The sequence below is a fragment of the Lates calcarifer genome, linkage group LG7_2 (genome assembly GCF_001640805.2).
Source record: "Lates calcarifer isolate ASB-BC8 linkage group LG7_2, TLL_Latcal_v3, whole genome shotgun sequence".
NCBI lineage: Eukaryota > Metazoa > Chordata > Actinopteri > Centropomidae > Lates > Lates calcarifer.
The window spans coordinates 5,990,451-6,249,061 of NC_066854.1; the positions used below are offsets into that span (position 1 = coordinate 5,990,451).

The window sequence follows — 258,611 nt, forward strand, 5'->3', positions numbered from 1 at the left end:
GCAATGAAACTTTGTATTGAAGGTTTACACTGAAGGAATCCTAAACTCTTGAATTTAACTTAAAATAACTTTAAATAAACTTTGAATTATCCAAGTTGTTCAGGACCATAAACCAAAAACTATGCACATGGTTAGACATCACTTGTAAGTGAGACAGTGTTTTCTGTATGTTTGTGTGCAATGTGATTGTTAATCTGTTTCTCTACATAGTTATGTATGTGAACCTTGTGATATCATGAGGTTTATTGTAAAAGTACCCAGCACTGATGCACAGCAGCTTTAAGCTGGTCCAGAGCTGAGTGCTTTGTAAAGTGAATGAACTGATCCTTTAATGATTCTTTTGCAGTTCGTATATCTCGCCAGCAGATGTCAGTGCAGGATAAGTCACAGCTGCAGCATCTCCACAGTGATGTAATGCAGTGGAGTCTCAGTGAGGATCAAAAACATCTCATTAGTTTACAGCTGCTGATACAAGAGTGTGGATTTCCTTTTGTGTTGTAAGTTGTTTTTCTGTATGCTGCTGACTGAGTGAACAACAATTACAATTCTGCTTCTTGACAAAAGAACTAAACAATGTAATACTCAAATGAACTGATCACTGAAACTTGAAAGCAGTGTAGCTCAGAAATGAATCAGAGCAGGTAAAAGAGATAAAAAGAAGTGTAATACTACTAATACTAATATTAATACTAATAATAATTTATAACATGGAGTTAAACACCCAACAATAATATAAGATAAAAACAAGAATACAACAAGACAGATTAAACATGTTGCTGCCATAAATAAAAATAAAAATTCTTGTCACACTAGCTCTACTTATAAATACGCTGTTACATGTAAAAGTTCTAAATTAAAAAAGGTTTATAAAACTGTATAAAAATTATTTCATATTATTGGATTTTAATGATTGATGCATTCACGTGTAAGCATCTCCTAAATGTTACTGCTGGTAAAGGCAGGGAAAATCAAACTAAATGAATACAGCATAACTGATTTGTTGATATTATATTGTATTGTTAATATGATTGCAAATTAATCAGTAACTACAGCTGTAAAGCAGATGTAGTTGAGAAAAAAAGGACAATATTTCTTTCTGGATTGTAAAAAACAGCATGATGCGGAAGTAAAGTTCAAGTAACTGAAAACTGTACTTATGTGCAGTACTTGAGTAAGTTGTACTTAGTTACATTCCTCCACTGGTTGGTTTTTTTGTGTATCTCTGAGCTGTGTTTAACACTGGTTGGGAAATTCTTGTCCTAACTTCCATATTTCCGACAGCCGTGAAGGTATCATCATGCAGCTTGTGAGGGTGGTGCGTCTCTGGAGCTGAAAACCTGCCACTCTGGGCTGTTGTTCGTCAACATGTCCGCTGTCTTCTGTCTTTAATTAAACACATAAGCGCTGCTAAAGAGCGCTGCGTTAAAACGTAATCCATCTGAACCTGGGCGCGCGCTATTGGATGAGCATCTGGCGCGCGTCTCCGCCTTTCTCATCATTCTGAGCGCTCGCGCCCGCTGCTGATGCGTGCGACGGGACGGTCTCGCGCCCCGCTGTCCCTGCTCCCTGTCTTTCTCCCTGACAGAAACCGAAGATTAACCACAAACACAACAATGGGAGGGTTTAACGCGTAGCAGCCCCTCGCTCCATTTTAATAGAATTTAAAGCGTCGTGTTTGGGTTCATTCCCGGTGAAAATGGCGACGGGGGCAGGCTGGCAGCCTCCGTACAACACCTCGACTAGCAACACCAAATATACCCCCTCTCCAGCGTCCAGCATGTTTTACGACGGGAGTTTAACGCTGGAATACACGCAAGACCTGCATCTGAAGATGAGCAAGAAGATAGCACAACTGACCAAGGTGTGTGGATGTGAATGAGTGACGGAGGGGTGTTTGAGGCGAAGTCATTTGGAGCAGGTTGGGATGTAGATGGAGTAGTACTGTGGAGATGTGTTAGGTGCTGATGTGGGATGGGATGTCACTTGTAAACACGCTGATAAGGAAGGATGTGCTGGTATTTTATTGAGTGTTTTTTACATGAACTTTGGTGTAGGTTAGCAGGTTTGATGCTAATGTGAGCTGTGCTGGTATTTTGGAGCATGTTTTGATGATATTTTACAGTTCTGCATCCTTGCTTGGTTCACAGGTCACCATAAAACACCCGAGCAGGGGTTTTCCTGATGCTGTAGAGGTGGTTATTTATCAGAATATAGGAGGTGAATTCTGTGAAAGACTTACCTAGAAAGAGTTGTATCCTCCTGTGATCTTACTACTCTCTGCAGGCTGGTAGTACACTGTACTCTGCCTGTAAAAAAAACTGTGACCGTGCTGTATTTCATGAGTGATTACACTGATAGCTGAGGGCTCTCCAAAATGCCCAGAGGAATGCGTTGCTGTGAATTTACCCTCTGCCACACCACTGTTTAACCTGTGCGTGTTTTTCTCGCCATGGCAAGAGCTGCCATCGCCACCCCAAGGGCTGAGGGAAGTTATGTAATCTTGGAGGGATGCAGGGGTTTTGGCAGGGCTGCTTCTTTTGTAGTCCACCTGAAGCCGTTGTAGCATACAAGGGGATACTATGTGTCGCTCAGTAGTAGGAAGATTTAAGGTGGCAGCTACGTTTGCAGCAACCAGGCTTTTTGACTTAGAGGAAAGGTGGATAAAATGTAAATAAAGCGGTTTATACAGCCACTCTGTACATGGGGAGACAAAGGCAGGAGTAGAGGACAGAAGATTTTACATAACAGGCATGGTGATACTATCCCTGTGCAGAATTAGACACTGTGTACAGTTGGATAAGCTGCACAAATATCCACAGAATCGCAGATAGATTGAAAATGAGGATACCCAGGATTAAAATGCAGTGTTTGATTAAAATGATTTGCAGTGGTGGAGAGATTGGCAGGACGAGCTGTGGTGGAATTAAGGTCCACAAACAACAGATTTAACACTTTGAAGTCAGTCCCAAGAGGAATGTGTTTGGATCCAACCTCATGCAAAGAAATGCAGGTTGGGTGAACTCCAGAATTGCCTGTATTGGTGTGAATAAGACAGCGTTCGACTGCTGCTGCCGTGTGTTATAGACCTCACAACCTGTTCCAGGATATTTCTTGCCCAGTGCATGCTGGGAATGGCTCCAACCTCACTCCCCACCGCCATATCCATGAGCTTTAACAGAATCAGCAGGTGTAGAATTTGCATGGATGGATGGAAAGGAGCCACAATCAATATCCAAATGTAAACAGGAGATTCAACTGCTAAGAAGAAGCTGAAACTATTTGTCAGTTAATCATTTAGTGGGTTTATTGAAAAATAATTCATACATGATAGAATTTTAAATTCATTATCTGGTACCAGCTTCTCCAATTGCTTCTCATCTTTATATCATTGCAGACTGGTTATATTTGGGTTTTGAACTGTTATGTGTAATGTAAGCAGCAGATTAATCAATGATGAAATCATTATAGGATCAGATGTAGTGGAGAGGTGCAGTGGTGGTCCCCGTCTGAAGAAAATGCTTTGTGTTTTCTGCATTTCTGCTTTTGTACTCTCAAGCCTCTCTAAAAGCAAAGAGCACTTCTCTGTGTTCTGTATCCAGATGTTTTTGCTTTTTAAAAATTGAAAGTGTTATGGCAGATTTATATCTCTCGGTTTTGCTTGTGTTTGTGTATCTGCAGGCTACCGCTATCTGTTTACTAGTTGTGCTCAGTGTGGCGCATGTGTTACTCCTCCATGGAAACATTCCCATTTCAAATGAGTGAATCAAGATATCGCTGCATTGTGACACCCATGTTTCAGGTGGTTGGGTTATTCTATGTAAGGGTGATAATTCTTGCATGAACCAAACCCAGGTTCTCTGTGAAGCTGCTGTGTATGTCAGCGAGGTGTGTGAGTATTTCTGTCTTTCCTTCACTACCTGTCAGGCAGCAGTTCTTGTAGGTAGAGCAGGAAAATTTGGTATTTTTTTAGTTGTAGTACATGTGAGAACCCTCCTTGTTTTGGACACATTCAAAAGAAGCACAGAAAAGCACATTACTCCTTGTAACATCAGCAAAGAGATTTAGTAAATAATTCCCCTCCAAAGTTAAACTAGATGGAAATGAAGTCGTTTAAAAGAGTCAGATAATCAATTAATTTGTCCATAAAATGCCTGGAAAAAAGTGGAATATGCTCATCACATTTTCCCAGAGCTAGTGGTGATGTCTTCATATCACAACAGCCCAAACCCCAAAGATGTCCAGTTTACTGACATTTAATACAAAGAATAGCAGCAAATCTTCATAATTAAGAAGCTGGAACCAGAAAATGTTTGACATTTTTTGCTTGAAAATTACTTGAGTAATGATCAAGATAGTCAACAATTCATTTTCTGATTAACTAACTGATTAATTAGCTCATTGTTTCAGCTCTACACCCAACAGGATAAAAGTGTTTTAACCCATTCTCTCAAGAGAAACTTGCTGACTGGCTGATTTTGCCACCTACTGAGTGTTTTATTCATACTGGTAGAATTTTTTATTTCTCTGCTGCATGCAAGCAACAAAGAAACCTGATGTGGTAACAGTATATGGTCCAGGATCAGACATAGTTATCATCATGGAGATACAGTAGATGGTCTATTCTGTTCTGACTGAGACTCCTGCAATAGCATTTAATCTGTTTAGTGGTTTATAGCCAGAAAAATTTAAATAAGACATCCTGGGTTTTGGCTTTCATACCGTTACATCATTTTAAAGAGTTAATACAGTGCCAGTTAGACAGCACAAAATATATTTCAAAAGTGCTAAGAGAGAAATATAACTTCCTCAGAGCTACCGTTGTCTCCAAGGATAAATTTCTTCATCTTGGCACCTTTACTGCATGTTCCTGCAGGGGGGCTTGAATAGCTGTAATCAACCTCTCAGCTATTTTGCAGTTAGCAGGTGGAGCTATTATTTGTTGAAAAGCACATCAGATAGAAGACAAGAAAGTGCTGAAATCTGAAGCTGGTCATCCTGCACCTTCACTGGTTTTTCAGGTCACTTTGATTTGCAGCTTAAAGGTGCTAATGCTACATAACCAGCGTTAGTATTAACAGGTGTCAAGAGCTGCATCCATCTTTGAATTGAATATACTGGATGCTACAGTGACTCACTATCACAAAGTGGTATTATGAGAAGAGATGGGCTAGGGTTAGCTGGTTAGCTGGTTAGCATGCTAACTTTGGTAGAGGAAGTGATAGAAATAGAAGCAAAACATAGATGTTGCTTTCCACTGCTGGAGACAGCTCTTGGCGAGTAAAGGAATGAAGTTTGATGCTGCAACATTTCTTCTAGAGTGGTGGTAAACAGCTGTTCATGGCTGTGTAACAATAGCAAAAATTTACATATAATACATTCAAATGCATGGTTGTGGACTGAAATCTCATTTAAGAAGGAAATTCAGCTGCTGTAGAATCAATATGTTTTTTTCTGCTGTGAAACACTGACAATCTATTGAGCTCACATATTTGAGGTCAACATATTTGATTTCTGTCTGTTCAGTTTCCATTGAGTGCATGACATGGCCATCTCAGTAGTTAATGAATTATAAGAAAGTGTTGAAAATGCCAGTGAGGATGGCATAACTGACAGCCTGCATCATTAGGATGACGTGCTATAAAAATGAATAGGTATTAAGAGTTGATTTATTAGTCTGCATCTCTAGGGAGAAGACTAAAAGATGTGGCTGAGTTGGACAGCTTGCAGCAGTAGGAATAAGCTAGATGTTGTATGTAATGTGATATACATTTATTGATATTTACTGAAGTGTGGGAAATTATCTGTACATACAAGAAGGCAAAAGGATACAGAGACAGCACTGTTGTGTAACTGTATCTGCCCAATAACTTTCCAGTGAACCAATTTGAAAGCAACAAATATTAGATTTTAGCTCTGAGACCAAAGTTTATCTCTCAAAAGGAATCCAGTCTCATGTTTAAAACACTACAGAGACATCAGTGTGATCAGTAAATGACCAAAGGGCTTGCTGAGATAAGACTATTCTCCCCAGATGACCGTGGATGTCGACCGGCCAGTTGTACTCGGCTGGCGGGCTCTCGCATCTTCGAAAATGTCAGCACAGTCTTTAAAAGTGTACGAGAACACAGACACAGACAAAAACACAGATTGAGACCCACAGTATCAATCTGTTTTCCTTTTGTTTGCATTAAAGTGCAGCACAAGTTCAATAGGGAGAAGGTTTTAGAAAGTAGATTCAGTGTTTCCAGAACTAACTGGATCAAAAGATGTTTGCTTTAAGTTTGTACCCTGCTCCTTTCTGAATATCACAGAAAACACTATTTCCTCTCTCAGAGATACTCAATGTGCCCTCGTTCTCGCCTGCTGTGTTTGTGGCTTAGGTTGTGATGTGGTGTAGTGATGCTCAGGGAGGAAAGTGTGTGTGTCTGTGCGCTTGAGTGTCCTTGGAGCGTCGGAACAGTACAGCAAACGAAAAGAAGGAACAGATGCGAAGTGCTTTTACACCACGACAGGGAGGACAAAGAAAATACACCGTGTGCTCCAGCTAATTGGTAACAGAGACTGTGTTGCTACTTCATGGCTGGTGAAGGAAAACAGTGGGCCAAAAGCTCGAATGTCGAGGGATCCTGTTAAGACTACAGCACCTCTGAGAATTAGGCTTTCATTAATCCTTTAATTAGTGAATATGATGGTAATCCTCTGAAAATGATGAGAGCACAGCAACAGAGGTTTGTTAGAGACAAATGCTGCAGTTGTTCTTCTCCAGACGTCAGTGACCTTTATTCTGTGGTTGAATCAATAGTGATCGACTGTAGAAAATGTCCTTTAGCCTCTGGATCGTCCCTCCTGGGTACCCCATTGTCATTTTTCCCATCATGCCTCATTCATTCTGCACTGAGCAGCTCTATATTTGACATCCTGATGATAAAAAGACTCAGCCTGTAAATCTGGCTGATAATTGGTCTTCTGATGAAAATTTGCTACTGGCCAGTCGTTCGTCTACCTCTGTAATGACAGATTTGGTGGAGTTTGATTGATTACACATGTAGAATCAATCGGTGCTATGCTGGTTGAGAGGAACTCAAGCTGAATTGTCTCTAATGATACGTTTTAATGAGATTCTTCTGGGATGTTTTAGAGTGCCATTATGGTGCAAATTTTCTTTCTCTCTGACAGAAATAAAATGAAGCAGGAAGAAACCTAATCTTTGTTTTCTTTTTTAATATTCCAAGCAAAGAAAATCTTCATTTACAAGATTCATTTAAGTAATTTAGAAAAGGAGCCTCATTTTAGTGACCAGTGTTGCTTTATATCACAGCTGTGAATACTGATGCTTACACCCAACGGTGGCCCTTTTTTAACATATATGATTATATAGCTGTGTGCAAGACCTGTATCAATTCTGCTTATTGTCCATTTAAAAAGAGACAGCTACAACAGAACATATTAAAACAAAAGCTTGAAGAAAGGACTCCACTGCATAGCTTTGCATAAGAAGACAACATGAATAATTATGCCAAAGAGCAGTTTTAGGTTTCTCTCATTAAAGCTGCCATTAGTAAGTTTTTGCTGTTGCTACATAGCTAACATAAAACTGAATCTGTGACTCTCAGTGACTTGCAGCAGAAACACTGAATTATATAATATTGACAAAGAAACCTTATTTAATGTGAATCACGTCATATCTGGTACCTAATCCGTTTATTCAGGTCGGTGTTGGCCCTGATCTTTGTGCACCAGTCTGTCCACCCTGACCTCCCTCCAAAGAGGCTTTGCAGCACTATACTGTGGCAATATCTCATTATTTCTGCCTTTGCTACTTAGAGAAGGCATTATTCATCATTATTTATCATTATTGACACAACCATGAGAGGTAGTTTTTCTCCTCCTGAAGCATCTTTAGCTCAGGTGAAAGCACAAGGTAATTTTCTCTCTCCTCAAGCCAACAGAAAGACGTCAGTCGCAACAGGGACACAAAGGGTATTGAGGATATTTTCCTGCTGTTTCTCCAACACTGACTGACTGAATACAAAACTGTGTTGCTGCAGGCTGTTGTGTCGCCTTTAGGCTCGGTTTGATTGGAGCCTCAGGCCTGAAAACTTTCCTGTCAAACCCCCAGGAGAGAGGAGAAGAGGAAGAAGCTATTTGCTGTCACTCTCTCAGCTTTCTTTTAATGCCAAACCTGTCATATGCAGGGATGGACATATGCACGCTCTGCTTCACTTTCGTGTGTTTGCTCATGGGGGATGAGCCGAGTTGGCTGATAGAAATGGAAAACAAATACTGTGCACTTGGCACATATTCATACTGTAACTTCTGAACAACAGCCTCACAGCTGCTTTATTAGTGATATATATAGAGACCTACGCCTACGTATATTGTTAATGTATTTACCTCTGCGTATTGTTAAGAAAAACACACAGACTGCCACATTTATCATGGCTGGATGCTCGCAGTTCTCTGCTGCTGAGAATGTTAATCAGCTTGTCATGGCTTGTCAGGTTGCACCTGTCTGGTTGACAGATGCCAGTAAAGTCTGTTAAAACAGACTCAGCTCCAGCGCACTGGAAGCAACGCATTTCACAGCATGTTTGCATCTTTATGCGCTGAAATCAAATCATGTGTGCGCTCACAGTCTGCTTCCACACGGTCATCTACAGCAGCTCTACCTTTCAGACAATAAGTTATGAATTTAAGTTTTAAAGCTGACAATTATAAAGTCAAAAAAGTCAAGTATAATTTTAGGTTTTGAGGGCTTCCACTAGAATGTCATTGTGGATAAGCCTTGGAAAATGTATTTAGACCATGAAACTCTCAAATCTCAAAACCATCAAATCCCAGGATTAAAGTCAGAATCAGCTGAGCTTCAGAGCTTCCAAGATAATCGATTGTATAATAAACATATAATGTAATCGATCAAATAGGATTGTATCTGTCATATGAGATGTTGGAGCATGTGATGGGAAAATATCCCAATCATAACTGAAATAACAGTCACATATACAGCAGCATTCAGTGTGTTTATATTAGTTTCTTGATTTTGAGCCTTATCCTGTTTTTGTATTTATTCGTTTACATGGAGCACAACATTGGTTCATTGGTTCATTGGTTAAATATGCTATTGCAGAACCATTTTTGATGATAAAAAATTGCATTGTGAAAGATTATTTATGGAAAGCAAGCTTTAACGTTAGACTGGAGACACGAATAGTAGTGCGAGGTATCTTTATTCCTGGGGGATGGAGAGACAAAGAAGAAAGGGGGGAGGAGAGGAGAAGATGAAGAACAAAAAGAGGGAGAGATAAAAGGATGAGAGCAAAGGGAGAGGAGGGAGAGAGATGAAAAGCAGCAGGCACACCAGCGTCATTAAAATAATCATGTATAATTGAAGGAACATTTCCATGGCTGACTTACTGCAGGGAATCAAAGGCTCGCACCCAAGGAGAACAGAAGGCGAAAATCTACCTTAGTCTGACTTCCTCCTCTGCCAGCTGAAACACTGACACGCTGTCGAGGTAATAGCAGAGGCAGTGGTAAATAACGACATAAGGCATCAAAACTATGATGTTGTAACACTAACATCAGATATCAGACAGTGTGCATTAGCAGGATTCATTCATTTTTGATTTTATCATAGTCAGGTTTTTGAATCAAGGTCAACTTAACTGTGACCTCAGAATCTGAGCTGTAGAGCTCTATTTTAGGGTAGCTTTAAGGCTTCGGTATGCCTCAGTAAAAGTGTTTGTTTTCTACGTGTAACAGTGACTGAAGACCCCTTTCAGATGATGGATCTGGGTCTTCATCAATCAGATAGTCCTCTAATTGCAAATTCTTTACACATTGATTGGTCCAGTGTGCCGAGGTGTTCCTATGTCTGTTTGAACTTTTCGTCTCTTGTCGTGCGCGACATCATTAATGCCTTCGATGAGAGGGCGACCAATCGAAGGCGTTCACCTTTATCCCCATCAGCGTGAGTCACGGCGTCTGACTGCACAGTCAGCAGAGGAAGATGTTGTACCAGCGTCTGGTTCAGATGTAGCTGTTATTTTTGTGGTTTTGTTTACAGTGACATTTAGTCCTGTTTTCCAGCAGCAGTGTGATATATCACAATACTGATGGTCAAACCAAGAAGCTGTCTCACTCTTCGTATGTGTGATACAAAAGTGATCATCACCACACTCCTCCTGGAAGTTGAGAAAAGGAAAATTATTGCCTCAACCATATCCAAAATATGAATCAGAGACAAACAGATGTTGTTTTCTCTGACGTCAAATGAAGAGGCACCTACGCAGAGAGTAGTATTCCACATCATATCACCTAAAATGCCAAAATGCTATGTGATTTGCCCACTAAGTAAATGCTGTTTGTATTACAGCAGGAGTTTTAGTATTTCCTGCCAAGTCAAACGCAGTGAAGCTTTCAATAAAGGAGAAAATTCCCTGCAGTGATTATTACCTGGATGTTGATCTGAGTGGTGTTTAAATGTCAGATGGTTATAATTACATGACTGTGTCGTTACACCTTGTGGAGGATAATCACCATGTATATATTATTACGTGCTCTATGTATGTATGCAAACTTTCAACCTCACCTGTAAGTGGAACAAAATGGGGAGCTTCCAGCTCTGATGCCAGCAGGGCTGTAATTTAGCTGACCATGACTGAATATTAGCTGCTCACTGGGGGCTTCAATTTGCTGAAGCTTATTTTTTTAAAGCTCCTGCATATCATTTACCTCCAGAACTTATAAAACCTGCTCATAATCCTGGGAGAGAGCGAGCATGACTGACACGATGTTATTCACTTAGGTTTGAGCGTGGAGGGAGCCACAGCCAGCAGAGGGCTCACAGGTGACCATATCTGAGAGCGATACGGGATTTAAAGTTAGTTTTTTTGCTGACTGAGAGCATGACATAAGACAAAAAACTGTAGACAGAGGAAACAGACAAAAACACCTGGCTATGTAGGACACCACAGAGGTGGATGACGTATTTCTTTTTTCATTTTTGCTGTAATATTCATATTCTATTTTTGTGTTTCTAATTTAAATTTAATGTGCGCCGCTTGGCTTTCTTCATCTATCACCTTTGTTGTCAGCTGTCGTCCTTTGTTTTTGATTATGATGTATTCCTGGCCCAGCTTGTTAGCTTTACCCAAGTCAGGCTTTTTACAGAAATCCTGACTTTTCTTAGCTTCGTTTACAGTTGTTACAGAGATACAGTGGATAAATAGTTGAGACAGACACAAAACACTCCAAAAAAAGGAGATCAAATATTTTAGAGCAGCTGCTATGAATAAACAGCTCTGCCTGTGGATAATTCTGTCTTTAATCAGAGAGCCAGACCGATTTCTCCCCCTTTCTCATGTTATTGGTATTGATTTTGTTGCACTCTGAATGCAGAGCTGAGCTTTACTGTTTGTGGAGCTATTGATCTGATATCGAAACAGTTAATAAGAGTGTTCTCTCCCATCTTCGCCCTGATGTCTAACTCTCTTCCTGTCTCCAGGTAATTTATGCCCTCAACACCAAGAACGACGAACACGAGGAAGAAATTGAGTCTCTGAAGGAAGCCCACGAGGACGAGGTACAGACATCACACAGCACCAAACATTTATGATTATGAGGAACACAGTAACGTGGATAAGGTCACTGTTTGTCATCTTGTTCTGAGTGAGTTTTTCCCTTTTTCTGTTTAGTTTCAGTGACTCAGTGTGTGCTGTATTGGCAGGTGAGGAGCAGGTGATAAAAGTGCTGCCATTTAGGCAAAGTAAAGAAGAATTAATGTCTCACCAGGATCTGTTACCTGCAACAGTTTGCACGTGTGAAGCCCTTCTCTTTCTCAGCAGATTAACTCACTTCACAGCTACAGATGAAGGCTGCCAAATGAAAGGAAACCCAACATTAAGTATGTTAGAGAGGCTTTGTTCCACAACGAGCCTCCAGAGTAGCTTCAGCGCTCCTTTGCATGGCTCGTCAAGGTTTTTGGATCCTTTACTGAGGGAATGAGCAGCATTCTTACAAAAGATATTCCCTATTTAGTGTTTTGAAGATGGTGTTGGAGAGCACTCCACACTGTATCTCCCAGAGGCGTTCAATTAGAGTTGAATCTTGAGACTGGATCACATCATTTTCATCCATTGTGCCCTGTATGGAAGCACCTGCATTCAATATGTTTCCTCGAATTTGTCACCTATATGTGTATGCTCCATCTGCAGTCTGTTACCAAAGTGTGATTACACTTCATATTACTACTTGTTTCCTCCACCATGGGGCTGCTGCTATGCACAAGAGCTCACAGCAGCAGCAGCAGCATATTTGACTTGGAAAAGCTTCTCCACATTGTCCACTTCAGTCACTCAACTGTCATTATGTCATGGTGGGGAGAGTGCTTCTTTTGAAGGGGGGGATCAGACAATTCAATGTAATTGGATTTGATGGCTACCAGCCAACAGCACCCACCCACCAACACTGCAATCACATGTCCTGAATGATTTCAGTGTAATGTGCTGTTGATTTTCTTGACCTGTTTCACAGACAGAATAAATCTGGCCTGAGATCAAACCCCACTGACAGGCAGAGTTCACTTCAAGACAAGACCTGAGCCGATATGAAACCGGTTTAAATGTTGTTAATTTCATTCGTATTGCTTTCAGAGAGAAGTTTTAGTGTACCGTGCTCTAAGTTGTTAATTAAATTAGTGTTGCTTTCAAGTGTTAAATTTTCAAAGTGGGACTTTTCTCTCCTGCCAAGAAACATTTCTTGGAGGCAGCAGTGTTTTTCTGGCTCTGAGTTTTATTTATTTTCACATTTTTTCCTCCCTTTAGTTCTTATTTCCACCTACTCTGTACGTAGGTTGTCAAAAATCTCTACATGTTGTAATAGAGCACAGTGACTTTTTTATGTCACATTATATTGTGCGACATAAAAAAATAACTTCCTCTAGTTTTAAATAATTTCTGCAGCGTTCAAGATGTTTGCTGCTTCGTTATTTTCCTGCTCAGGTCCAACACATTGTGACAGAAACCAGAGACAAGATCATGCAGTACAAGAGCAAGATGGCGGACGAGGCGGACCTGAGGCGGCGGCTGGCCAGTCTGGAGGAATCTGTTGAACTCCACGAACACATGAAGAGACAGGTCATTTTAATGTAGCTTGGCACTGGAGGGGGGGCTTCATAGTTCACAGTGAGGCTTTGTTTATTCTGTTAGTTTAGTGGACACATGTGTAGCCACAGATCCGTGAATTAGAGACATTTTCTTTCTTATGTCATAAATGTCGTAGTTCTGCAGCAGCCTTTAATGAAGTGAATTAAAATCTGAGCTGCAAGGTGACATAATTTATATATATGAGAATAAGAAGTAACTGCATGAAATGCATGTGTGTTTTAATCAAATGTGAAATAATGTTGTGATGTTTTGTTACCGTCAGGCTTTAGCAGAGTTTGAGATGTACAGACAGAGAATGGAGGACTCCCAGCTCTGCACCGAGGCCCAGCACACACAGAGAGTGGTTTCTATGAGCAGAGAGGTAAGGCTTTACTCGCATACATGCATACGCACACACACACACCTTAGTCTCTGTCACTTTTGGGGACATTACAAAGACTTACATTCATTTCCTGGAGACTTACCATAACACTAACCATAATCAGCTTTTTCCCCACTGGAGACACGGCTTTTGTCCTGCCCTCTAATGAACTGGTTTTAGTCTGAAATTTGTCCCCAAAGGTAGCCTATGACAGAAACACAAACACACAAATAAATCTAATCACATGACCTGCCAAAAGACTGGAGGATGGCGATGTATTGTGATTCTCAGACCCAGGTTAATGCTGAAATATTGTGCACTAAACTCACTCTAATAATAGGCAGAACTAAAATATCAGGCTTCTATTACTAATAAAATTAAAGGGAGTTGTGACTCCCAGTGACGTTGGCGCTGTTGGATTCCTCTTTTGCATGACCCTTGCTTCCAGAACTACAGGTAAAAACAAAAATGAGGCTTTGCTGCTTGGCACACAGTTACATAAACTTACACTGGAAAGCGATCTGTTGCTTTTTTTACGTCATGTTTGCCCGGTGGAGTGAAGGTCTTGCGAGATTTGTTCACCTTCACTGTGAAGTAACAGTAACAGGTACAGTAATCCACTAAAGCTTGATTGCAGTCATTATATAAAGTTACAATAAAACCACATTAAATGTAAGATGACAAACTCTAATCTACATAAATCATGTTTTATCATGCCATGTCATGTCATGTACCATATCGTACCGTGACACAATACCATATACGCCTGCTTGTGTAGAGTCTGATGGCAGTGGGCATAAATGACCCCCTGAAGTGTAAATATCTAGGATGAGCTGGTGGCTGAATGAGCTCAGTTCGTCATCACTTCATCCATGTTTGGATTGGTCTGTGCTAGCGTCGGTCCCGTCCCTCGTCTTCCTCTCTCTGCCACTGCCTTCACACTGTCTAGTCACGGCTTGACTAAAGAGACAGCCTCTTTACCAACCTGAGCAAAGTCTGCTGGCATCACACAACATCACATCTCATGCTCCATTTTTTATATATTTTTTCAACCTGTCTGTCAGATTTTTTGATGCAACAGCAAACACGGGACAAGTTTCTTTGTCGCTGCCGTTTGCACACGGAGAGGCGTAGAGAAGCTGCAAGTATTTGTTTTGGCACGGAGAGAAACCACAAATAAGTATACTGACAGCGTAAGGTAATAGAGTTTAATATTTTTGCTCTTTTCTAATTATTACCGAGGGATTTTGAAGAGACGCTGTGAGCATGTAGCTTGGCACAGGTAGAGATTAGGCTGGCAATAACACATGAACGATCCAAAAAGAATAGAAAATGTTTCGTGGTTTCAATAGGTGGAGGAGATGCGTCGGGATTTTGAGGAGAAGCTGCGGGCGTTCAGCCAGGCTCAGGCCCAGTTTGAGGCGGATAAGCGGCGAGCGCTGGAGGAGCTGAGGGCCACCCACCGCCAGGAGGTGGAGGAACTCCTCAACAACCAGCAGAACCAGAGCGCCTCCTCCACCGAAGACCAGGAGAAACTGGCCGAGCTCCATAGACAAGAGGTGGGCTAAGAGTGAGAGAGAAAGGAAGATAGATGTGTCTTTTGGAAGGCCACAATTTTTGGATTGTAGCAAGTTTATACAGCAAGTTACTTGATGGGGTAATTGCTGTTTCGGAGGCTTATAAAGTTTTCAGTTTCTGGCATGAAAACTGAAAAATGTAGGGTTGTTTTGGTGGCGCACTTGGCTTTTGAGAGTAATATAAACCTGAAGTGGTTGTAATAATTCTGGCCATGGACCTTTGTTGCATGTCATCCCCTTATTTTCCTCCCATTTTTCCTTTCCTCTCAACTGTCCAATATAAAGACTAATCCTTTAAAAAATAGATAAGAAGGTAAATGTTTTAATCCACAAAATTCAGAATGTATTTTGGCAGCTGTTATCGTGACTAACCTTCAAATCTGAGAGAGAAAAAACAAAGACTCGCTTTCCATTTATCCATCACTCTGTGTAGGTGGAGGCACTGATGGAGAGGGTGGAGGAGCTAACAAAGGATAAGGTCCGTCTGGTGGAGGAGTATGAGGCAAAGCTGGCCAAGGCACAGGAGTATTATGAGAGAGAGCTGGAGGCCATGAGGAGAACACACCAGCTCACCACTGAGAACCTGCTGGCCTGGAAAAGGACCGAGGTAAACCAGGACTGCAGTTTATTAAAGGAAAACTGCACTATTTCTTTCTCTCCCCTGTGATTGATGCAAAAACACAATGCTGGCATATCACACAGTTACAGGTGGTAATGTGTTCACGTCTCATGCTAAGGTTGAGCTCCGTAAGGAGTTCCAGGCTCAAGAGGCAGCGCTCCAGCGCTCGCTGTCCAAGCTGAGGAGTGAGCTCCAGAAAGCTCAGGAGGAGGCCAGAGAGAACCGAGACAAGACCAACAGACTGCAGACGTCGCTCGCCAACGCAGAGGGAACCATCAAGGTGAGTGTGTGTGTTCATGGATGCACGGGTTGTTGAGTGGATAAACATGATGCTTTTCTCTCTGAAATAAAACCAAAATCTGATTTGTTTGTAACGATGTGAAAATAATGCTGAACCATGGTGACTACTGCTGCTCATATCTACCACCCTTATCCTCTGGTATTTATGTAATTCCCAACAAAGCACAAATAGTACGAGAGTCCTCTTTTGGTTAAATTTGGGTAGGAAAGTGGGCTAAATTGGATGAAAACAAAGACAAAAGTAAAAGCTTCAGGGCAGAAGCTGTTTTCAAGAATCTCCAAGTGGTGGGAAAATGTAATGTGGTGTGCACTGATGGTCCTTCAGGCAATGGAAGGAATAGCTGGATAGGTTTATGTGACTCTAGGCTGTGGTGGGAGAGATACGATTGGGTTTCAAAATACCGAATGCTGGATTGTCACGATTGAAATGTTTGTGTGTGTGTGTGTGCGTGTGTGCTGCAGAACCTGCACAAGCAGCTGGAGGAAGCCATCCAGGACGGAGAGATCTGGGTGATGCAGCTGAAGGACACTGAGTATGAACTGGAGGGCAGCAGGGAACGAGTTCAACAGCAGGCAACTGAAATCCTCCACAAAGCCAGTAAGATAGTAACACACTATTCAGTGCTGTGGACCGATGTTTTACAGATCTGTTAAAGGGAAATTACACTAGTTGTTAACCTGGAGCTTATCTTCATGTTTTTGTGCATTATGATTACTGGTCATGATAATATTTTGGTCTCCATGTCATTAAAGGGGGGGTTTGCTATCACTACATAGCCAATGTTAGCATTAGAAGCTGTTTACTTACCAAGACCAGTAAACTGTGGGCAGTGCTACTTTTTCATCCTCTTATGTTGGACACTACACTACAGTAACTTCACTATTGCAAAGAGACGGGGCAGGGTTAGCTGGTTACCATGCAAGCTTTCGTAGAAGAAAAGTGAGACAGCCGGAGCTGGAGACAGCTCTTGGTGAGGAATGAGGTTTGATGCTGAACTTGCAATTTTTCCTCCAGACTGGTAAGTAAACAGCTTTTAATGCTAATGTTGGCTCTATATCAACAGAAAAAACACAGCACCTTTAAAGAGATTTGTGAAGCATAGTTTAAGGTCAGAATAATGTCAGTGCTAGACTCCTACAGTTTTTCAATTTAATTCCCCGGGGCCTGAAGTGTGCAAATGTTGCCAGATCACATTTCACAGATGATTGTCACTTACAAATTGCCGATAGTGGCTTTTAAATGCTCATACATTTGTTTTCATTAGTGAAATGATCTCAAGCAACATGAGAGTGTTGAGGTCAGCATGAGGCAAAGAAGGCCTAAGGCTGACAAGTCCTAGAATTTCTCTTTCACATCCATCCTGAAGATCTGAAGATGTCTTCCTGCATTACTGCATTTAAACAGAGCCTTTATTCCATGAATATTCAGAAAAGGCGCCCCATCAAAAATGCCTCTTGTAAAACTGGCTTGCTTGGAAATGCATTTCATTCACTTTGAAAGCTCTGGATTAAACCTTTCATAATCCATTCAAAAGATGAAAATTTGTCATGTAAACTCTCTTCTGACTACTTTCTCCTTCTGCAAAATCTGCTTTCTTTGTGCCCACATAATTTGAGTCATCAATGCACTGCACTATTTCCCCTTGTTTTCTACCAGTTTTACAAGAAGTGTGTCTTTGTCAGTGGGACCTTGAAATACCTAAAACCTTTGGGGAGCTTAACAGAAAGCTCACCTTCTGTCTGGAAGTTTGCCTGGGGCAGAGAGCTGGATTCAGAAGGTCTCAACTGGTCTGATTGTTGACTGTGGAGCCTCTTTGACATGCAGTGTTTGATGTGACTGTTCCCAGGTCAGATCGGCTCTCTGCAGGCCACCCAGATGGCCCATGAAGCGACCATCAGGAACCTGGACCAGGAGCAGAATCGGCTGAAGGAGAAGATCAGCAGGCTGGAGGAGGAGAGGGAGTCTCTGCTCAACCAGAGCCAGGCCGCCAACGAACAGCACAAACAGCAAGTGCTCAAGCTAGAACAGGTATTTTTAACCCCTCTTTATTTCCAGTCCAGACAACTCAGGTTATGGATGATTCAACACCAACTTCCTCTTTCCTCTTCAGTCTCTGCGTGAGGAGCACCAGGGCTACGAGAAGGAGCTGACCAGACTCAGAGCGCACTACGAGGAGGAGACGCACCGCTTCAAGGAGGCGCAGGTCAGAGCGCTGGAGGAGCTGGAGGAGAAACACCAGACCATGAGGGAGGAGGCCCAGCAGGAGAAAGAGGAGGAGAAGAAACTCCTCATGACTGTGAGTCCAGTGTTTCAGGTTTTTCCACTTTGACAAATAATCCAAACTCAAGGTCCTGTTACTTGCTTCGCCTGGGGCTTTCAACTGCATTTTATGGTTTTCATTTATAGTCAGTCGAATAAGTGCCTTATCCATCCATCTACTCCATCTATAGATGAATTAATAACCAGTTCTGTTAGATCTCTAGTCATGACACATACTAAATCCATTAATTAAAAATCATCAGAATATGTATAAATCCCATTCAGGTCTGCAGTTCAGCAAGAGTAATGATTGGTGGTTTGAGATGCTGTGGAAGTGACAAAGTCATTTGCTCTTCATGAATGAAACACTGTGATGCCTGTGTTTTCTCTGTGTCACCACAGGGCTGAATCTTACATTTACATCCTGCTGTCAGAGTGCGTCAAACCCTCTGTCAATGTCACAGAAAATATAAATAAATCACAGCTCAGCTCAGAGTTGTTCTCTTGTGGTTAGAATAGTTTAAGATATTTGGACACAGTTTAAATGGACCAAGGGAAACTCAGACTCAGAGATTGTTTGTCTTAACTGTAATTTTTTGAAAGCAGGCATCTTATTTCTGGTGATAAAACATGGAAAAGGCCGTGAGTGAAGTCACCGATTTTCAGATGAAAACAGTAATTACAACACACACAGCCGAGTGTTGCTCTCAGGGGTTTGCACCTCTCTCTCTCCTTTCTGTGCAGCAACATCAGCAATTAAATTTCCTCCTCAGAGCAAGTGGCCTCAGTTGTTTAAAGAATATGTATCTGTAAGAAATGAGCAGGCCCCTCAACTGACTGCACACATTTAATTAGGTCAACATTAGGACTAAGACGTGAAAACAACATTGCTATTTCTCTGTATTTCCCTCTGCGTCTTTCATTTTGTCATCTGGTTTTTTCTTTCATCCTCCAGTTCTTCTTTTCTCTCCTCATCCTCTGTCCTCTCTGTCTCTGAGTTCAAAGGGGCTGCATGGAGGGAATACTAATGACCTTGTAGCTGAAGGAGCAAGAACAACAGATCAAATAACACAGGTTAAATTCATTTACCCTGATTCATTTACCAACCACAACTGCATTACATTACCAGCGACAAATGGTTTAAAGCAGCAAGGAGGATTTTACTCTTTCCTGCTTCCCTGAGCCGATGTGAGCCATGAGCAGCTGCTGCTGTTCAAGCTGTACCGCATGAAAATCATCAGTCAACAATGAGGCTGATATCTGCTGATCAGAGTATGAGCAGCAACGTAGGAGTGAAACCAAACCCAAAACCACGGAGATTCAGTTACAGCTATTCAGAGCCAAGAACAATGATGAGGGATTTTAGCCTGAAATGGGCCAGCAGCAATTAAATCATTTTCTTCTGCTGAGCTTAGCATGCTAACTTGCTAGCCCTGGCCTGTCACTTTCTGATAGCTACTCATTGTAGTGTCCGTCCTGAAGACGTAGTGCTGCTCAGAGGTCGTATTATAACCTCCTGACTTGTAAATGAAACGATGGCTGAAGCTCTTGTCAGCGACCATCACCACCACCTGCTCCCAGCAAGAAACCTCGTTTATCAGAAGAGAAAAGTCATAAATGGGCCCTTTAAAGGTGTTCTCAACATGAAAGCCTGCTTGGGTCAGTTCAAATGAATTCTGGTGCATTTATCCATCTGGCTCAGTTTGCTTTTGCTGGCGGGAAGGCTGTCCATCAAACTCTGATAAATAAACAAAACAGCCAGACAAAGACCACTTTAAACGATGGACCGTGATTGTCAGTGTTTATAGCTTTAGAGGTCTGTTTGCAGTCAGAGGACAGAAATATACACATTAAGCTTCAAGTTCAGCATGACTTGATGTCAGTGGGAAAAACTGTCCAATGGATGAGTTGCCCGTAAAGAGACTCCAGTTTACACCTATTGATTTGTCAGTGAATGACAGCTAAAAGGCAACAATGAATCAGTTTTTATCTCTGATAGATTCCAACACTAAAAAGAGGGTAGATGTTATCTGATTGGTTAATTTTATTGTATAATAGTAGATGAGGAGCGCCTGTTTGTTTCCTGTGTGCAGCTCTTACAGTACATTACACCCCATTTATTCACGCTCACGTGGCTCCACCTGCACTCAGCAAACATTAAGAATCGCAGTCATACTGGAGCTTGTTGACATCCAGTCAAAGTGAATTAGTGCAGAGGCATGAAAACAGAATGATATTCAACCAGCAAAGTCCAGATTGTTCCTTTAAAACCGCAGCTTTTCGTCTAAAATGAAGACATATTTTCTGCCTCTGAAATGACTTTTTGAGTTTTAAATAATTTTGAACTCTGTGTTCTCTCTCTGTCTCTTCCCATATTTCTCCCCTTTCATAACATTCCTCTCATTTCTTTCCTCCTCTCATGAGCTCATACTTTCAATGCTGTTTGAAGCTGACTGCTAATTGGCTGATTTTCATTGACATTAAATCCTGCCTCCGAGCCAAGCGAGAGCGGTGTATGAGCATGTGGGTGTGTGTTTATAGATTCCCTGGAAGAAAGAGCGACGGACAGAACGGATGGAAAAGGGGGATGGGGGGGCATAGGTGATGAGGGGAATATTATGTAAGCCAGAGCTGTGCTGTGCCTCATCATCTTTAGGTTAATGTCTGTTGTTATTTGGACTGGGCTTAATAAGGATCCAGGAAGACAAAGAGACAGAAAAGAAGACAACATGACTGGTCATTTATAATACAGCAAATTCCATTTTAGAAGTTTCCATCTTTTTTTTCTTACTTTTAACTTTTATCTCTGTCAGCAAGATATTAACGAGTTCCCGAACCGAGGCAATAAAATGACTAATTCTACAAATTGCTTGTGCTGTGTTAATTCATTATTCACCACAGTCTACTTAAGGCCAGATGAGGCGACTTTGCGGTCATATCTTTTAATCTGCCTGTGGCTGACTGTACCAGTGTGGCTCTAGATGAATTCATTCATTCATCTGATGGGTTTGTTCCCATATGGAGCAAACCACAACACAGTCTTGTCTTTAGCTGTTGTCTGTACTTGTTGATTCCTTAGCTCCAAGTTTTTGTGTTGTCTCTATCCATGGTTTTATTGTATGGGTATTTCTCCTCAGTGTCAAAAGCTGGAGCCAGGACAATACAGGTTCAGCTAATTAGTTTAAAGACAGACGATGTGGATTACTGGCTGGCTCCCAAGTGGTGTAAGATAAGATGGGATGCTGCTTTATAGAGTATGGGATGGGAAAGATTCCCATGGTTACGGATGGCAGCAGTTCACACCATCAGATAAGATGATGAGAGTAATTTACATACTGAATGAAACACATTGAGCTATGCTTGTATCATAGGAAGAATTGGTGGGGGAATACAGTATATATTTACCACATTATTATTGATTAATCTATATATATAGATTAATCAGGTTGTCGAGAAAACAGTGACATATGTCTATCATAATTACCCAAGGTCCAAGGTGTCTTCAAATGTCTTGATTTGTCCAAATAACAGTACAAAACACAGTTATATTCAATGTGCAGTGATATAAAAGAGAGAAATCCTGCAAATCCTCACATTTGAGAAGCTTTTGTTTTAGTTCTATAAATGACTGGAATGATTAAACAGCTCTATAAATTGTAAATTTTACTACTGTTTGACTGAAAAGGGAATAGAAAATGTAAATGTAATTTGTGTTTTAACATGTATATTTTGTAAATGTGGACGATTGCTGGTGCTTTCTTGTTAAAATGACCTTAATCAGACTTAGCTGCAGAGGTACTTTCCATGCTACGACACCTGCAGTATGTGGGAGGGTCGGAAGTTCAAAAATATAAGTAGCTGAGACACCATTGCAAATTTTAAAGCAGAGTATTATGACAATCCAGGCTAGAAGATGTGATGTCTGCAGCTCTGTTCAGACAGTGTTTGTTGGACGTGATACACGTGAGGAACTGTGAGTGATTCCTTTCACAATAAGATAAATAGCAAAGAATTGACTTAATATGAGCGTCAGAAATATTTATCTAAGGATGCTGTGCTGTTCATCCAGTAAACTACTATTACAATACAAACAGAGCACAATAACACCTTTTATTTTATAAGATACATCAATGTGAGGGATGAATAGAGAAGAGAGACTGAGAAATGGACGACAAAAAGGAGAATTTCATGGGATAAATTCAGAGTGGCCCCGAGAGGATTTAATGCTGTGGTTTGAAGGATTATAGAAACTGGTTGGTTTGACGAGATGGCCTTTTAAGTTTAAATGACAACTCACGTGTCCCTCCCTTCATTCAGTAGCCATGCTTCACACTCAACAGCTGCCACGACGCCATATTAAGGCACAAATGGGATTTACTGCACAGTGACTTTCTAACTCGCCTCCTTTTTATAAAGATTAAACTTCAGCAGGAACTCCTTTTAAACTGTATTCCTGCTTCTGCAGAGGGGCCATCAGGCTCTTCTCACTGTCCTTCCTCATCATTTCTTATTCTCTCTCTTCCTTCTCTCCAGAAAATGAGTCAGGAGTTTGAGATCAAGCGTCTGTCCTTGGAGGAGCAGCGAGACCGTCTCCAGCAGCAGCTGGACAACCTGAAGGAGGAGCTCTCGGCCAAACTCAACATGGCCAACCAGGAGGTACGAAACGTTCAGTCCGTTTGCTGATCTCGTCTCCCATTTTCTGACCGATTTTTCCCCGTGATCTCCTCAGGTGTCCCACCTCCAGGAGCTGGTGAGGGAGGGGCAGCAGAACCTGGGCTCGGCTCAGACGCAGATCACCTGTCTGAAGGAGACTCAGGAGAAACTCAAGATAGAGCTGGATGCAACTAGAGCACGAGTGCGAGAGACCAGTAACCTGCTGACTGACCTGCAGGTGAGGAGAACCAGAAAAATCGATCAAGTCGCTGAGTTTGCCGCTGGTTTTACAGAAAATCAAAGTCTGTGTCTCCTGCTAACTTTTAGTGAAGGGACACAAAGAGGAAGTGAGAGAGAAGGAAGGATGGAGAGTCAGGAGACGGGAAGCAGGTTTTGAAAGCAGGAAATGAGAGTTAACTGAGAAATAAGTGCAGCGCTGAAGGCCAGCTGTGAGATAATGATGATGAGGCTATTATGAGTTGAGTGGTCCTGTGTTTGAAAAGAGCCCTGCTGGTATGAGAGAGAGGAGAGACAGGAAGAGTGTGTGAAATAAGCAGGGAAATAGGCTGGATCGCTTTTTTTGAATGACTATTTTAAGTACTCTTAATATTAGGACTAATGTTTGTTTTTTAGGGATCTCCCCTGTGATATATAGTAACAATAAAACAATCCAAACAGGAACACAGATGAAGTGAAAATATAAATAAGTGAATACGTCACTTACGTATAAAATCAGCAAATAAAGACTGACTAATAAATGACAGAAAGAAGGGTGATAAAGGAACAGAGAGGCTGAATGAGGAGTGATAATTACATGAAATTGCTGAGTGGTGCTCTTTGCTTTCCCACCAGCGCATGGGTTCTATAAAAAGAAAGGGATTTGGACTGTTAAAAAAGGCGAGCCTAACACAGGATTGTATCTTGTATTCACTGTGCGAGCCCCGCTTCACAGTGAATCTAGACCAGCTATTGTTTAGTGGGGTATGAACCCTTGAGTAGCTTATTATGTTCTAAAAAAGGGGGCAGTAGAAAAAAGGGGAGGACAGAGTCAATTTATAGCAACTTATTGGACTCGACCCACTTCTGATGATACTCCAGTTGTGATAGTCAGATATATACATCTTTCAAATGTGTGTGTTGAAATTAATGAGATAGAAAGAAAAGCTGTTTATGTGACTCAGGTTCACAGCACGATGAAAAAATCGTGATTATCTTGATGAAATTGCAGTGCGTGATTGCAGTGAAATGTGACTCATCTCCTCTGAGCGCTGCTTCGTCTTTGTCTCTCATGCCTTATCTGACAAATCCAGCCCAGCGTGGACCAAACTGATGCACCTCCATCACTATAAATATCCAAACCTCCAGACAACCTGTGCAGCAGTATCCCTAAAACAGCGTTAACACAGCTTCAGAGTCGGGAACAGTTGAAGGCAGCTGATGCTTTGTTTCCAGTGTCCCCTTGAAGATAATTACCCTCACTGTAAACAGTTAAGTCTGGATTTAACCGCTTGAGCACTTCTCCTCAAAGCTGAACACGAGAGCTTTTAGGTCTTTTAATGAGCTCATCAGCAGATAAACCCCGGAGCCTCTTCAGCAGCTGGAAACGACTGACCCGGTGAAGTTGGTTTCTGCCTTGAAACCAGCACAATACAAATGCCCCGTAGCCGTGGCATTATAAATAGATGTGGAGGTGGGCATTATGAGTCATCCAACCCCCGGCTATTGAAATGCTGAATCTGGTCAGAGATAGCAATTTGAGAAGATTTTTACCTTGTTATTATCAAGGTTTCAGCTCTTTCACCAGCAGCAAGTGTCGAACTCTTTATAACACAACCAATAATTTATTCAACCAGGGATTATAGCAGCACATTTTACTCTTGGAGTCCTTTATGCCAACCTAGATTATGGCTTAAAGTATAAAACAGATTTACAGGTGGTCATCCCAAGGTAGTGATTTAAATGAAAGGTGAGGGGGCAGAGGGTTTCTGTGGCTTTTGGACCATCCCACATGCAGTTGTGATGAAGCATGCTGGTGCCCTGAAGGTGGATGGAAGGCAGGCGAGAGTCAAAAACAAGGCAGGCAGGGAGAAGCTACGGCTGAGATGGTGCAACAGATGAACAAGCAGTGTTTTGGGCAAAAATCTGTGTATCTGTTTGTGTTTGCAGGAGGAAATCGAGACTCAGAAACAGCAGCATGAAGCCAGAGTGATGTCCATCAGAACGGAGGAGAAACAGAAGATGGACAAGATGGCAGACGACTTGGACCAGAAGTGGAGAGATGCACTACGGTAAAGAGAAAAAGAAACCTCTCTCCTCTGCCCTCATACGTATGTCTTACACTCTCTGTCAGCCTGTCAGTCTCACTTTCTCTTGTTTTGTTCTTTCCTTTTGTTTTATCATTCATCTCTGTCGTCTCTCGCCCCCTCTCCTTCACAATCACACTTGTTATTAGCATAACAAGTCGACTTGCTTTGCCAAAGCACTCATGGATATTAATAAGAGCGAATAGGAAACAAACACAATCGGAAGCAGGTTTATAGAGGCATACAATATTTACAGATATCCTTTAGCAGGACAAAATGCAGCAGAGCGAGGACACTAACACAATGAAGAATAATTCTACCAAACTGCTCCTGTCTCTCTTTAGGGAAGAAGTGCGTTTGTTGAAGGAGGAGTTGAACGAGGAGTACGAAGCGGACAAACAGGCAGCGCTGACTCAGCTCTCCCAGCAGAAAGAACTGGAAATGATGGCAGCAAGAGAGGGCTGGCAGAGGAAGGTGGAGGACCTGCTGGAACAGGTAAAACACACAAACACACATTTACAGTTGGATGGACAAAGGGATATAAAATTATCTACTAAAGTCAAGTCTTTTTTTCTAGACATCTCTCCTTATGAATTACTGTATTTCCCCCGTAAAAAATAATTACAGGTGTAGTGTATCTGAACCACACAAATGATAACTAAAAACATCATTATTTAACTTAATATTGCCATGTGAAAACTCATTTTGTTCATTTGCCAAGAGCTTTACTTGTTCAGCTTCTAGTTCTATCACTTCTTTTCTTCTACCAAAGTTACCCGAGTCAGCCTGCCTGTCTCGTCACTTTCCGATAGGGACTCACTGTAGCGTCCAGACCGGTTAGCATTGGGTGTATTTTAACTTTTGGTGAATTTAACCTGTGTATTTCCAGCGATGACCAATACTAAGCTGTCTTGACAGTGCTGAACTTTGAGGGAACTGAGAGCCACAAAGTCTTATAATGGAGGCAGCTGTCGTAGCATTTTAACACTGTTGCACCACCCTCTTTTTCATTAAAACCTCCTCTGTCTGTATTTGAACTGCTCCACAAAAGAGTATGGTTTGTTATTCAAAATGTGTTTTAAACAAGCAGTGTCAACTTATTGTCCTGTTAGTGAGGGAGCTAACAAGCTTGTTATGTCAGGGAGAGAGAGAGAAAATAGGAAATAGATGTTTGGGGAGCTATTGTGACTGACTTGTGCTAGCATGGTAAAGCAAGGCTGTCACTAAGAGTGTTTAAAGAGCTTTGCAAAATTAAATGTAATTCTGTGTTTTAATTCTCCCATTCTGTACTCAGCATAGTTTTCTGTTTAGCAGGGTTTTTAAATCTCTCTAAGACCAAAAGCTACAGCATAAGGTACAGACCACATGCACATCATGCTGCACCCAGCTCAGCCTGCTGTGCTTGGTAATTCATTAGCATCACACACCTGGCGCTGGCAGGTGTACAATCTGTTAGATGCACATAAAGTACCTGGTTTTAGAAGGTGATACTGATATTCCCTAAGTATGTTTTACTATTTCTTTGTCTTGTATTGAGGAAGAGCCTTTGAAACAGATTCTGAACCATTTAAATTACAGATGAATGAGGGCAAAAGCAATTTTTATCTGTTCTGTGGCTTTGATAGAAATAGAGGCATTCCCATCCCTGACCTTTACCCCCACCCTCATCCACCCTCTGTGGTAATCACTTTGACTGACAGCTCCACTTGATGTTGAAGCCCAGAGACAGTCATAGCGTGTCCGAGGAGAAATACAGCTCCATCTCACACACACAGACGCAGACTTTCCTCCCTCTCACTGACTGTGTGTCCACTAAACTACACCTGCTTTACAATTCTCATAATTCTCACAACAAGAACAAGTAAGTCTGAAAAACCCCAAAGGATTTAACTTGTCTTCCTGTGTTATTTTTGTCCAATTACTCGGTTCTTCGCCACCAGCAATGCAGAATTAAAAAAAGCTTCTGGTTTTTAATTAGTTTACCCTAAAGCCTTATCTCTCACCCACATGATCCACATACACATATGCATGCTATATATACGTGCATACACACACACTGAAGAAGAAGATCTGAGTGTGTTTCTTTCCCTTATAGCAATGTTACTGAAGAATCTTTGTAATGCGAGTGAAAATGGAAATTAGAAGAAGCAGGACTGTTTCAGCTGCTCAGGTCAGAATCAAAGCAACAGTGAGAACCATTCGACGCTGGGCTGAACGCTCAGACGCTACTTAGTCTCGTGTAGCTGACCGTGCTGAGCATACTGCCTCTGGGTGATTCAGAGCTCAGCTGAGTCACAACTGAAACCTCAAAGCGGCTCGTCCTGATTTTGCCAAGACGCCGGTGGCCTCAGATAAACATTTTCTGACAAGCTGGCGCCAGCAACCACCAATGCCAGCTTTTGGCAACTTTTCAGACGCCCACCAACCCGAGCCGTGACAAAAGCTGCTCACGACAAGACGCTACAAAGATAAAGGAACAGTCTGACTTTGTGGGAAATACCTGTTGTTTGTTGCTTTACACAATAGACCACAGATCAGGTCAGAGAGGTGATAAAAATCAATCAGATTATTTGATTAATCAATTAATTATCACTTAAATATAAATATAGTTGATATAAAATAGTTTCTAATTAATATTCTGTTGATCAATACTAAGGTATATTAGTCCAATAATAAGACTTGAGCAGTAATTTCATAACAGCTTCTTTACTGAGTGTTATCCAAGTCTGCATTGTCACAACAAATTAGTTTTGGGAACTGTGTAAATGTGACTCATAGTACAAAATGCTACATCCTCAACTGATCATGCAGAGTGGCTGAAAATAAACATCAAACAAGAGAGTCACAGAGCAGATACCTAAGGAGCTTACACTCTGTGTGCATATGTATGTGTGTGTTTTGTGTCATCAAAGGGCTTTGGTGAATTGTGCCCCCACATGAAGACACAGAGCTCTAAATTCTGTGTACATATGTGTTGGCTTTAATTAAATGATTTTATACTGTATGCATAATTTTAGGAGGTAAATTGTAGAGCAGACGTGCTGAATATTCTCTGGTTGCAGCTTCTCCACTGTCTGCTGTTCTTTATTTGTTAGATTTTTTACTGTTAGACAAAATGATTTAATGACTTTCAAACTTAGATATTTAAATTAAAAAATCACTGTGCAGTTACAAATGAGTTCATAATCAGATGACTCTGACTGGCAGTGGGAGTTGTCTACTGTGTTATTAGAGCAAGGAATTATGGGCCAGAAATAATCCTCTTCCTCCACAGAGGAAATTCCCAGCACTGACATTCCTTTCAAAAGAATCCCAGCAGCTCTTATCATGGCAGCACCTTATGCATACGCACATACCGTACCTGGATACTGGCATGCATTCAAATATTCATGTGTTCATATTCACATTCCAACACAGAAACGTTTCTAGTGTAGATGAGACTTAGAGGCAGCAGCTATTCCTCTGGCCTGAAGACAAAAGGACTCAGGTATTACTGTAGTTATCTGCACTGTATTGACCTACATACAGCTCCACTGAAACACCGGCACTACTGATGGGACTCCTCGAACACAATGCAGAAAGAGAGAGAGAGTCACACTCCCTTCAGATACAACACGTCACTTCACATTTAAGTGTCAGTCAGTTCGTACTGTTAACACATGATCCATGATTGAAACCAACAGCTGTCAAAGTAACAACAGGAAGTGATGGGTGAGACTGCAGCTAGTTTATTCTAATAATTCTTAGAGATATTTTAATAATGTACATTTCCACAACACTAATTTAATAATAATAATTTTTAACAGAAGCACTGTTTTCGTTCACTAATTAATTCCATTGGCTTCTACTTTGCTGTTTTGATCAGTCAATGAAAGACTTCCTGTATCCTTCACATTAAAAGCCTTCCAGAAGCTCGAATAGGATAATTCCCAGCCTTCCTGGTAGGCTTTTATTGTGCAGTAGTGAGTCTGGTGAGTGAAAACAGCTTTTAAAAAAGAAACAGAGTGACATGGTTCTGCTGTAAAAAGAAAAAAAAAAAGATTTCATCCCAAATTTAGATCAAGTTCTTTATTAATCTTAAAAGAATTCCTTTCATAGAAAGGAAAGAAGCAAAAAACTGACTCCTGACTTTTTCCCTCTTTAGAGTTGACACTTCTCTACCTGATAAGTCTCTCTTCATCTGTTCATAGATTTCCTAATGACTGACTTTGAGGTAACAAGTATAAGAAGTGTTTGAATGCCCAAATTAATCTGCATTTCTTTCAAGTTTTTACATGAACATTTCAAAAATCAGGCAAGTCCCATCAGAAATCACTGCTCTTGTGTCTCTCAGTATGTGGTCAAACTGAGCATCAGCCTTGTGCGTTTGATGGACATGGCACAGAAATTACACGTGCTGCTTAAGAGCAAAAGAAATGATTTATTTACAGGATATGAAAGTCCCTAAATGAATCAAGTGTCAGGGTTGCTTTGTGTGTGTGGGTGGATGTGCCGTCGTTATCTATAATGACTTCTTTTTCATTAAGATATTTTCATTACAAGGTTCTAGCCCCCAGCTGCTCTTGGCGTGTGTTGGTGTGTGTGCATGGAAGTGTGTTTAATTAAGGCATTTGGGGTTAGACGCACACACTACAGGTTGTATTTGCACCTCGTTAATCTTGTATTTCTTGTTATTTTTCTGTAAATATAAAAATGACAAATCAGACAGTGAGTGGACACAGGAAGGGAGGATAAACTGTACAGGTCATCTGCCTGTCTCTTTAAATCCATATTCAATGCAGAACCCCACAAAACTTCATCCCAGCCCTGCTCCTCATCCTCTCATTTTAAATCCATCTTACCTTACAGTCGCTAATGTAGTACTCCTATAGCACTAAATCCTCCTGGGGATTTAACTGCTGGAGCCTGAGGAAGAGTGGCGTGCGGAGGGCCAGAGCCGCCTGTCTGAGAGAGTTCTGCCATTCACAGCCACTTAGGCCCCTAATAGTTCCAATATCTCCTCAAAACAAAACTGTTTTGTGCACTGTGATGGGGCTTACGCCGGCTGGCTTTATGTTATTTGGCTCCGTGCGCCGCCGCTCGTTGTCTGACAAGCTGTCGGCTCATTGAGACGAGTGGCGAAATCTCCAGCTACTGCACTCAGTGTTTGGCTCATATCCATATGTCGATATCTCCACCGGTGAGTAGTTGTCATAAAACATCTAGACTATCTCTCTGAAGGCAAAACAATCTGCGAGAAAATGTTCTTATGTGAGGATTAAAGAATGGAAGAGTGACGCAGGAGGAAATAGAAAAGACAGAGACGTGATGTTTTTAACGTTGACCTGATTAAATGAGTGAAGTAAAACGAGTGTGTTGTTCATTTCCTGGAGATACGTAACATTTCTGAAAAGACTGAGGCCATTTGCTCTGAAGAAGAAACTGAATGTGATTTTGCTGTCCAGTCAAGAGATAGAAAACCACTTGAAGCTGTACCATGTTATGACCACAGCCCAGTATATAATTGCTGTTTTTATGTTTAGGGCACGGGAACACTGACCTGTCCACATTTGCCTTTAATTACCCACCCATCAGTCCATTTCTGCACAGCCAGGCACTTTAGCGACTGTTGTTTCGCCCTTCAGTGTGAACTCCAGTAATTATAATCTTCTTCTCTCTGTGTTTCCGTCTCACTCTTCCTCCGTCCAGATCTCTCTACTGAAACAGTCCCTGGAGCTGCAGTTGTCTCAGTCGCAGTCAGCTCTCCAGCAGCTGCAGTCTCAGTTCAACCAGGAGAGAGAGCTGCTGAGCCAACAGCTCAAAGGTAAGCTCCTTCACCTTCTTCCTTCACCTTTAAGTTATATTCTTTTAGATTTTCATTATTTTATACCTCATTTTTATATTAGTTATGGTCAGCAGTAGCCATTCAGTGTATTTATAATCCACCTTCCCCATGTGGTAATCAAATAACCCCCCATACGCAAAGGAATCCCATGATGCACACACGCACTTGTTGTTTGCACTGCTGCTGCTTCACGTTATAAGTGTATGTCAGCGAGGGAAATAACTCCTTTTACAGCGCTGTGCCGTTGTTTGGAAAACTACTGGCACACAGCATGTGCTCAAATCATGGTTTCTCACAGTGTGATGGAACAAGACAAGTCTTTATTTAAACAGTGTGATGCAATAAAACACAATGAAACAAAAACGCAGGATGGGTTGAAAACAAAAATCACTCCACTTCCTCAAATTCAGATATGTTTTCATGCTCTGTTCACCCGTGTGTCTCATGCCACTGTGTGACTGAGCAGATTGTTAAACAAAATGGAAACACGCCTGCCTTTGATGCATGCTTATGCCTCTGTTTGCCCGTGTGTGTGTGTTTGCAGAGATGCAGAGAGAGCATCAGAGGAGAGAGCATCGATTACAGGAGGCTCACTGCTGCGCCCTCAGCACCATGGAGGAGGCCAGGCAACACCAGATCAGAGTAAGACACACAGGCAGAATGGAAGCATGTATGTGTGTGTTCTCAAGCTTGGGATTTAACATTATGTCTCTGCCAGTAATGTTGTCTGACATTACTGCTTCTTGCAAGGAAATGAACAGATTTAAGGCCTAAATTTGTCGACAATCCTGCTGAAAATTTGACAAGAAATGGCAACAGAGCATCTGGGGCAAACTATGAAAACATGCAGGCTAATGTGCCAGGAGCACTGCGTGTGAGCTGTCGCAGTCTGCTATAAACAAGTCAACAGCGCTGGATTTTCTAACCCTGCGATAGACGAGAACAACACCTATTATTCAGTAAACTTCAAAGACAGTGATAGCTGTAGATTCAGATTGCTTGAGGACATAAGATTTAAAAATGCAAGACGAAAATGAGGCGCAGATTTCTCTTCCAAAAACTAAACTAAAATGTCTTTAGTTTTTATTGATTTAAAGTAGACAAAATTAATGGCTGTTTGCAGCTGAGTGTGATTGGACCTAAGACCAAAACTACTCTAAGTAAAACTCATGCTAAAATTGACATTTAATTAAATATAGGTCTTTGCAGTAATGGAAAGTGCTTTTACCACTGAACAACTTTGGCAATGCCTTAAGTCACTCTACCTTTAGTTCAAAATGTGCTCACCTGGCTCAGCCTTTGTGGTACTGTACACCTGTGAAAATGTGCTTTTCAGTACTAAAATGTGCTGCTGCTGTACCTCTATTCGTGCCTTGCATTTTTTATATATGACAGTCAGAACTCTTGGAGTAGAGTTCCTGGTGCAGGATGAGATTCTCAGTATGAGAACGATACAGTTTTCTCTGACTTGATTTGTTGTCCTTTTAGAAACTACGTTTAGAAACTACAGCACTCTGTTGCAATTTGATTTTTCCCTCCAATTTATCCCATAGCACGCTAATTATTTCTTGTGTGTATGTGTAGAGGAGAAGTAAGCCACTGTATTAGTTGTGAGCCTCTGTGAGAGACAAAACTACCAACACAATACACAAGACACAACAAACAGTGTAAGTAAAGGAAAAAAATGTTGTTTTAATTTTGTTAGTTTTAATTAAATGGCCCGTATTCCTGCTGGAGACTTAATTGGAGGTAAAAGATTCATAAAGTAATCAAACCAGTTGGGAGAGTTGTAGCTTTGTGAAACATTTCATTAGGTTCATCAACGTTAATTTCACCCATTTCCTTGTTAAATGATATTGAAAATGAGCCAGGATGGTAACAGCTTATTGTTGAGTTTATGGTTGAAGCTCTCATATAATTACATTGCAGGCAGAGGCATCTGATGACTTTTGCTGCCCTGTGTCTATAAGGGGACGTGTCAGGCACCTGTAAATGTTGTTTTAGCTCCTGCTGATTGGGGTCATACATCACATTATGCACCTTTATGGAAATGAGCCTGTTCCTTTTTATACCAGCTGAACAAAACAAAATGAGGCAGGTTTTGCTGTTTAACTCAGGCCCAGGGGGAAAAAGCAGAAATAATGCTTGTCTGAAAACCCTTGTTTTAGTTGGTGTTTGCTTATTCTTAAGTCTTTCCATATGTAAGTAAGTGTCTTTGAAGGCACCACAAATGAGGTTTCACTGTTGACACTACCCATGCCACATGGAAAAATGTATTTTTGATGTGACGTCATCTCAATCCTTTCATTTCTCCTCTCTCATCTTCTCTTTAATCTCCCCTCTCCTGCCCTCTGCCAGGCCCTGGAGGAGCGTTTGAAGCAGGAGCAGAGGGAGGAGGTCCACGCTCTGAAGGAGGCCCACAGGAGGACCTTAGAGATCCTGAGGCAGCAGTCGGACCAGGAGCTGCAGACGCTGCGATTTGAACTGGAGGATGAGGGCAAAGCAAAGCTGGGTAAATGATAATGCACAACTTATGTCTGTTCATAATGACAGCCTCTCTTCATGTGGCACAGTTTTAAACTACAGCAATGATGTTTCTGCCCATGGTGATTATGTGTCTGCAGCTGTGAGGAAGTTACATCCTGCTACGTTGATGGCTTTGCTCTTAGGAGTGACAAACATTTTCATCCTCATTCTCCATATCTTGACTATTAAAAGACTGGAAGAAAACTGTCACAAAGAAAAAAGAAGTGACAAATACATCTGCAAAACATCTGCATTTAGGGGCTGAATTGTAAAAGGAATTGTAAAGGACTTCTGTGTTAAATAGTGCCAAGTTTTAAAAGATAGGTTCCTTTGATATCATGGAACTGAAAGCCAAGAAATAACAGATGAACTCTCTGTGATCTGTGAACAGATACAAGATGTCAAAACTGAACTTTATGTTGGAATATATGACATAAGAGATGGTGTGAAGTTGCCTCTGATGTTAAGCCAACCTTGAGATTAAATCTCTCAAATTTAAGACGTTTCAAAGGGACTCAGGTGATAAAAAGCTCGACTTTTCGAGGGAAAGGAACCACAAGGAACAAAGAGGATATATAGTACATCATTTATGTTCTACCCTGAGCGGTAACACTCGTACACACAGTCATTTGGTTTATATCAAACCGTTATATTTCCTCTCACGGTGATGATGTCTTTACATGTGCAGCTGTTGTGTTTAACTCCAGTGTCTGTGTCTGGCAGCCTCTCTCCGTGCAGAGCTGAACCACCTCCATGCTACAGCAATAGAGCATCTAAAGCAGATTCACCTTAAAGAAAACAGTGCCGCCAAACGAGAGCTAGAGAAGGCTATGGAGCACAGCCACCAGCAGGTAACAGCGACAGTGTCTGCCTTCGTCTTTGGTCTCTCCTTGTGCTTGTTTGTGAACCAGCACCTTCTAACTAACAACTAATTCTTGTATATTTTCCAGGAACAAGAGCTCCTGGTCCGCATCTCAGACCTGCAGGCGGAGGTGTGTTCCCGTAGCAACCGCATCACCGATCTGGACCATGAGATCCACTCTCTGAACGAGACCATCGACACTCTGACCAGAGAGCTGGAGCTGAAGGGCAAAGAGGTGCTGCGGGTCCGGAGCGAAGCTAACCATCAGATAAGGTACATTACACCTGACAGTTCACAGCTAAACCTGATCTCACAAACAGAGGCCACCTCCACCCTCCAACGGCAAATTCTCTAAATTCAATGTGAAAATGTTTTATATGTCATATGTGAAAAATTCCCATTTATTATTATTATTATTATTGAGAGGGCAGAACTAAACTGTGACTCAACAGTAACTGACCCAGTTTGCTGACAACTAATCCTGCACTCATGTCATATGGGAACAACCATCACAGCTTATGATTAAAAGCAGCTTCTTGGGAAGCGTTCATGTTCATCTATGCAGAGAGTTTCTGCTCGGGTTTCTGATCAACATCGTGACTTTCAGCACACACACGTTTTATTCAACCTCAGCATATGTTTTATGACAAGTACACCTTTAGTTGGGTTGCACTTCCATACTATCAGATTAAGAAACTGTCAAAACTGAAGAGCTGTAGCTCTTGACATGTGACCATCACCTTTCCCAGCAAGAAACCACATTTAGCGGCAGAAAAAACTTAAATAAATAGTCCTTTAATGTTAGATGGTTTGCTAAATGATAAAGCCAAACAAAGTGACTTTAACACAGCAGCACAACAAAGTGTTTAATCTAAAATGTTTTTACTTGTGGAATAGTGATTTTCATCAGCTAGTCGTGCAAACTGGTCCTTGTTTTCTTTAAGGAACCTGCCATGGTCCCATACAGTATGTGAATGCAGCACACTCTTCATTACTTCCTTTCACTTAGATTGCAGACAGATAAATTAAGACTCTGGCATTAACACAGTATCCATGGATACCATTTCTTTTTAAAAGAGACCCCACATTCCCTGTACCAGCTCTGCTCCGTGGGTCCCAGCTGAGTTTTGTTCACAGCTGCACTTCTTGTTGGCGTACTCTATAATTTAGTAAAAAAAAAAAAAAAGTAGCGTCAATCTCATGGTTCCCCACCAGGAAATTAAGTGTATTTGAGAGCAGTATCCATGATGAGATACTCGTGCAGTAAGAGCCCCCAATGGCACATAAGTGATTTCTGTTAATGTGCGACACTTAAAGAAAAAGGCATTCAGCAAAAACATGTTAAGTTATTTATGTTTGAAGGTTTATTCGTGAGTTTTGTCTGTGTCCTCCACAGGGCCCATGAACAAGACCTTGCAAAGAGACATGAGAGGGACCTGGGGGAGCTAAGTGCCGTCCATCACAGAGAAACACAAATCATGCTGGCTGACTTCAACAAGGCGCAGGAGGTCCTCAAAGACAAGATCTCTGCTCTGCAAATACTGTATGTCACAGAAATATTTGATGAACTGTCTTATTTTGCTCCTTTGTGCTGCCACAGTTTCAGCATTTTTACTCATTCTCATAGCTGTCTCTCTCTCTCTGTCTTTGCCGGAAAAATTAAGTGCTTTCTCCTTTGTAATACACCTTTAATACGTCATGTCCGTGTGTCCAGGCTGGAGGGGACAGAGGAGAAGTTAAGGAACAGAGAAAGTCGACCAGAGGACCTGCATGTTATAGCAGAGCTCAGAGAGATGGTCACCGAAAGAGAAGCTCTGGTTAAAAAGTTGGTGGTGAGTAGATTTTAGGATACTGGGTATTGTACCAGTTGAAAAAAGCTTTCCCAGCAGCAGAAGAAGAATCACAACATCCACAGAAATCCTGCTCATTCTTGTAGCATCCATTGCTCCATTATGCATGTGTAAGCTCGGTACAAACACGAAAAGTTTTTGGCTTTCAAAAAGATAGGAAGACTCTCTGTGTAGAGTGAACAACATCTCCTGCTGACTAGTTTGAAAATGAGAACGCTGAATGTTTCCACCAACATATGTTGATTTAGTCGAACTGAACAGGGAGCAAACAACAAACACTCCACTTCCTCCCAGGAAATATAATTTTGCCAAGTGCTCACAAGTCCTCCCAGAAGTCTTATGTTTGCAACATAATGATCAGACGCATTGACAGCAGAGAAGTGGATTATGCTTCAGGAGAGGTTTGAGAAGTTTCTGTGGATGTTTTGATCCTTTTTAAACCTGTGAAAACATTTTGAGCACGCAGCACAGGGGGTGAGACTTTGATATTCAGCGGACTCGCATGGATTTCGGGTGGAGTTTCACGTTAATGTCTGTTTCACAGGACGACAAAAAGTTTTACCAGTTGGAGCTGGTCAACAGAGAGACAGGCTTCAACAAGGTCTTCAATTCCAGTGCCAATGTCGGTGTCATCAACCCTCTAATCAAGGTGAGTGGTCTCATTACCAGAAGTCCTGGTCAGAGTGAGTGGCCTGGATACTGAGGATCCCGTGGGTGTTAGTGATGTTGTCAGCTCCTTTGAGTTGAATGGTCCCTCATACCAAAACCCTTGGACAGGTGCAAAGCTACAGCCATGCAGTGAGGGACAAGGACAGCTAATATTAGTCTGCTGCACACAGTAAGAAGAAAGTGCTTGATTTTATTTGTGGTATATTTAATAATTTTTCTTTTCATTTTTTATGGTTCTTACCTTGCCTATTATTTGAGCACTATGAATCACCAAAGCACAAACTCACCCTGTTCTTTCTGAAAACCTGCTGAACATTAAACAATCTCACATCTCGTTTCTCATTAAGACTGATCTCTGCGTACAAAGCTGCTCATCATCCTTCTTCTTATATGTACACAGCTGTCATAGCTACATTCAGAGACAATAGCGCTTGATTTCAACATCATAACATCAGCCCTCTCCTCCTCCTCCTCCTCCTCCTCCACCTCCTCCCCCTCCTCTTCACACCTGTGTTGCTCACCGTGGGTTCTTCTTATTAGATAACACATGCGTCCTTGATTCCCTCTCTTACACCTCTAAGCTCCAGTGTGTAGGATTAGAAAATGTCTGACTTTGGTGACTCTTAGTGATAGTTTTAAGAAAACGACTGAGACAGCAACAACAGATCCTCTCAGGGGGCAGTTAGAAGTCACTCTAGGCCAATTTCTACCAACAGAGATTTTCTGGATTAGAGTTCCTGCTGACTGCAGTTATCAATGACTCCTTTATTCTCAAAAGAAAAGTTTTTTTTGTGCTATGTCTTATGGTTTCCGTCAATTAAATGTCACTTCTAGCAGCCTGTGGTGGCAACAGCTGCAAATCTTCTCAATACACAGTTGATAATAGAGATGATTTGCTAAAAACTAAAGAACATCCCTGTAATGCAGAATCACCTCCCACAACCTGCCTCTCTATCTGTGTCTATAGTCAAAAACAGGCAGCCAATCAGATCACCGCTTCGCCAGCTTTCCTAGCCAGTCAGCTCTCCGATTCATCAGCCCTCCCACCATGAGTCACGAGGGGCAGGAAGCGGAGGGACAGGAGGTGGAGGAGGTAGGATCGGGAGGACGCTTTGCGCCTCCTCTCTCCCCCCTCCAACGGTCCCTCCCCTGTCTTAGGAAAACCCTGCCACTGTTCAGCTCTCTTCCTCCTTCTCCTTTTCCTCAGCATCCTCCTCCTCCTCCTCCTCCTTCTCCTCATCCTCCACATCATCCCATGCCAAGCCTTGCTCTTCCTCATGCTCCTCATCCTCAGGAACCCCTGGTGCAGCATCAGGGCCTACAGAGCTTTAGGAGGTGAGAACTAATGTGACTTAACTTCAACTGCTGCCCTCAGTTCACTGTCACTTCACTGAATTCAGGGAGTGAGTTACTTGATGTTTGCTGCCTCCACTGCCCTGTACCTCTCACCTCACCCCTTAGTTTCCCTCCCATCTATCCTCACCCACCTCCCTAAAACCCGAACGAGGGCTTTGTTTTTAAAGGTAGATATTTATAACCCACCTCTGATATAACCTTTTTCTACTCATGAGGATTTAAAATCTGTGTAATCTGCATTTAAAATAGCAGCAATGTTGCAGCCACTTACTAGGCCAGCAATCCATTACATAGATAGACATTAGTACACAACAATTACATCGACATAACTGTTCAATTAGACATGACTATAAAACCTAGTCATTGAAACCAAAACGCCATCCACCATCGCCTGAAATTTAGCATCTTTTAAATGATTTGTATCAAGGAATGAATTCAAGTGTAACTTCCAGAAAGCACGGTGCTTCACTGCAAATGCTGTGAAAAATCGTAAACTACAGTAGTAAACTGTAATGATGAAGATATCATCAAGTTTTAAGTTTCCTATGTCGTCCTTTATATTGTTTAAGTTAAGTCCTAGTCCTAGTTAATTTGTTTACATTTGTGATAACTGTTACCACCAATAATCTCAACAGGGGGCAGCAAACACTTGTTAAGCACAAACTTTGTCAGGAATGTAACAGAAGAGCAGCGGGTACGTCTATTTACAGTGCAGCCAAACAAACTGAGAATCCCTCATGAGTTTATATCCTGCATAGGAATGGCAGACCCCGCCACTAACGATGATAGTTACAGTGTAAGCACACTGAAGGGCTGTTAAAGAAAAATACCAACCATAGATAATATAAACAATGTGGTTTGATTTCATGAAAATCAAGGATAATTACATAAGTGTTGTCTTTATGGAGCCACAGTGTTACCATCCTCAATGCAGCTGATAATAAATCTAATCAAACATTAGGGGGATAGTTTTAGGTTTCCACTCTGCCACGATCACATATTTTTGGGACAACACTTTTTTTGTTATCTTCATGTTTCCTCACCGACCACTTGTAATGTGCAAATGTTACCAACAAAACTGGTGCTGTGTCTGTTGTGTGTCGGGGTTTGCATGGTAGATGAGACACTGCAGCAGAATGCCAACTCACCTCACAACATGCATGACACTGATTGGATCAGCATGTGGAGGACAGAAAAGCAAGGAGAAGCAGCGTCACAGCAGGACAAAGGTGCAGTACTGTTAACCACATTCTCAATCAGAAGATGAGTTTCTTCAGCATCTGTCTCCTCCCTACAAAAAACACAACTTAATTTGAACTTTGTGTGTCTCTTTTGTTTTGTTTTGATCTTACCCAGTAATGAAGTGTGAGACAAAACTAAATTCTATGTGCCAAATGGGATTTAAAGGCCTTAATTTTATTCGTGGAATTTTAATTTAAGCCTCAGCCAATACTGAGCACCAAATTGATCTATTCATTTCACAGAGCGCTGCAGTCTTCCTCCATTAGTTCAGGGTCAGCAGAGAAAAATAATGAAGATATAATCCCTTTTTGATCCATTATGCTTTAACATCTCATTTTCCCCATTTCTTACCATGGAGCTATCACAGACAGAATCTTCTTTGAAACATACCGCAAATCTTCGCTGTCATCCCCTGTCTGCTTTTTGTTGCTTATAAAAAGAAACCAACCCTGAAACTTTGCACTTAAAAATCAGTCTCAATAGGATTTCAGACTCTGAGCGAAGCAAAGAAGAAAATGACTGATTTGAAAGCGCTGCAGCAACTTGCAAATGTGAAACGTGCAAGATAACGGCGTTGTGGTTTTGTTCTACCGGCAAAAAGGCAGTGGACACACAGTATAAGACGAGATGAAGGAGCGCTGTTTGCTGCAAACACTGATTAGAAAACACTGGGAGGTCTGATGCTGGAGGGTGTAGACTGCAAACCAGCAAGAGTTTGTTTGAAATGAATGCTTGGTAAGAGAGGCTGATTTCAAGAACAGAAAACAATTTTCTTTTTGTTCCATGTTTTTGTTTTTGCCTTTTTTAGTGTTACTTTAAGTGGAGGGGAGGAAAAGTTTTTCCCACTTTCCTGAAGACTCTGTCCTCAATTTTTTCTTTTTTATCAGTTTCCTTCTCTAAAGCAGAGCTGCATCACAGATTAAAACTGTTGTGTTATTTTTATGTTTGTTGAAGGTGAACATGCAGCTAATGGAGGCTATATCCTGTTTGCTCTTCAGCATGCATATAATAGCAACGTCACCCACACAAATCTATTTAAGTATGAGCTAGGTAATAGATTGAACCTGTGTGGTACCTTGTCTCCTCTGCACAACTGAAAGCCGCCTTGTTCCCTTATTTAAAGTCTAATAAACAGTCCTTATATTGCTAACAAGCAAATAAAACAAAATTTTAAGTCAGGAGACAGTATAGTACATTATCATGTTTATGAGAGGCAGCACAGTGGTTGCTTCACAGCAGGAAGTACCTGGGTTTAAATTAATGACGTATTAAGAAAACTAATGTGCAGACCATCTCTGGCTCAGCTGTTTGACTTCCTACATACATGAACAGCTTAAAAAAAAATTACTGATTCAACAGTTTGAGACTTAAACTTGCAGTTTGACTGTTTGTGATGCTCAGCAGAAAAAAGCCATTTCTTTAGTGATGATTGTGTTTGGGGGAAATAGTCATTTTGGGCCGGTGGGACCTGGACTTAGAGCACACTCTGCCGACTCTGCTGTCTTGAATGGTGGTTGCTGGGGCTTCAAATCCCTCTGCTGGAGTCTGAGTGAATTTTGCATACTCTCCCCATGAATGGTTCTCTGTCTGTGGATGTCAGACCTTTGATAGACCGGTGCCCTGTTGAGGTGTACTCCACCTCTCACCCAGTGTGAAGGGAAAGGCTTCACCACCCTGTGGCTCTACATAGGATCAGTGGGTATATAAAAATGGATGGATGGAAGTTCACTTGTGCTTTTTAGGTTTAACTGTTGAAATGTGGGGCTGCTGCACCTCAGGTGGAGTTCCTCCCTGCACATGTTGAAATCAAATGAATGAGCACTCACTGGATCCCTCTCCAAACACCCTGGCACTGGTGCAGCCTGTAATACGCAGCATGCAAAGGAATTTCACTCTGTTATTTTTTGTTCTGATGGTGCCTGCGTGTATCTTATTACATATCTGTGTGTTTTTGAATTCCTATTTGAGCATCCCTGTCTCTCCCTCCTCTTCATTTGAATATTTTTTCATCTGTCTTCCCTCCCTCAGCCTTCCTGAGGCCAATGTTGCGACACCAACACACCCGAGGGGGATGGAGGCAGGAAAAAGTAAAGAATACGTGGCAAAAGAAGAGGAGCTGTACTCCCAGTACTTCTCTTTCTGACTGGCAAAAAAAATCCCAATTCTGTCAAAAAAATGAAGTAATGGGACAGAGAGCTAAAGTTGGACAGCGATCAAACTGCAGGTTTTGAAAGTCATTTGGGCAACATTCATTTCAAACTTGTGTTGCTAATCACATCATCTGCAGTACTGGGATTCCAGTGTGATTAAAAATTAATTAAAAAAATGTAACTAAAACCCAACAGTGTAAATATAGAAAAAAGGTGGTGTGGAGATACTGAAGAGGTTCGCTTGCAGCTCTTTAGAGACCCTAGTTAAGTTAAGACCCAAGTTGTAATACAACTAAATCATCCTTAAAGTAACAATAGCCAGTGAATCTACTGTGTCAGTAGCATGAAAATTTCAGAAACATTCTCAGACCTCTGTGAAATAATTCCCCTGATGATGTCTGATCACTGTGGCCCAGTGTGTCAGTTTAAAGTGTGTTAGTGAGTTGCATACTGTAGATTAAGAGGATATGGTTTAACTCCATATTAGCTGAGTTTTTCTTCTTTGTTCATCAACATGTGTCTTACAAGCTGTGATCTGACTGGAAGTGCTTTGAAAGTTCAGCCAGGACAAACTGATATTTGCCTTGATAATCGCCTTTAGTCTTTCATGCTGTGGGCTCCCCTGCAGTATAAATATGTATTTCTCATTCAGACATGTATTTGAGGAAAAAAGGACAGACCTAGCTGCTGATTCTGGTTGTTTTTTTGGCCTCTACGGTACGATAAATTACAGTATACCACAATAACGACACCAGCAAAAAATGACTAACTTTAGCTTGCTGTCCCAGTGCTTTGACTGTGTACATACAGTAAATGTTTGAAAGTCATTTTCAAATCTCTGAGCTACCTGAGGGGCGCTTGATTTACAATTCCAGACACCTCAATAGTCTCAGGAGGGGAAACATCAAGACAAACTGAATCAAGCACCCCTCATATTTTTATTATTCTAGTATTTATAATCTAACAAGCTACTGTTTTTCTACGGTCTGTTTGTGATGCCAGTGGACCAGGGACATACAGAGAAAGAGTTCTGTCAGCGACATGTGGACTTTTTTTAATGCCAAGGAGGGTTTAGTCAAACACTTAATTTCATTACAAGCTAGGAGTTCATGTCGTTGACCGAACTCTTTTGCTACGTGTCTCTGCCTGTGGGGCAGACCTTAGAGCATGTGAAAACAGAAACACTATCATAATGCTGCTGTCACTCACTTGAATCCTCATATCTCCGGTTTTTGGTGTACTGTCTGTTTTTTAACTTGGCTCTAAAGTTTACATAGTTCTTGTGTAGAGTAGTTTTCATGACCTGAAGGTCCATGAAGTCCATTCGGTAACCTGTACAGTTTCCAAACTGCATGGTCATCATCAGCCTGACAGACGCTCTGTTTCTTACTTTGTGGATAAAGAGACATGAGGTTTGAGAGGTTATTTACTCTCATATTGACGCCACCGGGGTCCATTCAACAACAAACACATTCAGTTACATTACAGCATCAATTGTTGATCGATGCTCGTCTTCCATTACAGAATCAGCTGAGGTTCAGGAAGTGTTTGTACTTTGCTTGTTCATAGATCAGACAGTATTATAGACACACCTTTATATGATACAGTCCCATACAAATTTGTTGCTGGCCTGTATCGGATTGCGTCTGACCATAGTGTGTTCCTGTCTTTCATTCAACCCCTGCTTTCCTTCTGTTTGCATGAAGAAAATCTGATGCCCGTATTTAATTAGAGTGTGCAGATCTTACTATGTGGAAACTGATATCAATCTTCTCATTTGACTGCAGGTAAGATGAAAACCCAGCAAATTTAAAATTAACTGAAGTGAAGAATGAAACACTTCCTGAAATGAGGCTGAGACTCTAGCAGACATGTCTGTATTTGTGTCATATGGGAAACATGGTTGTAATCAGAAAATACAGGAATCCTGTCACGTTGAGAGAATAGACTTATATCTATAAAACCAACTTGATGAACAATTTTCATCCTCGTGCACAGAAAACCTTTAACATGGCGCCCTAATGTCTGATTATCCCTTACGACATGAATGCAGCATCAAGACATTGAAGCTATAGTCATGCTGAATGTCATCAAAACTCATCAGTACAATATATTAAATGGTGTATTTGTAAATATTGACCTGTAATGTGAGAGACCCCGGCAAAGTAAATGGACCAATAAAAACATACGACGGTATCCTCTCTGGGATCCCCCCCGACACTGAACCACAGTTGGTTCATTCCTCCATGCACACTGTGAAGATTCTATTTATTCAGACAAACTATGTTAAATATTGACATTTAAGCTCAGACATCTGCATCAGACAACGCAGAAGTCTTTTCTTTTTCTTTAGATTTTTTTATTAATAATACATTTTCTCACAATCACATCTGATTTTACTGCCACTGCTTTTGTTTCACCGTACTTGACATTGGGTAAAAAACCCAGTACAAGGGTGACAGTGTTTCCCCAGCTGAAATGAAGAAGCACATTCTGGGTGACGACCCTCTCTGACGGTGATAGTTAAAGGACCATTCCAGTGTTTTTGCATATGTTGTGTGTAACAGTTTTGAATGTGTTTTTCTACCTTTCCAGGCAGCTCTTGTTTTCATTTCACTGTAGTATAAAAATCAACTTAGAGACATCTGCTTTTCTGCTGTCAAAATTAGAAGCAGCCATGATGTTCATTGTTTTGAGCTGCCAAACTTAAGTGACTTTAAAGTCTCACCACAAGGTCCGTTCAGTAGCTGTTCTGGAGCTTTCAGTCATATCATATGGTCTTCATCAGTAAACAGAGGTTTCCCAGTCGTCAAAGAATTGTCGATGTTCAATTTTCAATGTTTTTTCTGAGCACTTTAAGGACTTCTCGTCCATGTTGGTTTAAGAGCTGTGCATTACATTCATTCTTGGCCTCAGTGAAAGCAGTTCAGACAACAGTCTCACCATAAGGTCACTTTAGTAGCTGGTCTGGAGCTCTCAGTCATGATCTTCATGAGCAGATAAGCTTATGGTGAGATTGTTTTCTGGACATGAGCTGGAGTAACTGAATGAATAAATGTAAAAACACTGGTATGGTCCTTTAGGTTGTGTTTTGTTTACATGTTTGAAATAATGAAAAAATATAGAATATTTATTTAACTATTTATTTTTGAACTTGCATTTTTACATAATTGTTCAGACCTTATTGTTTGTTTGTCCTGCATCAATAATCACATGACCTTTGTCCATCATTACCACTGTAACCTTACAAAATGAATGGGCATTCATGAGAATATCGACTCTTGTTTCTCAGCATCTGACAGAGGAAACTTCAGAAGTGTTTTTTTTTTGTTGTTGTTACAACACTGACATCAGCTGGCCATCAGCAAACCACAGAAACTGCAACTTATTAAAACATTGTCTGTTTAGTTGATTTTTTATGTGACGATATACAGACCAGGGCTCAGTTCATTTCACTTTCAACTCAGTTTGTCCAGAATTGCAGGAAAAGAAGATGGTTGCACCTGTACCCTGTATGTCCTAAACTGAAACAGTAGATGTGTTGCAGTTTGTGTTATGAGCTGAGTTGAAAGTGATTGGATGTCACCCTTGTGACTTATCATTTAATGATGTCTGTCTTGCCATTTTTGAAGTAAAATATATAACAATTATAACGATACCAATATTTATTTATATTTATATCATTTCTGTTATGTATGTTATGGAACAGTAAAATTATGATTGTGAGATAAAGCCTGTTGTTGCACTCTTTTAATGTGTGTGCGTGTTTGCACGTGTGTGTGATCTGATACAAACAAATAGACATGAAGGTAGATTTTGCTCCCTTAGTTATTCTTGGTATGATTCTAGCCACCAACAGAGATAAGTTATGTATGATTTATGCAAATGCATTTATGCAAATAGTCCTATAATGACGATGTGAATCTCATATATATTGAGTGTAGAAGTTACTGTTTTGGGATACAGTTGATTGACAGCCAAGTATGGTGAGAAACCCCCTCCAAAAAACCCAAGCACAGTAAAGAAAAATACTTAAGACTCCTGCCCTATCAAGAGCGTCCCTTGACTAGTTGCTAGGTAAAAAACACGTCAGGGAGCTCTGTGATTGGCTGATTCTTTTATTGATAAAATTGTGACGATTTTTGTTAGCTAGCAAGACGTTTCCAGGATGCTAACGTAAACAGCGACACATTGTTGACAGCTTGTTGTTAACACGACTTAACTTAAATTAAAAATATTAAATAGTGATGAATGGAAGCTATTTGGACGGCTGCGGAAGTTTTGGAGCGGATGTTGTGCACTTTTTTCATCTCTTGCTCTCACATCAAGGCTAACGGGTGAGTCCATTTATTAGCCAATGTGATGTCAGCTAATTAATGTGTTAGCTGCTAGCTATACCTGCTGTTGTCCTAATATTTACAGTTCACTAAGTAGGAAAATCAGAAAAAAAAACTTTTTGTCATGCAATTTATTGTACTTTAAAAGTCAGGTGGTACAATCTTCCAAACATACATAAAAGAACATTTTTCTTCTCAATAATTTCTAACCTTAAATGATAATGTATGTTTGTGTGTTTTTACAATTCCATTCAAATATAGTGAATGTGCATTGTATGTAAATGTGGCTGACTTTATAGTTGACTAAACAAACAGAGTTAAAAGGCCATTAACAGACAATATCATAAGGTGATATCACACCATGCAAAGTGAAGTTTTCTTCACTGATAAACTGACAAACTGCATGTACTGCATATGTCAGGACTGCTGTATCAGATGTGGCGTGAGGTGTGTTTAAAGCTGCACTTGACACGTCCATACAGATGTCTCTGAATCCCAAACGACATAGTCCATATTTCATATAATGAGTTACATGGCTGAATCTTCATGTCACTCATTCTCTACCTAAAATACTTTAAACTGTTGTCTGTGGTTTCTGGCAGTGGCAGACAGAGAGAGAAGTAAAAATGCTGATGGAAAAATAATATCCAGCATGTTTATCTTTCTCCTGGTGGAAGGAAGGAACAGGGCTCATGGGAAAAGGAAGTTAAACAGAAAAGTGATGTATTGATATTTCAGTATCACACACATTGCAGGTATTATTACTCAAGCAGGAGACAGTGTCGTACAGGATGTCTTGAGGGAGTCAGCGTCCTTTGTAAATCAACTTAAGTCAGCACATTGTAATGTAAGTATGGTATTAATCTGAGTGAGCAGCAGGCAGATATACATGCATACAGTATATCAGTGAAGTCGGGTCACTTTTTCCCTTGAGGAGGAGAGGCAGGGAAGCTGATCCCTGATCAGCTGTCACAGAAACGTCGCTGTTGAGCTCAGCCACAGCCATGAACGGAGAGAGTTTGGACTCAGAGTCAGGCTGATATATGGGGATGATATTATTGCTTACTCTGACCTGTGTGTGTGTTTATCAGTAAAACCCATATATCAGCCACACCCTTTTCCACAGCGCAGCCTCGCCAAACTCTCTCTGGCTCCGCTACCCTCAGCTGCTCAGCAGGACAATGATGTAAATAAGGAGCAGGCAGATGAGGATGAGGGTGAAGTTGACGAAGAGCTCCTGCAGGTTCCTCTTGGCTTGCGGGTTCACCTCGATCTGAGACGCTCGGCGGATGGCCGACTTGGTCATGTGCTGAACGCGCTCCATGGAGATGGGTTAGATTTTGATGGGCTGGATTAAGAGAGGAGAGAATTCAAGTCAGGCTGCTGGGCCTGTTTTGGACTGAGAGGAGCTGGGCTGAGCTGCTCAGGCCGAGGAGGTGAAGGCAGGGAATCAGACTGCTGCTGGTTGTCTGGAGGTCAGCTCAGGTCAGGTGTTTTTGGCAGCCTGGCCTGAAGTGGACTCAGTCAGTCCTGGTTACAGAGCAAAATCCTCTTTCTTCTCTTCTCTTCTCTTCTCACTGTTGTTGACAAAGAGACAGAGGAAAAACAGAGACAGTAAGAAAAGACTGTGAGAGACACAGTTCACTGTCTGGCTCAGCCTCATTTTCCCTTCATACATCAGCACCCTCCTCCGGGGTGATCTCTCTTGTGTGACCTCTCTGTATCGCAGGACATGGTGCGATGATTACAGAGCTGCTCAGAGGTGGCAGCTGAGGCCTGATGATGTGTGAAGCCAGACTCCAGTAGGAGGCGGCAACAACACAAACATCATGACGACAGTGTGAATGACAGCATGTTTCCACAGAGAGAGAGTAATTCAAAAACAATAACAATAACTGAAAACTGTGCGTTAGCTGAAAGTGTACTTCTACCATAACGCCTGTAATCTCATATCAAACATTCGGTTTAATCTTAAATTTTTCGACAGGCAATTACATCGCCTCCAAACTCGTCTATAGGGTCTCACTCTCACTAGACCACAGTGCACAGAGTTTTGACTTAATGAGAAATGTGAAGCTTCACGGGACTGTCTTGCCTTGCAGCAAACAGTCAATTAAAATGAGTCTCATACATGTGCTCACAAGTGTGCACTGTGGCCACATGAAGTAATTATGAGATGATGGTTAATAGCAGGTGCAGTCATAAAGTCAATGAGCTTGTTAAGCAGCAACATTTATAACAAGTTTTCCATAACTGCTGGTCATAGCAGACAGAGTAAGGCAGTAGCAGAAAAATACTTAAGTGTATTGAATGGAATAAGAGTGTGTTTTATTACTTATTGATTTAACTTTTAATTTGTGCGATAAGCAATGTGTTATTTCCTCTTTCATAGTTTCACTGTAATAATTTTTCCTCTCGTAATTGCCTCATGCACTCTACTGCCCGTGTTAAATCATGGTTATAATCTCACAACATAAAATGAAAGTGGCTGTGAGTTGAGAAAGAAGCTGAAAAAAACCAAACAAAGCATGTGAGCAGAAATAATGAGCTTCACAGTGCAGCTGCAGGCTCTCCACTCGCTGCTAAATCCCTTCTGTCATCTGATCTGGGACTTTCCTGAGATCAAAGTCACTGTGACAAGGTGACCGTGCTTTTGCATTAGTCGCTCCCGCAAACAGCGAACATCTTAGCACTCGTACCTCGGATCTGCCAAGGTCTTTCCTATTTTTAAAGAGATTAAAAGTCCTGTGAGCGCCCCCTGCTGGATGTAGTGTTCATTACAGGCTGTGGTACAAGAGGAGAGAGCAGCATACAGACAGCTGTGGATTTGGAGAGGCTTGTACAGAAATCTATGCTTTAAATATTCTGTTTTCAAAGTTCACTTGTGTTCTGAGGGTTGCTCTGCAGGAAAATGCCCATTTCATATTATTATCATCCATATTTTCACTGTGCTTAGGATGTTAAAACTGAACTCTCTAAAAGTATGTGTCTTCCATTTTTCTTTGTTCATTTTCATTTTTGTTCATTTTTGCTGCAGTGTGGAATCAGTAAAGACAACAGGAGTCATTTTTGCCATTTGATGCTTTCTGCAGATACATCTATTTTTATCATTTCATTTTTGTGTCTTCTACCCTTGATCTGCCTCTGAGTCACTTGTTATCACTTGACATATTAACACCTTTACACACACACACACACACACACACACACACACACTTCCTCGTTCACCATGGGAAATCTCCATTACCTCTGCTTCTGACTTAAACTAGACTTAGCTGTAATTGAACAGATTTAATAGGAGAGTAGCTTGAGTAAAGAAGGCCAGATTAAACCAGACAAATTTAGGTCCATTAAAGGGTGTTTAGTTTTTTACTGGTTTTCTTCTTAATTTACCTAGAATTAAAATACTTGTTTTGGTAAATGGGTTGCAGCGTGGTAGCAGTTAAGATGGGACATAATTTGCTGACTGCAAGGGGAAACACACCCAAAAATATGCTTTCTTAAAGGTGAAATAATCAATACAATCAATATTCAATATTATAAATGAATCGGATCATAATGTTAAATGAATATTTATTTAATATTACATTTAGTGATGTACCCCCCGAGAAATACTTTACTGCTGGTGCTCTCAGCCTTTTAGCCTCTAGCCGCTTTGTTTTGCTTTTCCAGCCCACAACTTATTCACTACTTCCCTCAGGAGTTGGTGGAGACCAAAACCACAGATAACAGGAGCATGAATATTAGAGCAAATTCATCAGGCAGACCAAACTACAAAAATGTATCAGTGTTAAGTGTTTAATGCTTCAGGCTTGTTCCTCTGCCCTTAATTTGTCAAAGAAAAGTAACTATTGCAGCTTTAGTAAACTTTGATAAGCTAAATTACAGATTTTTTTATCCAGTGTTGTGCAGTCAGAGATTTTCCTGTCACCACCGTCTAGTGGCCATTAGAGAACAGGCACTACTGCAGTGTCTTCCCCACTCAAATTCCATAATTTTCAATTCCCCAGTGTTGTATGAGAGGAGGCTTTAAATTCTGATCCCTCCCCTGACAGTGGCTCATACTGGATCCAAAATAATAAATATCCATAATCCCTGGCGTTTTGTGAGGCCCCTGAATCATTTAGCATTACAGGTCAAAAGCCTTCCACTTAATCTTATCTGTCCCTCTTCCTTCTACTTCTTCAGCCAGTAAGAGAAATGGGGCTTTATCATGCGAGTAGTTTGACCTTTGACACCTGAGGTTGAATGTGACTTGTGAGTGGGCCTCTACAGACGTATGACTGACAGCATGTGAGTTACTGGTGCTCCATGTCATTATGTGCTGAGTGCTGACTGTCAGTCATTTCATGCTAGAAGACAGGCTGTTGTTCTTCTCTGTGACTAGTGTGCACATAATCCTCATTTCCACAGTAGAAAAAAGAGTGAACAGTGACAATAACCCAGGCTTTCTTCTGCCAAATGACATTTTGGAGTCTGTGAGTTTGTAGCTCACATACCTACCGCCAAATTTAACCCCTGCCCCGACAAAAAGGATCAACTTTTTTTATTTTTCACCAAGCCGTTTCCTTGTCATCACTTCCTACTTTCCTCCTCTGACTGTCTGTATCTCTCACATCTCACAGGACCACACAGACACAGCTGTTGTCAGAGGCAGGCAGTGATTGGTTGATCTTTGCCCTGTCATTTACATAAAAGCATGCAACTGGACAAGATGCAGCAACTGGAGGAGACAGGCAGCCTGGGAGCTCACTGTGCTCGAGTGGCAGCCTTGAGCCTAATTTTCCTTGTTGGCGCCTTAGCTAATAATGCAAAAAACGTCAGTTATACTGTAATAGTGCTTGCAAAGGTCACACGCTAGCTGAACGGAAAGCATAACCCAGTGTCCCAGCATAGATCCCAGGACCCCCCAGAGGCCTGTTGATTAAATCTGAAGGATGATTAACTAGGTAGAAGCTGCACATTTTCCCCTGTCTTCCAATGTTTGCTTTGTTTTTCTTGTGAGTTACAGTTTTAGCCCTCTAGGCTTCTAAAGGTGGCATTGCTTGGCTATAAAGGCTCACAAGCCAATAAGTAAATTGCCTAAAGGACAATTTTGAGGATTATTGACCCATTGAGGAGATATTAAGCACGTTCAATCAACAGCTGTCTCAGCCTATTACTATCAGCCAAAGTGATCCCTGCTTATTCATCCCCTCTTAGCTCTAGAGTTTCTCATTTTTATTGTTGCATTCTGGTGCCAAAAATAGAACAGTAAAGCCAATTCATGTATATATTTTTAAGAGCAGAGAGCTAATTATAAATGTGTTAAGACTATAGTTTGATTTCATTGTTAATAGTGTTTCAACAGGTACATTACCCTGTTATTAAAATATTTCCTCATCATTTAAGAGTTTAATTTAACCTCCTGTTCATGTTTTACTGTGTGAAGCACTAAGCCTGCGTGGAAATCAGGTTTTATTTTTAGATGCTTATTTCTGTTAAACTGAAGTTAACTCTTGAGTTCTGTTGAAAGGACTATGTTGTACTTTTATAAACACAATCAGCTGTTGTTAGCCGTTGTTGCCAAGAGCTAAATACCTCCAGTGTGACGAGCAGAGGGGGCGTGACGTGTTGATGTCCGGTTCGATGTGAGAGTTACTGAACGTTTCACCTTAGAGATGAAGACTGAAATATTTCCATCAAAGAAACTGTGTTGCATATGGAGTGTGTGTGTGTGTGTGTGTGTGTGTGTGTGTGTGTGTGTGTGTGTGTGTGTGTTTGTGTGTGTGTGTGTGCTCTGAAGACTCTTAGATGCCAGTCATTCCACGGGTGTGAGTTTTATCAGTGTGTGTCAGCACCAGTAGCTGTCGTCTGAAACGGATTTACTGGTGCGCGCACACACACACACACACACACACACACATACACACACACACATACATATTCACATATGAATCCACACAGAGATTTTTAACCTCTTGTTGTTCTGCTTGTTTCTGCTTTTGAGTATTAACAGCAGAGGTGGTGTATCCAGACAGACACTGAAACAGTTTCCTCTGATGCCTCAAAATCAATACATTTTTTTAGCTGCAGTATCTTTTGACTGACAGCTAAAAAGGCAGAGGATGACAGCTATCGAGTAGTAAAATGTAGGTTAGACAGATACATGGGTTTCCTTGATGCTGACCTATTATTCTAACTGGGGCATGATCACTCGTTGATAACAGCTGGTGGGTGCCAGGACTTTGCACCAAAATTAGAGGTCTGTTAAATTTAACAGACTTCATTTGAAATTACTGAAAAAAATATCTATTTATGTTCATAATTTCCACCAAAAAATAGGACTGATTTTGTTTTTAAGAAATACCTTTTTCAGCTTGTGTAATTTTTTTACCCCTTATCCTTTAGACAAAAAAATCAATTTATTCATAATCAAAGTGCAGTAGTAATAATCTGCCAGTATCAAAGAAAACATATTTACCTGACGTTCTAAGACCTTATACTTTATGTCTGACAAGAAATCAAGGTGACAGTTATCATTATATGTTAGTTTGTGCTCATTTTGATGATGAACAAATCTTAATAAGTTTGTTAAATTAACAATGGCTACTTTGAAGTTAGTGTTAGATATTTTTTACATGCTCTTCAACAGCTGTTTCTTTTTATGCATGTTTTACTATGTCCATATACGTCCTTGAGAGGTCATTGTGGAGTACAGAAGTCTTAAAGTCAACAGACATTTTCTGTGATGATGGAAAAGCCTCTAAAAAAGCACTAAAACCATCACACAGCACAAAATGATTTCTCTAATACCACCTTAGTTCAGCTCCCCACGCAGCCAGTTTGATTGGTTTTATCATTAATTCTCAGATGCAAGAGGTGGAAGACACTGACTGACCAGATTGATTTTGAATTAAAGACCAGTATCATCTGCTAGCATACGCTAGTGTAACCTTAAACTATGAAATCAGTGTTTAGATTGAGGTGATTTGGCTCCTCAGCGCTCTAAAATAAAATCATGTGCCTCGGATGGGAACGTAAGAAGTAGAGATGAGTGTTTATCCCTCTGGGAGGTTCAGTCCTGTTTCCATTCCCCCCTGCTCCCCCTCTTGAGAGCTGTGTTTACTGTATGTGAACAAAGACTGTTTTATAAGAAGCAGTGATTCATACAGTGCTTCTCAGTATCTGAACATAAAACACAGCCTCCTCTTACCCTCAAAGTGAGATAAGTGACCATGGAACTTCTGCAGAGCCAGTTACTCTGCAGGGAACCGTTAACCATTATTTACTTCTAATAAGTTAAGGAAAGAGAGTAGACTGACCAGCGTGAACCATGGGAAATCCTCAGGGGTCCCATAAGAAAGTACTTTCATGATAATTTTAATAATAACGTATTTTAATGACCGTCACAGTTAATTCCAAGCATTATTATGACATATACATCATCTCTGGTTATTTTTATCTCCCCATCTACTGTTCAGAAATGAAATTATATTGAAAGAATGCAGGATGCTGCTTCTTACCTTTCAGATGCGAACAGAGCTGGTTGGAGTTTGAGAGAGAAATGTCAGATATGCAACGCTCTGCAAGGCTGTAAACACAATGTGAGAGAGCGAGGGAGAGAGAGAGAGAGAGAGAGGGAGAGAGAGAGAGGCAGGACATCCTAGAAAAGATTTTGGGAGAGTGGGGATACCAAGGTTGTATCAGGTCTGGTGAATTATCCATGATAGTATCTCCCGGGTCAGTTAGGTGAGGAATTTGGGTTTGAGTCCTAAAATCTGAAAGCCTGGTGTTATTAAGCCTGGTTCCCAAAGGTCTGGATGGAGTTAAAACAATATGTATGAGTTACAGTGTGCCAAATTTAATTATAATATTGATATTATGTGTCTGTATTAAACAAAGTTTATTTACTATCAGTAATGGAACTGCTTTTTAAAATGACTTTTTTGCAGTAACATTTTGAACATTTCTGAATATAATCATAGTGGTTTATTAAAAATTTCTGTCTTCACAAGCTTTTAACAAACTCAATTTCTCACAAGCCCAGAGATTACAGCTAAAAAGTTTAGTGGATGTCATGGTTAAAGGATAAACCAACAATTACAATGATGTATTGAGTGTCCTGCCACAGTGGTGAATTTCTGTGGTTGTTGCAGTTTCTTAAATTCATTGTTGTGTGACTGTTAAAGTCATGAAGGGTTCACTGAGTGCTGAATAAGATGCTGAGATAGAGAAGCTAAGCTAGCCAGGAGGTGAAGAAGAGAATTTCACACTTTTTAAACTTATTTGTAAAAGACACTAATGCTGATACATCGTGACCTACAAGAAAAACAGTGGGGGGATTTCTTTACTTGTCCACTTCTTCGTGCCATCAATATGAGACATGGATCAGCATGTTTGAATTCTTCTTCCTTTGTTTAATACATCCATGACGTGTTAGCTGGGAAGAGCCACTGCATCATGGCAGAGCTAGTTTGCAGTTTGGCCGACAATCAAACACCGTAGCTGGAGTACTCTATTGTCTTCATTATCCTGGCAGGCTGATAGACACTTGGCGCGAGGCTGGTGCCTATGAACAGCTGATGGCACCTCTAAATATACAGTTTGGCCATGACCACACCAGTGAAGAGTCTGAGAATTGATCCTTTGGGATCCAGATATTGTTGAAGCAGCAATGACAAAATAATTTCACAGATAGCTTTGTCATCTAAATTTGTCTTATCATGTAACAACATCCAAAAATCTATTTTACTTTTGCTGTTGTTTATAAATAAATACTCTCATATTTTAAATTTAGATTCAAATGGACACAACTTCATCCTCGAAAAATGTGCCGGATATTACCAATGGATCATTATTAATATGTGTAAAACCTATTTTGGGGGTAAACAACTCGTGCTAGGTCCTCAGCAAAGTGTGCGTGTATGTGTTTGGATGTGTGAGAAGTCCTGGACAGCTTTCGTCACTTGGGAGAAATCAGAAGACACACTGGGTTTTTTAAAAAAGTCAGGAAAAAGTAAAAATAACCCCCCTGCTGTGGCACAGAAAGCATTGCATCTGCCTTATAAGGAGAATCTGCATGTAAACAGGCTGTCAGTCACGTACTGGGCAGTCAGCTTTGTTGTTATTGCTACTCACTGCTCTACTGTGGATACACTCTTCAGACAGTGTACAGAACATGGACAAGCAGATATTTCTATCACTGTCTTTAATGACAGCTGTATTTTTCCAAGGATGAGATGATCCTCCCTGTGGGAAAGCTGAGTTGAAGTGGGAGATAAAATGTAGCAAAGAAAATAGACAATTCCACTGTTACTGTGAAAAAGCAGCAAAAATGTGTTATTAGTAGGAGAATAAAATAAGCCCACACAAAAAACACAAAAAAGAAAGAGCCATTAAAAATCTTCAAAACTAAATAAAATGGCATAGAAAAATGGATTTCGAGGTCATCAAAACAAGTTTCTGTATCAGTACCTTTACCTGTTTGCTATTCATAGGGACAGCAGCAAGATGAAGACTGTCTCAGGCTTGTTATTTGGACATGGAGGGAAAATAGTTTTTCAGTTCTTTCTAATGGTGCACAAACCTAACTGTGGCATTTATAAGACAAAATGTAGGTATTGTCCTAGAGGGCTAAAGGTGGTCCTGTAAAACTAAGCATTGATGTAATGCTATAAGACATGCAGTACAATACCAAGAAATGTTATGGTTAAAAAAAGACTATTTGAAAGGTCATCTGTCTCCAAAGGGATGAGGATTTTTGGAAAGACATCTCACAAGGTTCCTTTCATTTGCTTTTTAGCCATGCCAGTGGTGTGGCTCTATGGATGTTTGGTCGCTTAGTCCACCACTTTGGATCCAGACTTATCTCAGCAGCTATTCAAGAGACATTCATGGTCACTGGAGGATGAGTCCTAAAGACTTTAGTGAACCCCTGACATTTATTCTAGCATCAAAATGAGGTTGACATTTGTCGTTTATGATCTTATTCAAATTGATGTAATATTCTGTAAATGCATCCAAAGGTGTCATATTACTTCAAAAGCTGAAAAGGAACAGAGAAATTGTGTTGGAGCTAATGCATCAACACACATTAAGCCCCAGAAAAAAGCATAGATATGTAACTGTGATAAAGATGTATTCTAATACTTTACAGGTGATCAAAAACAGTAGGAGATAGAGTTGTTATTGTTGGGGCAAAGTGTTCTGTAATATAATGTATGATTGTATCACAGCAAAAGTCTTTACCGATAAAGAAAATTGTAAAAGGTAGAGCATAAAGGCATCATCACACCAACTCCTGAAAGCCATTTGAACTTTGTTGATATCTGACATGCAAATTCGAGCCATCCTGACAGATCTGACCTTCGAGAGCTGGAGATGAAAAATGGAGGAGGCTCTTGTAGCTCATTAGCTGTGATGCACCATCCAGTTTAATTTACCCTCCTCTGTCAGAGTAACTGCTCCACATAAGAGGAATCGTTTGGCCCAGGACTGACAGGATAAATGTGGAAAGTGAAAGTCATTACCTCCACTGTGGTGCTCTCGAGCATGGCCCTCAAACCTGTGAAGGGCTGTTCAGTGGCCATCAGATCAGATTGTAGCTGTACTGGGCCGCCCTCATGTGTGAGGGGAACGTGAACAGGGTAATCCTGAAACTGAGATCATTACTTTGAGTGGAACTTCCCCTGTAAGGTGAAAATGAAAGTATGCTGTTGGCTGTATGATCACCCCTGTCCTGTTCTGTAAAATCATTCTCATGTGGTGATAAATACATATGTCTGATGGACTATAAGTGTTTCAGTGATCCATTTTTATTATCATCATCCTCTTATTCATCCCCCCAAACATGCTGCGTTTATTTCCAGCTGAAAAATAATTATAAAAAATGTTCCACCGAGAGAATAGTTTTCTTTTTTTTCGCAGGAGCAGTTCAGCTCTGCAGCCTTACATGGTGAAATGCCAGACTGCTCTGACCTAAGACTAGAAAGAGAGGAAGATACAGAGGGAGAGAAACAACTTGAGCGATAGAGAAGCAGCAGCAGGCCAGAGAAAACACAACGCTTCTACTGTCAGTCAGAAGAGGGAGAGACTTGCTCTCTGCTGATCAAAGAGGTAAGAACAGAGCATGTACATGAAAACTTGTACTTTTAACTGACTGTGGTTTTCCCACGTGACATTTTTGATTCTGTTGGCCACATTCTCATGGAACTTGTATTGGCCCCAGAAGACCCCAGAGGATTTCCTTTGAATCCATTAGGCACCACCTGACCTTTCCTCCAGCAGCACAGGCCAGAATTATACACAAGACACTTATACACAAGAGAAAATAAAATCTAATGAGCAGATGGGATTGATACTCATTCCTTCAGAGCACTGGTGTGCACATCCTCAGAAATTAAGAGTACATATCAACAGGATGCAGTGAAGCCCATGAATGTCCAGGGTAGTATATCATAATATGGATATGGATCTTTGAACCAGGCTAGCTGCATCCCCTTGTTTCCAGTCTTTATGCTAAGCTAAGCTAATTGGCACCTGACTCCAGCTTCATAGTTACTCCAAAACATAGACAGCCAGGCATATAGCAGGCAGTTTATTCTATAGTGAGTTGCTGCATAGGCACATATGTTAACAGTCGCTGTTACAGTCCACACGATCATAAATTTTAGGTTGCTCGTGGATATCTGCACTGAGGCTTGTGTGGACCGTCACACACACACTCTGAGCTCTGCAGTCTCCTGTACATATTACAAAAAGAGTTTGAGGAAAACTCGACGTTATGAATGTATGAGAACTCTACAGTATATTGTAAATAAAGCAGACATGTTTAGCTCTACATGTCAGCTGTTATTTAACAGAAGGAAGTGTTGAGGAAATATTCACTAACAAAGGCCCTGTCCTAAGCCACCCTCCTTTCTTTTCATCCTGCACAGAGCCTGAATATTGCATATTAATTAATTACACTGCAGCTGGCATTACTGACATTCATTATGGTTTTAAAACCCTCCTTGTCATTTTGTTGATATAATCTGTATATTACTTTTGAAATAGAGAGACAGACAGACAGACAGACAGACAGATAGATAGATAGAGAGGGTGTTTTAGAGGTGAAGAGGGATGGAGGGAGGGTTTACCCCATCAGCTGTGTTTACTCTGGAAGACTTACTGCTTCTGTTGGCAGCTTCACACACATTCTCTCTCTCTCTCACTCCCTTTCTCTTTCTCCCTCTCTGTTCTCCAGATATAGCCAGCTATGTGGAGAAGCCCACAACTAGCTTTTCCCCAGAGGCCTCTGTCTAAGAGTGGGGTTTATCTGATACAAGCTTTTGAAGCACAGCACCGACCCGACACAGCAACTCTCCATCTGAAACTCACTCTAATGACATTAAAGCGTTTGTGAATAGAATTTAACAAAGATTGGATTTAGAAGAATCAAATTTAGAAACTCAGATGGGTTAAAGGTTCCTTTAAGTCATGTTGGACAGACTTATTAGATATTCAGGGACAATGCTTGGGTAGTGTGGCTTAATAAGTAGTGCAGCTACATATTACAGTGTATAATTTTTAATCAGGCGAACCCAGGCGACCCTAGAAAATGACATATGTAGCTCTGTTAAAACACATCGTTAATCCATCAGTGAGCAGAGTTACAAAAAAAACATCCCCTGACGTTTCTGACACAGCGATGGCTGCATCAGTATGCACGCTAATGCACTGAACCTAATGTGATTACAACAGCACTGCAATTGAAACACAGACCACACACACCTTAATCTGATGATCTCATTTTAATGAGTAATTTGGATTGTTAATGTCGGCAATTGAGACATATGGAGAATTCAATTATTAAATCAGTCAGAGGCGTGGGGTGCGTGTGTGTGTGTGTGTGTGTGTGTGTATCATACTCTCAGTTACCATACAAACATTTTTTGGAGATGCTCGTGTTGTTTACATCCAGCTGATTGCTTGGTCGTGCAGAAGCAACAGAAACAACCGCAGTGACGTGATCTGACATGAGGGAAGTGACTGACAGTGTTACAGTCTGTAGGGGAGCATGTCAGTCTGACTGATCAACAACAGAGTGGGGATGGGTCTTCAAAGGTCTTTGGTCAGTGTAGAGGTTGTTTAGCTAAGGATTCTTCTCAATGAGACCTTTTTATCAGGGAGTGCAAATATGGTATAATAATTGTGTGAGGATGTGTAAATGTTCCTGCGTGCAAGAGTGTGAAGGCACAAGATCATATGAGGACAAAATGGAAAGACTAGGCACTAGGAGAACATGATTTATTTCCTGTTATTCAAGCACAGTGAGGAAACGGAAATTAATCTTATTTCCTGCTATTCTCTTTTGGGAGATTGGAGAAGTTTCATCATTGTCAATTTGTCCTGACTTATCTTGTTTCTTTTCTCATTCAAATCCACAAATCGCTCCTGCAGCCTCTTCTGTCAAGACACCCTGTGGAACCACGACATGGACTGTGTCACGAACAGGACTGGAAGAAGAGAAACATCTGCCGGCTGCATCTTGGGCTCTGAGCAAAACTGACGCTACCGCCGTAAATAAGGTAGGAGACTCGTGACACTATTTTTTGTATAGTCTCACCCAGGCACTGCTTAGAGTTTGATCAATAGTGTTGAAAGTGCTCCACAAACTGTCCTGATACTATTTTCTTCAAAACCTCCATGCAAATTTAACCAGGGTGAATAGGCTGTTTCATATTGTTTTCATCTTGAACGTTGGAAGTGTGTCATAAGTTACTCTGTGTGTTTCCGCTTGATAACTGGTGGGTCTGTCAAGGGAAGAGAAGCAGATGAGCACTTGCTGCAGTCCTGCACAAAGTGTAGAGGAGAGGACCTTTAAAACGCTCTAAGAGATTAGACCCATCCTAGACAGATGGATCAAAAATAGTGTGTTTGTTAAGTGTTTGAAGAATAAGGAGAAAAATGAGGTACAGTCAGAGGGGGGTAGAGGAGAGAAGAAAGCAGGAGGTAAGCACTGAGGGAGAGGCAGCCTGCGATGAGGAGAAACAGGAAGTAGAAAGGATGGATGTGTTCGGGCAAGTCTCACTCTTTACAGTAAATGGAAAGTCTATTTACAGGAAAAGAACAGGGCTCCTAATTCTAGTCCAGTACACAGGGACCAAAGGGAAGCCATCCAGACAGGTAATGTGTGCAGCCTGGAGACCTCCAGGTTTATTCCAGTAACTCCATGCATGCACCTAGCTGAAGGGCCTCAGAGAAAGAAAGACACTGACTCTTTCCCAGCTGCTGGGACGCTGCACTGCTCTGCTCAGACGACGATAAACAGTTTCACCCTCTGGGATCAGAGGGTGCCACAGAAAACCAGAAAGTCTCCCCAGCTACTGAGCACTGCCCCACCTGCCAGCGTCCCTAGTATAAAATAAGAAAGATGTAATGCTCCCAGTTTACCAAAATAAACACTTCAGATACAGAGCAGCCATTCTCTGTCATTCTGATCTAATATCAAAAATGCAGCACGTTCAGTCTGAAGCATCCACCTGTCACAGCTCCTAAAATAATCCGCAAAGCCAGCTCACCTCATCAGTCTTGTTAAAATAAAACAAAGGGACCTGACCTACTAAAGATGAAACACCACAGATCCAGCAGACACAATAGTTGGCGTTGTCTGGTCATTTCAAATCCACACACCTGATGTTGCACCTAAAATGACTCAAATGGCCTCTAACCCAGTCTAGTGATGTACCACAAGAGCCAAAAGTGACCACAACAGGCTACTGTTGTAACACTAATCCACAGCAAACAATCCTGGCATGTGCATCATACTTCTTTAATAAAACCACATAAAACAAATGCAGCTGGGCCTCCCGAAATAAAACCACACAAATCCGCAGCACCTGATCTGCGTCGTCCGCTGTCACATCTCCAAAATAATCACTCAAATCCAGTGCCACCAAAGGACGGCATTCCCCAGAGATGCCCCGGCAACAATCACTCAAATTCGGAATGCTCTGGGACACTCAGCCTCTAAAAATAACACCAATCCAGCGCACTGGATTTTTGGACGCACTTGTCATTCTTCTGAAAATAGAAACCCAACTCAACTGAGGCCTATCTGGTGTGAGATCAGAGCTCCGATTGGCTTATGTATTAGTTTTGGTTTGTACAAAATACTTACTCAGTATGATTCTAATAGATGGAGTCCATGTGAGAGAAATGAAGTGAATTTGTTTTCAGTTTTCAAGGACAGTGATGTCGTGAGCAGAAAAATATGTCTGTGAGTTCAGTAGTGATGAATGAATCCAAACATGTAAACAAAGTTAAAAGCAGCAGAGAGACGTCCCTGACTTCCTCCCTCAGCCCTCATTAGTCTCTGCTCTGTTTATCCTTCAACAAATACAGATGAGTGTGTAAAACTGCACCTCAGAATTAATCTCTTAATATTAGCTTTCCATTAGCATCACCGTCTGTTCCCTGTCAATTAGGTGAAACTGAAACACCCACATTCAGTGGCAAAAGTAAGCAAACCTTGGAACCTGTGGTCTGGTCCAGCCCCATCATGAAGGAACATGTCTGGAGGATTATTAATGATAAACAAAGTAAATGATCTGATTTGAATAATCAGGTTTCAACATTTTGATATTATAATCTGTTATATCAGGGAGGAGATTGTATTACATCTGGGACAGAGATCCACTGAAACCCAAGGATGAACTGATTAGATTTTGGTGGACAAAGGTCAAAGGTCAATGTCACTGTGACTTCACAAAACATGTTTTTGGCCATAACTCAAGAATTCTTTTGCCAATTATGACAAAATTTCACACAAGAGGATAAAATGATGAAGTGGTGACATTTTATATCCAAAAGGTCAAAGGTCAAGTTAACTGTGACACATTTGTTTTGATACTTGGTGACACTAATCTTGGGTGCCCACCTTAAAACTGAGGTGATTGTATAGTCTTCACTACATATATGAGTCTTCGCAGGCATGGATGTCAGATGTGACTTGACTGGTTAGCAGAGGCATACATCTGGATGGAAAACCTTGTGTGAGGTTGAAACCAGTTTGTATTCTTAACCATTAATATCCCCAACTACAATCTTTTCTCCTTCCTCTACGTAAAAAAACTGTTTCCTGTGATACGAGCAAGACAGATGTGTGAATTTTGACTCTGCTAATCTGCCTGTTCTCCCCTCCTTCTAGTCCTCAGCAATGGACAGACATAAAATGTTTTCACTTAACACTTCTAATAACCCAGAGATTCTATATCAAGTGAATTTGAGCATTACTAAACAATGTCCCATTGAACAGTAACCCCGTTCTGGCTGTGAAGTCCAGCCAGGATTACAGGTGGTACGCAGCAGATAGTGCAGGCCACTAAATGCATAACTACATGTTCTTATCACTGGCTGTCATTAGAGCACTGTGGGCATTCTTTCCATTGATACAATATTGTGTCATCACATCGCGTCTATAAACAGATCCTCTATTCACACAGCTTCAAGAGTACAACAGGCTGTACTGAACTGTTCTCTGTTGAGTCCTGTAAGTGCTGATTGAGATGCAGCAGTGCAGGTCAACAACAGCTACCTGCTGTTTGTTAAAAACCCTGGAACGCCCTGAATCCCCTTTACAGCTCTGTCTCTGATATAATAAATCACTACAGAAAGAAAAATGATTCTCACACAGCACGTATGCACCCTGTACAGAGATTTCTTTTGCTGTTGTTAATTCAGACAGTTGTGGCAGTTGTAGCTCTCAGTACTAGTCTTGAATTAAAGCTGCTACAGAGTACGTCAGCTATGAGATTGACTCCCAAACCCATAGTCAACATACCAGTTTGTTAATGCCTCATTGGACTGCCCTCTGGGCTGTATTTGAACTGTAAAACCTCCAACTCCAGGTGAGATATGAATGCAGAGTGGCCAGTGTGTAAGTAATGTATCAAAGTAAAACTTCAGTTGACTCTGACAGAGAAATCCTCCGGTTCTCCTCCACCCCGCGGTCAGAGGTCATTTCATCTGGAGGACAGAGGCTTTGAAGCCTGTAGGGCTTCAGTATCTGGCTGGAGGGCCCTTCAGCAGGACTTTGAATGATCTAGTTGAAGGACGGCCACTCGGCTCATCACAACCCTGCTGATCCAAGAGTGAGAACCATTTGGACTGACGCGGTCTAGTTGAAATATCTGATTGGCCACAGTTATTTAGAGCATTCTGATATGATGATGAGGTCATCTGCAGCGCTCTGATTGGCTGTTGAGGTAAACATAGATAGTTGTGATTGGATGCTGGAGTGTCTAAAAGGTTTGTGTGGGTTCTTCAGTCTGATGAACGGACATGCTGGACGGGAGCAGTGGAAAAATAACTGCTCTATTTATAAAGGCCCATTTAACAGAAGAGGGTCATCTGTGTCCCTCACAGGAACACAAACAGTCAGCCTGTCCTCCTGCTACCAAGAACTCAGTCCATCGCAAGATCAGATCAGGACTCATAACTACCTGCTTCCCCCCTTTTTTTACATGATGTCACATAAAGTAGAGAAGCAGTAAATCAGATTTTAAAAGCTTTACGTCTCAGGCGATTAAGTTTTATAGAACCAGTGTACACATACTGAGCTGGGACCAAATCCAACCAGAGGCTGCTTTCATCTAAACCTCTGTGCTTCTGTCATATAAATAAATCAGATTCCACATGAACACCGGAGTTTCTGGTTCAAACTCATGTACAAATTAAAAAAGAATCTTCAGCCTGACAATCATGAAGAGTGTGGCCCTGATCTTAAAGGACCGGTATGTAGGATTTATGCCCTGAACCTAAGAAGTGATGTGTTTTCATTATGTCATATCTACATAGAGAGCGGGTTCTCTTCCACTGAGCCTGCCGTGTTTCTACAGTAGCCTAGAATGGACAAACTGAACACTGCCTCTAGAGTCGGTCTTTCCCATTTTGGCGTTACCTGAAGACCGCCATAGGTTCTGAGGGGTGAGGCAAGAGGTATTTGGTTGGTTTCAAATTGCAACCTCACCACTAGATGCCACCAAACCCCACACACAGGTTTTTAAATACTTTTATATTCTAGAATTTATAAACATAATCCTTTAATATTCACTTTCTATCTGTCAACTACTAATGACTCACTTTTTAGATGGAACCTTGCTAATTGTTTATGATTATTAATATTTTTAATGTCACCCTTATAAGATGAAGACCAAATTTCTTTGAATTTCTCTCATAATATAATGATATAAAAGTCATAAATATAAGACAATGTCAATGCAGTGGGGTTCTGTGTATTTCTGATGTTGATCTATAGCTTAAGGAGACACATTATGCTTTTTGAAAATTAGGTTAAGTCAGTTTCCGTCACTGATTTCCTCTAAAGTAAAGAAGTTGACAAAGAATGTTAAGAGGCATGTAATTAATCTAAATGTTTTCTTCACCTATTATATCTAAAGGTTGTTGTGAGAGTATTCTTCAGTACAGAGCATTCAAAGGACAATCAAAAGGAAATTAGCGTGGTTACAAAGAACCACAAACTGTGACAAAATGACTGATAGGTCTTTTAACAGACAGAGGAGCACAAGCCAACCGCTCAGTATTAGTCATTGATTTCTGATACTATAGTAAAAGTAAAAGAAATATATGCAATACAAAACCTAGTTTTTAAGTTTCTGTCTGTATCTTTAATGTCCTTAAACACAGCAGTATTCTGAACCACTGTGCATGAACATGTAATGTAATGGTGCCACTCAGTGGACAGTTGCAGGTACTGTAAAAGTGTCACTCTTACCAGTTTGCAGTGGCAGGCAGCTGCATTGGTTGAAGCAGCACATGATTTAGGTGCACCTAAAATTTTAATGCATTTAAATGTATATTTTTTGTCAGTTCCCATTCACATTGGTAACTTCTTAACACATTATACAAATGATTGTAAACAGAAGCAAACCAGGGGTGACGGGTGGGGGAGCGATAACCTTCACCGCTGACATCAGGTCTGAGCTGGGGAAGGTTCAATGGGCACCACATCATTTTTTTTGATCAGTCGTTCTGTTTGTTTCGAGTTATCAGTATGTTTTAAGGTTGAGGAGGAGCACAGGGTGCAGTGTTAAATGCACTTCATTATGTTCAGATCAGCAGGCAGACTATACATGTGATATATATGACAACGAAAAACAGAACATCCTGCTGTTTGATCAATCATTAAAATACGTCCAGATTATTTCTCTGTTGGATATATAATTAATTCTAATTAATAAAAAATTGATTAATTGACTCATGAGTTCAGTTCTTCTGGCCACTGTAACAAACTTCTAACAAAATAGAATGAAAATAAAATTGCCAGCTATAGCTTTCTCTGTGCTAAAGATACTACTAATCTACATAAAACATATCATTTCTTGACTCCTTGTTTCAACAGAATGAGGAAGTGATTCTTGCACTACTGGCACAAATATGATGCTATTTCAGAAAGTGCAAAAATGTATTGTATGACTGTGAGATCATGGCCATAGCTAACTTAGAAAGAAACGTCACTGTAATAAGTTAAGTTATAAATAAGTTATAATAAGTTGAAATATCAGCAGCAGTGGTATTTGTTCATCTTGACTCGGAGGAGTGCAGCAGTGGGTGGGCATTTGTAGATATATATTAACATTTGATCAGAAATGTAAAAGGGTGAGGGCTCAGAGTGACAAACCCACAAAGAATGATCAACCCAACTGCAGTTCATCTCAGCTCTGCGGTGTGTCGCAGCTTATTGCAGTGGTCTTAAAGTGGCCAAAAAATATTAAATGCAGTTTTAATGAATAATAACACTGTAACTGTTTTCATCATGTTTAACATCAATAAAACTACAAAGCGCCTTTTTAAAGACAGTTCCTCTAGATGACATTAGAGGAAGTGTCTGAAGGTGTCATTAACACCCAGTGAAGGGTTTATCTGTGTGGACAGTGACTTGTTGATGCCCATCTCAACTTTGTCACCCACACAGTGATATTATAGTATATGGTAATGATACCAATATCTTATAAACAGAAACACCCCACCCCCCACCATAAACAGCCTAAATTAGCTACTGTTGTTGTTTTACATGTTTGTAGCAAATCCCATGAAACCACATACGTTGTATAGGTCCTGTAGAATCAGCTGAATTGATTGTGTTAACATTCATTTTGTTGTTTGTTGACATTTTTGTTGTTCTTTTCACCAAGTGTGAGATGAAGTCGGTATTAGAAATTGCCATTACCTCCAACTTGGAATTACAAGTTGGAAGTAACCAGTTTTTCCTCACTCAGCTGCTTTGTCTGTTACCATTAGAAGGACAAGTAGGAGCAAGTTCAAGGCAGCAAAATCAAAACTGAAAGAAGGATTTGAAACACAACAGAGACCCAAAGTAACCCCTGCAACAGATATCTTCATGTTTTTACAGTGCTAGAGAGAAATAGCTAGGATCCTGACAACCAGCAGATAGAGTGCAGTATTACCAATGAGTTTTGGCTTCAACAGGTCATATCCAGCAGTGACCTCATCTTTGCTTCCTGCTTAACACACATGAAGAATCTGATCATCATTCTTGGAAGAGGCAGGACATTCAGTAAAAAAGCAGGAAATAACAGGATGATGCTTCACTTGAGGTCTGTTTCTCACTTGTAAGACTCACTGCATGGTTAAATCTGGACATACGGATTGATTACCACTCATACGATAGTTTAAAAGTGGGCTTGAGGGCTCACCTGGACTTTTCTTCATCTGTTACACCTGAGAACCAGAAAGTGAGGGCCGTCTTTTTATGTTTCATTTTGTGATTTCTGACTAGTTTTGCAACACACCAAGTTGCGACATAGAGTTATTGTTGGCTCATAATCATGATAGGAAACCACAAGCTGATGTTAATTCAAGCTACATGTGGGTTTACACGTTTCCCTTGTATTCTTCTAGAAAACAACATTGTCTGGCACAGTAAGACACACTTGCCAGGAAAATGAGGGTTCACCACCTATTTAGTTAATTTTGGCAGAACAGCCAGAGTGAGAGGGTGTGAGGAGATGGTGTTTGTCTGACATTCAGTTAAACCAGTTAAATCAAAAAAAGGTAGGTTGTTTAATTCTTTACTTGGATTATAGTTTTTACCTTCTAGCTGTAGGAGTACAAATGTTTGTCGTACTTAAAATTGTGAATTGAGGGTAATGCTTTTATGTCAGGCAAAATAAACAGCAGATTTTTTTATTCAATTTGCACAACCCTATTTGTCAGATTACTTTCACAGATTTTTAAAATTCTTAATGACTTTAACATCTCCACAGCTTTCAGAATAGACATTTTAAACTTCACTCAAGTCATCACAGACTAGTAGATTTAATGTTTTTTCTTTTGAAAACACAAAGCCTCTCCAAAATGTGTTTTAAAGCTCTTATTATGTCATGAGGAAGTGGCTAAATGAACAAAAATAGACATTTATTTCTCAATTAGTCTCAGTTATTTAACTTCTGTGGACACTGACTTTGGGGAAAAGTTAGAGCCTCTGTCTGGATGTGTCTGGACATGTCGTAGATTTTGATCTGAATCAGTTCACCATGAATGGAAAAGGATGGCATGGTGTGGCAGTTAGAAACAAGTAGGGACTCTTTTTAGTAGGAAAGGAACTGGTTTCAAACTGAAGTTTTAATATATAAGTTGGCACTAAACTAAAAATATAATTGTCTGGTGTTTGTATTGGGATAATGTTGTGTTATGATTATCTTTAAATGAAAGTCACACATTATATTTTTAGTTGCCAAAGCAATACAAGTAGAATAAGAAGCACTTCTCAGTCTGTTTGTTCTAAATATGGCACTCGTTTTGCTCGCTTTGTTCTCTGACAATGAAAGTAGATGGGGCCTCCTGGATCACTTCCTTTAAAACCTATAAACAGGCACGCATGCACACATAAAGGGGGTGATCTAACTGCAGTGACAGGAAGTAACCTTGATAATGAAAAGCGGCTGTTCTTCTTTTCAGCTGAATATGGTGAGGATGAAGATGGCTGCTGTTTCTAGAATCACTCTGCTTCTGTTCTGCTGCTCCGTCATCTCCTCCACAGGTACTCTACAATTTAACCATTACACTCCTCACTCTCATTAAGTAGTAGGATGTTAAAAATTGGGAATTGTAGGATTTTACAGTCCATATATGTTTTTGGGCTCTCCATAAGCATCAGATTTCACACTTACTGGTACTAAACATTTATTTTCATGTTTTTTTTAAAGCAAATACATTTTTAAAGAAAAAGATTTGATTCAAAAAATCATCATATTTGAACTTTTTAAGCGCCTACCACATTTTCTGCCTCTGTACATCAAATGATTCCTCGTGTTTTCAGCCCTAGATATTTGTTCTTCTTTGTTACTACAAATACTGTATTAATGCCCTAATTTTAGGATGTGTATTGTTGAAAATGTTTTTCCTTCCAGGCTGCTATTGGTTTACGCAGATCAGTTTTCAAGCGGGGAAACAAATTAAAAATCAAAAAACTGAAAAAATATAGTTTTTAATTTGTAGGACACGGGACATGTGAAACACTTAAAATTTGACTAATTTATTTATTGACAAAAATTCACAAAAACAAAATGTATTAAATTTGAATTAAAGGCTGTTTCTAAATAAGCTAAGTGTCAAAATAATTTGTTGTACTAACCACAAGAATCAGCTAAACGTCCATGCAGCTGTACAAATGCTGCAGCTAAAGTTCCTGACATGGGCAGGGTTAAGGGTTCAATAGCCGCTTAGGTTGCTATTGAATGACATGAAACAACATCTATAATGTGAAAAAACTGGTGTGTGTGCAGACTACTGTTCCGTACTGCGCTTGTTAACATAAAGTCTTTGTTCTTCTGTTTGCGTCCCCGTAGCTGTTACTGTAGCCAGAAGAGGTGTTGTGATTGTCTCAGGTAAAGGAGAGTTGAAACCTCTGCCAGAAATATATCAGGCTTAAGCAAAAAAAGTCATCAGGGTGCTTTAGCAACAGTAAAGACATGCTACTGATGCGGTAACATTGGTCTGAAATGAGGTTGCAGAGGACAAACAGGAAGGCAAGCAAGAGCGCATCAGTACAGGTGACCTACAGAAGAAACTGTCACATGTTACAGAGAAGCAACAATATGATTTTAACAAAGGGAACAAAAGGACAGAAATAACACATGAATATTCTCTGTAATAAAACTACACAAAAGCAGCAAATAATATTAAAATAATGACAAAAGTACTACATTTTGAGTTCTTGATAGATACGTATAAAACATGGAGGGTAGAAAACTGGTCATAAGTACATATATTTAAAAGTAAGTAAGTAAGTAAGTTTAAGTGTTTCTGGGTGATGTAAACAAATCAGTTGATTAAAAGGTAAAATTATTTTGACAGTTTCAGAAACTCCTACTACAGTGTAAACTCCAGTCAATATTCAGTTTTTATAATTGCATGTTTTCGGAGTATATTCTCAACCAAATAAATGCAAACTGTACTGCAGACAAAAGAAGAAACAAACAAAAACAAAATATAAACAAATGTTAGTATGAAAAAGCAGTTTTATCTTGAGCATCTTAACGACTCAGATTTTAAAATGTCAAAGTTGATGTTTCACCAGTTCTATGAACAGGCTGCAAATAAAAGGTGTGAAGATGTGGTGTATTCACAAAGCCTTCACACACACTCACACATTCGCCTGATGCTTCCTGGAAATATTGTGTTCTGTGGTTATGCTAGGCCAAAACTTCTTTTGATAATCAAGAATTAAACTAATTTTCCTTCCACTGAATAAAAAGACGTTAACGCTAATGAATCGAAAGCAAACGTCTTACAGGACTGTGAGTGACCACCAGAAGTTTATCATAAGAAATTTCCATCACTACATGAACAGTGAATTAGAAGTTTGGAGGAAGTGGAAAGCAGACATGGTTTCAGAGATCATTGCTTGTCTCAAAATACATCCTCCTGTGGTCACGGTGCTAATTGTTTTCTTTTTCTTTTCATCATCCATATAGCTAATTATAACAGTGTTACCTCTATTTTAATATAATAAATAGTGTCTGCAATAGTTCTGGGATTTCAAGATAATCCCAAGATAATGAGACATTTAAGTCATAAGAAAACATAAGAAAAGTATGCTATACCTTGAGTAATTGTTATCTAAAAGTGGGGTACAATGGAAACCAGAAAAGTTCTGTTGAAGTATGAAACTGTTGCTCCTCTCCTCTCCACCAACTTTTAGATGAGTTGCATCATTTAACTTCCTTTCACTTTGATGTCACAGTTGGAAAAAAATAACGATATCCAGTAACTGATGTTCTGATTTGGGTTCTGATGGTAGAGACTGTGAACTGCTAGATGTGATCTTTAGAGGAGACGTTTTCTGTTTATAGTTAAGGCCTCAGCACATAAATCTTTTGCTGTGCCCTGATAAATTGGTTTTTAAAAACGTATATTCCTCCATGAGAATCAGAAACAAAAAGCACTTCTCATTTCAACACATCACAGTCTCCTGAAAATCTCATTTATATACTACTCATATACATGGTTTTACCAGATATGTTATCGAGGAAACATCATAACTTGGATGGTAGGCATACAAGGATACAGAGTCTACAACTGGTTGCCATCTTGAAACTTGCTTGTGGTTAGGTTTCGGCAAACAAAAGCAATTTGGTTAAGTTGAAGAAAGATTGTGGTTTTGGTTAAACATTAATTAAGTAATCACGCCATTTCCCATGTTGCTTGTTCAGAATTCAGAGACCATGTTTTCTAAATATAAACAGTTTCCATTTTGTCACTTTGCCTATTGAAAATGTTACGGTGGTCTCACCAAAAAGTGGAACAGTGACACTGACTACTTGTGTCTCAGTGGCTAACTGAACGTATTTGTACTATTCACTGATGCCTCATGACTGACTGTAAACCATGTCACATTTCTTTTGTGGAGCAATTTATGTAGTGTTAATTAAAGCAGTAGGGTACGTAGAAGAGTGACTGAATCATCCAGCGGGGTATGTTGGCTGACCCCCACTCAAATGACGACATTAAGACTATCCTGACTGGTGACTCAGTTATGTATATGAGTTTTTTCATCATATGGGAAAATATTAATGTTCAACCTCATAAGATGTTTCACATGAGCGTTAATTTCCTGTGGGTTACCTTCACAAAAAATGAAACTGTCAAAGCATTCTGTGATTGCAAATTAAGAACTGTACTTTGTAATAATTGCTTTTTGTTGTAGTGGTTGGACATTTATACTGATGTGGGGGTGTGTGTAGTTGTTCGTGGCTTCTCAGCAGACTGTGGTGTGAGCAGATGCGACATGCATTAGCCATGCTCAGTGCACTCTGGCTTTGCAACGTCTTGAAATGATCTGTGTAGGCTGCAAGTTTCGTTGTGTAGATTTCGTCACGCACACACACACACACACACACTCAGGAGGATGGTAAATGCAGGTTAAAAAAATTTTTAAAAGACTGTAAGTGTGGCCAAATATGTTTTGTAGATCTCAAAACTCACAAAAAACCAAAAACTGGTTACCTAGAGAAATCAGGTCACGCAGGAAATTGAACAAAGTGTTTACATCCACTGTGGTGACTTGGCCCTCATTTGTGAGCCATGTGTAGTTCACAGTGGAGAAACTGTGTTTCTACTCATCAGTTTCTTCTTGTGCGTTCACTTCGAACCATTCCTGACTGTGCATACTAACAAACACCTAGTAGTAAGCTAATGTAATCATAAACTGATTCTCAAATTACAAACACAAAAACTCAGCATTGCTGGCAGCGTGTTTGACTCTACTCAGTGTTACAGCAGTACAAGTTAGACATTTTCTAAGCAACAGGCTATGTAGGTTTACATATCAGTAGTGACAACTGAAGAAAAAATGATCAAAAGTTTCATTTTCTTTTTTAAATATGAGGCAAGGCATGATTTCCTAACCTCTCGCTTCATGACAGCGCCGCCTCTTTGTTCTTGAAAGGAAGTAGGTGGTGGGTTGGTGTTGGTTGATAGTGTCATCACACAGTCTACACAGTAACTCTTGATGCTTACCCTAAACAATATCAGCAACTGACAAGACTGGTATTTGTCGGTTGGTTCCCCTGTGGTCCTGCTGACTCTGCCTCATGTCTAATCTGAAAAGAAAAATCTAATGTTGGGAACGGGAAAAACTGCAAACCCCACTGTAAATATTTATCATTCGCCAGCAGCGTCTGACACTTGAGCATCATGACATCGCCTACTTTTGCTGCAAAATTTGGACAGCACCACCATCAGGTCGAACTTTGTACTTCCTAAAGAATGCAATGATATTTCCCTGATTGTATTCATGCTTCCCAGACAATGTACTGTTTCCATTACAGTCCTCTGGTCCCCTCACATCTACATTTCTTTTGTCTTTTGGGTGTAATGAACTAAGCAGCCACTGGAGGTCACTAAGGAAGTATTTTGTATTTTGTCGTTGAGCTCAATAAATTTTGAAGTGATTGTTCAGGGCTGTCATGACATTACTCACTGTTAAATTTGATGAGCGCCATCATTCACTTATTTCCTCCCCTTTCTTTCTGTTCCAAAGATTCTGCAGATGCTTGCGAAGAATATGGCGCAACAGGAGGTAACTTTACAGTGAAGCTGAACCACAAACTGCAACCCACCCAAAAACTGAGATGGAAGCATAACACTAGAGTAATCCTGGATCGAAAACCACCGAAGGATGGAGAAACAGGTCACAGGTTTTCCCAAGGGGCTGTGAAGGATATTCTTTCAGATGGATCCCTGAAGCTGGAAAATCTAAATAAAACTTACGAAGGGCAATACACCCCGGAGGTTTTTAATGCTGATGGAACATCAGTAAAAAAATTGAAGAGCGTATATTTATGTGTATTGGGTAGGTGACAATAAATTGTATGTAAATTTCTTCTCTTTATCTAAGTATATCTTGATATATCTTAGTGTCATATATCAGTGTTCAGTGTGTCGTGATGCATCAGACATTGTCATAGATGTACAGTACATTGGTTTAATATCATGTCATTAGGTCACATTTTATTTGTCATGATACAATAATTGCAGAGTTTTTAAATGCATAATGAACATTACATGAAATAATGTTTGATCCGATTAAATCTGCTCTCCTCAGACCCTGTCAAGAAACCTGTATTGCAGCAAAAATGTGCCAAATCTGAATCTGTCGAATTTATCTGCAATGTCGATGAGGTGAGAACAAATGTAGAAATTGTCAAGATAAGATGATGAGATAAAAAGTCTGACACTGCAAAAACTACAGTGTATGTGTTCGATAGTTGTCTTCTTTCTTATACTTCATTACTATTCTACCCATCAGCCCAAGGATGTCACCGTGCAGTGGCTTCAGAATGACAATCCAACAGATGGAGGAAAAAAAAGTCTGAAACGACAAGCCAACAAGGTGGAGAAAGATTTCTTCCGCTGCAATGTTTCCAACCGTGTCAGTTCAATGATCAGTGACGCTGTAAAACAAGAGTGCATCAAGTCCAGTGAGTATGATCAAGTGGTTACAGCCATATGGGATGTTTGCCTTACATTGTTTACTCAGGTTGATTAAACATGGTGTGGACCCGAAATCATTACTTACAGAACAATATTGAAAGGAACTGCAGTATCAAACAGGTGATCTGAACCCCTTAATCTGAATTCTAAGGAGACATTTTGATTATGTTGCTTTATAAATCATTACATCTATCAAAAGGTTTTGGACACATGACAGCACAATTTTCCTGAAAGAGGCAGATTTATAACTGTCCATTAAATAGCTTCACTTTCCAAAAGTTAAAGTTCTTGACACTGAAATTGACATTTCAGGAACATGTCTAATACATCTAATCATTATTTGTTCATCTTTCCATCTTTTCTCTTTAAGGTTTCCCTGAAGAAATAATGGGAATTAGTATCTGGGTTTTTGTCGGCGGTGGAGGAGGTATGTTGGCTCTCCTGCGTAGCTCCAGAGTTTTAGCATGTCACCATCTTTTATCAGATTGTGTATATTGATTGATCATTTTAACTTTACAGTATTATTATAATTATCCATCCTCATCAGGTGTTGTTCTTGTGCTGATTATCATCGTCATTGTTTGCTGCGTCCAGGCCAAACGGAAAAAACGCATGCGGCTGAAGGGTAAGGGTTTGTTTGTTTGTTTTTTGTTTTGTTTTAAACCACCTGGCCCCAAACATAACCTTATCCTGAGATCCAAAATGTATTGTAGATTGTATAGTTTTGAAATTTAATCAGTTAATGATTAAAATGTTGATAAATTGAACAGTTGACAGTGCAATTAACAATATGCAGAGGAAGCAGTTGTGTTACTGTATGTGTTACTTCTCAGTTGTGTCTTGCTGAACTTTAAATAAACACCTAGCATAGAGGGTGAACTTTTTAGAGACCGTTTGATCTGATTGGACGATTTGATCGGCACCTATCAGGCCCTATAAGATGATGCTACCTTGTTTTGCTATGATAAAAATTTCCATAAAGAGAAGGAAATGAAACTTCTAAAAAAGATTATTTGGACACACTGTTACTGAATTTGAAACAGATTTAAAGGGAATCTGATAGTGGCAGTTGCCAATAAATGATATTGATAACAACATGGAAACTATGATTAAAGAAACAAAAATGTTTTTTATTTCATGGTTTTAACCAAACGTTCCGTCAACCTTCTCCTTGTAAAACACTCAGAACTAAGTTATTGATGCCTACAGAGCAGAGGAAGCTATCAAAGAACTTCCAGTCTGAGGTACTGTGAAGTCAAGACAAGTTCAGGAAGACCAAAAATACTTACAGATGAAACTGCTTATCTGCGGGGCAGAAAGGCAAAGCAAAAACCCGGATATGACCACAAAGGAGCTGCAGGACGGCATAGCTGACACAAGAGCAGTGGTGCACTGTTCACTGTGCAGAATCGTGTCATCAAAAGGAAACGTACCTGCAAGCCTCATCACAAAAGTCTGCAAGGCAACGTCTGGAAAAGGCAGTTGATTCAAAAACAAGTGGACAGGTCTTTGGCCACAATCACCAAAGTGTTACATATGAAGGTGGCACAGTGGGAAAAAGGAATCCACTGAATATCAGCATGTCCCAAACAAATTCTCCATGAATTTAGGTCAGTTGACAATGTAGTAATCATTCACAGTTGACTGAGGGATGCTAGAGAATCTGAGTCATGAAACATGTCTGAAACTTTAAAGACTTCAAACATGTGGTTATTAGTAGCAGCTGCACATTCACCTCCAGCATGACCGCAGAATCATCTTCAAACTCAACGCAAATGTAGATTACAAAGCAGATCGTATTCTTCACGACCCCAGCCTTCAACAACACAGTACACTGATCAAATGGAGATTATTTATAATGAGTATGAATAGAAAAGCACAATAAATGACTCTTCATAGATACACATATTGTAGTCCAGCAGGTCTGACCATCATCTGCTATTTTTCAGATGAGGAGGAGCTTCGTTTGGGATGCTTCAATCCTGATCAACAGCAACAACAACAACATCAGCATCATCGTCATCAGCATCATCATCCTCCAGATTATCATCACCACCACCAGCAGCAGCCGGCCGGCCACACCGGTCCTCGCCAGCATCGCCCCAAACAGCATCGCGAGCACCAGCAGCGTCCCAGAGCCCCCGACCTCCCCAACGGTCACCCTCAGCCCAGCCCCAGGAGACCTGCACAGGTAGGAGGCTGAAGTTGTGTGTTCAGCGGTGCAGTGGTTACCAATGCAGCATCTGATCTGACACTTATTTTTCCCTTCCCTTCAGAACCCCAGACCAGATGTTAGCAATGATGAGGAGCAGCCTCCTCCTCTTCCTCAGCCCAGGAAGAAAGCTCCCAGAACACCAAAACAGTGACGAGACGTGAGTTATGGGAATTTAGAAAACATAATCACTCCTCTTGTTTTCAGGGTTCACCTACGGTTTTCTATGTTCTTCCCCAATCTACTCGTCTCCTCCCTTTTACCTTCCTGACGTTTCTGCTCCACTCAACAAGATTCATTCGAAGTATTACGCCATGTCACTCGGTTTTGGTCTTAAATGTCATGACGAGGATGTGGTGAGAATCAATTTGACTCAAACTGTTTTTGTCAGGTCTTTTGTAACCTCTAACGCAAACTAAACCATGTTTGTTAAAGCTGAACTCAAACTATGAATCTTCATAAGCTTTCAGTTTATGATACATGATAACATGATGATTAAACATAAACTGCCCTTACATGTAGAGCAGTGTATATCTTTTTGTTTTATAGTCGTAATCTTGTATTTATTTAGTTAACTCTTACCTGAGGACAACTATTCCTTTTTCCTTTTCAGAGTTGTAACATTTAGTAACATTTATTTTCAGACAAAAAAAAAATCCAGCAAGCAATACTGCAGCACAGAGGAGTGTGTATTTGGAATCAACTTGAAACTTTCCCTTGCATACTTTAATTTTTATAGGGTTTTGAGATCTGGAAAAAAGTAACAGTAATTCATTAAAGTTGATGGGTTTCTACGCATTTTTATTTCCAGTTATTACGTGTTGACAGTACAGGATTTTCTTTGTTGGCTTATTCACTCTCATGTTGAAAGTTAGATGAGAACATTGATACCACTCTCTTGTTTTTATAGCGAATATGCAGCTACAGCTAGATGCTTGTCAGTTTAGCGCAGTATAAAGACTGGAACAGCTAGCTTGGCTCTGTTCAGAACTAATAAAATCTCCCACCAGCACCTCTGAGGTGACTAACCTAAAGCTCACTAATTAACATTATTGTGTCTGACTGAGAAACCATCCCAGACACAACCTCTCATAGCAACACAACTTTTTTTTAAAACATATTTGTTTGTTTATATATTAAACAAGCAAGATATAATGAGGAGCCACTGTTGAACTGTTTCCCTCTGTTTTCAGTCTTTATGCAAAGCTAAGCTAAGCAGCTTCTGGCTGAAGGAAGTGGATATATTTACATACATATTTCTCTGAATGTCAAATGTCAAACTGTTCTGCATCTTGTTTTATTGTCTTTTTGTTTTGTTTTGTTTTTTTTAAACTGCAACTTCAGGCAACATGAGTATGATTTGCCTCTGGGTCACTGCAGAGCCAGAACCTCCATGTTTGATTTTCTACCCATCAGTTCCTCTCCAGTCAGGCTGCAGAAAAGAATATGAATTTGAGAATATGAGAGCAGTATTCAGTATTTTCACCGCAGCCTTTAATGTATTTTTTTTTTTTTTTTACAAAAATACAAACTTTTTATGTACATTTGTATGCAGTTGTTTATAATGCTCTTTTTTTGTATTTGTGTTGTTAACTGATGAATAAAGGAAACGTTGACGTCTGTAATGAATCATATAGAAATAGACTCTTTTACCAGACATGTGTCATTCATGCTTTGTATTGGAAACTTGCTTTAACCACAAAGTTGGCTTATGACACAACACAAACTGATGACAATAACAATGTAAATAATGTCATACATGTAATAATATAAACCAGGAAACAAGATCATTTGGGCCTGCATTCATCTTTAATTAACTGTACCAACTTACCAATGCATTTACATTGTATACACTGAGGTGTGTATTTTTAATGTGAATTCAAACTGTGCAGTCAAGTTTTCAAATAAATGGTGTAAATTATGATGCGACTCTCCCAGTGAAATATGAGTGGGTTTCAAAATGCGTCATTTTCACTTCTGCAGTTGGCTGCGTTTCAGGCGGAAGGTACTGAGCAACGCAGGCAGACAGTGTGTGTCAGTGTGTGTCAGTCACATATCCTGTGTCTTTTTGCTGAAAATGCGTTTGTGGTTTTAAGCTCATACCCATGCTGAACTACTGCTGAGTGCAAGATTATTATCTGGTGTGTGTGTGTCTGTGTATGTGTGTTTACCAGAGGTTTTCCTGCACGTGCAACTTTATTACAAAAAACTACAAAATTAAGATTTTTTGAAAATTAAGGTTTTCTGAAGTGATCTCATTGCATTTCAAAAATGTATATTGATTTTAAACCTCTGCCACTTCACTCATGCTCTTGTCATAAAATTGTTTATGGTTGTGTATGTTAAGCAAATTAAAAACAGGAAAGACAATTATTTCCTATGCATTATTCCAGTTATTTATCATGTGCGGCTTTTTATATCTACAGATGATGCACAGGTATAGGTGATGGATATATAAATAAGTTAAGAAACACTGGGTAAAACACCCACTGAAATATGGAAGAGGAAAAAACCTACCAAGACTCTGCATTGATCCATTGCATCCACAAGATGGCGCTCTAGCTCCATGTAGAGATTTGGTTTCAAATAACAGCAGTGAGAGTTCAACTTTGCTTTTGTCTTACACTCGTGATGCATGTAATGTCTCAGTGTATTTTGTATTTTTGACCTTTTTTCAGTATTCTAAGACTCCTTCAGTGTTATAGGCTCACGAAACTTAATGGATTGCATCGTCTCAAATTGCAAATTGCAGGTGCGTGCAAACACAAGGTCCACCCACCACAATATTACTGACACTTGACAAAAGAGAGAATATTTGGAGAAAGAGGAAGAGGAATTAAAATGGACACTTTTCTTTTCATGCTCGTGTTTGGGCTTTTGATGTTCGGTAAGAAACGTTTTCTCAAATAAAGAAGAAGAACTTTATTTCATTACATGTATTTACTTTTTTTAATTGGTTTGCGCCAGTGTTTATTTACATTCTGTTTAATATTTTTCATATCTCAGGTGGGTGCTTGGCCAGGGTGGTGACAGTGTCTCCTGGGCCATTAATCCGGGTGGAGGGTCAGCCGGTCTCCATCAGATGTGATGTCAATGAATATTCGGGACCTCGTGAGCAGGTAAGAAATTTCATGTTACACCTCCAAATCTCACCTGAGGACATATGATGATATTTTTGGTTGCTAGTCAGACTGTGTAAAGGTATTATCTGTTGCATGTTGCAAACATGTTCAAATGACAATTGAAATAAAGTCTTTAAGTAATATTTCTCTTCTCTGGATCACAACAATTCTCATCAGACAGCCAGAGACAGAGTTGTCATGTGAACTCCTATTATAATTAGATAACTGTTAGATATTGTCATCTCATTTTCCACCTGCTGGACCTTCTCCACTGGGTGTTATTGTGGACGTAATGGACGATCTGTAAACAAATATATGAATATAACTGGATGTTATTACCAGTCAGTTGGTCAGAGGGTCTCCAGAACTCTATAGTTTTAACCTAAGAGGACTAAAAGTATACACTGCAAAGTAGATGATATTTTCTCATGGAGCAAGTGATAGTCAGAGGAAAGATGTAAGATGTGATGTTATTGTTTATTGAGGGCATCACTAAAATCATTACGAATCAAACTTGGCAGTGTGGTCAGTAGATATCAAGATATCTTGTTGGCTAGCAAAGAGACAGAGACAGCAGTCAGCTGGTGGCCAAACAGCTGATGAATGAGACACTAAGCAGTGACGCATTTACCAAACACCTGATCAGGTTGTGCTTTCCTGGATGAATACTACACCTCATTTAGTCCATGAGTGAGCCACGTGATTCCTCTGCTCAGAGACAGAATAAACTATCAGAGGAGTTTTGGTATGTGGTGTAACAGTGGCTATTTCTATGCTGCTCCTTCAGGATTTCGAGTGGATGATGTCCAGGGATGGGAGCAGGACGAGGATAAAGATAATCTCCACGTTCGACACCAGCTACTCCCACCCATCGCTCAGCAAGCGGGTCGCGTCTGGCGACATCTCGGTGGTGAGGCTGGCAGACAACGAGCTGGAGCTGAAGATAGCGGAGGTGAAGCCGCTGGACGCCGGGCTCTACTGGTGCCAAACGCCGAGCACCGACTCCGTCATCAGTGGCAACTACGAGGCTCAGGTCCAACTCACTGGTAAGGGAGAGTTGTGTGTGTGTGTGTCTATGTTCCTCACTGCATCTTCTGAATATGGCCTCTCTGTTTTTCTCTCAGTCATCCCCAACTCTCTCAGGGTCTCTCCTGACACCCCGTCCCGAGTTGTCTCAGAGGGAAGCACCATCACGCTCTCCTGCAACATCACCCGGGAACTCACCCACCCCACCTACCTGTCTGTCACCTGGTCGCTGAAGAACGGAACAACATCAGAGGAAATTCTAACCTTTGGGCCTGATGGAGGTGTGGAGACAGCACCGAACTACACCCAGCGCTTCAGTGATGGAGGAGTCCGACTGATGTCCTGGAGGAACGGATCGTTTGTGCTGGTGATATCCGGAGTGAGGAGGTCTGATGAAGGGATTTATGAATGCACTGGCACAGAATGGACACGCGAGGGAGGGAAATGGATAAAGGTTGTGGAGAGCACCAAAGAGATGGGACCTGTTACTGTTACTCCCACTGGTAAGACTTTCTACTGCTTAGTAAAATACAACCTGTTGAATAAATATGTATTCACTGTGTTTTTTCTTCTCTTTCCAATCCAGAGCATGAGTCTGAGTCAGTCTCTAACACATCATCTCACTTGGACTGGATCATCATGATTGGTAGAGGAGGTAGGCTTGTAGATAAGACAGAGAAACAGGAACAAAGCTGTGGTCATATACAAGTTATTAACAACAACATGTCTTTGCTATTTTAGGTCTTTTTCTGTTGCTGATTTTCCTCACTGTCTACTGCAGCACCAGGGCCAGGTGGTAAAGACAGGAAACGCAAGTAAATGGTGAAAAAATGTTCTGAGCTGTTAAAAACCCACATACAACCTACATCTTCTTTTCAATTTCCTCTGCTGCTACTGGCTCAAACTAAGTGTGTGAAGAGTTTGGGTTGCCCAAAAAGAATACAAGATTAAATAAGAGAAAATGTTTGTTGCACTCTCTTCATTAATGTCCATATAACTGTGAAATTAAGTCAAATTATAATTTGTGTTAATACTTGAATGTACAGCTGACAATAGTTGCTGTAATTTGTTTCAATGAAACATCTCGGCAGCAGTGTATGGTGATTGAGGGCAGCAGACAGTGAGGTAATGACGATGATAATCACGCAGCTTGTTTCTGTTTTCTATTGATCTCAGGGAAATCAGAATATGATATTTTTGGAACCTTAAATACTGGTGGATTCTTCATATAAATGAGCTAAAAATACACAAGTTATAAGATTTCTTCATTTCTTCCCTAATCTTGTTCTAATGTTACTTCACACCTGCTTAGTGATTCTTTTATTCTCTCTTAACACATTGTACTGCTGGGATTATACAGGAAATGTAAATATATTGTAACATGCACATTTTTCAAATATTGATTCAAAAGTTTCGCTTCCGTATGAGATTAAATGATATGTGATAATATGATGATGAAGCAAGTAACAGACTAAATGGCATTTTGTTCAAAAAGCAGAAGCTGGTGGAATAAAAGGCCTCATGTATCAGCTTGTGTCTCCACTAGATGGAAGCAGAGTAAACTGAGAGTCCAGTCAGATGACCTGAGCTTTCAGTGTGAGAAGATCAATTAGCCAACAAACAACGTTAATCCATGTTCAAATCAGACAACAGCCTGTGTGCAAGGATGTGGGAACATCATCCTCAGTGTAGTTTTGAGGCCAGAAGATGGCGCTGTACTTCCATGTTTTCTACACTGTGCCAGTACAGTATGCTGTCAGTTAAAAGAGGTGTAATAGCAGGGCAAACTCAATTACATTTAGTGTGATTTTAAATTCAGGTCAGTCCAAAAATAAACCAGATTACAGACAGTTTCTTGTTTCTTGTTTCTTAGAATTCTGTACCACTGAATTTTACAGCATTGACCAAAAATTTTAAATCAATTAGAGATAGATTAGTGAGTGTTTTTGCCCTGAAACACACTGTTACTACTACTGCTGCCTAAAGTATGCTACTACCTCTTCAAGCACTGCTTTTACTTGTAATGCATTTGAATCTGTTCTATGTCATTCAAATCTTTATCTGATTATCCTCTGACTAAAATTGCTAGTCTAACCCGACTTTTAATGTTATGTTAAAAAAAAAACATACCTATGAAATTGAGAGGGAATAGTTTCATTGAATTATTTTAAAACAGTTGTTGCTTCTGATGCCACAACTTCAAAAATTCAAGTTCAGGATTACAAAAACAGGGTTTTTGTCTTGCTGGCAGATTTAGTCTTTAAGTGTTTGTTTTATAGTTTTCTGACCCATTACATTGTCACATTATTGTTTACATGCAGCTTTCCTACTGTAAACAAGTCTGAAGTGGAAAAGAGATTTCGGGTTTAGCACTTTATCATCTAAAATGCATTATATTCCACGGTGGCTGGCAGTGACTGGTTTGGAATAAAAGGCTGTTAGTCCATTAAAACCAGATCCAGAGCCAAGAGTCCACGACCTGGTTAATGACTGATAGAGGAGAAGGGCAGTAAGATAAGACTGTGTCCTTTCTGTGTGTGTGTGTGTGTGTTAGTTTGAACAGATGCTGTGTGACAACAGATGCTACCATGTTGAGACCACATACAGTAGCAGGCAGTAGCACACACAAGCTTGATTCCTCACTGACACACAGGTGTTTTAAAAATAGAATAGTCAAATGTATCTCAGCGGACGACCCGTGAAGTTTTAACCTTTGACCCTGAGGTTACAAACTCAAACTTCTCACCTCCTCTAAACCTCCCCCTGCTCCTGCAGAGACTGACTGAGTGCTGAACTTTGCCCTTGCCCAGTCGGTCTGTGTAAATACACAGTGTGTGTCTGGCTACAGGACAGCAGCTGACAACAGGAATGTGTCAACCTGCAGGGAAAATAAACCTGAAAATTTGGGATACATGGGAGGTGAAATTTATTTATCATTTGTCCCAATAATGGAGAACAGCTCCAAACGGAGAGGGTGGAAAAAGCACCAGGAGATTCAAAATGTAAGACAGAAAAAATACATTTGTTTACAGGTTAATAGCTTATATAGGACTGTCTACGCTGATTCAATTTGAAATCATATTTTACTGCAAACCAGTGTTTCAGATCAATGCATGGTAAAGTACTGAAAAGTAGTGTGTGGATGTGTTGTGAATGCAGCTGGAGCTAGCAGCCAGATAACTTTAGCACTAAGACTGAAAACAAGTGGTAACAGCCTGATTAAGTCTGTGGGTGATTAAAAAAAAAAGTGTACCAACACTTAAAAAGCTCACTAATGATCTCAGAATGTCTCATTTGTTTGATCCAAACAACAACTTAAGTGCAAAAACAATAATTACAAGTGGGAAACTTGTAATTACAATAACTTTGATATGTTGTGAACGCAGCATAACCGTACAGTGTTTATGCACGTTTTATTTTTGTGTTCTCAAACAGTGAGATATTCAGGTGTATTTTGGTGTTAAACCACAGGAATATATCGACAATAAACTCTATAAAAAAAGAATCCATCAAAGCAGAGGTGGTGCACACTGACTGTAACATCTGACATGTAATAAAGACTAATATCTGCACCATAAACCGCACGTTAGAGCTAGATTGATATGGGAATCTCTCTCTCTCCACCTGGGACCTCCTTTCCCTCCACTCCTCCTCCAGACCGTCACCTAACTTCCGGCCACTCTCTCTCCCTCTCTCTCTCCCTCTTCCCTATCAGCCCCTCTCTCCCTCTCTATCTGTCTCGCCCCCATTCCCATGCACACATTAAACCGGTTCAATGTCAGTGTGTAGACCATGTAAACGCTCCCGTCGGGAATCGGACTCCCTTTCGCTGGATTAAGAACCAAAGGTGTGCATCCGTTTTGCTTTGCGGCTCCGCCCGGTGTGCGGTGCGGACTGACTGCAACACATCTGAGACTTTTATTGGATTGCCCGACAGCGGCGGGAGAGGACTGGTCTTACCCCACACATAGGACAAAGGAGACGAGAGGAAATTAAGGGGGGGAAGGATACGAGTGAAAGAAGAGAAGGATGAAAATGGATAACTGTCTCCTCACACTCGTCGTTTGGCTTTTAATGCTTGGTAAGAAACGTTTCTTTGCTTGACTGTTGATAGCTAATTAACTCACGTACGTACCGACGTTCCTCAGTCAGGAGAGCCCGATGCCAAACTCCGTTTAGAAATATATCAATTAAATGTTTACCTGCTTTTCGGCATTACCTACACGCCTCTTAAAAGATCACTTAAAACATTTTCTCTATTCGTAACATCCCTCAGCCTGATCGGCGTATGTCTAGTTCATCAAACAGCACTTAATTTCAATCCATTTTAAACTTTTTCAACTGGTAGCTGCTACTATTCGCTGCATATATTGATGGAAGAAGTCCGGCACTGCAACAGTGAACAGATTCGAAAAGTTTAATTTTAAGTGGAAAAGAAGTGTCACTTAGTGTGTTGCATCATGCCGAATTATAGAGTTAATCCAAACCATCGAAATAATTTAACTTATTTTGCTGTCAGAGGTGTCTACATGTGAGGGCAAGCGAAAAATGCAAAAACGGCATGTCGTCAAATGGAGTTCGGCACGTAAGTCTCTCCCTAAGAGGGCGAGCTGCACCTATTTTCCTCTTAGATCAACTGTGTAGACACGACTGTACAGTTGTGTTTAGCTAATGTAGTGATGTCATTTCAATGGCTGACAAATTAATCACATACCTTAAGGTTAATTAAAGTACCACTACAGCAGGAAGGTAGAGATTTTAATTAGGGAAAAACACCCTGCCTCCCATCTAAGTAAAATGGAACACGACTGTCTTTTTAGAAAAATGACAGTGTGAGAGGAAAGGGGAGAAAATAGTCCAAGCTTGATGTGTTGCCACCCATCAGTCTCAGTCCTGCTCTACCTCCCGGGGAGACTGTACTTCCATTAAGACCAGTCAAACAGCATGAGGTGAGCAGCTCTGACAAGGTCCCATGAAAAGCCAAACCAGGCTGGCAGTCATGATCAGGGTTATTATTCGCTATGTGTCGATATACCTGAGTCAATCCAGTCTGACTAATTATCACGCTGGTTTGAACCAAAGGGCCAGGCCAAGTGCTTAGTCATTAGCCTGGGTTTTACCACAGAGACAAACCAGGGCTTGTTCACCGGCCTTATTTCTACCTCAGGGCCAAGCAAGGTTAAACAGAGCTCAACCAGTGCTGAAGCTGCCATGTGTTTGTGAGCATAACAGTGAATGTCTTAGGGCCTCTCCTGTGTGTTTGAGTGAGAGTTAGAGAGGGAGAGAGGGAGAGCTTGGCTTAAATTAGTGCAGTGTAAGATGATCAAATGTCGCCAGCTCTCCTGTGGTGTGTGTTGCTGTAGGTGTGTGTGTGTGTGTGTGTGTGTGTGTATTCTGGCGCAGCAGAAGCGAAAGTGTTCCTGGTATACAAATTACTTCCCCCTAACATGGATTCTGGTCAACTTGTCATGCTTCAGATAAAATCAAACTCCCCCAACGCTGACTGCGATACACATTTCTGACAGCATGCAGAGACCTCAGTCTGCTCTGTGACCTCAGGTGCAGACACTGGTGCTGTTTTGAGTTGCAGCTTTGGTATGAAACGTGCTGCAGACGTTTGAGTCTCTGGGTTAGACCTCATCTTCTCCTTTAATGCAACCACCAGACTTCCCTTTCCTTTCCTGTAATAACCCATAGAGCATCTGCATTTCCTCTTGTACCATGATTTGTCAATGAAGCATGACAGCTGCCTTGATATTTTCATTATAGTGTACCACAGACATGTCTGTTTATTTTTGTCTATATTGGTTAGAACTGGCTTTTTCAGACCATATTTCCCATATCTATGTCAGTATGTATTAGCTTGTATAATCCCTTTACTGGTAATGTATTTATATTTTTGTTTTTGCAAGGCAACTTTAAGGACACCTTGTGACTTCGGTGTACCTTAATGGTGAAAGGTTTAAAAGACTATTGCACATATTAACATTAATAGCTCAGACGTCTGTGCCTTTTATTCCCCTGTGCTGATCTTAGACACTGAAAACATTCAACACACAATATTCACAATGCACGCTTGTGCCCCAGCAATTAGAAGCTGACTGATTTTTTGCAGGTAAACTGGTTTATCATTAGAGAAATGGTTAACTGTGGAGATTACTAAGTCTTTGCACAGGTCTGTTTTGCTTGAGGACTAATAATATAAATTCTGACTTTCAAATGTATATCTGACGCCCAGCATTAACTTTTTAAATGTGTTAGTACAGTCCAAACAAAGGTAGATAATGTATGATGCTTAAATAATCCAGTAGCAGTCTATCCATAAATGACAAAAACTCCCAGACCTGACTGGTTGAACCAGGGATCATGCATAAATGTAAAGCCTGGATCTAGTTTAATTGCTGCAAATCTGGACAAATAAGACAAACAAATGGCAGCTGCCATGCCTAACAGACCGGCCTCATGACCGGTGCCCCCAGCTGCTAATCCCTCTCCTGGACATGCCTGCCCATGCCACAGTGCTGTGAGTTTTTACAGACTCTTCAGCTGATGATCACAGTCTCTGAGTGTCTTCAGGCTCCACTGGCTGTGCAGTATTTGTTCCAGGAGAGACAGACAGACAGACAGGCAGGTTAGGCAGGCAGGCTGGAAATTGAGTTTGAAAACTGTACATTTCAGCACCTGGCCAAGCAACTTTGAGCCTCTCATTTATAGTGATGAATGGCCCCTATTGCCTACATACACACACCCATAATGGTTTACTGCATATTACAGTCAGGTTTTGATGTGGCACAGCAAAAATCTTATTGTACTTTTAAATGCAAAGCTAAGGGCTGGCTATAACGCAGAGAGGAAGTGACAGTTTTTCTCAGCATAAGTGGCATAATAATTTGCATTAAACACACAGTATATTGAAAATTAAGTTGCTGTTCCTGCTCTTGTCTAATATTAGCTTTAGGTGTGGCAACAACCTCGTCATACAATTTGAAGTTTTATGGTTGTTTGATGTCATAACTCGCAAGTGTTTCATGATTCATTCTTGTTCACTCTTTCGATTACATTGTAGCTGTCAGACTCCCCAGAGACCAACATGTCAGCAGTGCATCTGTGGTTCATCTGATGTGATGTGAAAGATGAATTAAACCATAGACCACTCCTGACAGAGATAGTAAACAGAGACGGAAACGTACAGTAGGTTTTATGGGGTGCTTATTTCATTGTGACTTGATACTTACTAAAGCAGAAAAAGCTCACACTCAGCAGGCTCTCACACACAACACCAGGCCACCTGCCAAAAACTCAAGTATTGATGGACTCACATTGATGGACCATACAAGCACAGGACTTGTTTATAAAGCACTTTTTCTCTAACCAGAGGTCTGAGGAAGAAGTGTAGGTTTTACACCAGAAACTCCTCAAATGCATCAGTTTTCAGTTTTGTGTTTTAACTAAACACGACTTTCTTCTAATTAAAATGCTGCATGAAATTGAGAGAATTACTACTTAAATTGGGTCACATTCAATCCAAGGACCAAGCTTTTGCTGCCAACTTTTTGTACTAGTTTCTGATACTTATACAGACACAGATCAGTTCTCAAAATGTACTGAGGTTTCACATCAGTCGTAGTAATGAGTAGTGGTGAAACAGTTCACCTCACTGGTTCAGTGTACAGCCTCACTGTGTTAAACATGGAAGGAGGGTGTGTTCCATCCATTTCCATTATAGTCTGTCAGATAAAAAAATATATGTGCAATATTGCTGTGCAATATTTAAATAATAAAACAACACCAAACCAATGCTTACTTCGATACCTAACTTTGAACATTGTAAACGCACCTTTTTTCCTATGACTAGAGCTATTAAGATAAAACCCAAGTTATAATAAACCATAGTTATTATGATTTAAATCAGAATCTTAGCTGGTATTTAATGCCGATGTTTAATCCTTGACAGTTTTCACTTCTCTTCAGTTCTACACAAACATTTCAGTTCATACAGAAAAAAAAAATACTGGAGGTCGATACCTTACTCTACTCTTCTCTACAGTGAACACTGTATTGGAAATCCTGCCAAGAAACAGATTGTGTTCAAGAGTAGTTTATTAATATTCTTGTTACATACAAACCCAGCAGCATGTAGCATCTCCACTTTACCTTTAGCTGAGCGCAGGCGTCAGGGTCAGAGTTGGAGTGTGAAGGCCTGCAGCCAGTTTTCATCAGAATGTCAGCGAACTGACCGACTCTATGGAGCTCAGTGAGACTCTGCTGTGTTGCTACATGCTCCGCTCAGCTGGAATGTCAGGAGAGTCTAACACTTTGATTGAGGAGGAATGTAAACCAGATGGTTTGATTTGATACAAGCAGTCCCTGCTGTGTTAAGTAAATAGCACCAGTTATCTGATAAACAATGAAAACTAAATTAAAGAGTCACTTATATGTATAAATCTCTCTCTCTCTCTGCTGTTGGTTTTGATTTTTGGGTTAATCTTTGAAATCTGCTGGAGCACTGCCATAACCATGGGTTGGTGTTCTTGCCAGAGAAAATGATGTGGGCATGAGTGTATGCACGCCTGCCGAAATACATACACACACAGAATGCAGTTCAGGTTGTAGCAGCATCTGCGTCATTATCGATACTGTGCAACCTCAGTCAAGTTACAACAAGCCCTGTGTATATATGTGTGTGTGTGTGTCTTGGTTTCTGCTTGCGTGCTGAAACAGGGACACTGTGTTCAATCACCTGTAGTGTCCGAGATTGACATAGTCCATGTGTGTGTCAGATTTGTCAGCGTCGTCCTTCACCCTCCAGTTTATGAAGACTCTAATTTTTTAATATTCTCTCTGTCCCTCAAGGTGGGTGCTCGGCCCGAGTGGTGACGGTGTCCCCTGGTCCGTTAATCCGGGTGGAGGGTCAGCCGGTCTCCATCAGATGTGACGTCAATGAATATTCGGGACCTCGTGAGCAGGTAATTTTGATCATAGCAACTCCCATAAAAACTAAACAACAATGTGTTAGCCTGACAGGCCTGAACAGGGCATTTGCTGGGGACTATTTTCATTTGTGGATGGATACACATCTGGTGTTCTAGTGAGTATTTACTGGAACAGGATGGTCTTTGTGGGACTGGGATTTTATTCTATTTTGTAATGGAACCAACTTCATTTAAAAATGAAATGTGTTCAATCCCCTAGAGAGTGTTAATGTTCTCTCTAAAGTCATTTCATTTAGATATTATGTTTATTTTGGCTTGATAGTGGCACTAGGGGAAGCGGTCAGAGAGATTCATCATCTGGGGACCATGAATATATCATGAGTATTGTGTCTTTGGTCCTCACTCGTCTTGCAGGATTTCGAGTGGATGATGTCCAGGGATGGGAGCGGGACGAGGATAAAGATAATCTCCACCTTCGACACCAGCTACTCCCACCCATCGCTCAGCAAGCGGGTCGCGTCTGGCGACATCTCGGTGGTGAGGCTGGCAGACAACGAGGTGGAGCTGAAGATAGCGGAGGTGAAGCCGCTGGACGCCGGGCTCTACTGGTGCCAAACGCCGAGCACCGACTCCGTCATCAGTGGCAACTACGAGGCTCAGGTCCAACTCACTGGTAAGGGAGAGTTGTGTGTATGTGTGTGATAGCTTTCCACTTTGATAAAAATGCAAAAAACTGCATTTTTAAATAATAAATTAACTAATATTTTTATCATGGCATGTAAGTCTTCTTACCTGCGTTAGCTGTGTTAACTGTGTTTTACAGTATGAGTGTGTGTATGAGGCTAGCTGGCTATTTTGGTTCATTTAACAGCCGTCCCCATGACTTACTAATGCTCTATGGACCATGCATATACACTCCTGCACACACACACACACTCCCCCGCTCATTTTAGACAATTACTGGCATATACTGTAGCTTGGCTTTCACATAGACACACAACAACCTGTGCACACATCAACACACTCTCACACACTCATGGTGGGGAGCAGATGTCAGGTGGGAGAACTTGGCTTGTGTCAAATGAGGGCCAGGGAGACACAGATTTGGATGGTGAAACACAAAGGTTGGGAGAAGAATATAAATACCATCATATGGCAGATAATGAAAGCAGGCCAGAGGGAGAGATGTTAAATCACATGGTCTCTAGTATTGTACAGTCTGTAATGAGTGGAAGCGTTGGTGGGAGGAGAGATGCAGGATTTAAAGCACCTTAAAAACTCTGTCACTGTTAGCATCTTTAGCATCTGTCGTTATCTGCATTGTAATCTGTGAATTTATCAAGCTGATTATTTGACAGACATGCCCACAGTTTATTTGCTTTAGTGAACTAATGTTGATGTGTTTATACTAATCTGCTGTATATTTTAGACTCAACTTACTTCAGCCAGTTGAGACTTGAGTTTTTTCTCAGTTTACCCAAGAGAAGCACAGTCACCACTTGGTGCTTTACTTCTCAGGCTTTCATTCAGCTCACAGAAAAACACATCTCATCACTCAGAGCTCTGGCATCAATCTTTAGATGGAGAATAAATGCACAACATATACTCTGACTACACATGAAGTATTTAATTCCACAGTGGAAAGGTTTAGAGTGGTAACTAACAAATATATACATTATAGATTTGTTATGGTGATTATTTTTGCGATTAATCAGTGAATTGTTTTGTCTGTAATTTCCCAAATATCTTGTTTTATTTAACCAACAGTCCAGTTTTTCAATCAGATATGACAAAGAAAAGCATCAGATCATCACATTTGAGAAGCTTGAACCAGTAAATGTTTTATATATATTTTTGCTTGAAAATTACTTAATAATCATATTAATTCCTGATTAAATGAACTAATTGATTAATTGTCTAATTGTTGCAGCTCTCCTCGAGTTCACTGGTAACTTAAAACAATTTTAAGCATCATCAGAAAAGTTATTTGTTGGAAAATGAAACATTTTGCTCCAAAGGCCTGAGGAGGACGACTTCTGTTTATGTGTTTTACTTTTCTGCCAACTATTAAAGAGATGCAGACGTCAGCTTTTTACAAAATGTTTTAACTAATCTTGGAAAGAAGTGGAAACACTGGCAGTAAACAAATGTTAGGCTTGCTGTTGCCAACTGATGCAGCATAAGGCAGTTTGATGAAACCCTTTACATTGTGTTGTAAGCATCCAGTGCACAATAATGGCTCCATTTTGGCGTTCACTACTGATTTCTGGAAGGTCAGCACAGAAACACCACGGTAGTGAGAGCTTAGTACTAAAAATGGAGCCATCAAATCAGATACAGCAGGAGATAGTTACCTCTTCAGTGTGTTGTTGTAAAAAGAACCCAGGAGATGTTCATTTTCTGTTCTTTTAAACATCAAATTAGCATTCCACTGCTCTTTTTGGCATTAAATCTGACATATTCAGCTCCATAATGGGAGCAGCAGCTGAGGACCAGCACAGCAGGGAGGAGGTATAACTAAACAATCTGCGTACAAAACAGGATTAACCAAAAACACAACCTGTTTTACAAGAATTTAACTGTCCAGACAAGTCATCCATTTATAAGGCAGATAAGAAGGGAGATGATAATACTGTAAGTCACCCTACATAAACCCACTGCTGATGTGAAAAGAATCAGACACTTCCTCCTCCAGCCTTGTCTACATGTGGTCATGTTCAGGCTATAAAAGCACTTTGGTTAATGTTAGGAACTTCAGGGCAACAGACAATTATTTTCATTATCAAATCGTCTGCTAATTATTTTCTTATTTAATTACTTTGTGTTTGTTTATTAAGTAGTTTTTTAAAAAAAAGAAAAACGGTCATTACAGCTTCTGGAGACATTCAAAAAGCTGGAACCAGTAGATGTTTGGTTAGTTACAGAATTTTCTTTCAGTCGACTTATTGTTGCAGCTGTAAAGGAGCTTCAAGGCGGTGTTGACTTTTAATATTTAACCAGACGATTATCTTTCCTTGCCCGTAACAAAGTGCTGAGAGTTGCCTAAACAAACCATGAAACCGTGAATCATGTTTTAGTCACCACAAGCAGATATTTGAGGGAACGTTTCCATGTGACGTTGACAGGAAATGTTAATCCAGGTGGAATTCCCTCTTGCAAATTAGTGGCACACAGTATAAGATTAATTTTTAGGGGACAAGGTTGGCTTATCTAACCTTCACAGATATGTATAAGCTATTAGCTTTGGTCTGCAAATCAGCCCGCATAGTGCTCTTGATGCTTTTAGCAGAGGAGGGTCCAAGTTTAAGGTGTGGTTTTTAATCTCAAACAAGAACCCAGCCTCGACCTAATCCACGTTTATGAACAGACCATTTTAATCCTGTCACTGTATATTGTTACTGTCAATACAAAATAGAGATAAAGTCTTGATATTTACAGCCACACCAGTAGGTAAAGTATATGGTCTAAAATAGGTATCTTGTAATAGACCCCTTTGTTAATGTGGACATGTATAACACACTGATCAAACCATAACACTGTGTACCAGGCTTCACCACTGTCTGTAAGGCTGTCAACAGGAAACTATATTTTACTGCACTAGCTTAGGTAAATTACTTATTGCTGCAAAATGGTTTTAAATAACTTGAAAACAAAGAATTGTTGTCTTAAATTACAGCCTAAATAAGTTCATAAAAGTCTGTGGTTTCTGTATTTAAGTCTGATATAATAACAGTAATAAACTAAACTTCTACATTTAATCTCAAATCCTCAGCCTTCATTAAATCCCACACTTCTGTTGTAATAGTTGGGTCTTCCTTCACCTCCAGGTGTTTGACCTGGGATTTCACTGAAAGCAGAAGGAAACTCCTCATGCTCTGTTAAAGGGTCACTCCACCCAAAGAAAAACATGTTTTCCCACTAACCTCCAGGCATATGTAGCCCTGCTGTTTTATTCACAGACATATAGATGGTGGAAATCAGTCCACAAACAATTTTCTAGTGACTCAGATCGTCTACAGTTCTGGCTGTGTACAGTTTTAATTTGGACTATTTTCTGACAAAGAAACAGAAGCAAAGAGAGAGAACCCCATGCTCAGCATTTCCTTTTGAATTTAATTGGGTTTCTCCCTCATAATTATCCAGTTAGTAATTAAACACATATTTTGGCGACTGGCGCTGGTTTAAATCCACTGTCCCAAACACACAGGATGTTTAAGCATGACAAGTCTTTTTTTTTTTGTCCGGGAGCATTTCATACCATGAAACCTCAAATTTGAGAGATGAAGTCACAAAGAGGGATTGTCTGACAGCAGGTTAGTTAGCTTCATAATGGCACCATCATGTTCAGCTGCTCTCTGCTTCCCAGCACGGCTCCCCAGACACCTTGTTAAATTTAGACCTGAATTAACTAGGCAGCTCTGTTTATGTGTGAAAGCGATTCTGTCATGTATATGTAGAGCATATGTATTACGGAGCAGTGTATTTTGTAGTGTAATGTAGCAGGGAGTGTTTGTGTGTGTGCAAGACAGTCAGTCGTTAGCGGAGATGATGAGTTAGATTTGCGGCTGGAGGGTCTGTACCAGTCGAGACTTGTGCACCTCGTTCATCAGCACACACACACACACGCTTCCATCGCCCCACTGAGGCTGTTTGGTTATGTAAGAATCAAGTAGAAGTAGAGGTCGCTGAGGGTTTGAAAACTCCTTTCAGGCTAATTTTAATTGATAGAGCAAAACGCAGATTATTCGTCCTGCCTTTGTTATCTGACACAGACACTCACATCACTGCAGCAGCACTGTAGGCTCTCACTTCAACTGCAAGTCTTATTGGTGTCCAGTACTGACCTGCTCATATCCACACTATATATATATATATATATATATATATATATGTTCGTCAGGGATTCCTATGAAAGTCACATAAGCCTCTAAACCCAACGTTCACCTTCTTCTTAAAGTCATAAGTCACACACATCATACACACACTCCTGGAGTCAGTGTGACTTACAGCAGTATGTCTCATATAAATCGAGGATAAACCTGTTTAAAAAACACGGCTTATAACATTAGGCTTCCAGTCATGACGTTTTGACTTCTTCTTCAGTGTCACTCTAATAATCCACTTTTCATGATGCAAAATGTAAAGAAATGTAAAAAAAAAAAAAACACAGGGCAAAGCTAAAGTTTAGAAATAACTCACTGACCCTGGTGCTGTTATAAGAACACCAGACTCACCTTTATCCAAAGTTTGCAGCATTTAAAGATAAATATGGCACTCATGTGAGTCGTGTAGAGGTTTTGTCTTGGGGAGAGGGGGCTGGATATGTTCTTAGGCAAATCACAGTTACATATGAACTTGATTCACAGTAGTGCTTTTTTATATTCAGCTAGTAATAAAGATTGAGGTAAACCTTTGTGTTTTCAGTTGTTCCTGCAGCTACAGTAGCATTACCTTGTCCAAAGTGAGCTGACTTTAACTTTGTTTGGCAAAGCGATAGCAGCGTTTGCTCGCTGTACCACAAACCTGTTCCTCTCCTCTCACTTTACCTCTCCTTAGCCACAGCCCGGAGCTGCTTCTTTCCATATTCTAGGTCAGAGCGTTTTAAAGTATTCCTCAGTTTTGGGCTCCTTGACCCTGCAGTGAGGTCGAGGTGATTTCAGCTGGGAGTGGACTGGAACTGCTGCTTTAGGTCAACCAGGTCAACTGCTGGTTCAGTTGATGAATAAATAGGGTAGAAGGAAAAAAAGATAAATCTTACTGAACATGGATGAAATTGGGATTAATCAGGTGTTCTTTCCTGACACCTTTCAGCAGATTTCCTGCCAAATCTGACCTGGTGTGTTCACACATTCCAGTCCCTGGATGCTTACTGTAAATAGGCCTACACATAAACGCCCTCATCGGCTAATTTTTACATTTTATTTCCCACTTAAAGCTGAAATTAGCACTTTTTTCTTACTGAATGCATAAAAAATTGATCTTTCCCAGAGGATGTGAATGTGGCATGAATGTAATTCCCATAATGCACAGCTACATACTCATCATTCCCGGCCATCTGTCGCTTCTTGGATTCATTTTTAACATGACGAGAATTAGCTTCCAATGAGGATTATTCACCTTTTTATGTAAAGCATTTTGGCATGAAGCTTTACAGCCGCTATCACTTTAAAGTGTTAAATTTGTGTTTGTGAATAGACTATTTATTAAATAGCATACCTGAATTCACATATGTGGGCAAACCTGGCTCATATTAGTGATTTCCTTTTCTTTTTTTCAGTGGTATTTTGTGTTTTCATATGAAAAGGATCAAAACAAGTCTGTGATAATGATAAAACTGAGCCTGTAATTTGTGTTCAGCAGTCATCCGACAAAACTACTGAGCCTGCCACCTAGTTTCATTATTAACCCCCCACGTCTTCACTGCAGACATGCCATTCATCAGAGCATCTAATGTCTTTTCCTTTACTTTCCCTGTTGTGAAAAGCAGAGGTAAAACTTATTTTTTATAGCTGTTGTTGTGGAAGAGTTTAGAAGCAAAGTCGTGCGCAGGGTCTCCAGCGGTGATAAGGTCCCCAATTTTTTAATTCCCTCTCACAGAGCGACATTTCTCAGCCTGCTTTATGAGTCATAACAAGAAAAGAAACAAGACATTTAACAGCCTGAAAGTCAAAATCAGCCAGGAACTTTTTCGTTATCAGAGCAAAACAAGCCTGCAGTGAACGACTGGAGGTAAATGTGTTAGTGTGTTACCTGAGCAGGCAGGTCATTAACCTTTATGCACACTCCTCTGGGTGTGTTTCATAAATAAACACACACTCAATCGCAAATTTACAGCTTTGTCTGAAGCAGGCTGTTTGTTCTTTTAGCTCTCCTTCAGTCAGTGACCTTGACACAAGAGCCACATTGCGTAAGACATTTTGTTGACTTACGAGAATCCCAACCTTAAACTAATCTGAGCCTTAAGCTTAAAGTCCAAAGTCTTAATCTGTAGGTGTCTCTAGTTAACCTGAATGTAGCATAATGAGGTTCTGATGTGAGACGTCATCATTATTTATGATTCTGTCATTCAACACAATGAATACCTGCATTTAATGGTTGAATCTTGACTCTTAATTCTTTAGTTTGGGTGAAATTGTGTCACTTTTCCCCCCTTAAACCTCCTTTGATGTTATTTTTGCATGAACTTCCATTTTAACATGTCTGTTTTTAATCAGACATGCCTCTCAGGCTCATTCATTTCCTATATGTATACAAAGTTTGCTCCTCTGCTCAACATCAAAGTACTAAGGGTGGGGGGGTGGAGAAAGCAGCACAGCACAGGAAAAGGCATAGCTTACCTTGATTATGTTGTTATGTCACTGCTTTTGTTTTTTCACCTCTGAAAAATAAACAGTTTTTAAGTGGAAATTGGTTTAAAATGATCACTGCAGAAAACAAGTTCTTCTTGCACACAGCTCAGAATATGCCTCCAGGAATAGACAGTGAAGAAAAATGAGGAGAAAATGCAAATATACTGCTGATTATCGACCAGACTGTGCACAAGTACTCAACAAGAAAAAACTGTTTAGCTACAGTGTTAGGGTAAAATTAAAAAAATAACACCAATAAACTGTTTGATGTGAACTAAACTCCAAAATGTATCCACAGCTCCTGAGAAAATGTCCTCAATTAAAACTTAACTAACGTGCTAAAGTCGCCACAACTGTCACTCCACACTTTCTGCAGTTTACCATGAAGCAGCTGCAGGAAGAGTTAACAGCAACTTCTGAGGCAATTTTCAGCTGTGTGTGTGTGTGTGTGTGTGTTGAGAGCTTGCAGTTTCTTAACTTTGACATTTGTATTCAGTTGTATTCATCTTCTCCACTGTTGCTGATGTGTCCCTAAAATTTTTGCTTCATCTCTCTTTCTGTCAGTTATTCCCAACACCCTCCGCGTCATCCCACAGACCCCACCCCAAGAGATCCCAGAGGGAAGTGACCTCACGCTTTCCTGCAACGTCACGCGGGTACTCACACACCCCACCTACCTGTCCGTCACCTGGTCGCTGAAGAACGGAGCAACGTCGGAGGAAATTTTGACATTTGGTCCTCAAGGAGATGTCTTCACGGGGGCCAAGTTTGCCCGGCGCTATGCTGACGGAGGCATCCGATTGGTCCCCGGGAAGAATGGACTGTTTGAACTGGTGATATCCAGAGTGATGACGTCTGATGGCGGGACTTATGAATGCAATGGAACAGAGTGGACACATGAAAATGGAGGCAAATGGATAAAAATCGTGGAGAATGCGAAAGAAATGGGAACTGTTAGAGTTATTCCTGCAGGTAAGAAAAAGAAATCCTGCTCTGGTTGCACATATGAAACATTCATATTTTGTTTTTGTTCAGATACTTTATTTCAATTTATTTTTATTAGCAACATACTCAAGAAATGCCAAGGTCTTAACATCAACATCTCAACAAATATCAAATTGATTGCCATAAAATTAGTTTCAGACATTCATGTTCGCTTCAGGTGGAACTGGTCACTCAAACTGTGGTTTCCTACTCATCACTGAAAAACCACATAATCATGAGCTTTAAGACTTTACTTGCAAAGCAGAATTGAAGACTTGCAGTTCATTAAAGCTGATCGCTGCAGTGTTTACACTGGAGATTGAACATGCAGGCAGGTGTGGGCGAAGCAGCAGAATATTATTAGATTTCTTCTCATCATTTGACATCCTTACGAAGTCACCGTTTATTGTAAGCAGCTTACAGTAGTTGTAGGAGACTGCACAGTGACTCACAGCTCTGTGAGTTGAAAAAAACAATAACTCACATGCAAAAAAAATCACTTACATGATAGGAAACCGCCTTTTTATTCTCTGTGATTCTGAATCAATGCCAAAATCAAGTCTTGTACCTCAGTTAATGAAGGGTGAAGTATTTTGTGGATTCGTGGCACCCCACCTCCCAGAGGCTCATGCTCCAGCACTTGCAAATGAGCCGGTGTTACACAATATTCTGTGACCCATTAGATTCTGTGACCTGATTGGGAATTTCAATCTTGACAGGACACCCTTGGGCTCAGGATTTAGTTAGGAGTCTCAGAGATGACTCGTTATGAGCTCAAAAGCACAACCTGCTCTTGAACTTGTGCAACGCTGCAATAAGTTCTTGTTTTTAGGAGTTTCCCTGCACATCCTTAGCAGTAATTACGGCTGCACTTGTAATAGTAGTAAGAGTTGAATTTGTAGATAATCTTCCTGCAGGGAGCGAAAAAATAATCTTCAAATCTCACTCCTGCTTCTTGATAAAGGAGCTTACCACACTGGATGTGTTTGCAGTTTTCTGTGCTGGATATTGGGAGAAAATGAAGGATGAGAAGAGAGGGAGCGACGTGGGAGAGTTCTCCCTCTCTGTTGTGAGGCTGTCTTTAGTTTAATGGCATCCTCTCCTCTGTGTGGACTTTTTTCTTCTCTCTGCCTCTCTGTCCCAGGAGACTCGTGACCCTCACTGTCTGTCTTTCTGTCTCGTTCTGTCCTTAGAGAGGCCCCTACACACACACTCTCTCTCTCTCTCTCTCACACACACTCATTCATTGTGGTTGCTGTGGACACCATATCTTATATCTTTCTGGGTTACCTCTATATCCTCTTAAGTGTTGGAAAACACCCAGCGGTTTGTAATGAAACCAGAGATGAGCAGCACACACACACACAGGGCTCGGTCTCAGGTCCATTGTGTCCCAGTCAGTTCATATTGACTTGCTGACTTGAGTAAAGAGGATGAGATAAGTCAAACAGAATGGGCTTTGTCTCTTTTGTCCTTTTCCAGACACCATACAGAGACTCTTCCCCACATACTGCAGTCTAGGTTGTTAGTGGAGACCGTATCCAGACCCCTGATCCAACTGTTGGTTTGAAGATACACAGAAAAGACTGACAACTATTTTTAATTTGCTGGACTGCTTTTCTGTGAGAGGATTATAAAGTTCTCCTCAAGCATTGCTGCTGACAGAAAGCTCTCCTCTAAACCTCTGACATTTATGGATGACTATTTACACTCTTTTAAGATTGTGTGCTGAATCTCATCCAGTTTAATGTAACATTGGCACTAATGGTTTTCTGTCTAAACATTTCTGTCACCTGCTTCCTTCTCCACCTCTTCAATGGTTAAGACAACCTTTATATTCAGTATATATATTCGACTAGTGTTCACATAATGATTATTTTCCTTATTAATTAATCAGCAATTTTGTAGATGAGTGGGTTTATCATTTGGTTTAATAAACACCAGGAAATTGACAAATTATAGTTTCCTACAGCCCAAGGCGACGTCTTCAAGTGTCTTGTTTTGTCTGACCATCAGTCTAAAATCCAAATGTGGTTCATTTACTGTAAAAGCAGCAAATATTCACCTTTAAACAGGTAGAATCATCAGATGCTGGCACTTCAATCTATCAACTATCAAAACAGTTGCCAAAACAGTAGCTCTAGAGGTGTGTGGTTTGTTTCATTAACTCAAGATTGGATCACATTTTTGGGTAATTATTTAACTACTGTACACACAAACTGGTATATACCACATATAAGCCATCAAAAACTGCAACATGCAGTGTGCAAAGGCCCATTTACACTGTGTGAAAAACAGTGCAAAGGTGCAAAAGTTGGAATTTGTGAGCAGAACATTGTGAAATCTTGGGCGTCAGTCAAAAGCGGTGTTTCTGCGCACTGTAAATCTGAGTCACAGACAGTTGATTCAGAGCTTTGACGACCAAAAACAACATAAGGCAGAATGTTAAGGGTCAGATACACATAGTCCTGCTACTAAAGGTTATTTTCGGTATAAATTAATTCAAGTAGCTGATTAACCATCCATTAAATGTCTGATTATATCAGAAAATGCCCATCACAACACAGCCCAAAGCTGATGTTTTGTTTTGTTATAATCAGTGTAATATAAGAGAAGACTAAGAAAACCTACAAATAATTCTATGACTCAAAGAATGGCTGATTATTCACTAACTCTAACAGTTCCAGTTTAATTTTCTGTTGATTAATCAAAGGTACATTTGGAGAGTGGTGCCGATGGATGGTTTGAGTTGATGGCATGTCTCTGCTTGCCTCTTTTTTTCTCTGCAATTCACAAGACATTCATTGTACTATCTGCCTCAAAATAACTATCACAGTCTGACAAAGATTGTGACTAAGATTTTATTCAATCCACCCTGACGCGTGGTGACTGTGAATAAAGGAAGTGAAAACCGAGCAGAAACATCCAATGGTTTCCTGTAGTTTTAAAGCAACCAAATAACTTATTTTATATTCTACAACCAAAACACTATTTGTTAAACCTTCATCTTGTTAGTTCAGTTGTCTGTACACATAAGTATGGAGGAACTGATGCTGTCTCTGTCTCTGTTCTCTCCAGGTCAGTCCCTCAGTGTGAAGGCCGCACCCTCCTCCTCTCCCTCCTCCACGTCTCAGGTCCTCTCCCCCGGCGACACGCTGACCCTCCTCTGCTCCGTCACCGCCGACAACCTGCAGGCCCTCGCCCTGGAAGTGACCTGGCTGGCCGGCGACCGCGACATCGTCACCATGGAGCGCAGCGGGGTGGTGATCTCGAACACGTCGGCGGGCGGCGCGCAGGGGAAGCGAGGGGATGCGAGCCTGGAGCGGATGGGGGCCGGGGAGTACAGGCTGGGGGTGAGGGGGGTGAGCTCGGAGGATGGAGGAGAGTACACCTGCCGCGTCCGAGCCTTCATCGACAAGGGAGGGAAGAGCACGGGAGGAGGAGGGAGGTGGCACATGGCGGCCGAGAAGAAGTCCAGCCCTGTGTCGATTAAAGTCGCACAGATCAGTGAGTGAAACAACATCATGTTTTTTTTATCATTATCAGGTTAATATCAGTTAATCAGAGGATTAGATTTTTAAAAAAGCATTAAATAAGTATGACCTTATCAAAATGATGAAATATCAAAATATAACTTTCTTTTCAGAAATCCTGACTTAAAATCTCATCAATTTGACTTTGACCTTTAAATCAGGACTTAGTCATACTTCTGAGGCAAAGTGTTTATTTTTATCATCTGTTTTTATTGATTAATGGATGCTGTTTAGTACGTGAAATCACAAATAAGAAAAATCACCTTTAACAATCCCCTAGAGCACAGTGTAATGCCATCAAATTGCTCACTTTTTCCAACCAAAGTTTAAAAACTCAAAGATATTCAATTTACAATTATGTAATGTAGAAAAACGGAGCAAATCTTCACATTTGAGAAGCTAGAACCAGCAAAAGCGATTTTTCTCCTAAAAAATTATTACTCGAGTATCAAAATTGTTGTGATTCATTTTCTGTTGATCAGCTAATCAGTTATTAATCAGTTATTTATAGCACTAAGCTGAATGATGAGATTCTAAGACAGAATTATGATATTTTCACCTTCTAAGTAAGAGACATTCAGGAGAGTTTTATCAACTCAAACTCTTGAGGTAATTAGTTTTTCCATGAGAATAAACTTCCATGTTCTGTAAATTACTGTGAACAAAACATCATTGTGAAGACTGGCAGTCACTGTCTGCATTTAACATTGTCAGCCGCAGCATCAGGGTTGCTCTGCAGCACAATTGCTCTAGGGCACAAAAGGGCACAAAACAATGTCTTTTTTCTGCTGTGGGTGCAGCTGGGGAATGTCATCCTGATATGAAACTACACATCATGTGGAGTTTTTATATTGCATTGCTTAAGTGTTGTCCCATTGCTGTTAAAATCTCGTTTTTGTTGAGTGAAAAGAGCAAAAAACAATATTTTGTCTGTATTGGCTGGCACTATAGTTCTGAGGAGACGTTGAGAACTTGTAGTGTTGTTTACCTTTTTTTGACATTAGAGTGTTCTTGCATTTTTTACCAGCATTTGCAGTATCAGAGACATGGATGCGTTCAGGGACAGTCCTGATGCCCAGTACAAACAAAATAATGCTAAATGCACTGTGGTATTAAAGTACTGTGCATGTTGTTGCTGTATGATTTCATGAGTAGTGGATGTGTATCAATGCTGCGGTGCCACAGATGAATCTGGAGTCTCAAGGGGAAATTCTTTAATCCTCTAGTCAGCCTGTCGACTCCTGCTGCGAGGACGATTGATTAGTCATGCCTGTCCTGCACTCTGCTACCTCTGGGTACGCTGTTAGTGAGCGTGTGTGTGTGTATGTGTGCGATGCTCTGATCCTGCCTCTAAAGAGCAGTGGTGTCAAACACAGTCGACACAGCAATCAATTACCGGCCTAGTGGGTGGTCTCTCTGTCTGTCAGTCTTCCTCTTCTCTATTTCCATCTGTTATTTACTGCGTCTTTGGATTTTACATCAGGATGCATTTTTTTCTGGTGAGGCAGTTGGCTTGCAAGATGATGTGTTGGAGATGCAATTAGTTTCCTGTTTCCTCTTAAACAAACAGAATGATGAAAGTTAGGAGGCATGTTGACAGTAGAGCCCATGAAAAGACCAAAACCAGCAGTGAGCTGATCCAGTGGAGGCCATTATAGTATTATTTTGAGTAAGTTCCACACACACCATTCTATAAATCCGCTGCTGAAAATAGTCCCCAAAAAATGCATTGTTTACACCTATTTTACTAATGTTTGTGAAAAAGACAGGAAGTTACTGAGCTTAAAAACAACAACTGTACATTTGTCACCTGCTTTTAAAGATTTATGTCTTCAGTTGGAACCAATGAGCTCAGTGCCACAAACAGCAGGGATGCCAGTTCTCTTGTTGAACATATTTATGTAAATCTCCTGTATATTAGACCCTGTAAAAGCCACAACTCAAATGTGCTCAACAGTTCAAGATCATCATCCAAACATCCATTAGCATAGCTTAGCATAAAGCCTGGCAACAAGGTGAAACAGCTAGCCTAGCTCTGTCCAAAGGTAAAAATCCACCCACCAGCACCTCTAAAGTCATTAATAAGTCCTATCTCATTTGTTTAATCTGTGCAACAAGCAAAGCATAAAAATGGCACATGGTGGTTTTACGATGCGTTGAGTGTTGAAACTATTTCTTGGCAGGGCCAGTGACTTCCTGTAATCCTCCACTGGTTACCTGCAAACCTCACAGTGATGACAGGAGTTCAGTTTTCACTTCATTTCATTTCACCAGCTTAAATAAACCAACCCAAAGTCTGAATTGCACCGAGCAGGACAGGTGTTACAGCACTTGTAAAGTCTTGTGTAAACAATAGAGCTTTGCTGACATATTTACATTGCCAACATTTTTACAGTAAGATGTAAGTCAGTGAGCCCCGTCAATGTTAACATGTGTCAAAATAAGTGACAATCATGTGTTTTCTCCTGCACGTCTTGTTTTCCACGCTATCCCGAAAACATTACTGTGGCCCCAAAACTTGAACCATGATTTTTGTGTATCCATGTTAGCTTTGGCAGTGTGAAGGAGCGTTCTGACTGATCACACAGCCAGCTGCTGCTCTGCCATGGCGGTTGGATTTCCGACAAACTCCCAATTCCCACATCTTAATGAAATAAACGGACTTTGATGAATAAATAAATATTTGTTACATAATCACTTTCAGTTCAGCTACAGTACTATATTTAATGCTTTTGGGAATTCCCCCCGAAGTGTTTTGGCAGATTGACTCGCTAAAAGTTTACTGTGGGCGCAAGAGCCCGAGTGCGATTCAGGGAAGTGGCAATTAGCCATGGATTGTACAGAATAAAAGATCTTAAATGATATTTATGGAGTCCAGTTTGCTTTGGTGTCTCTTGGCCATAATATTGTCATCTACGTTCAAAAACTCCTCACAGTGCTTCGGTCCCTCTGTGGAGTTTGAAGTGGATGGGTGCCACATAAAATTGACGCCTAAAGCAACTCAGGCAAATTTAAGTATATACTGGAGCATTGAGCTGACCATTAATCCATGAATATAAAAAAATATATAAAACCCATTACATTTGCCATTTGTATTTCTTCATAAATCCTCTTCCCTTTATGGTGTCATTTTCTCAAACCTCTGAAACTGGACTTTGAAACAAGACTAATAAAATTAAAGCATAGAGACTCACCACACCCATTCAGTGGTAATAAATCTACCAAATAAATGAATCAAATTAAATTCTAATTCCATATAATAAAACACAACAGCATCTATGAGGATTAAAATGCCATTGCAGCCTTTAGAGGCCGAACTGGACGACTGTGACCTTCATGAAATCAGAGCATGACTTCATGGTTGATATCTGATATTTCATTAAAGCCTGCTCCACACTTCTCTTTACTGTGTTTTTGTGGCCTTGCTGTCACTTCCTCTCTCACTCGTTTCCTCCATTGTTTCCTCTGCGGCCAGCAGCTTTCTCTCTACTCTGCTTCTAAATGTTCTTAAACATTTCAAAAGCTCTTTTTCGTTTTGCACTTTGTAGAATAATGATGAATAATATACAGACTGATAAGCTGCTAACTGTTTACTACACTCACTGGGTGTGCTTGTTTGTAAAACTTGTCTAAACTGCTCACTGTCACTGTTTCTTCTTGTTCTTCTTCTTGTTTTTTCCCTCCTTCATATTCCAAACTGATCCACTCATCACCAAACATTTGGTGACACATTCACCTAATTTAGTGACAGATACTTTGCATTTGCTGCAGCCACTTCACAATAAAAGTCTCCTGTTTGTGTTTCATGTTATGAAGCAGCTGCAGATTTACTTTAATGTTCAGTTTAGATTATGGCTGATGTTTGGAAGCATAAACAGTAACATAGGAGTGAGCTGAACACATACAGGCTTAAAAACACAGAGCTTCATGACACCACACATGGGTTTAGCCAATGAGTTTCAGAGAAGAGATATCCCCAGGTTGAAACTGGTTGACTGCGCTACCAAATATTCAAAGCACCCAGCCTGTGCAAAAACAGCCAAAGGCTATGTTCAGATTGACAGCCCCAGTCTCATTAGAGGCACGCCATGTTTTTATAAAGACGTCCAGTCCGGCCACTTGAATTGGATTTCTGCCATTCCTGGATGGTTGGAGGCATCAGTAGAGTCCAGCAGGAACATGGACTTTGATCATATGGGATAATCTGGCATTGAGCTTTAACAGTATTTAGTATGACTTAGATTTTTTTTTTCAGGAGAGTTATAAATAAACTTGGCAAAATACACATCACTATGGTTTCAATTTAATCTGGAAGAGCTCCCAGTCTATTTCTGGTGTGTTTATGTTCAGATAGCCTTAATTGCACAATGTATTTTTACATACAGAGTTTCTTTTCCACTCTCTAGCCCTGTCTTAAAAACCCAAACATGATGCTACAGCTCTAAAGTTGTCTATATTTGCCATTAAAATTAAGAAAGGGTTATTTGTTTGCATTTAGCAACTACAGCTCCCTTGAAGTTTTCACAGCGTACTTGAGACTGCAGAACCGATACCACTGTCTTACGTTTGTTGAATCTGAGTCGTTTTAGAAGTGAACAGTTCTGTTTCTGAGTAGAAACATGATAAAGACAGTTCCATCTTCTGGGATTTACAGTAGTAGATGTACACTGTCATTACATCTGTTGGTTACAGTGCATCCTGTATGTCAACTGGAGCCTTTAGTTAAGATTACAGATAAACAGAAGTTTGTTGAAGCCTGGAGGATCCATGTTACATTTAGAAATATCAACCAGGGTTCACTGACATACACACACTTACAGTGAGTTACTGCGAGGGCACAGCTGAAATATCAGGCAGCATGATCAAGAGCATGTTGTCGATCTCTGCCATGTTGTTGTGTGTTAGTGTGTAGTGTGTTTACAGGGAGGTTAGTGTGCACAAGTGATTTGCATACTTAACGTGTGTGTGTGTGTGTGCGTGCATGTGTAAGAGTGAAAACGAGTTTGTTGAGGGCTTTCTTCAGAGAGTAAATGCTGCACATGCATGCTTCAAATGCTGTCTTTATCTGTGTGTGTGTGTGTGTCCCACATACTGAGGGTATGAGGCTGTTCTCACTGGAGGAACTCCTACATTTTAGCCTTAGGGTATACATTCCTTTATACAGTGTCTGCCGACACACACACACATACATTTACACACACCATGAGAGCCACAGATCTAATTGACTATAGCTCATATATTTCATCCTTGTACCTCTTGAGTATTAGCTTAAACTTTGTGTGTGTGTGGTTGTGTCTCTTTCTGTGTGTTCGTATGTGTGTGTTGACAGCCAGTCAGTTCCCATTCTATTGATGTGTGGCCTTGAGGTTACCCCCTCTTCCCACGATGCTTTGCTACGAGCACAGCCTACCAGGAAGCACAAAAAGAGTTGGAGAACTTGTTTAGGAGCTTCCCACAGCCAACACACACACACACACACACAGAGTTAAAGAGGGTGTAATTCCTCTCACCCTTGGCTACATTTCCCCTGTGTGTGTGTGTGTGTGTGTGTGTGTGTGTGTGTGTGTGTGTGTGTGTTGTGTCAGCTGGAATTGTTGTCAGTGGAACCACTTCACTCAAAAAAGGACGGCCTGTATTTCATGTTAATGCATACATCTTACTTCTTCATGGCATATCAGAATATTTATGAATATATACAGCACATTAGTCAGCCTGTGTATGTTAATGTGGCATAGATATGTCTCTTTGCTCTTATTTATTTAGTATATTTGGCTGATTTCTTCTTTTAGCCACTTCCTTCACACAAATCAACTGAATGTTGGATGTTGAATGGAGATGAGATGGAGATTTTTTTTTTTTTTGCACTCATGCTGTAAAAGTGTTGCACTCGTACATGCAGCTGTTGTTTGCTGTCAGTTCAGTATCATTTAAATTTATCAAGTTCCAGGTTTCACACAGAAACTTTCACATGTGGTGAATGTGTGTTTTACTCATGTTTAGCCATCCATCAGTCATCCTGTCATCTGGCTGCTTAAACATAGATTGTTGCCATATGTACATACTGTTTTCTTCATATTTAGTCGAGTAAAGGTAAACTAAACTAAACTCTAAAAATAGCCTCACAGCTGCCATCTTTTATTTTTAGTTTTGTCCATAGTTTCCGTCACTATCACAAGGACAGGTTCCAATCAAACCAACAATCTTTCTAAAAAATATTTGAGGTAAAACTGAAAGTGAATGCACTGCAAGTGATGCTATGAATCTCTTATTGCATAATAAAACTGTGCACACAGTTTACAGTAAGTAAAGTCGGTCGAGGTTCAACCAGGAAGGCAGTGATGGCTGTTTAACAATTATTATTTTACAGTTTGCCTCTTGTTTTTTCCCCACAAAAATCCTCCCGTCTGATCCAACCTGGCTTATCGTCTGACTGTTGACGTGTTTCCTGACTCTTCTGACTTCTTTTTAGTCAGTACAATGTTACTGTTACTGAAAGGTATGATGGACATAGCTACAAAGTTACTGTGGAGAGACATGTCCATCTTTTGTAGACAGCGTCAGACCCCCTGTTGATCTATGGATTGACCAAGGTTGCCATGAGCCACTGTAGGTATATGAAGATGAAGCAAAGGCATGGTGGTGGAAAACAGAGAGAGCTGGGCCACTTTATTCGGCGCTTGATCTTTTTGCAGTCACTTGCTTTCACCAGTGAACAGAAATGAGCAGTCAAGTTGAGTGTCTGTGCAGCCGGCCGGCCTCACGCTACGACACAATGAGGAATTGAGTGATATTAGTGGATCTCTGTGCAGTTCAGCTGCTCCTCCACACTGAGAGGAGCCTGTGGAGGTGGTTCAGGCTCTGAGCGAGGTCACACCCCCTGCTCCACTGGAAGTGCTCCAGCCTGCCTGAGAGGAGGCCCCGAGACCTCGGTGCAGACACCCTGGAGGGACTGAGTCTCCCAGCTGACCTGTGAGGACCAGGTGGAAATTAATGGAGGAGCAGATATGAAGCGTGTCTTGGTCCTCTAACAGCATGGAGTATAATATGCACAATAATTAATATTTTTATATAAAAAAATATATGAAATATGTTCCTCATGAACAGAGACTTTGAGAAACCCTGTAGTTCCCCCTCAGTTTTACTGAGCCTTTCATTATTTTGGTTTTCCAGCCCACAAACTCCACTCACATCAACCTCATTTCTAACCCCACCTCGTCATGTCTGTTTATGGAGCATAGTGTTGTTAGAGGTTGCATGTTGCTTCAGGTCGTTGCCTCAGACGGTGAAATGCAGTCCTGGAATTCCAGTTCGAGTAACAGACCCAGGGGGTTCAAGGCCTGTCATGTCAAAACAATGCTAAGATACATGATTATACAACTGTAGAAAGTTATCATGGCAGAAGTTAATTTACTGTTGCTCTGTCTCAGTGATTGCAGAGTAAACAGTTGAATAACCCATTCAACTGCCGGGAATGTTGTTCGCACTATACTAATGTCAGTCTGCATGCAGCCTTTTGGTGTTTTGTGCATGTAAAATGTTAATTGTATTTTTCCCTTATGATGACTATGAGATTCTTTTGGTTTTGGGGGGTATCTGATGCTGTGGGAAGAAGGAAGTTTTGGTCATTAATCTTGAGGATGGAGGTTCGATACCTTGGAATATCCTTGAGCAAGACTCTGAATCCCAAATCGCTCCTGATGTGTGTGCACTGTAATAATTTAATAACTGCCATAGGTTTTTATCCTGCGTTTGTGTGAGGGCCTCATCAATAGAAGAGTTAACTGTATTCAATGTTATTTTGCTCAGGATTAACTGTATGATTTAGTGTTTCTCTTCCCTGAGGAAACAGTTTGAGTTGCTTGCTGCAGTTTTCCAGCACCTTCCTAAACTCATTGAAAATCAATCCTTCAGTGAAATTTAAAGCAGCTAAATTAAGGAGGTTGTGCATAGCCACCGGCTGTGTGAAGCTCCAGTCTGTGGTTTTATGATGTTTAGCATCTATACTGTTCAGCGTTCCACCTTCATTCACTTAAACCAGTGCAGCTTGTCTGTGTGCAGCATGATTTTCAAGACACCTCCTCATCTATTATTTGAGGAGGATTTATTATTTAGCCTTTATACATCTACCAGGATGCCATGACAAGCCTGGCTCATTTGTCACCTTTGAGCATGCAACGTGGAAATTTGCACTGTTTGGTTGCACAACAATAATGATTCATGATTTATTCATTAAATGTGAAGTAATGAATATCACTCTACACTTCTCAATAGGATTAAAGGTTCAAATATCCCTTTATATCTACCTTTGGATGTGTAGAAATGAGTGACTAAAGCCATTGGGAAGCCTGACATAGGTAGTAACAGAGTACTGTAATCTGCCTGCACACACAGTAATCTGATTACATGTTGTTTTGGCTGTAATCTGTGATGTCGAATGTACATCTGTTCAGTGTGTGTCAGCTCGTACTTCCCCTCCATCCTGGGAGACACAGGGAGTGTTGACAGAAAGAGGGAACGGCTCGAGTGGCTTATTCATATCTGGTTTTCCTATCACACACACTCCTGCACACTCCAGTGAAACCAGAGCGTCTGACATGCTTTCGCTTGTTTTGGCAGAATACAACATTCTCCTGCTCCTGGAAAGCGGCGACTCTGCCACTGTTGGGAGTTCGACTCCCTGCCCAAACTGCTCAGTGGCACGGTCACTGCCGTTCTCTTCCCTCTCTTCTGCTTGTTAGAAACATGCTACTACAGAGGCATGCAGCCTGCCTGTAAATGAGCTGAAGCAGAAAACACACTGGCCAAACACGTTCCAGTTCACACCTTCTGAACCCCCATAGAAACACAACTGCTGAAAGCTGCAAGTCCTGTTTTGGTGTCACATAGAGAGAGTGCTTGTGCTGTAATCTCAGGGATTCATGTCTAAGAATTAAAACATTTAGAGAAAATATGAACCTTTTAACATTGTGTGCATGTGTCTATGTGGTTCAGCTGCAAGTTACAGGAGGGAAAGTCCATCATCAAAGTCAGGGGGGCCTATTTTCCTGGGGAAAAACTGAGCTGTGGGCCCTACTGACACCATATACCCTCACATTAGCTTTCTCAGGTGTCACTTAGTTTGCTGTAACTTGATTAAACACATTTATTTAGGAATATAAACCATGTAAATATTTCTGTAATAGTTCAGGAGCCACCTTAAGGCCCTTAATATTCCTGCTTATATTTGTTATGGATTTTATTACCATGTTGCCTCGCAGTTAACCTGCCGTCTTTGTGACCCCTGATGGTCTTAGGCTGCGCTGAGAGATTAGTTTACAACAATTCTGATAATTTATTCATCGTCTAAGTGTTTTTTTAAGCAATAGTTGCAAAAATTAACTTTTTTTCAGCTTCTCACATGTGAATTTTTTTTTTTCTACTCTTCCATGATATTAAACCGAATATCTCTGTTTTTTGGACTGTTAATCGGACAAACCAAGATGTTTTATACACCAAACTATTAATTAACTGGTAGATTAATCAGCAATTAAAATAATTGTTAGTTGCATGCCTTGTTAGCGGTGGTTTCACACTCTAATTTCAACATTCAGTGTGTTTGCTAATAATATCCTGTGTGAGTAGCAGAAAAATAATGAATGAGATATCATAAAACATGTGAAACACAGCAGTCAAAATCACCATCAGATTCACTGCAAACTAAAGAGTCTCTAACTAAGAGAAGCTTCTTAAAATGAACACATGCAGGGCGAAGCAGATGAAAGCAGTTTGTTGTGTTATTGACATTGACCTATTTTTCCTTGCTCTGCCTCCCCGAGCCACACAGTAACAGAGCCTTTTCTTCTTTTTAAAGCTTGTTTTTACACAATTTCTGCTCGGAAATTACAGAAAAGAGCAGCTCAGGCGACAGGTCAGACTCACCTGTGGGTACATGAGGCCAGATCAGCTCCAGCACTGACTCTTTAACATGAAATTTAGATTTTTTTATGTTCACAGAAACTGCAGGGACTTGAGAAGATAATCTTTTATGGTGCACGCTGCCCCCATCGAATCACTTTATCACACTCCTGTAGTCAAACCAAACAACAAAACATAGATATGACCAGTTCAGACTAAATTAGGTGAGCCGTGTGTGAAGACAATCTTAATGTCTGACTTTATCTACAGTAGCACAGGGATTAAAGTTCTCTGTTGATGGATTTCAGGGAGACCGTGTATGAGATAAGTGTAGATCAGAAGAGGAAAAAAGAGAAAGGAAAGGGGCGTGTGACACCATGAGATGTACAACATAGGCTGTTTGAAAGGTACACAGACAGTTAATGATCTAAATGCAAATAAGGGCGTATACACACTGTCTGCCTCTGCCTTTTTACATGAAAACCAATGAGAGGCGACCACACAGCGGAACAAAGCCGCTCTAAAAAGGCAGCACAGCAACCCGCCTTTGCTGTATCAGTAGCCCAGTGGACTGTCAATAAATCCATGAAGTTTTTACTGGCCCACCCATGCTGCAACAGTTATTTTCATTATTGATCAGTTAATAAATTCTTAAATCAATGACTCAAGCAGTTGTTAGTTTTCACCCATTTTTCAGCAGCTGTTTTGGTTGATCCTTGTATCTGCAGGAGCACCTGTTTCATCTGCTCTATACTGCATGGCAGTTACCGTCAGCTGTGGTGGATTAACCTTTAAAATAACCCTGAAGTCTCTGTGAGGGTTTGTTGGTTTTGAAGCCCTAAACAGAACAATACTAACTCTATAAATTATTAAAAAAGAAAGTGCTGAATCAGAATAAATTGCTGATTTAGTGTGTGAGGTGTTTGGTCCATATGAGAGATGTTTACGTGTCCTCAACATCTTTGAAAGTACTTACCTCAAAACATATCGGTTTCATTATAGGCTCAAAAAAGATTTATACCTGTGTACGTGTTGGCTTTCAAGACCTATATCAGTCACATCCAGGATAATGTTGTACTGTGTCAGGACTCCTGAACCAGTGATGAGTGGTTTCTCTACTAAATAAGGCAACGTTTGAGAGAGAGAGAGGAGAGAGAGGCACGTGGCTAATTGGCAGGGAAACTTCACACATCGATCAAAGTGTGTGTGCGTGTATGTGTGTTTCACAGCAGATGGTGACAGTGCATGAGTCAGTGTGTGTGTGTATGACGTCCAACTGACATCACGCAAACCCCTTCCTTTGCCAAACACACACTCATGCACACACTTATGTACGCACTTGTGTTTAGAGTGTTTCTTGTGTGTGTGTTGGTTGGTGGTACTGGTATACCAGTGTATTCTGGTTTGCATCAGTTCCTACTTGTGTGTACACATACAGCATGTCAGTGTGTGTGTGTGTGTGTGTGTGTGTGTGTGTGTCACATATCTAACAGTTAGGCAGGTGGTAATCTTTGTGTGTATTTCCTGTTCATTCACGTGTTAAGATGCAATCTGGATGTCTCACAGAGAAAACCTGCCTCTCCACCTACTGTACACACACACACACACACACACTATTAACACTGAGTTGCACACCTCATCTCACACCGTTAACAGTGTTATTTCAGGCCTATTTTTTGTTGTCTGGCTCGATCACCCAGCTCTATTTAAGGAGCAAACCCAAAAAAAAAAGAGGATTCACTTTGCATTTGTCAGGTGATTCTGAGTCTTGTCGTAAAGCAACAAAACCTGACAGTGACTGATGGAAATAACACCCTGTTAGGATCTGAGTCATTTCTCTTGAGGCTGCACAGTAATTTCAATTTATGACATTAGTGGGTTTCAGTTTTTATTAATTTCAGCCCAACTGATACCGACCATAGAGAAAATGCAGCTGCCTCTGCTGAAACTTGCTTTCTGCTCTTTTTGTATATGGGCAATTTTCCCCTGAAATTGGACTGCAGGTAATGTCTCCTGTTCAGCCATAAGAGAATTAGAAAGGTCAGCTACTGATGTTGGGAAATAATGCTGCGTTCATGTCATGTAGAATGGCCGGTATAGATAAGAAAGACTGGCATGTTAACGACTTGTGAGTGTTCACATTTTTAAAATGGTTGTACTGAAAACAAAGTTGGTTGTACAAGGATTTTCTGGAGTCGTAATTATGATTTGGAAGTTGACGTGAAAGCTGTTCACAAGTCAGAACCTGATAATTATGATATGTGAGACGACATGAATCACAGTCACTGTTCCAGTTCATCTTAAAGGTGTTGAATGAGGTTGAAGTCGGGGTTCTCTCTTGGTCGGCACCAAAAGTGATGCTGTTCTTTTGCCTTCGTTTGACCAGGCTCTAATGCACATTGGTGTAATTTGCAGTCGAATGTGATGTGGTTCGTTATCTCCCATAAAGAAGGTGGCCTGCACCCCTTCTCCTGGGGTCTAGTTAAAAGCCATTTTCAGATATGGAATCTGTGACATTGCTTGGTAAAGCTACATGTTAGGGTAATGGCTCTAGGGCTTTCAAACAGATGTCCTCGTCACAGAGATGTTCTGTAATGGCTCTGCTCATACATGATGCAGTGCAATAGTGCGATTCAAGCGGAGTTTTCTCTTCTCTCATAGGCTGTATTATTTTGCAGTGTAAGGGTTAAAAAGACTGGACTAGACATGATATTAACTTTGTGTTATTGTAGCATCTGCATTAATCTAACAGCAGTCAGTTCCTGTATAATATCTTCTTCAGAACGGGAACCAATGATTGTAAGACTGACCGTACCTCAGGTGTGTTGGCTCTGTGGTGTTGATGACAGAGCTCACAGTGCAGAACAATACGCAGCCTTTCAGCAGCAGTAGTCGGGTTTTACAAAGGTTTTGGGTTGGGCTTCTGTTGCTTTGTATGATTTGGGGCGTGTTTTCTGGTACTGACAAGTTTCTCAGGGTGTGACACTCAGTTATAGTGGCTGCAGTTTGCTTTTTCCATCTTAGCTCCGCCCCCTTTGTGTAAATTAGGATTGTGTTGCTTCAGGAGCTGACTGAATTTGTGTTAAACCCAGTAGCAGCTTTCAAAATGTAACTGCCCTGCACCCATGACCCTCTGTCTGTGCAGCCCAAGAATGTGCTGGTTCATACCAGTTATATTAGCAACATCCTGTTCAAGCATGAACCTCAGAAAGTCCCCAACTGCACAGACAAACACTAATTGTCAGTGCTCCTCATCACTTGCTCAGCCGAGCTAAAGCATTGCAAATGAGTTCAAAACCCAAAAGGATCGTTATTAGACAACCAGTGCTGCTGAATACTTTATTACCCTGTTAATACGTCTGTCAGTTAAAGCTCCTAAATGTTTGAACTACATAATCAAAATGAGTTTTTAATTTCAAGCTCTCTCACTTTTTCTCCCCAGAACCGAGCTTTACGCTGACCCTTGAACCCGTCCTGAACCCACAGATGACAGCTGAACCCACAGAGCTGGCATGCCACGTGACCAACATTACCCACCTACCCCTGGGGGGTCGACTGGGTGTCAAATGGGAGCACACCACACTTCCTGGTACTTTTAAGAATTATTTCAAGACTAGAAACTGCTATGAAACCTTCTACAGACTCACTCATTGTTTTCTATCTGTCCAATCACCTCAGGTATAGGTGATGATCCTCAGACCTCAAACCACATTGGCTCCTTGGACGGCAACGGCAACCTATTGCCAGGGTCGATGTACTCGGAGCGGCTGAAGAGTGGGGCGATGTCTCTGACCAGAGTCCAGCCCAACACGTTCAAACTGCGCATCCTCCGCACACAGGTAACAAAACTGAGAACTGTGAACATAATGGCTGATGGAAGCATTTTTTGATTTCTGTATTCACTGTATTCAACAACAATAATATGAAAGGTGCTGCAGAAAAATATGACTCACCCATGCAGTATCCCTCAGCCTCTTTGTAGGTTATTATATTGGTTTACTGGCCTGAAAACAAAAACAACAACAGCAAAAGACAAACAGACAAAAGTTAATAACTGGCTAGAGCTGGATATTACTCTCACAGGCTGGTGGAGACCAAAAACAGAGCTGAAAGGAGTCGATTCATCAGGTGGACAGAAACATGACAGATAAATGCTAATGCTGCTCTTTGCTTAATGTGTAAATGTCCAATTGTTTGCTAACAAGTTAGCAATATTTACTCATAAGATGATGATATTCCAGTGTTGTGTTTTAAGTTTGTTTTGCTGCTTTGTAGTGGCAAAAAAGTGAAATTAATGCAGCTCTACAGGGACATTTGAAGGGAAATCCTCTTCAGTTAATTGATGGAAGATTGCAAATCTGGAGGGAGATGTGAATATTTGTAATTTATCACAAGATAAGACAAACATGTTGAACTTTAGTGTAAAGCACTGTTGGGAACTTAAGTTATTTACTCACTTTTTATTTGTAGGAGATCGACATGGGCCTGTATGTTTGCACTGTGTCTGCGTGGGGCGTCAGCAGCCAGGGTGACATGATGAAGACCTCTGAGTACCAAAGCTCACCAGTGACTGTACGATGGGATACCAAACGTAAGGAAGCTTTATTTATCTGCAATTTATGACCGATTGATTTCTCCAACACATTACCCTTAACTGGCACTGCTCAAAATGTGAGTTGTACAATGGGGAAATCAACATTTACTGCTGCCTGTAACAATTATCCTTCTATTCAAGGTTGTATTCTGTGATTTAATGAGGTAGATTGTGGAGAAAGGAAAAAAAAAGAACCATTAATTCACATTCATGATTAAGAAAACTAGCCAGTCAGAGTAACCCTGCTGTTGAGTTTTATGAATAAGCTGTAATGTCTAGATATTATTTCCAGACTTCACAGGAAAACTGCTTCAACATAACAACAGACCTCTTGTTGTCTTATTCATAACACACACACACACACACATGCACAGATCCTCTCTATTTCAATCCCACATGCTGAACTCAGCGCCCTCAATTTAGCTAATTGAGTCATGATGTAACTCGGTTGCTCTGTGTGTGTCTGTGTGTGAGAGTCAGCTTTGAATCAGAATAAGTTCATGGTGTAATCGCTTATCACTTCCTGTTGGCCTCCGCTGGGGGATTTCCCTCCTCTTGACACTGTGGTGGGCTGAATGACGACCTCAAAGTCGACTCATCAGTTAATCGACGGACTGGTGGTGTTTTCAGGTCCGACTCTGAACGTCGTGGCTAAGCGTATCCGTGAAGCCTCAGTGGGCGGGTCTACCTTTGAGATGAGCTGCACTGTGGCAACTGAGAACCTCAGGGAGGCGGGCTACTCTGTGCTCATCCAATCACAGGAGAGCCTGCAGAGCAATGTCAGGACCATCATGACTCTCAGCCCCGACAACGTCCTGCAGCACGGAGGAGCCACTGACCCCAACAGGAGGTACACACCTGGAAATGTATACACATTCACACATAATGCACTGGTGTCTGTCTTTTATTTTGAAAGGTATTCATATCTCCTGTCTGTCCATTCAGAGACAGTCTGGTTCTGACTAAGTCCGGTGCGGCAGAGTTTCGGTTTCGCCTGGCTGGCGTCCAGTTGTCCGACAGAGGTTACTACTGGTGCGACATCACCGCGTGGACAAAACAGCAGCCAGGACAAGCTTGGACCAAAGCCACGAGCGCCGAGTCCAACAAAGTCAGGATAGACTTTCAAGAAAATGGTGAGTCCATGTTTGTTTTGTGGTGTTCCTGCTCTTGAATGGGTGGAGCATTAACTCAGACTTGACATAACTGTTGTTCGTGGTGTTCTTCTACTGAAGGTAGAGACTAAAGAGAAGTCAGCTACAGGTCCCAAAGATCTTTGTTGTTCGAGCTTTTGCTGTCTGTGATCAGTCCTTTATCTGCTCAGAATATAAACATGAGGATCAAGTGTTGAGTTGCCTATTGTCTTCTTCATTGTGATGCCTGAAGTGGTTCATGGGTACTGCTAAAACATAACAGTGAGGTATCATTTAACTTACCCAGGAGGCTCCAGTGTTTGTGAGCTGAAGAGTTTACTCTTCAAAATAAACTTTCACATGTGAACTTAAAAAAAAAGTGTAAAAAAAAACACTCCCCTGTTGAGTTAGAGTTAAATATTTCCACTGTGCTGTAGTTATGTTTCTAACTGTGTCTGTTTACTTAGATTAGCCTTTAGATTTCGTTACTTGTTCCTAATGTTTCAGTGTTTAAACATGACATTGTGCTTATTAAATGAAAAACCCTGAAACCAGGCTGTGTACAAAGACCATGATAGAAGGCTAAATATTGAGAAAATACTTCATAACACTGCTGCAAGGTTCATTATTAATTTAAAGTATTGTGAGTTATTCAGTCCTTTATTCAGCTTCATAACAATCTGGACAAATTCATATTAAGTCCTGCAATTACTCTGGAAATCCTGGAGTAACTGTCTATTAATAGATAGATATAAAAGCAGTTATGTTCTGTACATTTTGCACATTACACACTCATCCTCCACCCACACAGAGTTAATGATAACCAACATAAATTCCCTTATAATGTACAAAAATAAAGATGCACGCACACACACACACACATACCTTAAGCCCTTTGACGCCCACCACAGCCACTGGCCTACTTAACTTTCTTTGATCTGACTGGGAAGTGGGAGACAGGAGGAGGAACAGGAGCGTCAGACGGGAGAGGAGGAAGAAGAGGGAGGCGACGAGGAGGAAGAGGAAGAGAGGGAGGTGGTGGAGTGGACCGGGGAGGAGGGAAGTGGAGAGGAAAAGGGATGACAAGGACGAAGGACGAGGCAGATGGAGGGAGAGAAAGGAGAGGGAACAGGTAGAAAAAGAGAGGGAGGATGACAGAAGAGGAAGTTAGGAGGAGAGGGAAGAAGTAATTTACAGATAGAACAGAAAAAAGGGGGAAAAGTTAAAGAATAGGTGAAGGAATATGGCAAAAGAGAAGAGGATAATGACGGTGCAAGGAGGGAGATGAGGAGAAAAGACAAAGAGGTTGAGGAAGAAAAAGAACATGGAGAGAAAGAGGCAGAACAGCTTTGTCCACAAACTTAATTTAAATGATTGTTTGACATTTCTGGAAATACACTTATTTGCTCTCATGCTGAGAGTTTGAGGAGATCAATATGGAACCAGCAGCCTGTTAGCATAGCTTAGCATAAAGACTGGAAACGGAGGGAAACAGTTAGCCTGGCTTTGCCCAAAGGCAACAAAATCTTTCTACCAACACTAAACCTCACTAACTGTTCTCTTTTATCAAGTTTTTAAGAATCTCACATATTTAAAAGAGCACTGAGACGTCCAGTATTTGTTTGGCTCAACTGGGGAAATCCAGCAAACACTAACAAGTTACTATGTGGACAGAACAGCTCAGAAATCTACTCCGGGGCCTCGCTGTAATGCTGTTGAGGTAATAAATGTCTACATTCAGTTAGCCAATGAAAAGAGGCCGACACCGGAGTGAGGAGCTCCCTGCACGTTACTTTGTTACTCGTCTTTGTTGGAGGACGGGCTGCAGCGTTTTGAACGAGCTGAAAGAGCCAAGACAGAGGTGAAGTACGAGGGAAAGATGGCAGCACAGCAGAGAAGATAGACTGAAGACTTTCTCTGGGGAGGGCAGCAGCCCTTGAGCATTACTTCTTTTCTCTCTCTCTCTCACTTAACGTTTTTCCTCCCCCGTCCTCTCCACCATCCTTTCACTCCCTCACCCCGACTGTCTCCCTCTACCTCTCTCGCCCCTCCCTCCCTCTCTCTCTGGGACATCTTCAAAGTGAAGCCCTTTGGCCAATCAGCCAGCTGCAGAGATCTGCACCGCTGCTTTCCTTTTCTTTCTCTGCTCGCGTATGTGTGTGTGTGTAATCTTTCAAGTGTTCAAGTGTGTGTATCCAAGTCGAACATTTTGAGTTGACCCCACACAGTGTAATACCCACGCCCCCCCAGCAGCACACACACACACACACACACACACACACACACACACACACACACACACACACACACACACAGAAACACACTGACAGCATTCATGCTTCAAGCTGAGCAGTTTTCGAGAACCCCTTATACTTGCCTTAGGGGACGGAAGCTCTATGCACTCTGCGTGCATGTGTGTGTGTGTGTGTGTGCGTGCGTGCGTGTGTGTGTGTGTGTGTGTGTTATGAGCACATCCACAAACTGGCAAGCCTCCCAAGGTTCCAGCTGTATCTTGAATGTTTCAGACGTGTTGTGGTGCTTCTGCCTGCACAGGGATCTTCTGTGAGGACGTATATGGAAATGCAAAGTCTCAGCAGCACGTTTACTCTTAAATAATTCAGTGTTTAAGTGATTTTGTGGCAGGGTGGCAACATAAATACAGAGTGGCTGCTAGAAAAATGTATTCTTTTGACTAGAGCAAGGCAAGTATGGAGATTTACTAATGTCTGTCTCGTGCCAAATATTTAAACATGGCAAAGAAGCAGCGTTTCAGCAGTAAAATACCTGGTTTTCATAGTTTTCCCATCATCCCTGGAGGTTATTTTGACTTTAATGTCCAACTTTACCAAATTGGGGACACAGTGAGACAAGTCCATAGTTCACCCATGTAATCTAAACCACTCATTTGGAAGTCAAAATAAAGATGGAGGTATTATCCAAATAGTTTGGCTGAGCCACCCTCTGTTTTGATCCACTGTTGCTATACTTGTTTGGAGTGTCTTCTCTTAATGTTTTCATCTCCAAATAACCAGTTTACATAACTGAGCTTAACTGTTTATAACTGTCTGTCATTTCCAGATTTCAGTGCTGAAACTGGAGGGTAAATGTTAAGACCAGTAACCAAACATAACACCCACACTGTAGAAAGAAAAGTCTTCATTTCTCCTCAGAGTGGAGATGGTGTGGTCTGCTCAATACGAAGCAGTTTGATTATTTATTGTAGAGATAATGAACTCTGCATTACTCATCTCGGAGGCTAATGACACAATGAAGAGTGGTTTGAGAATTGCTTCAAATCCTTTTCTTTCTTGGCAACAGTGAAATTAAAGGCATGTCAACTGACTTTCATAGCGGTTTACAGTAAACACAATGAACGGCTCATGACCAAGACAGCTGAAAAAACAATTCTAGTAATAAAAAGTGAAGAAAAAATTGATATACTGGTACATTTTTAAAAAGTTGAGTTATGTGGAACATTTTGGGGACGGGGTATTGTTAAATGTTTTCTGAATGCTCCTGTTAGACTTGAGAAACGACTGATTTACTTACAAACTAAAAGGACATGTTTTATATCCATCCACGTGCTGTTTATTCTACTCCAGTGCATGTATTTTACAGTATTTTGTTGCACAGCAGGAGTAATGCAGTTTTCTTTGGGGGGAATAAAAACTGTCAGAACATCTTAAATGTTACCAGAGACAGCTCAAAAGTATCTACATACAGAAAAACATGATAACATGACTGTAGGTGCTCTCAGGCATCTTTCACACCCTAAAACAAATTAACTTGATCTCATGAATTTGTACAGTAGAGGTCATGTTTTACAGACTGCTCAACACTGCACTTTGGAACACAAATATTCAGCTTGGACACCACTGGTGTCATGGTCCAAGGACAGCAGTTGGTTCGTCTGCCCATCTGTGTGTCTGTCAGTCCATCTGTCTGCAACGCTTGAGTCCAGAGCACAGTATTAGGTGGTGTGGCTCTGATAGGTTAGCTTAGAGGCATCACAGGCTGACTTGCTAACACTATGGAGAGTGGCATGAAAAAAAAACCTCAAACTCATTACAAACCCACATTAGACCTGACCCCACTGAACCCAACAACTGCTACCAAACTTGAGTCCTGAACTGAGAAGCATTACCATGGCACACTTTTAGCTCGCTAGGCTAACACTCTGTCTGGACTCGTCTTTTTGGAAAAGAAGTTTGGTATGACATCATCAAAGGGGGCGGGGCCAGCAGCAGCGAGAGCTTCCAACGCTCGTTTTTAATCTGCACATTTATTTACTTATTGATTGAACTCTCCATACTCAGTGTATATGAACGCTTTAACAGCTCGTGTTTAATCTATTTTTGTCACAGCTGTTTTCCTCCGCTGATTTCAGCGTATCAAGAGAAATCACAAACTGTGACTTTAAAGCAGTGTTTATCATCTGAAAGCTTGAACACTATTTTCTCCCAACAAGCTCACATCTACTGTCGTTCCTCGGGGACATGAATGCAGAATTATAGTATATGTAGGTTTAAAAGCAGTCTCTGTTAAATGAATCCTTTTGATCTCAGTTGAGTTTTTCTGATGTTTTCTGTCTGTGTGATTTTTTTTTTTTTTAAATAAAGCTTTTTTTATGTTGCTGTTGCAGGTCCGTCCTTCTCCATCGACATCCAATCCGATGACACCAGTGTTTATCCATCGAAAACAGCCAAGATGGAGTGTTCGCTCAGCGTCTCTGGATCCTCACCAAAGACCGGTACAACACACACATACAATACACACACCCACACACAGGTAGACCACACATACATGTAGTCGTTTCCTCTCCGAACACTCATAAATCACAATCCCTCAGTTTTTCGTTTTTTGTCTTATGAACTTTTTTGCAGGTTTTTACACACATGCATAAATAAATGCCGCTGTATCTCTCTCGCTGACACACTCTCATACACACACTTTGTACTTCTGTTTCGTTCTTCACCTGCCAACCTGTCAACAGCGCTGCTAATAAGAATGACGTGACTTCTGCATTTCAAATAGTCGTACAGATGAAACAGATTCTCTCTCGTGCACTTGTTAACACACATACACGCACAGTGCTGTAAATTCTTTCACTTTCTCTTGTGGGTGTGTCTGCAGCTTGAAATACTGGGTACTTATTGTGCTGTAGATGAGAGTGATAACACTTTCATCTTAACCATTTCCTTTCACCTCTGTAATGGGCTTATTATTCTCAGCTCATGGTTGCTTTAATCAGATTAACATAGAAATAAGAGGTATTGCATCATATGAGAACACAGCTTTAAGTTGCGTTCAGGTGCAGTTTGTTTACTGCTGTGGATAATTCCTAAAGATTTTATCATGTCCCTGGCCTTTCTTCAACCTATGCAACCCTGAAATCTCATTAGTAGATTGATAATCAGTCAATAACCAGAACATTAAACAGTTCTGATACTCGAGTCATTGTTGAATTCATGAAGCAAAAACAGTCAGTATTCTCTGGTTCCAGCTTTTTAGGTTTAAGGATTCGCTGTTCGTTAATAACCTTTACCGGAAATAAGCAATTTCAGTAAGTAATTTTAGCAGCTAAAGAAGCAGATATTTTTCTCAGACAGCAAAACAGAGCTAAAGGAGACTAAATGTACAACTTGAATTCATCAGTTTGACAGAAACATGACTCCAAATGAATGCTAATGTTCCTTAGTGTCTGTGTGAAGAGGCAACACATCTTATGAGCTGATTAGATGTTTGATATAAAAATATTAATCTGTAAAGTTTCTCCTAACTGCAGCTGTCTAACATAACCTACAGTGGTTCTGTAAACTTACTTAGATACATTCAGTCACTGAATATTCTTCATAAATATGGAAATGTTGGATGCTTCAAAAAAATAAATTATTCGCAGTGTAACCCACCACTCCTGCCCTCTTCCCTCCATCCATCTATCTCACTACATGTTTCACCCCCTCCTTTCCTTTTCCTCCCTCTCTCTTAAACATCCATCCATCTTCTCCCCTCCCTCCTCTTCCTCATCACACCATACTCTTTAAATTAAACACGTCACATGACTTCATGCGTCTCTCAACACCTCCCTCTGTCCATCTGTCTCTTCCTCTCTGTGCGTCTTTCTTTACCGTCCAACATGTGTTTTCTATATTCTCTATATCCTCATAGTGAGCAGATAATGACCTCCTCGCTCAGCAGTTGTGTGTGTGTGTGTGTGTGTTTGGTTGTTTGGAAATAATTGTGCAAACACAAGCAGAGTGGAGCACCACTTCCTGTAGTGTTTAGACATATTTGAGTGCATTCCTTTGCACCTGTGTCTTCACAGCAATGTATGTGTGCAGATAATGTATGCCCATGCATAAACACAAATGTTCCCTCACAGCAGTGGAGCGCTGCAGGGATTGGTGCGTTGGTGGTTGTGGAGCGTGCGCTCACAGACAGCTGCACCATGGGAAGAAATTCCCCCTCAGCATCACAGCTGATAGTGAAGTTACACATGGACATGTTCATTATGGAAAAGAAGAAGGGAGGAAAACAATGCTGTAGTATGTATGAATATACTGCATTATTACTGCTGTTAGTGGCAGTAGAAGTGTAGCTGTTTTTAGTTGTTTTCGTTGTCATACACCAGCTTATAATGGGCATAATTTAAAACAAAAGAAGGTGAATTTATAGCTTTTCTGTTATTCTGTACTTTTTTATTGTCAGCAAATCCAGTGAATACACCAAAACACAATTGTGTGTTCGTTCATCTAAATCTGTATATAGTTTTTTTTTAAAAAACAAGCGAAGCTATTTCCTAAAACAGCTGGGCGCTGTAGTTTTTAGCAAACATGACTCAAACTGGAGTAAATTGTGCATCTGTTAGGGACTTTTTTCGCCTGCGGATGAATACATGTTTAGTGCTCTAGTGAGTAATTATAACAGGAGGAAAGTGTACATGGGATTGACCATGTTTATGTTAGTGAAAGAACATGTCATCCAGTTCAACTTTATGGCTCACGGGTGTGTTTTTAATAGTTTTTGTACGACAATGGAGCTTCACAGTACAAAGGAATAAGATACTCGGTTTCTCAGACAGGCTGTGTAACTGTAGGCAAGGAAAGTGACGACAGCGTCACGAGTGCGAGTGATGCGCAAAATGTTGTGAAACATTAGATAATGGACCAATTAGCAAACTGGTATCGAGTGACATGTGTCAGCAAAGGTGTGGTGGCATTTATGTTGCCTCAGTCTGGACAACAGCCAAAACTTCACTTCCTCAGGTGTTCATACCCACATGTACACACACCCACACACACACACACACAGAGAGAGAAAACACCTTTTGATGGGCGTGGCGTTCAGATCGCATATCAATACAGTTATTCCATGAGTTTTGATGGTGTGTGTATGTGTGTGTGTGTGTTCCAGTACAAATGACTGGTCACTAGCTCATTGTTCTTGTAAGACAAGAGGGGAAGTTTGGGAAATTATTGAAAGGGTTGAGCAACAAAAAGCGTGTGTGCGTGTGTGTGTGAGTGTGTGTGAGTGTATGTGCATTCCTCAGTGGTGGCTGAAAACACGTCTCCTGTTGGAGCTTGTTTTATGACGGGTTTGGTGAAACACATACACAGACAAAATATCCCTCGTTATTCCTCACTGCTCAGTCAGTGATCATATTTACTGTGAAACTGAGTTAGCCTTTATGAGTGAAGCTATTAACCCACAGGTAAATACATAACAGAGTGTGTGTGTGTGTAAGTGTGACCTTACTTGAACTGTAATTGTGCGACAAGGAATCTTTTCCAGAGATTACAGATTACAGCCTGTGTAGAACCTGCATAATGCTGTGGTGGAGTCTGGAGAGTGGAGAGTGACTGACATGTTCTCAACCAGCATCATTAAGATCATTTAACTCTTTCAGTGCCACACTAGATTTATTATCACTCTTATATATGTGGGTTTTTCAAACAAGACGATTGACTCCTTCCCACGAGTTTGCCTCTCCACTGGTGAGTCATTTGACCTGCGAATGATTGCCAATTATACCCTTTCCCTCTGAAGAAAAAAGCCAGATGTTAGTGGGTGTTTTGTCCAGTGTATAAGGGGCTTAATTGTGCTGCTAATTGTTGCCAGGTTTTTCCCCACCAGCAGCGAGGCCAAAGGATAAAATGGTTGGTCGTTGTCCGTCTGACGTTTTTGTCTAGAACACGATAACTCAACACTTGGCTGCAACTTCTTCCAAAGCCTTAGACTTTGAATCTTGTTTATGTTTAGCAGTTTCACACATTGCTGCTATATACCAGAAACCTGGTGTGGTGTGTGCAAAGGAGAGAGGCTCAGATATGGTTTGTGGCTTTCAGTTCACTTCAGGGTTTCAGTTGTAGTCACAGTGACAATACTGACACCAGAATTGAGTGCAGACTAATACGTCAAATCTAGAGCATCTCAGTTAATGGAGACTAGATGTTTTATTTTCCCCATTTTTTTGTGATCAATGGATTCTTTGTTCTTGTAGAGTTAAATTTAGAGTTGGTTTAGAGAACATCCTCTGTGGCTCACAATAACTGGATCATTATTATCGGTCAGGGCAATCATTTATCAATTTAATTAAAGTTTTATAAAAGGAATTTCATCACTGGTGCTGTTTCAGCTGACGGCTAACACAAAGCACGGTGTGTGTTTGTGTCGTTCCCACTATTTTCTTGACCTCTGTGTTGTGTTTTGCTTTGATGTGTTATCTCAACGTGCTGCTGCGTGCGGACACACAGCATTCATTACCGCTGGAATGACTGGCATGTTATTGCAGTCGTGGAAGTGTGTGTTAGTGCGGCGCTGCGCACTTGAAATCAGTTGTACTGAGATGACATCACCATTAGAGATATTTTTCTCTTCTCTTTTGAAGCACTGCCACTGAAACTGTGACAGTTTGGGTCTTTTCAGTGCTCTGAGATTCTTTTGTTAAAATAACAGCATACCACTCTGCTCCCCCTGGGAGAAAATAAAGCTTTGTTCCTCTCTGGTTCACACACATACACACACATACATGCTATTTCCTCTTAGCCTCCAAAGAAGGCATCAGCCATACAGGAAAAGAGAACAATAAGACTAATGTTGAACAGCCTCGACTGTCAAGTGTCGATCAAGATGATTTTGTCTTGATTTGGTGTAAAAATGTGTCAAAGGAAGAAACATTTTAACCAGTGATTCACATTCAAAACGCCCTGATTTCAAATGGCTTGTATCTTGCTGTGTTGTTTATTGTGTTGTTGTTTCATATGTAGACAAAAAGGTGAGTGGGTGTTGTCCGTAGCGTGCAAATGCACAGGTGCACGCAGACAGACAAGTGCTCACATGCTAAAAACCTGCAGGTGTTTCTCCCAGAAAACCAGACTTGGTTTTTTGGCGAGAATTCTGGCTTATCACCTCCCAGGATTCAACTGTGTTGGTGGAGCAACAACACCTCCATTTGTCTGGCAAAAACAGTTTGGGGTGAAAGTTTTGGAGTCAGATCGCAGAGTTGTGGTCAGATTGTGTTTAAAACTGGAGATTATTCTGTCATTTTGTCCTGAAGTTTATTGAAAAATGCTGAAAACAATTCACATTTTCTATCATTAGGAGGAGTAATGTAATAAAAATTCAACACTTTTCATTTGTATTTAATTGGATTTGTTCAGTTCCAGAGCTGCTACATACAAAATAAATCTTTACCCTAAATGTTTCTTTTAACTAGAGGAGCTCTGAAGTTGGCAGCTCAAGACTTGACTTTCCAATTCATCTTTATCAACAAGCTCATGGAACATGACTTTAATAGTCTGTGCAAGGTTTAGATTTTTCCTGTCTTCCTTATCCTCAAACACATCACAGCACGTGGCTGACAGTCACAGCTCAATCAAAACATCACAGGAATGACTGTAATTTAAGTTACAGGCTTTTGATTTGGTAACAAACTTTGTTTAAATGCACTTTAAAGCTGCAAAAAATGACTGTGTAATGTAAAAGTGGTCGCTTGTAGTAACAAACCTACAGAGAATTAAGACCCCTAACCTCTGCAGTTCTCAGCTATCACAAGCGTTTTAGCTTCTTTTAGCTCGTTGTTTTGGTTTTACGGTTTCAGTCTGTTTCATCTGATAAGTCCACTGCACACTACCTGTTAAGTACCAAACTTAGTAGTCAGACAAAGTTAGCTTCTAGCAGCTGAAGATGATGGATGTCAGTGTTGTGTTTACATTTGATTAATGCAGCTTTAGACAGTTTAACCTGATCAGTGTGAAGCTAATATTAAATTTCCCACTGTCAGCTCACATTTTCATAAAGACCTTGTTCAGTTTTGCCTGCATCATCATATCCCAGGATCCTTGCTGTTTTTCTGGCATTCAATAATGGCTGACGAGGAAGTAAAGCAAATAACCTTCATACATTTTAATGAGCTCTTTTAAATGCACACAGGGACAGGTGATTAACACCTGGGAACCTAAATCGTATTTTAAAATAACTGTGGTAAATATAACGATTCATCCTTCTCTCCTCCTCTGGCTCCTCTCCTCCTCATTTCCTCCTCAGTCTCTCCTCCCTCCCTCCCTCCTCTCAACACTCACCAAATTACCCAGCTGTCTTTGCAAGGCCGACAGGCAGCCGTTAATTAGCCAATCTCACGCTCCGTTAGCCAGCCGGGGAGACAGAACGAGGTAGAGAAAGAATAGTCGGCGAGATGGAGAGAAGGTGGGAGTGAATGGGGAAAAGTGGAGGGAGCTAAACCAGATTGTTAAAGTGAGCGAGAGTGGAAGAGAGTGAATAGAGGAGGCAGTAAATGGAGGGTGAGAGTGGCTCGAGAAAAGGCATGCAGTGTTTCCTAAAAAGAGAGAGACGAGGGGGAGAGGAAGAGGAGAGTGAATTCTAACAAATGGGAAGAGTTGAGAGGGATGAAGAGGGGATGGGCAGCGAAGAATATGAAGTGGAGAGGTGATGAGAGCGGATGACAGGAAGACTAAATGATTCCCCCTCCATTAACTGTTTCTGGTAAAGTAAAGTAAAGAAAACCTAACCTGAGTTCATTCAAGAACTGGTGAACCTTCTTGATTCAACATTATTCAGACAAAAGTCTCACTTTAATCAAAATGGAGCAGCCAGATGCACATGAAATCCAGCTAAAGTGTAATCATTTGAAACTGAAACAAACTGCACATCATTCAAAACATCCATTAACTAACATCACCACAAACTCTGCCGACCCTGGTTACAAACTGTTAAAAACACACACTGGGCTTTCCCAGTGCTTTTAAATTTAATGACCTCATAGCGTCCATCAGGACAAACTAATGAATGGTATGCCTGAAATAAGAGCGTCTCCACTAACTATCAGGGGGAGGGAGGGAAACCCTGAAGGGCTCCAAGAATAGAAGAATAGGCAGTAAATTGTTCAATTAGTCCAACACTTTTTTTTTACTTGTATTGCTTGTCTGCTTTATCAGTGAACACATGACTGTAAAACCAAAGGAATATTGGACAAACTGACACCAGCTGGCAGCAATTAAAAGTTCAGCAATCATTCAGTTTCACCTGTCTCAACAGCGACCAGACTAGGCTGAGCCCCAATACAAAAGTTCCATTCGTCCTATTATTAATTTCTTTTGTCATGTCTTTTCTGGTGGAAAAGACAGTGAGACTTGTTGGCCATGATCATGCCAGAGGTAGTTTAAAAATTTCAGCCATTCAAGATGATAATGTTCATGCTTTTAAATGGTTCCAGTTGGAGCCTCCAGCGCCCACAGCCCATAGAGCTTCTTTAATAAAGCTAGGAGTTTAGTGACAGTTTTATGAATGCTTAGAAATGCAGATTTGTTAAGAAGCTGGCATTGGTGCAAGCTTCTTTAAGCTTTTATATTCTTTGGACAATGACAGATCATTAAAAATTGGATAAATTGGATGCCAGATTAGATTTAAGTGATAAAAATGATCAAATTCAATCCTGTTTTTGAGTCATAGTGAGATAAGTAGTTAAAAAACACACACACAGCTCTTTCTGTTCTGTTCATCTCTGTTCCAAAAGTACTTGGATACATGAAAAAAGATTCAGATAAAAGTTTCAGGGAAGTTATTCAGTTGTTATTTATTCATTTGTTGTCAAAAAATCATTTCTAATATTCAGTGGCCTCTGGATGACTGAAAAAAATTCTAAACTACCACTTCTTTTCAGGTGCTCAGCAGAAGCGAGAGAGTCTCGACTGAAAACATCAAACGGTGTCTCACTGGATATTTATACTGTACTGAAAAAGTAGAGCAAATGGGTGCCAACCAAACATAAAGAGAGATATGGTCGACGGGTATAGAGGCAGGAAACTGAGTGGAAGAGGAGAGGAAAAGACAGGATGACAATAAAACACAAATTGAAAATGTGGAGCAGATCGTCCTAAACAGCAGAGCGGTGCCATCATTTTCAGTCCATTAGGTCTTCAGTTAAACAGGAATGAGAGCAGAGATGCAGCTTTAAAGGAATCCTCAGAAACAGCAGATTGTAGGATGATCAGACTGTGAAGGCTAAGATAACACATAGTTATAGTTAGCAGTGTACTCAGACCAATAATACCAAGTAAAATTATCATCTCTTGTAAAATCCTTGTGTTTTTGGCTGGTGTTTCTAAGCTGAGCCAAGAAATAATTCAGGTTTAATCACTACATTAAGCAGAGTCAACAAATTACTTCATACTGTTGAGAACTAAAACCAAAGTGGGAATGTAAACGCTCATTTTAAGACTGTTTCAAATTGGAAATTGCCAGGCTGTAGTGTTAGATTAATAAGAGATAAGCAGTCTGATTGATGGCGCACTGAAAAAGACTGAAACAACATTTGAACTCTGCTGCAACCCACACTAATGGTATTCTCTATGGTGCTTTTACACTCTGCTTTTACAAGATATCAAATCTACTATCTGATATATTTAAAATCAGCATGTAGCTGCTAAAATCTCAAAATATAGTTGTTGACCTAATGAAACCTGCATCAGTGTAACTCATCGCTCATGTATTCAGAAGGCATCTGCAAGTAAAAACATGCCAAATATCAAGTAAGAATTTGCATTCATTCACTAGAGGTCTTATTAAGCATGCAGCAAGTAACGAGGGAAACTTTGCATCCCAGTGGTTTTGTTTCTAAGCGACTAAATAGTGTTTTTATAGTGTTTAGTATTCCACTCTACCAGTGCTGTCCTGCTTTATGGAGCAGGGAACACACACACACAGTTTCATTAGAAGCACTGGTGGTAATTGTCGGCCTTTTGTGTGTGTATGTGTGTGTGTGTGTGTGTGTGTGTGTATGTGTGTGTGGTTCAGGCAGTTTTACGCCTTGGACTCTCCTCAAGGGATTAATCCAGAGAAATCCAATCAGACTGTCTTCATTTCCACAGCCAGCCATTTTAGTTTTATTAGCTCAGACAGGAGCCAGATATTCTATTAGAGATGCACTGTAGTTCCTCTTCTGCCATCCAATCACCAGAATGCAGCCCGTCCTCCCCCCGTCCTCCCCCCGTCCTCCCCCCTGTCCTCCCCCCTGCTCATTGAAGCTGCTGCACCACCTAAAACCGTGTTATTAGTTCTGACGCTAACATAGTTGTGAAATTCTGACAGACCATGTTGTCATCAATTAGTGTGTCAGCTGACTGCTCAGCTCATTACACTGACAGCTGATTTTCTTACTGTCATTTAAGGCAGCCATTTCACCACAACTGTGCTATTTTACCAACAACGCAACAAAAATAAAACAGTACAAGACTCTGCACTATAGAGCTCCATTGTGATGCAGGATGAAATGCTCTCCACTTAATTTCCATGCCATAAATACTCACTAGAGCACTAAATGTGTGTGAATCCACTGCTGCAAATAGTCCCCAACAAATACTCGATTTACTCTTGTATGAGTAACTACCATGCTGAACTTTCTTAGGAAAATAATTTGCCCAAGGACCTGGAGCTTGGTGTCAAAGATGATGAAAGTGTGGAGTTTTGGTGTTTTAATGGGATTCGTCGGAAAAAATTAGAATAATGCCAGAAAATAAAACCATAAATTCCTCAGAAAAGATAAAGGAGGAGATTTGTTTTCATTCATTCTTTTTGATCACCCTTTAAAGGAGCTATTTGGCTATCACTCCATAGCCATTAACAGCTGTTTTCTTACCAGTCTAAAAGAAATGAAGTTAATTCCACATCAAACTTCATTTCTTTACTCGCTAAGAGCTGTATCCAGCAGTGGAAAGCAACGTCAGTATTTTGCTTCACTTTTTTCTTCCTCTAAAGTTAGCATGCCAACCAGCTAGACTCAGCCTGTCGGGCCCATTTCATCACTTTCTGATAGTGACTCACTGTAGTGTCCAGACTGCCCTAAAGAAGTAGCGCTGCTAACCTCTTGTATTATAGACGCAGCAATGGCTGAAGCTCTTGGCAAGTGTCCATCACCACCACCGACTCCCAGCAAGAAACTAAGCTCAGAGAAAACTTTAACTTTATAATAACTTTAAGTGCAGAGAAGATGTGGAAAAAGTTGTATGCACCTGCTTATGTAGTAACACTTACACGCTTTTCTGTTAGCTCTGGTCACCCAGCGTCTGCAGGATAGTGTGTCTGTGCAGCACGCCAGCGTACACACAGCCTATAGCTTATCAAGTGACTCTTGGGATGGGAGTCAGTGAGTTTGTGAGTTCATGCAGGGGGGTAGAAAGGTCTGCATGGGGGGACAGCGAGAGTCTGCATTCAGCAGAGGAACAGCTGTGGGCAAGAAACTGTGAGTCAGCCTGCTGGTGGGGGATCAGATACTCCTATAGCACCTCCCATAAGGCGAGGGTGGGGGTGTCTCTGGTGATTCTGCGTGCTCTCCAAAGACACAGCTTGAGTTGTGTTCACATTGCTGAATGCCTCACACTGTTGATTTATGGCTGCGTGATAAACAAAATAATCTCCTCAGTCACTAAGTATTTCAAATCCCCTTCCCTCCCTCCTTCCCTCTCCTCACTCTCCGTCCGCTCTGCCGTCAAACAACAAAGAAAGTAAAGGGATGGAGGCTAACTGTGAGAAAGCAGAGGCTTTCTAATTATAGCTCTGTTCCTCGAATATTGGTGTCGTCGCTGAAACAAGCAACCGGAGTTCACGCGTCAGTTCTGTGGAATTATGCAAAATGTGTCTTTGATCATTTACAGCAATGTCAGGCGCTAACCTGGTGTTATCAGGACGTCAGAGCATCTCTTGACTGTCAGCTAGGCAGTTTTTAAATGATGTGATTATATAAGGATATAGTCATAGTGATTATATAAGGGATTAAAATAGTTTTCATACATCCTGGCATCACAAAACATCTCTGTTCGAGTAAATATAATTAAAAGTGTTGTCGTTGTGATAATGTAAGTTATTTTTACTTACTTGCAAACAAATGTTCAAAAGAAAAAACAACAAAGACAAACAGCAGCATTGGTTTATCACAGCCGGGGTCATCATTCAGACCATCAAACAGGTTGCAAACAAGCCAACACTTTATCCAAATTCTCCACTTTATCTCAAGGTGAAACTGAAAGTAAGGACACCTGAGATGCTGCTAATAATCTCACTGCACAGGAAAACAGTGTGTGCTCACTTACAGTAGGTCAAAGTTGAACCAGGGCGTCGGCCTGTAAACTGTGATGGATGTTTGTAACCAACCTACTCTTTCAGTAGTTCATGAAATAGTCATCAAATCTATTGATTTGTGCATATAGATAAGAAGTTTTTATTTTTTGTGACACTGAGCACGACTTTCAAACTAACATATTTCAATTCACAAAGTTTTAAACCCCTACCCAACCCTGACTTTAACTCTTGACCCTAACCCCACTGTGCACCAGGTGGGTGCTAAGAGGTTAAACTGAAGATTAGTCAATTAATTGATTATTTGATTAACAAAAAATCAACTACTTTGAGTAATCCTTTCATTTTTTAAAGCAAAAATTCTTGAAACTTTTTGTTTGCAGCCTCTCAGATGTGAGAATTTTCTGCTTTTCTTTGTCGTAACTCTGTTATTGTAATGGTTTGAATATCTAGCATGATCAGAGGATTAATCAGAACTGGAAATAATCATTAGTTGCCTAATAATATGGCATGGCCACTCATGCACAAACTGTATGGTACAGTCTCTCCGACACTTAACTTGTGCAGTATAATCCCTCCATCACTTGAACCAGGTGTGAGTTCAGGATGTGATTCTTACATCAGGTCACTCTGAGTCCGCACCCCAAGAGACCATCATTCTTATCATGCCCATCCCTCATCTTCCACATGAGCCTGTTTTTCTTTCACTGAGCCATGCACCGATGGGAGCCCTGACTAATAGACGTTTCAGGTTTGCGTGGAGGGGTCCTCACTCTGTTTCACCCCACCCATGTAGAGAGGGTCTCAGCGGAGGATAGACTTACTTTGAGGACAACCTCATGTGAGGACAATGTGGACGAGAAAACAGCTTGAAACATTTTGATTATATCAATTAGGTATTTAATAATTTGGTGTATAAAAGTTTCCAAGAGCCTGAGGTGATGTCATCAGATGTCTCTCGCTGAAAAGCTAATTTTCTATAACGTGAGATGAGGAGAAACCGCAAATTTAGAAGTAAAACTGATGAATTTTTTGGTATTTTTGCTTAAAAATTGACTTAATCTTTCCGATTTATTTTCTGCAGTCGTCTAATCGATGAATCATTGCAGCTGTAGACGGCAGTACTTGAAAAACTGGGCTCCCTGCAGAGCTTCAGAGTGATAGCTGTGCCATACAACAGTCTTTATGTTGCTGTGAGGAACCATGTGGGTTTTCCTCAGGAGGCTAATGGGGAAATCAGCCCTCTCTCATTGTCAGAACTTTACTCATCAGTTGATTCTGGTCAGCGAGTCTGGAGGGGTGTGTGTGTGTGTGTGTGTGTGTGTGTGTGTGTGTGTGTGTGTGTGTGTGTGTGTGTGTGTGTGTGTGTGTGTGTGTGTGTGTGTGTGGTCATTTGACCCCCCCTCTGTGTCACCTCCTGTTTCTTCCTCTTTGGTCAGATGGGGCACTCAGCTACTTGTCTTTGTGCAGAAAAAATGGTGCCCCCCTCTCTACGCTGTCCTAATGCATCTTCATCACCCCATCATCATCATCACCATCAGTTTAGTCAAATTTTACAATGTGAAGAGAAGGTTCACGTCTTTGACAGCTGATGTTAACAATGGTGGGGACTTCATTTTCTTTTTTTATCATTAAGATCTGGCGTCTTTTAATTATTTTAACGTTTAAATCATGAAACAGTTGATATTACATCCCAATGAAAACATACTAAATATAGAATTCTTGCACTAATGAATAAATGATAAAATTTCAGCTGATTACTGATAATCAGATGCTCTGAGGTCACATTTAAAGCTGCCCTGCCGGCATTTTTTACTGTCACTCCGGCCAACTTCTCAGACTAAATCAGTGTCTTCACCAGAGGAGACTGACTCTTCCCAACTAATTGAGAAGCAGTGGAGCTGATTTGCCAAAATTACATCCTGGTGTCCAGTGTGTCCACTTCTCCGCTAACAGGAAGTGATGGATTTAGACTTCAGGGAGGAAGTGTCTCGGTAGAAAGGCTGGACGGACTGGTCAAAATGAATTCGCAATTTACTGATGTCACTTTAAATGTATTGCAGAGTATTGACTGTGTTTTCATCGGTTATTCAACTGATTTCGTGATTTCATGCGAAACCATTAATACCTGTGTTGAAAAGGTGTTGGTGAGAGGAAAGTTCTGTTAGAGGAAGAGGAGGAGATCACACAAAAAGTCACGGAGACTGAATATCTGCAGCAAAACTTAATGAAAATCAGGCCAGTAAGTGTGAAGACATGTTACCCAAGAGTCCAGACTGAAGTGTCACATGGAGGGGCAAAGGGACTAAGTTCTCAGGTAATTATTAATATTAGTACCATGAGACATGAGGCCAGTGTTATTACTGCTGCTGCTGCTCATACTACTACTGATTTTTAATGATGTAGCACTTGAATATTAAAACCATTAGAGAAGAGAGGGAGAGAGAAATTGAGATGTGATTCATTATTCTGCTCTGGGTGAGTTCACTCCTCTCCTCCTCTCCTCGGTCTCGCTCTTCATTATATTCGCTCCATCCGCTCTCCTCTTTCTCCCTCCTCATTTCTCCATCTCTCGCTCTCGCCCTTTTTTCTCTCACACACACACACACACACACACACACCATAATTGTTTTTCATCATCATTTGTCTTTTTTTTTTTTTTCAGCCATGTCGTTCACAAATGTTCTCTTTATTTTTTCGTCTGTATCCTCTATTTGTCTCTGAAATGACGGAGGATGACTAAGGCTCCATGGGGTTTTTATTGTGCTTCAGTGTGTGTGTGTGTGTGTGTGTGTGGGAGGTACAGTGCTAATAGTCCCTCTCTCCCTGACAGACTAATGACTAGTTTGTGCTTCTCTGTCTCTCTCTCTCACTCCCTGTCTCTCTCTTTCTCTCCTTAACGTCTTTCTCTTGGAAATAATTAGCTCGCTCGCCCCCTTCCCAAAGATTACATCTATTATCACAAATTCTCTCTTGTTGCTGTTTTCTTTCTTTTGTCATCACTATCCTCCTTTTTGTGACGCGTGTCCATCTCTGTCTTTTTTATCTTCCCTCTAACTGTGGGAGAAACAGCAGCCTGCAGGTGTGTGAGTCTGAATATGTGTGTGTGTGTTTTAATGTGGTGATAATGGAGTTACTGTGTAGGTTTGGACTGATTCTCCTGGTTTTCTTCTTTTGTTCTGTAGTTATCATAGTGAGATGAGGGCTCCAGTGTACACCCAGAAATAAGGAACTTTCCTCCTCAATTTCCATAATGTAACAGGCAACTCTGTAAACGTTAAACTAGCTAATAATCAGATATGAGTGTGTCATAATGCAAAATAAATAACTGTATCTGAGCTATGACTGTATTTTAAGGTGGTTAAAAGTCTTTTTCATATATATGGCAACATCTACCAGTGTCTAATGTAATTAAATACAGGCAGGCTGTTAACTAAAGTAGATAATAAGTGATGTTAGTTCCTAAAGGTTTGAATGGACACTTGAACCTTAAACAAAACTGCCTTTTGCTCCATAACTAACAGCCTCAGTGGTTGACCCTTCACTGAACTATTTCAACAAGAAATGCATCTAATTATGGAAGTAATGGTACCTTTTCATGGGACTTTCAAAGAGGAAATGTGTCTTTTAATGTTCCCTTTTAACTGATGCAGGTGTCCTGAGTGATGCTACTGATGTTGAGCTGACTTTGAGGTCTGAATACACTCTCAACGTTTAACTAAATTTCTTTCTGGCTCTAGAAGTGGATAGAAAACGACACCTGTGCAACATGTTGCACATCCCACAGGCACGGACTGTCTTTGTACTTTGTAACATGTAGTCTAGATTTAGCCATTGAGCTTTGTCAGGGGTCGACAGACTTATATTAGAGTGAAGTGACTGGAAATGTGTCTCCAGTTATTGTCAGATACTCGGCCTTTCTTTCACACACTTTAAAGACTAACATTCATTCCAACAACCACTTACACAAAGTCACATCCATGCATTGCTTTGAGCTTAATCACTTCTTTTCTTCTACTGAAGCTAGCATGCTCACTGCAGGGAGAAGGCATATTATAACCTCTTGTATTGTAAATGTAATGATGGCAGAAGCTCTTGGTGAGCAACCATCACCACCACCTGCCCCCAGCAAGAAACTACATTTGGCAGCAGAGATCAATAACATGTAGAAGTAGAAACATGAACACACTTTGGTTTTAAAGCTTTTTTGTCTGAAATACATATATATATATATATATATATATGTTTAAAGAAATTCTCTCTGTCTCTTTCAGATGACCTGGCGTACGAGGTGCGTTGGTTTTTCACCAGGCTGCGTGGTGGACAGACGACGACCCAGGTGGCCAGTGTCGACCGTTTTGGCATTGTGAAGACGGAGACCCGTAACTCATCCAGTGAAATCTCAATAGAGCGCATAGACACACACAAATACCTGTTGAATATATTTGGCACTCAGGACAGGTGAGTGAGGATATTTATGGGCAAACAGTGGTTTTGGTCTTCAAAACTCAGCTGCAGTTTCTGACTGTGTGTTTGTATGACTGCAGTGACAGCGGTGAGTATTACTGCATGGCCACTCCATGGTACCTGTCGGCCTCAACGGGAGCCTGGACTCAAGCTGGAGAGCTGACGTCATCTCGAGTCTTCCTCACTGTCCAGTTCGCTGGTGAGGAGTGTGGGCTGCAGTTCATTACAGATCACAAATAACACATTACTGTAGATGAATTTGAAATAGCAAAATTGTGACTCTGTGTGCTTCCTCTCTAGTGTGGGACTCCCTAAAGTTACCTCTCCTATATGGTGCAGCGGCCTCATTAGGTAACGTAACCATTAAACACCCTCAAGTGAACATGATTCAGGGTTTTAGCTTTAATCTGTATTAAACATTCTGTTGAAATGGGGAATAACAAACTATTATAGCCTGTTTTTGTCGGCCAGAAAACTCAAGCGTTGAGGTTTAAAATGTGGTTTAAATGCAGCCAGCAGCAGCAGCACTTCAGAGAAGTGGCGCACCTGCAAATTGTCACTGAAACTGGATGAAAATGCTCACTTGGCTCACTGATGCTGGCTGCCAGTGTGGACATCTCCACTGAAAATTGCTGGCTGGAAGACGAGAGTTACTCCTCTTTGTGCTGCTCTGCACTTCACTGGCTCACAGTGCTGTGCTCGTGCTTATTTAGGACACGTGTCTGACAGCTGGGGGTTGCCAGTGCACGGTGGATTTAACTAAGAGCAGAATTTGAATTTGATCAGGCTTAATATAGCCAAAAAACAATCAATAAAATATGCTTCAATTGGCACTGATGCTGATCTTGTATCTAGCTGGGGGACATTCCTAGTTGCTATTAATAATGAAAGTCTTAGTTTGTAGGCATCTGCAGCGTCAGTAGTGGATGTTGTCGTATTAGTGGTAGCTGTAACAGCAGCAGTTGCAGTGATAACACTCTAATAGCTACTCTACTAGTGAGAGGAAGAGAGTTTTCTTTTATTTATTCTTTTATTTTGTCATAGTAGATGTTTTTTAGCATGAATTCAAAAGCTAAACTACTAATACATTCATCTGCTGCTCATGAACTGTTCAGGAAGCCATCTTATAACTGATTTGTGTAAATATTTTTTTGTAAATCATCAGGTTACCATGGTAACACATATGCTTGTCAGCATGTGAGTGTAGGGATTTTACCCTGATCAAACATGCTTGTATCCTCTGTGCATTTTGACAGTTCATTAAGTCCAATAAAAAGACATAGTGATCCCACAGTAATAAGCCCGGATCACTTCTGTACGTGACGTCTCTTTTTCATACCTGCTCGTCAATTTGCAGCCTAGAGTAATAAAAATCATGATAATGTTTTTAATTAGTTGCGTCTTCGTGACGCTAGAGAACACAAACATACACATAAGAAGCATTAAAGTGCAGACTGAGCTGCTGTCGGTCACTGTAATTTGATTTTCCCTCGTGAGTCCTGAAGATGCAGGTTGACATAACAAAAACCGTCCAATCAGTGAGTTACCTGCCACTTCCTGTTTACTCCTCGTTGTTTGAGAGCAGCTACAAAGTAGCAAAGTAGCAGCTCTTTTTAAACTTGTTGGGAAATAAGTGACATAACTTTTAATTCGTTAGTAAACAACGAGAAATGCCCGTCCCCCCGTCACCAACATTCAGCTCCTGCAAGATTCATCCCAGTGGTTCCTAAGCCATCAGGATGTAGCCGGAGCCAGAAACTAAATTTAGTCCTTCAGTAAAACTGCAGGTGAGGTTCCTGACTTTCTAAAATAGTTCCTGTGGTGGAGACAGGCGTATAGTATTACCTGTAGAAGCAGTAATAACACTCCTAGTGCAGGGAATATGGCGTCATTTTAACTGTGTTTGTGTGTCTGCAGGTGTCGGCCTCTTCTCCCTGGTCCTTGGTCTGGTTTGCGCCCAGTGCTGCTGCCGCAACACCACACACACTCCACGCTCACGCAACAAACTGATGGACCTGGAGATGGACTGACAAACACTTTCCCCCGCACCCACTCACTGCAGCGCTCACAGGAGACACCACACACACAACAGACACACACCTATAGACGATTTCTGGGACACCCAGCTGTTTCCAGGCGATGGACGTTGGGAGTAAAGAAAAATTAAAAATGACGCACCGCTTTGGAAACAGAGGCCTGGCTGAGGTGCTCAGGATCGTTGAGCTCTGCAGTGGGAGGAGCCGGGGACTTTTGTGTTGCTTTTTTTTTTTTTTTTTTTTTTTTTTTTTTTTTTTTAAAGCACCAACGGGGAATTAGCCTTTGAGACTTCTGTTTCTGTGGAGATCCAATAAAATCTGTGGCGCTTCCAGTGATTTTTACACAGATATATTCACTCCCCATTAAAGACCATAGCACTCCTCGGAACAGGAGACTTCTGAGACATCACTGCCACTTGGGAATAAAGGACCACTAAACACATCTGCTGCCTCTGTAACCACTAGGGATAACAAATGAAGCACTCAGGCTGGACTACATGCTTTTTTTTCTTTTTTTGGCTTTCTCCTGATGCCATTGCTTCCTGCAAAGTACAACCACTCCATGTTCCTGATGGTCTTCAGATTAACGGCACACCAGCGTGTATCCTGTTGAATTTTCTTTTTTTGAGGAAGCATGGAAAATTCAAGGGGTGCTCTGGGTTGGAAGGACGGAGGTGGCTTTTTCGTTTTACTTGTTGGATTTCACGGAACTGAAGTTACTTTGTATTTGCAGAGGCTGATGGTTTAGGCAGCCTGAGCCTTATGTCTGTCATGGAAGAGGTCATGGTTTGAGCATCGTGTTTGTTTGGGCAGCAGAAGTCCCAGAAAACGAAAGTGCTCCACGTGCTTTCTGCACGAGAGGTATTGCACTAGAACTACCACCCCAGAGTATTCCTACCTTAACAAGAGGACAATATATACCTTTATTCTCAACTCTAGTTTTTTGAAAATTAAGAGATTTTAAAATGAGAGACATTTTTAAGCTTTACAAGGAGATATGCAGTTAGTGTGTTTGTGTGTGAGATATACTCTATGTGGTGCCAATATTTGAATTAACAGGAGGCGTGCTTGGTTCATTTTTGCCAGATCAACACTTGAACAGCCACTAATAGCGGCGACAGCAAGCACTCTTCTTTTATAGATATCCAGAAATGTATCCAGCTGTTATTTTTTGCCTGAGTCTCGTGTGTGTTTTCGTACACTGTGTGAGCGCTGTGCTACAGTATGTGAGACAAAGAGTTGCATGTACCGTTTTATGACAGACTGATGTCATTCATGAGCAACACGAGCCTTTTTCCAAGGTTTCATTTTGATGACATCAAAGTCCTCCTCCATCCAGATTTATAACCCTAGCTGTCACTCCACTGATGGATGGTGTTCACACCATGAGCAACATGACTCTGTTTTAACAGAGTGTGGGTGGTGCAAGAAACTCATGCATGTTTCTTAGCTTCAGTTTTGCTTTTTATTGGAATAGTGCAGCATTTTGAAAAGGATGCTTCTTTGCTTTTTTACTGAAGATCCTTCAACTGGAGTCACCAAGGTGGTTAGCTGAGCTTAGCATAAAGACATTGGTGGGAACTGGCTAATCTGGCTCTGCCCAAAGTGGGGAAAAAATGCATATTAACACCACTAAAGATTACTGCAGTATCTTGTTGCTTAATTCAAACAGAAATGTCACAATGACAATTTGCAGTTGTTTTACTGAGTCACATAACTATTTCTTGGCTGAGTGGATGGTTAAATAGTTTTTTATAAGAACTAGTTGTAGCACAAAACTCCTCCTAAAACCACAAGTTGTCATTTTCACATTTCTGTTCATGCACACCTTAAACAAATGAGATAACGTGTGTTAATTGATGAGGTGGGACTAAAGGGAAACCTCTTTATAGTGATCCATCCTCATTTATTTTACATAACCAACATGAAGTAGACTTTTTGGCAGACATACTTTATTTATTCATTTTTAGTTTACCAAGCAGTTCCTCCTGTTTCCAGTGTTTGTGCTCAGCTAAGCTAAAGCTAAACACGTCCCAGACCTGATTCTGGCAAACAAGCACATTTTTCAAAATGTCTGACTGCTCCTTTAATGTCGCTAGCTAGAAAAGTAAGCAGAAAACTTTGAGTGAAGTGATTTCAGATATTTCAGCAATGGTTACATCCCTTTTTCCAAATAATTTTAGATGTTTTATCTCTCCTCCTTTTTTTAAAAAAACTGGTAAGTTTACCATGCACTTAACAGGTAAAACTGACAATTGTATCTACTAAAAATCTGCCAGAACCAGCTGATTAAGAAAAGGTCAGCTGTGCCCGACGTACATCAGCTGACATGTGTTGAGTCTCTGTGGTGTTTTTATAGCAAATGAATGAACTTGTGGTGACTGATGTATCATGTTGACTGCTGTGTGAAGGCACACTCACAGTTCCAGCAACAACACACACAAAGTGAGGAACTTCGGTTCAAACTCAGCAGGATCCAAACAGACCTGTTAGGTTTGTGCCAGGTTGCCTGGACATGGATAGATAGGCCTTTGTTTGATGTGTTGTAAATAGTTTTGCAAGGTATTTTAAGCAACTATCAGAACTTAATGAGCAATATCAGGCTATGTAGTCAAACTTTTTTTCTTTCTTCCTTTTAAACCATAACTTGGTTTGAATGCAATTAGCTGTGAGTCTCATCCAGCAAAAGAAAAACTAAGAGATCAGATGTTCCTATTGGACACCAGAACGATCCTAGATCAGTGCTGCTGCTCTCAAATCATTTCTACATGCAGATTTAGATGTTCACCTCCATGTCAGAGCAACCTCCTCTAACTATTTTGTGAAATTAGGGAAATATTGATACCAATATGTGTGTGTTTGCTTGGTCGATGGTGACAGTCCCTTCAGAAACTCTCCATAAAGCCACTCCACAGGTGTGTGTGCCTCTCTGTGATAGTTCTGTTGCAGTATTCAAAGGAGGAATTCACCACTATCACTAAAACATATATACATAGTCACAGTACGTGACCACACAGGTGAATGATAGGGCTCAGTGCCAAATGCTCTTAACAGTAAACTGCACACAGAGACGATAGCATTGATACACACCATCCAACATGTCACTGCAAGACTTCCCCAGTGTCTTTTCATTTTATCATTTTATTGCAATGAGTATGATGAATCATGATAATGTTTTTTTAATAAATAGATTTGTAAGATGTATTCTTTTTGTAAATGGTTTTGTTCCGCATTTTTTGTTTTTATTGTTTAAGTGGTGATGAGAATTTGCAGTGTTTGATATTATTGCCAACGAGGAGAAGCCAGTGTCTCAGTGTGTGCTGTTTAATATTAAAGTAAAATATATCACTGTCACAGAAGAGACGAGCACTGAAAATTCAAACCAAGCGACCATTGCTGCCTAGAGCCATGCAGCTAGCATGGATAAAAACAAGTGATAATAGACTAATTAAAACAGTTGTCTATTTACTTTTATAACCATGGTCTGCTACATGTGAGAGCTGAAATGAAAGTCATGCTATAATCGTTCCACAGAGGAGCAGAGGTCTGACTGGCCAACGCTGTGTGTAATTAATTCATTGGGAGTTGGCTAATTTAAAGTTTGTGGTTTTCATGCATTTTTAAATGTAAATTAAATCAGTCTTAAATCAGTATGCTATGGTGGCACACTGCAGCCGCCACACATCAGTAAATTTGTTCATGTTCTATTTAACATTGTAGTTTTCCTGGTTGTAGTGAACATTGCCGTCTGTAGGGGGCGCTGGGTGATCTCCAGGCTCGGGTCAGCCAGGTCGTTTAAGTCATGATGTCGCTCAGCTTCATGCAAAGCAACATTTTTTACACGCTGCTGCTGGCAGTCGATCTACTGTCTGAATAAACCAATAGTTATTTAATAGTGGTTGTAGTGCTGGTTGGCCCACATTTACCCTCTTTCTGTTGAAATGTGGCGGCTGAATCTTTCCAAAGGATCTGATGTGGTCGTGATCTGAGTTCCTGCTCGGAGACTTGTGACAAATGTGGGCCAATTTGGTTTTCTTCTCCGTCTCTGGGCAAGCCATCAATCAGGTTTTTCTATGCTTCCAAACATCTGAAAAAAAAACAACTTCAAAAACTTTGCGCAGAATAAATGTTTTATAATTCAACATTGGACCGCGGCTATATCTCTCCCTCTTCCCTCCATGTCTTTCTTACTGTGTTTCCTACCCCCTTGTTAGTCTTATGGGATTTATTTCTGTCTGTTTATGCTTTTTCTCTCCATTTGTCACCAGTCTCTCTCTCTCTCTTTCAGTCCATCCCTCTGCTGTTTGCTCCATTTCTCCTCTGCATTTCTCACTCCATGTCATTCATTGCATCTCTCTCCACTTCCCCTCATCACACCGACCCCCCACACCCCTCACCCTTACTCTTGATTAGAAATGCAGATGAGTTGAAACCTCGGTGGCTCTCTGGGGTTTTGATTTTTACACCTCTTTAACAACAGGCTCTCCATCTAGCTCTCTCTCTCTCTCTCTCTCTCTCTTCCTCTTTCTCCACCTCTCTTTTCTCTCTCATCTCCACATGAGATGGAGATGAGAGACAAGAAAGATCTAGTGCCGATTGGCTCTGGATCTGTCTGTGGCTTCTCTAACTTGCTCTCGCTCTCTCAGGGTCCATTTGACCCAGTTTTCTCGTCCCTGCATGAGAGTACGTTCATGTCTCTCATGGATCATTTGGTAATATGGCCTTGTCACAACTTAAGCCATTGTCTTCCTTAATTGACTGCGCTGTGCGAGTGTGATAAAAAAACAACACAGGATATTTTTCTATGTGGTCATAGTTTGCACCACTTGCATACTCCTGCTGTTTTGAAAGATGGCACATTTCGTTGGTGTTACCCCCGGCTCCGTCTTGAACGTGTCACAGCTTGAGGGTTGCTCCACATAACAAAAAATTCAGACAGAAAAATTTAGCAGCACACAGAGGGAAGTGAGCAGCCTGTTCTCCCCAGAGTCTACCAGAGGCGACACGTTTTCTCGTCTTCATTGTAATCAACGCTGATGTTTACAGCGGCTCCAAACAGCCAAAAGCCCCGGCTCCATCACACCAGTCTGCTGTCTGTTAATGCTCTGTTTCTCAGAGCACAGTTTGGTTTGCTGTATTTTTTCTCCCACCACAAATTACTTTCTCTCCCAAAATATGCTTGGATAGTTTATGTGGAGATCAGTTTATTAAGCTGATTTTCATTCTGATTTTACTTCCCCAATGCACTGAAAAGTTGTTTTCCTGCAGTGTTGAGGCTTACGAGTCATTGATTGTGTGCCAGAGTTCCTCAGAGTAATTTTTAAATCCAGTTTTCACCCAAAATATTTATTATTGATATATTTACCACCATTTTGATGTAAAGGGATATACAGAAACATACAGATGTATGTACAAGACAAATCTAGTCCTCTGATATGAAATGTATCGTATCTACACTGAGAACATTTGGACATGAAAGTCTCTTGGATGTAGGGTTGAATTCCAGGAACTGAGATCTCAGTATTTCCTGTGAATTCTCACCAAAATCTGCTCCCATTTCCTCTGAAACCACATGGATCAAAAGTGATGACCTTAAGAGGATGTGCTGAAAAACATAAGGTCTGATGATTCTATGTAGTCGGTCGTGTGTTTTTCCAAAGATAGCAGAGGAAGAGAACATTTTTACTGTATGATTAATTCTCAGCAGCTCCGTGTTTAAAATCAAACTCCATTTGTGGCAAGAAGTAAGAAGAAAGAGTGATGTGTTCCCTGGAAGATAATCATTTTAAAATCCCAGGAAAATCTCCAGCCCTACTCTGACCTCGGTTGCTTTGGGCTATTCAAAGTCCATTTCAGAAATTCTTAACACGGTGGAAGTATTTCATGCATGGCATTGAGGGGCACTAAAGCAGGCAACAGGATAAACCAGCCTGGTTTGACCAGTTACCTGCTGTATCAGGAACAGTATGTGGGTACAGCAGTGCCATGCATGTGCAAGACATAGGCCTGGTGCTGTCATTTATGATCATGTATGTGTCAGGCCTTAATCTGACCCATTTCTTCAGTTTTAAATTTACAGCACGATCCGTTTTCCCCACCATTTTCCAGCTCTGACAAGAGGCTCAGCAGCTGTTTCCCTACAGGAGCTACAGCGGTCGTTCCTGCTCGGGTGTGTCTACAGTCGAATAATGCTATGTGATGATGGATGTCTTCAAACCCAAACCTCCAAAAACACCCAGAGCGCGTCCTTTCAACACGCAGCACGCAGGCTGATGGAGCGGAGAGTTCGGCCCGGGGTGAGATCTCACTGACCGTGTTGATGTGGCCGAGTTACTCATCACCAGCAGCGGGAGCTTCACTTCAATTAACTTCCAACTTTGCAGCATGGGGAGGTGAAACAGACACTCTGCTTCCTCGCGCCGACTCTCATTTCTTCTATCCCCCCACTGGGGCTGCAGCATCTTTCATTCTGGCTGTGATCCGTTCACTCGTTACCCACAGTTTACCCACTGTAGCTCCAAGTCATGTGGAGCTACTGTGAACTGTTGGGGATAATATAGTAAAGCATTTACACAAGTTAAGACCTCCTCAGCCCTATAGCTTTGCCTTGGATTATTATTGCAGTTAAAGAATTTGAACCTGGTGTGTGTGGGTGTGTGTGAGTATCTAAAACCATTTCATAAGAGGTGTGTCTGTGGTCTGGCTTTTATCAACCAATTTCCAGAGTAACTAAACACACCAACAATGAAAATGAAGCATAAGACACGTATATTGAGGCATGTTGTTGAGCTCACAGCAACAAAATGTATCAGTTACAGCTGTAGGAAAAGAGGGCCCCAAATCTCCAGGGCCAGGAAAATAAATACTGTTTATTAAAACCAACATTTGAGCTTGTTTTAAGTCAACAACTACTGGCATGATTGTAATGAGGTTTATCAAGCACATTAATGTTCTCCAGAGGATAAATCATTTCCATTTTGGAGACCCAGTAACCGTTCCTCTGCTGCCTCCTTATGGTTAATTTTGTACAAAAGATGTTGAGAATTAACCTCCAGATTAAACATACAATGGAGTTTTGTGTCTCTTTCCGTGCCAGCATGAAACCAAACCATTCATGCTGCTGAGATGTTGAGCCCTTTTGACCCTAAGACCTTTCTGTTAGCACCACAGCCTTGACCCATTCCCATGAATCAGGAGTTCATTCAATGGGCCAAATTGATGAACAAAACCCTGTCTGAAGCCTGAGCTCCATTTTTACTTTTTCAGTCATTACTGCGTTTTTGTCGGCCAGACTAATGCAGCCCGATGGCTGCACTTGGTCACTCCTCTTACTGGTCGTTCTGCACGTCACAGATGGATGTAGATGGTTCACACAATCAGAGAGAGATTTCTTCATAAGTTAAAGTAACCATACCTAACCCTGAAGCAACAAGCAGAGCTCTACCAGATGTTCTTCAGGCATTTGGTCTGTGCATGTCATGTGACCTGAAATTCAGACTCGTGCAACTACACTAAATTCCTGCACAGTGTGGCAGTAATAGTAAACCTGTGTTCAGACTGACTTTGGCCCCAGGTGAAAAAACACATCCCAATCTGGCATCATTGATACAATGCTAACGCAGCAGGGGTTTCTAGCAAAACAATGCAGGATCATCCAGCAATAAAGCTGAATCTGGACCAACTTTTGCCACAAGGCATCATGACGTCATCTGGCACAGCGCTGCACTGGCCAGTCAAATATCCAATACTCCTTCAAATTCATGCTCTTGTTACTCAAACTGTACCTCTTGGATTGTATTTTATTGTCTCACCAGGACCTGAGGCAAGACACCCCCACCACTGCAGCCCCTTGTGTTGTCTTAATGCAGGTCTGAATGCCCTCTAAGGTTCAAGAAACAACAAAAACTGTCAGCATGTTGTTCACCCTGTCCAACACTTATGAATCGGGATGTAATAAACAATACATCCTCATGGGCTCGCTAGGTCCCAAGTCAACAGTATGAGGTGAGATGGAAAGGACGGAGGCGATGACAAGCAACAGGAAGTGAAGAACAGACTAATCCCATGTTAAGAGCACACTGTACCTACAGGACACTGAAAAGCTCTGGGCCTTTTTTTTATTGAGGCAGCAGCAGTCAAATAATGGACTGGGAGAGCTGGGAGGGAGTGTTAACTGACCCCCTCCAGAGTAAATGTTAATGTGTGTGTGAGAGAGCATGCGCTCAGGAATGCAGCGATGAATCGTCAACACCTTCCCCTCACCATGGAAACTCTGTCAACACATGAGTGGGGGATGGAGAGCGAGAGAGATGGGGGGTGGCAGTGTGTGTGTGTGTGATTTATTATTAGGTAGAAGATATTTGACCTTACTTCTTCATAAATCTCCCTCTTGTGCTTTCTCTCTCCCTCTCTCTCTCTCTGTCACACACACACACACACACACAGATATGGACTTCAGAGCAGTTAGATCATTTTCAGAGTCACTTTCATCTTCTGTAGACTTTCATTCAGTTGATTTATAAAACATTCAAACACAGAAGCATTAAGAGACTAACACACACTCAGGCACAGATACGAGGCGAAGAAAAAAAGGTCAGGCTGAGACACAGGAACAGGAATGTACTTTTATAACAAATTGAATGTGTGTGATGGATTTGATGCAGTTTATTTACTGTATGGATCAATATCACACTGGTTGTTAACAGAAAGGCATTTCTTCTAATGAGAAACATTCAGATCCCAGACAAACAGGTGCACAAGTCAGTTTAGGAAACATTTTAGCGTTTCTTTCCCATGACAACAGCAAATTATACATCACTGTATATCCCAAAATGTCACATTATTTCACAGATGCTGAATTAAACTCACAAAATAAGCCTCATTTTGAAATATTGGTCTTGTAAACTCCACCCGGGTTGAGCCTTCACAGAGCTGTGGCACACACTCACCCTGCAGCGGTACCACCCTGCAGACGCTCTGATCCTCCAGCATGTCCTGTCCTTGTATGGTGCTGTGTCTTCAGCGCGGCACGGCTCCAGCTCTTTGCCAGGCACCCGTCCACATAATGCATACACGTCCAAGTATACACAAATAACTGGTACTGTAAGTATGACTCCACATTGTCTCTCTCCTCCTCTCCCTCCCTCTGTGGTGTTATGCTGCTAATAGACCAGGCTGCAGCAACTGATGCTGCAGATACTGTTTACCTCAGCCTTCAGATGGTAAATAAAACTCAGGGTTTGACGATGGATTTACCATGTGGGAAAGGTGATGTGTAGAAGAGCCTCTAACATCATTTTTCAGCACAGTGAAGGAGCTATTTGTAGGTTGTAGGTTGCTATCGCTACATAGCTAACATTAGCATTAACAGCTGATTACTTATCCATCTAAGAGTTCAGCATCAAACATTCCTTGACACGCCAAGAGCTGTCTCCAGCAGTGGAGAGCAACTAACCAGGTAGCCTATGCCCAGCCAGCCAGTCTCATCACTTTCTGATAGTGACTTACTGTAGCATCCAGACTGCCCTGGATATTTAGCACAGCTCAGAGAGCAGCCCCTTTAAATGCATTATATTAGTGGATTATTAGTGCACTTTAGTGTGGCTGGTTGAGATGGAGAATTAAAGCACACAGTTAAGAAGCATTGCTAAGACAAACACCCCAAAAAGTCTGCGCCTATGGACTCAAGTGTTGCAAATTTTTATGATTACAGCTCTTAAAATAGGCACAAAATCATGATGATGGGTACTCTAGACACGCACACTAATCGCTAACAATGTGTATTGACATCATAGCTGTAATTCATGGCTGCAGGGATCTAAGCTAATGCTCCATGAGGGAGCATTAAAGCAAAAGGGATGAGGGAAGTCAGAGCGACTTCGACAAGTCTGTGTGTTTGAAGTTGTTTGAAGCCGTCAAGGCGCTACCACTGCAGTCGTTTTCTGCAGACTTTAGTCGCCCCTGATCAGCTTTTTCACCCTTCAGACAAGACGCAAGCAGTGATAACACATCTGAGTTTGTGTTTAAATGAAGCCCACAACAAACACAGGTAATTTCCAGGAGTTATTTTAAAATGTGTATACATCTACTGTTCAAATGTTACATCCACACCATGATTATTCCATCACTCCTGTTTTTAAGATCAAGAGAACACAAAATACGAGCTGGCAGCCCAGAGGCAACGCAGCTTACCGAGTTGTAAACTTGTAAAACTCTACTCGACCTTGTAATCCTCCACCCAGACGTAGCCTCGATCACTTTAAAAGGCTCACAACTCATCGAATGGCATGTCTTGTCCTGGATTTACTCAGAACGTGATGTGAGATTTTTATAGGAAATTCTCTGCTTTATTGGCGCCTGTGCAGCAGCGCAGAGGTGTTGACCAGGTCAGCACGAGGACATGAACTCATCAGATCAATGTACACTTTGTGGCCTCATCCACTGACCCACAGTCCAAGTTAATGGACTTCTAACCTCCTGAAATTTATTCTTGATGTGTCAACACTTCTGGTTGATCTGAAGCAGAAATGAACCAGTGGTGCAAAAAACATACATGACATCTGCTGCCAGTCTCTGTTCTGTGGATTAACACACATTTACATGTGATGTGTAACCTCGTGCGACCCAGATCTGCTGCTCCTGCCACGTTTGGACAGCAGAGCGACGATGTGGGTCGAGTCATCTCGAAAGCGAGGCACGGTGTTTGTGTGCAAACACAGTCGACTCACCATCAATCACTGCATTTCACGGTCACATAAACCCTGAGAGTGGGGGAGAGGGGAGGAGGACGAGCAGGAAACATGTCACACTTCAAACACAATCACCAACCAATAAATACTGTGTATCATTACACACACTACACACACTCTTCCTACTTCAGGCATCACAGCACATGAGATAAATGTCTTATACAAATATATTCAGGCTTATGCATCAAGGAACATTAATGTAATTTTACTGTTACAACAACAACCGCTTAAACAGGCTATTTAACGCTTATTTAAAGTCTAATTTCAAACATTTTGGTAACTACTCTTACTTTCATGACTGTGGTGAAATATTTAAGCAAGCCCTATTATCAGTATATTTAACACAGGTTTGCCCAAGACAGGTAATTTTATATATAATCTTATAATTAATTTTATAATGGTGATTATAGGAGTCGTTTAGGATAAAGTAAATGCTTTTAAATCTGTGGTAATTGTTGTTAAATATGCCTTGAGATGTTAGGTTATTATATTATATTATATTACCCCCAGCAAAAGTGAATATTAACTAGACTGGACCCTAGACTTTCACAGTTCACTTAAATACACATAATTAAGTGTTGGCGTAGTCCTGGGCCCAGGTGCAGGCATTTAACACTGATTGTTTCAGCAGCCACACCTGTTGTAGTGAGGAGGAGATGTCAGAATCAAATGAGTTGTGTTGGCTGTTGATTATATCAAAAGTGGCCAAGGTCAAATTAAAAGTGAAGATGTGATGGTGAGTGGACATGATATTACTTGGTGTTTTCAGTCACTGAAGGGGTGGATGTGCAGCCATCACAAGAAGAAGGAGGAAGAGTTTAAGATTAAAAAAGACGTGGCTTTGTTCTGGGTAGCCCTGTGGTGACAGCAACGATTTCAGTTTCATGTTTCTGAATTTTGTTACAAACGTAGAGCAAGTTTTAGCAACATTTGAACAGAATTTCAGAAGAAAATGCAAATTAATATGTGTTTTCACCCACTACTGTTACACAAATGTGTAGTTTAAAGTGAGAAGAACAAACGCTGGATATCAGAGATGAATGCTGGTTTTTAATGACGTCCAAGTCTTTTTAACTGATCTACTGTTTGGCATTCCTTAAAGCTGCTGACTATCACTCAGTTAGAAATCTACCTGCTCACAAATCAGTGTAGCATCAAAATACTGCTGAAGCTGTTAGTTTAAGGCAAAAATAGTTACATAATGTTGTTTAAGCCATTGCAGAAGAGGAGGGTGAAATTATTAAATAATGGAAAACAATGTAGAAAACATTACTGACATGTTTGTTTCACGTATTAATAACAGTTTGATGTTTTCGTCTGTCAGTTCTTCCTCTCATCAGTGAGGCAGACATTATTTGAATACATTACAACAATTATATTCCCCACTGAATGTTTTTTTGGTGCTGCTCGGCCACTTCCTTCCTCCGCTCCAGTTTACACCTCACAGAGCAGTTTATATGTATTACCATACACACACAGCGTCACAACCCATCATTATCATGCTGACCCTTCATTATTCTGGCTGTTATGATGCTCTGTGGATGCTCATATCCAGCCTGAGGCAAACTTACATTAACCTCTTTTCCACTGAGAGACACAGGCGGCCACTAAGGCTTTGACCCAGTCCTGCTTCTTCACACAATGAGGGAGGAGGGTCTGGTCAATAGTGTGTTTCAGGGCGCCGCCCTTGTGTACAGACATCTTCCTGTTGATGCCTATGTATAAGATGTAGCAAATACTTAATACCTCTACGGTCGATCCATTGTTGGAGCTTGCATTAAGTCAGTGTGGCAGGTACGAGTTGTAATTTTGACTGGAACACTTATTTTCTGAAAGCCTGTGTATTTGACTTGCTGCTTAATACAGAAGAAGTGCCTGAAAAAGCAGACAGACCTGAGGTAATCTGTAATCTGTGATGTGAACGTTCACAAGTTGTTGATGTAAGAATCTGAGGGCGAAAAAGAGTTCACTGAAGTGAAGTATTTATTGAACAAATCAATAAACATATTTTGGAACTCAAGGCACACACTCCTCTTCCTGCAAAAAGGAAGGTTATAGAAGTTCAATAACGTTAGCTCAACATGAAGCTCAAGGACTGAATTAAAAATTCTACAGACTGGAGTTGAATGTTCTCACTTTCTCCTGACAAATCAAAAAGTGGTGAGCAATGTAGAATCAGTCTCATAATGAAAACAGCTTCTGCTACATATTATAAGCTACGCCTGCCTCTGTCAGGCCTTCAGACCTGGTAGCTTCTGAAGTAGCATCTCTGTGCATCTGTTCACCATCTTAGATGAGTGTGTTAACAGGCTAACATCTGCTAATTCAGCTGATGATGATACTAGATGAAAAGTCTGTATTTGATTCCATGGCAATCCACATTTCACTCTGAACAATAAATATCAACACACTGGTGATGCCAGATGAAAGGGCAAGGGATCACAAAAGTCTTGGGATTAATCCCTCTGGAGATCATTAAAATTTAAAGGCAAGTCATCCAATATTTCATTCCAGAGCAAAGTGGTGAACCCACTGACCAACCGGCATAGATATCCCAAGAGCACTGCTGCTAGCCTATAGCTAACAAAGTCCATTAAATCAACCTCAGAGACAGAAGATAGCAGCTCAGTGATATTACTTTTCAAAGAAGAATAGCTTTTTATTTCACACAGTCGTCTTCTGCTCAAAGTTCAAGGAGATGTGATGCATTTCACTTCAACCAAAAATCTCCTCTTTAATGTATGTTTTAATGTATGTAGCAGCTCAGTGTACTATTATGTTAAACCTCTGGAAATACTCTATCAGGCTTCCTAATGCAGCTCATTTGTACAGCATTAAAATACTTTAAAAATATACTTAAAAATGCTTGTAAGATAAATTCCTCTGTACTGTTTAACACTGTCGGGTGATTTGTTGGCTGCAAGTGATCAAATGCAGCATCTTGAAGAATTGACATGGATAGATTTTTTCTTTTGGGTCCCCCACACCAGAATAAAAGTCAAACTGTGCCTCAGGGTATAAGATACGCCGACTAACATACATACTCTGTGTCTGTGCTACTTGAACTGCTCCTGTTCTCCTGGGTCATCTCCTCCAACACTGCACTAACACTGCCTACAGCTGCATTTCAAATAAAAGAGCAGCTTCGTTTTTTTTGTTTGTTTGTTTTTTTTCTCTCAGCATGCAGCCACTGTCACTGTAGGGCTTTATTCACCCCTTCAGTGGGAAGTCGGTTTGGGACAGGAGGGCAATTTTGTTTGAAAACAGAGGTGGAAAGCTTTAGGAGGCTCTTGCTTCTTGTCTCAATATACGTTGTTTTGCTAGAGTCCACAAATCTGTACAAGAGGTTGCTAGTGCAAAATTAGCATAAGCAAAAATTAGCACCACCAGTAGAGAGAATTGACACACCTCTGTGAATAAGTTTGAAAAATACTTCAGTTTTCCTTGATTATTTATTATCTGACGTATTTTGGTTTTTAATTTGAACTTCTGGATATTTGAAAGATGACGACTGTTGTTTCTCCAACCAGAGAAAACAACATCAGGTCAGCAGAAGTGAGATATTAATCAAACTCACTGGTTGAAATTTGATGTATTAGTAAAACATGAAATAATAATTTAAGAAGCAGTTAATAATATAAGCTATTAATATGGATGATTCTGTGAGACCTAAAGTGGCTGATGATTTTGAAGTGGCGCCTGCTGTAACCCGCTGCAGAGCCCCTCCATTATCTCAGCACTGACGCCTTATGATTACTGATACCTCAGTGTGACACCTCCTTTGGCTGACCATGTTCTTAGTAAATTGAACACGGCACACTGAGGGCAAAGCAAGTCATGTCATGATGCTTATTCCCACTGTGATTACATCCTACAGGACAAAGACGACAGATGTTACTGAAGCTGCAGGAAGCATTTTCACCCTGAGCAAAGACCAGACAACACGAAGGTGAGTTTGAAAATTATCCTGTAAAATAAGACACTGTGGTTTACAATACTAACTGCTGTCAATTCAGAGTACTCGTGTGGGTTATAATAAGAAGAGCCAGAGCCACTTCACTCCTTCTTACCCTTATTTAACAGGACTTGTATTTAAAGCAACAGCCCGGGGCAATAACTGCACACACTCTCAACTGGAAGCTGCCCAGTATAACCAGTCTTAGATACTGGCTGTATGAATGTATGCTACAATTTTATCAGTGCCCTGAATGACCAGAGGACATGTTCTAAACATAACTTTACCTTCAGTGATGCTCGGAGACCTGGACCTTTATCCTAAAACTCCCAGCAGCCGCCGCATTTCACTGAATATGAATCATTCAGACACTAGTTTTATGTCTCCCAGTGGTGTGAATCACTTAAAGGTATTTCAGGAGCAAACTTTCACATTCAAACACATTTTGATGTATGTACAATACATTTTAATGCAAATCTGTAAGCAGCAGAGGCAGTGGTTGGAGATGTATTTATACTTCTAATACTACAATGTGCATTCAGAGCGTTACTAAAGTTAAAGTACGTTTTTTACAGAGTAGAATCCTAATCTGAAAAGTAGCTAGTAACTGTAGCTCTCTCTAACGTGTTTCAGTGGTGTTCACCATTATTCTGTAATTGTCACTGGTGGTAATAATGGCTGCAGTTTAACAAAAACTGACGTGATCGTAAAGTTTATGGGGAGTATAGCAGCTGATTAAATGTACTTTGTTACACTGGAATACAACTCTGGGCCATTTTATTATAACTTGATTAAATACCAGTTTCTTTACAACTATGCACCATGTGCACCTAATATAAAATACATGACAAAACCTCAAGATCAGGGACAAAAAGCCACCTTAGGGCCCTTATAATTTTTGTTTTTATTGTGCTTTGGTTGTTAATTTTACCAAACAAAGCCTGGAGCCTGGGGTAGATCCTCAGGGGCCCTGGTGCAATTCTAATTTTGTGACACTATAAACAACTGCCATCTATTTCATTCACTGAACTAAACTCTTTTACTGTGGTAGCTTCCAAACTACTGCAGCCTCAAACACACAGTAATGATCATGACTTAAAAAGATTATGCACCAGTTTTAAATATTCAGTACAATAACATCACAGTGGATGTGTGACATAATGATGGGTTTTGGGGTAAAGCTGTGTATAAAATGACTTACTTATTCCTGACGTCTGGAGGAAGTTGTCAGACTTTTCAGTGATGATTTCACCTGTTTAAAGTTATTGCAGTTTACAGTGTGTATTTCTACTAATGTCTTTGATAGTGATGAATGATGTATGCATGTTAAAATGTTCCACATTAGGGCTTTTCTGTTTATAGTAAAGTCAATACACGTATTACAGAGAAGAAGCTTGACTCTGTGGATTAAAACTGTGGAAGAATCGATTCTGTTCATGAATAATAACTTCAGTTCGCAGCAAGAACAAGAGGTCGTGGTGTTTGATGTGTGGCCTTGACATTTTACTTTCTCTTTATGTCCAAGATCATTAATCCATGAATGTGAATGTGGCTGTCCATACAGTCCACTGAAGCTTGTGAGGTTATTTAAGTCTACACACATTCAGGGTGACTGAGGTCAGGCTTTGTGCATACAGCAGCTGACTGCCCTTCATCACTCAGATGGTCCAAATGATTGTCTGAACCCAGGACTTAACAGGATTAACCCTCTACATATACACACACACTCACACATGGTGGGGTATTGGTGAGTGTTGTCAATAAAGCAGCTATTGTTGGGTTTGCTGTTGCTAGTCCACCATGGACGGCTCTGCAGCTTTCTGTCTGATGATGGGTTGATCACAGAATAAACCACAACCTTTAGCAGTATCACTCCTCAGGCCACATGGGGGCAGTCAAACTAGCTAAACACAGCTTAGATATTATTACCAAATATTATATAGTATAGTTGTTTTGGCTTGTGTGTTCACAACCTTATTCATAGTACACATAGAGATTTAATTCATTGTTAATATAGGAAAATTTTGACGCTTTAAACGTTTCTGTTTTCATCTAACATTTTCAATTTCCTTTTTAGCCTATCCCGACTCTTATAACAGAATTGTATACTTTCGATATCAAAATTTCTTTGATTTCTTTCAAAATTTTAATAATGTTCTGAATATCTCCATAGAGTTAGAAATAATTATTTTTATGTTCCATTCACTCTATTAATTTTCCTCATGGGTGAAATTAGAATCCGTATATTTGAGCTACAAGGTCATTAAAAAAACAGTTTCTGCCACACAATTTGTTACCAACCATAGCATAGGAAGAGAGAGTACATCTGTCCTGCTGTGTAGAAATGTTATTGATTTAGAATAGGAATGAGCTTTTTATTGTATTTGCTCATAAAGGATTTCATTTCTAATTAAATTGCCACAGTGTGAGGTGAAGTGTTGAAGCCCACATAACCACCTATTTCAAGTGGAAATCAGATTCTCAAAGTGGCTATAATCAATATTTTTATATTAACAATGTTTTAAATGACATGTAATGTGAAATGCATTGCTTGTTGGGATGTAGCTGCAGAGATTTATCACCTGAATCTGCAGCTCTTTTCAACTTTATGGAGATTTACAAGTTTTAGCTCATTGTTTAGCCTCTGCTTCACTGTTTTGGTCCATGTTCACTTCTCTCATACTGTGAAAAAGCTCTAAAAAGCCCACTGTATAGCCGACAGATACAGTTACATTTAGAGCTAAATATTTCCCTCAGGAGTTGGTAGACACCAAAGAGAGCGGTTCAGTTCAGGAATGATTTCAGCCATGGTTAAAGGGATCCAATGCTGATTGTTGGTGAAAGACAAGATGTAAACGACAGTCTCCAGTTGCAAAGTCAGACACTTTTATGCACGTCCTTAAGACAGCGTAACACCACTTCCTCCTTTGCCTCTGAAAGATGGCAGTCATCATTCATCCAGTAACAACAGGCTTGATTAGAAAATGCAAACTTCCTCTTGTCTGTTGTCACTCTCCTGGAGCAATCTGCTGCTGTCAACATGTAGATCCTTAAAAGATTGTGTCTCTCAGGCTTTGCTCTCTGTTTATGTTCTACCTGATGGGTTGTTGTGACCACGTTACATGGAAATAATCAGTACCTGAGCCATGCAACCTGACAACAGGAGTTCCACAAGGCTCCATCCTGGGCTCCCTCCTCTTCTCCCTGTGTTGCTTAGCTACTCCTACTTCTGCTAAGCAGATGACACATAGTTATTCTTGTCCTGCTCCCCATCTGACACTCAGGTCTGGCAGATATCACGCACTAGATGAACTAACCATGACCATGTCAGATTAGGCAATCACAGTGCCATAAATCCTTGCCATGTGGACCCCAACCAGTCATCTTTCTTGTCCTTGCATGTTGTCAGGGACGACAGTCAGGAAATTGGACATTTGGCGACATCATGTCTCAGTTGGGCTGAATTTGTGTAGGCACCATCTAGCACTCAACCTGTATGTGAATACCACTACAAAGTTGTGTGCAGTTTGCATGTGTGTGCACTGCTCCACTTGTCTGTTCACTGCACTGACTCCATCCAAGACTCTGGTGCTGGCCTGAAAGTAACCACACCATCCCCTGTGATGGTCACTCATCTCAGTCAAGCCTTACTTCTTCTGCTTAGGGCCCAAAAATATTTGGGCCGACCCTGAAGAGGAGATTTCTGTTGGAAATCTTTGAGCCTCATACATCTTCCAGTACAGCTGCACTGATTTGTGTACTGCACAAATTTACAGCTTGGAGCACAACTCTCATCTTCAAATACAAGTATGACCGATACTGGGGGCTTTTCTTTCTCATTCAAATTATTCTATAATCTGCTTTTAATGAATCACAATGCCCTTCAAGAAAAATGTTACCAAGTCAAATACATGTAAACACACACACACACCCTCACAAGTTACATAAGAGCTGTGAGCACCGGTTCACTGCATCAGTTATTACTTCAAAGAAAGAGAGAAAAAAAAAAACAAAGAAATAGGAAAGGAGAATGGATGGAGTTTATTCCTCCTCATTCATCTGTCAAGTTTTCTCTCTCACACTTAAAAAAGCTGAGCTTGCGTTTGGTGTCAGCATGTTTGCAAGTGTGTGTGTCAGTGTATATGTGTGTGTGAGAGGATCAAATGTCCCCCAGACAATAAGACGCCCTTATTTAAAACAACGGAGAGGGAGTGGGAGAGAGAGAGAGAGAGACTGACAGGGACTCTCTCTCTCTCTCTCTCTCTCTCTGTCAGTGTGTCTTTTCTTTCTCTGTGACTTTACATTGGACTGAATTCTGGACAAACCTAATCCCACAGAGGAGAAAAAGAATTAGAAAGGAAAAGAGAGTAAGACTTAGTTTAACGTTCAATCAATGCTTTTTCCTCAACCACATTCCCAAGTAGAAGTAATGCCAAAAAATACAGCTCTTTTTATTCTATTCTACTCTACTTCCCATCAGTCTCAAGGTCCAGTCACGCTATGAAATTTGTCCTTGTGTCTTCATGAAACGTGTGGTTCTATAGGCTTGGTGACAGGGCTAGTTGGTGAGCTACTGTACCTGGCATACAGCAGATTTACCATGTTCCTACTTCTCAGCAATTACTACAGTTATTGTAACTGATGCAAATGATGGACAAAACTACAAAAACTGGCAATGAACAAGAGTTATCCTTTAAACATGCTGATCTCTTCATCATCTTTACTCACAGTTCTCAGACCAGCCTCAGCCACGCTCAGCTAGATGTGTGTGTTTTGAATCAGGGTTGCTATGACCATAAACATGTGACAGCCTCTTGAGTGTTTCTGTCTGAGGCCAAACAGCTGAAGATTAGTAAGTACCTTAATTTGAGTTCTTTCCAGTTTGTTGATAAAACCCAAACACTGACAGCTGGGTCCAGAGTGCTTCCTAGAAAACCCTTATTATACAGTATTTATTATTTGTAGCATCTCTGTTATGTCTACATGGCAAATATCTGTATATGAATGAATAGAGAAGAGTCAGTGCTCTAGGAATATAAGAACTATTTTGATGAGACATGGGTCATACTGTCAAAAAATGATGGTGAAAAAGTTCACATTACTGGATTTTGTCTCTTATTAAACTACAGTGTTACAGGATGTAAACAGGAAGTGGTCATGGTATTGGTTAATTAGCTGTGGGCTACAACTTGATATATTTGTCTCCATTTTGACAAGTTGACACCATTGAGTAAGCCGAATTAGCAATTAGCAGCTCCTGTTTGCAATGTACCCATGAATGTACAGACAACTATCACTGTGTTTCTTTGATACTGAAGAAAACTTAAAAATGTGATGTTTCTCAGGCAGGTTCTGGAGCGTTGGGGAGCATTGTTTTTTCTATGACTTGTAAGAGGATTTATACCTGGTTGTCATGAGATGATGGTATCCTCAGGAAGTGTAAGTCACACTGAATCTAAAACTGTGTAACATGGCTGTGTGTTTAGACTTGACTGAGTTATGGCTCTGAGTAAGAATTTTGACGGAAACTGCAGCAATTGCCAAGCAAATTGCGCCAAAGGTTTTAAAGTACCTTAATTGCCTCCATGAGCTGTGTGTCACAACAGCTGGAGGCCATCAGAAACACAAATTGTGGACCTACAATTAAACCAAGATTTGGCTGTACAATATCTTTTTGTTCAGACCGTAGCAACTGATATGCTACATTACAGACAATTGCAGCTAATAATTGATTTAAGTGTTGCAACCAAAAATATCTCTCTCTCTGTCTCTCTCTCTCTCTCTCTCTCTCTCTCTCTCTCTCTCTCTCTCTCTCTCTCTCTCTTTAATTTCCTCTCTGTTTTTCTGACACCCACACACTCACACACACAAACAGGAATCATCAGACTGTCTGCTTCATGCTGTCAGGGGTGTGTTTGCCGAGGTCACAAAGTCATGTGTGTTTCTCAAGTTTCTCAGCCGCCTATCTTTCCCTCTGGCACACACACACGCACAGCCTGAAGTCTGACATCTCTCTGCACTCACACACATGTATGACTATAGTAACGGCTGTGAATGCACATTTATTACCATGGCAACATCAGACTGTACATATGTGCTAAAGATTTCAAAGGTTGAGTTTCCATTGTAGCTTAGTAGCTAATGCTAAGCAATGCTACTGTTACAGGTTTACAGGTGAATTTACCTGAGCACTTTCATAAGACTTATTCTGCTGCTGAACAGCAACTCACTCATTATTTATTGAGCATTTTGCAAATAATTCAGTATGCATGTAACTTCAGATCCTATTTGGTGTGAATTTAATGTAATCATTTTTTAAGATTAGCTGATAAAATTAAAACATGAACAAATTTGTGTTAGTGATGAAGTGTTCAGGCTCCAGTTCCTCAACTCTAAATATTTGTTGTTTTTTTAAATCTTCTATGATAATAAATTGAATTTGTGGTGGTTTTGGACTGTTAATGAGACAAAACAAGCAATTAGAAGATGTTATTTTGTGTTCTGCAAAACTGTATTGGGCTTTTTTGACGATGATAGAGAAAATAATCTTCAGATTAATTAATCACAAAATTTAAAAATATATATCATAAATGTAACCTGGGTGGCAATTTCCTCAGAATGTATGATTGTACATCACATTATTACAAGAAACATTTAAATACAAAATCCATGCACTAATTATCCAAAGATGTAGCATAGCATTTAGCTAATTGTATATAATTAGACATACAGCAGCATTTTTATATCTGAGTAAACACCTCTCCTGATATCACACATGTTGCGTGATATCAGGAAAGCCTCTCTCTCACACCAGTGTTTCTGTGAGTGCTTGTGTTTCTCAAAATTCAATCACATTTTTCATTAACCCTGGGGGAATCATCCCCCCTCACACACACACACATGCACTTCTTGACGATGATAAACATGTTGGAAGTGATTTTTCCATCTGCCTTTCATTCCTTCCACCATCTGCCATCGCCAGCAACTCTGATCGCTTCAGCTCTGTTTGTGTCAGAGGAAGAATAATGCCCTCCTCTTCCTCCTTCTCCCCCTCCTCCTTCTCCTTCTCAGTGCTGCAGAGAAATCTCCCCCTCAGTCTTACAGATTCAGGGCCCCTGTTGACCCCCAATTTCTCACACTCTCTGTGCACTGCGTGTTGCCTTCTGTATCTGCCATCAGAGGTAGATGACATGACTGCTTTATATCTACTGTATTTCACCCAGAAGGTAACTGGTACTCCTATTTTGGAATATTATCCCTCTTCCTTTTTGCTATGTGCCACTTACTTAATGGTAATTTGACTCACTGTGTTCATTAGTGAATTTAGCTGTTCAACAGATTTTGTTACCTTTGGACAGATCCGTGCTAGCTGTTTCCCCCTGTTTCCAGTCTTTGTGCTAAGCTAAGCTAACCACCTGCTTGTTCCAGCTACTGCACAGACATGAGAGTGGTATCAGTCCTGTCATCTTACTCTCAACAAGGAAGAAAATAAGCATTAATCCAAAACTGAAACTCTACGGGACCTGGGGCAGTTTCCTCTTTTGCTCTTTTGCTATGTTTGATTATGTTATATGACATCCCATAACAGACTATCTAAGATACAGCTATTATAGTGACACTAATACACAAACTAACACATATTCCAAGAGGACATTGATGCAAATACACTTGAAACTACAATGCACATGTAAGGAAACCTGTATAAAGGCCTTGGTTGACACACAATGTAAAATATAATGTATTTCCTGTAGAATTTTGGTGAGTAAAAAGGAAACTAACTTTAAAGACAATATATGAAATTCTCAGGACGTATGTGGATGATGCTGGTGTCACTTTTCAGTCTGTAATTGTGTTGTAGCCCCAGCAACATAAACTCTACGGCATGTTTAGCTGTTTGTCTGTGTCTGTCAATCAGCTGAACACAGGAACGCAGAAGTGTCACAGGCTCGCAGAGATGCTGAGGGATGAGATTAAATATAGTCTGTAGAAAATTGTCTTTTATCTGATGTTTTGGTTTCCCTCAGCGGGGATACCCATTTGTGTGTATTTGATTGACAGTGTGGGTTTTTGAAATTTCAAGTCGGTATTTCACCACAAAAATGGCCCATTAATATTTGATGAGTAATGAAAAGAGCCTCTATTCTTTTTCTCAGCCTTTGTGAAGAGATATTTTAAGTTTGAAGAAAAGTGAGTTTTAGCAGAAAAACATTTTAAAGCAGGAGGGAGAGATGAAGAACTGACACAGAGATTGATATTAAATCTGATTCTGTTCTAAATGGGATGATAATTTCCATCCAAAGAAATAATGATTTACATTACTGTAACACTGTAGGACTGTTTTATAATCACAGTGAGTCATTTAAAACTGTTGGAAGTCAGAGTGCAGAGACACTTCAGATAAATAAAACAGGAGTAGTCAAAGCAGAGAACCAGTGGTGCTGTTTGTTCAGAAGAACAGTGGCTCCATCTACAGGCCAAGACTTGAAACATCACGTAGTTCCACAGAGGACCAATAACTCTCATCTGTAAATGTACAGCTGGGTGACATATGAGCAGACAGAAACTACTCCTGTCACTATAAATCTCTAATACACCTGTGAGAACTACTTTACACAACTCAGTCATCAGTCAGAGTTTTTATTCATCTATAAAAGATGTCACCTCTGTGTTACTGTCTGCAGGCCTGAATCAAAGAGACTGGTGGGCAGAAGGAAAGAGAGAGGGGTGGGGAGAGAGAAAGGGAAATAAGGGATAGAGAGGGTGTGGAAAAGAGAGAGAGGGGGTAGATGGGTGAGAGAGAAGGAGGGGTGATATAAGGAGAGAGAAAGGGGGACAGGGAGGGAGGGAAGAGAGAGGGAGGGAATGTTCAAGACTCTGGAGAAGAAGAAACCATGTGGCTTCATTCACATCAGTGAAAGCAGCATGTTTTCCAGTGTTGCTAATATCAGCTGCTGTGTTTTTGTGACTACCTGCACACACTCATCACCGACTGAGGTTAGAAATCACCTGAGAGTAAACGAGGACAGAGCCGCCTGTGGAGTAGAGAAATGGACATTTAGCTTAAATGATGTGGTGGAGGAAATCAAGTTCAATGGGAAATTATGAGTCACAGTCATTGAACATTTTGATATTTTTGATATTAGTGGTCAGTCTTTGAATATCACTTTAAAGCACTCAGCACTTTAAATCTCAAAACATGAATTTTGCTCAAAAGCAGATGAAAGCATACATCACACCCCTCGCTAATCTCTGACTTGGTCTCTCCTGGAAATGTTAAATTGGCCTTCAGGGACTGTTTTTGCGATCTGGACACCTTGGAGGAGACATGACAGAAGAGGTGAGTGATCTGAATGAAGACATTTGCAATGATTTCCTTAATTATCGCACGACTCAGTTCAGTTACATCGCTGTGTCTTCCTCAAATGAAATGTGTTTTTTCCCCACAGGCTTCCAGTCGCTGCCTGCTGAAGGGAGTGTCTACAAATCAACACAAATATCATCACACAGTCTCAGTGAAATATATTCCTCCATGTGCAACTGTCTCTCTTTCTTATACCAGTTATCAAATAGTGTTGCTAACATTGCCATTTGGACATGTTTACCATAAGGTTGCCTGTTTTTTTTTTTGTTCCAAAATTACCATTACAAATTTAACCAAAAACACCACAGCCTTCATTCTCACCTCATGTTTTTCATCACATGCACAGGTCTGTAAAAACAACATGCAGTTGCTGCACGCTTTGCAATCCAGTGTTTTTGCATGAGGATCTGCAGAACAGATGAGTGAACACACTGTTTTTCATATGTAGAGGAGGTCAAATTCCAAATTCATATTCATGTTCATATTCTTTGATGTTTTCTTCTATTACACTGCTGTATGGAGCTGAGATTTCCCTGAGGGTCAGTAAAATGTCTTCTTGTCTTATCCTCCTTGAACAGTGGCTGGGCTGCAGTCTTTCAAAGGCTCCATGGTGCTGCTTTCAGCCTCATCTAGTGGCTAAACACAGCAACAGCAGGAATGTACTGTGACAAGCATCCAAAGGCATCTGAGGCCCCTGGACACCAGTCTAATTGGCACGGTCAGTAGGAAGTATACTTCAGGTCATGTTTGGTTGATTGACAGGTGTCTCAGCAAATCACAGTCAGCTGTCAACTTGTCTGCGGCATGGATTTTAATACAACAGGCCTCTAGTCACTGCCTAAATGTCCTACAGAACACTGTGATCACTGTGACCGTTTAAAGGTTTTTTGAGAGAGTGTATGTATGAGAGAGAGACAAATCTGTCCTCTTGAAAAAGCATTCAAGTTATTGCGCCTCTCACAAATACTTAAATTTGCTGTACTTCTTCGCTTGCGGCCATTTCTTCCAGTTAGTTTTTATGCTGAAGGGGGAGCTAAATGTGATCTGTAAGGAGAATACATAGGTGGAGAATCAAGTGCATTTTAACAAAACACCCCAGAAACAAAGCACTTCAAACTAGCAAAACAACAGGATGAAATTCTTGAATCATCGTGAGAAATCTCAGTTTCTCTGGTAAAGAAGTGATATATATCTATCGTGACACTCGATCGATGCGTCTGTCCACTGTAATTTTATCGTCTTCTTGTGATCTGACAAAAGCAGAAGTCATCGTGACACTCAGGTCCCAGAGGCCCTCCACCTCAATTTCACACAGTTCATGGTTTATTGTTTGTGAAAAGTGCAAAATCATGGTGTGTGTGCAGAAACTGCTCTTTGTTATTGTCACTCCTGACTTGGTAATGGGTAATAAGGTGTTCATGGTCATTACACACACACACACATGCATACATGTACTTCTATCTTTCTGAGGACATTAATTGATATAATGCATTCCTTAGCCCCTCACCTCAATGTCAACCATAACAACTAAATGTCTAACCCCAACCGTTACCGTAACCCTGACCTAAACCTAATAGAACTTCAACCTTAAAACCAAGTCTTAACCTTCAAACAATCGTCCACAATGTCCTCACTCACAAGGTTTAAAACTCAAACTGGTCCTCACAAAGATAGAAGTGAAACAACACACACAATAAAATATTTTGCATGTATTCAGCAGCCCCAAAAAAATAAAGTCACGCAGGTGTAAGTGCAAATTTGCATGCATACTCTCAAACCACACACCCATACACAAAACAGTACTCATGCAGATGTGTACCAGTGCCAAGTCAGGCAGTGTCCACGTTGTCTTGACTCACACATTTTCTGAACAGGTGAGTTTATGAGTAACAGTGTGTGTTACAGTGTCTCTGCTCCTTGTGTATAAGTTTTAACAACATGACAGGATGTTTGGTTTACTGACTCATGCTTAAACTAATAACCAGTACATCATGTCACAAAGATGCCCGGAAGTGATTATTAGGATAAGGAGAGAACAAGTGATGAGTGAGACAATCCAATATAATAACATAAAATATCATGAAGCCTACCTTTACAGAGCTTATATTATTATGTTTCTGTTAAGTTTGTTTCAGGGAAGTGTTAAATTCAGATTTTGTATCAGAATCCCTCAAATCTGGAACATAAACTGAATTTAAAAAACAGGTTCCTTGACTTTAATTCAGTGAGGTAATCTAATTAATAACACGGCTTTGTACAGCAGAGCACAAGAACTGTGTTCATATTTGATTCATCTAAATCCTTTGGAGTTTCATGCAGGAGACCAGCCCTTGTTTGCTTTTTTAAATTAACCGTAACCTTTCTGTATTCTTAACTGAGCAATTGTGTTGCCTAAACTTAACCAGACCTTATTATCATAGTTTAACAGCCATGGCCAAGATCTCTCCCTAAACTTAACCACACTACATTTGCCCTGCACACTTACAGTAGGATGCAGTAATGTGAAAAATGGGGTGCATTTTAATTGGCTGGTTGTTCTTTTAAACAAAATGTGTGATTTATATTTGTGTCTGAGTTAAAACTACAAAAACATGCTGTGGATATTTAATTGAACTATATCCTATTGAACTATTTGACACCTGTTGCACTGAAAAGCTTATAACTACAATTATTTTTGAATAACCAAGTGTAAGAGGAGAATCCAAGCTCTGTTGTAAACATAAGTCTTAGTCTGTCTGTTGGCTTTTACCTCCACATTCAGTTTGTTCCATCTCACCTGCCTCTCAGAAATCAGACACATTATTTTCTTTAGTCATCCATAGGTTGACCAGTCGTAAAGATGTTGGTATCACAGGGAAGGGTGAAATCAGTGCATGCCCTTCATAGACAACTGCTGATCCACCTCATCACCACCATTAATCTCAGTTCATACCATTGCTGGTACATTCTTGACATTTCCTTCTGCTATATTACATGCAGCTCGATGAATGCATCAAGAGTGTAACTCCAGACAGTATGGCACCACAGTCCTTTGCAGGTTTGTTTGTTTTGTTTACAAGTCTAATACATGTTCAGAATAAGGTGTAGGTGACAATTATTTTCATATTAATATCAGTTTTCAGTGTGATTACCCTCCATCATTCCATTTTTTTTAATTATAAGTGTTTATGTTGTAGGCACTTCATCCCCGCTCAACGAGACATCCCTAACAGACAGACAATGAATCGCACCTGCACACCGTCATCATCCTCATCATCATCACCGTGCTGCGTGTTTTCCCTCCACCCAGGTGATGATGCTGCTGCTGTGGGTGGGGGCTCAGCTTCTTCTTATTAGGCTGCGGTCCCTGCGGCTATCGCGAGTCAGTCTGGGGCTGAAGTCAGTCTGGTGGTAAACTTCCCTCCCCAAAGACAAACAGGGAGACGACACGAGAGAGCAGGTAAGTCTTTTACAAGCCGAGCGTTTAAAATGCGGCGGAGATACTGCGATAGACGATCAAAGCGAGTTTTTGTTCTGCACTTCACTACATCAGCTGTTGAGTTAGAAAATAGTTTGGTGATATGCTGTATTTAATTCATACAAATTGTTTCTATTTGATTAACTCTACATATTCACCGCTAATGTCCACAGGCACACCTCACTAACAAATGTACATAAAGAAATAGTGAAGGCTACTAATGTGACATAACTCCATTACAGTAATAGATCCATCATAGAAGTTATACTTGAATAAAGCACAGTAACAACAGATTTTGCATTAAAAACTAATGGAATGGCATAGCAAATGGTTCATTACAAATATAGTACAGAAAGTACAGAAAAGTCATTATTTTCTCTGATGAGGAAATGTCACTGATGCTATTGTCGCCGGCCGTTTGCACTGGTGGAATATTTTCCTGTGAGTGGAGGGTAGCTGTGTGGTGAGGGTTTGATTTTCCAAAGACTAGTTGTCCTCCACAGACTGGAGCACTTCACTCAGCAACAAACATAGGAAACAAACACAAGCACCAGCCCTGATGCAGGACCCTCATACTACAGTCCTGTAACACAACCAGTGATGGCACTGCTCACCACCACATCATGTCATTTCAGAAATGGGCAACAGTTTGACTGGTCTCTTTGCTCTCTTAAAGATAGATAAACCTTTATCTGTTTGAGATAAATGGTTCTTATGGAAATGTTTATTTCAAATTAAGAGCTTCCTATAGACAACCTGTACAGTACTAATGAACTCACAGAGCAAAGATGGATGGTCACTTAAAGGTTAAGCAATAAGGTTAAGTTTGTGTTTTCTAATTGAACACAAAGAAAACTCATTCAGGTTTAGGTTTAACTCCATTGCAAAAGAGTGAACACGAACCTAGTGTGATGTTGTGGCATGTTGTAGTTTTTCCACTGTTACATGGAAATTCAAATGTTGATCAAGTACACTCACCTTTGACAGCTCAGCTGCACGATATTCTGATGTAATCTGAGGGTGATTTAAATCATTAATAGACCACAATGTTGCACATGCAGAGTTTTCCTTTTGTGTTATCTGTCAGTATCACTGGTTACAGCATAATTTGCATTGCTTTGATAAATTCTATTTGTACATTTGTCTTTGTTGCAGGATCCAGATGACTTCTTTTTCTTGTGGCTCCCTATAGTCAAAACTCAACAGACACAATGCACTGCCATTTTGTAAGCTGCCACGCCACAACCTGCATTGATTCCCAAAGCTGAGGTTAACTACGTGGAAATACAATGTGCAGATAAATATATGTGAGTCATTTTTGCCCAGCTTCTCCTACAAAGCTGAGTAGCCCTGACTGACGGATCCTTGACACACAAAGGTCAGATTTAAAGATACATTTATGAACTTCAGTTAGTGGAAACCAGCTTTTATATGTGGTGTCAAAACTACTGCAAAGACTGAGCAACAGGAAACAACAGTGCTACTCATCAAGCAACTCAGAAGTTAACTCCGCTCTGTTTAACAGCTGCTAAAGTGTTCAAACATGGCAACAGCTCCCACTATGGAAGTGGCAGACATCATCGTTGTAGTAATCTACTTCATCGTGGTGCTTGCAATCGGCTTCCTGGCCATGTGGAGAGCCAATCGGAACACAGTGAGTGGCTACTTCCTCGCTGGTCGCTCCATGAACTGGGCGGCTGTAGGAGCGTCTCTATTCGTCAGCAACATAGGAAGTGAGCATTTCATTGGACTTGCTGGATCCGGTGCTGCTAGTGGGTTCAGCGTGGCTGCATGGGAATTCAATGCTCTGTTATTGCTCCAGTTGTTGGGCTGGGTGTTTATCCCTGTCTACATTCAGTCCGGAGTTTACACTATGCCAGAGTATCTGTCCAAACGGTTTGGAGGGAGGAGACTCAAGGTGTATTTTGCTGCGTTATCACTTGTTCTATACATCTTCACCAAGCTGTCTGTGGACCTCTATGCCGGAGCCTTGTTCATCAAGGAATCTTTAGGGTGGAACCTCTATTTGTCAATCATCCTGCTCATTGCCATGACTGCTTTGCTGACAGTCACTGGAGGTCTGGTTGCTGTCATCTACACAGATACAGTCCAGGCATTCCTCATGATTGCTGGAGCGCTCTGTCTTACAGGCATCAGCCTCTTCAAAGTGGGAGGACTTGAAGGTCTGTTGTGCATTAAGGTTATACCATTCATACCATGTTATTGAATAAACTAGAATTTGATCTGCATACCTTCGTAATAATAAGCCATGTCCTCCCATTTCATTTTAAGGGGTGAGGATAAAGTACATGCAAGCCACTCCAAACATCTCTGCCATTTTGCTGTCTTCACCCAATCTGACGTATTCTGAATCCTGCCACCACCACCTCAACCCAAAACCAGATGCACTGAAAATCCTTCGAGGCCCAAGGGATCCAGACCTGCCCTGGCCTGGTTTTTTGCTGGGGCAGACTCCTGCCTCTATTTGGTACTTGTCTAAGTCTTTCATGTTTTTCAAAACAGAATTTTTAACTGGTTCAGTTCTGTGCAGGATGACATATGAATGTTTATCATCACCAGAAGATTTTTCATAAACCACCAGTTTTTCTTCTTTTGCCAATATTAGGCTTGTCAGACACAGAGTTGCTTTAAGCTAAAGCTAGATGTTACAGCGAGCAAATTAGCAAAAAACAAATGAAAATTGTAAAAAAAAAAAAAAGTCAAGATCACCATAGTTAGTTTAATCCATCCTCTGGGGACAATGAATGTCTGTACAATGGTTAATAGTTGTGATTGAGATAGTTATGTCTGGACCAATCTGGTGGATCAACAGACAGACCATCACTGGAGCTACCTTGCCCTTCCCTTATATACAGCTGGATACTTTGTGGTGGACCAGATGTTAACTTCAGTCATTGTCACTGTGTGTTCCAGGTACTGGTGTGCAGATCAAGTGATTGTACAGCGGGTTCTGGCAGCAAAGAACATCGCCCATGCCAAAGGTTCTACTATCATGGCTGGCTTCCTGAAAATCCTGCCTATGTTTGTCATTGTCATTCCAGGTAGAATAATTTGATGCTTTTTAAGTAAGTAATGACTAAAATCCTGACTGTAGACTCATTAAATGTCTTATTTATTTATCATCATGATTCCAGGGATGATTTCCAGGATCCTCTTTGCAGATGAGTTGGCATGTATTAGCCCAGAGCACTGCATGGAAGTGTGCGGTTCTGCGGCTGGCTGTAGCAATGTGGCTTACCCACGGCTCGTCATGTCAGTGATGCCTGTTGGTCTCCGTGGCCTGATGATGGCTGTCATGATCGCTTCTCTAATGAGCGACCTGGACTCCATCTTCAATTCGGCGAGCACCATATTCACTCTGGATATTTACAAGATGCTACGGAAGCAGGTTTCATCCAGAGAGCTGATGATTGTCGGTAGACTGTTTGTGGTTTTTATGGTGATCATTAGCATTGCCTGGGTGCCAGTCATCATTATGATGCAGGGAGGCCAGATGTTCTATTACATCCAAGAAGTATCAGATTATCTGACTCCACCCATAGCTGCTGTCTTCTTGCTTGGTGTCCTCTGGCATCGCTGCAATGAGACTGGTGCCTTTTGGGGTGGGATGGCAGGGTTTACACTCGGAGCGCTGCGTCTGGTGTTGGCGTTTGTTTACCGCGAACCACACTGCGATCAGCCTGACGAGCGGCCGTCTTTCATCAAAGATGTCCATTTCATGTATGTGGCAGCCATCTTGTTTTGGGTTGCAGCTTTGGTGACTGTTGTTGTGAGTCTCTGCACTCCTCCCCCTGAAAAAGAACAAATCAGAACAACTACTCTGTGGGGGTTAAACAGGAGAAAGCGGCTAAAACAGCAATTAAATGAAAAAGCTGAAGACGACATCAGCACATTGAAGCCTCTTAACCATAAAGCCTTAAATGGAAACTGTGTGCTTGGTAACGAAAAGCGTCAAGACCACCCGAATAAGCTCAATGGTATTGAGGCCAATCATGGAAATGCTCAGCTAAGCAATAGTCACACTATCACAGCCACTGACAATGAAACCCAGCATCCAGTTCAGAATGGTTGCTATGCACTGATTACAGACCCCAAAATGGTAGAAGAGGGAGAAGTGAGGGATGGGGAGGAGGAAGGGGAGGGCTGCTTTGGAGGGGGAGGAGTGGAGGGTGGGAGGTATATCAAGGTTTTAGAGTGGTTCTGCGGCCTCCAAGAGAAACCATCCAAAACTCAGGTCATTACAGTTCAGGAACAGGAGAAGATTGTAGATGATCTTCTCGATGAGCCTCCACGAACCAGAATCATCCTGAACATAGGACTGGTGGTGATTTGCTCTGCAGGGATCTTTCTCTTCATCTATTTCTCCTTATAGGCTCCAAAATGACTTGAGTCAAGTTACTGCCTCAGAACACTGTTGGGGTCGAGTCTTCAGGAAAACAGGGGACATCATTAAATAACAGCACTTCTTTTTGTACAAGAATATACTGTGGTATTTTTCATTTAGCCTACACGACAAAAAGCTCATGTTACATATTGTATTTGTTCAAGAAATACACTAAAACTAGACTGAACCATTGGTAATCATATGTGCTAATACTTTAGCATACAGTAACTTTACAGTGACAGTTTGCTAAAAGTGAAGGACATTTGTGTCATGGAAACATAATTTCACAACAACATATTAAAATCCAAGTGATAACAAATTACAAAAACAAAATAGCAACTAGCATAATTTTATACATGAACTTTTGCATTCTCAAAACTAATGCTAATATTCTTGAATACTTCTGGTCACATTTTGCCATACTGGAAAGGAGATTAGTGAAAATTGTACAGAAAGTGATATAAAACAACACTGATTTTAATTGGCAATAACACCACAGGGCACTATTTGCTGAGATTCTGGTAGGGTGCAGTGTGCCAAGTGTTAGCAGGGATGTATGGATGGTTTTACCTGTAATTCTTAATGCAAACCTAGTGATAGAAATAAGTATAGAAGGCTCATTTTATGTATTTTCCAAAATTCATATTTGACTGTGACATGTGCTCTTTTGTTGTGTACAAGTACGATAACATATTCCTGAATTTGTCCTCATGGGGATGTTTTCATGATATGGAAATTCATAGTGAATGTGAAATTTGCAGTGACTTTGCCTTAATTTAGATTTTACTGGAAATGTTTTCTACTATGTTTTTCTTTTTTTCTTTTTTTTCTACATAATTTCCCCGAGGGACGTAATTTCCCCAAGGGACGTAATTTCCCCGAGGGAGTCATCCCAAAGGGATCAATAAAGTCCCTCTAAGTCTAAGTCTAAGTCTTTTTGTCTTTCATATTTGAAAGGACAGTCATTTTCAACACATCAGAGAGGGTTAGAGAGTAATACTTTGTTATTATAAAAGATACACATGATGTGTGTGGTATGTGCTAATGCTCAAACAAACTGTTGAACAACCTGTTCTAAGTTGCACACAAGGATGTCTTGGGAAAATAAACATTTAATGAAATCTTCTTGTTTTTTTCTACACTAAAATGGTATCTTCCACTCAAATAGTTTATTTTTTTAATGAACATAATTGTGATTTATGATGTTATTGTATTGTTTTGTAAGAAATAAGCCTGATCACAGATGTGTAGGGGAGGACTTTGAGAAATAACAACCTAGCATTTCTAGGACTGGCATTTCTGAATGTGGCTAATGTGGTTTTTCTCAGGAATGATTTTAGGTGCCAGTTCTGAGTTGTCTTCCCGCATTTGACGGTAGTGAGATCCTACACCATCGGTGTGCACAATAAAAAATAGAGATGGAACTACCTAGACCTACTAGTCTCTTTATTTATCAGCTACAACAGCTACAAGAAGTTTATACAGGTTCATGCTGGAATTACTTTAATAGGCTCTTGCCAGCTATTTAAAAAACATCTAACCAAACAGGTCGCTTTGCTCCATTTAAAGGCTGTTTGTTGACGTGACACTATTTGGCACTCACAAGTCAACACTTAATGGAAACAAACATCTAACCAAACAGGTCGCTCTGCTCCATTTAAAGGCCTCCACCAGGATTTATACATGAGGGCTATTGTGTACCAACAGTGTTCACAGACTGGCTTTCTAAGAAATGATGCGCTTGACAGAAAATTTAAAAAGAAATCCTCTGTGAGTGTTTCTGTTTTCTATTACAATGACAGCTAGTATTTTAAGAGGGACATCCAGCAGCTTCAGGTTCTCTGGTAGACTCATTCTGCCACCAATTGTACAATATACCAGACCCCACACACACCCAACGTCTTTTTTTTTTCCAGTATGGCCACCACTTTGGTCCAGATTGAAATACCTCAGCTACTACTGAAAGGATTGCCATGAAATTTTGAAAACAGCCATTCCTTCGTACCTGCAAAAGTAATGACTTTCACATCAGCTTCTTCTGTTCTTTATATTTAGTGGTAATTAGCAAATGTTAACGGGGTAACTCGTTAAACTAGAATTGGTAAACATTACATTACATTATTTTCCTTTACATATCACTATGGTATGCATACATTTTGATCCTTGTTAACCTCATCTGTTTCATTATGTAATTCATTAGTAATGTAGCTCATGATTTATGAGGAAAGGAAGTCAAAGTAAAACGATGTGAAGCGCGGACACATCATGAACCAGCAGGTCATGGTATGTGAAACAGATTTCATGTAATCTATTAAAAGGCACTGCAACAAGCGCACATGCCACAACTCAGTCAGTCAAAAGGACATTGACAACTGCCTCTACTGCAGTGGAAAGTTACAGACTGGAAGTGGAAAGTTACTGGGTAGACCCATCCCACACAAGCTCAGTACAAAAAAAATGACAAGAGGGTTTTTCAAGTTCATAATCCTATAATACTGGGTGCTGCACAGTTGTCAGGAAATGTCAGTTTTTCTCTTAATGAATTGATAATCATCAGACAGGAAACAGTCAGACTGAATATAGGTGCAGAAGTAATTGAAGCAGTTTTTGCTTGAGCTGGAGTAAGTAATAAGAAAGTAAGTTAACAAAATACTTGGTGAACATGATATGCAAAAATATCTACATTGCAAAATGAGAGTTTAAATGTGTCTGCTAGATTGTTACAGGCCCAGTGGTTTTGACAAACTATTCAAAAATGTTGTTTCACCTTCAAAAAGGTTTGATAACTTTAACTATAGTTATGCTCTGTTCAAGTGTCCCTGTAAGTAAAGTGAACCAGCATGCACGTTATCAGGGCCCTGAAACTGAAGCAGCTCAATGAGACTCAGCCATCGTTAATTTGATTATTTACACCTGTGCTTCTCCTGGTGGTGGGATCAGAGGTAATACATCATCACATATCAGAGGTGTGTTAGCAGCTGTTGACAATCATGGCCAATCACATCTGCATGTTTCTCAGATAACTTTCTGTGGTATTGTCGTGCTTTTATCGGATGAATGAGCTACAGACAGGAAACATGGGAGTGAGAGAAAGGATTGACATGCTGCAAATGTCAAACGAGGGCTAACAGGGGCCCAGATACCACATTTTTTACCTGGGGGCTTCTTAATAAGCTAATCCAGCTGAGCTGGGAACCTGGTCCTGCTGGATATCAGGTGAGGGTGGCTGCAAACTTAACTTAAACAAGTTGATTATGAAACTGTGTGAACCTTTTCCAATGTGTTTCTGCCTCCAAATCTCCCAACAGCTTTCACAGGATAATCGTAGCAAACTAGCATGATTTGAATAATTATTTTCTGGTGTGATTGAGAATGTAGACTCATATGTAGATATGACACATGGATGGAATTTGAATCATTTATTGTAGAACCAATCAGCAATGAGAGGCTGTGTAGTCTGAATATTAACAGCTTATATTCAACTTGACCATGCCACTGAACACACATCCTGTGTGTGTGTGTGTGTGTGAGATAGAGAGAGAGAGAGAGAGAGAGAGAGAGAGAGAGAGAGAGGAGGAAGAGTATAAAATTAGCAACCCAATGGAAACAGAGTAGAAACCACAGCAAACATGTGTGTTGAATATGTGTTTGTGGGTCACAGTTTAAACTTTACAACATCCTCAGTGTTTAATTTTGGTTGACTACCACCAACCAACCAATACAACGAGCCATTTGTTGACTCAAAAGCCCAAAATACAAATACTGCACATGTTGCACTGCTTCTAGGAAAACCTAGAGTTGTGTATATGTGTCAAAGAAACGACCACAGTTTGACATAGTTGGACAAAATGTAGCAGCATAACTTAACCCACCTGATTCAACAAAGAAGTAGCAGAGGTTGAGATATCCTGAAGTTTAGTTCTTATATGGTGGAAGCTGCAAAAACACTGGATTTTTTTTGGCTCATGTTACTACAAATTATAGATTACATTGACTCCCCAGTTCCACCTGTTAACATGTGACCTTTGTCTGTATACATTAACACAATCTGGTCATGGGTCTTTGCATTTATATGCATGAATAAGCTTGTTATCTCAATTATGCCCACATTATCAGTAGATCTCACATGCGAATCATATCATAATTTGTTTTCTTTATGTTCTGCATGTATTTATACCTGTGTTAGCATGTGTTGTTCCCTCTCCAGATAAGACCTGTAAGACCACTCAAAGAGTTGAACAGCAGGTACATGTAATGAGAGCTGTGTAAGTCATCTCCTACTTTAGGCCAAGATCTTTGAGACCTTTGTTGAATTATGTCCTTGTAGCCCGAGTTCACATTATCACATGTTCTGATGACCTGCTTAATTATGAACTAATTAATTAGAAGTCTGCTGTGTGCTGTGCTGTGTGAATAGTGAATGCCTGAATTTCCTTTGACTCTGGTACTTTCCAGGAAAGGAAATTATGAAGAAATTACTCTCAAATTAGACCAGAGCAGAACTTGTTTTCCAAATTAGAAAGTCATTCATATAAATGTTAACATCTGCTCTGTGTCTTATCATATTCAGCAGTACTTATCAATTTATCTTTGCTCTTTGATGAGTGAAAGGATATGACATCAACCACCCCATTTCACAGTTACACGCTGAGGTGCTTTACCAACCTTAAACTTGAACATGGAAGACATATAGATAGAAACTGATTGGCACCTGTTACGCAGTGCCAATCTGTGAGGAACAGTGATTCAAATTACACCAAGAAGCTCCTCCTTTAAATATTTAGATTTCTTTAAATCTTTAAAATTTTCCACTCCATCAATAACCATCCATTTCAGGAGTTAATTATCAGTTATCAAATTCACTACATGGGTGTGACGGCTTCATCTTCAGGCATTTGTCATGACAGCGGCCCTGACAGGTATGCACACACCCTGACAGCCAATATACACAATACATGTGCACACTTGCTGCTAAACATTTGCAAACTATATAATGTGAAGTCAATGTGCAAGCATAGAGACAAAGAAAATTAGGGGGTTTGAAAGTTCACACCTCTGGTCCTTCCAGAGAGTGACCCTCTGTCAACACCCTGCAGGTGGAAACATTATTACTTTAACGAGGTCTCAGATTTGACCTGTTTCCTGTCTGTGTTGTTTACAAGTAAATTGACACCATGTAATTCTACTAAGAATTTGACATCTTGTATAAAGTAACTGATGTTTGGTGCAGTATGGGTGTGAAAAGTGCTGTGTGGGTTTGAAAGGATACTATATAACAGCCTATATATAAATAATACAAAAGTAAGGGCAAAGTGAAGCAAGAGTGGAAACTGTCATTACTCATTTCCACCACAAGTAGGAAGTGTTGCTTCAAGCCCCGTGGAGGTCCCTCTGACGACCTGACATGAACAGGGAGTTCCCATTCACACACTAGAGGAGTGTGAAAAGAGCATGATGCATTCATTGGTGAACACAAATCAACACTTGGCACAGATTACTGTTAAACACCTGTTAAATCACCAACATGTTTCGTGATACAAGTTTGGAAAGTCCAACCAGACAAGTAAAGGCCAAAGCATCGAGCATCAGGGGAGCAAAACACCCATATGCATTAACACCAAAACACACACAAGCAAGGCCAGTGAAAGAAAGGTTACAGTGCGCTGTATTAGCACCACTGTGTGCAGGGACAGGTGACTGTCATGTCTAACCAGGCAGCAATAGTCTTTCAGGGTCCTTTGTGAGAAATAGAGTAACACTTTCAAAATAAAATGACATACAGGTACAGCAAAGGAATGAGACAGTTAGCACACACAGACCAACCAACCAAAGGTCACAAAAGAATAGAGAGGAAACAAATAACAGCAGGAGAGCCAGGTAAAAGTGCAAATCAAATGTTAAACTGGCAAAGCAAAATTGCAGGCAAATCATCCATGGAAGGAGAAAACTAGAGATGAAGGGAAAATATAATCACTTGTACGTTGTCTGCAACGTTCAGTCACAATCCTGAAGAGGTGGGTTTGTCAATTTAGTGTGAAGTGTTAAGGTGAATTTTGTGGCATTGAGGATGTAAAAGTTTCCCAAAGCTAAACAATTTTCAACTTGCACTCTCCCTCCCTCGTTTTATATTCATTTCTTGGGAGTGAATTTCTGACTAAAATAAGACCTGGATGCAAAGCTGTTTTGCAGCTGGGTGTGAAATATGATTTCCAGCTTTTATAAGTTACTGACTGAGCTGCATAGGATGCTGTCTAATAAACTGTGCACTGTCAAGACTGAGCCAGATTTTAGTTTCTTAAAGTATATCTTCTGAAACTGTTTTTTAGCCCATAAAAGCTCTGTGCAGATGGTAGCCATGTGTTCAGCTCATCTTCACCACCATCTGGGATATTACTACAGTTTCAAATTTCCCCACTTAAATCCTCTAAAATGTCTCCTGTTGTTAATTAATGTGGCTCTGCTGATTGTGATAATTAGTAACTTTGTTACTAACTTGTCACTGTTGTTTAAATACTTGGTGGCCACCAATAGAGGATGGAGATACTTTTGGCATCACATCATATTCACTATCACCTTTTTCCCCTACAGCAAACAATGATAAATGTGTGAATTCTCATATTATATGTTTCTTTATAGGTATTTTAAAAAGTAATGGAACTAAAATGAATACACAAGTGATAATCTGCACTGTGCCCCACTGGGACACATAAGAATATCGCGACAAATCGTCATTAAAGTCTCGCGGTGTCCGGATTAATTTTAGATAAATCGATCAAGTTAGCTAGCGTTAGCCGACGGTGGTCCGGAAGTAAAGGTATTGAGTTGGACTTAAAATTAAAGTTTGGAATATTTTTTAACTTTAAAGACTCGCTACCTAATTATGGCCAACCAGGAAATGCGCTTTAGTTAGATTAATTCCATCATATAGTTTATGTTAGATTTAGTACATCATCAAGCAATGTATTACATTGACTAATGTTTGTTGAAGGGCTTTTATTTTGGCGTGACCGGATGTGTGTGTCTGTTTTATTCAGGCTGGTTTGACGTATACATGACGGCTTCACCTCAGCTTCAGCTAGAGAACAAACCGACATCAGCTGAGTTTGCATGAAGTGCCATCCTTGCAGCTAAAATACAGGAATTTATCATCACGTTGAATTCAACAATAGCATTTTGTAAAGTTACGTGTAACTGTTGTAAGCCAATGAAATAACTGTCATCTGTCGTAACCACAGAAACAGGGCAGAGGCAAAGGAGAAAATAACATTACATCAAACCCGGCAAACAAAGAGGTCCTTTTTTCAACGACATCATTTTTCCTCCATATTCTATAGTTATGAGTCATGTGGCCGTCGAAAATGCCCACGGTCTAGAGCAGCAGGTAAGCCGCGTCAGTTTAATGTGTCTTGCAGCGTCAGTTGATAAAGTGTTATAACGTCAGGGATAAATATTAGCTTGCCGGCTAGCATAAAAACACCGCTAACCAGATGCTATCCTGCTAGCTGGCGTTGGGTGCGTTTCAATTCCGCACTCGCGTGACTGAAAGTGGCTGCGGAGCGGGGAACGGGCCATACGGTGTCGAAAACAATTTGGTGTTCTGCCACCTTGCTGTTGAATTATTGCCACACATTGCTACAGTTAAGTGTTGCCCACATGATTTAAAAGACTTGTAGTGTCGCTGGTATACGTGATAGCCATCTTACACGACGGACAAGCTTGTAATCGTAACGGAGAGATTAATAACAAATGACGTACGAGAGGTTCCGTCGGGCCTCCTGCGTAATCATATGAAGCGCACCCTTCAACTATTATGTTCACTGCGTTTGTCGTGCAGCTTGATACAATAATAAAATGGAGGTATGCGGGGATGGAGCTAGCGGGACTGATTCACAAACAATGCGGCGTTTGACAGTTTAGCCCACCGGCTTTATGTTTATACGCAGTGTTGCACAGTTTTCATGCTGGTCTTGATTGCGTCCCGCTTAAAAAAAAAATGCTCATTTTATCTGCGTCACCAGCAACGTAGTCCATCTGTGTCTGACTGCTCAGACAGTTGGATGGCAACAGAAAAGTACTTAATGTTCTCAATTGATATTTTGCAAAGGTCTAACTGCTAAAATGCATATGAGGGAGTTGGATGCACAACGCTGACCTAATTTAAACAAATTATACATCCTCTGTTTCAGTTAGGTTGCAAAAAAAAAGCCGCACTTGCTTTGTTTTTATGCAGAAATTAGTTCATATTATGAGCCTTGTTCATCACTGCTACAATGCAGAGGAGAATTCCATCCTAAGACCTAAATTCAGTTCCTGGAGGTGAAAGCATAAAATTCAAAGTTGTTTCCTCAACAGAAGCTGGATGCACCAACATGAAATCTTTTGCATCTCATCACTTTGCTGTCCTCTGTTGTAAAGTGTCTCAGATCGGTTTTAGTTGTGTGCAGTTTACTGACAGATCATAATAGGATTTCTGCATGTTGGAATTAAAATATTTTTCAAAATAGGTGTGCAGTTGTCTGAAAAAAGTCAGATCCATTTTTGTGTCCTTTTCCTTTAAATCTAGACACTTTCTGCTCCCTGCTTGTATATTGACATTTGCCTTCAACAAAACCTTTTACAGTGCAGTTTGGTGATCTGTATTAGAGTTCCCAGCATTTTATATACATGACCGTGTGGGCCATGATTCAGTAAGCTCTCATTTCAAGTCACATTAAGTGAGTTTCCACCCATCTGTTTTTATGTTCATTTTTGATTTGCAGTGGGAAAAATCCAGTATGGAAGCAATGGAAATTTGCAGAAATAAAAAAAATATTAATAATAATGATTGAAAGAGAATGAATGTCTAATTAACAGGGATGTTGCTGCAGTTCAGCAAAATTTTGAGCTTGAGGTGTCTAGATGGTTGAAGAATAAGGCAAGAGAGTTTGTTCAACAGAAATTGACTCTATGAGTCTATGTTTTTCTGACTGTTTGTCTCTTTTTTCCAGCTCGCTGTCCTAGACTTGAGTGCAGCAGACGGACAAGGTGGAGGCAATAGCAGTAAGGAGTCAAAATCTTTTTTTGCTCTAAGTCTTACAACTTTTCATTTTCTCTCACTAACTAATGTGAACACACACTCATAAACATGAACATTTTACCTCCACAAATAAAAAACATGGTAACAAAGGTGGAGATATCATTAAGACAGCATTAAGACGGCATGCTTCAAAGAGAACACATTTGGAAAGACAGGAAAGTTGGGGGAAGATTTTCTACTGGGAGAACTGGGATTCTTTTAAAAATAAAAATCGATCCATTGACTGACCATTTCAGTCCAGTGCAGTTTAAATTTTTGAAGCAAGATTAGATGATGACTTTGGAAATGTATGTTGGATTTCCTTTCTGCCTTGCTGCAGTTGCACAATAGATCACTGAAGGCAGGGTATTTTTGGGAGAACGGGGGCCAAATGAAAATGCATGTTTTCAGTGCATCTCAGATTTCTTAACAAGAACAGTAATTTCTTGTGCTTTTTCATTTTGTATTGTCCACTTTGTGTAAACACATGGCAGCAACCTGTAGTTACCACAGTCAGTCAGAATCACAGTGGTTTTGGTGGCTTTGTGTCTTTATTTAGATTTTATATTATCACACATTAAGATTCTCAGAGCTCTAAGGAAGGAAACTGATGTTGCCTCTCTCTACAGGGCGATACATTCCTCCACATTTACGGAACAAAGACGCTTCCAAAAATGGTGAGTGGGGTCAAATTAAAGCTGTCCTGTGGAGTTTTCCTGTAAACAAAAAAACAAGCAAACTCATGTTTCCTTTTAGTTTTATTCCCCTAAAATTAATTCTGTGAATCCCTGTATTACCTTCCTTACAAAACATTTGCAAAGCTCATTTTGTGTACATTCAAAATCGTGCACTGTTTCATCCCAGTCTCCTAGTCTCCACTCTTCTTCCCTGTCTTTGTCAGCACAATGCTATGTTTATTTCCACTTCACTGTCACAAACTGTTGATTAGTGGAATAGTGTGAAACCAGTGGCAGGATGTGAGCAAAAACATGGCTTTGTATGTTGCTCTATAATGCTGCTAGTGGTCAAAAACTCCACAAGGCACCTTTATTAACTGTATCTGTTACTGATAAAAAATCACAACTGAAACACTTTCTTCCCGTCCAGCAGGAAATGCCTTTGCTGCTGGTCGACAAGGTGGCTACACCATCGCACCTCCAGCCAACTGTAAGTTCCTCTCTGAACCTCTACCAAACTCAGAATCATTTAGCTGTGTGCAGTGTGTGGTGGCAAATGACCAGCAGCAGCCAAAGCATGGTTAAAAGACAAGCAGCCTTACTGAAAACAGTTAGAGCAAGCAGGTATTAAATTAACAGTGGGTCAGAGCTTTAATAGCTCCAGGGGCAGAAATACAACTTTTGATTTTCAGAATAAAGTTTACTCATTTTTAAAGTGGTATCCTACTGATGTGACTTCACAGTGAACAGCAGGGTGGGAACATCCTGTTATCTAAGTGTGTAAGCAGAGGCAGAGTTCACCAAAGACCCTTGTTCAAATAATTTTTTACAGTCAAGCATTTATCTAATGACATAAAGCCATTAAATATGCCACTGACAAACACTTAATTGTGTTGAAGAGATGACTGAGTCACAGGGGAGTAGAAGTTGGCTTATTACATCAGTTGCATTTCTGAAAACATGACGAAAAGTCAACAATTTGATGTATACCAAATATCTGAAAAGTGGCAAATGCTTATCGGCCAGCTTTTTAAAATAATGTTTACACCTTCTAACACCCATAGTAAGCAGTAATCCCAATATATTTGTTTGCTGTACATGGAAAACTTTACAAAACTCTTCCAGCATCCTGGCAGTTAAATATTTGTTCACTGTGTGTAAACAGAGCCTGTGAAACACTATCTGCAGCCTGCTTTTAAATGTTGTTGTCGTTTTGTAACTTTGCAGTGAAAACAGTTCATCAAGATTGTATTTTTTATGTATTAAAAGATCCTGTGATGTTGATCAGCCTGTTATTTGGTGTCAACGAGGACTGAAACAGTATCCACACTCTGACTCTAACAGCAGTGATGAGTAATAGTCCTGCAGATGTGCTGCTCTCTGATACTGGGATCATTTACTGTCCTCTCTCCCTCTGCAGACGGTTGGGACGGGGGGCGCAACAACTTTGTCAACGGCTACCATGACAACCGGATGACCGGCAACTCATTTAACCGGGGCCCGCCTCGCATGGAGCGGGGCCGAGGTGGCGTTGGGGGAGGTGGTTACCGCGGCAACAGGGGAGGATCCTTTAACCCCATCAACCCAGCACAGCCAATGGGATTTGGTGGCTACGAAAATAAAGGTGGGATTTAAAAATAGGGTAACTTTTCAATTAAATATATCTCCTGAAAAAGGATCAGCTTTACACTAATCCCCTGTCAGAGCTTTCTTGTCAGCTACAAGCAAAATGTTTGTTAGGTATTTTCTCTCTTCCCTGTATGGCCTCCTCCGTGTTCTCTAGATCTATGTATGTCTTTTATGCTTGGATTTACATTGTCCCAGATAGATTTCAGTCAATGTCACAGTTCTCTGATTAGTGTGACTGTGAGACACAAGTGTGTGAATGTAAGTGCACATTATTTTTTTCCCAAAAGGAAAACATCTAAACAAACACTTATGTAGACTCTATAATGCAAGCACCATTGAATTAGCAATTGAGTCAAAATATGAAGAAAAAACCTTAAAAATAACCTTAAAATATGTTGAGTTGATTCTTGTAGACAGGTAGGGATGGGTTCTGGGAGGGATGGCGGCCGTGCAGACACTTTTATTGTTTATCCAAAACTAGAACCAAAGGGAAGATGAAACGCCACTGGTGATGCTTTGTAGAGCTGCTGTGACAGTGAATATGAGACTTTGTGGACATGAAAATCTAAAAAGGAAAACTCTGTTCTCTGACAGAAATGCATCACATTTCACAGTTTCACAGTAAACGCTGCCTATATTTCAATCCAAAGACCAGTTTTAGTCATTTCTGCTCCCTGCTGAACACTGTTCTAATAATACTGAATGTATGAAGCTGTCTTCTCATGCACACATTCTTCTGTCAGACACAGGCGGCTGGAACACGGCCAAAGACGCCTATAGCAGTTTTGGCAACAACCGAGGGAAGTCTGCATTCTTCAATGACAGAGGCAACGCTAATAGAGGGAGGTAAGAACATGAGACGCAGAGACAGATTGAATAACTTCTAATAAAAGACTTCTTTGTTATTTTGTCATTGTACTGAAACAACTTCAGGTTAAAGTGCCATAGAAAGAAGAAGAAAGAAGTTCACAATGAAAGCAGAAAGTTCACCTCTGAACATTAAACTTGAGCATCTTGTATCATCCCTGTCAGGTTCGATCACGGTGGGTTTGGTGGTGGAGGAGGAGGGGGAAACAGCCGCTGGGTCGAGGAGTCCAGAGACGATGGAGACTGGTCCAAACCAACTCCACGTAATGAACGCCTTGAACAGTGAGTCTGTGGTTTTGCTGTCCAGATAGACAAAAGTTGGGTAATTTAATAACCTTTGCGTGTGAGTGTAGCTGAGTTTTCATCATCACCAGCACAAAGTAGACATTTCAGACTTTGATGGGTTATCATTGGAAGAGAGAAAAGAATTTTTGGTATCAGTTTTGTCCTGGATGTTCACAAAGTGACTGAATAGATTTTACAATGAATAGACAATTCTGTGATTGACTTTTTATCTTGCACTATAGAAAAACTCAATAAAAAGTTAAATTCAGGAAACAGACATGAGAAACAATTATTCGTGGTCTCTTTGAACGAGATTTGTCAATTAAACACATAAGAACTGTCACTGAACTGTAATTTAGTCTTTTAAGAAATGGAAATTGTGCATTTTAACAGTTTCATTAATATGAAAAAATATGAGTCATCAGTGAAGTTATGTCTTTTAGGCTTCTGAAAGCCTTACAGAATATGACAGTTATCAAAATGATGCTGTCAAATAACTCAGAATGAGTGAGTCTCCTGGAGCATGAGCTGTGTCCAGACAAATGTCACATGTTAGTCATGAAGTTTAATTTAATTAGCTTATTTTTTCATGTGAATTATTGCACATCATCACACTGCATAAAATTAATTCTGAACATGGGACTAACCTGCACTTTTTTTGCCCCTCTGCAGTGAGTTGTTCTCCGGCAGCAACACTGGGATTAACTTTGAGAAATACGATGACATTCCTGTTGAGGCCACAGGACAGAACTGCCCTCACCACATTGAGAGTGTAAGCTACTGATGTTAACAGTATCATATATCATCTGCAGGATGATTGCTCTTTTTATAAATATTTGTATTTTTGCTTGTGTAGTTCCAAGATGTGGACATGGGTGAGATCGTCATGGGTAACATCGCTCTGAGTCGCTACACCAGACCAACCCCTGTCCAGAAATATGCCATTCCTATTGTCAAGGCAAAGAGAGACCTCATGGCCTGTGCACAGACAGGTAGAACATACTCACATGTACATACAGTACATCACATCTCCAGAAACAACACACAGCAACATATTGATGTTAGATTCTTGAGATAATGCTGTGAATGGACAAGATGATGGACATGGCTGACTTTGTGTCTGCAGGCTCTGGAAAGACTGCAGCGTTCCTGCTGCCCATTCTCAGCCAGATCTACACTGATGGACCAGGAGAAGCCCTTAATGCAGCTAAAGCCTCTGGACAGGTAAACAACAAATCTAAGCCCCTAAATAAAGGCACTTTAACTGTAATGTGCCATGAAGAAAGTGTACATTTTTTAGGTTAGATAAGTAGTTTTATAGTGTATACACCAGTCAAACAACAACAACATTACATATCGTTTAGACAGCTGGAGCTGGTAAATAATAGTAGTCATTACACAGAACAAAGCTACACAAGACAGTAAGTAGCTCCCTCTCTCTCTCTTCTCATAGGGCCGTTTTCTTACACACATTTTTAGTCTGTGAACCACAAACAAACAGCAGCTGTCATTTTCAGTCCCTGACAAGGAGAAGAACCTCTTTATACTCAAAGAACAGTCAGTTCCCGTCTGTTTCAGAGTTGCTGCCCTGCAGAAATATACTAAACTGTTAAGAGGGAAGCTGTGATTAAGGGTATTTTGTCTTAAATCATCTGTTAAATATACTAAGTAGCTTCACTGATTTAAATGCAAATCTAATCTGGGTGAAATGAGCACTGTGCAGCAAAGATACTTGATTGGGACGTCCTTATGTCTAAGATTGTTGGGGGGAAGATATAATGAATATTCAACAGATCAAAAGTAATTAAACTGACAAGGTCAAAGCAGATTTTTTTTCCTTGTCACCAGATGCATGTATCAGTGAGTTTTGAGTAGTTCCTGCAGCAATCTTTCAACCCTTTCAACCTTTCTTATCTTATTAGTACTCTTGCACCTCCTAAAATGTATCTTGTGACAGTCTCTATGGGTGCCATCCTCCAGGTTTGAAGCCACTGTACGAGTCAGTCCTGACAAATGGTGACCAAACGTATAAAATTCAAAGGTCATATTTGAGTGAGACCCCTGAAAACATCAGCTCCATCCTGTGAATTCTTGAACTAATCTTCTACCTTGTGGTGTTGTTGTATTACAGGAGAATGGGAAATATGGGCGTCGTAAGCAGTACCCCATCTCTCTGGTACTGGCTCCAACCAGAGAACTGGCATTGCAGATATATGATGAAGCCAGGAAGGTATATACAAACATTCACACACATTAACTTGAAACCTTCCCCTGATGACTGATAGCATTTACTCATGCATTTCTTCATCCTTCTTGTTTTATTTCTAGTTTTCCTACCGGTCCAGAGTGCGTCCCTGTGTCGTGTACGGAGGAGCAGATATTGGCCAGCAGATCAGAGACCTGGAGAGAGGCTGCCACCTGCTGGTGGCTACACCAGGAAGACTGGTGGACATGATGGAGAGAGGAAAGATTGGACTGGACTACTGCAAGTAAGACACGGACAGGAGGGAGTGATGGATGATTTTTCATTGACTGTTTCAGTTTTATAGTATCATCAGTCTTTTGGAATGAGAAATATTGTATGTAATTGTATTTTATAAAGATGAGATTGTCAGATTTATTCTTCCTCTTCCTCTCTGTGTCTCCATCACCTCAGCTACCTGGTTCTGGATGAGGCAGATCGTATGTTGGACATGGGCTTTGAACCGCAGATTAGACGCATCGTCGAACAAGACACCATGCCACATAAAGGCATCCGACAAACCATGATGTTCAGCGCCACCTTTCCTAAAGAGATCCAGGTGTGTTTGCAGTGACTCCAGTTAATAGTTTAGCTCCTTAAATTAGTTCCTCTGGTTCCATAGTTCCTGGGACTTATTGGTAAAAAATTGCTTTTACTAAAAGAGAAAAGTAGATTTTCCTCTCCAGTGAAACAAGACTTATGTTAGGATCAATGGAATCTGAATTGGAAACAGTACAACGGCTGCACTTTTTGCCAACTCAGTGCCAAGAATCTGTTAATAAGTACAGTCGTCTGCTTCCCCTTCAGATCCTGGCCAGGGATTTCCTGGAGGAGTACATCTTCCTGGCGGTGGGCCGAGTTGGTTCCACGTCAGAGAACATCACTCAGAAAGTGGTGTGGGTGGAGGAGAGTGATAAGAGGTCCTTCCTCCTGGACTTGCTCAGCGCTACAGGTGAGACAATCATGTAGCAACAACTCATAAGGTGTGTCTGTGTCGAGTTACAAACACACACACACACACACACATACATACACACAGCGCAGTTTTATTTCCCCTGTCCTTTTGCCATCGTCATATTGTCGTCCTCACATCTCAGCCAGTACATTACTATGTGTCTCATGTTTAGCTCAACGTAATGCCCATCAACGCACCTTGTCTGTCAACCATTTGGAAACATTTTGAAAAGCTCAGAGTTTTCACATAGTTATGTTTAGTTTGAAAACATTTAAACCAGGTAGCATCTTCGTAAACACAGGAAAACACAGATAAAGTCTGTCGATATTTTCTGTCTCAGCAAGAGGCCTTGAGCAAGAAATATCCAGCAGGGTTTATAGATGACATTTCATCCAATTATAATTTCTCTTGGCCTGAGGAAGTCAATGGTGAGAATGTTCTATTAGAGGACATGTTCCTCCTACCCTGAGGGATTCAACAAATATTTTCCCTTCCTTCAGTTTACAGTAAAAACTCATTTAAAGTCACATTCATGGTTTGGAAAATAAGCCTTTTCTTTTAGTGGTAAACCTCTGGTCCATCAGGAACATTAAACATACAGAGTTGGTTTTCTGCTGGTGATTCGGTTCAGTTTACATGTTGGTGGTTTGGTGTGGTTTTATCCCAAGTCATCCCCAGCGAGGTACAGGACAATACTGGAGACAACATAGAGAAACCTGGTAAGATCCTCAATCAAGAAACCTGTATTTGTCATTCCATATTTTTAAATAATTTTGCTTGCCTTTAATATTCTTCTCAGTCGGTGGAGACTCCTGTGTTTAGTCTGTTATTTTTGGTTCTGTGCACCATTTCATGGGTCAAGTTTGCTCAGCTTAAACCAAACATGTCTGTTGTGTTTTCAAGAGTTTTTTTGGCATCTCTATGTACAGTATGTTGCTGTGGTGTCCCCATGTCAGACCCAAAGCCTCGATGGAGAGAGTCTGGTTATGCTGTAGTTTCAACAGCTAAGAAGTAGATAGAAATGTGGATAAATGTGGGCCACTCTATAATCATTTGGTAACGTCACTGGGACAGGAGCATTTAGAAAAACATTTGACCAAACTCTGTCCATCAGTGGCTCTAGTCACAGTGCTGCTGATGCTGTTAGTTATTTATTCTTGTGGTTATTTTTCATTTTTATTCACGCTGCACCCCCTGCTGCCTGTTGCACCGTTCTGTTCATAGAAAAACATTATTGTATGAACAATTAACTATTTTCAGGTGCATGTTATTAAGATGTATGTATCATATCACAGACTGAAACAGCCTTACCAGTAGACATATACATTTACATTCCAAGATTGTCATTATAATGATTCTTTCAGGTGTTTTATTTCCCTGATAATAACACAAGTTTAAGCTCTCTAAAAAAATATTGTGACTTCTGTGTCAAAAACTTCAGATTGTATCACTTCAAATTGTGTCAAACTGCTGTGTCACTAAGCTGCTTACAAGCTGACATCAGTATTTTGTTGAGTATAAAATTTGATTTCTTGTTCTTTCAGGTTCTTTTACCGATACACAATAACAATGTTATCCACGGTGCCACAATCTATTAGTCGCAAGTCACATCCACGTGTAGTGTAATAGAATGTTGGCACTTGTTTTTCTCATGTCCATTTTTTCCATGGTTATAGCATTGCAATGTTCAGAATCTGAGGTTTGAACACTGAAAAACCCTGCAGCTTCTTCATTCTCAGCAACTTAAAATCAGCTGTTTGTGTTGCTGCACCATGATTATCCGCTCACCTTTTAATATTTAACCTCAGGTGTCTTTTTTCTCGGTTGACCAGGTAAGGACTCGTTGACTCTGGTTTTTGTGGAGACCAAGAAAGGTGCAGACGCCTTGGAGGACTTCTTGTATCGGGAGGGCTACGCCTGCACCAGTATCCATGGCGACCGCTCCCAGAGAGACAGAGAGGAGGCCCTGAACCAGTTCAGATCAGGAAAATGCCCCATTCTGGTTGCCACAGCGGTCAGTACAAATAAAATCTGGCTCAAACTCTGATCATATTATAATCAGATATATCCTTGTGAAAATAGGTAAACTTACTGTAACGTTGTTTGTTATACACAACATTAGCAGAAAATATTGATCGAATATTGATATTATTTCTGCTCTTGTCTTATGTACTCAGGTAGCAGCTCGGGGTCTGGACATCTCCAATGTGAAACATGTTATTAACTTTGACCTGCCCAGCGACATAGAGGAGTATGTCCACCGTATTGGACGTACAGGACGAGTCGGAAACCTGGGTAAGACTACAGCTAATGTCAGAGGAAGCACCCCATGATATGTGTTACATGTTACTGTTACTGTAACATTGTTTTCTTACATGTAGGACTGGCCACATCGTTCTTCAATGATAAGAACGGTAACATCACTAAAGACCTGCTGGACATCCTAGTAGAGGCCAAACAGGAAGTTCCCTCATGGCTTGAGAGCCTGGCCTATGAACACCAGCACAAGAGCAGCAACAGAGGACGCTCTAAGAGGTTGTCCTGAATATAAATGTCGTTTAAAGGGCTAAACTCATACATTTCTTGTGTAAATGCAGTGAAGTTTGTCAGTGTGTATTTGTTGCAGATAATGTATTTGATTTCACCACCAGGTTTTCTGGAGGTTTTGGAGCACGTGATTATCGCCAGACGGCCGCTGGAGCCAACACTGGAGGGTTTGGAGGACGTGGAAGTCGCAGCCAGGCAGGACATGGAGGAAACCGTGGCTTCGGAGGAGGTGAGAATCTAGTCTTTGAGATATAACTACTGTTTTTAATGTTTTTATGCTCTATATATTGTCATTCTTCTTGTGCCAAGAATTTTCTAGAACTGCTTGAGAAAATGATAAATTGGTTATCACAGACCAAATCAAGGACTTAAGATGTTGAGATTTTTGATAACCTTATTTGAGTTCTAACCTAATTACTGTTCATTGGAAACACCTTTAATTTGTTAACTTTCTCTTCTGTTTCTTCCCCCTCAGGTGGTTTTGGTAACTTCTACACCAGTGACGGCTACGGAGGAAACTACTCACACTCTCAAGTTGACTGGTGGGGCAACTAGGTTCCTCCTTCCTCCTCCCCCTCTTTCTTCTTCTCACTCATCCTCCCTCCTTTTCCCACACTGTTGTCTGCACTCCATCTGTCTCCACCCCTCCATTAACCCTCAAGAGCCCATGTGCATGTTATTGAACTATTTATACTCGTTTATATAGCCCTCCTTCCATCCCTATGCGCTAAGATCTTTTAATTCCTCTTTAGATTTTTCTGGTCCTTTCCATCTCCACCTTCGTCTTTATAGTTCCCTTTTTTTATTTCATAATTCCTGATAAATCTCGCCTCTTAAAATGGGCAACAGTTTAAAAGGATTCTTCAATTTTAGTTGGTTATTTTCTTAAAACTTGCCACAGGTTTACTTCCAGCTAGCAACATCCTTTGGTTTTAGTGAGAACTTTTTAAACTATTTGCCCTTTGTGACATGTCTGAAGAAAAATAACCAATTAAATTTAAGGTCCAGGTGTTCTTTTAACCCCCCAAGGTAGATGCACCTGTAAGATTTACAGTGTGCAGACTTCTCCCAAACAGCTGTAGAAGACCAGGGGATACCTATTTTTTCCCATTAGATTTGAGTTTTGGCTTCATTGTGTTTTTGTCTGTGTTCACCCAAAGCCAGCCAGGCTTCCTGTGTACCTTCACATGTCATCTTTGTATGTAACGCATGGCCATGTTGTAAATCACCGGCCGAAAACTTTTCTAAAATATAGCGCAGAGATAGGCAAGACGTCAGATCTGAGCAAAGTTATGTCTGCATATAAATTCAAAAATGGGAACTGGCTGAGGTCTCCTTCAACTTACATGACAGATTCTTAAAAGGGGCCACAGAAACGACAAAATGTTTTTTTTTCACCTTTTTTTAAAGCATACTGAAATATTGATTTACCGAAGTTTGAGAAAGACGTCTGACAGACAGAAGAGACAAGAGGCTGGGACGCTGGCAGACGTTGCCTATTAGCAATGATGCCAGCAAACAGAGTCTTAGGACTTGTGGTTGTTGATATCACAACTACAAACATTTCTTTGTTTGAAACAAAACATAATGGAGAATCATTTGTTTCTGTACTGTGCCTTTCAGAATTTGAACTTTGTCTCTTATTTCCGTTGTTTTTATTGCCATAATACGTAAGTGGCTATAAGTATTGGCCAACTGTGACAAAAAAAATGTGTATTTAATGTCATGTATGGGTTCAAACATGTTTTTCTTTATTTCTATTTGGAAGGAAACAAACTAGGCTTGAACTAAATCAAACCTTGGCAAAAAAAAACCTAAACAAAAACTGTGATGGGGAACCTCAACTCTGTTCCTTATCTGTCTATTGGAGTTCAAATTCATCAGATGGTCTCTGATGAGCTGATTCCCAACAGCATATTACCACTGTGACTATATTTCAATTTTTTTTAAATACACCCTCATCCAAAGCCACTGAAATGGGTTAAAACACTACCTTTGTCTTATTCAAAAGAGGAAGTTGTATTAATAATGAAAACAGACCTGTTTGCTTTACTAGGCTGTTAACAGAGATGATAGCAGTGGTTTTATGCTTTTGGGAAACCGAGTCCTACTCATTGACCTGTTTGTCACATCTATAGCTCTGGTCTGAGCTTGAGTTTGCGTTTCTCAAAACCATTTTGTCACTAATTGTTGGGTCACTTGATGCCAGAAGCAGAGCAGCTGAGAGAGAATTTGGTGCAGTTGAGCAGCAGCAGCTATGTCATGTAGCTTCTCCTCTTACCATTCAGATATGTGGTTGTAAGTAGAGATGTTCCTCATCAAAGTCTGATGCCACTTTAAAGTTATTTTAGAGTAATTATTAAAAGGGTTCACTATGTATCCTTCTACACATCAGATTTTTATGTGGCAGTATTAAAAAAACTGGTTTCCATGCAGGTTGCAAACATAGTCATGTCTAACAGCAAGAGTACTGGAGAAAGTTGCATCTCTTGCACTCTAAACCACATCATATAGTGATGCCAAACCAATTCTCCAACATTTTTGGGATGTAAAAATTACAACCACTGCATGGCTGCTGCTGAAAACTACGGTCACCAAATTTTATCAGTGGCTGTGGGTGTCCAACTGACTCTTAGTGCCTCCATGCTCTTGGGAAACTGGCTCTGCTTCCACCACAAACATTGAAACCCTTGTTTGCCAAAAACTTCTCTCAAGGGGACACACAACTAAAAAGGCTATAAGAGTTCAAAATTTTCTTGCTCACTCTATCCTGGAGAGTTACATGAAGAGTCTTCTCTAAAATACGTCATTCCAGTTTATTCGTTAGGTCTTTATGATCTGTTGAGGTCAGGGATAAATGTAAAGAACTGGATAAGCTAGCCTAAATCATTTCACAGCAGGCACAGCTGGGGCTTCTGGAGGTTATAAAGCCACACCTCTTGAGCACATTTTAGCCTTGGCCTGTCTTACTGTACTATGAATAAATGACAACAGGCTCAGTTCCAACCATGTCTACTCTGTTCCTGCTTAAGTCTGCAGGTGTTTACATTCCTATGCTTACTATTCATTGAACAGATAAGAGTCTCTTTATTTTCTTTCCTTCTCTGTTAATTTCTCCAAAGATATCAGCCGACAAAGAAAGCACAGAAAATGTTCTAAATCCAGACTGAGACCAGCTTATGAAGGCAACACACACCAGTGGCAATATCATGTGCTTCACAACCCCTCCAGCTGTTGTTTTCTACATAAGCCGCGCACCAGCGGCATCTTGGCACAAGCCATCGCTGACTGATGCTTCTTTACTAGCATCAGAGTCATTACAGCCACTGTACCTTGACTGCTACCTCCACCTGTATGTCTGTGTGGTTGTTAAATGATGCAACATAGCTGGTGTGTGCTGCACTTTGGCAGCATTTTAGCCCTGCTAGGAATGTTAAAAAGACACCTAGTTCAGCATAGCACAGCAAGATATAGGTCAGATAAAGTGTGCTAGAGGACAAGTGGCATAAAAGAAGTGAAAAGCTACAAGACATGAGAACATCACATGAATTTTCTGTGATCAATGCCTAATACCTGGTTAGCCCTACTTTGCTTTGCCGTGGAACCAGGCTACGAGGGGCAGTTGACCTGCACCCAGGATGTCCATGTTTCATCCCTGTTTGAACATGTAAAAGAAACTCCACTGTACATTTGGATGGTTCAGTGGTAGAAGTCCAACCCCCCACTGTGTCAGTCAGCAGCAAAATAAGCCAAAAAAAATGCTCTGTTGCCACCTGCTGGGGAAAATTGTTAGTTTTTATCAGGGTCTTAATTTGTTTTGTTTACATGAATAACTTAGTCATATAAAAGTATAGATTAAATGTAAATAGCTCAGCTCCTTAAAACAGAAAGAGAAGAATCTCCACTGAAAAAGAATGTGAATTATAAGTGAAACAACACTTGATGTGTAGAAGATTACGTTTGATCACTCGACATTGGACCACGCAGTGTCTGGTAGGCTTAGCTCAGTGGGCAATTTGAACAAGCTCAGCAGATTTATTTTTGGAGATGGTTTTTACAGAAAATACATGTGTTTGCACATACACAAACCAATAAGGAGAATTAATTTACCTCAAATTGCCCACTGGCTTTGACAAATGACAAGGCTGGACCAAGACAATAAAACATATGCAAGTGTTGTTGTTTTTTGGTCAAGGAGTTAAAAATGCCAAGCAAATGAATACCATTCTACACCAGGCTTTAGTTAGGTTAAAACTCTGATTTGTCCCGTCTTCTATGATTTTTAGACTACTTTTTGATCCAAAGTCGTATTCGGCTCAATCTTCAAATCTATTTCCCTAGAGTACAGTTTGTAGGGAGGTTCAGGAAACTAGTAGGCTTTAACGCCATTCTCAAAGAGTTTCAGGCTGAGTAATGCTAGAGGACTGAGAATTCGCGCAGACAGCAGGTCACATATAAGATTTACAAACTAGATTTTCCAAAAACTCATCTTGGTGCAAAGACACCAGTCTTTTGTGTCAGAATTTGTAGTGGTCTCACAAAATGTCCAAGGTTAATTGTCAGGTTTTATTATAAGCTACCAGTAGAGAGGAGACAACGCGCTCCACCGTGTCAAACTTCCAAACGAACCAAAAACTGAAATTTAGTTTGCATTTTCTTTTGGCTACTGTTTAAGTGTGGTCAGTCAGGTTAATCGTTATTGTAGCACAACGCATTGTGTTCTTGCTATGGTTCAGCTTGCAGACTAATGAAGGCTAAACTACTATGAGCACTGGTTAAAACAGCAATTAAATTGTTGACCAGAACTGTGTTTGAGGTGTCCCAAACCTGTTAACCAATCAGAGAATTTTTCTCTCATGATCTCATTATCCATCTTAGATTTCTTACAAAAACTGTTAAGTATGAATTAATATGCAGCAGGAAGATAGAACTCCGTAACAGGACGATATGTTGATGATAACATTGCAAATGACAATCAATTATGAAGGATTTGCTTAGTTTAAAACTCACTTTACACATCAACAGAACACTTTAAGTTGCACTTTTTTTAAAGTCTTGGGGACACCTTGACATGTCAAACTTTTCTTAACCAGCTGTCTTGTGGGCAGTTAGTTGAAAACTGTCCAATTTTAAACATGCACATTCAAGTTCTGGCCTCCATGATGAAGAAAATTAAAACTCATTACCTTACCTTTGAAGATAAACACTTTGATTGTGTTACATTAGCCAATAGCATCCCCAAATCGCAATATTGTTGATGTTTTGGAGCTGTTGGGACATTTGGGCGCTATCAGGAGTCTGCCTTTGAATATTGACTGAATAACAGTTTAGCACTTGACTGAACTGTCAGCTGACACTGTTACATATTCCCTGTGTGAGAGGGGATAGTGACAACATTTGTTACTTGAATCCATGGCTGTTGCCAACCACAAACTTAGTATGCAGCTAGTATAGTCTCTTGTGTTTATTAAAAATGCTAAGCATGTTGAAATACCTTTACGAAGGACATGCGGTGTCAGAGGCAAAGCACTTGAATGAGTCTGAGTCAGTGTGTTGACATTGCTGTGCCTTCTAACAGCCACTAGGGGGCAGATAGAATAACCATGAAAAACTGAAGGAATGACTGAGCATTTCTCATGCAGTGATACAGGTGCTAGGAATTGTTTTAATACAATATCTGAGCGTACTGTTGACTGCTGGTAGTGTAGATAGGAATTTTTAATTTGTGAGTTATACAGCAGGGAGTTGTGGAAAGTCAAACTTCAGTTTACCTCACTTTTCATCTTGTTTATATAGCAATCTCGTCAAGTAGTCATGTTCAGAGTACGCACAAAAATATGCAATGTATTTAGGTCTTTTTCTAGGGAAGACCGATATATCTATCAGCTGTAATTACTTTTGAACTGTGTTGGAGCAGCACCTACTTACCACTGTGCCCCAAACCCCTACCCAACCTTGACAAAATGCCCCTCCCAGGGCAACTGAACTTCTACAGTAAGTGCAGTAAGTGTGGCTTGCTTTCACTTTGCTGTCACCAAGATTCATGAGTTTTGTTAGGGCTGTTTTCTGTCTGTGCTCCGTTTGGATTGAAGCACAAACTGGCACAAGTGAAATCAGCTCAGATTCTGACATGTGCACGGTGCCTTGAAGTGACTGAATCACTGATTCATTAAAGACTGAAACTTAGGTAGTTAGGGCTGGGTATTTTTCAGTACAGATGGAAAATCCAAACTGTCAAATAAACAATAGTAAATGCATTAATGGAGTAGTGGATATGCTGTGTGTGGAAGTCACCACAGGAAACTTGGATATGATTACAAGGAAAAAACACTGTTGTGCATTTGATGGCACAAACAGATTCAGAGACATTTCAGCTACATGACAAATGGATTCCTAGTGCAAAAGATGGGAAATGTAGATGCCATTTTGTGTCATTAAGGTTCCATGTCTGGGTAAATTATCCATCTTGACTTCTTTTTGTCATATGGATCCGTCAGTTCTGTTGTCATTTGCTTTTTAGCCACAGTAGCAGTAGGGTTCTGTGGATGGGAATGTAGGTCAGTCAGTTTTGTTCATGGATGAATGGATGACCCCTGTGACATTTGTTTGGACCATCAGCTTAATCATAAGAAGTAGAGCATGTTCAGTTTTATTTCTGAAAGAAAACTCATCATTTAGAAATCTCAGCACTTTAGTTTCTGGTTTTTGAATATTTTCAAAACCTTTTGATGCCTTAAAGTCAAGGGTGATACCCAGCCCTAATGGAGCTGATAGTGAAGTTGGTTACACTGTAATACAGCATTACCATGGCAACAGACACACCAACAGTGTCACCATGGCAAAGGATTCTGCATCACTACGGTAACTAACTTACCAGCAGGAGTATTTTGATCGTCAGTGAACAATTAATGGTGCTATGCTCCCATTGCTGCGGCCTGCAGGCCCCTCTGTTGTAGAAAGACTTCAAACCCCACCAAGTTTTACAGAAAATACTTCAGTTACTTAGTTTAACTTTCAGCTAAAGTCTTCTGTAGCACACATCCTTCAAAACCTCCGAGAGGTATGTATGAGTGAGTGAGAGTGATTGAGGTGTAGTGCAGCCAATTGTCAAAAGGATAGGTTTCTCTACAGTATAGGGTATGGTGTGTGTGTGTATGTGTGTTGTATGGAAAGGTTCTTCCAGATATGAACAGTTTGTTTTTTTTGTTTTGTTTTCTTTTTGCTTCTTTTTTGGGACCAGGTGGAGTTCTAGTTAACAGCAACTGTAGGATTCAGCTGTTTGCACACAGAGTTCTCGAGTCTACTTTCGCTGCTAGTTTGTGTAATTTATCAAGCATTTTTGAGAAATATTTATTTTTATAAGCCTAATACAAAAGTTGATATTTTACAAAGTGACTTGACCAAAAGACAGTAAACAAAAACACTGGCACTTGAATGTTGAATGTCATTGGTATGAGTGAAAATTTCTATTTTTCTGGGGTAGTGTGAGCTTTTTAATGTTAAAGATGCAACGTGTAGGGATTTCTCTTTGGATATGTCACTGTAACAAACACACAACTCTAAATCAAAATCCAAATCCAAAAATAACAATACTGTCACTGGTGCTAAAATACTAAATATCCCAATACACCAGTTCTCTGATAAAGGCCAGCATAAAGGTACTCACACCATGTGCACATCTTTTTTCTACCTTTCTACCAAATTTTTGGAAATTATCAACTTGAGTAATAATTGAACAACCTTCCCTAATCATTAGCATGTTAACACAATATATATAGTCATATCAGCTGCTATAAAAAATCTAATACCTTCCCTTTTTCTTGAAACAGAGTAGGTTCGTTTTGATGCAGAGTTTGAGTAAATCCAACAGTGAAGACATCAGATGGCCGTAACAGGGCTCTTCTCTTCTCTGTCATTTACAACAGAGTGAGAAAGACGTGCACATGGTGTCGCATGAGGCTGCACAGTGAAGCACTGACAGCTGTAATACAGTTAATGTGACTGTGACATATTAAGAGAAACATCCTACACGGGTTACCTTTAAAGTCACATTGGACTCAGTATCAGATCCACAAACCTGTTTGTGTGACAGGTTCCATTGCCAATAATGATAATCAACCATAAACAGCCATTTTTAATTGGCAAACAGAATTTGAGACAAACACCACCACGTATGCCAAGGTTTGGATAAAAAAATAAAAATAACAAAACGATATGATCAAAGACCATTTTGTAAAAAAAAAAAATACATGCAGTACAAAAAACAAGTGTCCAGATTCTCTCCAAGTCGGTTGTTTTTTTTGTTTGTTTTTTTCTTTTCATTTGAGTCTTTACACTTTTCCTTCCCGTTAATACCCTTGTTGTGAATGTCTGGCAAGTGGCGACCTTTAAAGTCCTCATAACACAGAATTAACTGTGGTTCTATTGCTATGTTGTTGTGATTTGCATATTTTCAGGCGTCGGTGTGTTAATGTTGTCCCAGGGGGAGCTTCTGGCCAATCAGAAATGAGGATCCATCCTGCTGTCTTTTACATTAGAGTAACATGAGGGTTGTGTTTTTTTATTGCAACTTGCAGCTGATCCATGACTCTTCAAATTACATGCACGTGAAGGATGATGTAAGTTGTATTTCTACTGTTGGTCCACTTAGCACAGACACTGCAGTTACATGACTGTAGCCTCAGTGGACCAGAATGCAATGGAACCAAAGCAAAGCCATGATCATTGACAGGCCATGGCACACAGGTTAATAATCCCATTTTACAGCCCTTTGTGTGCACACACACAGTTGCGACAATAACTTCATGGCTCTCTTGTAGTTACTGACAAATGGCACTCTGGGAAACAAAGTGCACAAAACACTGCTGCTTTATTTCACTTTCAATTCAGTTAACTTTAGGTGATCTAAGATTTAAAACAAAAAAGCGTGTAATCATACTTAGGGATGATTCCTGTGTAGAGACTGAATTGAAATGAAATAGAACCAAGTGTTGTTGCCATTACTGATTGGCCAGATCCCCCTTAATGTGGACAGACGGCAGCAGCGGCCTGGTAGTTAGTATTTGCTTTATGTATTAGTTTAGCAGTTGTGCACGAAGAGGAGCACTGCACGAAGAAAAAAAACTGTGCATCTATTCTGATTTTACCACAAATAAAGGTTTGGATTTGCAAATGTAGCTGGTGTTTTGATCTGCCTCTTCTTCTTTTGTGTTATATGTGTAGGATTTTAGATGTTTGAGAAACGCGTGATACCTCCAACTTATTAAATACAAAGTTTATTTGTAGTTAAACACATTCTTCAGCATTGTGTGAAAAAACATTTGGAATGTGTACAGTATAAAGCACACTCAACTGAGAGGACTGGACTTTAAATTAAGCTGCAGTTCCCTTTTTAACCATTTATTATAAGAACACTGAAGTCTTTAATCAAAATGCTGTAAGAGGTTTAAGATAATTCTGAAATGTAAAGTTCAGTACAGTACAGCTGCTACAACTTGCTACGCATGCTGAATGTTGGCAGAAGGTGGAACAACTCAGAACAGGGGTTTCCTTCATAATCTTTAATGCCATGAACAGGAGAAACCTGTGAGACTTCCCCTGGGGGAAAGCCTGTTTCTTGACCACGTCTACAAGTAACTGTCTTCCCTGTTCTGAGCTGCACCACTAGAACATTTGGTCACCGGATTGATGAGCTACCTTCTGACTTTGAGTAAACACACCCTGTGGAAATATGCTCCCAGAAGTCTTTCAAAAATGCCAGAATAAATTCAAGTGTGATGCTGCAGTTTGACACCTGACAGCGACTGATGTCTTTGATTTGTGCTTGTTTTGGTGTCCCTGCTCCTGTTCCTTGGCCTGTTCCTGTCTGTGTTTCCCCTCAGGCAAGGACCAAAACAGACTTGCTATATCCCAGATGTTGCAGTCGGGAAATACTTTCCAGATTCACTGAGATTTCAGTGTTTTATAATCAACTGGATGCTGGTTAATTATTTAATGGAGCGTTCTGGTTTCTACCCTCCTCCACAGAGTATGTTTACTCATCTAAACCACATACATAATAAAAATAAGACCACTTGTCAACATAAGCAGAATCAGTCATTAACATCTAGATAAAGTGCATTCATTTCCAGGTGAAACTCTGCTTTGGTTGAAGGGAAGCGCTGCCTTCCTGCTGGTCGGCACCTCAGGGCCTGTTGGTCGCATCAGTTGAGAGTAATGACAGAGCAGTAGTTGTTATTTGAGCTGTAAATCAGCCATAACAGCATCTGTGCTACACAAATATCATGTGAAATTTAAGAATAACGTCACAGCTCGGTGGCTTGTCAGACAAGCTGCAGGGCACAGCTGAGGTCACTTATTTGCTGGGAGTGTTTTCAAGCTTGCTTCTGTTTGGTCTTTCATCCTCGCTCACATCAGACCAGAAATCTGGGTTGTCCTGGTACCATTTGACTGTAACACATGGAAAACACTGGAATTGATGTACTGCAGATTGGGGTTTTAATGTACTGGTCCTGAGGCCTGTGGCGTGTGTGTTACTGTACCAGTCTGTCTGATGCCTTCAGCCCAGGACACCTCAGCTCTCCAGCCCAGCTGCTGCAGCTTGTCACATTTGATGGGGTAGCGCAAGTCGACCCGCGGCCTGTAGAGGACCAGGACTCAGATGTGTCTCGTGTTATGTGAGGATGTTAGATAGAAAATCTTTACTTTCTGATGTGTCAATCATTGTGTTACTAGCTACAGTAATAATAATTATGAGTCACCAAAAAAAATGTTTTTGTTGTTATTGTGCAAGAGTACAGGGATGTGGCTATTTCCTGGAAGCATTATGTACCACTGCAGACCTGGTAAATATTGAACTCAGAAAAGATTTGTACGTTCGATTTTTAACTTTCTTGACGCACCTGTCAGGCACAAACTCGAGCCAGTCGTTCACCTCAGAGTCTGGCACATTCTTGACCTAAAAAAAAAAAAAAAAAATCAATTAGTGTTTTTAATTAAGAGTTTTCTGATTTTGCTAGGTCTCGCTAAATGTTTGACTTGACCCTAAACCCACCATCCTAATAAGCTCCCTGGCCAGTTGCATGATGGGAATCTCGCAGCCTGTTCCCACATTATAGATTTCACCCACATTCCCTTTCTCCAGAACCAGCAGGAAGGCACTGATGGCGTCATCGACAAACAGGAAATGGCGGGATTTAGGGAGGGTACCCTGGATGGTGCTGTGGCATAGAAGAGAAAGAGAAATTACATTTACTCTGTCAAACAAAGCTACTAAACCTTTCCAAAATAAAAGTCAAACAAACCTACCATTTCTTGTTCGATTGCAAGAGGGTGAGAAACCTCGGAATGACCTGGAAGGATCAAGGTGCTGCGTTATTATGTGAAAAATCAGTTGGAGATGTTGTAAATCAGGATTTTGTACCTTCTCAGTGAACTGCCTGGGCCCGTAGATGTTGTTGCTCCTGGTAATAATGATTGGAAACTGGTAACAGATAGAGAATATTAATTAAACTGCCTAATATTTTAATTTAAAACATTTATATCATTTACAAACTAAATCCCTTTCTCTCTCTCTGTGTGTGTGTGTGTGTGTGTGTGTGTTCGTGTACCTTATATTTGTCCCAGTAGGATCTGACCAGGTACTCTGCAGCTGCTTTAGTGGCAGAGTATGGGTTGGAGGGTCTCATTGGACTGTTCTCATCAAACACCTGTAGAGAATAAACACCCAGTATCAAGTCAATAAGTGACCCAACAGCCCCATAAACCCAATCTCCACATATCCACCCTACAATCTGTCAGCTCACCTCGTCCAGACTGGCTCCGTACACTTCATCGGTGCTGACGTAGACGAAACGTTGCGGCTGGTGTCGGGCCTGATGGGCAGCTCCCAGCAGAACTCTGGTGCCGTCGATGTTAACCCGCTGGAAAGTAGATGGAGATTCAAATGACGACTCTGAGGGAACAAACAACAGAGTGCATGGGATTTCAAAAAACATAACATCAGCCTAATATACAAGTCTAACATCAGCGTGAACTGCTGCTCACCGACGTGTGTTTTGGCTGCCAGGTGGAAGATCACATCAATGTTTTCTGTGTTGAAAATGTGGTTCACCAACCTGGAGTTACACACATCTCCCTGATGAAGAAAGCAGTCGTTATCATAAAGCAGCCAGCTGATCCCAGAGGTCATCTTTAGTTGTAAAATATAAAACAGCAGCTCTCACCCTGATGAAGGTGTAGTTTGCTCTGTCCTCAATGCTCTCCAGACTCCTGCGGCTGCAGCAGTAATCCAACTGAAAAAGATCAGACAGTAATTTCAACACTGAAATGCATACATCTGTATATGATTTAATCCATTTGTGAACTCATACACACACACAGAAAGTGAAGACTTACATTATCCAGGTTAATAATTCTCCAGTCAGGGTGTCTGTTGACCAGTGAACAAACAAGATGAGAGCCACTGGAGAGAGAGAGAGAGATGGTAAATATGAGAAAAACACCTTTTCTCCAAGAGTCACATGTGCTCCCATTGTCCTATGTGTTTTCTGCAGTGAGTCCCACATTTCTCTGTTGTTTATGCCACAAAAGAAGAACACAAATCTGTCTATTAAGCATCGTTATGTGCACAACTAAAGTAGGTGCTGCAACATGTTTATTTTATGCACTGAACTAATGCTATAATTTGTAAGCCTGTATTCTCTTAAAGGCCTATAGTTGAGTTAATTGGGTGTCTGCAGGTTTGCCTGTTACAGTAGCTGTAGCTAAATTAAAGGGGTATTTCAACCATTAATCAGTGAATCTATAAGTTGCATGTGTTTTTACTGTAGTACTGTATTAATGTACTGCTTCTGTATACTACAGTTACTTTGCTTATAACATATGTATGCCATAATAATTACCACAAAAATCTCACACACCAGAAAGTTTTATTGACAGGTGTATTAGCTCAAAATCTGCACAATGAGAACATTAAATACAGTAAATTAAACCACCCAGCATCGTATAAAACATGTAGAATAAGCTGCTCATTCATGTTAATACAGCTCTAATATTAATCGAATATAGTATATTGATGACACAGGTCAGATTTTGTTGCTCTATGAAGCTACTATTAGCATTAAAAATCTTTCTCGTGAATCTGAAGTGACATTATATAAACTCACATGAAGCCAGAGCCTCCAGTCACCAGAACAGTCCTGTTAAAGTCCATCCTCTGTTCTAGCTAATGTCATGTAATGTTCACATTTACTCAGTCATGGTGCCTACTGTTTAACTTCCTGAGAGCACAGGGAACATCTCTATGTTTTTTGACATAGTGGCTTAGTTGTTTAATGCGCGACAATAGCGGTCTGTTTTACGGCAGTGTTGACACGTTGAAAATGGGCGGAGTATTTCGCGCAGGAGAACTGCTTTCTCTTCTCTGGTTGGTCGTTCTGTGTGACGTGATCATGTAAGTGCTCTATGATTGTGTGAATCACACATCAATCAAACTGTCAACGGTGCCGACCGGGATGGGCAACGACGTCAAGTGATATTATAATCACGTACCTTCCGGAAGTCCTTTTCAAAATAAGAGTACAATTTTCTTGTCGAAATGTTACTTCTAATATTATCCCTGATTTGCACCTTTGATCTATGATAACGCATCACTGCTTAAAATATTACGTATGCTTACCAATAGTAGTAGACTGTAAATACATTTAAATATTGTGCATATGTACAATTTTTAGGTACTTTAAGGTACTCGTTGTCCATTTTATGTCACTTTGTACACCTACTCCACTTAATTTCAGAGGGAAATATTGTACATTTTATTTACAGTGGTGTATTTTAAGAATCTTTTGTGTCATTCTGTACTCCATTAATATTTGTGCTCCATTTATCCCGAAAAATAATACATTTAACGCTTTTATTTGTGGGCGAAACACCTAACTTCCGGTTGTAACTCTGGGTAACTTTGAACAACTTGACGCAGCTGGTTTACTTCTGGCTTCGTGGCTCATTGAATCGATCAGCTAACGTTTATTTGTCGATTGCGTTAAACTGCACCAGGGGGAAAATGTCGTATTTATTGGCCACACTTGTAGCCGCAGTGCTGCTCAGTTCGGAGGGTTTGGGGAAAACTGTAACGGGACTTTTTAAGAGCGAAGTGGCGAGACAGGAGAATGGCCAGTTCATCACTAAATTCATGTACCAAGGTAACGGTGCTGATGTGTCACCTCAGCAGTGCTTATTTTCACTGTAATATGTGTTGATACAACCCACAGTTTTCGTTTCACTTTCTAGCTTTTTTTGCCGTTGATGGGTGTAACTAGTTTGTCATCATGAAAATGTAGTGGCATCACTGACTGCACTTTAAATAACCATAGTTTATCTGTCTATGTGCTATTTAAGAGATAGTTTTCCAGCATTATCAGTGTTATATTTTTAAGCATTCTCTTGTTTAGGATGGCTTCCAGTGAGTGCTTCAGTAACTTGCTCTTTATGTGAGGTCAAAGGTCAGCTGCAGACATCACTGAGCTGGCAGGGGTAGCTTCAGCAGGGTGGATGCTCACTGGATGTTCAGGCCACCCTGTGGAGGTCAGAGAGAATCCACAATATGTGTCACGGTCTGTAGGTTCCAGTGAATCTGGGATCAATGTTATTTTTCTTGTCTTGAATCAAGTAACTGTACTAATGTCAGGGTGCTTGAGAACAGGAATCATGGGTTAATTGTACTATTCTCAGGAGATGGTGCTGAAGTAGCTCTTTAACTGTCTGTCTCTCTGTAGGTGATAACGGTTTGTTGGTGTGCCGGCTGGACAACTCTGCTCTGGCCATAGAAAAGGAGTCCAGACTGCTGTTGTACCAGGATATGGACTCAGACCTGGACAACCTCAGCTGTACCGAGAGGCTCGGCAGAGCCCACTTCACCAGTAAGGACCAGCATTCACTGATACAAAACGCTGACTTCTGATACAATGGATGTGTTGCAGCTTTATTGATATATTCATCTCCCTGTCCTCCTCTTCCTTCTGCTTCAGTTTCTCTCAATCAAAAAGAGCACAACCAGACGATCCCTCGTCAGTCCTCCCCTACAGCCTGGCAGGCCCTGTATGCAGACAGATATACATGTCAGGTAACAGCTGTTTACACTTGTATGAACGTGATTGGATGTTTTTATTCAGCTGGCAGCCAAGCAGCCGATGACTAGGCCACAGATTAATTTACGCAAACAGAACATAACAACAACATGGACAGTGTAAATACTTCAAATAATTAAAGACATTTCAGTAAATTTTGCAGAAATAACATTAGTGACATGAATGGTAATATTGGCAGTATTACAGATATACTATAATAATACCATTAATGTATAGGGAGTAGTAGTAGCCTTGTGTCAGGCTTCAAAATGTAATAAATTCATCAATAATATTTTTCCAGTTTCGGTAGTTATATTGATGCAGAGAGTGTTTTCTCTTGTCTCAGTCTCTCCTCTCTCTCTCTCTGTTTCTTGTCTGTCTCTTCAGGAAAGTGCAGTGATTCCTTCTCATGCTGATCTCAGTTTTACTGTCTTGCTGTTTAACGCCGACTCAGCTGGAAACCCTCTGGAGCACTTCAGCGCAGAGGAGGCAGGTCAGACATCCCAAATACTCCTCATCACCACAGCTGATCGGCAGTCTGTTTTCTGTCTAAATAAATTTTCCACCTCCACTGCTTTATCCCTGTGTGATTAAAAAAGATCTTAGTGTTAAATATTTAAATGGGAGAAAGTACTGTACGTAATCGCCTGTCAGACATTGTCTCAGAACCGCACTCTGCACTTGTGTGACATAATTGTGATATAACTCAATGCTGTGATTTGTAGAAGTTGAAGGGATTGGTCCTGGGAGATCTGCATCGTTAATATGGGACAAAATGTTTCCTGTTTATTCCCTTTCTCTCTCTCAATCAGGTCTCCACAGTTTTTACTTCCTCCTGCTGTTGGCCTACTTCATAGCCTGCTGTATCTACATCCAGCCTCTGTACCAGGCCCTGAAAAAAGGAGGACCCATGCACACTGTCTTCAAAGTGCTCACCACAGCGCTGGCATTACAGGGCTGCTCCGCTCTCTGCAACTACATCCACTTGGCCAGGTAGATTCAGTCGAGTCTGACAAACCCTCCATGTAGAATGAACTCCAGAGTAAGCAGCCAACGTGAACATAACATCAGACTGAATGACAGAGTAAAATGAAATGACAGTTCAGTCTGATATTCAGGTTAGATTAGGAAGTATTTTCTGTGACTTCAGGACCTGATAACCTTTGGAGTGCTTAGTATTGGACGTTGGTTTTAGCTGCATTTCCACTTCATGTTAATGACTGAAACTCCTCTCCATAATGCAGTAGTGTTTTCTGCTCCCTCATCTGCAGGTATTCTCGAGATGGTATTGGTATTCCTGTGATGGGCAGCCTGGCAGAGTGTACGTTCCTCTTACTTAAACATGTCTTTTCTTTCCATCTGTATCTATATCTGCTTCTGAAGTTGAATTCAGTCATAAGAGAAAGAGGAACTTCATCAGATTCATTCATAAACAGACAGGAAGTTCATAGTTATGCACCCTCTCTTTCGGTTTCTGTCCCCTGTGTAGTCTGGGACATGGTGACCCAGGTGTCCATGCTGTACATGTTACTGAGTCTGTGTATGGGCTGGACTCTGAGTCGAGGCAGGAAGCCTCAGTCCAGGCCTCTGCAGTGGGAACAGTCTCCGGCCTCCACGGCTGTCGCTGTTGGTGGAGTTGTTACACAGGTATGCAGGATTACACTGGAACACCTGATGAGAGTGGTATCAAAAAACTTCAGACCAGAGCTATTGAGAGTGAATGTGTGTCATTTTCAGGGAGTGCTGCTGCTGTGGGAGCAGTATTCAGAGTCAGAGAGTGAACATCACAGCTACCACGCCCAGCAGAGTCTGGCAGGTATCCTCCTCATGGCCCTGAGAGTGGGCCTGGCTCTCCTGCTGGCCTCTGTCCTCTACCAGATCATCTCCACTGAAAGGAGCACCCTGAAGAGAGACTTCTACCTCAGCTTTGCCAAGGTAAACTGCGCTCTGCACAAGCCTGCCGACAAACAAATATTCACCTACAGCTCTTCATGTGGTCCTGTGGTCTGTTGCAGGGATGCTTCCTGTGGTTCCTCTGTCACCCGGTCCTTTTCCTCATGTCTGTTATCTTCAACGAGCACCAGAGAGAGAAGGTTTGAACACAAACATTTTAGTGATTGTGATGGATGAGTGCTAGTTATATGTTAGGGTACTGTATTTTCAACTTGTTCCTTGTCCTTCTCTGTAGGTGGTGACTATCGGCGTGATCCTCTGCCAGTCCATCTCCATGGTGATCCTCTACCAGCTCTTCCTGTCTCGCTCTCTCTACTGGGAGGTCTCCTCTCTCTCCTCTGTGTCTCTGCCGCTCACCATGTCCAGGACGAACCACAGAGGGCGCTACTGAGCACATCCACCATCACACTTCACCCGATCATCACGGGAGAGGGGGAACGTGCTGCGACACAAAAGGTCTCTCCTCCACCCTGTCAGAGGAGGGAGACCTCGTGAGCATGAAGACAAGGAGTGCTGTAACACTGCAGGGACAGTTCTCCTTTGCTGTTAATGGTTTCCTGGGAGAATAATCTAGAAAGCAAGTCACCAAGTTACCAGGAAATAATAGCACAGGCAAGAGAATGGCCAGAGGATGATATTTACAGCAACGCCCTACCTCTAGTGATAGATGATTTTTGACTTGACATTGCTGAGCATCAGGAAAAGTTATTTAATGCAGGAGCACCTAGAGAAGAGACAGGATGTCCTAACAGCTGACATACACAGCTGAATACAAGGATGAAGAAGCATCGGCAACATCAAGATTTTAAGGATACATCTGCTGGTGAGGTAGAAGTCCAAAATGAGTGGAGATTTACTCTTGACAGTGCAGAAGGTAGAGATGGTTTGGTCGTTAAGGACACAGGTCAAAATCATATTCTTGCTAGGTTTATTGTTGTGTTCAAGGCAATGTCTGTGAACTTGTCTTGCTCATTTAACTAGACATAGATCATATACCCAAAGAGATAGATTGTAAGATAGATTTAAGAAAGATAAAGCTGATGTTATTCTAGACTTTTTCTTACTGTCAACAAATCCCATGAAAAGAACAAAACCAACACGCAACTTTCAATAATTCCTTACACGTTGTATGTGGAGAGGTGTAGCTCCCAGCCCCAAGCCCACTGGTCCATACAGTAAGCTGCTCATATCTAATTTCATTTTTGAAAAAGTGCAGTAATTTCCTAAAACATTTAGGTCCTGTAACTTTTAGCAAGGATCACTCAACAGGAATAAATAGTGTATGTGTTGGGGACTAGGTTCAGCTGCGGATTAATTAAAATAAAATAAATAAAAACACATTTGGTGCACTGGTGAGAGTTTACGCCAGCACAACAGTGAATGTGGGATTGAATCAATCCACATTTGTCATAACAAAGGAACACGTCAGCCTGTGCAGCAATGTGGATTATTAATTTGAATACTTTTTGGGCAACAATGGAGCTGTATGGCCCAGAAGGAGATATATCAGTCTCTGATGTACAGTCAGATATTTTCATTGTTGGCTTTGGTCTTCTCATCCGATTCTTTGACAGTAAGAAAACAGATTTAAGGATGGATAGCTCAGTGGATCAGGAGGTGGTTAGTGGAGGTGGTTTAAGGTGGATATACACAGGTGTAGAAATGGACAAAGTTTGGACAGATGGATACAGTATGTGTAAAGAACGGTTTTCTTAGATGGCTAAATGAAAAGGATTGATTTATTTTTGTCTTTGCACATCCAAAGTGATGAACATGAGCCAAACGATCAGTGTGTGTGCTCCCTGCACTCACTGATCAAGCCGTACTTTAAGTTATTTCTTCACTCTCGACATGAATATATGAGCTGACAGCATGTGAGACCTGAACCTTTGAAATAATATAAACTGTATGTAGCTGGAGACGCACTGCATGACTTATACCTATTTTTTAATCTTTAATGTAAAAAGCAGATCAGGACAAACCAAAGTCTATCAAAGGATTCCAGTGTGTAAATACATTCCAATGATATTCCCAAATACACGTTGTCCATTTTTACTTTCTCAGCTTATTCAGCGCGGGACCCACTGTGACTTATTACTGTGAGCAAGACTCACTAAAACTGACCCTTAGTTTCATATGATATCCTAGTGGGAACAGGCCCGTAGTTTCATTTAGGGATTTGAGACATTTCATATGATGCAAATATGAATATAGAAATTCCACTTAATCAACTGACAGCTTACATGGAGTGCTGACATATTTATTCTGTTGTGTATTTATTTTTCAAAGGGAATATTTGGGGAGCAGCACAATTTTCAGAAGCTAAACTGTTTACTGCAACATTTCCTTGTTTTATTGAACCACATTCATTATTATCTAAAGACATTAATAACCCTGTTAGAGCTGCAACTAGCAATTATTTTAATAATATTTTAATCTGTTGATTTTTTTTTTTTTTTTTTGGTCAGCATTTCTAAGGCCGAGAATGCACTTTCACACTTTTGTTTTCTTACCTTTTAAGACTGTTTTACCAAACAAATAGTCAACAAAAATACACAAAAGACCAGTTCTCTGGTCAACATGCTGAGCCACTGGGCCGGCATAAATCAGTTTCATCCACCTCAGTTATGATATTATACTTGAATATGACCCTTTGTGGGTGGTTTGTTCATCACAAAATGTGCAATCTGATCTGTTCTCATAGCTCTTGTTGTAGATTTGTATGCATTGAAACAGTACATGTGTTTTCTGTGCAGTATGTACTGTATGCACACTATATGAGGGTGCAATAGAATGTATATGGGATTTTTTATTTTATCCCACAATGACAATCTTATTATAATCAGACAACAGAATATGTGGCCTCTAGCTGTACTGTGTGCGTAATATTTCATCATTCCTTTTCCTTTTTTTTTTCCTTGAGTTTCCATATATTACATGTATTTATTTTTATTTTCTGTAACCTGTGGAAATATGGGACCTGTGATCATGACAACTGTAACAAGGTAACTGTAATAAAATACATTTTAAAGAAAACTGGCTAACCTGAGCTTTGTGGGGGTGAGGGTGATGTGTAGCATGTTGAAGCAACAGAGAGGGAACAGGAATATTTCATCATAAAGATCGTTTCTCAGCAGGTTTTCATTCAAATAAAACATTCTGACCATCACAACTGAATCTGATTTAATCATTCCAACCCTCACATAACTTTTGTTGTGATCTGGCGTTATATAAACTGAGATTGTGGTTAGGGTTAGGGTTAGGGGTGTGGGGGGTGCGGGGTGGGGGTTGCACGGGAGGGGGAAGAGGGAAGAGGGGTGGGGGGTTCTTTTATTTTATTTTTTAACTTTCAGGCTGTGGAGCAGGAGACGCTCAAAGAAAAGTTGGCCCATAAACTCATAGCAATCATTTTTAATTGAAAACAGCTGCAGCTTTCTTCTGATTTCTCTGATGATGTCAAGTCAATATTTATTTATACAGCGTCAAATCATAACAGACGTCATCTCGAGGCGCTGTACACACAGAGCAGGTTTACACCGTGCTCTTTATATTATAATATTTATAAGGAGACCCAACAATTCAAACCATGAGCAAGCGTGGTGTGTTCATGAAACGGTCAAAGACTTTAAAGTGGGGATGAAGTCAGTCAGAGTATTACAAGAAACACAGAGCCTTCGGCAGCTCAACACAAACTAAGGTGGAGATCACCTGAAACCCCCCTCTGTTCTCTACTTGACTTGGTACAGTCCAGTCAGTCAGTGTTAAATGCAACACAAATATAAAACAAACTGACTGTTCTGCAAACGTCTGTGGATTTATATGTTGTCCGCAGCAGTTCACACAATAAAACATCGATCTTATAGTGATTTATTCACGGGACATTTTGTTTGGGGGAATCACACACGTGTCAGAAACGGGATTCGACTCCCGTGAGACCTGCACAGAGTGAGGTTCACACGACAAAACCAATTAACAAATGATTCTATTTAAAACAATGAGGAAAACTTTAACAGTGATGTGTAATCAGTAAAATCAGCAGTGTAGCTGAGGGCATGAGGGAAGAAGTGTTTGTGTGATGTTGTCTGATGCAGAGACACAAACCAAAGCCAGTGGGTGTGTCTCAGGGAGAAGAGGGAGAGTCTGAACTCAGCTCTGAGAGGGTTTCAGAAGGAGCACTGACATACAGGGTCTGTGTCCACCAGAGGGCGCTAATGAGCTCAGGTGCTCATGACCATGCTCACCTCCAGTACCTGCAAAGAAAGCAGCCACACTGCAAGTGACAGGCACACAGGGCAGAGAGAGACGACTCAGCGATCTTACAAAGTTGGTGAAGCTAGGAATAAAACTTAAAACTTAAATAAAACACCGGAGGACGCTGATGAGCTCAGGTGCTGATGGCCCTCTGCCATGCTCACCTCCAGTACCTGCAAAGCTTTTAAAAGCCTCATTTCAGGGAATCAAACACCGTATAGACAAAGAACAAACTAAATCTGAGACAGTGCAGCAACCACTCTCTTGGATTGAAACATCTGTGGACGTCAGATGTTTGGATCTGAACCAACAGCCTGTTTAAAGGGCTGCTCCTCATCAAGCCCCTGGGTCACAAAGGTCAAGAGGTTCTCAGTCTGTATTTTGGAGCGCCATTTCTCAGACTCCAGTCTTACTGGTGGGGTTTAGGCTTCAAGCCAGATTCATGTACTGTATTTTGGTTCAAATCAGCAATGAAATTCTGTTTTATAAATCTGGACTAGTTGCCTTAACAAAAGAATTAGATCCACAGCCACTCTTTAATTACCAGCAGCTGATATTCAGTCATTTTGCAGATATATCTTTGTACTGTTTCAAAAACCATGCTCTTATTCAGGTTTGGACTGCGGCCCAAAATTGAGGTTAAACCACTTCATTTAGCATGCATGTTTATCTGCAGCTGTATGCATACACTGTCACATGCATCGTCCATCAGATGCACAGCACAGGCTGTCCTGCAAACATCTTGAGATTTGTAGGCTGTCCTCAACAGATGACACAATAAAACATCTATTTTATGATCAGTTACTCAGAGTAGAATTGTGTTGGATTACTTACATATAGTTTATTCTTAATGAAGGAATTTTCTTCTACTGAAGAAAAGACCTTGTGTCTGTTCATGAGTTAATTGTGAGTCTGAACTCTGAACAGGCCAAACACCGCCCCCAACCTTATATAAAGCCAGCTGGGATCCTCCACCTCTGTTTGACACTCAGCTCCTCCACATGGAGCCAGTAAGAACTGGAGCACATGGAACAAACATTTGGTAACTGTTGCTTAAGATATCCACACATTCATCACATTCTCTGTGTTTTTAGTGTGTGAGTGCAGTTTTTCACTGTTAACATGTGATTTAAGTGCGAACAAAGACAAGGCCTTCGGGAAGTACTACTCCAAACCCACAGAGGGTGAGACGCACACCATCCTGCACCCGGTCTCTTTTATCTCACAGTAACAGTACGCAGGTTTCTGTACAGAAATGAAACCAGACTTTTCACTGATTTCCAGCTCCGGAGCCGATGGACGTGGAGAACACAGAGAGGAGCGGCTTCATGAAGACGGAGCTCATATCAGTGTCAGAAGTGTAAGCAGAGAAAACGTCCAGACTGCAGGACAACATGATGCCGATGTCTCCTGACGACTACAAGGTTTTGGAGCAGTTCGTCGGTCCCAGAGACATCGACACCGTGGTGAGTGCCAACTGCAGATGAACAACTCTGCTGTGTGCTGCTGCTTTAAACTCTGCACGGCTCGCTGACAGAGCCATCCACAGTTTTCACACTCGGATTTCTCCAAAATCCTCCATTTGTTGGGTCATTGTAAATCTTCTGAGACTGAGCTGTGTTTATGGGAAGCTGCAAAAATTAAATTAATGGGCAGCCGTCCCTTTACTTTGAGCACGATACCTCAGTAAGGCCTCGAGGGAATCCCTTCAAATTTAATACAAATATTCATTTGGACTCAAAGATGAACTGATTATAGGTCAAAGGTCACTGTGACAGCACCAAACACATTTACGGCCACAATTCAAGAATTCACAGTCTTATTAACTGCAGCAGGACTGGTCGGTGGAGGCGTATCGATACTACGATTGATACTTTTCTGTTACTTGGTGGTTGTTAACAGAACCGCTCATGTTTTCATTATTTAACTTTGAGTGAGCAACATCTTGAGGAACGCACAGAAAACTGGAAACCGCATCCTCTCTGCCTCTTCATACTCAAACTGTAGAGTTGACTGTGTTCAGAGTTCCTGAAGCAGCAGTCATTTGTTTTTCCTGCTCAGTCTGATCTCTGTCTTCTCAGCTGTAAATCTCGCCGTCTGTCTTTTGTTTTGTTTTTTTGTATTTCTCTTCCTGCTCGGCCTCCAGACCAGCAATCTGATTGGATTTGGAGAGTTTGACGTTCAGGTAGACGCCGCTTCAATCTGTTCCCCTGCTAAACCGCTGCAGTTTAACTCAACTATACTTTACTACACTAACAGCTGTGGCTCTCCCTCCTCCAACACAAGTGTTTGTTTTATTTTTTACACTTATTAAAGCTTGAAATACAAACAGCAGTAGAGAAAATATTTGACATGCATGCAGAATGAATTTAGGACAAATCTAAAGCGCCTCGGTCATGTATTGTATTCCTTTACGTGTCTGTTGCATGAAATTCACTTGTTAACATAAAATTCATGCAGAAAGATCCCCTTCATTCTTAGAACAATACTCTGGATTTACATTAGAGCTGGAGTCACTTTACTTTGTGTCTTTGTACCTAACAACCTGTCCTTTTCTCTTCTTCTCAGATGAGCGCAGACTTTCCTGACCAGAACTAAAGATGAGCTCCTCATCCTCTTGTTACCAGTGTACTCTTCATGTCTTTGTTTAATGCAGAGACTAAAGCCCCATTTGGACGGGATTAACAGTACGGGAGGAGGTGGAGAATTAAATCTTCACTGTGGTCTTCTGTAATGTAACCTCCATAACTCTGCTAAGAAGTCAGAAAAAAGACACTTGTGTTTGTGCAGAACTTGCTTTTGGAACTTGTTTTTAACTTTTCTTCAGTATCACAGTGATCCAGTGACAGCTGTCTGTACGCCCATGGGTTCACTGCAGACAGGAGATGATCGCAGCTAATTCTGCATACTTAGAATAAAAATATGTGAATAAATGTATATGCTGTGATTACTGGTGATTATTGATCACTTGGACATTGTGTATTTAAGTCTGCAAAAACATCTTATTGTGTGGAGCATTCAACCTGAGCTTTTTATTTAAGAAACTGTATCAGTGGCTGTAGTTTTCATCAGTGTTGTAACAGCAATTAAACCACTGTACAACTGAGCTTTTGTTGATGTTTGTCTCATGACCATAAACCTATAGATTCTATAGGTTCTGTAGTATAGAACATGTTCTTATCACATTATTATGCCAATGTAGAGAATGTGAGAGAGCACACACATGATGATAAATAACACAAGTGTGTGATGTGCAACGACCAACACAGCACACCATACTAACAGAGCTAAATCAGATCAAATCTCGCGCGATCAAACGTGACTTCGACTTTGCTAGTGCAAACTTTATTCAAACGTTGAGAGAATATTATTACAAATGACAGTCAATACAGCGCATGCTCGGATTTCCTCGAGTCCCCTCCCACACACACAACAGGATTTCTGACCGTAAATACCCTAATAAACACGTGTAACATTTGTCAGAGCGGCCGGGGAGCGTAAAATCATTCTTAATCCACCTGAAACCACAGGAAACTCCTGCAGGATCACCGTTAGAGCCATCATAGCGCCACATTATTGTTCAAGGATTTTTACTAAAGATATTCGCTTTCATGGTCAATAAAATGAATTAAACCCATATCCTACCTAACCTTACTGATAGCAATGTAAAGATGAAACACTAGGGGGCGCAAACGAAAAGCAGAGTTTGACTAAGTTGAACAAACACCTGTCAGCGCCGTGACACCAGAGTGTTGTATGGAGCGGGTTGAAGCAACAGAGAGGGAACAGGAATATTTCATCATAAAGATCGTTTCTCAGCACGTTTTCATTCAAATAAAACATTCTGACCATCACAACTGAATCTGATTTAATCATTCCAACCCTCACATAACTTTTGTTGTGATCTGGCGTTATATAAACTGAGATTGTGGTTAGGGTTAGGGTTAGGGGTGTGGGGGGTGCGGGGTGGGGGTTGCACGGGAGGGGGAAGAGGGAAGAGGGGTGGGGGGTTCTTTTATTTTATTTTTTAACTTTCAGGCTGTGGAGCAGGAGACGCTCAAAGAAAAGTTGGCCCATAAACTCATAGCAATCATTTTTAATTGAAAACAGCTGCAGCTTTCTTCTGATTTCTATGATGATGTCAAGTCAATATTTATTTATACAGCGTCAAATCATAACAGACGTCATGTCGAGGCGCTGTACACACAGAGCAGGTTTACACCGTGCTCTTTATATTATAATATTTATAAGGAGACCCAACAATTCAAACCATGAGCAAGCGTGGTGTGTTCATGAAACGGTCAAAGACTTTAAAGTGGGGATGAAGTCAGTCAGAGTATTACAAGAAACACAGAGCCTTCGGCAGCTCAACACAAACTAAGGTGGAGATCACCTGAAACCCCCCTCTGTTCTCTACTTGACTTGGTACAGTCCAGTCAGACACTTTGTCAGATTTGAGCGACAACCTCCGAGTGTCGTTTGAATCAAGAGAAATACGTGACAAAGTGTTAAATGCAACACAAATATAAAACAAACTGACTGTTCTGCAAACGTCTGTGGATTTATATGTTGTCCGCAGCAGTTCACACAATAAAACATCGATCTTATAGTGATTTATTCACGGGACATTTTGTTTGGGGGAATCACACACGTGTCAGAAACGGGATTCGATTCCCATGAGACCTGCACAGAGTGAGGTCCAGCCGCCCCCCTCCTCTCCCCAGTGCACTGCCCCCCTCCCCCCACGCTCTCGTCTATATAAGGCGCGCCGGAAACAGCGACTTCCTCTTTGACACCCGGCGCGCGCAGACGGAGCCAGCGAGAACTGCTGCACGTGGTACAAACATTTGGTAACTCTCGCTTAAAATATCCACGCATTTATCACATTTTCTGCGTTTTTACTGTTGTCGGTGCAGTTATTAAATGGTTATCTTTCAATTTAAGTGTAAACGTGAGTCTTTTGTCGGCTTACTTTGCAGATTTTGACTAATGCTAGAATCCTTGCAGATTTCAACACCTGCTAGAATCATAGCCTAACCTAACTACATCTGTTTCTTCTCTGTGTTTTTCAGAAACGGGAGGTGAGGAGATACACTCGTGTCTGCGCTGCTGTTTGTTTGGACCTTGTTATTTAACCTTTGTTGCATCCATTCACAAGTGTATCTCTGCACCTTTTGTTGCTGCTAGTTCTGCTGTAGCATTGTAATGCTAATGTTAATGCTAACGTTAAAGCTAATGTTAAAGCTAATGCTAAGGTTAAAGCTAATGTTAATGTTAAAGCTAAAGTTAAAGCTAATGTTAATGCTAAAGTTAAAGCTAATGCTAAAGTTAAAGCTAATGTTAATGCTAAAGTTAAAGCTAATGTTAATGCTAAAGTTAAAGCTAATGTTAATGTTAAAGCTAAAGTTAATGTTAAAGTTAATGTTAAAGTTAAAGCTAATGCTAAAGTTAATAGTTAACAGTGTAAAACTGCACTAACAACAATAAAAATGCAGAAAATGTGATAAATGTGTGGATATTTTAAGTAAGAGTTACCAAATGTTTGTTCCATGTGCTCCAGTTCTTGCTGGCTAAAAAGTTTCAAAAGCACCTTGTACGCACAAGCATGTCCTATAAAACCAATAAGTCACTCCCTCCCTTCTTCCTACCCCACCCCCCCCTCTGGCTCCTCCTACCTGCCCCTCCCCCTGACTCCTCCTACCTGCCCCTCCCCCCTCTAGCTCCTCCCACCTGCCCCTCCCCCTGACTCCTCCTACCTGTCCCACCCCCCTCTAGCTCCTCCTACCTGCCCCTCCCCCTGACTCCTCCTACCTGCCCCTCCCCCCTCTAGCTCCTCCTACCTGCCCCACCCCCTCTGACTCCTCCTACCTAGTCCCACCCCCCTCTAGCTCCTCCTACCTAGCCCCCCCCACCTGATCTAGCCCCTCCCCCTAGCTACTACCGCCCCCCCGAACTAAATTATCCTCTCCTGCTAACCCAGACGCTGGCAGTGAAGGGGATTCGACCCGGCCTCTCCCAGACCAGTCGACCATCCGGCCGCTGACGAACCCACTGCACCACCGTGCATCTGATATGAACAGAGCTCCGGGCGTATTTGACATCTTCATTTTGGCTGTTGAAAGTGAAAAACTCTTTGTCTCAACCAAGACTTGAACCTGCAACCTCTTGGTTCCCAATCACAACCTCTTGCCTGCAGACAAATCCACTGCACCACTGAGGATCTGATGTGACTAATGCTCGTGGCGCATTTGGCTTCTTCATTTTGGCAGTTGAAAGTGAAAAACTCTTTGTCTCAACCAAGAATTGAACTCACCAACTCCTGATTCCCAGTCCATCTCCTTAACCACTGACCTACAGGGTGAGACACCTGAACTTCTTTTTTCAAGCATTTCACTCTTTGATTTGCACACCAGCCTTCAAAAACTCACTGCCTCAACCAAGAATTGAACTCACGACTCTTGAACATGAGTCAGTGTTCTACCAGTCTGTGCCATCTTGTCAGACAGCGGAGGACTCTTTCTTTAAGCATTTCAGCCTTTCTTTTGCACACCAGCCTTCAAAAACTCACTGTCTCAACCAAGAATTGAACTCACCAACTCTTGAGTCCCAGTCCATCTCCTTAACCACTGACCTATGTGGTGAGACACTGGAGCTTCTTTTTCCAAGCATTTCAGCCTTTCTTTTGCACACCAGCCTTCAAAAACTCACTGCCTCAACCAAGAATTGAACTCACGACTCTTGAACATGAGTCAGTGTTCTACCAGTCTGTGCCATCTTGTCAGACAGCGGAGGACTCTTTCTTTAAGCATTTCAGCCTTTCTTTTGCACCCCAGCCTTCAAAAACTCACTGTCTCAACCAAGAATTGAACTCACCAACTCTTGAGACCCAGTCCATCTCCTTAACCACTGACCTATGTGGTGAGACACCTGAACTCCTTTTTTCAAGCATTTCACTCTGTGATCTGCACACCAGCCTTCAAAAACTCACTGCCTCAACCAAGAATTGAACTCACGACTCTTGAACACAAGTCAGTGTTCTACCAGTCTGCGCCATGTTGTCAGACAGCTGAGACACATTTCTTTGAGCCTTTCAGTGTTTACTTTGAGTGCTGGGCATCAAAACTCTGCAGCCTCTGACCCAAGACCTCAAAACTTCAGAGGAACCGATAACTCTGAACTTCAGTGTCGGTGTGAGCTATAAGGTGACGTGTTGATCAGAGGCTTTTGTCAGACTTTGATTCAAAAATCTCTGCTTGTACGACCCACAACTGAGTCAAATCAACATCCTCAGAACCTAAAGGTTCAGCTATCTCATCAGACCCTTCACACTTATTTCCTCGAGCCTTTGGGAGTTTACAGAGGGTCTTGGACTTCATCAAAAACCAGCACAACTCAAACCCAAGAACTTCAGAGGGGTCATTCCATATCAGATCAGAAAAGGTTGCTGCAGCACCATCTCTGATTTTGTTCAGACATTGACATGAACAGGTCCAGAAAACAAGGCCTGTACACGGCCCACGTTTTCATGTTTTCAGCCTTTGATATTATTCTGTTTTTATAACCTGACAAACACCTTATCTGAGAAACCATGTTTGGACATTAAGACCTAGTATTATTAAAATTGTCTCAGGGAGAAGAGGGAGAGTCTGAACTCAGCTGAGAGGGTTTCAGAAGGAGCACTGACTTACAGGGCCTGTGTCCACCAGAGGGCGCTAATTCTACTCTTCACAACAAGGCTGCACAGCTGCACACAACAAAACCAATTAACAAATGATTCTATTTAAAACAATGAGGAAAACTTTAACAGTGATGTGTAATCAGTAAAATCAGCAGTGTAGCTGAGGGCATGAGGGAAGAAGTGTTTGTGTGGTGTTGTCTGATGCAGAGACACAAAGCAAAGCCAGTGGGTGTGTCTCAGGGAGAAGAGGGAGAGTCTGAACTCAGCTCTGAGAGGGTTTCAGAAGGAGCACTGACATACAGGGTCTGTGTCCACCAGAGGGCGCTGATGAGCTCAGGTGCTGATGGCCCTCTGCCATGCTCACCTGCAGTATCTGCAAAGAAAGCAGCCACACTGCAAGTGACAGGCACACAGGGCAGAGAGAGACGACTCAGCGATCTTACAAAGTTGGTGAAGCTAGGAATAAAACTTGTCAGGATGTTAATGCCCAGACATGGCTTCTCAGATAAGGTGACTTTGAGAGGGTAAAAATAAAAAATATCAAGAGCTAAAAACATATCACAGCATTAGATTTGAACTAAAGTTTCACCAAAACTGATAAGATGGAAGACAAACATGTTCTCAACATGACTGAACCATTAAAGGTTTATTCTGCCTGACCATCTCTTTGTACCTGCATGATATCAATCCTTAGTTTTTCCAACTCAGTTGCTGGGTGAGGTGGAGGAGGGAGAGGAGGGAGAGGAGGGAGAGGAGACTTGGGCTGAACCAAGTTGGGCAGTGCAGAGTTCAGGGGGCGGGGTTTGAAGTCACACAAACTCTTCAAGCCACTGAGTCAGGCTCCTGCTGAGGGAGTTACCAAAGCCTCATTTCTACTCTTCACAGAAATCCTCTCCTCTCCAAACCAATTAACAAATGATTTTATTTAAAACAATGAGGAAAACTTTAACAGTGATGTGTAATCAGTAAAATCAGCAGTGTAGCTGAGGGCATGAGGGAAGAAGTGTTTGTGTGGTGTTGTCTGATGCAGAGACACAAAGCAAAGCCAGTGGGTGTGTCTCAGGGAGAAGAGGGAGAGTCTGAACTAAGCTGAGAGGGTTTCAGAAGGAGCACTGACATACAGGGTCTGTGTCCACCAGAGGGCGCTGATGAGCTCAGGTGCTGATGACCCTCTGCCATGCTCACCTGCAGTATCTGCAAAGCTTTTAAAAGCCTCATTTCAGGGAATCAAACACCGTATAGACAAAGAACAAACTAAATCTGAGACAGTGCAGCAACCACTCTCTTGGATTCTGTCTGATCTGACACTGAATGACCCTAAACATCTGTGGACGTCAGATGTTTAGGTCTGAACCAACAGCCTGTTTAAAGGGCTGCTCCTCATCAAGCCCCTGGGTCACAAAGGTCAAGAGGTTCTCAGTCTGTATTTTGGAGCATCATTTCTCAGACTCCAGTCTTACTGGTGGGGTTTAGGCTTCAAGCCAGATTCATGTACTGTATTTTGGTTCAAATCAGCAATGAAATTCTGTTTTATAAATCTGGACTAGTTGCCTTAACAAAAGAATTAGATCCACAGCCACTCTTTAATTACCAGCAGCTGATATTCAGTCATTTTGCAGATATAATAACCATTAAAGGTTTATTCTGCCTGACCATCTCTTTGTACCTGCATGATATCAATCCTTAGTTTTTCCAACTCAGTTGCTGGGTGAGGTGGAGGAGGGAGAGGAGGGAGAGGAGGGAGAGGAGACTTGGGCTGAACCAAGTTGGGCAGTGCAGAGTTCAGGGGGCGGGGTTTGAAGTCACACAAACTCTTCAAGCCACTGAGTCAGGCTCCTGCTGAGGGAGTTACCAAAGCCTCATTTCTACTCTTCACAGAAATCCTCTCCTCTCCAAACCAATTAACAAATGATTTTATTTAAAACAATGAGGAAAACTTTAACAGTGATGTGTAATCAGTAAAATCAGCAGTGTAGCTGAGGGCATGAGGGAAGAAGTGTTTGTGTGATGTTGTCTGATGCAGAGACACAAAGCAAAGCCAGTGGGTGTGTCTCAGGGAGAAGAGGGAGAGTCTGAACTCAGCTCTGAGAGGGTTTCAGAAGGAGCACTGACATACAGGGCCTGTGTCCACCGGGGGGCGCTAATGAGCTCAGGTGTTCATGACCATGCTCACCTCCAGTACCTGCAAAGAAAGCAGCCACACTGCAAGTGACAGGCACACAGGGCAGAGAGACGACTCAGCAATCTTACAAAGTTGGTGAAGCTAGGAATAAAACTTGTCAGGATGTTAATGCCCAGACATGGCTTCTCAGATAAGGTGACTTTGAGAGGGTAAAAATAAAAAATATCAAGAGCTAAAAACATATCACAGCATTAGATTTGAACTAAAAGATTTTTAAAAGCTCAAAGCTTCACCAAAACTGATAAGATGGAAGACAAACGTGTTCTCAACATGACTGAACAATTAAAGGTTTATTCTGCCTGACCATCTCTTTGTACCTGCATGATATCAATCCTTAGTTTTTCCAACTCAGTTGCTGGGTGAGGTGGAGCAGGTAGAGGAGGGAGAGGAGGGAGAGGAGACTTGGGTTGTACCAAGTTGGGCAGTGCAGAGTTCAGGGGGCGGGGTTTGAAGTCACACAAACTCTTCAAGCCACTGAGTCAGGCTCCTGCTGAGGGAGTTACCAAAGCCTCATTTCTACTCTTCACAGAAATCCTCTCTCTCTTTTTTTGCACCTTTGTGATATTAATCATTCTTTTTTCTTCAAGTACAAACAAGGCTGCACAGCCGCACACGACAAAACCAATTAACAAATGATTCTATTTAAAACAATGAGGAAAACTTTAACAGTGATGTGTAATCAGTAAAATCAGCAGTGTAGCTGAGGGCATGAGGGAAGAAGTGTTTGTGTGATGTTGTCTGATGCAGAGACACAAAGCAAAGCCAGTGGGTGTGTCTCAGGGAGAAGAGAGTCTGAACTAAGCTGAGAGGGTTTCAGAAGGAGCACTGACATACAGGGTCTGTGTCCACCGGGGGGCGCTAATGAGCTCAGGTTTGGACTGCGGCCCAAAATTGAGGTTAAACCACTTCAATTTAGATTTTTTTAATTAAGCTTTTTATAATTTAAAGAACAGGTTATAAAAGTTGTCATCATGTTACCGATCTGTCATCCTATGCATGTTTATCTGCAGCTGTATGCATACACTGTCACATGCATCGTCCATCAGATGCACAGCACAGGCTGTCCTGCAAACATCTTGAGATTTGTAGGCTGTCCTCAACAGATGACACAATAAAACATCTATTTTATGATCAGTTACTCAGAGTAGAATTGTGTTGGATTACTTACATATAGTTTATTCTTAATAAAGGAATTTTCTTCTACTGAAGAAAAGACCTTGTGTCTGTTTATGAGTTAATTGTGAGTCTGAACTCTGAACAGGCCAAACACCGCCCCCAACCTTATATAAAGCCAGCTGGGATCCTCCACCTCTGTTTGACACTCAGCTCCTCCACATGGAGCCAGTAAGAACTGGAGCACATGGAACAAACATTTGGTAACTGTTGCTTAAGATATCCACACATTCATCACATTCTCTGTGTTTTTAGTGTGTGAGTGCAGTTTTTCACTGTTAACATGTGATTTAGGTGAGAACACAATTCTTTTGTTGGCTAATTTTGCATGTTTTATATACACTAACATCAATACCTGTTTCTAGTTGTTGAGTAAAAGGAAATGAAAGAGATACACTTGAGTCTGGGCATAGTTCAGTCAGGAACAACTGAGCTTGCTTTAGATTGTTTGTTGAATCCAGTCACAGGTGTATCTCTTCATTTTGTGTTAATGAAGAACTTGAAACAGGTGTAGATGTCAAGTTATCCGAAGAAAAACTGCACTGACAAAAACACAGAGAATGTGATGAATGTGTGGATATTTTAAGCAATAGTTAACAAATGTTTGTTCCATGTGCTCCAGTTCTTGCTGGCTCCATGTGGAGGGGCTAAAAAAATGTTTAAAGTTCCAAAAGTATATTTCAAAACAGTCTCCTCCCCCTTCCTCTACCACTAACCCATGCTCCAGATACTGGTATGAGGGTAGATTTAAACCAGCCACACCCAGACCAGTATGACTTTTCAGCCATAAACAAATCCACCACACTAGCAAGCATCCTTCACATTGGAAACATCTCTCACAGTGCTTTTCAGACTTCAGTTTGTGTGTTGGACCTCAAAAATTTACTGACTCACGCAAGAATTGAACTCACAACCTTTTAACTCCCAGTCCATCTTCTAACTGATCAAGCTACTTGGTTAGACAAAGGGGTTCACTTTTTAAAAGTTTTTCAGTCTTTCCTTTGTTCACCAACCTTCAAAAACTCACTGCCTCAACCAAGAATTGAACTCATAACCTCGTGAACACCAGGCACTGTTCTACCAGTCTATGCTATCTTTTCAGACAGTTAAACCCTCTTTATTTGAGCCTTTCAGTGTTTGCTTTGAATGCTGGTTTTCAAAACTCTGCAGCCTCTGAGGATCGAACCCAGAACCTCTGAACTTCAGAGCAGTCACCTTACTCCCTAAGCTACCACTTTAGATTTGTTCTTTAGAGTACTTAAGTCTTTTGTCCTTGTGTTTGATTTCAAAATTCACCAAGATTTGAACCCTGAACCTTGAAACTTCAGAGTAGCACTCTAACACTGTGAGCTACTTGACCAGACACTGCTGCTCTGTAGATCTTAAGAGTCTTCAAGTCTTCACTTTAAGTGTTGGGTGTCAAAAATTAATTGAGTCTTGTAAGAATTGAACTCACAACCTCATGATTGCAAGTCAGTCTTTTAACCATCAGGACTATCTGATCAGGCAGACAAACTGGACCTCATTGACTATTTGACTGTTTACATTGGATGCTGGGCTTCAAAACTCACTGTCAGGCCTGAGAACTGAACACAAAACCTCCAAATATCAGAGGAGTCACCTTACTCCCTAGGCTATCTGGTCAGAGACACTTAAACAGCACATGGAAATAATAAAGGGTAGATGCTATCCATTGTAATACCACATTCATCCACAGGAGGGCAGTCATACTTACTTGTTAAATGAGTTACAGAGGATTATCCTGCCTCATCATCATGCTCTGCAGATAAACCACAGGCCTTAATTTAATTTAGATTATTTTAAATTAATTTAATGCTTTAACTAAAAAAGAAATTTAATTTAGGTATGAATAAAATGAAATAATGTAGAAACACACACATTATATAGGGCAGATGCTCTCCATTGTAGTACCACATTAATCCACAGGAGGGCAGTCATACTAATTTGTTAAATGAGGACTTTTGACTGTTTTGACTAATTTGTCTTTTAACTCTGTGATGATGATTGTTTTGTAATTTTAATTTGAAATGTGAAATTCGATTTATTCTTAAGTTTCTCCCTCAAGATGAATTTTAGCATTTTCACTTTTTAAAGTCTGTTTTTTAGAGTTAATGTTGTTATCTGCCTGTGGATTAATGTGGTTTTACAATGGAGAGCCTCCATCCAGTAAGTAAGTATGACTGCCCTCCTGTGGATTAATATGGTATTACAGTGTAAACTCAACTGTAGTTTGTAAGAACGATCAGTATCTGTTGTAGAGCTTTCAAACACATCACTCAGTCTTCCTCAGCAGATAGCAACAAGTCAAAAAAAAAAAACGGAGGCTGCTTTAGATTGTGATCTAAAAGACTTGTTCACTGCTTTTGTCTTAAAAGTAAAACATGTCCAGTTGTTGACTTAGACATTGTTGATAGTTAACCTTTGTTGAATCCAGTCACAAGTGTATCTCTTCATTTTTTATCAATGAAGAACTAGAAACAGCTGTAGCTGACCTAGGTTAGGAAGTTTAGCTATAGCATGCAAGATGAGCTAACAAAGGAATCAAGTTTTCCCCTAAATTACATGTTAACAGTGAAAAACTGCACTGACAACAAACTGTAAAGACACAGAAAATGTGATGAATATGTGGATAATTTAAGCAACAGTTACCAAATGTTTGTTCCATGTGCTCCAGTCTCCCTGGCTCCATGTGGAGGGGCTAAATAATAAAATGTTTGCAGCTCCATAAGCATCTGCATATTCCAAAACAGTCTCCTCCCCCCAAGTCCCTTCGCACCGCCCACCTCCTCTAGCTCCTCCCCTTTCCTCTACCACTAACCCATGCTCCAGATACTGGTAACAGGGTAGATGTGAAGCAGCACTCCCGGACCAGTACAACCTTTCAGACACACACAGAAACACATACATAAGGCAGATGCTCTTTATTGTAGTACCCATTTAATAGGCATACTTACTTGTTAAATGAGGACTTTTGAGTGTTTAGAAAAAAAACTCATTTGTCTTTCAGGTCTGTGATGTTGATTACTTTATAATTATAATTACATATATTTTATAATTACATATATGTATATATATATATGTGTGTGTGTGTGTATGTATATAAACATGGTCCTAAAGCATTAAACTCATGTGTTTCTATTATTTTTCCATCTGCATTTATAACAGTGAGGGTAATGAAGCTAAACAGCGCCCCACTCTGTTGAACAGTGGTAATTTACAGACCCAAAATCCCCCCACATCACCCTCACCCCCAACACCCAAACTGTGGACACACACTCACAAACACAAATTCCCCCCATCTCCCCTCTATCCCACGAGATCCGCCCGCACCACCTCCCCACCCCCCCCATTAACCCCCCCCCCCCCCCCCTTCCCCAAAAGACCCCCCCCCCCCCCCCCCCCCCGGCATACACCCCCCCCCCCATTAACCCCCCACCCCCCACCCCACCCCCCGCATACACCCCCCCCCAAAAAAATAAATAAAATAAATAAAATAAAATAAATAATAAAACACCTGCCCATTTGCCGGTAAATATGTTAATATGTCTTTTAATATGTCTATAGTTTGTGTTTTTTATCGTCTTTTTCTATCTTTATCAGGCACACAGTCTGTTATAAAGACGAACGATTTACAGTCAAACCATGATTACTTTATAATTATAATTACATATATTTTATAATTACATATAAATATATATATATGTGTGTGTGTGTGTGTATGTATATAAACATGGTCCTAAAGCATTAAACTCATGTGTTTCTATTATTTTTCCATCTGCATTTATAACAGTGAGGGTAATGAAGCTAAACAGCGCCCCACTCTGTTGAACAGTGGTAATTTACAGACCCAAAATCCCCCCACATCACCCTCACCCCCAACACCCAAACTGTGGACACACACTCACAAACACAAATTCCCCCATCTCCCCTCTATCCCACGAGATCCCCCCACACCACCTCCCCACCCCCCCACCCCCATTAACCCCACCCCCCAAAAGAAAAATCCCCCCCCCCCCCCCCCCCCCCCGCATACCCCCCCCCAAAAAAAAATAAAAAAATAAATAAATAAATAAAATAAAATAAAATAAAATAAATAATAAAACACCTGCCCATTTGCCGGTAAATATGTTAATATGTCTTTTAATATGTCTATAGTTTGTTTTTTTATCGTCTTTTTCTATCTTTATCAGGCACACAGTCTGTTATAAAGACGAACGATTTACAGTCAAACCATGATTACTTTATAATTATAATTACATATATTTTATAATTACATATAAATATATATATATGTGTGTGTGTGTGTGTGTATGTATATAAACATGGTCCTAAAGCATTAAACTCATGTGTTTCTATTATTTTTCCATCTGCATTTATAACAGTGAGGGTAATGAAGCTAAACAGCGCCCCACTCTGTTGAACAGTGGTAATTTACAGACCCAAAATCCCCCCACATCACCCTCACCCCCAACACCCAAACTGTGGACACACACTCACAAACACAAATTCCCCCCATCTCCCCTCTATCCCACGAGATCCCCCCACACCACCTCCCCACCCCCCCACCCCCATTAACCCCACCCCCCAAAAGAAAAATCCCCCCACACCACCTTCCCCCCCCCCGCATACCCCCCCCCCCCAAAAAAAAAAATAAATAAAAAAAATAAAATAAAATAAAATAAAATAAATAATAAAACACCTGCCCATTTGCCGGTAAATATGTTAATATGTCTTTTAATATGTCTATAGTTTGTTTTTTTATCGTCTTTTTCTATCTTTATCAGGCACACAGTCTGTTATAAAGACGAACGATTTACAGTCAAACCATGAGCACATGAGAACATGGCGTGAAGTTAACTATAAAAAGACCGTTTGTCGTCTCGTTATTCGCTTACGGCCATACCACCCTGAACACGCCCGATCTCGTCTGATCTCGGAAGCTAAGCAGGGTCGGGCCTGGTCAGTACTTGGATGGGAGACCGCCTGGGAATACCAGGTGCTGTAAGCTTTTACACTTCTTTACAACCAGCAGAGGGCGCTGCTGCTGCTGCTGCTGCTGCCTCAGAGGAGACATGGTTGTGGAGCATTCACTGACCAATTTGGTCAATTGATGAGTTTCTTAGTTCACCCCCCTGTGAAAAATGCTGTTGAAATGATTTACAGTGAGGCAAACGAAAAGAGTAAAATAGTTTATTGTATCAGTAAAGATCAACATAAGGCACACATACAGTATCTGAGGGTAGACGTCACACCAGTGTCAGTATCTGTCTTTTGCTTTCATCCTACACCACCTCCCCTGTTCATACCACCATGTGACCATACAGCAAAATACACCATTACATCCAGTTTGTATCTGCAGGGCTCACAGGGTACAAGTCGTTCCAGCTTGGAGAGGCTGGAATTGATGCAACACATGGGGTTGCACGTGGGTCAAAGTCTTTTATTTCTGAAAACTAATGTCTTTGGTAAAAAAACATTTTACAATGATGTGTTTGAAGCTAGTCAGCTGGTAAAGTTGTAAAGACCAAGCGGGAAGTTTTAAGTCCGTCCATCTTCTTTGCGGTGGCGGCATCCTGACAAACATTTTCCAGCTCCTCCTGGAGGATCCTGAGGCGTTTCCAGATGACCTGACCAGATTATATAACAACGTGATAAAAACAGTTCTGTAGGTTTAAGGTTGTGGGACAGTGAGTCTACATCATCAAAAATCAACAACAACTGAGTTGTACAGTGATTTAATAGCTGTTCCAACACTTATGAAAACTAAAACCACTGATACAGAGTTTTACATGATACCTCCACACAATAAGATGCTCATATCTGACAGTAGTTTAACACCACCTGCACCAGCTGAATCCCTGCAGTAATTGCAGCGTATATTTGTTTACACATTTTCATTAAAAGTGCTGAATCAGCTGTGATCATCTCCTGTTTGCAGTGCAGCCATGGATGTAGAGACAGCTGTCACTGGATTACTGTGACCCTGAAGAAAAGTGAACTGTGCTGCCAGGCCGCCGTTCGACTCCTCCATGTTCATGACTTTGGTGTTTGTTCCCAAAATGTTGAACTTCCGAAACCTGACGTTAGACAGATCAATAAGTCAGGACAAGTTAACAATAATTTATTCAACATTTAATGTGAGAAGACGGTTTTTCCTACTGAATTCTGATCACTCACTGTTCTAATCTGAGTGTTTTATAATAAATCATTTTCAAATTTGTATAAATGGTTTGGACACGTACCCTTTCTTCTCTGTAACAACCCTGAGGAAAAGGCTCACTTGTCAAACATGGCCTCGACTCCTGCAGCTTCATCAGGAACCTGAGTGAAAAGAAAACAAGATGCTCGACTGAAACAGGAAGTTGATCTGCAGCAACAACTTTGGATTTAGTGACATTTACATGAGTAATAGACACAACAGACAAAACAGGAAACTACAGGTTGAATTAACAACCTAACAACCTGTGTGTTGTTTGAAAACACTAAGCTTCACATATCTGCCTGTGTAAACAATTTTGAGATAAGAGTAATGCCGAACTGTAGATCAGTTAAAAACACTTAGAAGTCATTAAAAACCAGCGTTCATCTCTGATATCCAGCCAGGAACTCTGAAAATCTAAAAAAAATCTGAATGGAGTTTGGTGTGTTTGTTACAGTGACGGCACTTCCTGCTCCAGAAGCCGGCGATTATGGGTAATATACACCGTTCGGCTGCTTGTTTTTGTCTCTTACTGGAGTTTGACAGTGAACTGGACGCCTGTTTTAATCACCAGCGGTCTCTGTGGGTGGGCGGGCGTGCAGGACTGTCTCTCTACAACCAGAGAGCCACACACACATTTTAATAATCAGTAACAAGGCGATCAATAACTTGTGTGTAAGGGGTTCCTTACTTGGAGAAGAGGTTGTTGAGCTCCAGAGCTCGGGCCTCCAGGAAAGCTTTCTTCTGTGTGATGGAGTCGCTGTCGTAGGTGAACTTCTGCTCCAACTCCTGAAGCTTCTTCAGGTGCTGACACACCTGCTGGAGGCTCTGCTACTGCTGTGAACCTGCAGGAGGAGGAGGAGGAGGAGGAGGAGAGGAGAGGAGGCGCCATATGGTCAAGCGATAAAGTTGCGATAAGGTTGAAACTTTATATTAGGTGCAGTGTTGTATCATCCGTATCACGTGACTTGGAGGCTGCAAAATGACTTCGTTTTGAGCAGTGTTTCTTTTTCCTTCCCGCAGGATCTGAAAATTGTACGGACTTCAGACATTTAACAAAAGTTTATTTTCTCCGTCTCTCTGTCTAGTGGAAGCTGGAATAAATCATATTACACCCTGTTTATATTACCAAAGTCATATTATTATATATTATTATTATCTTATAGGGAAACCCGGAACATTTATTTTATTTAAAAACCATAAATTAAATTTCGTCACGAACAGGATTCGAACCTGTGCGGGGAAACCCCATTGGATTTCGAGTCCAACGCCTTAACCTCTCGGCCACCGTGACTACGCATGTCAGAAGAAAAACACACCGGTATATAAAACATAAAGCATGAGGAGGCTGCTATATCGATACCATCTATTTTTTATCACAACTTAAAATTTAAAGTGATTTATAGACGTGAATCGGAATATGCTAACACAACAAAGCTCCACCATTTCCAAAAAACCTCCGTTTTAACCAGCGATGTGAAAGACTCAGTTAGCAATTTATTAAGCACACCCTGCTAAAACTAATGCAGTCTAATACAACAGTCCTGCATTAAATCCTACCCTTCTGAAGGTTATAATGTTCGGCTTTTATTGAATTTCTTGCAACCGGCTTCATAACGTACAGATGTGTTATGAATATGCTAGAAGTTTCACGCCGGTGCTAGACTGCCAGCCATATATAAGGCTGTCAAGAGTAATGATGCATTCTTGTTCTATAGGAAATACGACAAATAGCTAACATAAACAATTGAAAACATTAAGGAGATTAATTACAATTCGCTGCATCTTTCTTACACGCACGCATATATATTATCACTATGTACGTGTACATTAGTGCTACAGTAGGTGAACAACACCAACAGGTCTGTTGTCGACCATAACCGAATAAATTTTGAGCAGCGTATTGTTTTCCCTATGACGTTTGAACGCAACAGAGATTACGTCAGACAAATACTGAATTTTTATTGGCCCTTCACTACAAGCACCGCCTTCCCGGAGGAATATTAATAGCGCTCTAGCTGTCAAAGTGAATAGGAAAAGTCAACGCTACAGAAGCCAAAATGATCAACTGGAAGGTAAATAAGCTAACATGTGTTCTTTAACGAGACCCAATGCATGTCTTATTATTACCATACACTTGCTGTTTCATTTGTGGATCGCTTTAAATCCATAATTTGTCTCAACTGTCACTAGCGTAATGCTAACAGTAGTACAGCTGGCATGTCTCGCGTTATCCGTCTGTTATCTGTTAACTAACTTTGCATTTAACTATATAGTAAAGTAAAGTTAGGGTGAAATCGTCTGCATGTCTGTAATGTCGACTTTCTGTTGACTGACTCTGAGTCTTGATGTTTGAGTAGCTTTGAATTGTCAGGTAGATTTAATGTGAATGCCTCAGTGCTCCTAGAGGGACAATTACAATGTAATGCAGTGGAAAGTATTAAAAATGTATTGAAACAAATGCCACTTGTTGAATTGTATGTATGCCGAATTATAGAGTGTTCTGCAATGATTAAGAAACCTATAATGCAGGGTTTTATTTCGGTGAGTTTATCTAGAAAGGTGAAAAATATCAGATATGTTAATGAGGTTTGGGCAAAAAACTGTGTGTATGACCTGCTACAACTACAAGCCCAGAACACACATGGTGTGCAGCTGCTTCTCTCTCTCACACACTGCCTCCCCTTTCTGTGACTAAATTAACTCCTACCTCCCATCTAGACAGCTGAGGCCTCTGGTGGATAAGGGGAGGGGGAGGAAACATCTTCTCCAGGATCCCTGGGCTTTCTTTTCCCTTCTTTCATTTCTTTCACCTTGTCTGCTCTTTTCTGTCTCCTGTAGTCAGTGGTAAAGTTCTTAAGCCTGGAAGAGAAACAAATAATCAATTGAAAGCCATTATGAAGTCAGAGTAGCTCTGTACAAGTGTGAGGAAGAAGAGAATACGAAGTCCACCTCTAACATAAACTCTGTCTGTCCTCAGGCTTTGGACAACGTCCCCGTCCTCCTGTACATCCTGGCCCTGAAGACGCTGCTGCTGTGCTTGGGGTTCGCTGGGGTGAAGATCTACCAAAGTAAGAAAGCAGAGGAGGCCCTGAGGAAGAAGCAGGCTGAGAAGAGGAGGCTCGCCCAACAGACACAGGAGCTAATAGACAACTTGAAGGAGGACTGATCAGAGGAGAGAAGCTACTGTTCACAGGTACTCACTGTTCCCAGTCTGTTTGCTCAGTGGCTGTTGTTTTGAGACGTGCATTTAACTTCTCTGTGCATGGTTTACCTCGTATCACTTTTGTTGTGGCTTTTACAGGTGCTTATCTATTCATGCTTTTCTCTTCTCTAGGGAAACATGTTACCGACCTGAGCAACAAGCCACTTTCTCCAAAATGAGCCAGATGTCTGACTGCTGGCAGCAGGAGGGGCTTTCCTGTGCACCAGGAAATTGTTTGTGGTTCCAGTACTGGGACTGTTCACCATGTCAGTTTTTATATATCTTGTGTAAATGTTTGACTGAAACCAGTTTTTTTGTATGAGATATTTGCCAAACATTCTCTCTGCTCTGGGTTCGTCTCTGTTATTCAGAGGCTGTCATGCATGCTCAGAAAACAACTGTAACACTTGAATATACTTCACTTTGTACACCATCATTACTTTTAGCAGCACCAACAAGACAGTTTGTCAGATTTGCTTATTTATATAAACACAGCGTGGTGTTTATTCTGTAATATTCTTTGTAAATTGTGAACCAGCTTTGTCTAATTTTTCTAATTATATTAAATAGTTTGTTCCACATGCAACAATCCCACTGAGTTTATCTCTCATTAGTTGATATTCCTGTCTGTACCCTAAAAACTCTCTGTTTTATATATTTTATCAGTTAACTGGTGAGAAAAAGTTCATCCCATATACAAATCTGTCTCCTCTGAGGCAGCAGCAGCAGCGCCCTCTGCTGGTTGTAAAGAGAAGAGTAAAAGCTTACAGCACCTGGTATTCCCAGGCGGTCTCCCATCCAATATCTGCTACATTTCTGTTGATGAAAATATGAGATGATTATAAGCAAAGGTTTGTAGAATAAACTCTGGTTACAGTGACATTATCAGCATGAATGATAAAGACTCTATTACAGTATCACAAAATAATGAGAAACTTTCTCAAAAAGATGACATAAAAAATAATGAGACAGTAACTCATTATTTTGAGATACTAAGTCAGACAGTTGTAAATGGGCTCCCATGTAAAACAACTGTGTATTTATCTTTGAGGGAAACATGGAGGGACATTGGTACTTTGTAAACTAATTGACCAAACATTAAACTATTAGACATTAAAGACATTAAAGTTCTGGCTGAATATTGCAGCCCACTATATCTTCACACTGAATCACATCAGACCTATTTTCGTATATAATACTCATGTTATAGTCCAAGGTGCATCAACAATCACACCACTGGAGGGAGCATGTTTCAATTAGCAAATGTACAAATATGAAGTTGGCACTTTGAATGTTGAAAGATATCGTGGGCTCCAAAGCCCAAAATATTTTTTTAAAATACAATTTTTAGCAAGCTATAAATTGGCAAATATGCAGCAATCAATTTTTCTGTCAAGACTAAATTATTAGGTTTGTGACCACTTTTTTCAAGCCTCCATGTTTCAGAAATAAGATTCGAAGCACTGGTCAGGTATAATAACATTATCAGTCTAGAGGCCTCAGTTGATTTTACATGGAACGACCCAACAACATTTGTGAGACTGGAAATCTTCTGAAGCAGCTTCTTACTACAAGTCTATCTCTTCATTACTGAACAACTAGAGACTGGTGTATCTAGGCTCGGCACAGATCACATGTTAACAATCAAAACTGCACTGACACATTAAACACACAGAAAATCTAATGAGTATTTTAAGCAGCAGTTACCAAATGTTTGTTCCAGGTGCTCCAGGTCTTCTTAGCTCCTTGTGGAAGGGGCAACTGCCAAACAGAAAGTGGAGGATACCAACTGGATTTATAGAGAAGGGGGTGGGGCTTTGACCAGACTAAATTGGGTACCTGTGTATTTCTGGTTTGACAGGTTTCAGTGATGTTGAACTTAAACAAATAATTGCAGCTAATGGGATCAAACCTAAGACTGAACAGTCAGTGAAATTTAAAGTTTCATGAGGATCAAATCCACAAAACAACCAAGCAGTCCATTAACACCCACATTATTATTTGCAGACAAAAATAAATGTAAGCACCTGTAAGTGCAGGTGTAGAGTTGGGTTCCTGGTTAAAAATACTGAAAACTCATATGATTTTATTGTGGTGCCTTCAAGTCCCCACAGTTCTGACTACGTCCTTTAAAACTCAGAAAGATCACATTCATTACAGTAAAAACATACTTTAGACAACTTTAGAACCACTCTTTTATTTTGAAAAAGAAATGTTTTAAGTCACTTGTAGCCTTGCCTTAAACACAGTCACCTCCAATTTCATGTATTTTTCTTTAATTTCTTTTTATAAATTAGAATGGTATATTATGCATGCAATACCGCATTAGCCGCTTAGGTTTTCATCTTCCACAGAAAAAAAACAACCAAAAACCAAAAAACAATTAACACAAAAAAATCCCTTAAAAGTCCAGATGAAGCTGCTTGGAAAAGGGTGGTGGAGAAGCCACAGCATGAAGCGATGTACACAGTTTGCGGTTGCATAGTACAGTACATGAAGTTCCTCATTTTAAAACAGCATGCCGTTTTGTATTGCACATCACTGAAACTTTGTATACTGGACCTCGCTGTTGTTCCAGGTGTCCCACATGGGTCGTCGTCGTCATTTCAGCACATGTATACAGCAAATAGCATCTCTCAAAGACATTATGTACATTTATTTGTTATAAAAATAATCGCCAGCAAATATTCATCTATTACTTTTCTACTGGAATAAATGTTTGTTCTTTTGCTTCTTTTGTTTCTTTTTTTTCTCTTTTGTTTTACATTTTACCAAAGTAAATCCTCCCCATAAGTTTTGTATTTTGTGGTCACTTGAGATTTAATCTGTGAAAAATAAAATTAGTAATGAATGTGGTTTTTGGAAAAAAGGTTTGGCCACAGGTAAAGGTGAAACAAATGCAAAAGAAAGCCAAGACGGACAGTTTTTCGAGATCTGTGAGTGAGTGTGGCATTATTTTGCTCGGATCTAATTCCACAACTCAAAAGGGCAAAGGTCTCTCATCATTTTAGGGCATTCACAAAGAGAGAGATGGTGGGACGCTGGTCTGGAAATCCCTTCTGATTGTCTCAAGCAGCCCAGCTCAACATTGGTTGGTTTGATTTCAAATGGAAAATGGCTCCCTGTTCAATCAACCAATGGGGTTTTTCATGCTATGGGGCAGAATGAGACAGAAAAGCGTGCTTGTAAACAGTAGCATTATGCACTTTAACACTTTCTTTTTCATTTGCAGTCTTCTTTGGGCAAAGAAATTCTTAAAATAGTCTGTGCCCTTTATACCAGATTCACATTGTAGGAACACTTGCTCAAAAACCACCTTATTTTTTGCTTACTCTTTTGTGCTATACAAGTCTTGCAAAAGAAGTTCATCCAGATCTATAAAGAGTGATCTAATGAGAATATGACGCCTAACTCTAAGTTTAAATAGATAAATCAGGAGCTGCTTTGCACCAGAGAACATCTGCTCGGTATTTAATGTCAGGTCAGGCTTTAAGTTGTTGCCAGTGAAGTAAGAGAAGGAGGACCCGTTTGAAACTTATTCTAATTAGGACTTGAAAATGAGGTCCCTCCAAGACATCCTGAAACTGTGTCAGACTGTAGAATTCTTGGGGACAGCCAATGTAGGACAGAGTTTACTACGAAGTCTACTTTCTGAAGAGTTACATATAAAACTTGCTCCACAGCATGAAATATCAGTCTAAAGATAAATCCTGAAAGTAATCAGAGTAATTAAACAAGTATCTCTATGACCTACATTAATATTGGATCATTCCACGGGAAGTAGTGTGCCCTAAATATCTAGGGTACTTATTCCAATAGCAGATTGTAACCATACTGTAAATATTGTAGAACAAAAAATGTAGCATTTATTGTTAATCATTAAATATAACCTGCACTTCTGTGGGATCATCCAATATTAATGTTTTTGTCTGTTGATGGGGTTGACTGTTTGAAACTAGTGGCTGCAGAGAATCACTTTTCAGCCACGTGTCCAGTTGCCCTGTAAAGATTAACTACACCCAGGTTCATAATCCTACTTATGCTGCCATCTAGTGGTTGCTGCACACTTTGTCCACAACCTGTGCAAGTGCTAGGTGTGGTCAAACATTTGAACCATAGTGGTCAGTGCAGCAACATTTTCCCTCTGTACAAGATGCACTATAACGTGGAGTTACTCTTTCTACTAATTTATAATGTTAGAACTGTATGAACTTTATAAATAGAAATCCCCCTAAAATTAGTCCTGTAAATAAAAAAACTACAACTCCAAACTCATTAGATAGCACTCTGTATAGATCTCAGACATAAAAAACATTATTATCATATTTAAGGGAGTGGATATTTTGTTGAGCTAGTTTTTATTTTTTAGATATTGATTCACTGTAATGCACCAAGCTGATCTGGTGCTGCAGCTGTCAATACTGTACATCATTTTTGTCAGAAAGGAAGAAGTCTAAAGGTTAAGAGTAGATTCAAGATTTGCCCAAACATGCCAAAGAAAACTGTTCTGACAAATTCTGTATTCTGTTTCACATTGTACATATTTGATATCAGAGAAAACATCACGAAACCATTTCACTATGATTTCTTTTCTTTGAAAAATTGATTTCTCTGGCAGTGTGTCTGTCATGGTTGATGGCAGAATATGAAGGAACAAACTTGACTTACTAGAAAAAAAATTGATTGATTGAAGGAATGAATAAATGGTCAGAGTAAAAACAATGTATTTGTTAATCTACTTTAAACAACTTATTTCTAAATTAATTTTTTTTTAGTTAATTTACCTGATCATTTAGGGTTTTATGTATATGTCACTTTTGGTCCTCCATCCAGGTAAAGGAACATTTCCTATTATTTTGTGGCATTACAATGGTTCAATGCAGCCTGTGTCTGAACTAAATATAAGCTTGTTTGTCATTATGTCCTGTCATACAGGAAGCTTCATGTTATTCTGTCATCTACAGGATTAGGAACATCTGCTGCAAAAAAAGCAAGTGTGGTAAAACAACAATCAAAGACACACTGCCTGGGAAATACATGAAATATATAACGCACATCCCAGTTTTCTTCATCCAGTCAAACTTACAGAAGCCAAGAGCAGCCAAAATTGTCTAAGCCTTATTATCTTGTTATCTTTAAACTACAAACTGCTGAGATAATAAATGATAAAATGGTTCTTGTATTTACTACATTTTGTGACTTCAAGATAACGACTCAACTATCTCGGAGTTTTAAGATAATGAACGGTGCTTCCTGACATTGACAAGATATTCAAGTAAATATCAAGAAAACACAGAGCATCCTGGTTGAATTTAATCTTCTATTTAGCCAAAATTATTATTAATTTAAATCCTGTTTTCAGGCTTAAAATTGGCGGGTTACAGCCGTTTGTTATCTGAAAATAATAAGATAATTGAGTCGTAATCACAAGACCATTTGATACCTTAAAAGAATTATATTTGTACAGTGTTTTATGACAGTGAAAACAAGCCTTAAAATCATTATTAGCAACCACAGCAGCTCTCTGCTTTCATACAAAGCACCATGTTAGTTCAGTAAACGACTGCCCATGTTATCTCAACTGAACGTTTTTATGTGGGCTGGGGGCTAAATCAGTGTTTGACAGTTGTTTCAGTGCACTTTCTACCATAAAACAGAAACTATTATCATTGTGATGTCCCCTCACGTGAGTCATGCAATCCACTGAAACTCTTTCTGAACAACATAAACTGACACTTTAAGTTTTCAGTGTGCCATTTCAGCGCATTTAGTTACAAACCTCAGGAATCCAGAGATATCATTCATCTGTAATTTGGGCCATTTTTCTTTTCTTTTTTTCTACTTTTTTTTGGAGAAAGGTGCCCTATACTTCTACAAACATCAACTTGATTACAGTAGGTTTCTATTTTACGTTTGGAGGGAACATGCTCTGCAGTCAGGACAACATGCCAGCTACACAGAGAATGAACATGATGCAACCGATCCTGCCTTGTCACATTTTTAACCCAACAGAAGGAACTTCAATAGCGTTTAACTGACTTGGTAACCAACATCTGTATGTTTGTACCACTAAACAATTTTGACTTCATTACTAATGAATGCAAAACAACCTGTAGCTTCAGCTGCAGATGCTCCTTTAGGTCTATCAAACTTAAAAGAACGAAAAAAAACAACAACACAATTTCCAATCTTATTATTCACACGGGCAGGGGCAAAAATATCAGACAGAACATCCCAAACAGCTCGAAAAGGTTCTCACAGCATTGGTTTTTATGCCAGTCCACAGCTCAACAACATCAAATGCATCTCAAGTAGTATTTTGCTATTGTATTTCACTAGACTATCCGACAGACTGTCACAGCTATCTCCTTCTCTAACTCTCTAAGTGCTAGCTGTTTAGAACAGAAGCAGTATTGCCTTCTCCTACAGTGTAACTGAGATCTGATCCCAGCACCATCAGAATCTGTTCTGCTTATGACGGTGAGGGTCTTCACCCAAATGAAATCCTAAAGCTATGCTACAGAAAAGCTGGCCTTGCTCAAAGTGACTTTCAAATAGCAAAATAGTTTGGGAATGTGAAGCACCAGTTTTCAAAACTAGCAGCCAGATATCATCTGCACGCCCCACCACTAACCCAGCACCTGCCACCTACCCACAGTCAGGTGATTTAGAAAATTGGACCTCCGTATCTACACCTCTTCACGGGAGAATCCAGAATGCTAGGTACAAAATATCAATGAAGTGGATGCGGAGGTTGATCATCTATCAGCATGCAATAAGCTAAATGGTGAGAGGATTTATACATGGCCCAGGACAGGGGTCAGCAGCCTTCAGCAGTCAGTGTGCAGTGGACCTCCCACCGACCTGGTGTGACGTCCCAGGCACTTTGAAGCCCACACACACCGTCACCATCTGACCACTATCCGTAATCAGCTTGCTGACACACGCAACAAGCACAATCTGCGCTGCACGTCTGCTGAGCGTCGTGTTAGTACAATCCCAAAAGGTCCCAGTAACATAAATTTAAAGGAATTCATTTTACAGCATAAGTTAACGTGGGCATCCTGAAGCTCTCGACTACTCGTGCTGTTGATTGGCGGGGTTGCCCTGGCAGCTTAGTTAAAAACAAACACCTGAACGTGACTTTGTTTGACTTTGAAAGAGGGAAAAACAGCCAGGTAGGCAAACCAAAACGAAAAGGTACAATTTGGGACCATCTTGGCTCCGTTGCAGCGTTTATTTTGGGGTGGAATCTGGGCCATTTTGGGGCCCCGGTGGTGACAGGAAGTAGGGGCTCAGAGCCGGTGCCGGGAGTCATGGCTGTAGCTGCCCGGTGAACTACGATTGCGATGTGGCTTGTATGCATCCTGATAGGGGTCCTGGTAGTCCTGGTAGGGGTCCTGCTGCTCCCGGCTATGCTGCGAGCCAGACGACATGCGGTTGCGTCCCTTGTGCGCCCGCTCGTTGTGGTAGTTTTCGTCCGATGTCATCAGGTTGCGTCGTTCGTTGGGGGTAGAGTGGTCTCCTGTGTGGTTGCTCTGTCGCATTCTTTGGCTCTGCTAATCACATGAATACACCAAGGACACGGGTAAGGGAAACAGTAACATCACCCTGTTCCACTAGTTAGGATAAAGTCAGTATTTAAAAGGCCACTGAATAAATAGTAACAAGTGAAAACAACAACTAAAATGTTCTCACAGGAGACCACAGGCTCTGTACCTGCAGTCCAGAGATGCTGGTGGGGTAGGGGGTGAGGGTGGTGGGGCCCAGGTTGCGTCCCAGCAGGGGATTCAGGGGCGTTGCCATCGAGGTATGGGTTGCTTTCCAGTAGGCCTCGAGGTATTCGGCGAGATGCTCGCAGGCGTCCTCCAGCTGGTTCTCGTCCAGGATGATGTCAAACATTTCCTGTTAGCAGCAGATGGTTGGAGGAAGGAGAGTAAGATGAAGCTAACCATGAAAACGAGATGGAAGGTAAATGGTCTCCACACTGACACTGTATGTGAGGCGCTGTTGTGTTTATATGTGCAGTGCAAAGAATGTAACTATGTAATTTAGCGACTGTATTGTATGTGGACATGTTGGTTTAAACACCATGTGAACACATAGGAACTAAAATAAAATACAAGATTTAGGAAAAGGATTTAGATTTTTGTGAAAATTAAAAGTCAGAGGCCAAGAAGTGATCAGCTACTTACTGGAGGACACTGGGCCAATTTGTCTGCCGCCACAAGCTGGACATTCAGGTGTTTGCTCTGGGACTTTCCTCTGGACTTGACAAGCCTCTGCAGGACCTGGATGGCAGGATTACAAAGTACAGTATGCTCCAGTTACAGTGCGTTCGTTTCAGGTCAGCCGGTACCCTCCTCATCACATGCGGAGTGCAACAGTGGTGGAAGGATTTGGGGAGTTTATTTCACGTCTTTCACTTTTATTGACTCCTGATCTGGAATAAAGTGAACTGATTAATTAATCCATCCATTTACTGCATGCATCCTATCAATATGTTTACTGGTTATTCATGTTAATGTGACACCATCATTATTAGTGGATGTTCACTTGGCTCTTTAGAGAAAAACAAGTTTCAGTTTTTATGGATTTGCACATATGAAAAATCCAAACAATTAAAAAACCTCAGAGACTTTCCTTCTAATGTCAGAATTTATGGAAGCATGTCCAAAATCCTGTCTCCTGGTTTGACAGGTGTTTGAACACTGGTCAGTTTTACTGGTCGTCTGTATCAAAGCGAGCAGTTTGCATGCTATGAGGGTGTGGTGTCAAAACCAGTGTGAAAGTCCAGGAAGTCTGGAGGTTCTGAACTAGTCTGAGTGATTACTACTGTAACCCATGGACCCAGTGGAGAGGAGAAAGTGCAGCAGACGTACTCTTCCATGCAGCAGTGCCTTGGTGCAGACCTGAAACCAGCACTGACTCCCCACATTGACTTTAGTCTCAGTCAGAAGCTTTAAAGTCCAGTAATTCATGCTGCTTTTGCAGGAAATGTTGTGATTGTGCTGAGCTCTTACACCAGTGGAGGGAAAATATCATCCTAACACAGAGGCCGTTACCTTTGACATGTCTAGGTGTTCTTGTTGTTTGTCTCCACCAAGTGAATGACTCTGTGGGACAGTAGCTGTAGAGATCATATCATATGCTTAAGTCCTTCATTATTAGGCCAGAACTCTTGTAACCCAACACAGTAAAAAGGGTTTTGTGGGCTGACAAAAGCTAAATGAAACCAGCTTTCATGTTTGTCTGCGTCTTCTCTTTATGCAGTACCTTTGGCGAGGAGACCTTAACATGGACGATGATGGGGGCCAGGGAGGTCTTGAGGAGCTGGGCTGGGTGGTTGATGGTGTCGGCGTCCAGCACCACCAGCTGCAGGGAGCGGGCCAACTCAAAGATCCTCTCGATCTCACTCTGCACTTCAGCTGATGAGACAAGATACAGTTTAAATACAAGATACGAATCACTTCCCTTCAATCAGTGTATAGACACAATTAATCAAGAAAATAATCTGCAAATTAATTGATATCTAGAATAATTCTTAGTCACCGAAAGAAAACATTTAACTCCAACTTAACTCCACACTCAGACAACATTTCTATGCTCCTAAGTTTGGGCTATAGGAGCAGGAACATGTGGAGTTTTCTTACCTAAGCTGGAGCGAGTGTTGGATCTTTCAATGATGGCTCTCTTACTGGGGTTGTTGAGAACAGATCGCTTGGCTAGTGATATATCTGCCGTGACGCGTGTGATAGATATCCTGTAAAAATAGGATGAAGATTTTTAGATGCATTTTAATTTATTAGAGAAATCCCAAGTGTTATGTGGGGAAATTTTATTTTGTCGACAGTATGAACAAAATAAATCCCAAAACACAGCCTTGAGAATTTCTAAAATAAATTATGTGTCCCCCAAATACAGTCTCTTTTCCATCTTAGAAGATTACTTAAAAATAACAGGATTAAAAAAAGGAAACACTTCCCATGGGGAGGTGAAAGCAATTTATACATACTAACATGCAGACTATGTAATAATAATATGCATCATTTCCCCACTTCAAGATCCAGATAATCCAGATTAACACACAATCATCGTCTCACCTGCCATCAAATCTGTGCTTGAGGAAGTCGAACAGTGCTTTCTGCATCATGTCTGTTACCTGTGAAGAAAAAGAGAAGTTATATACAGAAGGTATTTTGTGGTTTTAGATGGTTATTGAGCTTATTTAAGGTGCAGTTTATGTTGTTTTAAGGATGAAATATTTCACAGTTGTATCAGAAATGTTATTAATAATTTCTTAATCACATTTCTGTTTAATTTCTCTTAATGTTATCTATATTATTTATCTTATTACCATCTATTTAAGCCAGCACACTTTCAAAAATCTCAATGAGGCTCTCCTTGGTGAATAAAAAATAAACTCATGGCATGAATCTGGACCCTGTTTCTTTCTGTGTGTGGTTTCTTCTAACCACTGACTGAATTGTTAGATTGAAAGCTCATAATTACAGTAGGTGTAAATATGTCAGTGTGTTAGACGGCCGTAGACTGATAATATGTCTGCAGTGTTTTCTCTAATCACAATCCATATCTTTATTGTCCCATAAGTTCAAACATCCTAAATATAACCTGCCTGCATCAACACCTCCTCCAACAATATTCACCAGCTCTTTGGTTTCATCGGCTGCATTTCAGAAGAGTTACCATTCTGTTTATTCTCCCTTGTATTTTGCTCATCGTTTATAGAAAGCAGTTAAGGGAAGACTGCTCTTCCCAGAAAGGCTCAAATCTGCCAATTACACAACATATTTTCATCTGACCTCTTAGTCTCCTCATTAGTCTGGCTGCAATCTGGATGTTACGTGGGCGATGACACACTCACAATTAACTGCGCCAACAGCGAGCTATTTTGGGGGACTGAGGGAAAGACGTGCAGGACTCATCTCTTTTCTGTAATCTTGTCATTTTTGCACTGGTAAACGCAACATTTAACCTGCTATATTTTTAGGTTTTCATTCAGTGACTCTGAATCAGTGGCATTTAAGTGTGAACAAAGCCTCAGTGATAAAAGTAAAAGGATATTTCTGATTGGCAGCTCACCTCATAACCCTTGAGCGAGGGTCCCACCAGCACCACAGGCCTCATGGAGGGAACCACGTCATACGGGGGAATGTGCTCCGTCTGTTAACGCAAGAACATATTTCATCAGCAGCAGTCGACTCATCACAAACAAAACAATGGACCCAAAATAACTCCACAGAAAGAAGAATCAGCTTTAATTACAATCAGACGTGTTAAATGGGAGGCTGGTATTCTGCCATGTTAGGGCATGTAGCAAATGATAAATGTACTGATGTTGTAATTTGTCAAAATGTAATAACACAAAAAATGAACATAAAATGAATTATACTGAATATTTTGATTCTGACTTTTCCTGATAATCATTCAATAATAATAATTTAAAGCGATGAATACATCCTTTGGTAAACAGCTTGATTAACAGATTTAGTTTCAAAGCACAGAGGAACGTGTGATTACATTTTGACCGACTGATAAATGTTTTATCATTTGCTACACAGATGGATGGATGAGCTACACTGATATCATAAAATCACAAAACTACTATTAACCCATTCACACAATACCAGACCAAATATCACAATAAGAAGGAGCACCACGACACCATACCATGCCAAAGTGGTAGTACCAGTATTAGTAGATATGTATGTTTAAAATGCTGAGCTGACGAGCAAATAGAAGAGAAAAATACGACCGAAATGAAAAAATATGATCACATTCCTGTCGTAATATTAAAGCAACAAAATAACTCTGTGTTTCTTAGTTATGTTTACATTGTTTAAATATTTAATTGCCATGACAACGGAGCAGATTCCACCCACTGAGGAAGACGGTGAGATGCAGCTGAAAGCTCTGAAAAGGTTAGTATTCAGTTTGCTGTTCATTTTTGGATCTAAAAATCATTCTTCATCCTGAAGGTTGATACTTAATTTTACCAGTTCAATTTGAGCTGGTTTGAACTTGATGTTTTTGCCTTGATTTTAACTTTTAAATGCAAAAATGACCAAAACTGAACTTTATTTATTTCTAATTCTTCATGGAAACTTGAGTTTTCTGTCTGAATCTGTGAATTCAACCCACATAAATTCTAATTCTTCTCTGGGGATCATCATTTTTATTTTAATGACTCCTCTGACTTTGTTCTAGACACTGAAGACACATAGTTTCAACATAGTCTGTTGCTTGTTCTGCTCAACACAACCCTGTCCTACTACCACTATAGGTAAAATGTACACTAAATGTGACTAAAGTACTTTGGCATTGAAGGGATGGTGATGATTTGGCACTGTATACTTCAGTAGAGCTGAAGTATTGTGTGCTCCTGGATGTGGCGTGAGGTTGTAGCTTCCTATCAGACAAAATGCTTCAGTGCTACTAGTTCCTGTCATTATATGATGACAGCAACAAGAGTCTAGTGGATGGAAAATGAGTGGGTTTTACCGTCACCAACTTACCACTTTCTGTTTCTGCTTTCCTGTAGGAGGGGAGAGAAGACAGTGACAGAGTCGTCAGTAGCTGCTGAGAGGGGAGGCGTCGCCACAACATCTCAGAAACATCCAAACATGCTTCACATGAGCAACTTGTCATCATAACTCTTAGCAAATGAAACCTATCAAGGATAACCAGCACGATATAATATGAAACATAGAAACAGTATTTCTATTGTCCTAAGGTTATATTCACAAAGTCACATGAGTGCAGTTCAGAGGGGGGTTCATTCATAGTCTTGTCGTTGGGTTCACACTGTGGTAAGCTCCAGTCTCAGAGCGCCTGCAGTCCTCAACTGGAGGAAGAGGAGGATCATGGGAAAATGTACCAACAACTCTACGCAGTGAACTTATGCTCTATGCAGAGACATGGGAAGGCTTTAGAGTCTTATTCTCTCTATGTTGTTGCGGTTCAGGAAGCTCGGCTCTAAGCTGGCGGCTGGCTATTAACGGCCCTCTCCCCCTGTCCGATGCTCTCACCTGCCGAGGATATGAGGGGTCGGATAGAGGCAGATACCTCATCCTCTACACTGGAAGAAGAGTTCCCTCCAGACTTACTGGAAAAGACAAGAGGGGATAAAAAAAAAGACAGAAACACACCATGGTATTAATGTGGAAAATGACAGGAAAAAAAGCCTTAAGCTGATTAATCACTGCAGAGGAAGGAGGGAAAATATTGATTAATGATATTTTTGTGTTGCAAGAATCACAAAAGGGTAAAAGGTAGAAAAAAACCCTATATGGTGCGTTCAAGTCCTACCAGATTCACAGATCAGAAGTCTGTGGCCATAAAAGTTGTAATGGCAGTAATACTGATGACATATGAAGGCCATCTTTCCTTTCTTTGCTTTTTCTGATTCTATCTGCACAAAATATTACGAATCCTTCAATCCCAGATCACCATGTAAACTCTAAACTCAATGGCTACTGGTCAGCAAAATCTAAAATCCAGGTCACATTACCCATGTTGGTCTTTGGTTACAGGTGCCCAGTTTTTAAAGACTATTATTAGTCTGTGTGATAAGGAGTGTCCTGCATGACCCGTGTGTATTTATGACTGAGACCTGAGCTGGCTTCACACAGGATGAGGAAGATGTGAGCAGCATGCATGAGAAGCCCAGATGTTAGATGTTGTGCTGAGTTCCATACAGAAGTTGGACTCACTGTTTCTTCAAAAACACCTTATTCACTGTTCGCCTGATTGTCCAGAGCTGAACTGATGCCAACTGTAACTGTAAATTAATCTGGATCGCCTTACACCATTTTATTTCCTCTACATTTATACCATTTTCTTGGCAACTACAACAGTGGGTAGTCAGATATTTATGGTTTAAAATGACATGTTGCAGTGGATCATGAATGACTAATGTTTGGCTGTAAAGGTGTTTTGTTTATTTCACTACAGGAAACAGTCAAGACTAGTCTGACCTCCACAATAAATGCAGTAAAGCAACACAGATATTACTTATGGAGAAAACTGAAAAGAGAATATAACATGTTTTAAGATACTTAAAGATGCTAAAACACAATACTAATGCACGAGCCCTAAGTAACTCTAAATGTTTAATCTTTAACAGCTTTTCCTTCAATTTTCCAAGGTTTTTTCCTTAATTTCAGACTGTCCATCATCTCTGGAAGGCAGCACATCCCACAGAGCGATACTGTTTTTCAGTTACAGTGAAAACATCGTCCTGTTAAATGGGGTTCGAACGTCTCTCCTCGTCTGAGAGGCTTGGTGACAAAAAGCCACAGAAGTCAAGCTAGTAAGTGAAGCGCTGGAGCACTCCAGTCTAGTAAGATTAGTATTAAACTCAACAACAAGGCTTGAGGAAGTGCATGTGAGTTACTGTACAAACTTTGGATGACAGAACCTTCAAGACACATTACACACACACGAGGAAACTAGGAGGCTGATAGGAGCGCTAATTACAGCCACTGAAACTGTTTCACTGGTACAGTCGGCATGAGAAGAAGTGATGGCGTAAATAGGCATGAGTCAGGAGCAGACCTGGGTCAAAGCAGACTTCAAAATAAATAAGAGAGAGACTGACAGTCTAAGAGACAATAGGTCTTTTACAGAGGAGTTAAGGGACAGAATTTACACCATCTGATTACAACATTTTATTATTTATTCATTAATTTAACCCAGGTCTGCTCAGGAGCTGTATGGACAGACACCAACTGTGTCTGTGACAACATGAGAGAGGCTCCGGAGTTTGTTCTGCAACATAATGTGTAAAAATGTGAGGCTGATGAAAACAGTTTGGGTTTAGAGCAGAAGCTGGGATTCAGTCTGTGGCTCATTGTTTCTTCAACTTAACAATTGTGACAAGTGAACCTGATATTTTTTTTTAAGTCCAAATTCTCAGAGTGAAACATCAACCTACTTCATAAAGTAAAGAAGAAACAAACTAACACTTATTTCTGTTATGAATTTATCTGTCAATCAATAACTTTGGCTCAGAAAATTGTGAAAACCTCCATTATACTTTCATCATTCCAAAAGCCAAAGACATAAAATTTCCTGTCGTATATAACGAGGAAAAGCAGCAGATTCACACACTTGAGAAGCTGGAACCAACAAATGTTTCTGCTTGTTGGAGTGTCAAAACTGTCTATTAACTCACTGATTAATTAACTTGATTAATCATTATTATGATCCCTCCCATGACAGAGGTGTCTTCAATATAATTAGGATTCCTGGCCTTATTGTTTGATTTGCTTGCTTGTTTGTTTTGTTGAACTGTCAAAATGAAAGACATTTAATCTAAAAAAAATATCAGATATAGTCGTATAATCTGTATAATGTGTATGTCAGCTCTTTAAAGCTCCTTTAACCAAGCTCAAGATGAAGTTGTGGTAAACTTGTAAAACCAATATCTGCAGTAAAACAGCTGTTTGAACATTAATGTACAACATAAAGCTTCAGCGTGGAGATGGACATAAAGGCAATGAAAAACATGGTCAGATGATATTTTTCAGCAGCTGCAGAGTGAGGGTGAAGTTCAGCTGGTAAACTGGGGGCTGATTATTACTTGTTATTAATTGTTGGACACTACAGTTTTTATTACACTTATTTTAAAAAACACAGATACACAGCGGTTACCTCTAAAACTCATCCTGTGTTTCCATAAACTGCTGTGTGACCATATGATCTTTATTCATGAGACGAGTGTGTTTTTCTGTTACTTACCCTTGGACTCGTCCTCTCTTTTGCTCCTGCTGGAGCCGGATGTTCTCGAGCTTCAGAGGGCTGGGGATGAAGCCGATCTCACAGCCCTCCTTCACTAACCGACCTATCCACCAGTCATTGTTGAACTTCTGAAGACGTCAGAGAAAGGGAAGGGGAAAAAAAACAAGGAAAAACATTTCACGAGTAAGGTTTTTGTATCTAACATTCACATACTGTAGCTGTACATGTAGGCAGATGTTGTGTTTAATTAAAAAGTACACAGTACCTCTTTTATGTGGAGGAAATCCTTGGCGTCAAAGGAGATGGCTGTGGCCGGCACTGGAACATCCTCATCCAGTGCGCCACAGTAGCTGACGTTGGTCCTTACAGCAAATGCCACAGGTTTAGTCTAGAGGAAGAGGAGACACTCAGTGAGTATTTAAGGACTGCAGTATGTCTGTGTGTGTATACAGACTGACACAGGCTGGCTACCTTGGCTCTCTCCAGTTGAATGGCGGCCTGCTGCTCCCTCTCCTGACGGCTCTGTCCCGGTCCTTGGCTCTGGCTTGGGCTCTGGCTCTGGACCTGGGCCTGCACCTCCCGCTCCTCCTCCAGAGAGACATCTGAGTCTGATGGTCTACTAGTATAGGAATCAGCTGAGCCCTGCAAACAGAAATCACACCTCAGGGTTACTCAAAGTGTAAAGCCGAGATACTAAACTCACATTCTTGCTTCGCATTCATGTAAATCTACGCGTTTGTTCTGCGATCTGCTTCATGGGAAAACATCACCATACTCAAGTACTTTCCTGTCAAGCAGAAAAACTCTACCCTGCCCAGCCTGTGCAGTGAGCAAATCTCCATTTAGAGTAACAGGAAGCTGGACCGTAAACCAGAGTGTGAATGTATGATCAAAGCATGACTAATGCAGATGAACAATAGCACTCTGCTCCGATTCACTGCTGAAAACCCATTAAAGAGAGAGCAGTCAGGAATCATGAGGAAAACTAAAACACACTGTAGCTTTATCCCTCTGACTGCCGAATAATCAGAACCGTTAACAGCAACGAGATTAACAGAGAGAGAGAGAAACTTCTTTATGGCAGCGCTGACATAAGTTTTAGGATTCACATCAACTTGCGTCGGCAGTGCCAAGCTCAGAGTGGTGGTTTGGCTCTCTGAATGCAGACCAGGTGAAATGGATGATGTAAAAGAAAAAAGGAGCAGACTGCCAGGAGCATCTCAGACAAAGTGGAATTTCCATTCCTGTGCTGTCAGCAGTTTGAACGACCACACGCAGCCGATCTCACGATTCTGGACAGACAGATTTGACTAAAGACAGAGGCAGACAGACTTCTGCATCTTTTGGACAAAGAGTGACATTTTTCTTTGACTTGTCTCATGTAGTCATTCCTTATGCTCATGAAATGTGACAGTGATACAGAGTAGAGTCTATCCGAGCCTTTCTGCATGTGACTGTGGACAGAAAATATTCAACATTATCCAAAAATCACTGAACTGAGCAGCAATATGAACGTCTCTGTCCAGAGAAAAAATATTGTGGTCAGCCTGTTTATGCCAGTGAAAAAGAAAGAAAAAAAAAAAAACTGATGAAAAGTTACACATGATAAAAATGAAATAATATGAAATAAGAAGTCAAAATTATGAGATGCTAAGCCAAACTTATCAAAACTGCTGCCAAAACAACAGGAACATTGTGAATTCTGTAACTGTAACTGTATTATTAGGGTGTTTGAGATTCCCCTGTGTATATTTGACATATATATAAGTATATTTAATCATATTTCAGTAAGAAGCCTTCCTGTCTTTCTGATCTGCCTCCACGTGTTGTGATTTGCTGTTTGCTGATAATGAAACTCAACACTTCCTCAATCTCTTCTACATTAAGACACTTAAAGCAGCTGAAGAGCACACAACTGTTTCACCCTCCTGAAAGGCTTTTATAGTGAAACATTACATCTCCTGCTTCTTATTCCCAGGGCTCTATTTATTCAAACAGTTGAGCCGCTAACAATATCTGAAATCTGGCTACACTCACATGCAAAACCACATATTACAAAGTCAGACCAGCGTTTTCAAATGCATCCTCTGCCATTTGAGCCTGGTGACACCAAATTTCTCAAAACCATCTTGAATCATGAGCAGTAAGACAAAGCAATGGGGTTAATCAGCAATGAAACTGATGTTAACGAAACAAAAAGCCAGCACTTCTTGCTCCTTTCAAAACAGAAAAGGGCACAAATGAGTTCATGATGCATAAGCAACATTACAGGAGCAGGAGCTTTCTGTATTAAGCTCCAGAGGCTCACACAGTGGATATCCAGATTTTGCATTTAGCATTTTCTTGCACACCCTCATGGTTTTTCATCGCCTCAGTCTCTTGAGGAATGCCAGACCTGCATTCGTTCATCCTACCACACTGAGAATTTTAGTAATGCAACATTTTTTTTGCTTGGACATGACTGGACCAAGCGCTTCCTTCTGCTGTGTTGATCTAAACAATCAGCTACTAATGATGACTCAATTAAGGAGGACCATTAGTCTCAAGAAGATCAATCAAGCTAGTCATCACAGCTAAGCACTTTTCGCTTTTTACAAGCTAGCAGCGGCAGGGCCTGACTTCAGCACACTGCTCGTCTGGATTGTGTGAATGTAATCACAAAGTGGCACAACCAGGACACTGAAGTGATTTCCTCATTTCAGAAAAATACATGAGAGAGTATTTGGATTATTTCTGATGTTTTATTATTCTATTAAAGGGCATCGACATCTGGAACAGCTTCGTCAAGGCCGAGAAAATGACCCCTGATGATGTCAGAGTGATGTCATCAGGGTTATCTCGGCTCAGCAGTGGAGTCTTGAATTATTAGAGAGAGTGTGATAAAAAACGCTACTGAGTTGCATCATGGGAATTGTAGGATCCAGTGTTTTTGGGGCTTAACCCATACTAGGAACTAAGAGCAAGGATTTCTTGGTCTTTCCAGTTTTGAGTTTTACCATTCTTTTCCTAATCTATCTCACAACTACACCAACTTTATGCAAGTGCAACACTAAAATGCTGGCGTATCCATTAACAGTCACAAATATATCGTGTATGTTGATGTTATTCACACAAGCGTGAGCTGACTCCTTCACAATCACCTGACAACAGTAAGAATATTTTTTCTCAAGATGATTTTGCCTCCATTTCTGACAATCCCTCATCCTGAACATCATTTCATGCGTCCCCGTGAGAGCTTTGAGGTTGCACTGTAGCATCTGAGCCATTATCCAATGGAGTAGCTTCAGCATGTGACTCATCAACATCAGAATCCACTTAATGACATCACGATGCATGTTTCGCCGAGACTCGGCAGAGCCTATACGACGCGTAGTCGCAGGGTCAGGCACGAAACACTCGGCTGCAGATTTTTATTCAGATTTTTTTAAGTGATAAATGTATAAATGTGACACATGAGGATTTATCATTTGAGCGTGGCCGTGCGATGGGCCTCAGGGGAGAAATGGGTAATTAACATCGTTCCATCTCCCTCTTTGAGTCAGGGCTCGGTCCATCTCTGAGAGGTACAGAGTGTGATGAGCACTAAATGGCTCCTCCTGGCTCTGGTGGTTTCCTGACAGCCGTTCTTGCAGGCTTACAGGCAGATTGCAGCCACATATGCAGCACATACAGAAGCACACGTCACAGGCACATACACATTTAGAGAAATACATACAGAAATGTGTGAATGTCACACGTCAGAAGCCATCTGCCTAATATGCACCCCCCCTCTTCTCTCACACACACACACACACACACACACACCAACACCCACCCACCCAACCCCCTTCCAGCCAAGCATAGCCCACGATCACGCTACGGTGTACTGTTGGCTAACCCATCAAAGGCCTCTTATGTGTGTTATGTGTGTGTGTGCACAGCTGAGGTACTTCCATCAATAAACACACACAGCACAAAGGCAGATTCACACACACACACACACACACACACATCTAAAACACTCACCGCCTCCGAGTCTTCAAATCCATGCAGGTACAAATTGTCATACATGGAGGTTTGATATTCCAACGAGTGCCTCTAGAAGAATGAGGGGGAAAAAATGAGAGTGGAGGCGGAGGAGGAAGGAGGGGGCACCACAGAGAGAGAGAGAGAAAAAAAAGGATGGATGGGGGGGATGACGACAATCCCTTCTCTCCTCAGCAGAGAAGAATAATTTAAAAAAATATCTCCCCTCCTGTTGGATCACGCCTGGTCCTCCGGAGGCCCGTCGCTTGATGGATGCAGCTTCTCCCTGATCCCACAGTGCTGCTGGCTGGCTCTCACGTTATAGGACGGAGAGGCTCTCCCTGGAGGTAGCCCAATCCTGGCATTTCATTTCATCAGGCTTCCACACACACACACACACATACACACACCCACACACGAGACACACACATATACATATACACAGCGAGAGCAGCGGCGGCAGCAGCGGCAGAGCAGCGGATCCTTCCTCAATATCCAAGCCTGATGACAGAGCCAATGTGCAAGGAGCTGATTGGCTGGGTGGCTGTCCACTCAGCTTGGATGAGCGCTCTCCTTGATTTTTTTTTTTTTTTTTTTTAGTGCGGGAGGTAGCGGGGGATCGGGGGAGGGGGATGGAGGAGTAAAAGGGGGGAGCAGCATCCTCCATTTCCCCGGTTACCTCTCATCCTCACTCTGCTTATTGATTCTCTAGAGAGCAGAAAAATACATTTAACTGAGCTCTGATATTAAAAGGAGGGGTACTGAATTTATACATTTGATCCATGTATTTAAAGGAATGGCAGATTATTTCCACTGAGCAACGGATCTACTGTTTAATACTCACATAAAAATCCCTCAAAGACAGGCATCACATGCACTGGTGTGTTTAAGTAAATGAGATACTTCAGTCCAGGGCTGTAGCCAGGATTTTAAAAAGTCCATGTCCCCCACACTGCCAGACATTCCTGGCACTGTGGAGAAGATGATCCACAGAAAATTAATTGCCAACTAATTTGAAACTCTCAGATGTAAATATTTGCTGGTCTCTTATGTCATTGACATCAGAAGCCATAATGTCAGAGCAGTAAATAATAGTAAATGACAAACCTCTGTACAAATAAGTACAATTACAAACATCAGGTAGATATACAGAGACCACTTATATCTCCTCTGGACCTGACTAATACTGATCTCCATTAGCACCTGGTAAAACCTGCTACACGGACTCAAGCACAAAGGAACTGTGAGACTAGAACCTGTAAACACCTCAAACCTCTGCATTAAAACCTGCACTTAAACATGTGTGTACTGTAGGTTTCAGGCTGTAGTGAGCACCTGTATTTACTCATGTTTTTATCAGTGAGACCCATGATGCCTCAGTGAGGTTCAACAACGTAATCTAACAATGCAATACGCTGCTATCATCTCCACTGACAAAAACAGCTTATCTAAGTTAGATTATACAGCTCTAACTTATCATACACACTGCACACTCCATCTGCAGTCAGTCGTACCAGTGGTGAGTCTGTGTGTGAGCTGAATAAAAACACAGAAAATACTGAGATAATAGAGGATTAAAATACTGCAGCTGGGCAACAGAAACAGCTCTGAAGTCTCAGTCTCACCTGTGCTGATGCTGAGCTTCTATCATTCATCATGGGAAGGAATTAGCTGATCCTCTAACACACACATTATGAATTAGTTCTTCCAATCTAGCACATGATATCTGTGTTTTTTCCTGTGTGGTGTGAGAAAAGGAATAGTATTTCACAGGTTGTCTAAATTGCATGTTTTCCCATTTAAAACTAAGATAACCTGCCAATAAATGTACATATGAATTTGCTTATTTTGTAAGCTTCGGGTTCATTTTAATCTAATTTATTAGCAGAATATGCATCATGTTTTATCCTGTGTTGTACACACTTGTATAAACTTGTATAAATCAAGGTGCATGGCAACCATCTGCTAGCAGCAAATTACTGCCCTCTACAGTCGACAGTGACGTGTAACACTGAGCCTGTGACGTGCTGGTAGAAGATGTGATACAACACATGCTCATCCAAACATTTCTGATTAGAGGATTAACTATGAATGAATCAGGTTACTATGGCAACATCATCACTATTGTTTTTAAGCAGGTCATACACTCTCCTCCATGAAGTTGCACACACACTGAAACTACATGTAAATACACAGTGATCCAGAAAGTTGTGGTGTCAAATTATCTGACAGTTACTGCTCTCTCTGAATTACATCCCTGGTTTTTCTTTGCAGTTCACTACCTGTCTGAGGATGAAGCTGGTGGAGGTGGTGCTGCCATCGGACCTCTTGAGTCGGCTCCTCCTCGAGTAAGTCCCTCGGTTCACCTGCAGGAGAAAAAAAAAACATCAACCAGCAGAAACACTTTTTAAAACCTGCAGTGTGTCCCTGAGTTTTCCTCATGAACATGTGTCATGTTTTATGTTTTCTAGTGACGCGTTCAGTAAAGCCACATCGACCCATGTAACACCACTTTTCATGCTTGAGAGATTTAACAGGTGCAATAAGGTCAAAAAGCAGCACTTGTATGAATACAACAGTATCCAGATGACACACGTATGCAACCAACTGTAGCTTATGCTGTATGTTTTTGCATTTTACTGTAGGTGTGTTTTGCCGACTTACTTTTTCCTTACCTCCTCACTTTCTTTCTCTTCTTCCAAAAGTCCAAATATACCAGCAGAGTTCATCTCCAGGGAGCTAAATTAATTATCTGCCAGTGATTTGCCCCATTTCTATTCAAGTCTCCAGAGATAATGACAATGTCACCGTTAAAAAGTCAGAACCTACTTCCCTGAATTTATAAAACAGGGCCATTAATCTGGGACACCATCTCTCTTCTGTCTCTCTCTGTCTCTGTCTCTCAGTTCAAACGAACAGCCAAAAGCCCAGAAGAGATATGATAGAAAAAGTCTATGAATATCCTGCTATTAATATCAGCGAGTAGCCTCCAATGATCAATTCAGCTGAGGAAAATAAGTTATCAGCCATCTAACAGGGGCTGATACATTCACTTATCTTTATATACAGAACTACAGACAGAAATCTGCTAATTTTACAGCCGACTCCTCACAGTCTAACACATTATACACATAAAACAACAGTTAAACACTTAAAGAAATTACTTATTTACTCCTACTCCAACCTGTGGACCAGCTTGCATCTTTTTGTCCTGATAAAATGTCAGTGTTTACACCTGATATAGCTCACTGAAGCCCACCCTGCTGCTGTTTCAGAGGAGGAAGGCTGCGACAATGACAGCTGTAACAGTTAATAGCCTATTAAAACAAATGCTGAACAGCAGTGGAGACAGGGGCTGGTTCACTGTGGGAGCTGAGGAGAGTTGTGTATATAATTACCAGGTGAGTAAAAGCATCTCAGCAATTTGACATTAGATATGATTGAAGAAAATGGGGATAAAAATCCTGCAAGGGTTAACAAGACAACATGGTTACAGAGTGATATTCAAAACATCAGGTGGATCTAACACAACAGTATAACACTAAATATTCATGAAAACTTCCAATATAATGACAGCTTGTCTTTGTTTAGAAGTCCAGAAATAAAGAAGCATGTCAAAAATCTAAAAAAGGTTCAAAACAGTGAAAGTCTGAGGTGAGTGTGATGCAGTGACAACAAAACAGTATCACTGTCTCCATCTGCCATATAATGCTCTGTCATATACACATTTGCAGCTGTACATTAAAAAACTTGAACTTGCACCATGCATTTTACTTTAAGGTGTTTTTTATTATTATTTATTATAAAATGAGACTTTAAAAGCACGTTTCCTGCTCCTGATGCAATTTGTGTAAATATGTAACAACAGACTTTGTGACTTTTTTTTGTTTGTTTGTTTTTGTGTAAAAAGGTCAATAAACTGACTCCACCTGTGCAAACTGTCAAGGCAAGTTATCACAGTGCATCATGGCGTCTTTTCTGGGTGGAAACTTTATAATAAATGGTACCCCAGTTCGTTAAAGCTTTTTAAGTATTTTTCTTGCATGCATCCGAAAAACGTAGCAGCCTCGAGGCTCAGCCAGAAAGCACCCACCTGAAAGATAGGCGCCTGGATGCCCTCGCCAATCTTGTTCCGTATGTAGATGTGTCGGGACATTTCGGCCAGGACATCGGTCCAGAGGGCTGGCTGCTCCGGTCCAGCCCAGCGGAGGGGTGGCGGGTTCCGGGCTGCGTGCTCCAGCTTCACGCCACACAGGAGAACATGAGCGCTCGCGACAACGCTGCTTCCTCAACTGATGCCCACCTAGAGACAGGTGCTCGGCTTGTTCCCGCTGCGCGCGCCGGTGCCAGTCGTCATGAACACTGCCGCCACTCAAAACCAAATGCGGCTGAATGATGGACGGAACTATTTTAGAAATCAGGTGGGGGGGGGGAGAGGCTTAATTTATCCTGAGGAGTAGGCTACCTGTCTTAAAGAATCACCAGGGAACTATTTTAAAAATAACAGGTGACTATTTTAGGCTCAGTTAGGAGACAAGGAGAGATTTATGTTCACTGCTATTTGTATTTTTTTAAATTCAAATAATGGGCTACACACAGAAAACGACCACAAACAGGTTCCAAAAGATGTGCAAAAGTAAAAACAGCTACATAGATACACGCAGTTACTACAAAGAGACACACAACAAACACAAATAAATGATAATTTTCCATCTGCAAACACATGCACACACTAAATTCAATCATAGATCCAAACATACAGATTTCAATCATTACACCCAACACAATCCTATGTAATAATTCCATATATAAATAAGCATTCAGTGTTGTCAGTGATTCACAAACACCAGCTTGTTCTCCTCTTATAATGAAGCAGTGCTGCATATTTCTACAGGTTAAAATGAAGTAAGGAGTTAAGTAAATGTAAAAATATTTTAGAGGACTGAGGTGGAAATATTATCCAGTAGGTAACTGTTCTTCTATCTCTTACACTTTCCCCTTATACATCCTGACCCCTAATGTTAGGAACTAATGGTTCATGTAAGAAGATAACTCTATTTTACTCATAATGTGTCTAAACTGAATATTACAGAACAGTCCTTTAGCTGAGATCCAGCTCACCTGGACCAGTTCTGAAACAGAAAATATCAGTAATTTGGCATGGTGTCTGCAGAGCTCAGTTTAATGAAGCCAGCTTGAGTTTGTATCATGTTTTTCCTCCCCTCTCTTCAGCCCTGAATGCTGCTAGTTCAGAAGTAGGCAAATAGGTCGTGCATGTTTGCGGAGACACTGCAAAATCTTAGTCTTTCATTAGATCATATGGTCCAGGAGGCAAGTTTAGGATATTTGTCTTGTTATACAAGACATGTAGCTCCTGTTTTACCCTCACCAGGATATTTATCAGATTTTTTTCCCTCTGCCTGCACAGTTTTTCCTGTGCAAATGGCTGACATACAAGATATAATAATCAGCTCCCCATGCGACTGCCAAGCTTTCTTCAAATGCTTTTCTCCCCAGACATACTGTTGGTGAGCGTGGCCAAAAAGTTCAGTTGTTGTTTCATGTGTCCAAAGCACATCCAGCAAGCTTTTGGTTTATACTTTGTTCAAGGGATTTATTTCCTTTTGTGTTGGGATGACAGGTAGAGTTTGATGATGCTTGCTTGCAGATTGTGCTGGACAGTGCAAAGTAAGTAGCTTTATCTACTGAATATGATTTTAATATGACAGGTGATTTGTCTATAAGCATTTCAGAGCATCAGGAGTATGTGTTAGTCACATGTATCTACAGTATTATTCAATCCAGAGAGAACATTTTGAATGCAAGAGCTTGTTTCGAAAGAAAACTTAGACTTAGACTTAGACAGACTTTTATTGTCATTCATTATGCAGCAAGTGTATACAGAACGAAATTTCATTTGCATAGGCCTTTTTACAGTTTCAGTGCAGTGTAGATGTTTGTGCAAAAGAAGTTCTGTAAGCAGAATGTGAATAAATATACATAAATAATTGGATATGTACAGTAGGATTACTAGGGGTGTATGGTGATTTTAGCAGCAGCAGTATGGATTAAATATTATATATAAAAATATCTATATAAATGTACAACAGCATCTCATGTACATTTACAAACAGAAGTTAAAAAAGAATTTTTAAGTGTTTAACAGTCTGATGACTTGGGGGACAAACCTGTTGTAGAACCTGGTGGTCCTACACTGCATACTGCAGAACCTCTTTCTGGAGGCCAGCGGGGCAAACAGTCCGTGATGGGGGTGAGAGGAGTCGCTGCAGATCTTCCTGGCCCGAGCGGGTCTCTGCAATGTCCTGGATGGAGGGGAGAGAAGTCCAGATGATTCACATTTTATGTATTTTTGTTCTGAGTTTTGAGGAAAATTATTTCACTCTTCATAGCAAAACTTAAAATTATATGCAGTGTTTTGAGAAAGAAATGAAAATTAGAGGTAAAATTGGCCTTTAGTAATATTTTAGTGGCTAATGTGAATGTAACACAGCCTGTTTTTCCTCTCAGGTAACACCATGTCTTGTCTCCCTCTGTCCAGCAGATGTCAGCATTGACTAAATAAAAGCACTGCCGTGCAGTGTGAGGTGTGTTTTCACTGCTTTGGGACTAGAGGGTGATGTTGTACCACAGATACCTGAAATGACTCATCCTGTTGAAGAGTAGAGATCCACCCTCACCTCATCAGAGGCTTCAGACAAACTGAGTCTCCATAACATTTTAAATACAAACTAAATGTAGTTGTGACTTAATAATAGGTGTTTTTGATTCTGATTTCATCATGTTTGACATTTCTGATTTCCACTGTGTGTACATCATATTTACAATATATTATTACATTATACTGGCCATACTGTTGTAAATTCCCAGGCAGGGTGTAAATAATCTACTTTGGGCTTTGAGACTTTAACTATAGTAACTAATAAACTAACTCTGGAAAATAAACATTTTTCACTATTTTGACATTTTCTGGCCTAAATTGTTAATTGAGAAAATAATTGGTTATTAAATCAGTAATGAAAACAATAATTAGTTGCAGTTCTACTTAAGATCTCAGCCTGAGGGTCACAGTTTAATTATTATGCAAGTTAAAATCTGTTTTCTTGATAAAACACTTAATGCCATTAGAGCCACTCTCTGCCTCTGAAGGGCTTTCATAGCATCATAACATCATTACTTTTTGTTTGTTGTACAGAAAATATCTTCTGCATCTACTTAGCCCGCAGAAATACACACACACACACACACACACACACACTTCCCCATTTTACATCTGGTTTTTGAAGCTGCAGCAGCGAACAGGAGCAATTTGTTGCCGTGGTTTTTCTTTTTTGATCCTTCCAATGGACAAAAATAACCAAGACTACGCAGCTCCTTCGCCCATCTCCACTACTTAGACAGACATCCGAGTCGTTGAGTGGTCCTTGCTTTTTCCGCAAGATACCTGAGTGTCTCTACACTCACCTGGAAGTTATTGACAACCTCAAAATACCTAAGTCACTCTGCTTTAAATAGCCATCTCCTCCAGTCTGTTGAGGAATGGTCCACATATAAACCACTTTGTTTCCTGAAAACATCATACTCTACTGGCACGAATAACAAAAGTAAACAGAAACTTTATCTGTGGCTTATACAGAGGACACACGTGATATACAGAGTCCCAGAGGTGACAAAATGTCATGGCAACAACTCTCTATATGCATCGAGGCACTTTTATATTGTCCATCAAACAAATGAAAAAGACCCACTTTGTTTCATGGACTTATGTCTTCACGTGTTCAGAGACACTTTGATCAGACAAATCTTCTAACAAGTGAATGTGGTGGATTAAGTGAGTTTAAAGTGGGAGGATTAAGCTGTTTTTCTCTCTTTTTGACTGATGTAGAGTCACTGGTCAGTATTGAAGAGTGTTAACCACAAGCCAAGTTTCTGTCACAGTCTGATAAGAAGAGAAAAGACAACCAGCTCCCTTGTTGAATGCATGTACAGCAGTGGACTGGGGCAAAAATATTATTTCAAAATACAATTTTTAACTACGTTGTTGAGTTATGGTGCAGTATTATGTTTTTGTATGAGGTCAGTGGTCATAATTAGGAATTGGTTGCCATTTGGATAGAAAATAAAAAGCTCCAGGAACTTGAACCTCCAGAAATTTTATATGTGTGCATTAAAGATGCTAAATGTATGCTTTTGCTATTGCTGCATAGCCAACATTAGCATCAACAGCTGTTTACTTAGCTAGAGCTTCAGCCATCGTTACGTTTTCAACACGAGGTTAAAATAATTAATACGTACATATTATGAGGTGAAGGAAAAAGTTAACTATAAATATAAACTTTATGCTTAGATAGTAAATAATAAAATGAGGCTCTAAACCACCTTTATGAATATGAGTGCATCTTCTGTATTCTGTGTAATATTTATGGACTTTT

At 40.7% G+C, this 258,611-nt stretch overlaps 10 protein-coding genes, 2 long non-coding RNA genes and 2 other non-coding genes across 32 annotated transcripts; 9 read left to right on the forward strand and 5 right to left on the reverse strand.

Moving 5' to 3' along the window:
- The first annotated feature begins 1,351 nt into the window (after positions 1 to 1,351).
- On the forward strand, positions 1,352 to 45,450 carry fam184aa (family with sequence similarity 184 member Aa). Its single transcript, XM_018690552.2, has 23 exons — positions 1,352 to 1,861; positions 11,507 to 11,584; positions 13,002 to 13,136; positions 13,429 to 13,527; positions 14,880 to 15,086; positions 15,538 to 15,711; positions 15,842 to 16,003; positions 16,486 to 16,621; positions 17,871 to 18,052; positions 18,135 to 18,320; positions 22,817 to 22,939; positions 23,013 to 23,174; positions 25,103 to 25,224; positions 25,584 to 25,734; positions 30,928 to 31,042; positions 31,608 to 31,705; positions 33,422 to 33,575; positions 34,313 to 34,440; positions 34,540 to 34,724; positions 35,848 to 35,994; positions 36,166 to 36,283; positions 36,846 to 36,950; positions 41,597 to 45,450. Exons 1-23 carry the CDS (start codon positions 1,697 to 1,699, stop codon positions 41,603 to 41,605), a joined length of 3,141 nt encoding a protein of 1,046 aa, XP_018546068.1. The 5' UTR covers positions 1,352 to 1,696; the 3' UTR covers positions 41,606 to 45,450.
- Positions 45,451 to 46,169: 719 nt separating this feature from the next.
- On the reverse strand, positions 46,170 to 53,649 carry pln (phospholamban). Its single transcript, XM_018690663.2, has 2 exons — positions 53,561 to 53,649; positions 46,170 to 47,632 (listed from the first exon to the last, which is right to left on the reverse strand). Exon 2 carries the CDS (start codon positions 47,377 to 47,379, stop codon positions 47,218 to 47,220), a length of 162 nt encoding a protein of 53 aa, XP_018546179.1. The 5' UTR covers positions 47,380 to 47,632; positions 53,561 to 53,649; the 3' UTR covers positions 46,170 to 47,217.
- Positions 53,650 to 56,992: 3,343 nt separating this feature from the next.
- si:ch211-132g1.1 (T-cell surface antigen CD2) lies at positions 56,993 to 77,692 on the forward strand. 5 transcript variants are annotated; one of them, XM_018690597.2, is made up of 10 exons: positions 56,993 to 57,152; positions 59,478 to 59,605; positions 68,019 to 68,100; positions 72,604 to 72,915; positions 73,168 to 73,244; positions 73,372 to 73,543; positions 73,927 to 73,983; positions 74,104 to 74,181; positions 75,506 to 75,747; positions 75,833 to 77,692. In XM_018690597.2, exons 3-10 carry the CDS (start codon positions 68,025 to 68,027, stop codon positions 75,920 to 75,922), a joined length of 1,104 nt encoding a protein of 367 aa, XP_018546113.1. In that variant the 5' UTR covers positions 56,993 to 57,152; positions 59,478 to 59,605; positions 68,019 to 68,024; the 3' UTR covers positions 75,923 to 77,692. The 5 variants fall into 5 exon arrangements, with proteins under 5 accessions (XP_018546113.1, XP_018546114.1, XP_018546115.1 ...); XM_018690595.2 differs by lacking the exons at positions 56,993 to 57,152; positions 59,478 to 59,605 and adding exons at positions 66,645 to 66,793; positions 66,960 to 67,112; XM_018690598.2 differs by lacking the exon at positions 56,993 to 57,152 and having other exon boundaries at positions 59,443 to 59,605.
- A 536-nt stretch (positions 77,693 to 78,228) lies between these two features.
- ptgfrnb (prostaglandin F2 receptor inhibitor b) lies at positions 78,229 to 141,628 on the forward strand. Of its 3 annotated transcripts, none has more exons than XM_051066111.1 (15): positions 78,229 to 78,655; positions 78,775 to 78,887; positions 89,264 to 89,522; positions 96,763 to 97,170; positions 100,261 to 100,689; positions 114,052 to 114,198; positions 114,288 to 114,448; positions 115,080 to 115,200; positions 115,834 to 116,053; positions 116,149 to 116,336; positions 120,976 to 121,083; positions 136,196 to 136,382; positions 136,469 to 136,587; positions 136,689 to 136,739; positions 138,306 to 141,628. In XM_051066111.1, the coding sequence occupies exons 1-15, from the start codon at positions 78,610 to 78,612 to the stop codon at positions 138,416 to 138,418; spliced, it is 2,670 nt and encodes an 889-aa protein (XP_050922068.1). In that variant the 5' UTR covers positions 78,229 to 78,609; the 3' UTR covers positions 138,419 to 141,628. The 3 variants fall into 3 exon arrangements, with proteins under 3 accessions (XP_050922068.1, XP_050922067.1, XP_018546079.1); XM_051066110.1 differs by lacking the exon at positions 89,264 to 89,522 and adding an exon at positions 79,678 to 79,936 and having other exon boundaries at positions 78,240 to 78,655; XM_018690563.2 differs by lacking the exons at positions 78,229 to 78,655; positions 78,775 to 78,887 and adding exons at positions 83,579 to 83,997; positions 88,770 to 88,882.
- A 21,213-nt stretch (positions 141,629 to 162,841) lies between these two features.
- On the forward strand, positions 162,842 to 171,777 carry LOC108892831 (sodium/myo-inositol cotransporter). Of its 3 annotated transcripts, none has more exons than XM_018690575.2 (7): positions 162,842 to 163,206; positions 165,468 to 165,525; positions 165,665 to 165,927; positions 167,101 to 168,128; positions 168,238 to 168,433; positions 168,880 to 169,007; positions 169,101 to 171,777. In XM_018690575.2, the coding sequence occupies exons 4-7, from the start codon at positions 167,489 to 167,491 to the stop codon at positions 170,336 to 170,338; spliced, it is 2,202 nt and encodes a 733-aa protein (XP_018546091.1). In that variant the 5' UTR covers positions 162,842 to 163,206; positions 165,468 to 165,525; positions 165,665 to 165,927; positions 167,101 to 167,488; the 3' UTR covers positions 170,339 to 171,777. The 3 variants fall into 3 exon arrangements, with proteins under 3 accessions (XP_018546091.1, XP_018546090.1, XP_050922034.1); XM_018690574.2 differs by having other exon boundaries at positions 167,108 to 168,128; XM_051066077.1 differs by having other exon boundaries at positions 167,138 to 168,128.
- Positions 171,778 to 177,372: 5,595 nt separating this feature from the next.
- Positions 177,373 to 200,362, forward strand: ddx3xb (DEAD-box helicase 3 X-linked b). 7 transcript variants are annotated; one of them, XM_018690568.2, is made up of 21 exons: positions 177,373 to 177,731; positions 179,338 to 179,389; positions 180,035 to 180,082; positions 180,513 to 180,572; positions 181,503 to 181,706; positions 182,455 to 182,557; positions 182,744 to 182,860; positions 183,536 to 183,635; positions 183,720 to 183,855; positions 183,990 to 184,087; positions 184,995 to 185,093; positions 185,192 to 185,352; positions 185,520 to 185,664; positions 185,913 to 186,057; positions 186,729 to 186,779; positions 187,893 to 188,074; positions 188,238 to 188,355; positions 188,442 to 188,595; positions 188,712 to 188,836; positions 189,083 to 189,149; positions 200,236 to 200,362. In XM_018690568.2, exons 1-21 carry the CDS (start codon positions 177,687 to 177,689, stop codon positions 200,240 to 200,242), a joined length of 2,217 nt encoding a protein of 738 aa, XP_018546084.1. In that variant the 5' UTR covers positions 177,373 to 177,686; the 3' UTR covers positions 200,243 to 200,362. The 7 variants fall into 7 exon arrangements, with proteins under 7 accessions (XP_018546084.1, XP_018546082.1, XP_018546083.1 ...); XM_018690566.2 differs by lacking the exon at positions 200,236 to 200,362 and having other exon boundaries at positions 177,374 to 177,731; positions 189,083 to 197,783; XM_018690567.2 differs by lacking the exon at positions 200,236 to 200,362 and having other exon boundaries at positions 177,374 to 177,731; positions 180,516 to 180,572; positions 189,083 to 197,783.
- On the reverse strand, positions 196,843 to 201,954 carry LOC108892848 (dTDP-D-glucose 4,6-dehydratase). Its single transcript, XM_018690606.2, has 12 exons — positions 201,774 to 201,954; positions 201,004 to 201,070; positions 200,832 to 200,900; positions 200,653 to 200,743; positions 200,412 to 200,560; positions 200,217 to 200,315; positions 200,030 to 200,089; positions 199,915 to 199,958; positions 199,661 to 199,826; positions 199,509 to 199,564; positions 199,149 to 199,246; positions 196,843 to 199,056 (listed from the first exon to the last, which is right to left on the reverse strand). The coding sequence occupies exons 1-12, from the start codon at positions 201,818 to 201,820 to the stop codon at positions 198,962 to 198,964; spliced, it is 1,041 nt and encodes a 346-aa protein (XP_018546122.1). The 5' UTR covers positions 201,821 to 201,954; the 3' UTR covers positions 196,843 to 198,961.
- Positions 201,955 to 202,571: 617 nt separating this feature from the next.
- On the forward strand, positions 202,572 to 208,732 carry gpr180 (G protein-coupled receptor 180). Its single transcript, XM_018690588.2, has 10 exons — positions 202,572 to 202,808; positions 203,382 to 203,525; positions 203,634 to 203,728; positions 204,120 to 204,225; positions 204,545 to 204,725; positions 205,004 to 205,053; positions 205,222 to 205,379; positions 205,470 to 205,667; positions 205,748 to 205,825; positions 205,921 to 208,732. Exons 1-10 carry the CDS (start codon positions 202,670 to 202,672, stop codon positions 206,074 to 206,076), a joined length of 1,305 nt encoding a protein of 434 aa, XP_018546104.1. The 5' UTR covers positions 202,572 to 202,669; the 3' UTR covers positions 206,077 to 208,732.
- Positions 208,733 to 210,920: 2,188 nt separating this feature from the next.
- Positions 210,921 to 213,025, forward strand: LOC108892888 (uncharacterized). Its single transcript, XR_001962549.2, has 4 exons — positions 210,921 to 210,978; positions 211,071 to 211,120; positions 211,221 to 211,402; positions 212,505 to 213,025. It is a non-coding gene; the product is annotated as an uncharacterized LOC108892888 (long non-coding RNA).
- Positions 213,026 to 225,879: 12,854 nt separating this feature from the next.
- On the forward strand, positions 225,880 to 225,998 carry LOC127139163 (5S ribosomal RNA). Its single transcript, XR_007809158.1, has one exon. It is a non-coding gene; the product is annotated as a 5S ribosomal RNA (ribosomal RNA).
- A 166-nt stretch (positions 225,999 to 226,164) lies between these two features.
- Positions 226,165 to 230,223, reverse strand: LOC108892819 (uncharacterized). Of its 3 annotated transcripts, XR_001962537.1 has the most exons (5): positions 230,142 to 230,223; positions 229,900 to 230,051; positions 227,881 to 228,034; positions 227,233 to 227,311; positions 226,165 to 227,067 (listed from the first exon to the last, which is right to left on the reverse strand). It is a non-coding gene; the product is annotated as an uncharacterized LOC108892819 (long non-coding RNA). The 3 variants fall into 3 exon arrangements; XR_001962536.1 differs by having other exon boundaries at positions 229,900 to 230,158; XR_001962538.2 differs by lacking the exons at positions 229,900 to 230,051; positions 230,142 to 230,223 and adding an exon at positions 228,750 to 228,859.
- On the reverse strand, positions 228,402 to 228,483 carry trnas-cga (transfer RNA serine (anticodon CGA)). Its single transcript has one exon. It is a non-coding gene; the product is annotated as a tRNA-Ser (tRNA).
- Positions 229,162 to 230,985, forward strand: LOC108892818 (small integral membrane protein 11). The gene is made up of 3 exons (XM_018690543.1): positions 229,162 to 229,264; positions 230,170 to 230,385; positions 230,527 to 230,985. The coding sequence occupies exons 1-2, from the start codon at positions 229,250 to 229,252 to the stop codon at positions 230,356 to 230,358; spliced, it is 204 nt and encodes a 67-aa protein (XP_018546059.1). The 5' UTR covers positions 229,162 to 229,249; the 3' UTR covers positions 230,359 to 230,385; positions 230,527 to 230,985.
- A 1,586-nt stretch (positions 230,986 to 232,571) lies between these two features.
- LOC108892915 (voltage-dependent L-type calcium channel subunit beta-4) lies at positions 232,572 to 254,523 on the reverse strand. 3 transcript variants are annotated; one of them, XM_018690692.1, is made up of 14 exons: positions 254,255 to 254,523; positions 252,444 to 252,527; positions 246,628 to 246,798; positions 246,422 to 246,544; positions 246,157 to 246,284; positions 243,444 to 243,520; positions 242,931 to 242,950; positions 241,498 to 241,578; positions 240,498 to 240,556; positions 240,048 to 240,157; positions 239,671 to 239,822; positions 238,590 to 238,685; positions 238,114 to 238,299; positions 232,572 to 237,953 (listed from the first exon to the last, which is right to left on the reverse strand). In XM_018690692.1, the coding sequence occupies exons 1-14, from the start codon at positions 254,315 to 254,317 to the stop codon at positions 237,690 to 237,692; spliced, it is 1,614 nt and encodes a 537-aa protein (XP_018546208.1). In that variant the 5' UTR covers positions 254,318 to 254,523; the 3' UTR covers positions 232,572 to 237,689. The 3 variants fall into 3 exon arrangements, with proteins under 3 accessions (XP_018546208.1, XP_018546210.1, XP_018546211.1); XM_018690694.1 differs by lacking the exon at positions 243,444 to 243,520 and having other exon boundaries at positions 242,931 to 242,949; XM_018690695.2 differs by lacking the exons at positions 252,444 to 252,527; positions 254,255 to 254,523 and adding an exon at positions 250,162 to 250,655.
- Positions 254,524 to 258,611: the final 4,088 nt, after the last annotated feature.

Coding starts and splice junctions, on each gene's coding strand:
- fam184aa (XM_018690552.2), top strand. CDS start 1,697: ATGGCGACGGGGGCAGGCTGGCAGCCTCCGTACAACACCTCGACTAGC. Junction 15,712..15,841: donor TGGCCTGGAAAAGGACCGAG/GTAAACCAGGAC, acceptor TCTCATGCTAAG/GTTGAGCTCCGTAAGGAGTT. Junction 25,735..30,927: donor TGGAGGACCTGCTGGAACAG/GTAAAACACACA, acceptor TCCTCCGTCCAG/ATCTCTCTACTGAAACAGTC.
- pln (XM_018690663.2), bottom strand. CDS start 47,379: ATGGAGCGCGTTCAGCACATGACCAAGTCGGCCATCCGCCGAGCGTCT.
- si:ch211-132g1.1 (XM_018690597.2), top strand. CDS start 68,025: ATGGTGAGGATGAAGATGGCTGCTGTTTCTAGAATCACTCTGCTTCTG. Junction 72,916..73,167: donor CGTATATTTATGTGTATTGG/GTAGGTGACAAT, acceptor TGCTCTCCTCAG/ACCCTGTCAAGAAACCTGTA. Junction 75,748..75,832: donor GCCCCAGGAGACCTGCACAG/GTAGGAGGCTGA, acceptor CCTTCCCTTCAG/AACCCCAGACCAGATGTTAG.
- ptgfrnb (XM_018690563.2), top strand. CDS start 83,946: ATGAAAATGGATAACTGTCTCCTCACACTCGTCGTTTGGCTTTTAATG. Junction 83,998..88,769: donor CGTTTGGCTTTTAATGCTTG/GTAAGAAACGTT, acceptor CTGTCCCTCAAG/GTGGGTGCTCGGCCCGAGTG. Junction 88,883..89,263: donor ATTCGGGACCTCGTGAGCAG/GTAATTTTGATC, acceptor CTCGTCTTGCAG/GATTTCGAGTGGATGATGTC.
- LOC108892831 (XM_018690575.2), top strand. CDS start 167,489: ATGGCAACAGCTCCCACTATGGAAGTGGCAGACATCATCGTTGTAGTA. Junction 168,129..168,237: donor CAAAGTGGGAGGACTTGAAG/GTCTGTTGTGCA, acceptor TTTCATTTTAAG/GGGTGAGGATAAAGTACATG. Junction 169,008..169,100: donor GTTTGTCATTGTCATTCCAG/GTAGAATAATTT, acceptor TCATGATTCCAG/GGATGATTTCCAGGATCCTC.
- ddx3xb (XM_018690566.2), top strand. CDS start 177,687: ATGAGTCATGTGGCCGTCGAAAATGCCCACGGTCTAGAGCAGCAG. Junction 180,573..181,502: donor CATCGCACCTCCAGCCAACT/GTAAGTTCCTCT, acceptor CTCCCTCTGCAG/ACGGTTGGGACGGGGGGCGC. Junction 185,094..185,191: donor TATATGATGAAGCCAGGAAG/GTATATACAAAC, acceptor TTTTATTTCTAG/TTTTCCTACCGGTCCAGAGT.
- LOC108892848 (XM_018690606.2), bottom strand. CDS start 201,820: ATGGACTTTAACAGGACTGTTCTGGTGACTGGAGGCTCTGGCTTCAT. Junction 201,071..201,773: donor ACTGGAGGCTCTGGCTTCAT/GTGAGTTTATAT, acceptor CTCTCTCTCCAG/TGGCTCTCATCTTGTTTGTT. Junction 200,744..200,831: donor CAAACTACACCTTCATCAGG/GTGAGAGCTGCT, acceptor TTTCTTCATCAG/GGAGATGTGTGTAACTCCAG.
- gpr180 (XM_018690588.2), top strand. CDS start 202,670: ATGTCGTATTTATTGGCCACACTTGTAGCCGCAGTGCTGCTCAGTTCG. Junction 203,729..204,119: donor CAGACAGATATACATGTCAG/GTAACAGCTGTT, acceptor CTGTCTCTTCAG/GAAAGTGCAGTGATTCCTTC. Junction 205,826..205,920: donor ACGAGCACCAGAGAGAGAAG/GTTTGAACACAA, acceptor CCTTCTCTGTAG/GTGGTGACTATCGGCGTGAT.
- LOC108892915 (XM_018690692.1), bottom strand. CDS start 254,317: ATGTCCCGACACATCTACATACGGAACAAGATTGGCGAGGGCATCCAG. Junction 246,285..246,421: donor ATTTCCTCCACATAAAAGAG/GTACTGTGTACT, acceptor TGACGTCTTCAG/AAGTTCAACAATGACTGGTG. Junction 242,951..243,443: donor ACCCCTCATATCCTCGGCAG/GTGAGAGCATCG, acceptor CCCCTCCTACAG/GAAAGCAGAAACAGAAAGTG.